Source organism: Sciurus carolinensis, chromosome 11, assembly GCF_902686445.1.
Source record: "Sciurus carolinensis chromosome 11, mSciCar1.2, whole genome shotgun sequence".
In the NCBI taxonomy this organism is placed as follows: domain Eukaryota; kingdom Metazoa; phylum Chordata; class Mammalia; order Rodentia; family Sciuridae; genus Sciurus; species Sciurus carolinensis.
Window position 1 is genome coordinate 67,592,962 of NC_062223.1, and position 238,499 is coordinate 67,831,460.

Sequence of the window (238,499 nt, forward strand, 5' to 3'; positions counted from 1 at the left end):
CAATGAGGAGTGTTTTTATTTATTTTTCTAACTACTTTTTTTTTTTTTTTTCCTTTTTGAGGCAGATTCTTCTTATGTTGCCCAGGCTGGCCTGGAACTTCTATCTAGGTTCAAGCAACTCTATTAGCCTCCTGAGAAACCATGACTACAGACTTATGTCTCTGTACCTGGCTTATTTATCTTTCTTTTATTTTTCATTTTTCTTCTTTAGCATTGTATACACACATAGTTGGCCTTGTTTGTTAAATGATGTGAACATTAGGTTAATGCAAATTACCATGTTAATGCCACTCAAAATGGCATTGAAATATTTTAAATGTCATGGTCTCTAATAAATTATTTTGCCAGTATTAACATTTACTAGTGTTCATACAAGTGGGAGCTTAGACATGAGACTGTATTTAGAAAAGACTATATTTAGAAAACTTAACAGGACATTAATTTTCATTCTGAAAGAGCAGATCTAATAAAGGTTTTTCTTAGGAATTAAAAAGTCCCTTGCATAATTTGCAAATGGAATGGCAAACAAAAATAACTATTTGTATCTCATTATTGCCCTCTTACATTATTTCAGCACACAGAAGAGGCAAGTAGCAGTAGCTTTCAGAGATAAAATAATTACTCTTCTGGGTCTGAATAGAAAAAAATCTTGATGCCTTCTGTTGAATTGGCTTTCTTTCCAGATGTCACTCATGAGAAAACAGGACTTTAACAGAAGTTGTAATGGTTTTGGAAATGGAAAACTTAAACTCTAGCTCAGTATAGAGCTTGTGCTTGGCATGTTATGTATGTCTCCCTTCAATCCCCATCACAAAAACAAAACAAAACAAAACAAAAAACAAAACCTCCTTAAAGGGCTTTGTGAGTTACAGGTGGCATTTATCTGGAGCATCATTAAATTCTATGACTTGCTTTCACATCCATGAGTTCTTTCCCTCTGTTCTGGGAGTATAACCACCATAATTTGAGATTAGAAAAGGTTGGAAAGTTAAATCCATCTAAATATGACCCAGTTCTCTTAAAGTGTTCAAGAATGTGGGTGAACTAGAGTAGAAACTTAAAATTTTGAGAGTAAAACCTGTTCTGACTCGCCTAGTTGCAAGTTATCTCCTGTTTTCCAGTGTGCCTAAACAACAGCTGTAATCATGGGTTTTCTTAATTTAGAACCAATTCAGTTTACCAGGAATGAATTTATTTCCCACACATCGACAACTGAGTCACACTGCATATAAGGCCTTCTTCTAGAAAGGCCAGGCCAAACCTATCCTCTGGCATCGATATTAGGTAGCCAAAGAGTTAATACTAGTATTTCATGTGTAATATCCTTTTTTTGGCAAAGACACAATAGACTTTATCAAATCAAATAGTGGTTCTCGCCACTATTTGTGTTTGATCATGAATAGGTTAAATTATTTCCAGGCTGAATCTTAAACTCTTTATTGTTTTTGATGCTTGTCTTGCAGCTGAGTAAATAGCTCTTTAGGATATGTGACAATTGAATTGGCTTGGGTTTTGAAACAGCTTTGCTTTCCTTTTTTTAAATTTTATTTGACTTAGAGACAGGGTCTCCCCGAGTTGCTCAGAACTGGTTTTGCTGAGGCTGGTTTTGAATTTGCCATCCTCCTGCCTCAGCCTCTCAAGCAGCTGGGATTAGAGGCATGTGCCACAATTTTGCTCTTAGTTCCTCTAAAATGTAACTAGTCCATGTAAAATTGTAAATTTTGAAATTCTAAACTTCTGAGTCAATTTTCATTGTTGCTCAGCAGATTTGTGCATTTCAGTACCAAGGTTTATTTTTAGTGATATATGGGAGAAGAAACTGGGTTACATGTCTTCCTAACATCCCATTAAGTATATTCGGGTTTGGTTTTTTTCAGTGATTGACATTATTGTTTTTCAAGTTTTACAATTATTATCATAATTCAGAATTCCACTAATAAGGCATATATTCTAACTGCTAGTATTCTATTGCTTTATTATTAAATGACACCATTTGCTAGTTTTTGGTTTTATAAGCCCATGGAGCATTTTAAACAAATTCTGAGAATGCCCTTTGAGCTTTTGGCTCAGATAGGATTCTTGGAACCCTAGTGCTTTCCGAGTTCTGCTACTGCGGCAGTACCCAAGGTAGCTTCTTGCCGTTTGGTTTGTAGGGCTCCCCCAGGCCGAGAGCTGGAAGAACGGAAAGAACTCATCAGTTTGTATGAAGACAGGCAGCTTTTTCCCAGACTCTCCCAGCTCCGGCTTTTCTTGCATACCAGAAGAGCCGCTTTTTTCCTCCAGTGATTGAAACCATCTGGACTGCAGGGGGGTCACGTGTGTATGAGAAAATGACATAAAGTTTTAGACCCGCTTGTGCTTTGCTCCAGACCCAGACAATTCTTGGTCGGATGGTGCGGAGGTGAGGGCCGTTCAGTTTGCGGGCCAACTTCCCATCCTGGCCTCCCCGCCCCCCTCCCCACCCTATCTCCTACCTTCCCTCGCGCAGTCTCAGCGCGGCTTCCTCGCTCCCCCCAGTGCCTAGGAGCACACGCCTCCGCCAGGCTCCAGCAGCCCACCCTCTGTCTTGGGTGGAGGCACACATCTCCACGCCCCCTCCCCTCTCCCGCTGCAGCCCGGCCGCAGCCCAGGGCGCGGATGCTTGCCCGCCGCCCGCCCTCTCTGCGGGAGCGACTCCTCCTCCCGGCCGCGCGCGGTTCTCCTGGAGCCCAGCGCTGTGCTGAGCGCTCGGCCCGGCTGGGGAGTGCAGAGGTGAGTGCCTTCGGCCCTCCACCCCTCCACCAGGAGGTCGCCTGCTGGCCCTGGTGCCTTTGCTCCTGGTTGGGTGGCCCGCCGAGGGGGCGCCGGCTCTGGCTCTGCCTCGCCCTGCCCCACCCCTGCACTCCTAGCCCTTTTCCCGCTATTCCCGACTCCTTGTCCCGGTAGGTTCCAGCTCTGTGAGTATTTGCATGGGGGCCGCGGAAGGCGCAGAGTGGAGCAGCCGCGCGGGTGGCTCCCAGGGGCTGGTGAGGACTGCCCTCTGGGTGGTCGCGGCCAGCCATCTTCCGCCAGGCTGGGGCCGCGCGGTGGGGGGTGGGGAATCTCGCGGCGAGGATCTGGGACAGTGGGGAGCTGCTGTGAGCAGAGCTGAGGATGAGCTGCGGCGTCTGGGAGTGGGCTCAGCCTGCCGTCTTGCTCTCTCACCGCGCCCGAGCAGCTCTTACCTGAAACCGTTGTGTGCTTGGGTGCAGACTCCTTGCAGAACACGCTCACAGACTCTGCACAGAACTCAAACAAAGGAACATTAACTTTTCACTCTATCACTTCGACCATTTAAACTGTGCTTATTTGTGGATGATTACTTTTCATTTTTGCCCTTGTTCTGATGCGCACAAAGTATTAATTTGTGTTTTAAAAAGTGACCCAAGACTGAAGGAACACATTTTACCCAGTGTTTATTCTGCCTTGTCCAATAATATAGTAACTGAGTAGCGTTCCAGAGACTGGATGTTTTCAAGTTTTTCTGAAGAGGAATTATTACATTTTCCTGAGATTTTTGTGCAAATGTAGTTTATAATTACTTAAGTATGAATAAAACAACTTCTTCACGAAGTGAGAGAATTTGCAGTGATGCATCCTTAGCCCAACTCTGGGTTTTTTTTTCCTCATTCAGGTGTTTCTGCTGTTGGACAGCAGGGTCTTGGGAATGAAGAGGTCATTATCTCATCTCCAAGACAGTTTTGAACTACCTGTTATGTGCACACGCTTCAACAGGTCATTTTAGGATAGGGCCACAATGATAAAACTCAACAGAGTGCATTATTGCTTTATTTTGTATTTTAGAAGTGCTACTTTTCAAAAGGTAATCCCTTCATCAGTATCCCCTGCCCTAAAATAGAGGTTTATAAGGGATCAGAAATAGTCTAGATTCTGGAAAGCTAATCAAAGATATAGACTCTGACTGGGGATATAACTCAGTTGGTAGAGTGCTTGCCTTGCATGCTCAAGGCCCTGGGTTCAATCCCCAGCACCACAGATAAATAAATAAATAAATAAATAAATAAATAAATAAATAAATAAAAACTTAAAAAAAAAAAAGAGAGAGAGACTGAATTGCCATAGTCTGTCTCCCAGGCTGAAATAAGGAAAAACCGAGCAAGACCTCAAGAGCTTATTGAACACATGAAGTGAAGCAAAGGTTTCCTGCTTTCTGCTGGACTGGTAGAGACTTATCAGGTGACTTACACAGGTTTAGCTTTCCTTTTTATTTACCCACTAAATATTATCTTTTGAAAAACTCTCCCAAGGTATGGGAAGAAATTCAGACGTGTATGGGAAGTGTTATCCCGTAACTGGACCAGAAGGGCATCCATTTTTGGTAGGCAACTCCAAGGCAATTTTTAGGTTCAAAAAAATTTTTTAATTCAACATTTAGATTGAGATGCTCTTGAGTTTGTGGACCTGTTAGGGAAAGGAGACTGACTAAGAGAATTTCTGGTTGATTGACTTAGAATATAAAAATGATAGAAACTCAAGTAGAAAATAATGATGAGGCAGGGTGACTTCAAAAAAGAAAGGAGCTTTCAACTGGGCCTGGAAGTGTGGTTGTGAAACTGGTGGAGAGCTGCTGGGGAGAGTTTTCAGCAGAGCAGAGAGCTGGCCATTTGGGTGAGAACTAGGGAGAACAGTAATAACTGAGTATTGACTCTGCCATATGCCATTCTCTTTCATCCTTTACTGCAGTGAAGCAGGTATTGTTCCTCATGTTTTAAAGATGAGAGAATTTTTGTTTTAAAGAAAGAAGGTCAAAAAGATAGGTATCCTGCTTAGGATGACACTGTAGTAAGTGGCAGAACTGGAATTCCAGTGCCTGATTGTTGGGCTAGTGCTTCCACAGCTGCCTTTCTAGTGAGCAGTGGGAGGTCCAGCTGAAGCCTACTGTGGTCAGCTTGAATTCTGGCTCAAGGGTTAGAACTCTATCCCATGGACATGGGTTAGCTTTTAAAGATTTTGGAGAAAAGGAGTGATGAGCAAAGCAGTGTTTGTAGATTAATGTGACATCTGTGTCCAGGAATGTGATATGCACATCACAAGTCACATGCAAGTCCTAGTTCTTAATTAGGAAGTTATAAAAGGGAATATAGCCAAGATATCTGAGTGTTTCAGTTTCTGCCCCATTTACAGTACCCTGCAGTATGTAGTGTGGTTCACTGGGTAAGAACTAGTTGCAGTGACCACAGGGCTGCATCTTAGCAGGCAAACATTGAAAAAGGAATGTGTGGAGCAACATGACTGGTGGCTTGCCTTTTAAGCTCTCCACATGTTTCACAATGCTTTGGTGAAAGTTTTTTCTTTCTTTCTTTCTTTAACAACTACCCTCAGAAGTAGATCAGTGCTGTAATTTGTTTAAGAGCTTTTCTTTGCCTAAACATTTTGAGATGCCCCTCCCACTGCTAACACACATATAATGTTCTCTTGTTTCTTGAAAATGCTGAATTTTAAAACAGTAAAGTGAGAATTATTTGAGCTTACCTTTCTTATTGAGACCAATTAAGATGAAATATACATTTATTTTACTTTTTTTTTTTTTTTTTTTTTTTTTAATGGGGGAACAATAGGAGGCCTTTGGAGAATTACTGTGGGAATTTAGAAGGAATATGAATGCCAGGGTTTAGAGGTGTGCAAAGGTCTCTCTACCTTTCCACATTTCTTACCAGGGACTTTTGTCAGTTATATATACTGCCGGGGAGCTTACAGGACTATCCCAATTTATAGCCCAGCCCTTTGATTCTGTGTAGATAATGGGCACAGGAAGGGCAGCTATGGGTGGAGCCATTTTATTAGAATTGTCTGCCACTTTGAATACAATCTGGATTTCTTGCTGTTCCTTGTGCAACCTCTAGGCCTTTTCCTCTTGTTTGTGCTCTGAAGACTTGGTTTTTAGGCTAAGGAATGTCAGGTAACAGTAGGTTGCACAGAAAAGTATAGCTGACAGGCAGAAAAATAAAATTTGTCAACCAGGAAAGTTTTATTTTAACTAATGTTGAAGTCATTTTTTTGCAAAAATGTAAAACCGAAGCATGATTTCAGTTCTCCATACCTGTTTTTACCATAAGGAGTTCCTACCCCTGGAGGACGCCCTGTTGAGTGGGGTTTTAAAATGATCACCAGCAACTCTTAAGGACATGATTCAGTTTGGGTTCTGGACCTGTGAGGAACCTGACTTCTCTTAGTGTAGGGGTTTTGAAGTTCCAAAACCTGGTTTAAATTATAGCTTTGCCATTTATTTAGAGGTTTCTGGAATTTAATGTCTGAGGGATCTCCTACTTCAGTTTTTCTACTTCTGACTATTGTAATCCCTTAGGACCAGACATTGGAAGTCATGCCAGAATTAGCCCCTGAGTTTCTTCTCCCATTTTGGATCTTATATCCCTTGAAAGTCATTTTATTTTATCTGTAGCCTCTGCTTGTAGATGAGAAAGGAAAACCGTCTAAGGTTTCCTCCAGAAAGTGCCAGCACTTATATTGTTAGTTGGTGAGCTTTCCATCAAAGTTTTGTGAGAATGCTCTCAAGCTTCATTTTGAGATTTGGCAGGGGTCTCCTAAAGAATCTTTGGCAATGCTGTTATTTAAATGTCAGAAATGTTTGGTGCATTTTTGATGCACTGCTTACATAGTCGTTAATGCTTTTATTTGGTAAGCCTTTGTCATTTTTATAATTTATTACAGAAGTGATGTAGGTTTTCTGAAACATTTAAAATCTTAGAAAAATAGGAGTAGAATACCGCTTTGATACTCAGATATAATCTCCTAGTGTAGAGCTTTTGACTATTTTAACCTACACCATCTTCAGATATCCTTAAATCTTTCCCAAGAGATTTGAGCTCCTTCAAGCGATTTCACAACCTCCCTAGGCAATGCTAAGATTTCCAGATTGATGATCATCTCCTTGAAGGTGACCTATTTTCTTTTATTGTTTCTTACCTTTACTGCTTCCTTATCCCTCTTCTGTGCATTGATGTTCACAGTGAACATGTTGTCTTTCCTGGACCCCAGTGGCACCTAGGAAATGTACAGATTGTCCCATCTCTATCCATCCTTTCCTTGCCCTTCTCTGGCTAAACACACTGTGCCTTCTCTGTTTTTCTTTGTAAGCCTTGCTTTTTAGACCTATGATTACATCGTATACTTGTTGCTTTGTGTTTTGTTTTATACAGGAAGTCAATATCAGATATGTTGGCAATTAGAGCTTTTAGTTGGGAAGGAGCTTTTTGGAATAAAATGTCCTCCTCCCACCACCAGCATAAGTAATTGTGGGACATATATAAACTCTGGAGATGATCTTTTAAAAAAATTATCATCAAAAGAATTCTGCCCAAGTCCTTTGAGGGCTTAATAAGGATCCAGCCTTTGCAAGATTGCACTGAAAGTAACAGACTATCCCAATTAAGGTCTTTCTAGAAGTGTGGGAATCATTTGTTTAAACTGGAATTTAGGATCCCCACACAAATATGATAGAAACAATCTGCTTAACCCTTTGTTAATGACCTAAGAAGTAAACCCTGTTTTTCTAGGCCTCTTGTGATAAAGGACCATAGTGATTAGAATGTGCTGGAGATATGTCCCTGTTTGTTAGTGTTCTGGAAATTACTTTGAGTGGGCAAGGGTCAGTTTTTTTGACTTTTTGTCTTTTGTTTTGTGCGGGCATACTGGTGCTTTACTACTGAGCTATATCCCCCTTTTTATTTTTTTATTTTGAGACAGGGTCTCCCTGAGTTGCTTAGGGTCTCACTAATTTGCCGAGGCTGGTCTTGAACTTGTGGTCCTCCTATCTCAGCCTCCCAAGTTGCTGGGATTACAGGCATGTGCCATTGTGCCTGGCTGACTTTTTGTCCATTTTTGATGTGAATTTGGGGTCTTGGATATTAATTGAGCTAGGACAAGTTTGAGTGCAGATATTTGTGAATTTCCCCCCTTCACCCTAGTTTTCCTTTTGGGAGAGACTACCCAGAACTGCGCAGAGAGAGCTTCTAATGAGGGTCAGTGTCCGAGAGGTCTTGTCAGAGACCAATGTGCTGGGAAGCACTTGCATTACTATTCTGCATACACGGTTTCTTCCTTGTGCCTCTAGGGAGAAAACACAGAGCTAGTGTTTATGAGCATCTGTTTATCCTCTTATTACTTTTCCTCGGTGAACATAATATTAGGGATTTGATGAATCAGTGAGTAGGTGAAGAAATTAGGTGGGAAATCACTTTTGGATATGGGTGTTGGGTACCTCCTGATTCAGATGCTGCGGTTGGCAAGTGACTGTTTATATATCACTTCGGTGTCTGCCCTGGTGCTGTGATGACCCCAGTAAGGAGGTTCAACATAAATAGATGCATTTATCATGTTATCTCCTTGCATTAGGGAGTGCTACTCAGTGGTTAGTGGGAAAGAGTGCTTGGAGAAGCTTTTCCTGAGTCTTTTCTCTTAAGTCAGGAATGAATTCTAAGTACTTAGTTAGACCCAAAGGCTTCTGTATACTGGGACCAAATCTAGGGGAAATAGAAGTTCTTTGAAAAATTGTGTACTTGGGTGACAAACACTATAAATCCCAGGTATAGGAGGCTAAGAAGGATAATAACAAGTTTGAGGACACCCTCAGCAATTTAGCGAGACCCTGTCTCAAAAGAAAAACAAAAAGGGTTGGGGATATAGCCTAGTGACCCCCTGGCTTAATCTCTAGTCCCTCCAAAAAAAGGGGGGGGAGGGGATCTAGAGATATAGCTCAGTGGTAAAACACTTGCCTAAATATATGAGGTGCTGGGTTTAATCCCTAATATTGCAGAACAGACAAAAAATTACATACTTACGTGGTAGGAAAATCAAAGTTTTTTGCTTCTGAGCGGACTATGGTCTGCATATACAACTTGCAAATGAGTAGTGTTGTGGGGTTAGGGTTAGCATGGAAAAGCGGGACTTAAGGTCAAAACATTCATTTGACTCCTCAATGTGCAATTAATCAGAATTATCAGTTGTAAGTGTTTTGTTCTGCTGTTTTCTCCCTACATCTGTGTTTTGGCAGGTCACTGCCTTACATTAAAGTAGTGTTTAGGACCACAGTGTTTGTGCAGAAATTGCTGCAAGACTCATGGGAGATGGGCAGGGGCCACCTTATATCTTGTTTCAGGTGGACCATTTTTAAAACCCACATAACTAGCTCAGGATCAAAATTAATTAGAAAGAGAATTAGTTGATAAAATAACATCTTTGTCTATTCCAGGTTTAGATTTGTGCAAGAAATTCAATTTGGGAGCAGTATTACTTACTCAGCTCTGTCCACATTGAAGTCGCCTACGTAGTTCCCATGTAGTTGTCACTGTTACCAGTCACTGGAGGACCAGGGGTAGGTCTCAGGATATGAGACTCTGACTTGGTTGAAGCCACATCAAGAACTGGTCCTAGTGGATCAGCATTATTTTCTGTGGTTTATCACCAGGGCTGGGGGTGTGGGTGGGAGGAAGGGACAGGGAAGAAAAATGGAAGGGCAGACAGTTATGTGGAAATTGAATAAAAAATTGAAAAAGTGAAAACTTGTCCTCCTTATTAACTGTTCTGTGGGAAATTCTTGTTCCTTACGGTCCTTTTATAAATACTCACAGTAGCTAGCTGAAGGTACCATGACTCCTGTACATTGGTGGGAAGAGCCCTGCTGATGATTCTCTGGATACACATTTAGGTTATGCCCATTTTCTTTTCCTCTTTTCCTCCTAAGTTTTGGTGTTGTGGTTTTTCTGGGAATATTTTGTCTTTAGCCTTAAGATTCTTGCAGGACTGTGGGAACCTGGGGTGGGAGCAAGTGTGATGTGGGAGCAAGGTAGGGGAAGTTTTTACACTAGACAAATTGCCAGAAAAGAAAGAGACTGAAGACTTTATATAGAGAGCTTGAGGATTGGGAAGTCAGGTAGAAAAGTGGCACGGCAGATGGTGTAACTGATTTGGCCACTGTGACTGTCTCTGCTAAGATGGGACTGATATTAGCTGGTAGGGTGATGCTGAGACCTTTATTTTTTATTTATTTATGTGTGGTGCTGAGAATTGAACCCAGTGCCTCACACATGCTAGGGCAAGTACTCTACCACTGAGCCACCACCCTAGCCCCTCATTTAAAGTGTTATTACCAAGCTCTAAATTGTGAGTTACAAAGAAGGGCCTAGGGACCCAGACAAGGCTTAGGACTTGAACCTGATGACACATCTTGGGCACATTGGAGGTGTTTGATTGTATCGAAGTACCCAGGGCTCAGTCTTCAGTCCCCTTTTCTTCTTTGTTTGTTTCATGGCTTTAAAGGGTTAGAATTCATGGAGGGTTTACTCTCCATGGTAAGGGTTTTACATGCACTAATTTAGCCTTTCAAACAGCCTCATAAATGTAGGCACTTTTGCCCTTCTCACTTAAAGTGAGGCACAGAGAAATGAACTTTCTTCTCTCTCACTTTTTTTTTTTTTTTTTTTTTTTTTTTTGGTACTGGGAATTGAACCCCGAGGTGCTCAATCACAGAACCACATCCCAGCCCATTTTTTAATTTTTTATTTTGATACAAGGTCTCACTAAGTTTCTTGGGATCTTGCTTAGTTGCTGAGACTGGCTTTGAACCTGAGATCCTCCTGCCTCAGCCTACCAAGTCACTGGGATTACAGCCATTGTGACTGGCAAGAGATCACCTTTCTTGAGATCACCTGTTCATGCTCTGGAGAGGCAGGATGTGAGACTCTGCACTGGTATCCTTACTAATTCTGTACAGCCTTCTCACTGGTCCTAGCTCCCTCTCCTCTGTCCCTTTACGGCCAGATCATTATTTAGGCCTCATCTGGGATCATCAAACTTAGAATCCAGATTTCCCATCAAATCCTTTGTAAACCAACCCCCAGCCTTCCATATATTCTCTGCCTTCCTACTGTCTCTCGTGTCTCAGGTCCTTTGTCCCTTGTCTGGTATGCTCTTTTTCCCTGAACACTGCTAGTTTGTACCCTCAGTTCATGTGTGGGCTCAAATGCACAACCTCAGGGAGGCTTGCCCTGACCATCCTTTGTAAAATTGCCTTGAGTCACTCTTTGATCCTGCATGGTTTTTGTTCTGATAATTATATTACATATTTGTGTTTTTCCTGTTTGCTTTCCCAAATAAACTCCAAGAGGTGGGTACTTGGTTGATTTGTTTACTGACATCTTTACTTTGTACAATAGTACATGGAATAGTAATAAAGGGTTCATTTGTACTTTAACATGAATTCACTTGGATAGCAGTAGAGAAGAAAGGAATGTGCAGTTGATAGATACAGTTGCTAATTGATGTACAGTCTTAATTGGCTTTATATTTATAAAAAAGGCTTTGCCATGATATCTAACTAAGAAAACACTCAGAAGATCTTGGCTGAATGAAGACGCTGTGACCTAATTCCAGACATTGAGTCCCGGCGACAATAAAAGTGTGGCCTGCCGTGCTCAGAGAAAATCCTTGGAAGACCTGTAGACTTTGAAGGAAACATTGGATTTAGTTGGGTATGTAGGAATCAGGAATATTGTTTTTTTTTTTTTTTTTTGCGGTGCTGGGGATTGAACCCAGGGACTTGTGCATGCGAGGCAGGCAGTCTACCAACTGAGCTATCTCCCCAACCCACGAATATTGTTTTTTTAAAGGCTTTTCAACCTTTCTGTTTTTGGAGGGGGAAACTGAACTTAGAGAGGTGAAAGACTTATTCAAAGGCACACAGCAAGTTTGATCAGAGCCGTGTCTGGAATCCAGGTGTTTCAGTTCCCTTTCCTTCATGCAGTGCTGCCTTCGGAGTTGAAGGGGACACTTTAGGGGTGGGAGTGGAGTCTACTGGGAACAGCATGAGTAAAGGCTCAGAGGCAGAAAAGATGTTGGCTTTTGTGGGATAGAAATTTTTAGGTCATCCTCCTTGAATCCTCAGGTTTATGAGAGATCCCTGGAAGACAGAGTAGGCTGATCCTGGAGGATCGCAGATGTCATCTTGAAGACTTTAAATTTGGAAAGAGAAGGAGGCTAATGAAAATGCTTTAAATATTATTCTTTCTTTCCAGTGAAGGTGACATACAATCAGTGGTGTAGAAAGTGGATTGGGGGACTGGGGTTGTGGCTCAGTGGTAGAGTGCTTGCCTAGCATGCATGAGGCCCTGGGTTCAATTCTGAGCACCACATAAAGAAATAAATAAACTAAAGATACTGTGTCCATATATAGCTAAAAATATTTTAAAAAAAGAAAATGGATTGGCCTGAAGAAGAAAGTACAGACTCATAGCACTTATTGTAGCTAGGGGCCTAGTAGCATTTGTTTGTTTTGTTTTTTCTTTGAAAATCTGTGGTGGTTTTGGAGAAGATGACATAATTCTCAGGTGAGATGTACCAATTCAGCTTTCTAAAGAGTTTGAAGATAAGATCCAAATGATACTAAAATGATCCATGTTAGGACAGGAGATGGAAGGTATCATTATATGAGTGAAAACTGTGATAGAGGGGGAGAGGAGCAGTGGAAGGAACAGATGGGAAGTGAATGTGAGCAGTTTCCAAGGGGGTCCGGACCTCTCTTACTGGAGGAGCTATATTGTGGCTGGGGAGTCAGGAATCAAGGGACCCCAGCCTCACACTGTTTTTTAGTATAATCTGCCTTCTGGGCCCACAAATGCTTTGGACAGATGTGCTAAAGTCTAGGCTGCAGAAGTTTTCAGCCAGAGCTGATGAGAATAGATTGATACTACCCTTACCAGGCCAGTGAATTGGCATAGGATGTGACCCTGTAAACTTTTTTTTTTTTTTTTTCCATCCTTAGGAATCCTTTTCCATCTCTTAAGGGAAAATTTTGAAAGTCAGCATGAAAGTGAGAACCTAGACCTTTACATAATAAATGGATCTGAAAGTTTGGGTTGCAGAAAATATCTTGGAACATTCAACATTCAACAAATATTTATCGAACAGTACCTACTAAACACCAGACACTGTGCTGAGTACTGGAGCATCACTCTTGAGGTATTCCATCAAATGTTACTGATAGAATACTAACATTTGATTCTATTTCATGGTAAACTCTTTTAGCCCCAAAGGATATTTAGCTTGGTCCACAAGCCCACAGTTACTTAAGACTGCTCATTTATGGTTGCATTCTTTTATTGAATGTTTACTGGATAATAGGCAGTATGTTGGATGCTGAGGTAGTTTTGAAGATAAATGAGAACTGATGAGGGTACTCAACTGGTTGACTAGAATTTACCTAGTAGATCTGGCAGATTTCCAGTTTTCTAAGGTTTCTGGCCAAGAGGAGAGTGTAGTCAGTAATGTATCCCCTTACCTTTTTCTGTCTCCACCGGACCCTCCTCTTCCCTGCTTATTCCTGCTCCTGAACCTGCATCTTTAAATTACGAGCTATGATGGCTGAGGATGTAGCTGTGGTCCTGGTTTTGATCCCCAGCACCCCCTCCCAAATTTAAGAGATATGAAAATTAACTCCTTCGCATTATGTTTGGGAAGCTCCATTAGAGTAGTAACTTCCCTGATGAAATCTTGAAGTTTGAAACCTTTCCAGAAGAATCTGTGCTGCTTGTATAATCCAAAGAAAAGCCTTCTCTGTGTGAGCTTTCCTTCTCCTATGAAAATTGCTTTTGCCTAGAGCGTGGATGCAGGGCATGCATTGCTTAGTATTTCTTGGGCTCTTCTTCACTTCTGTCTGCTTGGTTGGCTCTCTTTGGAGGTGCTGGCAGGAGAATGTGTCTCGTTTTCTTAGAATGAATGATACAAACAAGAGGGAGGCACTCGTGCCAGATGTTTCTATCATTTGGAGGGACAGTTGCTTAGAACAAAGATTAGAAAAATGAATACAGAAGAGGAGTGTTTTTTAAAATTTTTGGATTGCCAACTGCAGTGAGATTGTTTCCCCCTCCCTTGCATGGCGTCTGGAGCCAGCTTGTACACTGGGTCTGAGGTTGCTTCTACTTTGTTTGGGTCTGTGAGCTCCTTTCAAAGACAACTACAAAATAGAAAATTATCTTTACCTTCAACTTCAAATTGGTTTTTTAAAAAATATTATGTTTGCATTTAATACATTCTAAAAAAAATTTAAAGTTTCACTTCCCCAATGTCCAGTGGTCATTGTTAATATCTGGGTGCTCTCATCTGTAGGTCTTTCTCTAGGCATACAGAGGTACATATTTGTTTTCAAAGTAAGAACATCCTGTATAGTCATTCAATCTTATTTTTTAATTATCTTATCCAATTCAATAAATTTTTATTTTAGTTAATATTTAGACTATATTTAGGTTTCCCCATCTCTTATTCTTTTTGGGTGGCTATAACAAAATAACTTAAACTGGGTAGTAATTTATAAATAACAGAAATTTATTGTGCAGACTTCTGGAGGCTGGGAAGTCCATCATCAAGGTGCCAGCAGATTTAGTGTCTTGCAAGGGCCTGTTTGTAGATGGAATCTCTCTGTGTTCACATATCAGAAGGAGCAAACAGGCTCCCTCCTGCCTCTTATAAGGGTACTCCTCCCATCACATCCCAAAGTTCCCACTTCTTAATACCTCCACCTTTGGGGATAGGTTTGAACACTTAAATTTTGGAGGGACACATCAATGAGACCATAGGACCATTGACCCTTATTGTTTTTTCTGTACCAGTATCAGACCTATGATTATGTACTATATCTGGTTATGTCCTTAGGCTTCTTTTAATGTACCTAACCCAGTCCTTTTTGTACCATACTATCTTGTTGAAGAATTATCCTTACTGGGTACTTTTAATTGAGTGTTGAGGGTTTTTTTGAGGGGGTGGATGGTTGGGATAGGGTGGGGATAATGGGGATTGAACCCAGGGGTGCTCTACCACTGAGCAATATCCCCAGTCCTTTTTATTTTTTATTCTGAGATAGACTCTCACTAAGTTGCTAAGGCTGACCTTGAACTTGCAATCCTCCTACCTTAGTCTCCCAAATCTCTGAGATTATAGGTGTGTACCACTGTACCTGGCAAGTGTTTAGGGTTTTATAAATGTCATCTCATTAACCCTTGCAACATCTTGGAGAAGCATGTTTTCTTCTTTACTTTTATGTACTCTTTTTCTATGGGATCTCAGTTATACCCAGAGCTTCAGCTGTTTTTTTTTTTTTTTTTTTTTCATATTAGAGATATGTCACCTATATCTCAGTGATCACCTTCAGAATAAATATGGACTCTTGAGACATATGGAAAAATTCTTTTTTTTTTTTTTTAACCATTTATTGTGTGTTATCCTGGAAAGTTCCTTAACCTCCCTGTGACTCAGTTTTTTCATCTGTAAAATGAGGTAATAATAGTACCTGCCTTATAAGATTGTGAAGTTAAATGAATTGATCTGTATAAAGTACTTAAAAGATGACTTTCATATAGCTAGTGTTACTAGACAACTGGATGACCCACAGCTACCTCAAACTTCCCATGTTTGATCTCTGTAAAGTGGCTCTTCTTTCTCCTGTTTTCACTGTCTGCTTTAATGATATCAGAGTCATCACTGATTTTTCTTGCTCTCTTGGCATTCAGTATGTCTTACCACTTTTACTTCCCAAACATGTCATGAATTAAATTCTTATTGTCTTGCTGCCTCCAGTCCAACTAAAGCCTTGGCCATTGTTTTGCTGGAAGGCAGCTTTAATGTCTTAGAATGCCTGCCTCTGGATGTTCTTGTTTCCCACGCAGCTATGAGAGTGAGCTTTCTAAGATACATCTAGATAGTAATACTTCTTTGCTAAAAGCAATTTTCAAAAAAAAATTAAGGAATAGCATAAAGCGTGCCAACAAGTGTGTAGCCTAATGTATTTCAGCATTTGTGTACTTCTCTGTAACTTCCACTCAGTTCAAAATATAGAACATTTCTAGCACCCCAGAAGGTTGTATCCTACTCCCAGATAGTAGAATAGTAGAATGCTGATTCTTACCCATCACCACTCTTCTGTTAACTGTTTGTTTTACCTTTTCTTGATCTTCATGTACATGAATCACAAAATCTCTTTATTGATTCTTTCACCAGATAACTGTACCCTTTGACATGACATTCAGAAGCCTTTGTTGCCTGGTTTTTGCATCCAGTCCTCCATGCCTGCCCTGCCTTTCCCACTAGCCGAAATTGTGTGTACTTTATCAACATAACAGGCTCCCCCCCCCCCCATTTCTTTTCCATTTCATATTCTCTTGCCTGCCTCCCTACCCTTCTCTTCCCTTCCGTTCCTTCCCTCTTCCCTCCCTTTCCCTCCCCTCCTGTCACTTCCCTCGCTTCCCCTCCCCCCTCCCCGCCCCTTCTCTCCCTGCCCCTCCTCCTCCCTCCTTCCTTTCTTTCTCCCTTCCCTTTCCTTTCCTCCTTCCCTCCCTCCCTTCCTTCCCTCCTCCTTCCTTCCTTCCTTCCTTTTTGGTATTAGGGATTGAATCCAGGGGTGCTTTACCAATCCAGGGGTGCTTTACCATTGAGCTACATTCCTAGCCCTTTAAAATTTTTTTTTTTTAAATTTTGAGTCAGTGTCTCACTAAGTTGTTGAGGCTGGCCTGGAACTTGTGATCCTCCTTCCCTCAGCTTCCTGAGTCACTGGGATTACAGGAGTGTGCCACTGTGCCTGACTTCTCTTGTCCCTTCGGACTTCATTCCTTGGTAAATTCGTCCTTCAAAACTCAGCTCCAGGCAAAAGTAAGCCATTTACTGCAATTTGGAGGCAAGATTATTATAGTTAGTTACTTGTTTACAAATCTTTTCTCCTTTACTCATGGCTTTCATGAGCCCATGAATGATGGAGTATTTCCTCCTTAATTGGTTAGTTGGATTTTATGCACGTAGTTCATGTTCTTTCTGGAAAAATTAGAAAATTAAGACAAAAAAAAATCACCTACAATCCCAGTATGTAGAGGTAATCATTGTTTACATATATCCCAAAATATATACCAACTCTGTAAAACAAGTATACATTCACAAAATACTAAATATTTATGTCCTTTAACCTCTTGTTATTTTATGCTTGGGGATCCCCCTGCTCCTTATTTAAACTGCTTATAGAAACTCTGTAATGGCAGGGTATAGCTCAAGTGTATGAGCTCTTGTCTAGAAACACTGTAATGAACATCCTTATTCCTTTATTTTAATGTAATTCCTTGAATATTTTGGGGTGATAAATTTCTAGAAGTAAAATGAAATAGATGAAACAGAGAGGCATCTTTGGAGTTCTCGATGTGCTTATTAGCCAAACTGCTCTTCAGAAAAGCTTTTACCCGTGTGCAGTTCCACCAGGCTGAGTATGCTCCTGACTTAATATCACTACCTGAGCAGTGCCTTTTATTTAATTGTATCTTTGAATTAGGATTCACATAATACCCAAACTTTGTTTTGGTTGATATGTCTCTTCTATAAATGGTAATTACAATGTTTAAATAATCTGTTAATTTATTCTCATGTGCTGATAAAGCTTCTACCTTCTCTGTTGCTTCATTCTTTAATTGTATTTTAAAATTTATTTTTGACAATTACTCTTTCCTACTTAACATTTTATCTATCTTTTTAATGAGAATTTGTTGATTTTGGTTATTGGACTTATTATTAAAACAAACATTTAAGTCCCCTTTAAAGTTGTTATTTCACATATATTTTGGAGAAAGTTATATGATGGGAAAAATCAAATTTCTTAAGATCAAAGCTTTAAGAGACATTTCTTTTTCATTTGCTTGAGGAGTCTCTGCAACTCGTTAAATGATTTTGAAGTAAAAACAGTTTCTCTGAGGGCTGGGATTGTGACTCAGTGGTAGAGCACTTGCCTAGCTCATGTGAGGCACTGGGTTCAATTCTCATCACCACATATAAAAAAGTGAATAAAATAAGGGTCTATCAACAACTTAAAAAAATTAAAAAAATACTTTCTCTGAGAGTTTTATATGCATATCTGCTTTAATTATATCCTCTGCAAAGCTAGAAGAAATTTGGATTTAGAATCTGTCTACATGCAAGCCTTTTTCTTGTACTTAATAAATATGAGAATGTCATAGTGATAGTCCCTGGTTGTTGATTTAGTTCAGGTTCTCTAAATCTTTTATATTCATACCAAACTCTTCCATCATTCTAGAGTTTGCTTCTATTAAACTTTTAATTATAGATTTGAGACCATTTGTTCAAAGATGTTCTATTATTTGCAGGGTGGTTCTCTGAACTGCATTCCTTTTCATGGTTGTCATCTTATGCAGTCTTTTGATCTATTTCTTTCATTAAAAATATATTTTTACCAGGCGTGGTGGCGAACGCCTATAATTCCAGCTACATGCGAGGCTAAGGCAGGAGGGTGGCAAGTTTGAGGCCAGCCTGGGCAATTTAGCAAGACCCTATCTCAAAATTAAAAAGAGGGATGGGGATGTAGCTCAGTGGTAGAATTGCCTGTGTAGCATGCATGAGGCCCTGGGTTCAATCCCAGTATTGCAAAACAAGATAATAATAATCTTTATTGTATAATTTTTTCTGATTAGCTTTTTCTGTAGTATTGCTTCTACTTTTATTATACTCATCTCAGATTTTTTTAATGGACCTAATGTTTCTACTATTTCTTTTTTATTAGGCAAGTCTGTTTCATTTCCTTGAGAATCAGTATCAGCCATTCTGTAACAAATATTTACTGAGTGTTTCTTGTGAGGAAGGTAATCCATTATAGGGATTAGCTTTACTCTTCTACCACAAACTTTTTTTTTTTCTTTAGCTTCTATGCCTTTTTGCGTTAATTCATTCTTTGGAGTTTACTGTTTGATCCTCCTTTCATAGTTTTAGTCTATTTTGTTCATACTCTATTTACTGAGATTTGTGTTCAGGCTCACTATAAAGGATTAAGTTACTGAGGCATTTTTTATTTTGTGATGGTGAGTTTCATTAATGATCACCTAATTATAAATCCTGCCTCCCCCCATTTTGGGAAATAATTTTGTATGAGGGAAATGAAACCGGGAATTCCCATTTCATTCTTATTAAGATTAACCTGAGGGAAGCGCCTGCCCTGGTGGGAGAATGCTTTCTTCTAGGACGTGGTTTGTAAGTGAGAGACTTGCTCTCAGGGCTTTTCTCTGTAGGTTCTGGCTGACTGGTACTGTAGCCTCCAGGTAGAGCAGCACCTGAGTGATTGTGTGAAGTTTCAGGGTGCTTAGTAAGAGTGAAACCCAAGCTAGAGACTGTGAAGGACCCAAGAAGAGCTCCAATGTGTATAGTCCACTTTTGATTATGTAAAAGAGGCAGATAGTTGGGAGAAGTGGCAGGTAACAGTGTGTCCACTGGAGCTGTAGACTAGTAGGTGTCCTGTACAGCAAATGCATGAGGCTGATTCTGTGGGATAGGAAGACCTGAGAGTCATAGTCCTCAGAGAGGCATAAAATACCAGTGGGAAAGAGCTGAAGATTAGTACCAAAAGGTAAGTGGATTCACTAGGCGGATCAGAAGCCTGGTGATGTGCATGTGGTAAAAACAGAATGATGAGGGTTTAGAGGGCTTGTGAGCTGAAGGGCTTGAGGAGGTGGAGGACAAGGGGTGTAACATATGGAGGGCTGGCTGGATTTGATTTGGTGAAGAGGAAGTGACAGGTGACCTTAACTGGAAGAATATCCTGAGGCCCAAGGTGGGAAATGTTCTATAAAACCAGGTTCATTTGTTCCCATCTATAGGCTCTGACCGCTTCCAACAGTGAGGACTGAGCCTTCTTAGGGAGCAGTGCTTTGCCCAGCCTCTGGGTGCTGCTTTGGTTCAGATTGCACTGTTTTCTGCTTGCCTGCCTCCATGGACAGAGCTGTGACTTCTGGGCCAGCACCTTGTAGAGCGCTCTTCCTCTCAGCCTCACCAACCTAACCAGCCTCTTCTCAAGCCCTGAATTCCCTCACATTATGTTCAACCTGTCTCTTGGTCCTTGCTGCTTGCCATCTTAGCTTAGAAACTCCCCATTTTTCTCTTCTCCAGACCTAGGCTTCCCAGTTGCAGTTCCATAAATATTCTCAGCAGGCTTCACCAGTGCCCTTTGGGCAGTATTATTCTGTGTCCTACGACACTTTCTTGTTTGTGTTGTTCTATGGGCTACAGTCTCCTGTGCTGCTGTCTAGAAATCATCTTGTACAGTAGGGAATGATGTATGTGGAACTGTGTGGAAGGAACAATAGGAGCCAAGGCTAGAAATGTAGGTATAGGCTGTGAATTTAGAGGGAATGGATTTAGTCCTCAAGGGAAACCACAGAGTTTTTTGTTGTTGTTTTTGGATGCTTCATTACTTATTTAATCAGACCTTTATTGAAGCCCACTTAAGTTGTTTGCATCTCTTTCTGTTAAAAAGTAGCAGTAATTATCCATGGATAAACAATAGTATTAATTTTTAATTTTGATAATGCTTCCATTTTGATGAGAGGCAGATATGCTCGTGGTCTTCAAACTGGAGAAAATTTCCAGATCCTTGATTTCTTGTGTTCTTTTGCCGAGAGTTGATCTGTCTGAGAATACAGCTGTAACCCAATGAGTTCCTTTTCCCAATCACTTTATTTTTATTTTTTCATGGTACTGAGGATTGCATCCAGGATATGTGAGGCAAATGTGCTGCCTCCGAGCTACATCCCTGTCTCTTTTTATTTCATTTTGGGACAGGGTCTCATTAAATTGCCCATCCTCGCCTCAGACTTGCTATTCTTTTGCCTATAAATCTCCTGAAGATTGTTTTGGAGGGTGTTGGGATCTAATTCAGGGCCTTAAGCCTGCTATGCAAGCATTCTGTCACTGAGCTGTCCTCAGCTCTCCTAGTCACTCTTCTCCCACTTCTCCCACTTTACAAAAAGAAGACACATCCTTACTCATCTTTAAAAAAAAAAAAAATTTGTATTAGTTATAGATGGACACAATACCTTTATTTTTATTTGTTTATTTTTTAATGTGGTGCTGAGAATTGAACCCAGTGCCTCACACATGCTAGGCAAGCACTCTACCACCGAGCCACAACCCAGCCCATCTTTTTTTTTTTTTTTTTTAATATATTTTTAGTTGTAGATGGACACAGTGCCTTTATTTACTTATTTATTTTTACGTGGTGCCGAGGATCATGAACCCAGTGCCTCACATGTGCTGGGCAAGCAGCTCTACCGCTGAGCCATAACCCCAGCCCTCCTTACTCATCTTGAATCTTGCTGATTGTTTGCCTGGTGCATGAAAACCTCCAAGTTAGCAACCAAAGGCACAGTTAGAAATATTACTAGGAGCTTAGTGTGGTGGCACATGCCTGTAATCCCAGTGACTTGGGAAGCTGAGGCAGGAGGATCACAAGTTCAAAGCCAGCTTTAGCAACTTAGTGAGACCCTGTCTCAAAATTAAAAAAAAAAAATAAATAAATAAAAGAAAGAAAAGGCTGGGGATATAGCTCAGTGGTTAAGTGCCCCTGGGTTCAATCCCTGATACCAAAAAATAAAAAATAAAAATAAATAAAAAAATATACACACATATATATATATGTAAAAGTATATATATGTTTATATATTATGTACATATGTACTAATGTATATATTAATATTTATATATATTATTAAGAAAGTGAATGGGTAAAATTCTTTTCTAGATCAGATGATTGCAATCCTTGCTTTTAACAAAATTTCTGTAGTTGTCAGTTGGTAGATAATTAAAAAATAGTTTTCAATGATAGGGTCACTATGTGATTTTGACGTAATTCTGAACGAGTACAAAGATTGACTGATATTACTATAGAAAAATTTCTTCCATTTCTGTCTAGTTATTTATGTGAACAAGGTTTTTTTATGTGCTTGCGGATATAAAAATGACAAATTAATACATTCCTAATAAGGTTTCACATTTTTTGCTTAATAGTACCAATTTATAATGTAAGAAAATTTTGGTTAATTGCACAATAATAGTAATAAAGGAGATGAAAACCCAATCCAGAATAAAATAATATTTTTTAACATTTAGAGGGGCTGGGGATATAGCTCAGTTGGTAGAGTGCTTACCTTGCAAGCATAAGGCCCTGGGTTCAAATCCCCAGCACCGCAAAAAAAAATAAAAAATAAATAAAATAAAAAACATTTAGAGGTTATTGTTGTGGGAGAATTTAAAAATTTAGGTATATATGTATTTATGTATAATAGATACATTGCAGGGAGTTTATTTATTTATTTATCTATTTTGTGGTGCGGGGGATCGAACCCAGGGCCCTGTGCTTGCAAGGCAAGCACTTTACCAACTGAGCTATCTCCCCAGCCCTGCAGGGAGTTTCATAGGATGATCAGTAATAGGTTTTGAAGCATAAATATTAGGATAAAATTCTGAAGAGGAAGTAAAAAGGAATTAAGAATTTAAGGGGAAAAAGGAATGGTATAAAATTTATGTTTCATTATTTTTATTTTATTATTTTGTGGTATTGGGGATTGAATCCAGGGGTATTCTGCCACTTAGCTATATCCCCAGTCCTATTTATTTATTTAAATGAAAGCTTTTTAAAAAATACCTTTATTTATTTATTTTTTTATGTGGTGCTAAGGATCGAACCCAGTGCCTCACACGTCCTAGGCAAGCATTATACCAGCGCGCTACAACTCCCAGCTCATCCTTTTTATTTTTTATTTAGAGACAGGGTCTTCTTAAATTGCTGAGACTGGCCTTGAACTTGTGTTCCTCCTGTCTTGACCTCTAGAGTTGCTGGGATTACATGTCACTCAAATTTATGTTTTATAAATGGATGGTGATAGATTTTAAAACTCTATGATATTTAGATTCCATTGGATCATTTCAGATAGTAATGTAGTAGTTTTATTTTAAAATGTCATCATTTATAAAATGGCAGTCTTTTTGGGGGCGGAGGATGCTGGGGATTGGACCCAGGGTCTTGTGCTTATTAAGCATGTGCTGTATTACTTAGCCACAACAGTAGCCCCAAATGCCAATATTTATAATATGCCAGGAAGTACATCTCTACTACTGTTTATGATGCAAAAATGTAAATATTAACTTACATATATGGAACATAATGGTGTTCTGTAAAATTTTCTTAGGGAAAATATGCTAAACATTTACAATGGTGCTTGACTAAAGCAAAGCAAAGAAAGTTAAGGAAAAGAGACAAATGAAGTCCCAAGGTCAGACAAATCCACCACAGGAGGTGCTGTAGGACCTTGATCGACTGTTGAAGTTGGATAATCAAAAAAAAAAAAAAAAAAAAAAGTGGGAAGAGGTAAGAGTATTTGCAAAAGGCTGGAGGTGTAAAAAAGAACATGAAAACTTTGGGGGAAATGGCAGGTGAGGCATGAGCAGGATGATGTTTTCCAGCCAGAAAGGGGAGGTGACTGGCTAGAGGTCTATGGAGGGAGTGATCCATTATACTTCCTTCCCAGTGGTTGTTTTCTATATTAGTAATCATCTGGACATTCTTACAAATGTAGAAACTCTTATTGATGTTCAACTGCAGAAGGAAAATGGGGCCCAGGGAGAGAGTATCCTTTGCAAGCTTTGTACCTTAGTAGTTATGTGTAGACTGAGATTAGTGCTACAGGGCAAGGGTACTTTCCATTGGCCACATGGTTGGTTGGGGCCCTCTGATTGTCATCTAAAAGGGTGACTACAATTTTGGAACCAAAATTTGGAATCGTTGGGCCAGTGAAGAACATTTGTCTCAATTTTTGCATTCATTTGCATGAGAAACTTTTACAAAGTACTAAAAACTAAATCAAACTTAACGTATGTCTTTTCAAATCACTTTTTATTTTAAGGAGTTTCACTTTGCAGATTCTCTGTGGTCCCAGGAGAGGTAGCATGCATAGCCCCTCTTCTGGGCCATCTGTCACGCTGAATTCCTTTGCTTTCCTGATGGAGAATGGGGCTGTGAAGTCAGACTGTACAGAACTGAAAAAATTGACGACACTTGGTTCTGCCCATTTGAAGCATTGGTTCAGCATAGTGGTAGACTTGATGCAGTGTTTGCATAGAGCAGCTTGAACGAACTCCAGCAGGAAACCATCAAAGGGTTGATTTGATACCACACAGAAACACGAGGCCGTCAGATGAGCACTTTTTCCACATTTTCATATTTTCCGGGATGACACTGAAAGCCTTGCCCTTAGAGAACCCTGAGCCACCTAATAATTCATTCTTCCAGGCTCTAGAGAGGAAGAAATGGGAAATTTGTATCCTTAAATGGATGCCCTTGGCCTCTCTTCTGAGAACCAAGAAGGGAATTGAGGGCAATGTGGGAATGTGACTGGGAGGCAAGGTAAGGAACACCACACCACTTTGATTTCTTGCAGGAAAGTGTATTTGGTGTCATTATGTCCTGCGCTGATTTTAAAAAAGTCTCTGAAGAGCCTGGCTTTTGTGGGAGGACATGCTATCAACAAAATACTCAGTCAGCACAGGGGACCTACTGTGCACATTCACAACTAGATACTTTACTTTCTCGAGTCTCATTAATTGTCTCAGGAGGAAATCACACCCCTGAGAAATCAAGTAACTTGCCCAAGATCCAGAATCAAACCCTGGTTCGCTTGATTCCAAAGCCCTTCCCACCGCTTTGCGCTACCTTTTCTTGCTGAAATCACGGAAAAGGAAGGATATTCTGGGTTGAATTAGGGAACTTGTAGTATCCAGCTCACTGTTCTGAAGATAGCATTCTTTCTCTTGGGCTGTTGGGGAGAGGACTAATGCTGTCCAAGGTTATGAGTCAAAGGGGAAGATACCAGTAATCCTTTAGACTATCCCTGTTTCTTGGGGAGCAATGGGAGGAAGGCATCTAGACCTTGGTGGTAGTTTGGAAGAAATGGGTTCTGAATTCACCCACCACCACTTATCTGAGTGAGTGAAAAGGCTGGGAACGTGGCACACAATAGGGATGCTGAATTTTACAAAACACTGTTTTTGTTTGTTTCTTAATTTGGGACCAATATAAAACTTCTAGCTTTTTAATTTTTTCCAAGTAAAGGACTCAAAATAAACAACCCCAAACCTAGACTCATCTTCACATCATATAAGAGAGGTCATTTGCAAATCAAAATAATAAATTAAAAACCAAACAAATAAAATAAGGTTATAAGACAGCCAAGAAAGGGCCTTATTCTCATCTTTTACAATATTAGGTAAGATTTAAAATATTTTGAATAAGTAAAATTTCAGCATAAATTTCTTGATTTGTCGGTTGGATTTTTATTTGGTTTTGCATTTCAGGGGAAACTTGACTGCCTGGCCTGTTTCCTACTTTATTTTTTTTTTTTGATCATTTTTTGTTAACAGTCTATTTTGACAGATAAGTTAATGAATATAGTCTTTACATTCTGGTAAGTGGCAAGAAGGGGAGTAAGAACAGTTCTTAGGCTTTCAGTTCTGTGACCAGGCCAGGAAGAAAGCAAGAGTGGTGCAGGTTCCAGAAAGGAGCTGCGAGGACCTGTCTTGCTTCATATGTGGAGTGGGGGTAGGGGCTGTACAGGACCCTTGATGCGTACTATGAAATGGGTAGGAATTTGAGGGGGAGGCTGTGGATGGCAAGAATTTTCATCATGGCCTGGATCACATTTAGAAGCATCGCTCGTATAAAGGAATTATCCTGTTTGGTACTGCAAGGTGATCTACAGAAGGCACAGACAAAGGCCCATTGTTTTCTCCAGGCAGCTGTTTATTACATTGGGCTAAGGAGGGTGTGGGGAGCCTGCAGGACTCTACCCTAGGTGCTCAGATGTGGGGATGGTCCTGCTGATCCATCTGGTTATTTTCTTCTGAGTCTATTTTGTGTGGACATTTGGCAAACTGCATTTTCTTCCAGACAGCAAAGTCTTAGCTTCACCTTCTGTTTGGTCTCAGTACCCTGGAGTTTGGGTGAAGGTTAAGAGCCCTTGGGAGTAGAAAAAGAGCCCAAAAACCTCTGGGGAATTCTCCAGCTCTCCTAGCCTACCTCTTTTGTCCAGGGGAACACCTACCTTCTGCATTTCCAAGGGCTCTGCTGGGGGAAGTGTGTGTTTTGGCCTCTTTGGAGAAGGGCACATTAGCTTCCCTGGCCTGTTTACCTTTGTTTGCTCTTTTTGCCCTTGATTACAAATGAGACCTTGGGCGGGGGATTTCCCTGCTTTCATGGAGGTCACTCCTTCCTTTTGTCTGTTTTCTCAATTTTTCCAGCTGGGGAAGAGCCTTAAAAAACAAAACAAAACAAAACAAAACAAAACAAAAAACCCGCAAAAATAATTTTATTTGACTTAACTCCTTGCCTCATAAACTTTGCCCAGTGAATGGATGAGTTGACAATCAGGAAGCAGCTTATCTGCCTCCTAAGATTTCTTTCCACTGGGACTGTTAGACCCTTTCTCATTTACCTGTCACTGCTGTAGTTGTGAGCTCTATCCGCTAAGGGGAGGAATAATCTTCTCCATCCAGAATCTGGACGGCTTATTGGTGCTTGTGGAGCTGGGGTTGCTGCAAGGATCCTTCGTTCCCTGGACTCTGTTCTATCTCCTTAGGTGAAGTATAGATATACCCTTTGAGGTTAAGAACTCCAAGTTCTTTCCTCCTCGTTCCCCCAGTCTATATGTAAAGCACATGACAGGATAGGTGGAGGCCGTAGGTACAGTGATCACCAGTGGCTTAATTTGCCAGTGGGGTCACCTCCTGTTCCCAATGTCAGCCTGCCCACGTAGAGCACGAGGACAGCCACTTCCTCTCTGAGGCCACCTTCATTAGGTGCACCACCTAAGCCTGGTCACAGTAGGGGTGAGGGGAAACGCTTGGCTCCTATTGGCACTGGTAGATCTCTTTGTTCTTCTGTGGAAGCCCTCTTTTCTCTCTTTCTTTCTTTCTTTTTTTTTTTTTTTTTGATTGTTGTATATTAGTTATAAAGAAAAGTGGAATTTGTTGAGGCATATTTATTCATACATGTATATAACATAATTTGGTCAGTTTCACTCCCAGTACCTCCTCTTCTCCCTCCCGGTAATGGTCTCCCTTCTACTTTCATCATGTTCATTTTTTACCCCCTTTGAAAGTTCCCTTTTCTTGTTCTTTTTGTTTTTACCTAGAGGCGCTCAACCACTGAGCCCCAACCCTTTTTATATTTCATTTAGAGACAGGGTCTCATTAAGTTGCTTACGGCCTCACTAAGATTCTGAAGCTGGCCTTGAACTTGCAGTCGTCCTGCCTCAGCCTCCTGAGTTGCTGGGATTACAGGCGAGCGCCACTGTGCCTGGGTCTTGTTCATTTGAACAGTTTTGATATCAAAACACAACTAAAGGATCCTGTCAGCTCTTCAAAGTCTTTTTTTTTTTTTTTTTCCCTTAGAGGTTCCTGGTGAGCTCAAGTGAATTTTACTTCTTGGTATTAATTTTTCTATTCTCTTTACAACTTTCATACTCTTTGGAGAGATTCTCTCTTGGATAATTTGTGTAGAATTTTTTTTTTTTTTTTTAAGCCAGTGAACCTAGTTCTTCTAGTGATTTCCTCAGTTCCTTCAGCTATCCTCCTGCTGGTTGATCTTGGTGCTTTTTCTTTTTTTCTTTTGGAAGGCCCTTGCTTGGCTCCTCGAGCTCCCTTCCAGTTCTGCTAATGATGCTCTGTGATGAGCATCCGGTTCTGCTAATGATGCTCTTTGCCCATGCGTTTTCTCCTCAGTTTTCCAGACTTCTGTCTCACTGATATATTCCTTTCTACTTTATCATGTCATAACTTCTGTTTGGCCAAAATACTATTCATTCTCTTTCTCGCTACCCCTCTTTTTTTTCTTTTCTGAAAAGTTAACCTTTGGCATTTGGGCCTTATTTCTAAGCCAGGTTTCAGTTCAGACCTTGGTGCTAAGAGTAGGCTTCGTTTTCTGCTTATATAGCTTCTAATATGGTCTCTGTCTTAGGCCTAAGAATGACTGTTGCTTCCATGTTGCTCTGAAATTCCATTTCCTTTTTATGAATTTTCCCCTTGTTTAGCACTTGTGTTCTTTTTAAGAATTCTTTTTTCACCCTAAGGTCATGAAGATAGTCCAAGCTTTCTTCTAAGTGTTCTCCCTCTTAGACAACAGTTTATTCACATTCACATTTAGATCTAGACTCCTATTTTATTTATTTATTTATTCTTCTTAGTTATACATGACAGTAGAATGTATTGTGACATATCATACATACATGGAGTACAACTTCCCATTCTTGTGGTTGTGCATGATGGGGAGTTACACTGGTTGTGTATTTACATATGAACACAGGAAAGTTATGTCTGATTCAAATTATGTCTTGATTTATTCTATTGTCTTTCCCATTCCCATCCCACCTCCGCCCCACCCCTTTTCCTCCCTGTCCAATCCCATGACTTCCTCATTGTGAGTCAGCATCCACATATCAAAGAGATCATTTGGCCTTTGGTTTTTGGGATTGGCTTATTTCACTTAGGCTGATAGTCTCCAGTTCCATCCATTTATTGACAAATGCCATAATTTCATTCTTTATGGCTGAGTAATATTCCATTGTGTATATGTATCACATTTTCTTTAACTGTTCGTCTGTTGAAAGGGTACCTAGGTTGGTTCCATAGCTTAACTATTGTGAATTGAGCTGCTGTAAACATTAATGTGACTGCCTCACTGTAGTATGCTGATTTTTTAAAAAGTCCTTTGGGTATATGCCAAGGAGTGGAATAACTGGGTCAAATGGTGGTTCCATTCCAGGTGTTCTGAGGAATCTCCATACTGCTTTCCATAATGGTAGCACCATTTTGCATTCCCACCAGCAATGTGTGAGTGTACCTTTTTCCTCACATCCTCGCCAACATTGATTGTTACTTGTATTCTTGATAATTGCCATTCTTAATGGCAATCTTAATTTTAATTTGCATTTCTCTAATTGCTAGTGATGTTGAACATTTTTTCATATATTTGTTGATCTTTTGTATTTCTTCTGTCAAGTGTCTGTTTGGTTCATTTGCCCATTTTTTGATTGGGTTATTTGCTTTTTTTTGGTGTTAAGTTTTTTGGGTTCTTTATATATCCTGGAGATTAGTGCTCTATCTGAGGTGCAGGTGGCAAAGGTTTTCTGACATTCTGTAACCTCTCTCTTCATGTTCTTGATTGTTACCTTTGCTGCGAAGAAGCTTTTTAGTTTGATAAAATCACATTTACTCTTTAAAAAATTTTTTTTAAAGATTTTTGGTACTAGGGATTGAACTCAGGAGCATTTAACCACTGAGCCACATCCCCAGCCTTTTTTGTATTTTATTTAGAGACAGGGTTTCACTGAGTTGCTTAGCGCATCACTTTTGCTGAGGCTGGTTTTGAACTTGTGATCTTCCTCTTTCAGCCTCTGAGCTGCTGGGATTCCAGGCATGCGCTACCACACCCGGCCATTTATTGATTCTTAATTTTACTTCTTGTGTTTTAGAATAGACTCCTATTTTTAAATCTCAGCCACATTTTTAAAACCCTGACTTCTTTGCCCAGCTTGTCCTTAATTTAAGATTGCAATTTTCCTTTTTTGTCACCCATCTGCTGGCCTGTGCAGTGGTCTTCTCTTCCCTGTGTACTGTGTCTGCCCCTCTCCCACCATCTTTCCCTCTGGTAGAGGTCACAGAGGAAATACTTAGTTAGACTCTGCCAAATATTCTGACTGTGTTGTTTTGCTTAAAAAAGACATGCGGATAAACTGTTTTGTTTCTTGGTCTTGATGCTCTAGAGCAGATGTTTCTTTGTAACGGAGGTGTTGTGGTCAGTTGGGAAGAGTGCTAGACTAGAGTTTGAAGAATTGGATTCTAATCCCTGCTGTGCTACTAATTTGTGGTGTGATCTTGTGCAAGGCACATTTCTGTGTCTCAATTTCCTTTTGTCAAAAGGGACCTTATTTCATGATAAAGAAGATAAGACTCCAAATTGGGGGCAGTAGTGCATACTTGTTATCTCAGCTGCATAGAAGACTGAGCGGAAGGATCTCCGTCAGCCTGGGCAACTTAATGAGACCCTGTCTCAAAATAAAATAAAAAGGGCTGAGGATGTAGATCAGTGCTAGAGCACTTGGGTAGCATGCCCAAGCATGCCAAGTGCAATCTGTGGTCACACACACACACACACACACACACACACACACACACACACACACTCAACCTTATGGGTATGAGATGGGAACCCAAAAAAACAAGCCTGGGGAACAAGGAAAGCATAGTAGGCTAAAGACAAAGAACTATTACCATGAGCGTGGCTCAGAACCAGAAGAGAACTCAAATGACCCAGGAAGATAAATTAATATATGTAGTCATTTTATAAAATATAAAATGTGATAAAATGATGGAAATTCTTTGATGAGATCATTTTAGATAACTGCCTTGCCCACCCCGGGGTTTCCTCTGGGTCCACACCTACTTGCTGTCACTTTTGGGATATGGGAGTCTTGTCCTTCTGTGGGTTCAGTTCCAGAATTCTCCCTCCCACCTCCCGCCTCCTTCACAAACCCAGGAATATTTGACACTCAGCCCAGATCTTCACCTGGCTTTGATTTCCCATCATGTGGAGATTGGGCCTTGGAAGTTGTAGCTTCCAGATACCTTAAATGTTTGCTAACATGTCCAACTTCTGCATTTCTTGATCATTCCTTCTGTGCGTGGCTTCGTTCCAATTCTTATTTCCTGAAGAAGGTATGATTTGGTTCCAGCAAGGAAAGGGTGACTGTTTGGGGGATCCTGTTTCCAAGAACTTGGAAATAAAAGTAGACAAAAAAACCAAAACACCTGAGAGATGCCCATTAAGAACACCTAGGGGTCTTTGAAGGAGAGACACAATGGTTTAACTTCTGCCTATATAAACCACAACCTTTCTTCCCATCGTGCATACCCAGATAGGCAGAGCTACACTTCTTCATTATTCCTGTTCCCTTCTGAAATGAGTCTGGGATTTAATCACATCTTACCTAGTGAATACTTTTTTCTTTCCACTTACAGATTTGCTTTGGTTTCCTCCAGGGCAGAATGAGTTGGACAAAGACAGTCTCCTAAGTGTTTTTGCTACCCTGTGGTTCTTTGTAGGATAAAAATCAGCACAAACTTTCCTAAATGGGTGCAGAGGGATACCTGTCTCTGTGGGGTTAATGATGACGATGTGTGCTTACTATTGCTGTGTCAAGCTGCTGAAACTTGCTAGAGAAACTAGGGAACTTGGTAGAGTAGTTCTGGGGAGAGTTACTTAACTAACTCTACTTCCAAGTAGGCCTTCTCTGCTATCTGCTATTTTACCATCATTCTTTTTTTTTTTTTTTTTTTTTTTTTTAATTTAAGTACCATTGACATTCACCATAGGGCTCATCCTTTAGTTTTTGTATTCCATAGCCCTGACTCCATCCTGACCCTACAGCACCAATGAGGGTACCTTCTACTTTATTGAGACTGTTAGGACTAAGTGACATAGAACCTGGAATAGTTCGTTTTCTTTGTATAGATGGGCACTGCCATCCAGCTAGCCCCAAGAGAACCGGCAGTGAGTGTTGCCTGTAGGTTCTGTAGATGTGTTTGTTGTGAATGCCAACAACATCTGGTTGAAATAATGCTTTGATTTGGGGCTTGATAAGAGTGTGAGCCTGTGTCTGGCATTTGGTACTTATTCCCATCCAAGTTGTTTTAAGCAGATGACTCAAGTGATAACTGACTTGTAATGCTGAATGTGTCCTCCCTACCACTTCTGTCCTGTGTGCTCATATACCTGCTGGCCTGTGTGTCTCTCACCAGTTATGGGTAATTCAGATGGTTGTTTTTCAGATGCTGTTCACATCCTCTTTAATCCCCATCTTTCTTTCTCATTCTCTGCTACCTGTTTTGTTTAGTTATATCTAGTAAACATCTTCCTTACTCCCATTCCTCTTGGGTTATGAGGTAAAACCTAGTCCTAATCATAGCTGATAAGAATGGCACCATGAATACTTCTAAACAGACATTTGGGAATGGAATTAGTTGGTGTGAAGAATCAGTGCCCTCAGATTTGCCCTTGAGAATACCTTATCAAGTCCTGATAAATATCCATCTTTTGATTAACCTGTCTTCCTTCTAGGACTACGATTTGAGGTATATAAACATTATTTAATTTTATTCCTCTTTTATTTTGTTGCCTGTATTTGCAGAAGTGTTCTTTTGTATCTTTATTATATATAAACCACATTTCAGCCATGCTCTTAAGTAATGGGCTTATCTGGATGTCCACGTACCACATCTAAGGTTTTTCGAAAAAAAAAAGTCTTCACTTTATACAAGTGATTGACTGTGTTTTAGTGAGCTATTTCAATGCTGTGACTAAAATATCTGACCAGAACAATTTTAGAGGAGGAAAGTTTATTTGAGGACTCCCGGTTTCAGAGGTCTTAGTCCATAGAAGCTAGGGGCTTGAGGTGAGGCTGAGCATCATGCCAGGAGAGGGTGGCCAAGGGAAGCAGCTCACATCGTGGTGATCAGGAAGCAGAGAGACTCCACTCACCAGGACAAATATATACCCCAAAGCCACGCCCCAATCCCACCTCCTCCAGCCACACCCCACCACTTCAGTTACCACTCAGCTAATCCCTATCAGGGGATTAAATCACTGATTGGATTAAGACTCTTACAACCCAATCATTTCTCCTCTGAACCTTCCTGCATTGTCTCACAATGAACTTTTGGGGGACACCTCACATCCAAACCGTAACAGACAGACAGAGGAATGTTCCATTACAACAGTCTGCTCACCCTCTGGCCTGTACTGGTGATGTTGCCATGGAAGGGGCTGACTCTGTAGGAGAAGAAGAAAAGTGCTTCCAAAGGCTGCCCAGAACCAGTTCTGGAAAGCCTCATCTTTTTTTCTGCAACTGCCTTTAAGGTAGAGGTGCCAGTGTGTCATGCTTGACTTTCCTAAGCTCTTTTTTTCCCCTCAGCTATGTGTCATTTCAGGAAGTACTGTAGCTTAAAGATTGACAAGGTTTCCTCTTCTCTGAAAACAACCTAATTATGGCAGGATCACATTCTTTAAACCCGTTGTTTAGTGGAGTTAATAAAATTAACCCCTCGCAAATTTGACTAGGAAATAATAGATTTTTTTTTGCTGCATCAGGTCTTAAGTGGAAATCTTCTGGTTTGGAGCTGTGCGCATTTCCTGTAGGATACATATCCTGCTAGTTTATGCAAATTGAGGATGACCCGGTGCTCCATGGGCAGTCTGCAGCAGCGTCTTGTGGAATGAACCATTCAGGAAAATGGAATGACTTTTTTTTTTTTTTATTTATTTTTATTGTAAACAAATGGGATACATGTTGTTTCTGTTTGCACATGGAGTAACAGTATACCATTTGCGTAATCATACATTTACATAGGGTAATGATGTTTGATTCATTCTGTTATTTTTTCCTCCCCCCACCCCTCCCACCCCTCTTTTCCCTCTATACAGTCCCTCCTTCCTTTAATCTTGCCCCCCTCTCACCCCCCATTATGTGTCATCGTCCGCTTATCAGTGAGATCATTTGTCCTTTGGTTTTTTGAGATTGGCTTATCTCACTTAGCATGATATTCTCCAATTTCATCCATTTGCCAATGCCATAATTTTATTATTCTTTATAGCTGAGTAATATTCCATTGTATATATATATATACCACAGTTTCTTTATCCATTCATCAATTGAAGGACATCTAGGTTGGTTCAACAGTCTGGCTATTGTGAATTGAGCAGCTATGAACATTGACGTGGCTGTATCTCTGTAGTATGCTGATTTTAAGTCCTTTGGCTATAGGCTGAGGAGTGGGATAGCTGGGTCAAATGGTGGTTCCGTTCCAAGTTTTCTAAGGAATCTCTACACTGCTTTCCAGAGTGGCTGCACTAATTTGCAGCCCCACCAGCAATGTATGAGTGTACCTTTTTCCCCACATCCTCTCCAACACCTATTGTTGCTTGTATTCTTGATAATTGCCATTCTAATTGGGGTGAGATGGAATCTTAGGGAAGTTTTGATTTACATTTCTCTTATTACTAAAGATGGTGAACATTTTTTCATATGTTTGTTGATTGCTTGTAGATCTTCTTCTGTGAAGCGTCTGTTCATATCCTTAGCCCATTTGTTGATTGGGTTATTTGTATTCTTCGTGTAGAGTTTTTTGAGTTCTTTATATATTCTGGAAATTAGTGTTCTATCTGAAGTATAAGTGGCAAAGATATTCTTCCACTCTGTAGGCTCTCTCTTCACATTGCTGATAGTTTCCTTTGCTGAGAGAAAGCTGTTTAGTTTGAATCTATCCCAGTTATTGATTCTTGCTTTTATTTCTTGTGCTATGGGAGTCCTGTTAAGGAAGTGTGATCCTAAGCCAACAAGTTGAAGATTTGGACCTACTTTTTCTTCTATAAGATGCAGGGTTCTGGTCTGATTTCAAGGTCCTTGATCCATTGTGAGTTGAGTTTTGTGCAGGGTGAGAGATAGGGGTTTAGTTTCATTCTGTTGCATATGGATTTCCAGTTTGGAATGACTTTTTGAATAAAATTCCAAACTGTACTAGTTCTAGGTGACTGGAAATTTACTTTGAGGGTGGCAAAGTTTATACAGATGTTCATACCTGGGGATTAATATGTGTCATATTCCAGAGAAGTACAGCCACAGCTAATTTTATCTTTGCTCTTTCTCTGGTGCACAGGGATGTTCCTTTTGAGTTTATCTTTGGTCTTGTCATTTTGGAAAAAGCAGCACATATTTTGAGTTAGGTTTGGGAACAAAATCTGTGGCCTCAGGGCAGGGAGATACTAATGATTCTTATAAGTAGCAAGCCTTTCACTTTTGCTGCATTGGCACCACAGGACTGTAAAGAACTGAAGAAACCAAGCTGAAGAAACCAGCTGCAGACCCCTATTGTGCAATTGGAGGTGAGAATAGGCAAAGTCCCAGGGGCTGGGAGACAGACATGTGGCTACCAGAGACATGACATCAGCCAGTTTACTGGTGCTGTGGAGGAAGGGGAGATTCCAGGTGCTTAGCCTCCTTCCTGCATATGGGGGTGTCTGGCACCACCCCCAATCCTATCTTCAGCCAAGGCTTCTGCCTGGGAAAAGCCTTGTCTAACTTTCTGCCTCCTGCTGTCCCCACTGGGACCTGAACTTGGAAGGGGTCTTGCAACCTTGGCTGTGGGAACAAAGCTTTGAGGAATGGACAGACATGTTTGTCTCTGTGCACTTCACCCCCTCCCCCTGCTTTCACCACCCCCTTTGCTGGGAATTGAACTCAGGGCCTCTCACATGGTAGGCAAGCACTCTGCCACTAAGCTATATTTGTGTGACTGGACTTGAACTTGTGATTCTTCTGCCTCAGTTTCCGAGTAGCAGATGTGTATATTTTGTGTTGGTGCTAACAACTGATTTAGGTTGCAAACTCAGTGTTGGGATGAAGCGAGAAAGGAAAAGCTTTGTCTGGGTCTTATGGATTCTGTGGTGGGAATTACTTTTTTCTTGGAAAGGAAAGCAATCTATGATTTAAATCATTTTTAATTAAACTTATATTAGTATTATTTTCTTTTGATGCCTTAATGAAGATCCTCCGTGTACAAAAGAAAAGCATTTCTAATGACTTCCTTTCTGTGTTCTGCTGTGTTCCCCTCTGCCTATCCTAGAACAGAGCCTCACACGCATACTTAGGATGGCACATTCTGAAGAAAGTACGTCTGCAAGAAAGATATCTTTGCTAACCTTGCCTGCGTACAGGCTTCTGGGAACTGTGGTGGGGCTTCTTGGGAAGCTACAGCTGACAGTGGGGCTGGAAAACACTTTATGGCTCTGAAGTATGACAGAGAGACTAGAGCAGGGAGACTTGGAGCCAGCGAAGCCCATCTGCTCTCCAGCTTTGCTTTCCTGTCAGATGTTGGGCTTCCTCCCTGGTTCCACTCTCTTTCCCCAAGACATGTTAAGAAATGAAGCCTATTGCATGGAAAGCAGGTGGTGCCAAAGCTTATACTAGGACGATCAGTCACCCCCATCCCAGGCCTGCTTGGGCTTCTCTGTGACTGGAGAGCTTAGGATTTCTCTAAGACCCTTGCTCACATTCAAGTGTGGGCACTGCTCACTTGAAGCTGTGGAGTACCACCTCAGGCTTATTCTCCCCTGGTAATTTCCTCACACAATGTTTTCCTCTTCTTTTGGACTTTCACAGTTTCCCAGCTGCCAGAGTCCTTGTTCTGAAACTCCACTGCCTCCCCTCTGGGCCCAGGAAGCTGTGGGTAAGCGCTTGGTTTCCTTCTCAGCTGGGCACTTCTGGGAAACTGTCTGCATTCCTTTCTGCCCGACTCTGCCTCAGGGGCTGTGTGGGGTGCAGTTGCTTCATGCCTCTGTGATGTGGAATGCCAGAGCAGTTCTGTGGAGACTAGCCTCTGACGGTGACCAGGAATTTGGAGGTGAACCTGGCTTTTCTTGCAGTTCTGGAGCTAAGAGCTAGCTTTTCATGGGGTGTGGTGTGGTATTGATTCTTTAAAAACTTTTGCAATTTGCCTCCCTGTCTTCTTGCCACTCTAGGAGAAAGGAGGGTGAGGAGAAAGATTAAGGCCTAGTTTCCTGTGATCTTCCTTTGGCACTAGATTTGGGGATAGCAGATGCCTTTGATCATTGAAAAGCTTCCATGTGAGACTGTGTCTCCTGGCTGCTGTGTAACTGGTGTCTTCCCAGTCTGACTTCTTGGAGCTGTGATTCGTTTCTGTAGTTGTCTCCTTCCTTTGAAGGCAGGTACCATTTTTACCTGCCTTAAAATCTTTCAGAGGGCAGCAGCATCAGCTTCCTTAAAGTAGAAAGGGGCTCAAGAGGCATTAGAAACATGAGCACCCTGGATGGAAGAGGAGCCTGAGGGAGAGTGCCCAACCCAAGTGTGTGTGTGGGTGGTTAGAAGTAGAGACTGTGGCTGAACCCTTCTGTTGAACAGGAAAGAGTAGTTAATCTGGAGAGAGGATGGAGAAGGCTGGGTGTGGAGAGCAGAAAAGCTGGGGAAGTGGGTTTGGGCTTTCTTGGTTGTGCCTGCTGTGCTGAATACCGTGGGTACGATGACCAACGATGCCTTCCTCGGGGAATAGACCTGGTCCCACACCTTCCCTTCCCACCTGCATCTACCATATACCTGGCTTCCTATCAGGGAGGTCCTGGTTTAGAGCATTATGGGGTGGAGACCCCGGGTCTGAGTGGACTGGCCAGTCAGAGTCCCCCTCCCAGTTGTTGGCGGCCTCGATGGTGAGGAGCTTCTTTGCAGCTGCTAGTCCTCACCGGCTTGATCTGTGGAAATGTCTGTGCCCGGGCAGGATACACAGCCCTTCTCAGACATGTCCTGCCTCCTTAGGGCTTAGGACTTAATTCGAAGCAAACTACCTCAAGGACTCAGACCTGAAATAATATATTGGAGATTACTGCTAGTCTTGGCTCTTCCCCTCAGTTTCTCTCTTCCCTTTTATCTTCCCATCACCATCAGGCATTGTAAGCAGCTAACACAGGCTGATTAGAACATTAAGAATGGAGCTAAAGGGCTGGAATATAGCGAGGTGGTAGAGCACTTGCCTAGCTCGCGTGCACAAGGTCCTGTGTTTGATCCCTTGCATTACCAAAAAAAAAGTAAAAAAAAAGATTGGTGCTAACATCTGGTCAGTGCTTGATGTGCTCAGACTCAACTGTAGAGATTGATCTGAGCCTGGGATGGGGGTCCCTTTCCACCCTAAGTAGAGTGGGTGAACGCAGCGAGGAAAGGATGAGAAAGTACTTCAGGGTTGGGAGGTTGATTCCATCCCTTCCTTCCTCCCTCTTGCACTCCCAGCATTGTCAAAGGCTGGAGAGAAAAGCAAGATCTTGCTTTCTCCAGTCACCAGACTGTCAATAAACACTTGCTGAATTTTTCAGCTTAACCAGTGTTGCAATACAAATATGTTTTCTGATCTGAGAAATTTATACTCTATTGGGAGAGACAATATTTGTTATATAATTAGAGAATATTGAAGATCTTATGTTGGTTGCTAACCACTATTATAGTTCAGAAAGGAGAAGACTATGTCTTAAAATCCTAGGAAAACTTCCTTGCAATAGGCAGGAGTTTTTCCTGGTGTTTGAGAGTTGAATCAACTTTATAAGCAAAGGAGGGGTGGGATGTGTTCTAAATGTGGAGAACAACTAGTAAATAGAATGTGGCTCCCCAGGTCACCGTGATAAACTGCCTTGAAGTTGTTGGTCCGGCGGCAGAGCAGAGCCAGAAGTTCCAAGTTCTGCCTTGGAGCATAGGAGATGAGAAGTTATGCAGTGAAAGGGGAATTTTGTGGAAATGTCTCTTGTAGGAGTACGGTGGTTTCAGAGAGGACTAAAACTGGTAATAGGAGACCCTGCTTAAGGGAATGAGAGGTTGGCAGTTGGAATGCAGAGGAAGGATGTGAATCCTGGAGAATATTTTAAAGTGGAATAGGCAGGACCTAAACATAGGATATTAAGGATGAAGTTGAGAAAGATACAGTACTAAAATTTCTGACCTGTGAGAGTTGACCAACAGTGATATATGCTTGAGAAATGGTTTATACTTTTCAAAGCTTTCATTCAGTATTTCACGTTGTCTGGACTCTTAGAGTTGATGTAGTCTAGCTTCATTTTATAGGTGGGGAGATTGGAGCCAAGAAAGGGTAACGGACTATTCTTAACTTTAGTGGTAGAGCAGAAACTCTAGTGTAGACCTCTGCTGGGGCATTTTTAAGACAACAGTAGCCTGGAGGAAAGAGTGTGGAGTTAGAAGATACTCCATCCAATTGACTGACTTCCAGTTTCTCCAAGCCAAACAAAACTTACTCAGAAGCATTCAGATCCCACCAGTGGTTCTGCTATTAAGAACTGTTTTGAGAACCCAGACCAGGAAGATGGAATCCTTGGTTCCTTCTTGTTCTGAGGTTCTTACATGCACAAAATTATGTATATGAAAAATGTTGAGTTTCATGAGAAACAGTGGCAAATCTCTCATTGGTACCTTTCTAATGAAATTTTGAGAGCAATTTGATTCCACATGTTTTTCACCTGTGTGCTGATCACAGAACCTAACTGCTGAGGAGGACACAGCTTACTGTAGTAGGTTATGACCAGTGATAATCAGTAGCCAAGGACCCAATATCTGCAGTTAGGGCTCAGCTTTTCTATCTGCTTCTTCTTCCCATCTCCTCTTAAAGTATAAATGTGCATTCTCTCCTTCTCTTTTTCTCTCTCTCTCTCCCTCCTTCCTTCCTTCCTTCCTTCCTTCCTTCCTTCCTTCCTTCCTTCCTTCTCCCCACACACACTGCTCTCCCTCCCTCCCACTCCTCCCTTCCCCTTGTCTCCTTCCTTCATTTTTTTTTTCTCCCACAATGTTTCTCCATCCTAATGCCCTCCACTCTTGTCTGTCTAAGTAACTTCCTGTGATGCAGCAACTTCCCCTCTTGGTTAAATGCTACACTACTGCAGAGCACCTTGGAATATTGTTTTGTCTGTGACTGGCACTCAGTGGTCCAAGCCAGAATCTAGGAGTTGTTCTGAACCCTTCCTCACCTCTATAACCAATCACCCTCCAAGTTCTTGTCTATTAAAAGAGCTCTTGAGCCTCCTCCTTTGTTTCTATTCCATGGTGCCATACAACAAGAGAGGGAGGAGAAAAGAATTGTGGGTGGAGAAGGAAAAATAGATATCTTCAGTGTTCTTCAAAGCACTTTGAGGACTGTGCCTCTCATAAGTCTGCTTGGTGATCTGTGTTCTGACCCTCAGCTACTGCACAGAGGCAGCTCAACTGGAGCCCATGATGACAAACCAGAGAAGTGCCATGTCCTGGGGAGTAGGAAGTTGGTGCTTTGTCTGGGATCCGGGCTCCTAGATGTCTCATGGGCAGCTATAACTGCTGAGTTGTGTTGCTGAAGGAATGTGGCTGTTACTACATACTTCTAGGTGAGGAGGCAAAAGTCGTCGGGCTGAAGTGAGCATCTGTCTGCTTCTTCTAGTTTTCAGTGTCTGTCTGGCCTTTCCCTACTTTCAGTTTCTGGCTCAGTTATGTTGGTAGGAACAATTCTCTTTTTAAAACTTCTTAAGGGGATAAATTTGTAGTGCCCTTAGTTTAGTCTGAGTGACCTTGTCCTTAGTATCTATCCCAACCACGTACATACCTGTTGGGGGTCCGTTTCTCACTTTCCCTCCTTCTCTCCTCCAGATAACATTGCTATAGTTCACTCAGTCTCCCTTCTTCACTCTTAGTCTGGTGCAACGAGTATTTAAAGGGGGAAATGGATTACATGGGTGGTAGAGGAAGTATGTGGGCTTGTGAATTGTTGTCTGGAAGGTCTGTTCTCTCCTGCCTTTCAAAGCAGCAGGTGAAGTCAGCCATAGTTGAGCTGTCTGTCTTTTGAGCCATCCTTGAAAAATAGGTGGTTCACTCTTTGGAAGCTTGATGAGATGGTCTTGTTTATTAAAATGACAACAACAAAACAGACCTCCAAATCCCAACCACAAGTCTCCATCTTTGCCCCTGACAACACTTTTATTTCTCTGTTGGTCTCTGACCCTCTGTGTTGCCAGTGGCTGTACTTCTGCTAGCTGTATTTCGAGAATCCCAGAATCTGAAAGGGAACAGATGATTTCATTCAAACAGTGATAACCTGGTAACTGACTCTTGGTAGTATACAGAGTTGAACCTTACCTTGCTGAATTTTCCCTGAGAATGCTTCCCTTCTCAGCTCCTGCGGCCTATTCCTTGGAAGAGGTGTGTCATGCATTACTGATGGCAGATGTTATTTGCCTTGTTGATGAGTGGCTAGTCTTTCAACACTTTGGGTTGATTTCCTCCTCTGCTCTAGTTGAGGCAAGTCATTGTCACCCTGTCTGCCTCTGGAGTCCCAGGGCCTTGGGTGAGGAAAGTATTTTGCTGCCTTGCTGTGCTGGGCACAATAGTCCTTGACCCTGTGTTCTTTTCTAGGAACCCCGTATGTTGAGGGAATAAAGGGTTTTCTAAATTCTTTCTTTTCTTCAAAAGACTAAATGGTACTTAAGTATGTTCTTTGACATCCTGGGAGTAATGCTCAGGAATCCCCCCAAATTTGGTATTCTAAGACTTCTAAACAAGCTTCCTCTGTTTCTGTCCTTTAGGATTTTAAATTGCTCCCTCTTCTTCCTCCATATTCCTCTGTTTTTCTTTCATCATCTCACCCATCTTCCCTTCCTTGCATCCTGGGGTCTCAGTTTTTTCCTATTGTTTAAGTTTCTCTGTGTTGACTTTAACTGAACAAGTATTTATAAATGCCTCTTTTTACACAAAATTCGAACTAGCTCTATTCTGGGTAAAAATAGGATATACCCAGTGCCTGCATTGTTAAGAAAGGAACTAATCATTGCATAGATTAGAAACTTTTATACTTCTAACCTTGGGGGAAAATGGAGTGATTTTTATAAAAAAAAAATGGCAACTTCTACTATAGCATGTTGAAGTTGATTTAGTGTAACACTCAGGATGGGGATCTAACTTAGTAGTAGAGGGCTTGCCTATTGTGGTAGAGACCTTGGGTTTAATTCCTAGCACCACAAAAAAGAAAAATTATACTCATCTGTAAACCAGAGCCATCGTGTCTAGGATAGAGCTGACTTTTGAAGGGCCAGTGCTCTTCTCTCTTCCTAAATCCTTTGAAGAGCATCAGTTTCCTGGTATAAGCTGGTTTGTGCACATCCCAGCAGTGCCTGAGAAAGCTGCAGTGCTGCATTCCTACCATCTAATGTTTCAGACACAGCATTCAAATTCATGTCCCTGCTCGAATATAAATGGCTGTCGGTGTCAACTTAGTATAGAAGGTTAAAGATCCCTACAAATTCACTGTACTCGGAGAGTTAAAATAAAACTTAGTGATTCTGATCATAGTGAACTGTAGTTGGGGGAGATGATGGGTATGAATTGTTTGGATTCCTGAGCTGCTCAGTGTCTGTGCTAAAACTTGAAAGGTCAGAGCCCCAATTGGGAGGTTTTGATGTTAATAGCAGGAGGGACAGAGCTCAGCTGTCCCTTCTTTCTGTGAACATTTTTTTTTCCACATTGGGGAAAAAAAACCCAGGGTCTTACACATGCTAGGCAAATGCTATACCATGGAACTACATCCCCAGGTCCCTTTTTCTGTTTTTATTTTTTGAGATAGGATCTTATTAGACTGGCCTCGAACCTGCAATTCACCTGCTGGCATTTCAGGTATGTGCCATTGTGCCTGGCCTCTTAGTGTCCTTCATGTTGCTTAGCCACAAGTTTCCCCAGAGGTGGCTACATAGGACTAAAGTGGTGTTTTTTTTTTTTTTTTTTTTTCCACCTTTCTGTTCTGCAGGAGGACTTAACAGCCTCAAGAACTAGACTTGCCATGTTATTGCTCAGTTTAAGGGACTCCACACTCTTGGATTTCCATTTTTTTCTTTCAGTATACTTGCTTGAAATGTTATTCAAGACTCCATTTACCCCTGGATCTGCAAGTTTAGTGTGTGTCTTCCAGAAACATTTCGTTCTTTCTAGAACATGAACCTCATTTGATCTGGGCTCTGTATTTCAGCCATTTAAATTCAGCATTACATTGACTCCCCAGTTGACTCATATTAAATTTTTCCTCAGGTCTTTTTCACTTACATTATCCTCATTCTGTTGTCATGCAGTTTTTTCCCTAATCTTAAGCATAAAATTGTATATTTTGCCCATTAAAAATTTCACCTTGGGGTCAGGGATGTGGCTCAGTGGTAGAGTGCTTGCCTAGCATGCATGAGGCTCTGGTTTGATCCCTGGCACTACCAAAATAAAATAAAATAAAACAAATTTTATTGTGTGGGCTAGGGTTGCAGCTCACTGGTAGAAAAATGTTTCGCATGCTGAGAACCCTGGGTTTGATCTGTAGCACCACAATAAATAAATAAATAAATACAGACATACATACATAAAAAATAAACAATAAAATTTCATCTTGTTATACTTAATTTATGGTTCCAGTTTGTGGAAGCCTAATTATCCCTAGTATATTAATTGTCCCTTCTAATTAGTCACATGCATATTTGATAAAGTGTATCGTATCTAAATTATTGATGAAAGGGATTACCATGATAAGATCTAGAACAAATGAGAAAAGAAAAGAATATTATAGGACAGTATTCCTGATAAGCATAGATGCAAAAGTCCTCAACAGAGTCCTGGAAAACTGAATTCATCTGCACATTAAAAGGTCATACTTCATGATCAAGTAGGATTTATTCTTGGGATACAAGTATGGTTTGATAAATGCAGATTAATATATGTCATAAAACAGATGGAAAATGTCCAAACTCTTAGGAGTCCCAGAACTTCTCCTGGTTGATATCTACTCTTTTCACAGCACTATTTGGGCTAAGTTGTCCTGAGTTTCCAGTTCATCAGCTGCCTGGGAATCTGTATCTCTGTTTTATCTACAAGATCAAGAGAAATATTTCTGAAGTCCAAATAAATTATGTTTCTGGCATTCTTTTGCTTATATGTGTATTTGTTTATGTGTGTTTGTTTATATGATATGTAATATGTATTATATAGAAGTACTTATTATGAGCTGCTCAGTGTCTGTGCAGTGGCTCACAACTGTAATCCCAGCAACTCAGGATTACAACTAGTATATATCATGTAAATATGTATGCAAATTTTTTTTTTTTTGGTACTGAGGATTGAACCCAGGGGTGCTCAACCACTGATTCACATTCCTAGCCTTCTTTTTTTTTTTTTTTTTTTTTTAATATTTTATTTAGAAATAGGGTCTTGCTAAGTTTCTCAGGGCCTTGCTAAGATGCTGAGGCTGGCTTTGAACTCATGATCCTCCTGCCTTGGCCTCCTGAGCCACTGGAATTACAAACATGTGCCACCATGCCTGGCTGCAACTATTTTTTAAATCTCCAAACTATTATGTATTACTACCAATTGCTTAGTGTTTTACACATACCTTCTCCTTTATTCTCTACAATAATTCTATAATAAATAGCCTCTAGTGAAAGTATTGATATTTTGTGGTATAACTTAATCTCCAGTGATCATCAGTGCTTCCTTCTCCAAGTCCTTGTCACTTTTTGTAGACTCTCTTCTGCAACTGAATGACAGTTTTAAATTTTCTCCAGCCCCTAACTGGAGTATCTTCCTCAGTTTGAGGCCAAGGAGGTAGGTTGCTGGAAAGAGGTCCACTTTTGAAACTAGAACTCAGAGTTAAGACAAGTTTCTTGTCCTATAGAATGCTTCAGGCTGGCAGGAGAATTAAGCTGAGTAAGTCTTGGTGTACTAAGTCACAAGGCAGTGAGGTGCAGCTGATGCTGGCGTGACAAACTGTGGTTCCAGGAGCACTGGGCTTGGAGTAAGAATCCAGTGCAGCCAGGAAATTCAGGGAAATTGGTTAGAGGCGGTGACACTTCACAGCATTGCCCAGGTCTTATGCTGAGTGGTACTTCTTTCTGGGCTCAAGGCATTTCTTGATTAAATCATGGGAAAGCAGTCTGAGTCCTCTTTTCCTCCCACCTCTTCTCTTGCCCCCCACTTTATACCCTGCTTCTCACTGAAGCTGAGTCATGACAAGTTAGAATTTTGGTTGAACTCATAGTTCCAAACCAGGTCAGCTTGAAAAGCCCATTCTAGAAGGACAAAATGGTACTGTCATCAGGGGTCTGGGATATTGCCTTTGTGGTTCAGTCTTGTCTGACCCCAAACCTGTGTTTACATGGCCCAGTGTTAAAATGCTGGAACTGGCTGGGCACAGTGATGCATGCTTATAAACCTGGCAACTTGGGAGGTTGATTCAGGATGATTGTAAGTTTGAGGCTAGCCTCAGTAACTCAGTGAGTCTGAGACCAACTTAGCGAGACCCTGTATCAAAATAAAAAATAAAAAGGTTTGGGGTGTAGTGCAGTGGTAAAGTACCTCTGGGTTCAATGCAGTACTCCCTCCCCCAAATTGCTGTGACTTATCAAGGGGCAGTGGTTAGGAGCCTGTGGATATGAGAGCTCTCAGGAAATTATGGACATCATCTATAAACCTTGTGATAGATATTCCAAGAGACTGGGTCAAGCCACTGAGCACTTTGTGTTCTGGGGATCTGAACCTTGAGCTTCATATTGAAGGTTGTGAGCTTAGTAGAATTGCAGTGGGGCTGGAAGACGGCAGACTGAAGGAGAGTGGCCTCAACTTCCACATGAAGACGTCCATAATTGCTTCACCACTGGCCATGGGACTTAGAGGAGTTGTAGGCTGAATCCCACACTTCTGTAGTTGTGAGTCTGAGAGTTGGGGTGAAGTGGGATAGGTGGCTGGCAGGAGGTTTAGGACAGGACTAAGGATCTGGGAGAATTCCCGATTATAAAATACCAGGCCTTGAGCATAGAATGGATATTTTTCTGTTTCCCTAGGAAGGTTGTACAAGCAAGGTATATATAGCATTGACCAGCACACTGGTGTTCTATCAGACACAGCTCCTGGGTAAAGGAGGACTGGAATTGTCATCTGGAGGGAATCATTTATTTTGTTGATATCCAGCCCTAATAGAGCCAGTGTAGAGACTGCTTGATTTGCAGTAGACAGATTGTCTTCCAAGAGAATTTAGTTAGCTACTGTGAATTCTTCTGCCCTGTACAGGCAACTTTGAGGCTGATGACTGGAGAGAATCCCATAGAGCCTCAGTCCTCTTCTAGGCACATCCCAGACCATTTTCTTGTTTCCCCATTCTGTGTTTGGTGCCTTTCTTTTCTCTCTAGCCTTACTTAGGCAGGCAGCCTGACTCTCTCACCTTTTCCTTCAGGACAGTTTGCCATTATCTAATTGGTGATGGTCTTCTCTCTGATCCCAGGCAGATGACTCCAGAGTCCCACGCCTGAGGCTTGCCGAAACTGTTGCGTATAGACTCTGTACTCCCTCAAAGTGAGAAGCCTTTCTGCTGCTTGAACTTACTCAGAAGGCAGCAGGACAAGTGACTGCAATAGAACATTGAAGCTACAAGAACCCTTGAAAGAGGGCTAGTGTAGTCCTCTAATTATGTGGAGGGAAAAGCAGAGACCCTAGGTGACAGGGGATTATTTAGAATCTCACCACATCAGAAGGCTGGAAACTGGGACTGGGCTCTAGTCAGCCAACCTCTACTCCCAGATTTAAAATTTTGTTCTCCTCACCACGTTGCCACTCACAGGTAGAAAATGGAAAATGTGAACTCCTCAAGGGCTTTTCTGTAAGTGGCCACTAGAGTCCAAGGTAGAATTAATGGCGGTGATCAGAGCACATGTCTGGTTCCCTGTGAAATTGGTAGAATGGTCTGTCCTCAGTGGAGATGCTGCTGGACCCCAGTCTGGTGGACCCTGGGCTCTAGGATCCGCAGAGGCATCTGAAGTTAGACCATTTAAGCTGGGTGTGGTGGCACACGCCTGTAATCCCTGTGACTCCAGAGGTTGAGGCAGGAGGATCCTAAATTCGAGGCTACTTAGGGAGACTCTGTCTCAAAATAAAAAATAAAAAGGAGTGGGATATGACTTAGTGTTAAAACATCCCTGGATTCAATTTCTTGTAACAAACAAAACAAAACAAAAAGTTAGACCATTCAGATCTTTTAGGATCCAGCTAGCAATATTAAACCCACAGTTCTTTTGATCCCAAAGTAAGGAGTGACTTTAAAAGATTTACTTTGTTCCTGTGTTTTTTAGGTTCAGAATTTCAGTTGTTTTTAAAGAGACAAGAAAATACCATAAACTCAAGTGATCTAATCTGGACTCTGATTATCATATACATAGAATACATGTATATTTAAGTATAGACTATATATAGGTATGTATATGTATATATGTTTATGTACAAATTCTCTTTATACATTGTAAGTCCATCCACTGAAATTCCCTCCTCCTTGGAGAGAACAGCTGTTTCTGTGTGGGGAGTCTTTTCAGTGATTCATTCATCTCATACATGTTGACTGCCCATAATAAGTGAAACACTGAAATCCACGTGTACATCTGGAGAGTCTCGGGTGTGGGGGACAGGTGTGGAAGTAGCAGTGATAAAATGCTATACACACCATAATAAAGGCATCTGGGCTAGCAGAAGAGGCAAACAGATTCTGTCAGGAGACCAAGAAATCGTTCACAGAGGAGGTGCTAACTGTGCTGCTCCTGGAAGTAAATTCAGTTTTGTTAGTGGGGGCAGGAGAGGCATCAGCTGAAGGTAACAGCGTGAGCAGTGGAGGGAGGAGAGGAAGATGCAGGCAGTTTTCGGAGCACCAGGCAGTGTGCTGTGGAGTGCCATGGTTGTACCTGTAATTGGGGGTGGAGGGGTGGCAGCAGGGGAGCTGTGAACAGGAAATGAAACCAGAAAGGATTTCAGATTTTGGAGGTAATGTAGCTTGAGAGAGAAGCTGGACCTAATCACACTATAGTTGCTAGCTGCTGTCGTGTAGACCTTTGTCATTCCCCTCAACCCCAGACAGTAGTTTTCAGCAATTTGTTTTTAGTAATGGAACTCTTTTTTCAAACTCATTTTACATCCATCTCCAATTATAAAACATGAGATACATTTTTTTTTAGTAAAGTAATTTTTGCCAGTGTAGGACAATTTTTGTCCATGTACAGTGGAGGTGAGAGACAGTATTTTGTCTCCAAGTGGAACTGACACCAGAGAATCCTGGCGTTGTGGGAGCTGGGCCATTCCTGTAGCCTGCTTGGTTTGGCAATGACACAGTGGTGGTAGACAGCCTGTGAGTGGGCACTCCAGTAGTGGGAGAGGCTGTAAAATCCTGGATTGTGTCCCTAGGAGAGTGACCTTACAGGGAAACTTCTGGGAAACAAACCACAGGGAGACTTTACAGGAATTTTTGGTTGAGCCCACAGGCAAGGCACATGTGGAAAAGAGATGTAATTATAGTTTGTAAGTCTATGAAAAGCTACAATGAATGACATAAAATAGCTGTTCTGAGTTTTTCCTTCTGGTAGGACAGGAAGAAATGAGATTTTTGCATTCATTCAGCAGATATTTATTGAGTGCTTGCTGTGAGCTAGGCCCTATACTAAGGGTAGAGACTGTGGTGGTTAGCAAAATAATCCAGGTTCCTGCACCCAAGGAAATCATGGGGGAAGACTGACATTAAGCAAATAATTACACAAATGCATAATTACAAATCATGGTGAGTTCTTTGAAGGATAAATACAAGGAACCTCATTTAGACTGGAGGATCATGGAAGTCAAGATGACAGAGTCAAGTTGAGACAAAGCGAGTAAGAGTTATTTAGGCAAAGACTGTGGGACTATTGAGTGTCCCAGGCAGAGCGAAACCTGGGAAAAAAAAAAAAGATCTGGCACATTTAGAGAACTCAAAGATGTTTTGTGTGGCTAGTGCGTTGAGGGGGAAGGGCAGGAAGTGAGCTGAGAGGCAGCAAAAGAAGAATCATGCTAGACCTTACAGGTCCTGGTAAGAATTTAGATTTATCCTTAGTGGGAAGCCACTGAAGGGCGTTAAGCAGGAAGTGACATGATTTGTGTAAAAAGGTGATTCAGATAACTCTGTGGAAAATGGATTTGTGAGGGTGTGATATTGTGAAATATATATTTGGTCTTCCTCCTTTTTCTTGGCATACAACTCCTAAAATCCTTGGACTCTCTCGAGTGGCAACTGTCTTTTGTATGCTGTTGAACTGACTGATAACTGGGGCTCCTGGATAGCCTCAGGATGGGGGCTGGTTGCCAGGGGAACCAACCTTGTGATTAGAGGGTTGGAACTTTTCAGTCTTACTCCCCAACCTTGGGGAGGGGAGAGGAGATGAAGTTAATAAATTGGTCACCAGTAGTCAGTGATATAATTAATTGTGCCTATGTAATGAAGCTACCAAAAGGACTACCCAAAAGGACTAGATTCAAGAGCTTTGAAATAGCCATACACGAGGAAGTTTCTGAAGGTTGGCAGCCCACAGAGGGTATGGTAGCTCTGTTTGTACCCCCATACGTTGCCCTATCCATCTCTTCATCCAGTGTTCATATGTATCCTTTTTGATATCTTTGATAAGAAACCAGTAAACATATGTGTTTCCTGGATTTCTGTGAGCCACTTTAGCAAATTAATTGAATCCAAGGAGGGGGTTGTCAAAATTTTGATTTGTAGGTGGTTGGTCAGAAGCATAGATACAACAAACTGAGGCTTGCTTTTGGTATACAAAATGGCGGGAGGTAGTATTGGAGACTGAGACCTCTCCTGTGGGTTCTGATGCTGTCTCTAGGTTGACAGTGCCAGAACTGAACTAGAGGACAACCCGTGGGTATCCACTGCAAAACTGATAACTTGCTTGGCGTATGGAGAGAAACCCTTACATGGCTGGTCATGGAACTCTTCTGTGTTAATTGTGGAGTGAGAATATAAGAGAAACCGAGTTTGGTTTTTCCTGTATTCTAAAAGAGGGCAGGAGTGGAAGCTGGGACCATTAGAAGGTTTTTGTAGTAATTAAGGTGAGAGATGGGTAGCAATAGTTGTGGAGAAAAATGGACAGATAATAGATATATTTTGGAAGTAGAATTATTTGAAACTGGTAAATGGTTTGGGTGTGGGGAGAAAGAGGTAGGGAGATTGGAGGATGTCTCCCCTTTTCTGGCTCAGGTTTGCGTGTGGATCTCTTAAGATAGTAGACAGCATAAGCCTGTAAAATTTTTATCCTTCAGGAAGGGTCAAGCAGGATTGATCTGAATCCAGCCTTGCAGAGGCAGCAGAGAGAAGCAAGTGGCCTTTGGATCTGTCAGTTCAGGGAGCTCATACATAATAAGGAACCCAAGCAAGGATTTTAGTTCTCCCTGTATTAGGGCCCTTATTTTTTCACTTCCCCCTGAGGACAAGGCCCTAAGGAAACTCTGTAAGCCCAGCATGCCACTAGGGGGAGCATGGCCTGCGTTGTGTGTCTGGTTTTGAGGGCTTTTTGAGTTTGGATTACTTTAGTGACTGACTTTATCAATTTTAGTGCTCAAAATTGACTCCTGACCCCTGGTACCACTTAAAAGAATGCCTGACATACGGTAGGAGCTCAGTAAATGTTAATTAGTTTAACTATTATATTGTGAATTTTTTGCGGAAATGGGTAGGATCACCTTTTGTTTTTCTATGGAGACTGGGCTAGTCCAATGTGTATTTTCGATATCAGAAGAAGAGCAGAGGAATGCTTGTTGGGCACGGGAGGCGGGAAAAATCTGAAGATTTAATGATGTTACACATGTCCTTACATTTTGTCTTCCTTTGTAGACTTGGGACTCGAGGGCCCATGAAGGGTTTCTGAGCTGGACTTGGGTATTGGTTATTTTATTTTTTATTTTTGCAGTCCTGAGGATTGAACCCAGAGGTAGCTCTGAGCTACAGACCCAATCCTTTTTATTTTTTATTTTGAGATGTGGTCTTGCTAAGTTTCTGAGGTTGACCTTGAACTTGCAGTCCTCCTGCCTCAGTATCCTGAGTTGCTGGGATCGTACACATGCACCAGTGTAGCAGGCTAAGGTTGGGTATTTATAGTGGGTAATTGGGTACACCTTTGAAACTCTGAATGTCTCACTAAAGCAATAGTGCCCACCACTTTGGATCTGTGCCAGCCTGTCATTTCCTGTTGGATTTTGTGGCAGTTCTCCTTCCTTAATTTCTTTATATTTTTAAACTCAAATGAATCCAGATATTGTTTTGAGAATTTTGTAGTATACTGGAGGTTAATCAGAATTACAAGGAGGGCTGGAATGTAGCTCAGTGGTAGAGCCCTTAGCTAGCATGTGCGAGGTCTTGGGTTCAATTCCCCAGAAGGATTCTGCAAGGGACTGTGGCATTAAAGATTCTGTCAGGACCTCTTTAGCACTGTTTTTGGAAGCATAAGTGGAAAATGTCCCCCTCGAGCCTCCGTGTTCTCAAAGGAAATACCACCTGTGTTTTTTGCTTGTTTTTGATGAGGAGCTGCTGGGATCAATGACTTAAGGAGGGCGCTTTGAGGTATAGCATATTTCTTAATGCATATCCCTGCCCTACTGGTTACTTTTATAGGTGGAAACTGGGAGGTCTGGTTGTCTTGCCCAGTGGCAGGTGGCAGGTTAGTGGTGGAGTTAGGCACTGCCAGGGGCTTCTGATTCTGCTCTGCCTGGTGTTTTTCTTGCAACTGCTCTTCTTAATGTATGCCAGAGAGCTGAAAGCCTTGGGCACTGCTTTTAGATCTATTATTTCCTGGTTCTGTGAAATGGGGCAAGTAATTTTATTTTTGCTTCAGGTATTTAAAAAATTTGTTAAATTAGTATAATAATATTAGTCCTAACTTTCAGGCCTATCATGTCGAACAGATACAGGTGAACTGAGATTTATGAGAGTATTTTGGAAAAGTGTAAGGTAATGTGTAGCCATAGGGTAGGATATTTTCTCTCTAATCTGTACATCAGGATGTTCTACGTCTCATAGATTCTATCATAAATTCTTTAGGCTAGAAGGATGGTAGTTAAGCCTACCTCATTAGGACTTGGAAAGATTGTCTACCCTCTCCTGGGAACACAGTCTTGTATCTCATAACTGATTATGAGAAAACTAGCCAGTTTTCAAGATCTGGTGGCAGGGTACTTTGATGGAAAGTATACTGGACTGGGGTGGGGGCGCTTGACTGGTCTCTACTCTTAGTTCTTTGCCGAAATAGCTGTGTAACGGAATCGAACATCTGATCTCTGTGATCCTCAGTTTTCCCATCTATAAAATGGTCATACACTTATCTGTCGAGTGCATTTCAAAAGATTTTGAGGATCAAACAAAATAATAAATGTAAAAGGGTGTTACACGCAGGAGTGTACACGGGGGCCACTAAACTTAGAGGTTTTACTGTGTCCCAGGCATTGAACTAGCTTTTGGACAGAAGCTCACAGAAGGCCTAGACTTCAGCTGCAGGTTCTGTGTCAGGGCAGAGAGAGGAGGCTGCGTTTCCATCATGTTTGTTTCGTTGGCTGTGACTCTGGACTTGCCCAGGACTCCTTATCCTGACCTAGTGTGTTTCTTCTCCATTGCAGGAAGATGAGAGACTGCTCAGGCACCCGCACTAGTACCATGGGTCCCTGTACTGGTTAAAGCTGTCTCCACGACCTGGACGGGCAGCAAGGTAAGCAGAGAGGCTAGTCCAGGCGAGCTCCTGAGATGTGAGTGCATTTCCGTCCCAGCGGCTGCCGGGAAAATCCCAAGTACACAAACAAGTCAAGGCAATACATCAGGGTCCCTCCTCCCCAAGCTCCACGACCCACAGGAAGGGCTTGCTTCCCCTTCATGCGCTCCAGCTAACTCCCTCCCCCCGCCTGGCGGGGATTCTTCCAATTACAAAAACTGTGATACTGGAAGAGAGGAAAACAGGTCCACTGGCTGTGTCCCTTCTCCCCTCTAAGCTGTTCAACAAGTTCCCAGGAACAGTCAAGAGTCCCTGGTTGACCGGAAGGGAGGTAGGAGGAGTGGAATGCGTGCAAAGCTCAGCTGATTAAAAGGCAGCGCAGCTTCATGGAAGTCTCCCAGGACTGAGTGAGAGAGACAGAGAGAGAGAGAGAGAGAGAGAAGAGAATGCGTGTGCGCGCGTGCTCGCTGGCGGTAGAGTGAGAGCGTGCCGTGCCGTGCGCGCCGCCAGACCCGGAGGACAGAGTCTCCATGACAACCCGCCTGGCCGGCTAGCCGCTCTGCTCACTTGGCTGGAAGGAGCGCCACTAAAGGTCAGAGGAAGAAGCTGTAGAAAGCTCACAGCAGGTATCGGAGTTTAAGTCAGTGGATTTGGGGCCCTGAGCTCCCTGACCCACTGTGGTGTGAGCCGGACTCTACTGAGAATGGAGTGGGCAGGAAAGCACCAGGACTTTCAGGTAAGGGCAGCTTGGCTCCGATTGCTCTCCTCCTCTCCCGGCCCTGGTCTTCGGCTGTTTTCTGGGAGGCAGGCGAGTGTCTGTACTTTTTGCTCAGGGTTTGGGGCTCGGGAATGATGTCATGCTCCAACAGTTGGATTCTATTAGCTTGAGCAGGAGAGAAACAGCCATATTCTTGACTCTGCAAATCTAGCTGATCTCACTTTTGCTGAATCTGAGGTGTTTAGCCTTCACTCTTACTTTTATTTAGCACAAAGCCACAAGATAGTTTTTACAGGAAGACTCTTTTATATAGAAAAAAAATGAATTCTCACCACTCCAGCACTGTTTGTAGTTTTTACATGGAAACTCGAGTGTTTTTTTGAGTGACTTGGTTCATTCTAGTGGACATCGTCTGTTTTTGTCTCTTGGTACTAACTATGTCTGACCTGTAGCAAAGATAGAAAAGGCTAATTAAAACTCAGTGAGGAGCCTGCAGTGAGTTCCAGGTCCCCCTGGAGCAGTTATTGGGATGGAGGTAACTGTCATAGGGGTATCTGAACTGATTGCCTGCTCTCTCTACCTCCCTCCTTAATAAGATTGAGTCACAGACTTTCCTGAGTTGTGGGAATGGCTACCCTGGGGTTGGGGACTTACAAAGAAGTGTTTTATCCAGATGTTTGCAGCATGAGCTCTCAGATTCCTTGACTAACATTGCAATCATATCTCAGGACACGCAGTGTCCACATTGTGCACTCCTACTTTGATTGCCCTACATTTTGGTAAAACTTGTTCTGACCTGGAGGAGTGGTGTGTGGTGAGCTCAGTGTGGCCTAGGAAAGGAGACCCTCCCAGAAGATGAGGCAGTTAGGTGGTCAGTTATATTGTTAGGAGCATGAATACTGTGGTTACTCCCTGTAGGAGAGACCCAATCAGGGGAGTCCTTCCACCTCAGCCACGTTCTCTCTTAAACTACTCCTTGGCCTCAGGGAACTTCGTGGATGCTTTTGCTTTCTCAGTGGCACAAGGGAACAGCTGCTGTCCTGGCTGTCCACTTTTTCTTCTTGAACTTTCTGAACAGAATGTCCTTTTGTGTTCTGGAGAACAATGAGGGGGCCTTCTGATTAACTTCGGGTCAGCTTGCCATTGCAAGCACGGCCATAACCCTGATTCTGGCTCCCTGAATGTATACATGTATGCTTCAGTGTTGTGGCCTGAGGGTCCACAAGGGTGAACTCAGTGGCCCTTTACCTCAGATGGGCCACTCTTTTAGAAATTCCTCCTCTACTATACTTCTCTGCTTGATTGAAACTGTGTTTTTCTGGAGGGATGTGGCTTAGCACTGTCAGTTGAGATGCAAACTGAGTGATGTGAGGAGGAGGTCTCAGTCCAGTGGTCTCTTCTAGGACAGTGTAAGTCTAGAATCTCAGGTCTTCTGTTACTCATGGAGGTATAGTTAGGGCCGCCCCAGTTTACCATCCTGCATGTGTGAAGGAATCGCAGTGGTTTCAAGGAACTGTACTCTTTCTTTTGATGTTATAGAATAATGAATTGGAGTTAGAGAACCTGAGTCCTGTACTTGCTAACTTGATCGCTGTGATCTAGCATCTTAACTAATACAAGCTTCAGATTATTAACTGTGAGATAGAGATAATGGAGTTTGGGAGGAGCAAATGGGATAGTTCTATTAAGTAGTTTTAAACAAGTAAAGCCTACATTATAATTGAAGCTTGAGGGATAGTCCCCTTCTTCTGGAAAGTCACTTTGGCCTCTCTGTTCTGGTTCTTCCCATTATATAAAAAATCAAATGAGAAAATCCTTAAAAATCTCTCCGATTTTTAAGAAAACAAATAGTGGTTTCTTTAGGTTGGGAAGTTTAATATAAGTGATATTCATTATAGACTTTGAACCTCATAAAATGATCCTTCCACAATGAAGCTTTCCATAGACCACTCAGCTCATGTGTTTTTAGTACAGAGGAGAGGAATTCCAAGGGACCTTTGCTTTTCCAATGTCTGACAGCTCCATGTAGTTATGGTGTCATGCATTTTAGTGGTTGGAGGAGAGGCCACTTAGTGCCAGGCCTTGCTTCCTTGTCCTGCTAGGTTCTGCTGGGAGAAACTATCTGAGTGGGCAGAGGACCTTTCTCCTCTGTTCTGGGTTTGAAAGGTTGGCTTCTAACTGGTAGGAAGTTTTATCGCTCTGAAAGCCTTCTTAGGAGCTGGGCAGCTCTTCAGGAACTTGTAAGGCTATATCTTAGGGGGAAACCAAAAAGAAAAACAAGGAAGTGGGAACTCCAAGGGCAGACACTTGATATGTTGTGGGACTGTGCCAAAGAATGGAATAGCAAAGGAGGGGAGACTCCAGGCAGGGGTGCCCCAGATCTGTCTTCTGTGAAACTACAGGGCATATGGTATACTAGGGCACCCCGTCTGCACCCTTTAGTGTGGGACGGGGGGGAAACCTGCCAGCCATGCCTGGAGTGGTGTCTGGGAAGAAGCCTGAGAAGACTCAGAGTAGAGTAGGCCTTTTTTTTTTAAACCCCACAGAGCTTTCCTTCCAGGTGAGTCAGTTACAATAGCCTCTTAAGTCCTAAAGGAGAAATTGTCCCTGGCTTAGGTTGGCCTGCATTATTCCCCACTCCCCATCAGTCCAACTTCCCAGAGCTGAGTCACAAATTGGATCCTTATGTTCCTTAAGGATTAAAAAGTAACATTCCTGTCTCACTCCCTCTCTCCCCCTTCCACTGCTCCCTTCCTATACTTTTCCCCCCTGGGTTCCCTCTCTTTAAATTAGAATGATCAGTCACCCAAGGAATTTGAAACTTTGAAATATCTTGGAGAATAGACCAAGGGCCTCCTCAGTTCTGCTGGCTCTGGCTTCTGTCTCTGGAATGAGGGGTTGGGTGAACAATTTCAGGAAGGGACCCCCAATCCAAGTATCATGTTGCACTGCTGGCCTAGAACTAAGAGAGACTGTGTCCAACTCCCCCCCCGCATCTGATTCTAAGAACTACTAAGAGGTGACCTGGTGCCTGGAGGAGCTGGGAGGGTCGAGTCCTTGTGGGACCAAGGGAACTGAAGAGTGCAACTTCCTTCCTGCGCTTCTCATATAGCTGTTAGCTGTCACTGCCCTGGTGACTCCTGATTCCAATGTTGGGCCCAAGAGAGTCTGCTGAGCCAGCCAAGCAAAGGCAACCATGCCTGGAGGAGGGCAGGCAGCAGCCCTTTGGAGTCCTATCTTGTGTTCCCTTCTCTGTATCTGTACGGCTTGGAGGATTGGGGAGGGGGAGGGGAATCTACAGGCAGATAATTGAGTTCTTTGAGTTAGAGGGAGGCCTTGGAAAGTGGAGAAGGGGCCAGAAGGGCATGAAAAGGGGAAAAAAAAAAATACCATCTGGCATAGTCTGCAGAGATTTCTCTTAAAGCCTGTGGGAAAACTTGCATTAGTGTGTGCCTTCTTCTGGGAGTAGGGAGGGACATTCTGTGTCTCTCTTTAATGCTAGAGGGGAGGCGCCATAAGTCTCTGTGGGTGGGGAAAATACTGGGTGCATCTATCTTAGGGGAACAGGTCGCATAACATTGTGCTGATATAAAAAAAATCCGGGGTCTCTTTGTAGCCATAGGCCCTAGAAAACTCTGTGTGTGTGTGTGTGTGTGTGTGTGTGTGTGTGTGTGTGTGTGTGTCTTGAGGGGAGAGGAGGGTGTTAAATGAGTCTAGACTACCTTACTGGAGAATTTCTCCAAAGATTCCTTCTCTTATTTTCTTTGGCTCTGATATAATGAATATAGTGTTGTGGTTGGGGACTGTTGAAACTGTCACAATGCTTTTTCATCTGAAAACTGCCTCAATATTTGATTTCACTGTCCCTATAAAAGGGTGAATTATATACAATTAGAGTATGAAGCTTGCCTTAACTAAAGTAGGCCTGCTTCTAAGGGTCTGTCATGAAACCGTCGATTCAGACTCTTCTGTAGACCTTGTCATTGCTGAGGGGATTTGTTTGTGAACTGGAGATTAATTTATAGGAAGCAGCACAAGTGGATGGGGGACTGTTTGAATCTGAAAACAATGAGATAAACTAAGGGTTGTGGGAGACAAGATCTGGAACAAGAGGAAGACTACTAGAAAGAAATAGAAGAGAGGCCCTGAGCAGGAGAGTAGGTAGTTTTCAGGAGCAGCAGGTGGTGATAGATGGAAGGGTTGTCCTGGGAGGCCTTCGCAGTGTAACAGATGGCTGGCCTGCCCCTAAGGGACTCAAGGAGACAAGGTTGTGCAGCTCCTAACAAGTGCTGAGAGTGTGGGGTGGCTGGCATTGAGGTTGACAGCCAATTCATTTGCTCTTTTTTAATTTTTTTTATTTTATTGTAAACAAATGGGATACATGTTGTTTCTCTGTTTGTACATGGCGTAAAGGCATACCATTTGTGTAATCATAAATTTACATAGGGTAATGTTGTTTGATTCATTCTGTTAATTCATTTGCTCTTGGGCCAGAGTCTCATCTCTGGTGTCCACATATACCCTTTTGGTCTCTTCGCCCAGTAAGTCAGTGAATGCAGTATCTGGGCCAAGAACTGGGAAGTATCCAAAAAAGGTATCAAGTGTGGGACTTACTCCCGTATATATTATATCACATGTCCTGATTGCTTCCCCACTGACCCTCCCCTTCAATATGAGCCTCTGTCAGTGTGATTAAGAGAGGAGAAATGTAGACCTGCTGAAGTCTGGGTTTTGGTGGTAGGGTTAATGACTGTCTCGTGCTTGTAGATTGGGAAAAAGGAGGGTCCCACTCAGACTGTGATTTAAAGCTCTATTGAGTGGTGGAAGAGAACTAATGAAAGGACTGGGAATATGAGGAGGGTGAGGGTTCTAGGCCTGCATTGAAGTTTTCTAAGATTGTCAAAGAATAGGATGTGTGGGAGTGAGAATAGCAAAGGGAAAAGTTAGGGGGAAAAACCTTATAAAATCATCTAGTTTTTAGAACTCTAGCTGAGAAGGACTGAATTTTGGTGTGCTAATTAGTATCTCAGAACCCAGGCTACCTTTTGGAGCTCTGGTGGAACCATTTATACTGACCATGAGTGTTCTTATGTGCACTGTGCTGTGCAATGACCAAGAGCTGGAGCTCAGGGATCTTAGAGGGCTAGGTATAGAACCTGACCTAGCTCTGTGACTTTGGCAAGTTATTTAATCTCTCTGTGCCTCAGTTTTCTCTAAGGCATGTGTAAAATGGATATAATAATAGTATTTAGGTTGTGAGGATTAAATGAAATGGTACATGTAAATAGCTCATGCCTGGAACATGGTAAATTCCCAATGCTTTCATTATAATTATCAACTTAGAGCGGCCTTTTGAAAGCAAGAGGGCTGGTATCTTTCAATCAGTGTGGGTTCCTACATGAGGAACAAGCCGGATTGTTCCTTCAGAAGGCGGGTACACTTTGTATTTTGCTCCTCTTTCTTTCAAGATTCCAGGAGAGTCTCTGTAGTAGTTCTTCTAAATCCTGCTTCACAGGTGCAACTTACATCTTCCTCTAGGATACTCCCCTCCACAGGCAGGGGAGACCCTTCCAGAACTGCTTCTTGCTTGTTCCCTGCCTGCTGGCCAGCCCAGGCAGGGCCCCTGAGGTCCTCCTTAACCTTGTGCTGGAGGCCCTTTACAGTCCTTTCAGTGCTCTGGACACAGGCTTTTGCCCTAGACCTCCTCACCTCTGCTGCTACTGCTGCTGCTGCTGCTTCTTTTTTTTTTTTTAAACTGGGATTGAACCTAGGAATGCTTAACCACTGAGCCACATCCCCAGCCCTCTTTTATTTTTTACTTAGAGACAGAGTCTTGCTAAGTTGCTTAGGGCTTCACTAAGTTGCTGAAGCTGGCTTTGAACTTGCAGTCCTCCTGCCATTACACCTGGCTCACCTCTGCTTCTGTGAATGCTACCCATGTATCCGTCAAGACCCAGTGTAGAGAACAGGCTCTCCAGCTAGCCCTGGGCAATTCATAGTCTGGCTTTTCTTACTTTTAGAGACTTCTGGCAAGTTAAACTCTTAAGACTCAATACCTTCCATCTGTAAATTGGGGGTAATAATATTTCCCATCTTGAGGGGTTGTTGTAAGCTTTAAATGACCTTTTTTTTTTTTTTGGGTGCTGGGGATCGAACCCAGGGCCTTGTGCTTGCAAGGCAAGCACTCTACCGACTGAGCTATCTCCCAGCCCCTAAATGACTTTTAATTTATGTAAATCACTCAGCTTAGTTCTGGACCCAAATCTGCTCTCAATCAATGTTAATAGCTGCTGTCAGTAGTGACCTCTACCTCTTAGAACTTTTTCCACTGACATACAACAGTTAGTCAGTAGATCTAAATTTTAGTTCTGGCTCTATCTCTGACTTGCTATTTGACCTTGGGGTAAATAACTTAGTTTCTCTATCTAGTCTTTAGTTTCATCTTCTAGAAAGTTGAAGGTATGAACCAGGCATGGTGGTACTGCCTGTAATCCCAGTGATTTAGGAGACCAAAGCAGGAGGATCGTAAGTTCAAGGCCAGCCTCAGCAACCTAGGTCTGGGTATTGAAGAGTGGCAAGTGGTTGTGGCTAAGACAGTGAGCAACATCTAGACAGGCTCTTGGCACATTTTCTGCCCCCAAAACATCTTGATACTAGCCCTAGGTGAGACTTGCCTAGCAGTAATTACTCTGATAACTCCCAGAGGAGCGGGGGATCAAGATAAGGAGGTTCTGTTTATTTATTTTTTGTTGGTAGTGGGGATCAAACCCAGGACACAACCACTGAATTACATCCCCAGTCCTTTTTTTTGAGACAGGGTCTCATTAAGTAGTCCAGGCTGACCTTGAACTTGCAAGCTTCCTGCCTCAGCCTCCCAAGTAGCTGGGATTACAGGCATGTATCACTGTGCCCAACTCTAATCTGTTTCTAAAGAGAGTGAGTAGTTTCTTATCTACAAGTGTAATTATTATTAAGAGATTTTCTTTCCCAACTGCAAGAAACAGGAACTTTTGCTGCCAGATTTAGCAGTGTTTTAAGTCCCTCAAATCTCCTTTGAGTGCTACCAAAGCTCTCAGCTTTGTTGTTATCTCTTGTTGAAATATAGCCTGGAAAGGTCATATCAACAGTGCCAATTTATGGGCCTGCTGAACCTAGGCAGGCCTAGGGCTGAATGGGAGTTCCTGGGAGTAGGTGCTTCACAGTTTCTCTTTGACTGAGGCTGTTTATAATTTAAGGCTCTTTTTGCTTTGGAAGACCAAACTCTGCAGGTTAGGGTCAAATATTCTGTTTCTTTTGCAGTTTTATTTCTGTGGGCTCCCATAGACTGGGCTCGGATTCCATAGTAGCTTCCTACATGATGAGAAGATGCTCAGCCTTGATGCTACTCATAGCTACCAAAATTACGCCTCCTACTCCTTACTGGAAGTAAGTTTCCTTGGCACAGAGGTACACCAGAATCTCCCTCCTATTTAGTTTATTGGCTATTTATGACCTACCATGTGTTCTGATGCAATAATTAAAAGATGATGAAGACTAGAAACCACACATGGGACTCTGTACTCATTTTCAAAGATGTGGGGACAAAGTCAGGCACATGTGTCTATATACTTTGTCACTTGGTAAAAAGGAATGCAATAGAGAAAGGAAATTAACAAATGTGAATGACCCTGCATCTATAAAAAAGTGGGATACATGAATGTGACAGGAAAATTCTTAGGACAGTTGAGATGATTTTGGCAATGGCAGTGACTTTGGTTTGCGTTCCTTGGCTTGACTAACTCAGCTTCTGTGTTCAGAGAATAAAGGCTTTGGATTCTAGAAAGGAAAGAGTACAGAAGTTCCTTATGTCTCTCCACACCCCACTCCCCCATTCTCTCACCCCTTTGGTTTTAGGCAGAAATGGACCGGGCATAATGGGCCTCACTGGGTGTGAGTCATCATTGCACTTGGTTGAGTTACAGCCCAACTGTGCTGAGAGATCCAGCTGTGAGAATCCTGGTGGTAAGAAGGGCTGTGGGTTTTGTTAACTCACTTCTGAGTAAGTGCCCAAGGGGAAGTGGCAGGGATCAAGTTAAAAAGAAAACAACTGGAAATTTTTGTTCTATTTAAATCTTATTAAACGGAATTAAAGAAGCTCCCCGCCACCCCAATCTCATAACTCACAACTATTTGATAAATCCAGGTGGGTTTCAAAAGCAGTGCTAGCTAGACTTGTTTTCACCTGAAAATCCTAAAGTCATATCTCCATGCCCTCACTTGAAGAAGTTTAGAGCAGAAAACCCTTGAGATGGTAGCACCTGTGAGCCTCCCTGAAGCAGTTAGTGTTTTGTCCGGAATAGGGTTGGGGTCGGCTGGGATGATTTTATTTGTTGCTGTTCCCCAAGGGTTTATCTTCAGCTTTTTCTCTTTCTAATTTACAGTCTTTCCTTGGGATCCCATTTTCCACTGTTATCAGTAGTTAGAGGAGGAAGAGGAAGAGCCACCTCTGCCTCTCTTGTTTCAGAAACTGAATTTATTTATTCATTCAGTTAATATTTTAGCATCCATTGTGTTCTAATTTTATTTCTGTACAGTAGGGATGTCATGATAACCAAGATAGCAGAAGTCCTTTTCATGGAGCTTGAAGTACATGGGGAAACCTTTCAGCCAACAAATCAGTAATTGAGATAAAGATAGAGATGTGAGGAACTAATGGTGATGTAAAGAGTAATAGGGACTTGAGAGGTTAGAGAAAGTCTCTCTGTGAATGTGATCTTTAAGCTTCGAGCTCAAGGGTGAGAATTCATGAATGTACAGATTTGGAGAAAGTACCTTTCTAAGAAAGGAACAGCAAAGGCAGAGTCCTGAGGTAGGAAAGACTTGACATGTTGAATAGAAGTCCTCATTGGTAGACATAGAGAGCAAGCGGATGTAGGGTAGATGTAAGCAGAGCCTGGTTCAGACAGAGCCTTTTGGCCATTGTCGGGGACCTGGAGAGCCACATGAGAAGTAGATATTCTAGGTCTGTGGCACAACTTGGGATAAAGTGTGGAAATTTAAGAGGTATGGCTAGTTAAGAGGAACACTAAACTGATTGAAAAGAGTCTAGAGAAAGAGTAGGGATAGGCATGTGGCTGCTCAGCTAACAATTTGAATGAACATATTCTACTAATGCTTGGGATCAAGCAATGTGTGGTACACAGTTTTCTGAAGGTTTTAGGTTTATGGTTGATCATTAGGAGAATGCTAATTCTGCTTAGGCATTGTGTTATACTAGGCGTTTTTATTTGTGTTGTTGTAGTAAACCCTCACAACAATCTGTGGGTGAATTTGTTGACATCCTGATGTCTACAGGAACTCTGAGCAGCTAACTTACTTAAAAAGCTATATCTGGGCTGGGGTTGTGGCTCAGTGGTAGAGCACTTGCCTAGCATGTGTGAAGCACCGTGTTCTATTCTCTGTACTACATATAAATAAATGAATAAAAAATAAAGGTCTGTCAACATCTAAAAAAATGTTTTTTTAATAAGAAAGCTAAATCTAAGTCTGTGTGATTCCAAAGTACATGTTTTTTTTATTCCCAAACTCTGATATACCAAATGCACTCCTCTTATTTACCTAAACATTTATTGATTTTTTTCCCCTGAATTATTTATTTACTGTCATATCTTCCTTTCTATTCACTGGAAACTACAGTAGCTTTTGGATGTAGAGTTGAATCAGTTATTTTCAACTTTCTCTGAATGGAGTTTCTGGTTAAATATTGAGACTGCCAGTCCATATCAAAAGCAGAGGGGTGGGTTTGTTGTGGCAATTATCTCTCTTAATCTGGGCAGGAAGCAAGATGGTCCTTCACATTAATTACTCTACAGGAAGTTAGTATTTTAGATTATAATTTCTCCTGTTTTATATAGTAAGAAAATGGAATATTTTTATACTAAGAAGATAGAATTTGGGGCTGGAGTTGTAGCTCAGTGATAGAGCTTTTGACTAGGTACTGTGTTTGGTCCTCAGCACCACGTAAAAATAAAGGCACTGGTCCATATACAACTGAAAAAGCATGTTAAAAAAAGGAAGATAGAATTTGGTTTAGGGGAAAAGTAATTTGTCAATAAACTGGAATTTGTAAATAATCCCGATTTTCTAGTTTATAGATCTCTTCTAGAGTCTCCAACTATGTAGGAAATATTTGAGGAAAGAAATTTATCAGGCCACAACTTTTACTTCTTGGAAATTGAACACTGACTAGTTTCTATCAGTAGATACTTCTTTTTCTAAAGGAATTGATCCTATTTGGATTCTGTAAATCAAGGGCCAAGGTTCTGAAATGAAAATGTGCAGGGTGTTTATACATTCTCATTCCTTGGTATTCAAGAGACATGTGAGGCTGCTGAGATGAAATAGTTTGTGAAGAGCAGAGCAGGGTGAGACTGAATTTCAGATGTAGCATAGATTTTGACACAGAGGAGTTTATTTTGTAAATTAATAATTGAATTCCACTTTTCTGTCTCCCCATCCCTGCCTTTTTTTTTTTTTTTTTTTTTTTAAAGTAACTACCTTGCTCCTGAAGGAAAATATCTGTGACTAGGAAGATTCCTTGAGCGGGAATTTTTCAGATTACTATTATTATTATTGTTGTTTAAATTTTTAGTTGGACATTATTTTGTTTACTTATTTTTATGTGGCACTAAGGATCAAAGCCAGTGGCTCACACATGCTAGGCAAGTGCTCTGCCACTAAGTTACAACCCCAGCCCCCAGATTATTATTATTATTATTATTATCATTTAAAATATATTTTTAGTGGTAGACGGACACAATGCTTTATTTATTTTTTTATTGGTGCTGAGGATGGAACCCAGTGCCTCACACATGCTAGGCAAGTGCTCTACCACTGAGCTACAACTCCAGCCCCTCCAGATTATTTTTTAACATTGATTTACTGAGCAGACATTAAGTGGTCACTTACCATTGGTAGGGACATACAGATTAATTAGGGGATGAAACTGAAAAGATGGGCTGAGGTCAGAACTTGAAGGACCTGATTCATCCTGGACCTAAAGAAACACTGCTCTTCTGAAAGCAGAAAGGAACACGTTAGGTTTTGGTTCATAGAAAAGAAACTCTAAGACCATTGGAGGACTACAAGATCTGAAGTCAGAGGGATCTAGTTTATTTCATTGGGTAGTTCACTACAGAGGCGATATTTTTTCCCTCAATTGGTCACTTAGAAGATAAGGGAAGGTGGGTGGAGGTCTGAACTCCAGATTGCAGAACTCCCTGGGGCCTTAGAACAGTGATTTTCAGATTCGAACATGCGCCAAACCTGGAGAGCTAGGTTTTGATTTAATGAGTCTGAGTGTAACCTGAGAATTTGCGTTTTTAACAAATTTGGAAAAAGCAGGAATTTGTGGCACATGTCTAATCCTAGCTACTTGGGCGGCTGAGGCAGGAAAATTGAATGTTTGAGGCCAGCTTGGGTAACATAGAGAGATCCTGTCTAACTTCCCCCACCCCCCACCTCCAAATAAAAGAGAGGGATAAAGAAAGTAAGAAAAGTTGGAATTGATGCTGTTGGTTGGGAACCCCACTTTGAGAACCACTGGTTAAGAGGCTTGGCAGCTGAGAGGCAATAGGAAGTTGAGGGTCAGATGTTAATTGGTGTTCTTCTCCTAACCTAGAATTTCATGTCTGTGAGTCTCCACTTTAGCAGTTCTTGGGTGACTTGCCCTATAACATCAACAAAACCTGGTGAAGTTCTGTGCCCTTACTCACAGTGACTCTTCCCATGCTGTCTATATCACTTCCAGGTGAGGTTTCCAGATGTGTATTTCTTAACAGCTGCTTATCACATTTTTGGAAAAACACCCATGTGGGGCACTTGATACCATTAGGGTAGGTGACATACATGCCATGAAAAGCACCCCCTCTCTTCCCCTGTCCTTGAGCACAGCCTCTTGGTTGACAAGGCTGTTTCAGGAACTGAAAGCAAGCTCTATATTGAGTGTGTTCTTTGGATTTGCCAAGTTTACACAAGACATGCCTGGGAGATTATCTCTTTAGCTCAGGAGTTGAATTTCAAGGGCAAAGTCCACAGTTGGCAGTTGAAAGGCTGAGAACACCTGGAAGAGAGGATTTCACTTGGCTTTCACTTGCCCAGGCCTCAGTGCCTTTTCCCACAGAGGTCAGGTTTTCTACTTGTTGCTGCCCAAGCAGGTGACCTTGGGATGTTTTTCTCTGAGCAGCATGGCTTCAGGCGCTGCCCTTTGCTGTCTACCTCAGTGACTGTGGCTTCAGGTGAGACCCTTGGGTTAGTAAATATAAGCTGCCCTCTCTTCCTTGGCATTCCTGGCTCTTTAATCTTTTTCTGGTCTTACTTCTCCCTTTGAGGGGAGGGTCATTATTCTTCTCTTCATGGTGAATAACTCTTAGGTTTTTCCCTTGGCTCTCCTTTTCTTTAGCTTCCCTTATTTGTTCAGCATAACTTCAGAATGCTGTTTCCTTCTAGGAAGGAGCGTTAGAGGTTGCTTGACCCAGGGCTGCCCGGTCGACACATTGTCGGACACACCGGGATAAAGGAGGCAGCTGCTGCTAGCCTGAGACAACCAGCCTGGGGTTCCCAGCCTCAGTGCTCCCCCAGGATTGGAGGAGTCAGTGCAGCCACACAGTTGTAACCCATTCGTGGCACACTAGCTGGGAACTCGGATCTAGTCCCAGGGGTCTCAGAGTTCAGAGGCAAGAAACTGAGTGCACATGGTGGCCGAGTGAGGACTGGGACTCAGGGCTTTCCATCTGTGCTGAGTAGAGCTCTGCTGGGTACTAACACAAGTACCATAATGTGTTTCAGATTAGCAAGCATGCATGAAGCTGTCTCAGGCTCATTTTTTTTCCTAACATTTTTTTAAACAAAAGCAACACATGAGGAAATACAGTGGGTAGAATATGTGCCTCTTTTAGGAAACCCATGCCCAGAAATAGAATTACTGTTATATCTTTAAATGACACATTTATATATTTATTAATTTTTACAAAAATATTATATTCTAATCAAAAATGAAAAATAATAATAAACATTGGTGAGGATATAGAGAAGTTAGAGCCCTCAGACACTATAGGGGTTGAAATGTCAGTGGTGCAGCTCTATGGAAAATAGTTTGGCCATCCCTTTAAAAACCTAAAATTGTTCTATGATCCAGTGATTGTGCTCCTAGGTGTGCACCCCAAAGAATTTTAAAAAGGGACTCAAATATTTGAATGCCATTATTCACAGTAGCCAAAAAGTGAAAGCAATCCAACTGTTCTACTGCCAGATTAGTAGAAAACCAAAATGTGGTGTATACATACAATGGAATATTATTTGACCATAAATAGGGATGAAATTTTGATGGATGCTGCAACATGAATGAAACTTGAAAACACTGTGCCTAACTGAAATAAAATATCTAGAAATGACAAATTTATAGAGATAGAGACAGAAAATTCTTTGTTACTTGGAGCTTGGAGAGAGAGGAGAATAGGGAATTATTGCTTAATGGTTGCAGTTTTTGGAGCTATGAAAAAGTTTTGGAAACATTGGTAAAAGCTGCATGACTTGTCAGTGTAATTAATGTCACAGAATTGTACACTTAATGGTTTAAAAGGCAAAGTTTGTATTATATATTTCACCACAATGAAGATCATACTGTTTCTCACTTACAATATACTGAGAATATTTTTCCATGTCAGTACATTGCTTTGAACAGTGCATGTGTTTCTTCAGATCATAATTTATTTAACCAAACCCCTAATGATGGACATTTGAGTTGTTTCCAGTTTTTCCTATTATAAACAGAGCTGCAACAAACAGCAGCACACAGCTGTCTTTGCCGAGTTCCAGTACTTGCCTTTCCTTAGGCAAAATTCCTAGAAGGGAAGATTTGATGATCAAAGGGTATGCTCATTTAAAATGTTAATAAATATTGCCAAACTGTTTTCCAAAGAAGTTGTATCAACTTAATTCTCATCAACGGTATATAAAGGTGTCTGTTTCTGCCACACCTTTGCCAACGTGGATATTTTAAATATTTTTTTTTGGGGGGGGGTACCAGGGATTGAACCCAGCAAGGCTTAACCACTGAGCCACATCCCCATCCCTTTTTAAAAAATATTTTATTTTGAGACAGGGTCTCACTAAGTTTCTTAGGGTCTCACTAAGTTGCTGAGGCTGGCTTTCTGCCTTCTGAGCTCCCGGGATTACAGGTGTGCACTACTGAGTCCAGCTAAATATTTTTAATCTTCGCCAATCTGATAGGTGAAAAAGCATTTCTTATTGTTACTTTAATTGGGATTTCTTTAATTATTGTTACTTAAATTGGGATTTATTTAATTAGTGAGATTTTGCATCTTTTTATGCTTATTGGTGCTTGTTTTTATTCTTTTGTGAATTGTATTCTCACTCAAATATATCATTCATTTTTCTGTTTTTTTTTTTTTTTTTGGCGGGGTGGGGTGGGGTAGTCCTGGAGATTAAACTCAGGGCCTCACACTGCTGAGCGCGTCCTGTGCTACTGTGCTACATCCCCAGCCCTTGATAGTTATTATTATTATTATTGTTTTGTAGATTTGTAAGAAATTTTACATACATATTACATTAGAACTCTGCCATATATTTTACTGATATTTTCCCTCCAGTTAAAATTTTTTTTCTAAGTTTGTTTATGCTAATCCTTTGTCCTTCACATGTTTTAAATTTTTATGCCAGCAAATGAATGCTATTTTCCTTTGTGGTGTTCTTTTCCCCCCTTCATAGCTTTTGAATTGAATTTTGTGTTATACTTTGAAAATTTTTCTTCACTCATAAGAATAATAAAAATACTTCATGGCTTGGTGCAAGTGACACACATTGTAATCTCAGCTACTTAGAAGGCTGAGGCAAGAGGATCATAGGTTCAGGGACCATCTGGGTAACTTTGTAAGACCCCATCTCCAAATAAAATAATAAGGACTGGGGCTGTAGCTTAGTGATGGAGTTTCCCTGGGTTTCATCCTCAATACTTCCAACAAAACAAAACAAAAAGACCCCAAAACTTTAATAGTTTTTAATGGTATTTTATAGTTCTTTTACATTTAATTTGTAATTAAGATTTCTTTTTGAGTGAAGTAGGAATTAAATTTTATTGACTAAAAAAACTAATAATGCTTGTTCCTATTAAGTTGGTTCTTTTGTAAAATTTGTAAACTTCACTTTAGTGTTTATAGTGAGTTGAGGCTAACTGTTTTCAAATTCTTGTAATATTTTCTATTTAGGATGACTATAACAATTAAAAACATTTTCTGCAACATTTATAAAGGAATATAACTGACTCAATTTGCAATGGAAAAGAAGCCATTAGTAAGAGAGGTAGATTGAAAATTACACCCAAGTCTTCCCAATCCTGGATTCCCAATCCTGTTTTTTGTGTTTTTGTTATCCTATATATGGTATAGAGAGATTCTTAATGTTGGGGAATCATTTTATCTGTTCCTTAGAAAGACCTTTACAGAAAAGTAAATCCTATCCTGAGTCATGTTAACACTAGACCTGATATCGTGACACATAGTTCTCTTAAATCATTCTTGGTTTGATGAATCATGCTGGCTTAAGTGGGAGCATAGGTGAACACCAGTGACATAGTGACAGAGTGTCAGTGGACCAAAGTCTCAAGGAGTGGTAAGACCTAGAAAGGGTGTGACTGCAAGAGGGGAAGAGCAGGAAGATGTGAAGAAATGTGGCTGCTTAAAGATAGGTCAATACAGATTAGAAAAAGATGTTTTTGTTAGTGCATTGTAGTTATACATAATAGGGGGAGTCACTTTGACATAATCATACACACATGGAATATGATTTGCTCCATTTCAGTTTCCGGTACTTCCTCTTTTCCTCCCTTCTCCCTCCCTCAGTTTGCTTTCTAGTCTACTGTTCTTCCTTCTATTTATTTATTTTTTACATTGATGTTCTATGAATATACATAAAGGTGAAATTCACCCTGGTATGTTCACACATGTAATAGCATAATTTGGTCAATTTCAGATTTTTGAAGTGAGAGAAGGAAGAGAAATACTGGTTATTGAAGACTCTACAACACGAAGCTAATCACTTAACTGTATTTTGGTTTTTATTTTTATTATTTGGGGGGGGTACTGGGAATTGAACCTGGGGTGCTTACCACTGAGCTATGTCTCTATCTTTTAAAAAAAAATTTATTATTTTTGAGACAGTCTCACTAAGTTGTCCAGGTTGGCCTTGAACTTGCTGTCTTCCTGCCTCAGCCTCTTGAGTCTCTGGGATTACAGGTGTGCCACCACTGCACTTGGCTGTGGCCTAACTATATTTTAAAAGGCAACTTTTAGTGCCGGGTCAGCCTCGGGTTGCCCTTCATGAGGGTTATGAACCCAGAAGAGAAAGCCTCAGAGTCGAGTAGAATTCTGATACTGACAGGGTTTGGGAGACTGAGGAGAATAGAACTGAGCTGGCAGCATTTCTGCTCCTTCAGCCAGGAGCTTAGACAAGTAAGGAAGCAGAAGGAGAAACTATGCAGATCTACATTCATCAGGCCCCTTCAGGGACAGCTGCATGCTGTCCATCCCCTTAAGGAATGTCATTGTTTGGTGGACCAGGTATATCAAAGACCAGTTTACTGCAGTGGGATCTGGGCCCCTGAAGACACAGCCCTGGGAGGAAAGGATTGATTCAGACACATGTGGGAGGAGAGTGAAGAAGATAAGTGCACAGTTTCACAGAGACAGAAGTGCTGGTACAGAATATGAAGATGCACTTTTTTTTTTTTTTTCCCAGTAGGGAAGGCAGGGATGGACATTCCAGGTAGAAGAATTAACATATGCAGGGACAAGGAGGAGTGAAGCATAAGTGCAAAGTGTGCAGGGAACTTCTGAGCAGTCAGATGCGCTGTTCTTGGCAGGGCAGAGTGAGGAGAGTCAAGATGAGACTGGTGAGCTCTGGATAGGATGGATCTACCAATGTCCTGCCTACCAAATCCTACCCCCAAACATATTGGCAATTGTTTTACTATTATCTCTTGTTCTGGGTGGCTTGCTTGGGGTCCTCTCGTGTAGTTTTAGTTGGTTAGGGGCTGGGGCTGGAATCATCTGAAGGCTCTTTCACCCCCATGTGTGGTGAAAGGACTGGGAATACTGGAGCAACTGGGGAGACATCAGTTTGCTTGCCTGCCCTTCAGAGTTTTCTTTCTCTCACCACCATCCACCCCTGCAGTTATTGCTCCATGTGGTCCCTTGCTTAGCAGTGTCAGGGCAACTAGAGTTACTGTGAGGTGGCTCACAACCTGAGAGCAAATGCCCCTGGAAACACTGGCAGAGGTTGCATGGCTTTTATTTCCTCTGGCATTGGAAGTTACACATCCTCACATAGGCCATGTTGTGTTCCTTGAGGTAGTGACAAAGGCCTGCCTGGTTCAAGTAGAGGTGAGTATCATTTTGATGACTTGTTTTGAAATTACCATAACCATACAGAGAAATTTTAATTTTAAACTATAGGACAGTTTTTTTTCCAGACTTGATTCATTGCTTACCATCTTCAAAATATTACCAAAAGTACTTAAAAATTTTTTTTGTTGTTGTCAATGGGCCTTTATTTTATTTATTTATATGTGTTGCTAAGAATCGAACCCAGTGCTTCACGAATGGTAGGTAAGAGCTCTACCACTGAGCCACAACCCCAGCCCCACCAAAGGTTCTTAATAATAACTGAAGTATTATTTACATAATAATTAAATCACCTCACTTTCCAGATTAAATTTATTTTAAAAGGAAACATTATCTCACTTTCTTAAAGAATTAATATTACAGAAGGTAACCTTTATAATAAATACAGTGAAAATAAAAAATAGTTTAAAAATTTTAGCCCAAACTGCTGCCTATGAGAGTCCTCTCTTGTTAAGAAATTATCAAGTGTTCAGGAGATAAAGACAGCAGCAAGTACAGACTTTCTCCTTAACCTAATGAGAAGGTTTGGAGAAATGGAAAGTGAGTGACTTATTGTGTTGTGGTTCCTGCTACTTAATGCTGTGTGTGAGTACCATGTCACATGTCAAGTGCCAGGTAGTTCCTCACATTTTGGGAAACCTGCTGGGCAGTGGAGCTGCTACAAATTTTTGAACACTGATGTGGTTAAATATGCATTTTAGAAAGATGCAAAGAAAGAAGGGTAGAGAGTAGAGTGAGGAAAGTAAAACTGGAGCAAAGATATGATTTTCAGAAGATTGTTGCAGCAAGTCACGTCTTGTTGATGACCAAGTCTGAGGTAAAGGGTGGCAGGGAATGAAGGCGAGACTAAGGCATTGAGAAGAGCATTCGCAGGACTTTGTGAGAGATTGAACTAGAGCAGAAGGAGAATGAAAAGGCAGGGATGACTTGTAGAAACTTGGGTGACTTCCTGGAAAAACTGGAGGAGGGGGGAGTGTTTTATTAGGGGTGGAGTGGGAAATGATGAGCTTAGTTTTATACATTCCTTTTTATTTTTTAACATAAACTCTCTTTTTACTTTATGGATCTGTCTGGTTGTCTCTTTGGGGTATTGTTCAGGTTCTTTCCCCCTCATATTTTCTATAAACTGTAAATTAGATATAGAGGCTTGATTGGATTTAGGTTAAACATTTTTAGGAGGAAACATCCTTTATAGATGATGCAGTGGATCAGAGGCACATAAAGCCTGGTTCTCTATTCGTTTTGCGAATATTTCGTTTTAGTTGTAGATGGACACAATTCCTTTATTTAATTTTTTTTTTTTTTTAATGTGGTGCTAAGGTTTGAACCCAGTGCCTCACACGTACTCTGCCAGCACTCTGCCACTGAGCCACAACCCCAACCCCCTTTATCTGTTCTTGATGCCAAATGCGGTTACTGGTTAAAGTAATTCAGCCAAATTTCTTCATTGTAAAATTACAGTTTTCATTTTGTGACTAGTAGGCAACCTATGGGTGATTTTTGGCACTATTCCCACTAATCTTTCACTTAAGTGCTTTTTATTTTTTAAGTGTTCTGTTATGGAAAATGTCAAACATACAGCAGAACAAGTAGATGACGAACATCCTTTTGTTCACCATTCGGCTTCAACTCTTATCAACATATGTACTAGCTTGTTTTATTTCTGTTTTTGTCTACTACTTCACCTTCCCTGTTTTTTTCAAAGCAAATTCCAGGCATTGTACAATTTCATCCATAAATACTTTAGAATATCTCTCAGAGACCTTTTCAGATATGTTTAAACGTGTTGATTTCTGGTCAGCAATTTTTAGTTGTCCTGACAGAGGGACAGAAGACCAGTGGTTGGATTGATTCAGAGTCAAGGCTTTTTAGGTAGATAAAGTAGAAGGAAAGAGGGAGGGGCGATGGATTCTAGCCTGGATGGACAGAAAGGCAAGGCAAGGAGATGGCTGATATACACTAAAGAAAAAGGAGTAGGACTTAGGGAAACAGAGATCTGGCCAGGTAAGAGAGCAGCTGCTGGGTATTAAGAAGGTCAAGAGATAGGCAGGAAGGAAAATAGTGGCCAAATGGAAGGATTTTAGAGGATGAGATTTTGAGATCTGTAGTCTCAAATGAGGATAAGGTCCAAGATTTGTCCAGTGTCTAAAATTTGTACATGACTAAAGTGGAAGTGAAATTGAAGTCAGGAGTCAGTCGTGAGACCAGGTTTTCTAATGGTCATAGGTATTGAAGTTGGCAGTATGAAGAGCGAGCTGTCAGAGAACCTGTATTTTAGGACAGGTGGTGTGGGATTCTGTGGGGAGTTTGAAGCTGGGCACTGTCGAAGGTTAGAAGCCTGATCAATGGCAAGAGAAAACCGGTGAGAGAAACACAAAATAGGATTTTACATAACTGTCCAATCTGTTGTGCTCTATGACATTGCTGCATTGCTGTTCACTTGTTGGGATGGGGCAAAACTAAAAGTGAAGGGGATCAGTAGTGAGAAGGCAAAGAGTTGTTATGTGAGTGAGAATTGAAGGAGAGACCTTTAGAGGGACACACACTCAGTCACTTAAGTATGGCCAGTGTTAGGGCTGTTGGCCAGTGAGCCCTTGCTCACTGCTCTATCTATGAGGAATTGCTTTGTGTAGTGGCCCCTGATGTGTTTCTGATTGGGCTTTGTGTTACTAGCCAATCTTTGCCAGGATTTCTGTTATGTTCTTTACACTTTGCTCACAGGGTTTGGATGGGTGTGCAGAGGGGGCACCTGTCCCTCTGGATAAAGTAACTTCCAGCATTTTCTTGCTGCTGCTGACCACTGCCTATTAAATTTCTGGAAAACCAGTGAAGTCCAGGACTGGAGGGGGAGTGACCCTTTTTCTGAACCCAACTTTGTCTCTGAAGTACTAGGGAAGATATAGTTATCTCCTAGGTAGTAACTTTCAAGCTTATAGGAAAGAAACATATTGTAAGTTTCAGAGTTTTAGAGAACGTTGATCTAAAGTCTTGGATTGGTGGTGATGAACTAGACATAAAAACTTGAAATGATAATTCCTCTTCTCAAATATCGTATTTCTTGGAAGAATGCTTTGAGGATGGTCATCACTGAAGGAGAAGCAATGAAAAGGGAGGTGGGAGAAAGGAAGGCCCACCTGCCAAATACCAGCATCTCTCTGATGATAAAGCAAACGAGTCTGTGCCCAGGTGAGGCTCCAGGTGGGATGATTCTCACTGTCTTGCCAAATACCTCTGTTTACAGGAGTGACTGACCCACATGGCTTTATGAATTTTAATATGAGAGAATAGCTTTTCTATTAAGCTGTGGGAGTTCATTGCCTGCTGGCTTTGCCCACATACCTTTGGTGGTAATGTCAGCTCTGCTTTATGCATCTTTTCCTAGAGGACAGGGTTGCTATTTATATATGAATACTACCTTACAGCATATAAAATATTTTCACATAACAAGATTTCTTCAGATTTATATTCTGTCTTTTCAGAAGAGGAATTGATGTGGCTAGCTACAGAAGACATAATAAAAGCAACACCCCCTGTACATCCCATAGGATTGTAGAAAGAAGGGGAATTTTGAATTCCGGCTCCTCCTTTTACTAGCTACACCACTTTGGACTTTGGTTTCTTATTTGGTAAAATAGAATTGGAAACATTTACCTCATAGGGATTGTTTCAGAGTATTAAATGAATCAACATAATTAACACATGGGAACAATGCTTGGCACACAGTAGATGACTGGTAAAGGGAGGCCCTAATCCTGTTAATAACAGAGTAATAGGTAATGGGCACCAAAGAAAAGAAGAGCAAGCAAATGCCCCAGTCTTGTTCTTCACTGTGGTTGCTGTGAAAGACTTTCCACCCTGACTTCTTGGCAGTCTGTGGTACTAATCTCTCAAGGCCGGTAAAGATTTTTTTTTTAAAGTTTTATAGTGAAATTTATATGGATATCTATGGTGATGTTGAATGACAATATTAGATACTTGTTTTATTAACAAAAACGTACATTTTATTTATTTGTTTTCTTGTTTTTACAACCATAGCTGTTTCCTTACCATTTTTACAACCAATGCTTCTGCACTGTTGATTTCCTATAGCTGTCTTACAGAGATTGCTGATCAAACTCAAATGTATTACATAAAATTGCAGCTTGGTGAAAACCATTGTGTAAGGAACTCAGCTAATGGCATCTATGTGGCTCTCTGGTGACCTGATAGAAAAATGAAGTTTAAAATACCCAGGAAATACAGATATATATCACTCCCCTTACATGGCCATCTTTAAAAATCTTCCCTTTCTGCTGAAATTTGTTAAGAATTGGATGGTAATTCAAGACCTTGAGTTCTATATGCTGTGCTTTCTACTCTGTATTTCCAACTAAAGGCAGATTTGTAGACTTTGGGAAACAAAGAATTGACTTTCTACCAGCAAGTTAGAGCCATATAACTTGTGTTCTTGCTTGTATTAAAACATTATTTTGTTTCACCCTTATTAGAGCTCTGGGAGGGAAGGGGATTAACCTAATATTTAATTCCCTCTCAAGTACCAGGTATTGGGCTTTTCCTCCATTTACCAGCAGGAGGTTGACTCAGTGCTGAAAGAACAGGTGAACAAGCCCTTTGCATTTATCTCCTCTTTTTCTCCATCTTTTGGATCATAGAAGGTAGACAGAGATTGTCCTTTCCTTTATCTGTGTAACTCTTTTGGATCTGGAAGTAATCCAGCCCCAGCCTGGGGCATTTGCTGAACGAAGCCCACATCACAAATAAATCTCGAGATTATAGTGACCAGGGAGAGGCCCTAATTAGGAAGGGGTGATTGTTGCAGAGGATGTAAAACAACAAGGCAGGCAGATGACTCCCTCCCAGCGCACCAGGTGCTCCTTTGTCTTTGTCGTCCTTATTAGATAGAATGAGGGGGGAATTTGAGCCACAGAAGAATTTGAATCAATCTCTCTCTCTTTTAACCTTCTTGTGCTGTTTCCTCTTTGTAGCAATGATTCCAGAAAACTGGAACAACTGCCATGATCTCTGTCAGTTTTTAATGTAAGAAGAAGCTGCTGCTGATTTTTTATTGTCATAGGGCATATTCAGTTTGGCACTGGGGGATGAAACTGAGTACCACATTCAGGCAGCTGGCTCTTTGGACAAGATCCAGTCTTGAAAGTAGAATGTTGGCTACATTTCAGTGGACACCCACGGCATCTCAGGTGGTTGGCCTTCTTATGGTTTCTTAACAACTAGTCTACCCTCTGTGGGCTTGTGTTAGGGGGTACCATACACAGAAGGAGAACATACATGCTGATAGAATGTCTGTCCTGGTACACTCAAACATTGCTGGTGGGGTTGCAAATTAGTGCAGCCACTCTGGAAAGCAGTATGGAGATTCCTCAGAAATCTTGGAATGGAACCACCATTTGACCCAGCTGTCCCACTCCTTGGCCTATACCCAAAGGACTTAAAATCAGCATACTACAGAGATACAGCCACAACAATGTTCATAGCTGCTCAATTCACAATAGCCAGACTATTGAACCAACCTACATGCCCTTCAATTGATGAATGGATAAAGAAACTGTGGTATATATATACAATGGAATATTACTCAGCTATAAAGAATAATAAAATTATGGCATTTGCAGGCAAATGGATGAAATTGGAGAATATCATGCTAAGTGAGATAAACCAATCTCAAAAAACCAAAGGACGAATGATCTCGCTGATAAGCGGATGATGACACATAATGGGGGGTGGGAGGGGTTAGTGTTAGGGTTAGGGTTAGGTTCAGGGTTAGGGTTAAGGAGGGTGGCAAGAATGGAGGAAGGAAGGACTGTATAGAGGGAAAAGAGGGGTGGTAGGGGTGGGGGGGAGGAAAAAAATAACAGAGTGAATCAACCAACATTACCCTATGTAAATTTATGATTACACAAATGGTACGCCTTTACTCCATGTACAGAGAAACAACATGTATCCCATTTGTTTACAGTAACAACAACAAAAAAAATGTCTGTCCTGGTTCACAGATGCCCCACAGCCAGTACTTAAGCTCAGGTTTTGGGTGTTTCACATTTGCCTGAATGCTGGACTGGCTTGTGATGACCACCTGGCTTATCAGTCTCCTTTGCTCACTGTGTTTCTTGAGCTTCTCTAACCTTCATCTCATTAATTCTGGAGAAATAGAGTTGCTCACTGTGCAGACTTGACTCAGGCTACTTTGAGGCCTTTGCTGTGGTTTCCTGGGTCACCCTGTTTGCCACAGGTAGCTCAGTCTTATGTGGTCTTCACAGACAGCTTTCTTTTCACCACTCCAGAAAGAGCTGAGCTCCTTGCCAGGTTCAGCGTCTGTAACACTTTTGGGAGCTGTGCTGTCTTCTCTGTCTTGTCCCCTGCCCTGCAGTAATGAGCAGCTCTCCCAGCTGACCTCCTACCTCTTACCTGCTTCATTCTTGTTACTGCCAATTCTTGACCTAGACAGAAACTTCAAGCCTTGCTCTTCCTCTCATCTCTTATTTTTTTGTTACACTTCTGTCAACAGCATCTCTCTCTTTTTTTCCCTAATCTTATTCATTATTCCAGGTAAAACACATCAGCTGTTGGCAGACCAACTTGCCCTTATTTCCTTTTCTTTTTGAACAAAATTAAATTACTTTATTGATTCTTTTAATAATAAAAGAAATACATGTTCATTGAAGAATATAGGGACAACACAAATATTAGGAAGAAAGTAAAAATCATGTAATTTGTTAATTTTTTGGTATGTGTTGCCCTTTTGGATTTTTTCCATATATGTTGCTGATATATATATATTTTTTCAAATAGGGCATCATTTTGCATTTATGTGTTATTGCCTACTTTTTTTTTTTTTTTTTTTTGGTACCCGAGGATTGAACCCAGTGACACTTAACCACTGAACCACATCCCCAGCCCTTTTTAAAATATTTTATTTAGAGACAGGGTCTTGCTGCATTTCTTAGGGCCTTGTTGTGTTGATAAGACTGACTTTGAACTTGCAGTCCCCATGCTTCAGCCTCCCGGCTGCTGGTGTAACCTACTTTTTTGACTAACAATTTTTCTTTGAATATATTCCACGAACAGTATATACAGTGCTACTTTATAATGTTTATTGCTGCATACAATGCTATTATATGAATGTATTGTTATTTATTTAACTGATCTGATGATAGACTTTTGGGTTGTTTCTCTTATTTTGTTATTAAAGACTGAGAAGTAAGTGTCTTTATGTCAATATAGCTGTGCCTGCTTGTGTATCTTCAGGATAGTTATTTGTAAATGTTTCTGAAAATGAGATCAACTGGCTCAAATGGTATGTAACAAAAAAAAAAAATTTTTTTTTCCAGTACTTGGAGATTGAACCCAGAGGCACTTGACCACAGAGCTATATCCCCAACCCTTTTTATTTTTAATTTTGAGATAGGATTTTTAAAAAATATTATTTAGTCGTCAATGGATTTTTATTTTATTTATTTATTTTTGTGTGGTGCTGAGAATCAAAGCCAGCTCCTCACACATGTGAGGCAAGCACTCTACCACTGAGCTCTACAACCCCAGCCCTAGAAATAGGATCTTGGTAAGTTGCTTATGCTGGCCTTGAACTTGTGATATTCTTACCTCAGCCCACCAGGTAGCTGGGATTATAGGCATGACCACTGTGCCGAGCTTAATAATGTCTTTTAAATCTTAGATAACTCAGAGCTGGGATGGAACTCAGAAGTAGAGGCCCCCAGGTTCAATTCACAGTACTAAAACAAAAGTTGCTAACTTTTGTGTATTACAGACATTGTTGTAATGAGCATCCTTGTATAAGGACTGTGCAAGAGTTTATGTATGCTAGCTACCTAGGAATGGAATTGCTATAGTAGAGTGTAAGCTGCTGCTTCTTGTCTGTGGTTTGTGTTTTAACTTTGTATAGAATGTCATTGTAAGCATGTAATTTTTTAGAGCTTTTGATACATACAGTCATGAGCTACAAAACAACATTTCAGTTAATCAGGGACTGTGTATATAAGGTTATATTGCCTAGTGATAGGTAGCCATTTTAGTTTGTGTAACTACATTCTATGATGTTGCCTTGACAATGACAAAATCACCCAACAATGCATTTCTCAAAATGTATCCCTATCATTAAGTGACACATGACTCTGTGTTTGTGTTTGTAATTCAATATTTTCCTCCAGAAAAACTGCTGGTCTGCAGTACATCTGACAGTATCTTTATCATCTTGTCCAATGTAATAGACAAAAACTGGTATTGCCCTTATTTTCTACCTTTTTGCTTGAGTAGTCCTACCTCTTTATTATAGCTGAGGGCTGTCTTTTCCCTATGACTCACTTCTCTTGTGATTTTCTCTAACGAAGCCACTTCTCCCCTGTGTTCCCTAGTCCTGTCTGGCAACCTTTCCCATGAGAAGTTAGTCCTTCCCTCCACTTATGTCACCTTTCTTCATTCTTGGTGCTTTTACCTTGGTGCTTTCAACCTTCTTTGTGTGTCCCCTTTCTAGCATAATTTGGACTTGGGGATTCATACTAGGAATCCTTCAGTGCTCTAGACTCAGTCCCTCAGTCTTTTCATCTCTAAGGACTTCATTTTCATTCCTCTTAAGGTACCTGTAGCATGGTCATACCTTTGACTTCATCTCTTGAAGCACTTCCACTTTCAGGATCCCGAACTCTAAAATTCCCTTCCCTCTCATTGTTCATGTACATCTCCCATTCCTTCTTGACCCTCCCAACAGCTGGTTCCGCAGCTCCTTCCTGCATGGAGAGCTACTTACCTGCAATGGGAACTGTCTACTTATTTTTCTGTTTAACTTGAGCCTCAAAGAGGAGAATTTATTTCATGTACTTGTTGATTGCCTTACTTCTTTCCCTCTCTTATTCTTCCTAATCACAATCAGATTCTTCTGTCGAAACCTGTAGACTTGAGTACTGCTTAAGTGCAGTCCCTGGCCCATCATTCCTTTCTCAGAAAATTTCTGTGATTTCCCCAGAGAAAAGCTAAGATCCTTAATTTGATTTTGAAGACCTCTGAGAGCTGCCATTTCTGTGTTTCTTCTTGGTCTGTTTTCAGCTAAGCCTCCATCAGCTTGAGCATCTTGTTGTTCTTCATATGTTTTCCACTCTCCTGCCCCTGAGCCTTTGTTCATTTAATTCCATCTCCCCAGGAATGCCCCTTTATTTTATTACCTTTTGGTCTTCTAGGTACAATGCAAGGACCATACCCTTCTTTCTGAAGACTTCTCAACCTTTTTTAAAAATTTTTTAAGACACATTTATTCAGCATCACTATCAGACTAACATTTAGTGATTGATAGCATGGGTGCAAAAAATAAAAAGTCTACATTAAAACCTTTGTTGGACTGCTTTACACTTTCCACAGAACATAAACTAAAATAACCTGTTATACAATTAGTCACAAATACAATTCTCAAGTTTTTTTTGCCCATATACATGAGTATTGTCTAAATCTTGTCTTCTTTGTAGCAGCGAGGCCCTGTCACTGCTGTGCTTGGCTGAGTTCACAGATCTGTAGCTATAGTTTCCCTGTCACTTCTCTGTCTTTCCCATCCTGCTAAGCTTCTTCTCACTCTTTTATTTGGACACAATCCCTTTCTACCTAAGTCCACAGCATTTCATGTCTCTAATGGCACATCTCTAAGAGCACTAAATTAATCTCTAATGGCACTTAAAATAGTCTTCATGGTATTTATTAGATTTATATGTCTCTGTATCCACCTGGGGATACAGCAATGTAAGCTCCTGAGGATGGACCCATGTCCAATGCATTTTAGTGCCCAAAGAGCTCTAAGGAAACTGGTGCCTACTTGCTTGCTGTTTGGTATGTATTAGTCAAGTGTCCATGTGATTGTAAGTGTGAATGGAAGGAGGAAAGACTGTTACCCTGGCTTAGCAGGAACTGATACTGTTCTAGTGAGTAAAAACCACACTCATGGTTTGACCTGGACCAACAAAGGAATGGTCAGCTCCAGCCCACATTGCAGCTGAGAGAGCCTGAGTTCTTGAATTCCAAGAACTCCATCAGGATATTTTTGGGTTTTTGGGTTTAGGGAGTTAGGCTGGCTACATTCTATACACTGTAGAGGAGAGGTTTTCAGAATAGTACAACGAAAGGAAACACTGAGCATGTTTTTGGCAGAGGTAGGTGCAGAGGGGCTGGAGAACATGGTGACTCAGAGGTGAGGGTTTTTTTTTTTTTTTTTTTCATCAAGAGAGACCAGTTCCTCCTTACTTCCTGGGCTTGAGGCTCAGTGGGATATGAGGAAAACACGATGGGAATGATATTTGCCATTCTCCCTGCCTTGGGACCTTGAATCACAGTCTAACTCTTCATCTCAAACAGCCATCTGTCTCATTTTATCCATCTACTTTAAAAAAAAAAGTTGTTGTAGGTGGACAATGCCTTTATTTTATTTTTATGTGGTGCTGAGGATCAAACCTAGGGCCTCACATGTGCTAGGCGAGCGCCCTACCACTGAGCCACCACCCCAGCCCCTTGTCCATCTACTCTTGAGCTTTAAGGCCTGTCTCACTTCCAAAATCCTACCCTGAGCTGCTCCAGCCTTGGTACCTACTCCTGTATTATGGGGTGCTTTTAGTCTGTATCCCCCACTTGAATTGTTTGCAATTGTGTCTTGTTTTCCTGCCTTAATCTGTGAGCTTCTTGAATGCAAGAATCACCTCAGTTTTGTGTCTCTGATGAAAGTATTGATCAAGTAATTCCTGTTGGTGTTATTAAGAACCTGATACTAGAATTTGGGATGATCTCTAGCCAAAAAAAAAAAAAAAAAAACAAAAAAAAAAAAACAAAAAACTGAAGATAGGAAATGACATGAAAGTAAAATAGCCTCTGCTGGTCCTCCAGAATCTGTCTGGGGAGGCAGCACCTGTTCATCTCTCAGTCTCCTAATGTCCAAAGGAGGAGAGTTGGTTTCCTGAATTCTGGCCACTTGAAGCTCTGCCTTCCACAGTAGCCAGGGTCCAAGCAGGTGAGAGAATGAGGTGTCAGGGGAAAAGAGGGAGGTGTGATGGCTGAGGTCCTGCTCAACAGTGACTGACTGGCACCATACCTCCTGGCCCCTGGGAGTTCTCGGCACACATGGTCGATTGAGTCTGGAAAGATCCTTCACCAGCCTCTTTCCTGAGCTGGAAGCAGGACCAGGAACAGCAAGCCAGTTGGCAGACTTGCCTTTTCTGCTTTAAAGTACTTTGTTTCTGTTGCTAACAACAGAGATGGATAGTGTAAATAAAACACAGACACACAGGCACATAGACACATATGTGCAGACTGAAAATCTGAGTTGTCGGGAGCAGGGGGAGGAACTGAGGTAGACAGGGCCTGGAAATGAGTAGCTGAGTCTGAGGGGGTGCTTAGGGTGCCCTGGGTCCTCTTCCAGCCTTGGTGACAGACTGACCAATAGGGTAGCTATCTGGGAGGACCCTCTGAAGGCAGTTAAGTAGGAGAGGTCTGAATGCCACAGGTTTCAAAGACTTATTTCAATTGGATGCAAATCTTTACCCAGACTGACACTCTCTGAGTTAGACACTAGTGATCTGAGGACTGATGGCAACTTCTTTCCTCTGCCCTGCCCTTTTTTTAAGGCTTTACTCACTGATCCCTGAAAATGCTCACATGTGAATCAGCAACCGCTGTGGCCTTGCCAGATGACCTGACTTATAAAAGCCACTTTTAAGACCAGGTATTGTGGCACTGTCCTGTAATTCCAGCGACTCAGGATACTGAAGCAGGAGGATTGCAAGTTTGAGGCCAGTCTCAGCAATTTAGCAAGGCCCTAAAGCAACCTAGTAAGATCCTGTCTCAAAATAAAAAATAAGAGGAACTGGAGATGTAACTCAGTGGTAAAGCATCCCTGGTTCAATCCCCAGTAAAACACCCCCTCGCCCCCTGCCAAAGAAAAAAGTCAGTTAGGTCTCTACCCCTAACCATATGCCTGATATTGGGTAAACTGTGGGAAGATGTGAGCTTCCTTAGTGTGGCATGAGACTGATTCAGCCTCTCTGAAGGGGAGTTTTAGTAGCAGGAAGCTGAACAGTTCGTGCTTATTTAGGTGCTTGAGGTATAGACAGATTGCAGTGAGGATGGGTGATGAGGAAGACTAGGAGTCTCTGTTGCTGGAAGTCTAAGAGGTAGGGTTAGATGTTATTCCTTCCTTCTTTAGGTCAAACAGGAATCTGTGATTTATATGTAAAGAGGTTCGTTTGGTTCTGTGATTCAGGGGGAAGAAAGTAAATGAATTGGTGTGAATTTTAGAATAAAATTCATGTATAGTTTTGAGGACTTGATCCACAGAGTTTCTGACACATGGTATGATTATCTGAGGGTGTAGGTATTTGAAGTGGTTCTTGGTTGTGCTCTCTTTGGCATCTCACTGCTTTCTTGAACCATATGTGACAGGCCTAAGGGATGTCTTGCATGTCGGCACAAAGTCAGTAACTTTCAGGCTTTCCAAAGCAGTAAGATGTGAAAATGTATGGGGCTTTTTGGCCCAGGCATTGATGCAGCAACATTTGCCTCCCTTAGGTAGGGAAATGGATTAAGACTGTCCTTTGGGTTTAGGCTAGCAAACCTACCTTAAGGTCTCATTTTTTTTCTGGCAGCCCTCTTGGCTATCAGTGGGCAAATTGTCAACTTACAGTAGCTGCTCTGACTGGTGGTTTGGGACTAGATGTAAGGCATATATCACATGACATTTGTTACTACTGGAGTTAAAGGACCAATGGGCATGTGATCGTTTACCTATTTTTATGTTTAGAAAGTCTGCAAAATTATCACCAAATTGATAACAGTCTGACTCATGTTCTCAGAAGCTTTCTTACTAGGAGACAGAAGGGTGGAGTTACTCTTAGAATCTAAGAATGGCACATTACCCTGTAGAGACCTAAGGGAGTTGCCACCCATGTGATATGACCTCTGTCATCTCTGTAGTCACAGCAGCACAAAGGCTGGGAACCCCCAAAAAGATCATTGGTCATTCTCTCTCTTTTCCCTGTCTTAGGGCAAGGGCGTGAAGCCCTGTGCCTAGTCCTAAGGAGGGATGGGTGACTTGGCTATTATGGAATGATGCTGGCCCCAGCCTATCTCTGAAACTGATAAAACTCTAAAGCAGGGCAGGGTGCATGGAGATTCTTGTAATACAATGTATTCTAAACCACCAGGACCAGGTGACTTCTTGGAAAGGTAGAAGATGACTCAAGAAGACCTCATCCAACTAGATTTCATGTCCTGCCCGCCCCTCTTAGTCCCCACAAGTAACATAGTGAGTTGCCTGTGAGGTTTGATTGTTGATTTTCCTTCTTGTATGGTTCAGGTGAGCAGGTAAGTTCATGTTGAAGCCCCTCCCACCAGTCAGGAGTGTGTAGGACTTTGCTATTTTCCTTACTATGTCCTGACTGGCTTAGTGCCTGGTACAGAAGAGGTGCTTGGTTATTGTGAATCAAATGGTTCCCCAGCCTGAGTGAAGAGGGACCTTGAATTGGGTCCTGGAGTATGAATGGGATTTGGGCAAGCAGAGAGGAAATGGGAGAGCACTCCAGGCTGGCAATATCTTGGGCACAAAGTCACAAGACAGAAATGTATATTTGGAGCAGAATGTGCCCTGTGTATGTGTGTTTGTCTGTGTAAGTCTGTAGGGAAGGGGATGGGGTGAGGTGGTAGACTGGAGGATGACCAGAGACAGAAAAGAGGGAAGGGAGTTTTGTTGAAACTGGAGAAATCTGGGTCTGGTGATGGGCAGAGAGGAGCCCAGAATGACATGGTGATATTGATGTTCCAGGATGCTTACTCTGTTGTTTATGAGCAGGGAGGACTGGAGATGGAAGAATAAAGGAGAAATAGTAATATAAGTAATACTAAACATTTTATTTAGTATCTCCTTGGGCTGGCACGCAATAAAGTACTTTCTATATAACCAAGAGACCCTTGCAGTAAACTCAGTATGAGGTGATGAGCTGGAGAAAAATTGCAAAGAAGACAACATAATTAACTTCTACATAGTTGGCTATATTTGACTTACTTGGTTAAATAAGAAATGGCTCCAAGGACATCTTCTTCCTGAAACTTGTCCTTGAATTTGCTGGGGCTGTTATCTAGCTTGTTTGGGGCTGCTGAGCCTTTGCTTACTCCCCGCCAGAAACTAATGTCCTTGGGCCTCAGATGGGGTGTGTCCCCAATCCAGCCATCTGGAAGGTCAGAGAAATTAGCCACTAGAATGTGCTCATTAGTGCTTGGAGGGGTTACAATCTGTCAGTAGAATCCTAAGCCTGGGAACTGCTTCTCTCAGAGGCTTTTCACAGTTGGAACAGGCTAACTGTTTTAGTACTGACTGCTCCCTTATTTGGACACTAAATTTTCTGGGTGAGATTGGCTTCTCCTTGTTTTGGGTGAGTTTTTAAAGTACTGACATCCTCGTGAGTGATTTTCATGGAGATAACATGATACCAGAGACAGACTTTTTAAATCTGATTCTTTCCTTGGCCTCTTGCCCATCCACTTATAAGACAAGGATGAGATTCCTAGACTTCCCATTCACCTTGGTCTGCCCAGGGAAGAAGTGAATAATGCCATCATGGAGTGAAAGTCAGGGTGGCTGAGATTCAAGAGTCTGACTCCAGAGGGGCAACTTTGTTGGGGACTTATTTCTTGGCTTTGAGGACCTTGCTGTGCCCATTGACTTGGTAGATTTTAAGTTTATCAACCTGGTTTCATGTGGGGCCAGGATATGGGGAGCAGGGTATGGACAGAAGTATGGAGTGTTATGAAGTATGAAGTATGATGTTACCAGGGGCAAAGAGCCTTTTGTGGCAACCTTGAGAGCATACTTTCTCTTCCAACCACCGCCCCTGCCCATGTGAAGAGCTAATCCTACCAGAACCCCAACTGTTAACCTTTGGGTCCTTCGGATTGACCTGCAGAACCTTTGGGAAATAATTCAACTAATGGTAGTAATGTTGGATGCTAACAGAGGAAGGGAAAGCAGGAAGGAGAACATGTTTCTGTCAACAGAGTTGTGCTTTCACCAGTCAGAACTTGCTGTGAGACTGTCTTTATTTAGCCTTTTGGTGATTGCTTTGCTTTGGGCTTTAAGAATCATTCTGTATGTGAAAGAGACTATAAATCGTAAAGGCAGGTAGCAATGAGGACCAAGGTGAGGCTTCCACCTGTAGTCATCGTGAACCCAAGGTAAAAGCTGACTCAACTGAGAATTGCTACTGTCCAGAAAGAAAACACTTATAGTAGTGCAAGGGTCTTTCCATGCAGTATAGTATCTTATCTAATCCATACAAAAACACTTCATTGTTGGAACTGTCATTGCCCTACAAATGGGGAAATTAAAGCTTAGAAAGATTAGGTAACTCATCCAGAGCTTAATAGCTAGCAGAGGCTATTTTAAACTTCAAATTCCATGTCCAAAGACCATTCTTTCCCCATCATTCCTAATAGAAGAAAAGAAATTTTAACAAGCAATTGTTTTTTAGTAAACTTTTAATTTTAGAATATTTTTAGATTTTCAGAAAAATTGCAAAGACAGTACAGAGAGTTCCCCTAGATCCTATAAGACATTACTTTCCCCTCCACTTTTCTGGTCCATTTTAAGAGGATTCATTGGGGGTGGGGAACAGATTTGGAATGAGGACATTTTTTCCAGCTTGGCAATTTTTCAGCTACAGTTTTTTGAGAATCCATCAGAGTATATTATTTCTTTCCCAGTTCCAGTCTGTCTCAGTTCTGCTGGACTGAGCATCCATCAAGTTTTGAAGTCAAATACCCTACTTTCTGACTCTTAGCAGCAGGAATTTCAGAGAGTTTGGGAAGACAGGTAGCTGTGGGAAGGGTCTTTAGCAGCCTGAGTTGGGCACACTCTCTTAACTGAGGGGACTCTTACAGGGGAATGTTCAGTTTTCAGCTAGTGTTTGGTGGCCTGAAGCCCCGGGGATAGAAGGAACGTCTATGTCATGAGGTCTGTTTGCTGAATGCTTTCTTGAGTCTGTCCATGTATGGTGCCAGGGTGGTTCAAGGTGGTCGGTGCTGTTCTGAACCCAAGCCTCTGTCCTCAGGCAGGCTGTGGGTAGGGTGATATCCACGGGCAGCTGCTCTGCTTTGCTTTGGGTCCCAGGCACATTCTCCATTTAAGGGAAAGGGGTCTGCAGTCTTCTTGGCTCTGAGTGTGAATGGGCTGGCTCAAAATTTGCTCATGGCCTTTGCTGGATGTGCTTTTTCAATGAGATCATTCCAGAATTACATTCCTATGAAATTATATTTCACTCAAGACGTGAAGCTGGATTTGTGTAAAAGCATTGGCACTGAAACGCAGGGCTCAAGAGTGGGGCAAAAATGAGAATAGGGATAAAATAGCTCTTCTTTAGAAGGAGGGGGAAGACGAAGAGAGAGAAAACGGTTGTTAAAGGATTTTTGCATTTAAAGTTGGTACACTGTAAGCATACCCAGGGAATCAGATTGCCATTTAGAATTGAAGACAGGCGATGTCTGTTATCCCAGCAGCCTGTCACCCCCAGGGCAATATGGGCTCAAAAAGGGAAAGTGGTGGGAGATGCCCTTGAGGCTCGTATGTCTAAGGTTGCTGAAAAGCTGAGAAAGTGGAGGAGTCTCCTGGTCTTGACATTCAAGGCCTGTCCCTGTCCTTCTAGCCTCATTTTGCCACTTTCATATTTTAACTGCTTCTCTATCTCTCTCAGTCTACTCCTTCTGCGCTCACACACTCCTGCCTCCAAATGTATGGGGTTTTCCCCACAATAGCCAGTTCTCCAACTCTGGATGCCAACTGGATATCCTATAATTTAATTCAATTTGACACTTAACTACTTGGTGTTAGCACAAACCCCACAGTTTAGGGACTTAGTCCCACAAGACTGCCCCCACAAGACTGCCTTCAATCACAAGTCCAGTCTACCCATATTTCTGACCTGTTAGCTATAAATATAGTTGGGGGTGTTTCCTACAATCCCCTCCTTGGGTTTGGTAATTTGCCAGAATAGCTCACAGAACTCAGAAAAAGAGCTGGGTACAGTGGTGTATGCTTGTAATCCCAGCCACTCAGGAGGCTGAGGTAAGAGGATGCAAATTCAAGGCCAGCTTCAGCAATTTAGTGAGGCCCTAAGCAACTTAGTGAGATCCTGTCTCAAAATAAAAAAATTTTAAAAAGACTGGGGATGTGGCTCAGTGGTCAAGTGCCCCTGGGTGCAATCCCTGGTACCAAAACAAACAAACAAACAAACAAACAAACAAAATCTCAGAAAAAGAGTTTACTTACGCTTACCAGTTTATTATTAAGGATACAACTCATAAACAGCCAGATTACAGAGATACATAGAGCAAGGTTTAGGGGGGTGTTGTACTTGGGTTCTCCAAGAGCTTCCATGCCCTCTCCTCTTCCTAGCACCTCACTGTGCTCACTAACTCTGAAACTCTCTGAACTCTAAAGTTGAGGATCTTTTTTAAAGGTTTTGTTTAATATAGGTATGATTAATTATGTCATTGGCCATCTGTGATCAACTTAATCTCCAGCCCTCTCCTTTTACCAAAGGTTGGAAGATGAGGCTAAAATTTTAGTCCTCTACTTATGCCTCACTCTTTCTATCCTTGGGGGCTCCCCATCTTACACTGTCTAGGGGCCTGCCAAGAGTCACCTCATTAGCATAAACTCACTGGGTGGTTGAAAGGGGCTTGTTATGAATAACAAAACAAGCACTGCCTTCTCAGCTACCACTCAAGAATATCAGTGAGAAATTTCTAAGGTTTTGAAGCTTTTTTTGAAAAACCAGGAAGATGAAACGTATATTCCTTTTTATGTCACAACAGTGCACACATAGCCCTTATGTATTGGCAGCGTGTGATTATCATACTGTGTGTGATGTCTTGCATATACACTTTTCTCTCGGATTGAAATATTTGCTCTCCCCTTGTTTGTAGAGAGAACTCCAGTTACTATGAAATTTATTTCACCATTACCTTCTCTGAAATCGTTTGTACTGCCATCAGAGTTATTTTGTGGTACCTTTGTACTTTCACTGTCCCTTTAGTTACTGCACTTCTCATTTGATATGTGTTAGAGGACAGAGACTGTTTTGCCTAGTACTTAGTACAAGGCTTGGTAAAGTATGAATGCCTATGAAATGATAGTTGAAGGAAGCGTTGGATATAAGTAGCAGGTTAAGCCACAGAATGGTGGCTAACATAGTGTAAGTGGCATCAGAGGTCATGAGACTAGAAAAAGACAGTACAAAAGATGGTGTTTATTTCTCTGTGTTTATGCAGGTATGGAGAAATTTGTGGAGTGGCAAGATAGAAAGCCTAGTGAGTTCTGTGTTCTTAGACAAGTTGTAGGATGTGGGCCCAGAAACTCTTCCTGAACAATCTTTGCAAAGCTGCAGCAGGATAAAGTGGGGAAAGCTTTAGATTTGGAATTGGGTGTTCTGGGTAGTGGTGGGGATAGTTCTTAGTAGTAACAATAGTAACAACAACAACAACACTATGAAGCAGAGACCCTTTCAGACACTTTACATGTATTTAACTCATTTGTCCTTACAGTAACCCGGTGAGGTAGCTATTATTAATTGTTGACATATGAAGAAACTGAGGTTATAGCTACAGAGCAGTTCTAAACCTGGTTCTGCATTTATTAGATAAGTGATCTTGGGGCCAATCACACAGGCTTTCTGAGCTCCAACTGCCTCCTTTTTGAAAGGGAGAAATTCCTTATTGCATTTACTCCCTGAAGTTGGTGGCAGACCCAAATGAGCTAACATGGGAGAGTGTGTTTGAAAAGTGTATGTAACACTCAGAAATACTTAGGAGCCAGCATTGGGGAAGAAGGAAGACTTGCAAAGTATTGAGGTTAGGTGTTAGACTCAAGCTTAATGTGTGTGCTTCTCTAAGGTATGGGTTACAACTGCACTTCACAACTGCACTTCACAACTGCATTAGGCTAGTTAGTGGCGATATATTTGATTATATTTAGAATCAGGATTTGAGCTGCTATTAAAAAAGCAAGGGACTGGGGATATAGCTTAGTTGGTAGAGTGCTTGCCTCACATTCACAAGGCCCTGGGTTCATTCCCCAGCACCACATTAAAAAATAATAATAAAGTTAAGATGGTAAATATTAAAAAAAAAAAGCAAAAAAACAGTTTTTATTGGAATCAAATGTGTATGTGAAATGTCTTCTCTGCTAAACCAGCCTTTCCCTCCCAGCCAGGGAATTAGTGGGGAAATAGAGTAGTGGGCATTTGCATGGGGGGACAGTGACTCTGTGAGCCCTTGGGAGCAGTGGGGCCTCTGCAACTAGTGGCAGAAAGTCTGTCTCAGAGGAAGGCCTGCTGCATATGATTGGCTGCAAGATTCTGTGGCCTGTTTTTTTTTAGATTTGGAACTGGGTGTTCTGGGTAGTGGTGGTGATAATTCTTAGTAGTAACAATACTAGCAACAACAACACTATGAAGCAAAGACCATTTCAGACACTTTACATGTATTTAACTCATCTGTTCTTACAGTAACCCAGTTTTTCTCAGGTGGGAAAGGTGTATGGAGTATAAAGAGTTGCTTTACGTTGCTATTACCTTGATAATAAAGACTGTCCAACAAAGTGATCCACTGCTGGCATGGGACACCTAATTGTGCCCATACTTGGACTCGGGGAGTGAGTTTTGCTGAACCAGGCAGTGGAAGAGGAGGGAGGGATGAAAGGGACCAAGTAGAGACTACCTCCGTGGGCAGCCAAGGTGGGACAGTGTAGTCCTTCCGAGGCATACAGCTAACAGTATTCTCTGGATCTTTCTAGAGCCAAGTAACCTCCTCGAAGTTTGAGCTCATAGTGCCTCCAGGCTTGATAGTTGTCTGGATTGACCGTGATGCCTGTGTGAATAATTATAGGTCACTGAACAGAACCACTAGTCAGCTACATCCCTCAAAAATGCCTAATTGTAGGCTACAAATATGAAAATATACAAGGGCTTAGATACATGTCATACCTCATTACAGAGAGCAGTGACATGAGCCAGCTGTGACTTGGGTGGCTTTTAGTATGTTGAGAGCATCTTGGTGAGCATGCTGACTCAGAAAAGGGCAGGAGCCCCATTCTCCAGGATTCCCCAGGGAGACTGGCGACTTTGGGAAATACAAGCTGTGACCATATATCCTGCAGTTTGTACCTCAGTTCTACAACCGAGTGAGTCTGGTTTCCTGAAGGTAGTTCTCATGCTTCTGTAGTAGTTGTCTCCAGAAGCAGTTTACAAATCACTTTAGAAAATATCACATTTGTGTGTGAACTCTCGGCATTTACAAGTCTACTATTTTTGGATTTAACTATTTCAGGCACTCCTCATGGGCTGTCACATGTAGTAGTTCATAAATTGTTAACACTGAAGTTTGAAATACAGTGCCCAGGAACTCAGAAAAGCAGGATACCTATAGTGAGTGAATGTCTTTTAGTGCCCAGCACTGGCATATCTGAGCTATGAACCTCCATTCACAATTACTTGTACGCTTGTGGGAAAGGTAAAATGGGTTAGGATACGGATTCTTTTTTTTTTTTTTTTTTTTTGTACCAGGGTTTGAACCCAGGGGTACTTAACCACTGAGCCACATCCCCAGCCCCTTTTATTTTTATTTTGAGACAAGTCTTGCTAAGTTGCTTAGTGCCTCGCTAAGTTGCTGCAGTTGGCTTTGAGCTTGCAACCTTCTTGCCTCATCCTTCTGAATCACTGGGATTACAGGTTTATGTCACAAGGCCTGACTGGGACTAGGATTCTTAAAATGAATCTGTGGAGGAACTTAGGGAGCTTCTCTAAAAAGGTAGACAGGAACTTAGGAGCATATAAATTTTCTGTGGCAGTGCTTGGGGCTTATTAGATACTTAAATGTCTCTGTGGTTTCAAAATGAATACCAGTGTTATGTTCCAAAGTGTAGAGATTTGGAACTGAAATATGTGCTCTGCAGTATATGCTTGTTGGTTAGTGCATGTTCTAACCTAAGATGGTATTCTCTATTATGTACCTGTTTTTATTATTTGGCTCTTCCAGGACTTAACACTCATGAAGGTTGCAAATTTTTCTTCAGGGGAAATGCAGATAATGTCCCAGAACTGATGAGGGCAAATTTCCAATCACAAATTTCAGAAATGTTTTGAGAATGTATTGGAATAAATGTGTAGGCCTGTAAGGACTGCTTCGAAGAGGATAATCTCTGGCATTATTTGTTAAATAATGTCTTATTTCAGTTATATACTCTTATACCCTCAGCAATTGGAACTGGGCCTTTAACCCTAGCACAACCTGGGCCAAAAATGACTCTGTAGTCCTTAGGTTGTCATTCTTCTGACCCTTAGCATGATGGGGAAATTTTAAGTTCTTTGAGAGAAGTGAGGAGGGTATCTGGAATACCTTCTATCACCCAACTGGACCATACTTATTTATTGCTGGGTTGAAGGGGCCTAAGTTCGTGTGGAGACTACTATGTCTGTTGGTGGAGTATGGCCCTTGATACATGCCTGTCAGTGCTGCCTCCGTGTGAGGCCTCTCTCAGCTGAGAAGGAAGATATGCTGTATCCAGATCTCCAGGCTTGTGAGTAGTGGTGGTGGTGGGGTTATCCTTGGCCCTTGGAAGTCCTCTTTCTTCTCAGTTTTAAATTTTTTAGTCACATATAATAATGGAGAAATTATAATATTGGAAGGAATGTTGTGTGTCACGTGGGGCAGCCTACAAAGGGGAGGAGGTTGACTAGCCTTACCTGCTTTTTTTCACTGTTGTATTGCTAGCATGTAACTTAGTGGATAACGTGCAGTAGGGGGTTGAAAAATTACTTACAGAAGCTGGGTGTTCTGGCCCTCACCTGAAGTCCTAGCACTCAAGAGGCTGAGACAGGAAGGTCCCTTGAGACTAAGAGTTCCAGACCAGCCTGGGCTGGTAGTGAGATAGTGAGACCTTATCTCAAACAAAACAAAACAAAACAATAACAACAACAAAACCCAAAAAACAAAAACAACCTTATGAAGCCAGTGAGTCCCTGTAAATATCAACAATTTTTGTAGACCTTTGTCATTGCTGCATTTGTTCATTTTGACACACATTAATAAGCTTTTATTATATGCCACTTTAAGTTCTAGATAACAATGGACAAGGCAGTCCTTATCCTCAGGAGAGTAATGTGTAATTGAGAAATAAGAAATTTAAAAGACATGTAGTCTGTAATTAGAACGTGAGAATAAAAGTTCATCCTTATTTTGTCCTCTGCTTGTCTGAGGTATCTTTGGGGGACCACAGAAAATACATTTAATCCCCTTTTCACTTGAATGCCTTTTAGATTTCTCAAGACAGTTATCCTCCTCCTCCACCCCAGCCTTCTCTTCTGGGGTAAACATTCTCAGTTCCTTTAGTCATTTCTTCTGTGACATGTCTCTTGAGTGTCCTCTCCATCCTGGATACTTATCTGAAGGATGCAGTTCAAACTGACAAAGTCTGTTGCTCTGCCAGTGTTGAGCCCAGAACACAAAACAGTGTCCCAAACACTCATTTCCAGGGAGTGTTCTAACCTGGAGCTGCCCCTGTTTCTGCTTTTCTCTCCTTTTTCTGTGCCCAGGCAGTGGATGATGAAAGCTAAGGCCCTGGGTTTGGCCAGGCCCAGAGCATTTTATTTGGCCAATTCTGTTATTGAAATTCTTCTTTGTCTCCTCTCAGCCCGCCCCCAACCCGACCCAACACCCACTAGGTTTAGACAGATCTATACACAACCTTGCTGCCAGTGGCCTGCCTTTCCTTTTTTGAGTCACTGCTCTTTAGTACCACGGAAATTAGCATGAAAAAAGAAAATGCCAGTGTATTCTATTCTTGTCCTTTGTCGCATGCTCCATCCCAGTGCCCCTCCCCATGACAAAAGTTGAGTCCTCTGACATCACAACAGTTGGCTATTGTATCAAAAGCTGTGATGTCACCAAGGGAGGATTATGACTTCAAGGAAGAATGGAGGGAGGGACTATAGCTGGCAAGAAATGCTTTGGAACAAAGAAGTTATTTTCATGCAAATCTTCACCCAGAAAGCCAGAGTTGGCCTTTCAGTGCATGAGTGCCAGTGGAAGGAAGCCCTCTGGGTTCCCATTGCTCCCCCTCCCTGTGGATTAATGGTTTGGTTTGTGGACATTGCCCAAGTCTGAGCTTGTGTGGAAGTCCCCTACTGGCCTCCTGGCTTCTGGGCTGGCGTTAGCTTTTATTCATGAGCTCGGTGCTGAATAGAGCTTTTCAGGGAGGGAGTTCAGAGGGGCCTGGCATGAGGTTGACACAGATGTGTATGGCCCCTGCATGGAGGGATAGCTGCTGTGCAGCCACTTCTTTTCAGTCCTCAGGGCTGTTTTGTTCTTGGAGTACACTGCCCAAGGCTTGAGTGTTGCTGTCTCCTGGGGCAGGTTGAGGCCCGCCCTGGGAACTCCACAGAGTCTTACAAGCTTTCTCAGTCTTAGTGGTATTTTCATGTATGTATATCCTAACAAACAGAGTAACCACCCGAAAAAAATATTCACATTGAAAGAATAATATTTTTATTTCATTCTTAAATAACCACAATTACTTGCCAATGGGACGTAATGGATGATGCACAATGTCTCACATTGAATATTGCCATCCTTATTTCCTGTTCCACATTGCTTTTCACATGGCTCTTGGTTTTTATCACAGCAACTGTTGAAAACCCAGGTTCACAAAGAAATGACATCATTGAAAAAGAATGTAGTGCAATCTGATGTGAAACTGAACTTGTGGGGTGTCTGACAGATGTTCAGTATTTGCTCTATTTCCCTCAAAAAATTTAAAATATCTTGCAGTACACCTGTGAGTTCCCCACAGTGCTCTGGGGCACCTCAGCACACAACCTGAGAACCACATACCTGCAATTGCCAAGAAGCACTTGTTCCATCTGAAGGAGCAGTGTGAGGCAAATCCTGTTACCATCATGCATTTAAAGGAGTTGGACAGATGGTTAGACAGACGTTCCTTACTTCCCTTCTCAGCTCCAGAAGGATTGCACTATTAGGGGAGAGCCTTTGACCCAGGGTCTGCGTTTATGAGCTCCTGTCACTAGATGGGGAAGAATGATGATGAGCACCTTTTATTTATTTTATGTTGAGTCAGAACCCTCTGAACTAGATGACTTAAAGAAAAATGAGGTTGAAACCAAGAATTTGGGGGCCAGGCATTGGCCAGCATTGGATCTTCTGCCAGTGTCCTTTTCTAACTCTTTATCTAGACAGACTAGACGTAGGGGGATACTTGGGATGGAGGTTGGTGTCCTGCCACAAGATATCAGAGAGACCAATGTGCTTGGTGTTAGTTATTGAGCCTAGTGCCAACCCCTGTAGATGCTGGGTTCTTCCACCTACTATGAAATACTAGGAAAATTCCTTAATGTCTCTGAGCCTCAGTTTCTTCATCCATAAAGTAGAGATAGTGACAGCTATCTCTTATAGTTGTAAGGACACTTTCACCTGCTGTCTTAATTGAATAACAAAGGACTTTACCCCAGAGGAAAATTGAACCCTAATAATCTAGCTTAGACTTGCAGTTTGAATGTGTTACTCTCTATTATTTCTTGATATTCTTGTTCTATGGATCTAACACTCCCAAATCTGCTGGGCTCTGCATCCTTGTGCCACATTAAAACTTTATTGATGTTATATAAACATGAAAGTATGTTTATATGCAGTTTTATACATTTTTACAACTAAACCTATATAACCAACACAAGGCCAAGAAACAGAGTATTATCAGTATCCCAGAATACCCCTCCAGTCTATGACTCCTCCATGGGTACCCACCATCCTGACTTCTGATAGCATAGATTTATTATTTTACCATTTTTGTATTTTCTATAAACAAGAATTATGTAGTATATATTCTCGGTATCTTTTTGTTCAACATAATATTCCAGAGATTTATTCATGTGTTGTGTGTATCTATAGATTGTTCATTCTCATTACTTTATAGTATTTCATTATGAAAATATGCCTAAATTACTTTCCATTCTTATGATAATGGATATTTGCAGTTTTCAGTTTCATTGGTATTACAAATGGTGCTATGTTTATTATTGTATTATTGTATCTTTTTATTCAACATAATATTCCAGAGATTTATTCATGTGTTGTGTATCTATAGATTGTTCATTCTCATTGCTTTATAGTATTTCATTATGAAAATATGCATAACTTACTTTCCATTCTTATGATAATGAACATTTGCAGTTTTCAGTTTCATTGCTATTACAAATGGTGCTGCTATGTTTATTATTGTACTTGCCCTTGGTACACATGTGTTTGCATTTCTGTTGGATATATACCTGGGAGAGGATTGCTAGGTCATGGTTATGCATTTGTTTACTTTAGTATGTAATATGCAACATTCTTCCAAAGTGATAGTATTAATTTATACTTCCACTGTCAATGTTTGAGAGTTCCAATTGCTTCACATCTGTACTATCAGTAGGTATTTTCTATATTTTTCATTTTATCCATTTTAGTGAGTATGTTAATAGTATCATTGTGGTTTTGATCTGCATTTCCTTGATAACTAATGAAGTTGGATACCCTTTTATATATCTTAGACATTTGGATGTCCTCTCTAGTGGAATATCTGTTTCAGTCTTTTGGGATATGTTTTTCTTATTAATTTGTAGGAGTTCTTTGTATGTCCTAGATATGAGTCCTTTGTTAGATAGATCTACTGGGAATATCTTCTTCCACTCTTCAGATATCTTTTCACTCTCTAAATGTTATTACAAAGAATGAAAAGAGTTCTTATTTAATGTAGTTTACTTTATCAGTGTTTTCCATTATGGTTATCACTTTTTGTGTTCTGTTTAAGAAATTTCTTCTTGTCCCAAGGTCTCTTTGGCTTTTGCTTGTGGTTTTTCTTCTACTTACAATGTTCTTACGCCTTCTTTATCTCCTACAAATCCTGCAAGACTCAGCCCAGGGTCACTTTCTGTCTTCTCCAGCAGCCCTCCCCTACATCCGTTCTGTCCACCTGATTAGGTGTCTTTCTCCTTGCTCCCAGAGCTTTGTGTAGCACTTGTATTACAACTCTTGATACATTGTACCAAAATCTTTACTTGTCTATCTCAGGCAGGATGGGGAACTGCTCGAGGGTAAGGTCCAGAGCATACAGTAGTGGCATGGTGGCCTGGCTAGAAAGACCCTCAAAAGGTTAAAGTAAGCATTGAAAGCCTTTCATGCCCATGCCTGTTTATCTTTCTCTGTTTTTCCTACAGTATTTCCCAGTCTTTCTTAACCCATGCCCCCTTTTGTTGAGTGTAAAGATCTTCCACACCAAGAGTATAGTCCAGACTGAGAGTTAACTACAATACAGTGCTTCAGGGAGTGCTGATCAGTAGGGTCCAAAACAACAGACATCAAGAAAGGAAGCCCAGAGAAAAGGCCTTTGTATTTTATAATGGGAAAGCCATCGCGATTATAGAGAACAATTTTAGTTGAGTTCTTAAGCTAAAGGCACCCATATCTTATCTTTTGGGTATTCAAAGGTTGTAACTCCCTTTTGAATTTCCCAGGGGTATGGTTGCTGCAGGCAGGTCAGACCCTTCTCAGGGAAAGCTGTTATGGACAGAAGATGGGCAGTAGAGCTCAAAGTGGCTCACCCTGTCTAAGGAGGGCCACTCTGAGGTGGTGATAAGTGTTTTGTCAGGGCCTATTGTGTGCTAGGGACTGTTTTAGGCAGTGAGGATACATCATGAACAGACAAATATTCTTGGCTTCATTGAGCTTAATGTACACCTAAAAGTAGAAAAGAAATGTACTGTGTTGAATCATCCAGTGATAAATGCTATGGAGAAAAATAAAATGAAAAAGAGGGAGAGCACTGAGGTGAAGAAGGAGGTGCTCTAGGGGAATGTGTTCCAGTTACGGTAGGAATGAAGGCCCTGGTGTAGGAATGTGCTGTGTGCTCAAGTATATAATGAGGAGACAGTGTGACCAGAGTAGAGAATAAAGTCAGAGATATGATCATTAAGGGCCTTGTAAGTCATTGTAAAGATTTTGGCTTTCACTTTTAAGTGAATGGAAACTATATTTTTGAGGGTTGTGAACAGAGGAGTGGCAGATCCACACTGATACTGCTGGCGGCGTGATGGTGGTTGCTTATTGCAGGTCTGTTCTGATCTTTTCTATTTTCTCAATCAAGTAGGAACACAGTTATCTAAGTGAGGACTAGTGGGGGTGTGAAAGTTGAGTGTAGGGGAGTTAGACCCAAGACTTCCATTGTTCCCTCTGGATTCTGCATATCCTCTATTTTTTATAGATGACTTCTCATAGGTCTTCCTATGTCACAGATGGGGAAACAGAGGTATGGCGACTAACCCAGTTCCTTAGCTCTTTTTATTTCCTAGTCCTCCTCTGGGAAAGTACAGCTTGTAGGTGGTGTGCTTTTCCAGAGCAGAAAAGCCTCTTGCCATCAGCTGAGTTGTAGTCAACCAGACCAGAGAGCATAGGAAGGGTGAGAATGAGGTCAGGTCTCGGGGATAGGAAAGTCTTCAGAAAGAAATTGACATTTGAACTGGCTATTAAAGAAAGAATGGGCCTAGAGGACATTCAAGATAGGAGGAATTGGTTGAACAAAAGCGTGGAGGCATAAACATTTCTGGCATGTACAGGAAATGGCAGCCCTGCAATCTGATGTGGCTGATCAGAGGGAAGGCACTGATGTGATTTAGTACTGTGGTTTCTGCATCATCTTCCTAATAATGGACCCACCGTGTTTTTTTTCCCCCTATAAGTGAAGGAAGGCAGTGGTTAGGTCCCCAGAAGCAGGGTTGTTTGTGGGACCAACCTTCATTCTGCTTACATTTTTGAAGTGGTTACAAGGCATTGGGCAGAGCGGGCTCCACCGACCTGGCAGAGCTAGCTAGGTTAAGCTGCTTGCTGGGAGGCAGTGTCCAGATGGGCAGAAACAGTTGTCTGGGTTTTTGAAACTATCTTGGAAGCAACCAGATTGTCTTTGGAGTTGCCTAACAAGCTCTCACCCCAATGCAGGCTTTCAGGAAATGTTTAAACCCAACTACAAACCTCTACAAAATCTGAGCTAAAGTGGAGAAGGACCATCTGGCAGGAATAGGGATTGAAAACTGGTTGAGGTTGAAAATCCAAATTTAAAGGGCTTTCTTTGAGAAAGAGGATTGGGAAATAGGATGTAGGAGGAAAGAGACCTTGATTTCTTTTTTTGATTATTTTTCAAGAACAGCAACAAAACCAACTTCTGTGGCTGATTGAGGGAGATTTCAGCCTCATAAGGACTTGTAAAAACACCTGGCAATCTTTTTGACCGCCCAGCAAAACAAACCCTGGTTCCTTTTCACCTGACCAGGCTCATTATTCACTTGATATTTTTGCCTGAAGGTCTTTCTGTATGTAGACTCACAGATCCTAAGGCCGAAATGGAAGTGATCCAAAGTACCAGGTATGTAAGAGTAGTGAAGAAGAAAAGGGGTCTGGCATTTTGGAAAGAATGGGGTAGACTTGAGGAACCTTGGCCTTGGGTCCCCTTTCCTCCTACCCCCACCATCATCTTGGTGTGCCCCCTCGCTCCCCTTTCCTTTTAATCTCTTATTTTAGTCAGAGCAGAGCAGAAGACTCATTCTAATGATGACTTTCCCTGGGTTGTGTGTAGGTGTGTGGGGGAAGGGGATTACAGCAGGAAGAGAATGAACAAGGCAGGCCCAGGGAGATAGAAAGAAAAGGGCCATAGCTGCATCTCAAGTTCTTTTCTTGACCTGCCCTTCCATCCCCTTGGGAATCAGGCAGGTGGTTGGTGGGGAGACATGGCAGGGAGGGTTTGTGCATAGCTCCCTCCAGGGAGGGGCCCTTTTCCACAGGGAATTTAGCAGGGCTTTTTCTTTATCAGGAAGAACAGGGTCTGATGTGAGGATCCAGGAGGTAGATGAGTGCTGAGCATGAGGATGAAGACTCATGGACAAAAGGATCATCAGGATTAGTTGCCTTTGTGAGACCTCTTGGGATATGAATGTTTATATTGGTTACTGAGACTCTTGGAGGAAGAGATGAAAAAGCAGGCCCTCCTTTGGGTAGCTGCTGTTGTTCCTTTGTCTCCTTGGCCAGGACCTGTGGATGAGAAAGGTGCAGGAAGGAGTTGGTAAGAAAGTCTGAGTAGGTGTTTACTGGGCAGGATGAGCACAGGTTGACCCCCAGGGCAGTCAGACACAGCTGTGTGCTATGTGGTGGACTGTACTATTATTGTACTGGTTGCATTGCTTGGCTGTAACCAAGTTCTCATGGCACACATTAAAGCTCAGTCCCCTTTGCCACTTTTTTCCAGACCTTCACGTTGCTTCTTCAGTATAACTTGTATATGAGCAGATTGCTTGGGAAGTTAAAGTCACGCAGATGTCAGCAAAAATTCTCTCATGTACTTTAGAGGCCTCCTTTGTCAAGTCTTTAACTTTTTACGTGGACTAGTAAAGAAGAGTGCTTGGAAGTGTGTGTTTGCTCTCAGTAGGAACTTTAACCCCAGGAGAATGGAAAGCTTCCCTCCACATGCTGTGTCTCTTCCTCATCAATCCCAGAGCTCCTTAAGGCATGTTGTCACATCCACAATTATGCCTGCAGAAAGGCAGCAAGTGGACAAGAGGAAACAGGTTCTTTTTCTCTGAGATAGGAAGGTTCATTCTTAGATGTGGGGCAACCCTGAGAAAGAACTTCAGAGATTGAACTCTAATACATCCCTTCTTGGACCTTTGGGAGAGCGTCTGTAGATTGGGTTGGATTGTGTTGCCAGATGGAGGCTGGCCTGAGCAAATGCAGGGAGCCTTCCAGAGAGTCTTTCTTTCTGCAGCAGCTAGGGAACTAAGTGGGGTTTCAAGTACCTGAGAGGCTATGTCCTGCTGTACAAGAGGATCCTCTTCCTTGCACTGCTTATGCCTAGCCTCCCAGGAGATTTCGTGCGGCTGGTCCCATGGCAGTGCCTCTAACCCTCCCTGCTGGTATGTAATCTATAGAGCTGCAGACTCTCCCAGCTGATTGGGGAAGTCAGTTCATAGGCACTGGGCACAAAAGGGTCAGGGCTGACCTGAAGAGAGCTTGCTGCATCTAAATGGATGCTTGGACTCAGCTTTGGCCAGCTGTTACTGTACAGAAATGCAGACTATAATGGCAGGGTTTCTGATTTTTTCAAGAGAAGCTAGAATCTGAATTTTATTTATATCAGACTAATTTCTTAAATATTTGATAGTCAATTCAAATAATTTAAATATAAAGCGAAGACTAAATGGGGACATTTCTTTGTGTTTGTGAACTACAAGTTTATGTTCTTTTGTCTCTATGGGTTTGCTGACTTTGAACATTTCATAAAATTTGGAATCCTTACTTATCCCTGTTATAGAATGTATCAGTGCCTTATTCCTTTTTACATTTGAATTGTCCATGGTGTGGATATTCCACATTTTAGTTATATATTCATCAGTTGATAGACATTTGGTTGTTTCCACTTTGTGCCTATTATGAATAATGCTTTTAGGAACATTTGTGTATAAGTGTTTGTGTGGACATATGTTTTCATTTCTCTTGGATAGATACCTAAAAGTGGAACATGCTGGTTTATCTGATAACTCCATATTTAAACTTTTTGAGGAACTGACAAAGTGTTTTCCAAAGTGGCTATACTTTTTTTGCATTCCTACTTGCAATGAATGAGGACAGTTTCTCTTCAGTCTCACTATCACTTGTTATCTTTTTTTATTATTATAACTTTCCTTGTGGATATGAAGTAGTCATTGTGGTTTTTATTTGTATTTTCCTAATGATTAACAGTGTTGAGTATCATTTCATTTGCTTATTGGCTAATTTTTAAGTATTTGGAGAATCTCTGTTCAAATCCTTTGTTTAATTTTTAGGTTATTTTTCTTTTTATTATTGAGTTATAAGAATCCTTTTTTATTCTGGATTTGTTTTCCCAGTTCACTAGTAGATTTATGATTTGCAGATTACCTCTCCCATTTTGTAGGTTGTCTTTTCACTTTCTTGATGATATTATTTTCAGCACAAAGTTTATTTTTATAATACAGTGTATGTCTTTTTTGTTGCTTTTGCTTTTGGTGCCATATCTAAAATCCATGGCTAATCCAGTGTCACAGAGATTTTCTTTCTTTCTTTGTTTTTTTGGTGCTGGAAATTGAACCCAGGGGCACTTAATCTTGGAGCCACATCGCCAGCCCTTTTTAATATTTTATTTAGAGACAGGGTCCCTCCCAGTTGCTTAGGGCCTTGCTAAGTTGCTGAGGTGGCTTTGAACTTGCAGTCCTCCTGCCTCAGCCTCTGGAGTGGCTGGGATTACTAGTGAGTGCCACCGAGCCCAGCTATGAGATTTTCTTGTAAGTTTTCTTTTTCTTTTCTTTTTTTTAAAAGCTGGTCTAATAGAAACCATTTATTAATTGTAACATCAATTAAAATTTTTTATTCTTTTTAGTTATACATGACAGTAGAATGTATTTTGACATATCATACATACATGGAGTATAACTTCCCATTTTTGTGGTTGTACATGATGTGGAGTTACAGTGGCTTGTATGTTTTCTTATAAGCTTTGTTTTTGTAGTTTTGCTTCTATGTTTAGGTCTATGATTCATTTTTACTTAATTATTATATATGGTATGATGTAGAGGTTCTACTTCATTCTTCTGTAAGTGGATATCCAGTTTTCCCAGTACCATTTATTGCATTAACCGTCTTGGAATCCTCATTGAAATCAGTTGACCATAAATCTGTTTTTTTTTTTTTCAGGGATTCTCAGTTCTATTACCTTGATCTCAATTTCTGTTCCTGTGTCAGTATCATACTATCTTGATAACTGTTGCTTTGTGGTATGTTGTGAAATTGGCGAGTCTGAGTCTTCCATCTTTATTCTTTTTCAGGTGTTTTTATTCTTTTGCTTTGTCTGCTCTGGGTCCCTTGCATTTCCATAAAATTTTAGGATCAGATTTTCAATTTCTTTAAAGAAATCAGCTGGGATTTTGATGGATATTCTATTGAACCCATAGATAATTTGAGAAGTATTGCCATCTCAATAATATTAAGTTTTCTGATCCATGATTATGGGATATTTTTCTGTTTTTTAATGTCTTTACTTTCTTTCAATGATGTTTTATAGCTTGTCTTTTATTAATTTTTTTCCCTAAGGGTTTTATTATTTTTTGCTGCTGTAGTAAATGGAATTATTTTCTTTAATTTCATTTGCAGTTTGTTGCTAGCATATAGAAATAACATCAATTTTTTTTTAACATAGCTCTTTTAATACAGATTTTTTTTTTAATCCTACAGGTTATCTTGAACTCATTGTGTTAGTTAGCTTTACATTATTATGGCAAAATGCCTGAGGTAAACAACTTATAAGGAGGAAAGGTTTACTTTGACATACCATTTCAGAGGTTACAGTCCAGTGTTGCTTGGCCTTGTTGTTTTGGGTCTGTGGCAGCACAGTACATCATGCTGGGAACACCAGGTGGAGGAGGCCTGTTCAGCTCATGGTGGCTGGAAAGCAAAGGAAAAGACAGGAAGGGGCTGGGGTCCCAATATCCCCTTCAAGGACATGCGCCTAATTACCAGACTTTCTTCCACTAGGCCCCTCCTCCTAAAGGTTCCACTGCCTCACAGTAGTGCCACAATCTGGGGACCAGACTTTCAACACATGGACCTTTGAGGGACAGTCAGGATACAAACTATAGTACTTATTAGTTTAAAGGGTTTTTTTCATGGAATTTTTAGGATTTTCTACCTACAAAATCATGTCATCTGTAAATGGAGATAATTTTACGCCTTCTTTTCCAATCTGGATATATTATTAAATTTTCACCTTTTTCTTCTGTTAGTAATTAGTCATAAAATAGTGTTCCCCACAGAATGGAGCTTTTTACCAGTGGTGCTATATTAACTTGACTGTATGGTACATGAGTGGACATTTTTTATTTTGTAAATATTTAATACTTTAATGTATATTAATTTTATTGTAATTGGTATTAGAAAAAATATGATTAGCATTTCTAGTTCACAGTTTTACGTCTGCTTAAATGTCTTTTTATCAGAATGGTCTTCTTTGAACATCCTCTTTATTCTCTTTCCCTTTCCCTTGCTTCATTTTTTTATACCACTTACTAGCTAACACACACACACACACACAGTTATCATACACATGGGATATATACTTACTGTCTGCTTCTCCCCACTAGGTTGTAACATCTATGAGGACGGTGTCTTTGTTTTTATTCTTTGGTGGATTGCATTTGCCTTTGACATAGTTGCTAAATAAATGTTTGTTGAATGAATAAGGTTTATTGTTTAGAACAAGATTAAAATTTTTTAAGAAAAGGAAGCCAGTTTCAAGTTCATTTACAAAAAATACTGAATCAATAGTAGGTCAGGAGGTATACAAATATGGGAGAAATCATAAGCGCTGTATGGAATCGTAAAAGTTTGGGAAAGTCTAACTTAATAAGGAGAGGTGATGGAGATAGAGGATTTTTTTTCCAAATCATTTTTCGTGAGCTAATAGTTTTTCTGTTAGCTCACAGACCCCAGGCCAGGGGTTTCTTGAGGCTTTTAAGCTATAACACGTGGAGTTAAACATACGTGGCAAAGTGGTTTTCTACCTCCTGCCGCAGATACACTTTCAGCAGTTTTGGAGGTCATCTGGAAGATGTTTGAGGTACTTCGGGCTGCCTGTGGAAACTTGGCTTACGGGACTTGTCTTGTTTGCAGGGCTCTGGATTTGCAGAGAGCCGAAATGACCATGACTGCCAACAAGAATTCCAGCATCACCCATGGAGCCGGAGGCACTAAGGCTCCTCGGGAGACTCTGAGCAGGTGAGTAGAGGAGCACTGCTGGGAGATGGCAGCAAAGGAGAGTAGAATGGCCTGGGTCCCGGGTAGGATCCTTGCCAGAATGTTAATAATTCTCATTATGTGTCTGACAGTCATCCAGGTGACTTTTCTGGACTCAGCTTATGCTACCATTAGACAGAATTCTTTGATAATTGCACTATTTTTCTAGTTCTATATATCTCCATAAGAAATAACAAACAGTAATCCTAAAACAAGCTTTGTTTTGTGCTGTTGGAGGCCTCTAGCATTCCAGGGATGTGGCCAGTAAGAAGCAGCTTGTGTAATCTCTTCTCAAGGTGGAGACAGCTTGGAGCTGCACTGCCACGGGGGAGGCTGAGCAGGTTGGGATAGATGCTGTTAAGCATCTTAGCACAAGTTTCAAGCAGAAGGCTAGACTATAAGAATTTAGGTAGGGCTGCGAAGAAGACAGTGTGGGGAATTTTAGTGAAAGTAAGTTATAATCCACCTTCCAGTTTTGTCCTTTTTTAAAAAATGGGAATGTAGGACTATAGAAAAACCACAGATTTTGGAATCCTATAGAACTGGGTTCAAATCCAAGCGCTAACTACTTTCCAAATAGATCTCAGAACATTTTCCTGTGCCCTCTAAAATCTAAGTTATTTCATCTATAAAATTATCTCATAGAGTTGCTATGAGGATTAAATGAGATAATATATCTTGGTACTTAGCATAGTGGCTAAATCTCCCTGTGATAAGATAAAAGCTTCCAGACTGGCAGATAGACATACAGTGCTCTCACTGGGGTTTCTCAGTTCATGGGCAGGGGTGCATGCTAATGTCTCAGAATAGCCTCCAGGCTTTTTTTTTTTTTTTTTTAATTAAAGCCACATATTTTCCCAGCCTCTTCTGATGAATCTCAGGTGGGCAGATTTGGCTTTTGGGGCCTCATCCAGTAGACTGGATATCTATGAGAGTGTCCAGCTGTGGGCTGGGATAGAATTAGATCCTTCCTGGATATCTGGACTGTACAGTGCTAGGCTAAGGCCCAGGAGGGTGGGGCTCCCTCAGGTCTGGCCAGAGGTAGTGGTGGATATTCGGTTCATTCAGAGCTGGCATCAAGATATTGTTGGTAGAAAGGACACAGGATGTATTCCTTCAGGAATGACTGGCAGAAATGGGGCGGGGGTTCCCTGTGCCATACATGCAGGACTTGATCCTGGTAGAAATAGTCTGATGGACTGTGTCAAACACACAGGGATTGGCAGGACTGTCTTGTTAGTTATGTAAGAGCTTGGAACTTAACCAAACAAGTTTTATATCCACAGCAAGACTAGTAAGAACTCGCGTCTGAACTGAACTCTTCCAGAACATTTGGTGGCCAAGGCAGAAACTGGTCTAGATCTTAGAGTCTGCCTCTCCTTGCCTGCTAGTGGGAACCATTTTGCTGTGCTCTCACCAGCCTGGTGGCATGTCTTACCATCATTAAGTTGGCAGGTAGAGACTGGGAATTCAAGTTCTCATTTTTTGGTAGGGGGTTGGAATACTGTATTCTACCATTGAGCTATATCCTCAGCCCTTTCTTTAGATTTTGAGACAGGGTCTTGCTAAGTTGCCCATGCTGTCCTTGAACTTGTGATCTTCTTGCCTCAACCTACCAAGAAGCTGGAATTACAGGCATGCACCACCCTGTCTGGTTTTTTCCCCATTTTTAAAAAACGTCAGACTATTATGGGAGTGAAATAAATAGGAGATTCTATAGTATTATTCTTAATTTTCAAGAAATAGTATATTTAATAGTCTACTTAGAACTTTACTTGGAGATGATCATACCCAGCATCCCTCAACTCCTTTAAGTATTTATTTTTTTCATCTGATTTCCACTGCAGAGGTGGATGTGGATAGGAGGTGATATGCAGTATTTATATAAGTTGCAAAGCAGAATGAAGAGTGCTGACAGCATCCCCAGTTTTTATTTGGAATACACGCCTACATGTTTCTAAAACATTTTCAGAAATTGCTCTTCCTTTAGCTTCTCAGTCTGCTTGCCATCAAAACATTCTGGGTAGTGTTTGTAAATATCTGAGTTTCAAGTGGGCATTAAAAAAGCATCTTTCCAACCTCCCTTCTAAGTCTTCCTGCCACATTTCCCCATCTCTCCCTCCCTCCCTTTCTGGGAACCTGGCTTTTGGCATGGAGTCACAGGCCTCTGTGGCTAGCTACACCCTTCTCTCAGAGCAACTCTTGGGCTGAAGATATTAGTTAGACATTGTGATCTTGTGGTTTCTTTGGTTGTCTTCACCCCCAGCTACAATCTAGGTATGTTCTTTGGACTGTATAAAGCAGGAAATCTCTAGTTAACTTAAGAAGTAATTGTCAGTGAACTCTGAGGATCCTTCTAAGTGCCCAGCTCTGTGCTGGACATGGGAAAAAAAGAAGATGACCCCTTCTCTCTAAGGCATTTACAACTTAGATCCATGATCATGGCACCTGAATTTCTTATGAAGTCTGATCTTTCAAAAGATGTTTGGCAGTGAGCCGGGACCCTTTTATCGTTCCCAGCCCAGGAATCTAAAGAAGAATTAATACTTTGGTACCATCAGAAGTTTATTTGGAGAAGGCAGGGCCTTGGAAAACTGGATCTTTGATGCTGGCCACTTTGGAAGCCTTCACATCATTCACACGAAGGCAGTGGAACCCAGTAAGAAGCATTTATTTCTAGCTTTGGGGAAAGGAGGAGCACTCAGGCATGAGAAACTGGTAGAGATGGGCATATGGGACCCTGTGGAACTGTTCATATATATATTTGCAATGCCTTATCCTTAATTTGCATGAGAATCTTCCTGATATACTGCTGAGCCAGTCTGGGTTAAAGATCCCAGATCCATTTCCTAGGTTTTTACAGGTGTTTTACTACTCTATTTCCTTTCCTTTCTTTTGCAGCTCAGTCTTGATTTGGCAGGGACCTATAAGAAGAGAAGATCTGAGGCTTTTCATCTGACCATCTAAGTTTTGTTCTTTGTTATGTCTCGGGCTCCTGGAACAGGTTTCCTTTCCTCATTGGCTAAACGGGTGTACTCCTTCACCCTTACCAGCCAGACCACCCTCCCCACTGCCTAGTGCACTCCAGCTCATGCAATTTGGCACCCGGCTCTTGGAGGTAGGAGTGGCATTCTCAAACCTCTGAATTTCAGAGGGCAGGCTTTACTGTGTTTGTGCTGATGAACTGGAGTGGAACCAGAAGCATTTGGTGACTTGCAGGGAAGGAAATGTTATATTCAGAGCTAATTCAACTGTTTTGATTGGGGAACTTGACTATGTGATTTTACTTGTGCACTAAGACCTGGCAGGCAGTATGGGCTTTTCTCAGAAGACTTTCTGTGTCTGCAGATTTCCCCCACAACTTTTTTACTGTGAAACTCTAGTACCTGAGTCATTGTGACTTGGAAATATAGGCCATCAGTCTCATATTTGAGAACCTTGCTTCTGGTTTTAGGTACACAAAACCTGTGGATATCTGTAAGGATGTGGAATTCTCAAGGACAAGGACTTTGGCTTCTCTTTGTGTGTTCAGAGCCTGGAACAATGCCTAGCACATAGAAGGCATCACTTCCTTGTGATCAGATGACTAAGTGACTGGGAGGGCAACATCTTACAAAGCATATTGGAGTCCTTGGATTACTTTCCTAGTGGGTTTTCTTAGCTTTGGACTCTCTTTCCATCCACTGTGTAGATTCTCAAAAAGGCAGAGTTGAAAAGATTTTTTGGAGCTTGCATTATTAGTCATCTTTCTGTCACTGTGACAGAATACCTCAGAAAGTCAACTTAGAGGAGGAAAGACTTATTTTTTTGGCTCATGGTTTTAGAGGTTTCAGTCTGTGGTCAGCTGGCTCCTTTTTTTCTGTGCTTGTGGTGAGGTAGTACATCCTGACAGAAGGGCATGTGTGGTGGAGCAAAGCTGCTCATATGATCAGCAGGGAAACAGAGTGAGTAAGGAAGGGGCTGCAGATGAAGCACACTCTTCCAGGGCATGCCCTGAGTGACCTGCTTCCTCCAGCGAGGCCCTACTTCCTATGCTTTCTACCACTTTCCAACAGTTCATTCAATTATGAATCCATCAGTGGATTAGCCCATTGATGAGATCAGGGCCTTCATAAACCAATCACTTCCCAAAAGCCCCACTGCTAAACATTGCTGCATTGGGACCAGGCCTTCAACACATGAGCCTTTTGGGGGACATTCCAGATCCAAATGATAACAAGTCATTCAGTCTAACCCACTTGGTTTATATATAGGGAAACTGAGTCACAGAGAAGAGGGAGAACACAATGTTAATGGGAGGAATAACCAAGCTTTCCTGTCTTGATTCTTCTATTTTTCTTTCATTGTACCACCACATTCACATTCCTGTAAACATTACTGTCACCTCCTTGCTCAAAAATTATTGCCATCCATGATAAGGTCAAACTTAGCCTGTTTGCAAGTCATCTTGGTTTGGTCTGGCCCTGGTCTTTTTTTCTACCACTATCATTCACTAAAGCAAACTTTATATTTCTGCATCTTTTTTCCAGTGCTTTTTTTGACTAGTCAGCTAGGAAGGATCGTGCTCCCCTCTGCATTTATTCCTAGAACCTTGGTTTGGAGCTTCCAAATGGCACTAATCATAGCATACCTCAAAGGGTGGATATCTGTGTAAATCTTATTTCCTTTCCTCAATCAGAACTCTTTGGGGCCCAGTGCATACTCAGTTGGAATGTTAGAGTTGGGAGGGAGCTTGGAATTCAACTGACTTAGTTACTTATGTTACATGTGAGTATGGTAAAGCCCACACAGCTAATCAGCCGTGGAGCTATAATTTCAACTCACATCTGCAGAAGTCTGTGCAGAGAGAGGCCTCTTTTAGTGATATGGTGAAATACAGATTTGGACCCTGTGCTTTAGATTTCAGGAAGAGTGTATGTGTTAGTCAACTTTTTGTCACTGTGACCAAAATCCCTGACATAAACAACTTAAATGAGAAAAGATTGATTTTGGCTCATGGTTTCAAAGATTTCAGTCCATGGTCACTGACTCCATTTATTTGGGCTTTAGGTAATCAGAACATTGTAGCAGAAGGGTGTGGCAGAGGAAATCTCCTCCTTTCGTGGCAGCCAGAAAGCAGAGAGAGTGAGGAAGGGGCTGAGGACGTGATATCCCTTCCAGGGCATGACCCTGGTGACCTTCTTCCTTCGTCTAGGCCCTACCTCTTACAGTTTCTTTTCTTTTTTCTTTGCGGTGCTGGGGATCGAACCCAGGGCCTTGTGCTTGCAAGGCAAGCATTCTACCAACTGAGCTATCTCCCCAGCCCCTCTTACAGTTTCTATACTCTGAATAGTGCCATCAGCTATGAACTAATGGGAACTAATCCATTGATGGGTTTAAACCCTCATAATCCAATCACCCCCCAAAAGATGCACCTCTGAACATGCTGCATCTGGGATACTTGAACCTTTGAGGGACATTCCAGTTCCAAACTATAACAGAGTAAAACCTTGCAGTAAAGAAAAAATCTGAAAGTAGTAGGTGTGGGTAAAAGATAGTGTGGCAGCTGAGCATGATGTTACATACCTTTAATCCCAGTGACCTAGCAGGCTGAGGCAGGAGGATCGAAAGTTCAAGACCAGTCTCAGCAATTTTGCAAGGCCCTGAGCATCTTAGTGAAACCCTATCTTAAACAAACAAAATGGCTCGGGATATGGGTCAGTGATAAAGCACCTCTGGGTTCAGTCCCCAGTAAACGCCCCTACCCCCAAAAGTGTTGCAGAGCCTCTCCTGTCCTGGCTTTGGCAGACCACCCCTGAGGAGAACCTGTGACCTCAGGCACCCCCCGCCCCCTTACCTGAGATGCTTTCTAGAGTACCAGTCATGATGTCTTTAATGCTGCTTTGCTTATCTATTACTTTGTAACAAATGAACCCAAATTTAATGATGATCTTTTATTTTGCTTACAAATTGCAGTTTGCATAGAGCCCATCCAGGGAAGTGTGTCTGTCTTCCTTGTAGCATCATTTAGGGTGTCTTAAAGTTGGTGGTAACTCAGTGACTGGGGGCTGGAATCATCTGAATACTTGTACAATGTTGACTGTTGCCCGGGAGCTCAGTTTGGGAATACCTGCATGTGGCCACTACACTTGACTCCATGCTTTTATGGATTGGTGTTTGGATTCTAAGAGTAAACATCTGAAGAGAACAAGACAGAAATACATGTCATTTTATAAATTAGCCTCAGAAATCACAGTGTCTTTTCTATTGTATTGCATTGATTAAGGCAGTAACAAAGGGGTAAGTTCAAGAGAAGGGAAGGTAGTTGCCACCACCTGGTGAGATAATATTAAACATCTTATTGTAAGAAGGATATGTGGGATGGGAGTACACTGTGATTGCTGTCTTAGAAAAATACAGTCTACCATAGTTGTCCTTCAGTCACAATTCCAGATACAAAGCATATTCAATCTTTTCCCTAAGCTCTAGGTCTTATCCTCTTAATGGCATTGAATTCTAGGATCTTGGCATCAAAATCAGACCTAGGCATAGATGAGGCTTTTTGGGTGCAGTTCCTTTCATTGTGTGCAACTCCTTGAGTACTGTTCTCTTACTGTGAAGATCTTTAAAGAGAATATATCCCTGCCCCTCAAAATACACTGATGGAACAGGCCTCGGGTAACCACTGTAAATATTCCTTAAAAAAAAAAAGTCACCAATTTGTTGTAATTTTTATATTCAGTGGGGCATATGTTCTAATTTCTTGGTTCTACTGCTTGGGAGTCATTTACCTTGTCTCTACTTCCACCCTCTGCACTTTTGGGTGTGCCCTCTGAGTTATCCTTCCATTTCCATAAAAAGTAGCTCATTCTTACAGGTAAATAATTTTCTCCACCTTCTTCATGCTCATAATATGTCAAGGGTCCACAGTTTCCATTTTGTACTGTCTCTTTTTTTCAGTCCAAGCTGATATATTCTTTAAATACTTAATGAATTTTTTAAAAAATATATAATCCATTATAGTTGACAAAAAGCATGCTTACAGATCACCTGAAGATAAAGCTCTCTCCACTTTGGTTTCTTATGATTCTTAGAAGTTTTATTGTCTATATAGAGGGTCTGTCAAGACTGGCTCTTAAGATACCTTGAAGGCCTTTTTTCTGTTGTATGATGTAGTACTTTAAATAATTTTTGAGGTCTTTACAAGGATTCTTTCAGACCCACTTTAAATTTTATTTTTACAGGTTTATTGAAGGATAATGTATAATCTATGTAAAGTGCAGGGTTTGTTTTCTCTCTCTCTCACATACACATACATGTATACTCAATAAAACTATCACCACAATCTGGAAACCTTTTCTTAATTTGAGAATTTTTTCCTGTCTAGAGAGACTAGAAATGAAAAACAGTTTTATTTTCTGACCCAGCACAATTCCTTTTTTAGCTTATCTCTTTTCTCTAATACTATTGTCAGCTAGAAGTCAGATGGCACCTTAGCACTTTGCCTGCAAATTTTCTCTCCTAATTCACCAAATTTATTAGCTATATTTCCTATTTTCTGTGTTATAACAGGTGAATCACCAGACTTTTAAACACAATAAGGGTACCCTTTGACTTTTAAATGACATTTTCTTACTTGCTTTTAAGCTCCAAATGACAGCCCCAGAGACAATATTTTTAAAAAATTTACTTCAGTAGTACCCCACTTAAAAATACCAAATTCTGTTCCAGTTATTGCCAAATAATCACTTCCAGATTTAATGGTATAAAATAGCCATTTTATTATGTTCCCAGACTCTGTGGATTAGGAATTCAGACAGGACTGCAGGGATGGCTTGCCCCTGCTTCAAGACATCTGGGACCTTGTTAAAAAGACTGCAAGGCTTAGGGTGATTCCATGACCAGGAACTAGTATCCCGTGGCAATGTCTTAACTCACACATCTGGAGGTTGATGCTGGCTGTAGCTAGGACCTCTGCTGGTCTTTCAGCCAGAACACTTAACACACACCTTCTCTGTAAAGCCTGACCTTACTCATAGCATGGGATTAGGCATTACAAGTTGCTAGTTTCTTGAGGCCTGGTCCTGAAAAGTGGTATAGTGTCAGTTCTGTATTCTATTGCACAAGTAGTTACAGAACCCAGATTCACAAAGAGAGGTCATGTTGACAGGAAGCACACCAAAGAATTTGGTGACCATGTTTTTGAAACCACTACAAGTGCCTTTGGCATGCTTTCCTAGAACTGAATTTCTGTCCCTCTTGGCTCTGCATAATGCCTGCTCTGCTTTGTATAGCAGCTCGGTTTGTACTGAATTAGGGCTTTTGGGACCTTGCTATCAGGCATCTGTAGTCTCAGAAGGGGCTTCTACATTATAAATACTGTATGTTCCTTGCTGCTACTACGTAGAGGGCTTGGAATTCCTACCCCGTAAAAGAGCTCACCACTTCTCTTTGGGTTTCCTTAGAAATCAGCTGGGGGACAGACAGATAAACCTTTGGGAGATCCTTAGATGTGCTTTCAGTAGATGAAAAGGTAACTTAATTTATGCTCTGACCCCTAGCTACCTTTCTGCCTACCTTGACAAGCTGTGATTGACCTCGCAAGTCTCTGTATTTGTTGGCCTGGATATAGCCCCACTTGGAGGCTGAGGCTGCCCTGAACCCGCTTGGAGGCTCCTAGCCATTTGAGAAGAGATTGCTTTGGGAAGAGGAAGGACAAGTTGCAAGTGTCACACTGTCCTTTGACTTTTTATCAGAACTGTTCTGAAGTGAGAAGTTAGCTGAAGTTCCTGGGAGAACCCCTTCACTAACCGGGGAACAAAATCCAGGTCTTGCAGATTAACTCAATCTGCTTTCCTCCTTTTCCTCCTCCTCTGTACTCAGAGTATGACTTTAGGGTAGTGCAGTGAGAATGTGAGTAATCCCTGAGTGAGAATGTGGTAATCACTGAGTGATGGGAGATTGCTGGTGCTTGCTGATCCAACAGGGTGCACCTTAGTGGAGCAAATCTAGAGTGGTAAATGGCCAACTCTGAGGTGGTTTTGTTTGAAGCAGGCTAGACATCTGTTTAGTAGGGATGAAAGCATACTGGAAGCCAGACTCCTGCAGATAGGCTTACTACATCCTGGGGACTCTGAGGCTATTTTTTAGATTCCTAGAACTTTTCCCCAAATGGCTCCAACTTGGGTCCCTGATACTAATACTTGCAGTAGTAAAAGAAAAGAGCAACTTTGAGCATGCAAAGTTCAAAACAGCTTTGTCAAGGGCTGCACATAGCCTTCTCTCCCCAAAACCCCTGGGTGTACCTGACACTATGTGGGACATCCTTTAGCACAGATACTTCTGCTGTGTTGCTTGAGAGGGCACACGCTAACCCAAGAATTGGGTCATGTTTGTGTGAAACAGTACCAAATGGAGAATTTTACATGTTAACTCTCAGTTTCTCTGTGCGAGCAAACATGCACACACATTGTTTACTCTTTAAATTTTGTTCTCTTTCCATACCTTACTTCGTATCCTTTTTATCCTATTACTTGTCATATACGTGCTCTCTGTGTATGTGTTTATTGTTCTCTTTTAAACTTCCCGCACCCCCACCCCACTTTCTTTTTTATCTTCTTCCCTCTCTCCTGAAGACGTTGGTTTTGGCCAGTTGTATGCTGTGGTGTTGGCACCCATACCCATGCTGAGCTGCAGAACTGGCTGCTGCTGACAGGCTGTGGTGCACCAGGCACCCAGTTCTACAGCGGCTGCCTCCCCAGGGGCAAACTGGGATTGTCACACAGAATAAGAGATGACAGGAGCCAAGTCTGGCTGTCTGTTGACTGCTTCGTATTTACTTTTGTTTTATATTTCTTTTACCATTATGGATTATTTGTAATCTTCACCTTTATAAATGGACATCATCTTAGTTACATAGCTATTATCTGAGGATACTCAGAAAAAGTGTTTTCCCTGTTTTATGAAGAACTTGAGGCTCAGAGAATTTAGGTGACTTGCCCATGAGCATACCTAGGAATTGATGGAACTATTAGAACTCAGATTTCTAGATTCTTGGCCTGATATTTAGTTTTTGCCTTATGAAAGAGGACTTTGAGACCGACAGTGGTACTAGGCTGCACTAATGTGTACCTTTCTTTGTTGTTCTTTGGATTATATAGCAAAAAAGAGACAGGGAAGCCTTTAGACAATAACATGGGAAAGCATAAAGGAAATGTGCATTTTAACTGGTTTTTAAAAATTCATTTGACACAAACATTAATGTCCACTCAATTTTAGGTGCAGTGTAAAGTGCAGATAATATCAAAATTAACAAGATACTGTCACTACCTTCAAGAAGGTCTACTTATAGTCTAGTTAGGAAAACAGGTGGTGAGGGGCTAGGGATGTAGCTCAGTAGTAGAGCACTTACCTAGCTTCCACAAGGCCCTGGTTAAGTTCCCAGGAGTGGGAAAAAACAAAAACAAAAACAAAACGACAGAAAATAACATGACATAGTAAACATACCATAATAGACATTTTTTCCAGACATAGTGGAGAAATCCAAAATTGGCTCCCTCCACCTGGGTGAGGGAATAGCATGGGGAAAAACTAGGAGTTAGATGTATCTGTGGGTGGGATACAGGATCTATGTGGAGAGAGAGACTATGAGATGATGAAGGGAAAAGAAGATAGGGAGTAGCTTATGGAGGCCTTTTCAGGCATGCCAGTGAACTTGCACTTTATTCTGCAGATAGTGGGGAGCTTCAAACATAATCATTTTACATTTTAGAAAGATGTTCTAAGATGAGAGGATGGACCAGGTCAGGCTTTATACTGAAGGCAGAGAGAGAGTTTAAGAGACTGTTTTAATAGTCCTGGTGAAAGATAAGCTCTGAACCAAGGAAGTAGTAATAGTAGTAGAGTTGTTGAGGAAGGGACAGATCAGAGAGATGTCAGGAAGCAGAAATGATAGGACTTGGTCATCAAGGAGGTTAGTGTGTTGCGGGAGGGGTTTGGATCCAGATGTTTGGAAGAGGGAGAAAAAGCCCTGACCTTTTCTCTCCTCTAAGGAATGAGTCTACAATACATGTACCAGTAAAGCTAGGGGCAAAGGAAGCACAGAACAGCCCAGGGATGAGACCCTGTGAGACAATAGCTGGCTCAGGTGGGTGGCAAAGAGAGCGCTCTACAGCTAAGGCCAACCCTTTTAGGTGAGCACTGGGCTCCTACCTCCCTCCTGAGGCTGTTGCTCCCAGCTTGTGTTCTCCATGTGTTATGCTGACAATGTTTCTATCTTACTGCATATCATTCAAAAATGCTGTAATGTCTCCTAGCCCAGAAGCTTCCACATTCCAACTACCATCTCATTTTCTTATTCCCTTTCTTAGGAAAACTGAATTGTCTGAACTCACCTCCACTTCTACTTCCATTCCCTCTTCTACTTCCTGTCCTTCAATTTTCTTAAATTCCTTCCAGTTAGGCTTTCCTTTCTACCTCTCCCAAAACTCTCTTCTCAAGGTCACAGTGACCTCCATGTGGCCAAATCAAATGATCATTTATCAATCCTTCTCTCACTTGGTTGTTGGCAGATTTGACTCAGTTAATCCCTTTGTATTTCTTGAAGTTCTCAGGATATCACTCTTCATGGTTTTTCTTTTTCCTCACCAAATGCCCTCCTTTGCTAGTTTGTCCTCCTCATCCTGATCTCAAACACTTGGAAAGAAATCCCAGGACTCAGTCCTGGGACTTCTTTGGTGATGTTCATACCTTAGATGACCTTCTCTGGTTAGTCAGATGGTCTAAAATTAATATCTGTGTATTACAGATATCTGTGTATTCAAATTGAATTGAATAATCTGAATTCCATTTTACCCAGTGCTCAGGCCAAAAATCTTGGTGTTATCTTTGATGTCATCCCTCACATCCCTTTTCCAGCTCATCAGGAAATCCTGTTGGCCAAGCTTTCAAAATAGATCCCTCTCTGCTGCTACTATTGTAATCTGAGATATCATAATAATTTATACAGATTGTTGTAGTAGCCTTCTAATTAGCCTCCCTGTTGCCATCCTTACACCCCTACACTTCATTCTCTGATGTGAAGTCAAGTCACATCACTCCTCTCCACACCCCTTCAGGAGCTTCTTTCTACTTTGAGTATAAAAGTGGCCCATGGTGTCCTCCATGAGAGGACTAATCTCCAACCCACTCCTCTTCTCTTATTCCACACGGGTCTCTGGAATACAGGAAGTGTGCCATTGTCTCAAGCTCTACACTCTTTCTGTCTTGAACATTATTCCCTTGGGTAAACACATTGCTTACTTCCTTTAGGTTATGTTTACATATTCCCCCAGCAGAAGGACCTTCCATGATCTTCCTGTATAGAACAGTAACTCATTCCCACTATTAATCTCTTATCCTGTCTCTCGCCTTCCTTCTTTCCTTCCCTTCCCTTTCCTTCCTTTCCCTTCCTTTTTGTTCTTTCTTTCCCTCCCTCCCCCTCTCTCCCTTCCCCTCTCTTCTTCCTCCTCCACCCCCTGTCTCTTTTTCTTTCTTCCTTCTTTCTTTCACAAGATCTCCCTGTGTTGCCCTGCCCCTGTGTTTCCCCTGCTGTCCTTAAGCTTGTAATTCTCCTGTCTCAGCCCCCGGAGTAGCTAGAATTATACGCATATATCACTACACCCAGCTCTCCTTTATTCTTTATTGGCCCCATAACCATGACAGAATTACTTTGCTTCTTGACTAATCACTCTAAAATAAAGCAATACTGTGTTTGTCTACCAGAAGGTAAACTATAGAAAAAGAGACTTTATATTTTTACTCTCTGCTGATCCTTAATGCCGAGAATGATACCTGGAATATACTTGATGCTGGATATAGATCAGAGGGGTGAAGAGCCAAGATGCATCTCAAGGCTGGTGCAGCTGACACTGTGGTCTGGGTGATAGGTGTCTTCCTTTGTTCCTATATTCAATGAAGGCTAGCAGGGAGCTCTGAAGAAATGAAGCTAGACTGTCAGTAGTAGAGTGGGAGACCAGACGTAAAAGTAGCGTTTGCTCAGATGGTTGGCTTCCTGACGCTGCCTGGGTCTAGGCACTGCCATTCTGCTGGCCATTTTTTCCTCTTGCCCAGCAAGGGAAGAATTATCTTATATTCAATCCCAATATCAATTTGAAAACTCCTAAACAACTAGAGAGTGAAACTGAAGCCTGAGAGTGAACAATCTCTCATCTACGACAACAGATGCTATATGTCGTGTAAACTCATCATCACAAAGAACCAGCATGCTGACACCTGCCCCCCTCCTTCTGTCTCTCTGTTAACTTCCCTGCTCTTGGTGACAGATTCTCCTGAACCCTTCCCTAACCTGGGAGCTGAGACTGGCGGAGACTATTTATCTCACCTCCAAATGAGAATAACTAAAGTCAAGTCTTCTATGGAACCCAACCACTCATTTCACTCATTTGCTTAGGAGGATGGACTGAAGACTTTTTTTTTTTTTGGTACCAGGGATTGAACCTCCACAGCAACCCTTCTGCTTAAAAATTTTTTAAAATTTTGAGACAGGGTCTCACGAAGTTGCTCAGGGCCTTGCTAAGTTGCTAAAGCTGGCTTTGAACTTATGATCCTCCTACCTCAGCCTCCCAAGTCACTGGGATTACAGGTGTGTCCCACTGCTCCTGGCTAGGACTGATGAACTTTTCCATCTATGATTGTAATTCTAAATAAATAAGAGAGGCCTAAAGTCTGTGTCAGATCTCCCAAGGCTGGAACCTGGTCCACTGCCCTGCCACTGCTTACTCTAGGGGGGGACTGAGGCTTGCTCCATTTATACCTCCCACTGGGCAGTCACTTTGGTCATTGGCTTGACTGGGCACTGAATTTCTCTCATCTGTGCCCATATGCATGTGGGATGGCTCTTGTTTGACTTGCCCTTTTAAAAACAACTTAAGCATGTTGAGGTTTCCTGTTGATCAGGGGCAGCCAGAGGCTACAACCCAACAGGGAATTCTTGGCCAGTTCCTGACTCACCCGAGCTCCAGTTTTCTGTGCATGAGCAAGCAGTGACAGCAGCTTGGCTCAGGAGCAGCTGGCTGCCGTCTTGTACATGGCATGGCACTCTGGAGTCCAGCATTGAGGGCCGTGGCATTATGATCAGGTATGTCTTTGCAGAGTACAGTGTTGGCCAAATCCTGCTACCTTTGAACAAAAACTGTTTGCTCGTTAAGTTGACAATGATTTCTCTAGTAGGCAACTAGAAAAGTGTGCTGAAGAAGTTTTGTACATGATTGTCTTCAATAAATTCATCTACCTTTAGCTTTTCCTTTTTTGTTCATCATTCACTGAGCACTTCCCACATACTGACTGTGTGTCCCTTGACCTAGAAGAAATCATCTAGCAGGGAAGACCAAAGTGTTGCCTGATACTTAAAAATTCTGTGTTCTAGCCTGGGTATGCCCAATGCCTTAGGGTTTTCTGTTGAGCTGTTTTTGAAGGCTCAGTGGTTCACAAAGATGACAGAAACTACTTGGCTCATACCTGTAATCCCAGTGGCTTGGGAGGTTGAGGTAGAAGGATCACAAGTTTGGGGCCAACCTCAGCAACTTAGCAAGACCCTGTCTCAAAATAAAAACATAAAATGAGCTGGGGATGTGGCTCAGTGTTTAAGCATCCCTGGTTTCAAAAATTAGTACAAAAAAAAAAAAAAAAAAAAAAAGATGTCAGAGGCTACCGCTTACTCATTAGAGAGGCAGCATAGTGTAGTATAAGTTCAAGTCCTGTCTTACCTCACCAACTAAGTGACCTTGGATGAGATATTTAACTTACATCTTAGTGTCTTTCATTTGTATTATGAAGATTATATAGTAATACATAATAATAACCTTATATAATTTATGTAAAGATTAAATGAGTTAATATGTGTAAATACATTTAGAACTGTTCTTGGTATTTGCTAAGATTTACATATGGATTTGGAACTGGGAGATGCTGAGACTTGTTGGATGTGATGCCACTCTTGTAGGATGGAGCTAAGGAGTTGGTGGCCTCCTGATTCAGAGGGTGGAGAAGATTCTTTCTTGAGGGGCTCTTGAAACTTTATTGTGGCCTTTGGGGAATCCTAATTCCTGTTAGGACCCAAGGTGAGGAAGTAGGGTTTTGTGTTTAGTAGCACGAGTATAGGAGAGAGGGGATAAGTAGTTAAGGGAAAGAGCAGAGGGTTCGAAAATGGGTATTTGGGGTTACTTCAGGAAGTAGTGTGTGCTAAAGCTGCCTTGTACCAGCTCTCAAGAGTTGGTCACTCTACATTCTTGCCTTCTCACTCTACTTTCAATGGTATCACATTGGTAGCTGAGCAATAGTAGGAATATTTATACTGTAGAAATTGGTGAATGCTACCAATACATACTTTCTCCCCCAGAGAGCCAGTTGTTAGCCGTTTAACAGTGCACCACTGATCTCACTGTCCTATCGTTGGTAGATACAGATTCTTGGGATGCTCTAGTCTATTACAGGACAGGCTTCTACTTCACACATATGTGGGGTCTCTGGGGGCAAGTTGGGCAGAGAGGCCCATTGAGTTTGGCTTGCTGTGTCCGAGGGGCTATTTCTCTCCTTGAGGACAACAAGGAGGTGCATTGCTTGAACAGAGTACGTTTGACTTTGAGGGTTCTACAGGAAAGAGATGCTGGGTTATCTTAAGAATAAAACATGATGCCTCTGATTTTCAACCTACTCACTACCATTTTCTTTACCTATTTTTTTTTTTCTTTTTTTTGTTCCTAGGTCTCAGTCAGTCTCTCCACCTCCAGTTTTGTCCCCACCAAGGAGTCCAATATATCCCCTCAGCGATAGTGAAACCTCAGCCTGCAGGTACCCCAGTCATTCTAGTTCCCGAGTGCTTCTCAAGGACTGGCACCCCTGTGATTCTTCACACCAAAATCCTCAAGATCCTTCCCCAGATACTTCACCACCCATCTGTCCTATCAAGGCCACCAGCTCCAATTATTTGGACAGGAGCCCTTCAGTGTGCAAAAGAGAGAACCAGAAGGAGAATGTCCAGCATGGCGCTCAGGATGTAGAGGGAGTAGCTGCTTGCTTCCCCCTTGCCCAGAGCACCCCATTCCTAGGGCCAACACTGGGCCCACGGAGTGTTTTGCTGACCCGCACTGGCACCCGTGCCCACAGCCTGGGCATCCGGGAGAAGATTTCAGCATGGGAAGGTCGCCGAGAGGCTTCACCCAGGATGAGCCTCTGTGGAGAGAAGCGGGAGGCCTCTGGGGGTGAGTGGGCAGTCAGTGAGGGGTGCCCCAGTGTGGGCTGCCCCAGCGTGGTGCCATCCCCCTGCAGCTCAGAAAAGACCTTTGATTTCAAGGGCCTCCGGAGGATGAGCAGGACCTTCTCCGAGTGTTCCTACCCTGAGACCGAGGAAGAGGCAGAGACACTCCCTGTCCGGGACTCTTTCTACCGGTTGGAAAAGCGACCAGGCCGGAGTGAGCCCAGTGCCTTCCTCAAGGGGCATGGCAGCAGGAAAGAAAGCTCAGCAGTGCTGAGCCGGATCCAGAAAATTGAGCAGGCCCTGAAAGAGCAGCCAGGCCGGGGACTCCCGCAGCTCCCCAGCAGCTGCTATACTGTAGATCGTGGGAGAAGGAAGACTGGACCCTTGGACACCTTGGAGGAACCGGCAGGGAGCGCGAGTGTGAATGCTGGCACCTGGGCAGCAGGAGCTGCTGGAGTTGGGGGGGAGGCAGGCCCGCCCCTGGAGAGGGAAGGCAGTGGTTCCATGAAGCCGGGGACCCCTGGAAATAACCCTAGTTCCCAACTGCTGCCATCAAAGAGCTCCCCTGATCCCGCTGTGAACCCTGTCCCCAAACCCAAGCGCACCTTTGAATATGAGGCTGACAAGAACCCCAAGAGTAAGCCAAACAATGGTCTACCTCCTTCGCCCACACCTGCTGCTCCACCCCCCTTGCCCTCCACGCCAGCCCCACCAGTCACCCGGAGACCCAAGAAGGACATGCGTGGTCATCGCAAGTCCCAGAGCAGGTAACACATGCCCCTCCTGGGAGACATGGTGGCTTTCTTTTAAATGAAGGATGCAAAAGTAGATTGTAGTGTGAGTCACAGGAGTGCTTCATAAACTCTGAAGCACCGAATAATCATTAGTTTGGAGGTGGTTGTAGTGAAAAATGAGATTGTTCTCCTGTTCTCACAGAATACTTGCATGGGCTTGGGAGGATGAAGATGCTTCTTCCTATTTCTGTGTACTACAGATGTTGGCTTGGTTTGGCCTTTGGGGTAGAGCTGGGCCATGTCCTTAGCCCAACTGAAACTTCCTTAATCCTTCATGGGAAGATCCGAGTCACCGTATTTTTAGATTGAACAGGTGGTCCCTTGAGAAGACTGAGAGGATCTTAGCCTCACTGTTACCTGAAGTGCCAGCACTGGAAACTTCTAATGAAGCATTATCTGAATACTGCATTCTTTCCTTAACACAGTAGGGTTGGCAAATTTAGCCTGATTTTTCTCTCCTGAGGGCCTCCCAGCCATATAGAAACTCTGAAAGGGAAGATGGATAGAGGAAAGAAAGGGGAAACTGATGGAAAAAGGAGTGAAAAAAAATTTCACCTTCTTCTTGGCTTTGTCCAAGAACTGCCTATTCCCAGCTTCCTATTGGTTTCCCAGTCAGCCTTGGCATTTCTGACCCTGGACTACCAGTGTCACCTCTCTACAGGGACTTGGGAGCTGGAGCTCCTGGAGTTGGTTAAAATTGACAGGCATCTGTTCTCCGAAGGCTGAGAACCAGCTTGCTTTGGAAGAGCTTTTCTCCTACCCCTTACTGCCTTTCTCATCTAGCTTGAAGTCAGATGGGCATTCAGGTTTGTTTCACTTCTGGGAATTCTTCAGTCTGTCCCCATACCTCAGGCTTCATCCAACATATCCCATCTCATGTGCTAAATTTTCCTGCCATGTGCAGAGAGGATGAATCACAAAGGTTCAGACCCCTGAGCCAGAACACCCCATGGCTAAGGATATTCCCATGTTTTGATCACCCCAGAATGCCCATTTGCTCTTTAATTCTTTAGCAGCCTGCCAAGAGTGTTTGCTTTGTCCTTATTCATCCATTTCTACAAACACCCATCCAGAGCCTTCTGTGCATCGAGCCTTGTGCTTGTCAAAGATACACAGAAGTAAATAATATGGTTCTTCCATTCAAGGACTTCATGGGCTGATGCACAGATAAATTGTAGATCCTGTGATATGTTCCATGGCCCATGTCAGTATAGGACTCTGCAGATACCCAGAGGCAGGTAATTGAAACTGGGGAGTGAAGAGAAGCCCTTTACAGAGGGAACTGCTGAGCTAAATTTAGAAGCAGTTAAGTAGTTAACAAGAGGGAATAGGGGGAGAGTTCATCAACTTGAAGGTTTTACACACATTCCCACACATTACATTTATGTAATATATACACACATATCACATATACCATATATGGTAGAGTTACTTCATATGAGAATTTAGCAAATGAAATCTTTGCTCTTGAAAAAAAGAGAACAATTTTAAAAGTGTAAGCTGTTCTGTTTGCCTTTCCACAAGGTGAACATGTTCCTCTGAGGTGAATGAGCTGGTAAGTTTGTATTTCTTAGCCAGGTGTTATTCTTACATACTTTTTTATTTAAGAAAATGCAAGTCAAATATTTCTTCTGGAATTTGACAAAAGAAAAAGAAATCTGTTTTAAAAAATCAGGAAAAACTGTATTTGTCTAAACAAGAGACAATGTGTTAGGGTCTTCAACATGGTACCTTTCTGGGAGATTTTCAAGGATAATTTGACAGAACATGATTTGTGTCTCATTCACGGACTTGAGAGAACTGCCTGCGTAAGATTAATGCTTTTCTGCTGTATATGCCAGTGAATACTTGGTCTTACATCAACATTTGGGAACCACCACACTCAGCCACTGGGTATTTAACTAGTTGAGAAGTCTGGGCCAAACACAGAAATTGGGGTGTCATCAAGGTATAAATGTTAGATTGAGTGTTGGCCCATGGACATTTGCCCTTGGTAAGTGCAGATAAAAAGAAAGAAAGAAAGAGTCCTGAAGACAGAACTCTGACACACCCTGGCGTTTAAAAGGCAAGTGAAAGAGTATCTATCCTTCACAAGAGCCTAAAAAGTAATCGCCAGAGAGGTAGCTGAAAACTGGGAGGCAGGGTGTCGTAGGGGCAAAGGAAGAGAATGCCAGCATAAAGAGGGTTCTGTCGTGCCGAGTGTTGAAGAGGGACCCAGCCACCTAAGAACACAGTGTGGTCTTTAGGACATTTTCAGTCATTGATTTGCATCCCAGGATTCTTAGGAGTTGTTCAGTAAACAAGAGAGAAAAGGATGTCATTGGAAGAGGGAGGTGTTCACGGGAGGGATTCCTCCTCAGGAGCCTGCTGGGACTTGCGTTGAAGAGGGAGAGGATACATCTGGGGTCCCAACTTAGATGAGGGAAGGAGGAGTAAGGAGTGCTGTGGGCTCAGGGCGTCTAAGGGACTAATAAGCTGTGGTTGAAATTCTACAGTAGAGGGACAGTGACCTGAGGGATGGAAAGGAGCAGGCATCTAGCTAGAGGGAAGTTACTGTATATTGTCCTGCTAGCTCTACCTTAGAGAAGTTTGATTTGTTTTGAGGGTTTAGTCCTTGCTGTTTCAACAAACCACCCTGTGCCAACCAGTCACTCCAATCTCCTCATTTGTCAAATGGCACAGTACCTGCTAGCATAATTATGAAGGTTAATGAGATAATACCTATAAAGGTGCATTTGATGCAGCACCTGACACATAGCATGCTTTTAAGCTGTGGTAGCCATTACCTAATATTGGCATTATTAGGGATAAGGTACATTGCAGAGTGGGGCCCTTTAGACCATACCTCTTCATTTGCATGGAAAGTTTGGATCCACCTTAATGCTTTTCTCAGTAGCTGGTTTCTGAGGAGGGCCTCTAGTTTTTGTTGTTGTCTGTGGCCATTTCCCAACAAGGCAGCAGGGATCTGGCTCAGTGGGAATGACTTTTCCTCTTATTATCCACAGAAAATCCTTTGAGTTTGAGGATGCATCCAGTCTCCAGTCCCTATATCCCTCTTCTCCCACTGAGAATGGTACTGAGAGCCAACCCAAGTTTGGATCCAAAAGCACTTTAGAAGAGAATGCCTATGAAGATATTGTGGGTAAGCAGTGGCAGATGTGGTGGGCTGGGCCATCTCTGGGGTATGCAAAAGAATAGGAAACAGAGGAGATGCTCACAGGTTCGCCTATGGGTAGATGTGTTCTTACCTTGGAGAATTCCTCGTTGAAATGGGCATCACAGGAAGCACCTTAGCAAGATAGAGCAGCTTGAGTGGTAAAGCCGAACCCTAGAGTGAACTGAAATCCAAAGGGCCTTTGGGACCACATGAAGGGGAAAATGACATCATTCCTTTCTTTACTTTCAGAAGACATGAGAGCCCAACAGGGTACTTTTCCTTAGCTGTGTCCTTCGGCAAATCACCTAACTCTTGTGAAGACTCTGTTTTTCTCTTATAAAGTGATTTTGATGTGATATGAACTACCGCAACAATAGTAACAGTAATAATACTTCTTAAGGTTTTTGTTAGAATTAAATGAGCTAAGAATAAGACACTGGCAGATTCAGTGTCTGGTGAGGGCCTGCTTCCTGATTCAGACATCTGTCATCTCCCATGTGACTGAAGGGGTAAGGGAGTTCTCTGAAGTCCCTTTTATAAGGTCATTAATCCCATTTGTGAAGACTCTGCCCTCTTTACCTAATTGCCTCCTAAAGACCCCACCTACCAGTGCTAATACATTAAGGATTAGGTTTCACTGTATGCATTTTCAGAGGACACACACATTGTAGAATAAACTAACAAATTTCATAGCCCTAGTTTCATAGATGCTTTTAGGAGACATCAGACTTTCAGGTTACAGACAAAGGACTTTATTTATGGCGCAGCAGGCAGCATGGGCTTCATGTTCCCCAGGCTCCCCTTGCTCACAAGTCCTATGCGGCAGTATGGCAGAGGTCCAGGTAGAAGCTCCATACTGTGGGTCTGTGTCCCAACTGAAGAACCCAAACTTGGGAGCCTAGCCTCAGGGGCTGCCAGCAAACCTGCCAACCTTTGCCTACAAGGAGACATTATCATTCCTAATCAGGAAGAAAATTTGCCTCTCCTCAGAAGAGAGAAAAATATCTCCATCTTCCAAGACTGTTTACTGTATAAACATCCTTGAAAACATAGTTCAGAACTGTCTCTTGCTCAGAAGGGCAGAAATGCAATACTCCATGGAAAATTGTTTCCAACAAGTGGAAGAGCATGGTGTTGGCAAACTTGTTGTGCAAAGCTCAACAAAAAAATAGATGGTCTAGGCTGGGTTGAGTTTATTTTGGCATTCATTTGAATTCTGATCTCTTCCTCTTTAGTGGGGGGCTTTCATTCTGCTCAAAGTATGTGTCTCAGTGTAGGTCAGCGAAGGGGAGATAAGCAGTGTGCTATGTGCTTGCTTGCTCCTGCCCTCAGAACTTTTCTTTCTCGCTTTTTTAATTTTAATTTTTGACTAGGGATGGAAGTCAGGGCACTTTTATCACTGAACTACATCCCCAGGCCCCTCCTTTTTTTTCTTCCCCTAGACAGAGTCTCATTAATTGCCAAAGGTCTTGCTAAGATGTTGAGACTGGCCTTGAACTTGCAGTCCTCCTGCCTCAGCCTTGAAGTCACTGGGATTACAAGCATGCACCACCATGCCCTTCCTGTGTTAGGCCTTGAAGCTGGAGATCATAGTCTTAGTTAACACATTAGAGAATGAACCCTCCAGATTCTCAGAATATGGGAATCTTGTGAAGGGACGAACATCTCGTTGCTCGATTGATCTTAGCCATCACTTTCATAGTTTTCTTCTTATACCTTACTGGACTAGCATTTCTGGGGAGATTAGCAGCCACGCTCAGATACAGAGACTGCTTTTCCAGGAACGAAGCATATAGTGTACAATGCAATACTGGACCACAGTAGACTATAGGAGTGAGAGCCCTAGAACAACTGAACAGTTTCAGGAGGGAGACCTTTCCCCCCTCTGTTGGGGAAATGACAACTTTGTACCCATGATCACCCAGAGTTAAGATAGGGCTGTGGGGATCAGAGCCAAAGATTTAGAAATGAGGTGAGCAGTTAAGGAAGATGCCCAATCCCAACTCTACCATACACAGCCCTTGCCCCTAGCTCTAGTTCATCTTTCCCCTGGGACTGAGGGAGAGCTTCCAGGGACTTAGTGGCATGCAAGCTAGGGACAGAGTCAGTCAGCCTGTACTGCAGAGCCTTTTGAGCCTACACTCAAATTGTAACATCATTGCTGCCCAGGGCTCTTAGGAGCATCTACTTTGGCTGCTGTTGGCAGTGGTCTGAGAGGCCTGGAATCTTCTGCTATCCCTCCAGCATACCCAGCTCTGGAATACTGTAGCCCTCACTGTTCTCTGACAAGAATCGGGAACCCTTCTATGCTGCCCAAGAATATATCCATGTGGGAATATGTTCTTGCAGCAACTGAACTGAAATAAGAGAACGGGGTGGACAGCTTCAGCTATACCTCCCTGACCAGAGATTATAATCCAGGACTCTGTTTATGATTATTTAGAGGACGGTCTAGGGAAGAGTTTTGGAGGCACTGTACAATAGAACTGTTCACTGGTCTGCCTTAGGTCAGGTTAGAAGGAACGTGCAGAGGAGACAAGTGTGTCTGGGCCTCTTCCTTCACTCAGAGAGACTTACTTCCATGTTGGATGTTCTGTGTGGTGGCAGGAAGATGCAGGAGCATCTCAGTTACTTCTTGAATGAATGAGGTAGAGCTAGGGGTAAGGACTGTACAGGATAAAGTTGGGGTTGGTGCATCTTCCTTAATTGCTCAGCTAGCTTTTGGATCTCTGGAGCATTATGTAGAGAAGAAGGGAAAATTAAAAGGGAAGGATGCAGGAAATAGGGCAGGAGAGTGACCCAGGCACCTGTTCCTGGTGTTTGGGTTTTGTGGGTTGGGGTGGCAGTGGTCTTGAAAGTCTGCAGTTCGAACGGTGCCCTGGGCATATTTTTCCTCCTTTGTATCCCCCACGGCAGCCCAGTCTGAATTTTCCAGGACCTGACCAGGGAGGGTAGAGGGAAATAAGAAGGGAGACTACTCTCTTCCTATTAGGTACTGGTTGATTTATCCCTTTCTCCCTCCCTGAAGAGAGCTCAAAGAATTTGGAGCCACCCTAGAGGGTTGAGGGGTTCTCTTGTTGCTGAACTCCGAATGTCAGGATTCACTTTTTAACCCCGGCTTGACCAGTGGCTCTGACTTCCTGGGAGCCCTCTTTGGATTGTTTCACCAACCTATGTTTTGTAGGTTTAAGGTTGTTTCTGACTCTGGCTGGATTGTCCAGCTCGTGTGCCGATTCAGGCACGTGATGCTGGTGCTGAGAGGAAGGCAGAAAGCACCCCTGCTAAATCTCCATCTTGGATATAGCCAATTGGACTGTAGTTCCTGTTCTGTTAAGAGGTTCAGGGCTGGTTGGCCCAGAGACGTCTCTGTGAGCAGTGAACTTGAATGAAGGACCTTGCGGAGTCCACTGGCCTCGAACCCACACCAGGCATTATGCCTGGGAAAATGGGGTAGGATATCTGCACAGGCTGAGCTTTTGCCTGCTAACTTGTAATAGAAAGATGCAAAAAGAAAGTTGCTGCCGTGCTATTTCCTGGGGCTGTTTAATTCTTGCCCATCTAATTTGACATCTGCCCTTGGAAGATGCTGCTGTTCTGCAAAGCCTTAAAGTCATTTGCATTCTGAGCCTGACACTGAAGAATGCACCCAAGGAAGCAGCTTGTTAGGGAGTTATGTGGAGTGGCCTCGGCGCCCGACCAAGGAGCCTGGGCTGCATTCCTGCAGAGATTCCCACTCCCATCAGCTAGCTAGGGCTGAGGGAGAGCTTCCAGGAACTTCAGTGGGATGCAAGCTGGGGACAGGGCCAGTCGGCCTGTACTGCAAAGCCTTTTGAGCCTACACTCTCTCTGCCTTCTTCTCTCATTCACCCCCAGGCTGGGCAACAGTAAAGAACAGAGGGCACCTACCAGGATGGAGGTTGCAGCAGGAAGCAAAGCAGCCAAGAGGTGCAGCCCAGGGAAAGGTGCTGGGGCTGTTGGGAATTGGTGTCAAGGCTTAGAGGGTGGGTAACAGCAGGCCCCAGGGAGTTGGGCCCCTGGCCTGATCCTTCTCTGCTGCCTGAAGGAGGGGGAAAGGCGGAGACCCAGGAGAAACAGCCAATTGGAAAGAGAGGAGGGTTGGGGAAGGAAACTGCAGACCAAGGCCCTAGCTATGGGTGTGGTCTAGGAAGCTTGGACTTTGGAGAAATTCTCAGATCATATGCATATGCTCATACTCCCTCCCTTACTGGTTCTTCCTGTTGGAGGGTGAGGGGGGTGGGGGTTGCATGTGTGTTTAACAACCCAAGGAGCTGTGGGAGGAGTGGGAGTAGGACAGGGCCTGGTGGGACTGGGTTCTCCCTTTAAGAGGATCAGTGTGTTAAGACTGGGCTGTAACAAGCTCCTTTTAGAAGAGTGCAAAACAGAAATTGTTGGTCATGCCCTTGTCCCTTATTTCATTAGCAAAGCTGGGAAAGTTTGAGACCTCTGGCCTCCCCAGCTGAGTTTGATGAAGGCCAGGCCTCCCGAGAAGACAGCCTACCTCTTTATCCCTCTCCAAGCTCAGTGTGAACTGTCCTTTGCAAGCCATGTGGGCAAGAAGGCAGGTGGAAGTCTTGCTGTCTGTCAGGTTTCCTGTTTCCTGTCCAAGCCTGCTCAGTCATCTCCATGCTTCTCCACTCAGCTCTAGTTTCTCCAGCCATCCTGTAGTTGTTTCCCTGTAGGACATTCAGAGTGCCATTTCCCATTCTTTCTTTGATATTTACTTGGTCTCAGCAAATTCAGTTTAGTGACTCTAGGACTCAGGGTCTGCTTATTCTTTGCATACCCCTATCCCTGGGGCACCCTTTCTGTCTGGAGAGATAATAGAGAAAGTCTGTGAGATTGCTCCAAAAGGGTAAGTCTGGAAAGGCCCTTAAAGTTGGGGGTCTCAGATGGACTAGGGCTGTGAAGGGACCTAACTGAGGCTGGGGAGGAAGAGCCTGTTCTGGGGCCAGCAGTTATCTCCTGGAGAAGTGATAAGGGCATTGGTTATATTAGAAAAGAAGGAGGCTGGCAGTTGGACTGGGCAGGAGGAGTAGGCATTTGAGGACTTCCTGTAAACAAGTTTCTAGAGACAGTAGTAGTTGGAGAACCTCGTATTTCCAACTGTCTCCCCTGAAAATATCACAGATATGTATAAACAGTATATTTCTTCTTTGGGCCTCAACATCCTACATCTTGTTCTTGGAGCTTTAGATTTTATATCAAATTTCAAAGCTCTTACTCTGGGAAAAGGAAGGAGAGGAGATAACTAAAGGAAGGGAAGGATGAAGGAAAAGAGGGTTAGACTTGGGACTCATGGCATGGTGCTCAGAAGGTATTAGGAAATTTAGAAATATCTGTCGAAAGCAATGCTTGTCAGTGGGGGGCAATTTCAGCCATCTCCCCTCCCTCTCTTCCTTCCATCTATCCATCCACCTGTCCGCCCCCAGGTGTCATTTGGCAATATAAGTATTTTGAGGGGACACTAACGTCAACTAAATGACAGGCCACAGTTACTCCTAAACATCCTACAAATGGACAGGTCAGCCCACCAACCCAAATGTCAATAGCTTAGAGAAACTAATTGCAACAGATTGAGACAAGGTCTTCACTGTGAGAGTGAAAGGACAGGGTGCAGACCTCAATGTATTCAGAGAAGCCTTTATTCATTTGCAGACTCGGGCGCCATGGCACATTTTTCAGATGGGAAAATGGCCATCAGTTAGAGGGGATTTTGGTTTTATAGGGTACAGTGAGGATGATGTAATCGTGTATGTGCAGTTTTGACCATCAGGGGCTAGTTGTACAGGTTAAAACTTTAATTTAGGAGGGTAATTACAAAGAGGTTGAAACTCATTTTTGTCTGGGGAGATAAGAGTCCAGGTCCCGAGGGTTGAGTACTCAAATCTCGCCCATTGTTATTTGCTGTGCCTCCATTTAGGAATAATTTACTCTGGAGGAAGGTCATGGTTTAGGGCTCAGCATTCACTGTCCCCCCTGTCCCCCAGGGCTGCTGGAGGTTAATCCTTTGCTACTTTCCCCTCCCTCCTCTTGAGCTGCACCTCTCTCCATTTTTCTTGGGTGGGACTATCTTGCAGGAATATTATTTTCCGTAACCCTTCAGAGATGATGATAAGGACTCTGGTTGATCATCCAGCCCAAGGCAGTTTGGGTTTGATAAACTTGGAATCAATGTTCTCCCTGCCCTTATCAGTGATGCTCTGGTTCTATTTTGCAGAATTGGGAAGAATGTATCCTAGAATTCTTCTATTCCTAATCCCCTTTACCTCCTCACCCTTATAGGATATATGTTGGAGAGGGTCCAAGAAGTAGAAAATCCACCCTGACTCCTCCTAAAGTATCCTTATAGTAGGGTGGGCCGAAGAAAACATGCAGGGGATGCCTGGTTTGATATTTGGCTTCTTGAAGCAGAACTAATGGGCTGGCTTTGCTTAGTCAGGGCTCTGGAATGGAGACAAGTCATTTCAAAAGCATGACTATTACAGGAAAAGGTTTGCTCCGTTGCTGGGTACCCTGCTTGTAGTTGGGAATCACTTAATCCAGTTCCAAATCTTTTCTTGACCCATCCTTGACTCATAAGTTAATAGAGATCTGTGTTGTTCCCACTGCAGTCTCATTAGTTGTGTGGCAATTTTCACTTCACACCTCCACCTCTGTAAAGGTATTTCCTAAATTCACTATGGTTTTTCATGATGGTAATAGTTGATGCCACAATTTGGGGGAACCTCAACTTTTTGAGGACTCTGTAAAAACAAAAGCGTTTGTTTTTTTCTCCTGTGCCCTGTCTGGGAGTGCTTGCTTTCTCAGCAGTCTTTGTTTCCAGTCTTAATAGCTCTTCTGCTTGCTCCTAGAGGAGTGTACTCTGAGCTGCTCTGAGGTGTAAGGCACATCCAGGCATCTATAGGACAGTGTGGGACTCAGCAGTCACCCACACTAATCCTGCTGCTGATGCTGAAGTACACCCAGCTTCACCAGGTGTGCTAACCTCAGCCAAGCCTATTCTTGTCCCTGGTACTTAGGTCCCAAGTCCCAAACAGTGCTGCTGGGACTGGAGAGAATACAAAAAGACAAGGGAAAGGTGAGTAAGTGTCGTCCCAGCTCTGATTCTACTGCTGGAATTAAGCCATGACTAACCTGATTCTTGGTTTTATTGTATTCTAGAAAATTTTAGGCATGTGTTAGAAGGGGTAGAAGGGTCTAGCTTGTGACAAAGAATGTCTCAAAACCTTATGCTCTTCAAAGGCAGGGACTGTGTTTCGGACTTCTCTAAGATTTTCTAGTAGTGTTAATCGGCGCCCATTGCCAGGGATTTTAGAAACTAATTCTGAGAAGCAGGAACTCTCCCACCCCCACTCTTTGGCCCAGAGTCCCTCCAAGCCTTCACACCTCTCTGTGTCACAGTAGGAAAGTTTATGCCAAGAAGGGAGTAATGATAGTTCTTTTTGCTGAGATCAGCAGTAAAGGAAATAAACTCCATTGAACAAATAATTACCGAGCACTTACTACTTGATAATCATTGTTCTGGTTCTGGGGTTGCCTTAGACAATATTCTTACCCTAAAAGAATTGTTGACCAGTGTAATAAGTGAGAGAGAGACCTGGCAAATCCCTGTTCCCTAGACTAGGATCTTTGAGTTCCTGCATGTTCATCTCCAAACGGTCCCATGGAGACCCATCGAGAGTTGCTGGAGTTGTGTGATTTCTGAAAACCTTTCCTACCAAGAAGTGCATACCCCTGGGTTGGGGGCGGGAGTTGTTAACTGAGGGACTGGAGCCAGGGACAGACTCCTAGTGCTGGCTTTGTCCTCTGACTGGGCACAGGCAGGGGTAGCTGAGCCAGTCTTGTGCAATCCTTGAATTTATAAAGCAGAGGCCTGACAAGGCTGAGCTGAACTGATCTGGGGTTGCGGGGGGGGGGGCCCTCAGCTTCTGGCCTCGGAGCCAGGATCTGTTTGTAGCCTCTCCACTGCAGACAGGCAGCTGTGTGACTCATGAGCTGAAGGGGCCAGGCAGAAGCCATTCTTTTTGGTTCACAGGAATTCTACTTGTTTATTTGTGTGTGTGTATAACTCTGTGTGTTTCCTTCTTCCCTTCTCCCCCTTCTTTAACTTCTCCTCCTCTGCAGGAGAGCTACCCAAGGAGAATCCATATGAGGATGTGGACTTAAAGAGCCGAAGAGCTGGAAGAAAATCTCAGCAACTGTCTGAGAGCTCCTTGGACTCTCTGCACAGGATGTGGAGTCCTCAGGACAGGAAGTACAACAGCCCACCCATGCAGGTAATGCAGCCCCAACATGGGCCTATAGAGACAGCATGAGGGCCACATTGAGGGCCTGTCCTCTCAAGGTATGGGCCCAGCTCTTACTCAGACTTTCTCATTAGTTTTGGCAGAGACAGTTGCCTCAGGAAAGAGCTCAGCACTCAGGGACTTCTGCCACATTGAATTCCCTGTGGAAAATTAAAATATGCTCTTAGGGGAATCCTGTCCTACCTTCTTTCTCTTACTGCTTGACCCCTGAGCTGCAAAACTAAGCCAGGAACCCCTGAAGTCTCCTGTCTTAGTATTTCTCCTCCCCTTCTGTGGGAAACAGGAAGAAGGGACCTGTTTGGAGTCCTGGTATTCCACAACTCAGTTAGAAATTTTCTCAGTGCTGACATTTGGGGGCCAGGTATAGATCCAAAACTAGATTTGGAGAGCCAGATGATCACTAGAGCCACTTCTATTGGAGGAAGTAAGAATGAATCTCCAGGAATGGACTGAAGGAGGGCAGAATGAGAGGAAAGGTAAAAAGTCAAAGGAGGTCTTTAGACATAAACTTATTTTGACCTTGCCCAGAATGACAGGAAGTAGGAGTCAGGAGAGGGAGAGGCTTTCTCTGACCTGTCCAGTAGCTCTTATTCTGTGCAAATGGAGAGACCTTAATAGTTTATAATATTGACCAGAGAATATATAAATGGTTTCTTCTGGCTTTGGAGTCATGATTATTTTTAATAAAAGATGTACCCTTCTAATGTGCTCTATTCAAATAGGCTACTATAAAATGTATAGTGCCAGACTGATTGGGTGGGGAGAGGAAATTGTGAGCTGTGGAGGAAGGAGGATATGCTGAAGAGTGAGGAGAGGCAACTCCAGATCAAGACAACTATGGGAGTCTTCAGGGGGTGCCTGCCTTCCCAGCAGTGTGCAAGATCCACTGCCAGTAAGGTACCCCATACTGAAGGGTATACTCGTGGTGAGGGAGCCCATTGAGCATAGAGCCCAGAGTCCTTGTGCTCCTTCCTAGAAGTGAACATTGCCAGGCTGCCAGGACCCTCCAGCAGAGCAGGCTGGCATGTAGGTTCTGGTCTCTGCTAGGAGAAACCTTTTAGACTGACTCAGTGGGGAGGTGGGGAAGACTGGTTTCATTATCCAAGCTCAGTAATCTTTGTCCAGCACTCATGAAATACCCAGAGAATTCCTGCTGTACTTCTCTTTCCACTCAGGTGAGAGTGCAGTTTTCTTAGCCTCGGCTTTCTTTATTTCTGTCAGAAGGAGTGAGGCTTCCTTTGGGCAAGTTAAGTATCTAATCTGTTCCTGAACTGACCAATTGGCACTGAAGTCTTAAAAGAGTAAGCTGTGGTAGATGGAAATTCCATAATGGGTTTCAGGGGAGCCAGATGCCAACCCATGGCTTCCATGCCCAGGTTCCAGCAGATGACACTGACCAAGGTATTTGTGACAAACCCTTCTTCCACATCCTTTTCCTTATGTCAGCTCTCCCTGAAACCCAGTAGCCAGTCCCTACGCAGTGGGAACTGGTCAGAAAGGAAGAGCCACCGGCTGCCACGATTACCCAAGAGGCATAGCCATGACGACATGCTGCTGCTGGCTCAGTTGAGCCTGCCATCTTCACCCTCCAGCCTCAACGAGGACAGCCTCAGCACCACAAGTGAGCTGCTGTCTAGCCGCAGGGCCCGCCGCATTCCCAAGGTATCCCCCAGCGGGGGTTGGGGGTGGTGAGGAGGCATAGGTCTGGGCAATGGGGCTTCCTTTCTTCCTTCCTTCCTTCCTTAATCCGGGCTGCTTTCTCAGTTCCTTTTGAGTAAATTCTGGGTCCTCGCACTGCCCTTTTTCAACTCATTAATTTCCTTTTCTTATCAATAAGGATGCATTAACTGCTTCTTGGTGCTTAGATGTCAGAAGAAAAGGCTCACTGAGAACTCCCCATTAGTGAGTGTAGTGTATGAATCTAGGGGTCTCTGTGCACACCAAAACATTTCCAGGCTTTCAGGGACCTAAGAATTCAAATGTGGGTCTTCCTTTTTATAACACTTGAAATTGAAGAGTTTTCAGCAATGATTTGCACACATGGCAGTTAGGCCCAAGTCCCCAGCCCACAGCAGCAGGATTTAGCTAAATGATATTTTTAGCCTGCAAACAATGCTTGGGTATATTGGGAATTTAACTTCTTCCTGTCAGGGCCCCAGGTTATGCCCCTGAGGGGAAAGGCTAGAATCCTTGTTCCTGTTTTTGCATCTGAGAAGTTCTTTGTCTCAGTTGGTTCAATGACTCTTGGGACCCAGGAGCTCCCATCCTGTCTAGTTTGATGACAGTTCCTTCCTCAGGGGAGCTAAGTTTAGTGTCTGTCTTGGGGAAGAAGACAACTCCTAGGGGACAGAGTAGATGAAGAGCTACCAGGCATGGCTGGTGAGTTCCCACTTGGGATCATTTCAGTAGGAAGACCATTGCTGGGCTCAGTATGTGAAGTGTAGAAAGCTTGCACCACTAAGGGAAAGGATGGGCTCCTAATTCACTTTCTTAGAAGTAAGGGCAACTGGTGTTAGGGTTATTCCCTTCCCTGCTTTTTTCATCCAGCTTGTCCAAAGAATTAACTCCATCTACAATGCCAAGAGGGGAAAGAAGAGGTTAAAAAAGTTGTCTATGTCAAGTCTTGAGACGGCATCACTGAGAGGTAGGCCTTGATGTCTGAGCTGGTTTACCTGTCTGGGGCCCTTGGACGTTAGGAATGGGGAAAAACATGTTCTTCCCTTAGTTTGCCCTAGTTTGCCCTTCTGTGGGCCAGTTGTGGGTCTACCTTCAGAGAAGATAGAGTCTTGCCAGGAAATGTCCATAGAAGAGGGAAGGCCAGAGAGGGAAGTCAGCCCTGGGATGGGTTCCTTCAGGCTTGAGTCTCTGTGTAGGGAGGTGGGTGTGGGAATCTGCTCCTGGCAAAAGGAAAGACCAGACTTACTGAACACTATGGTCTGTTTTCCATTTCAGATCTTGGCCTGCCAGAGGCAGGGCCTTTATGTTCCAAGCCTGTAGGCCTCTCTGCTGGCTCATCCTCTAAGTTGGGCCCTTAGCTTCCCCTAGATCACGCCTGGGGAGGAGTTTGTTTATAGAATAACACCCATGAACTGAGGTCTGAGGGACCCTCGCCCCAGGCCACTCAGCTCCTGCCCACAGATGCCTGCCCGTAGGCCCATAGCACTCCAGACTAGATACATATTCATCCCTCATGAGAAAAGTTATGGGGCTGGGGTTGTAGCTCAGTGGTAGAGCACTTGCCTAGCATGGGTTCGATTCTCAGCACCACCTAAAAATGAATAAATAAAGGTCCATCAACAACTAACAAATATTTTAAAAAAAAGAAAAGAAAAGTTATGGGGTTGGGGGCACCAAAAACTTGGCTGTGAGGCAGTGGCTCAGCAAGCATGCACTCCTGCTGTTACTCTTCCAGATGAGAATAGCGAGAGTGAGAGCGACTCTGATGACAGATTCAAAGGTAAGGCATGGCATCCCTTCCCAGCCCTAGCTGCAACAGCAGTCAGTCTTCTCTTTCTCTGCAAGGGTGGTTCCAGTGTCCCAAGTGGGCCTGGTATGGGAAGGCAACAGGCAGGCAAGCTATCAGGCCACCAGAGCAGGAAGTTGTAGGAAAGTTGTAGGAAAGTTGAGCCCTGCAATATTAATTCAGAAAGTTGGTCTTAGGCTTGGGATATAGCTCAGTTGGTAGAGTGCTTACCTTGCAAGCACAAGGCCCTGGGTTCAATCCCCAGCACCGCAAAAAAAAAAAAAAAAAAAAAAAAAGTTGGTCTCCCTTTGCCAAATTTAAGACTGGTGGCTCTGCGCATACCTTCCTAAGCCATTGTCCATGGGAATTGGCCACTACATTTGCTTGGTAAATGTAAATCTGGTGTCAGAGATGGATTCGGATTACAAGTACCTCTTCTGGTTGCAAGAATTGTACTGTAGACTGAGGAAACTGGTCCTCTGGAGGCCCTGAGGCTACTCATCTCCCCACTGTCTAGAGGGGAGGCTGCTACCATTCTGTTTTCCCTACTGGAAAACCCTGCCTAGGCCTTCCTGCATAATTAAAATACATGGGAACTTGCTCCTTCTGCCCTTCCTCCATGGGTCCCTCAGGCAAGTTGTCATGTGGACTTTGGACTTAGGTGCGGCCCAAATAACACAGGATGAAACATTTGTGGATATTCATACCGTCTGGTCCATGCCTTCTATACTAAGAAGTACTAAAAAGTAGGAGCTGATGCTATGTCTCTGGACTTGCCTAACCTTGGTAGTTCTGTTGACCCCAGATCAGCCTCCAGAGCTCCAGGAAGATCCAGGCCAGTGGCTTCCTGTGGAAGGGCAGAGTCTTTGTACAGATGTCAACACCTTGTTCCTGCCACATCTCCCCAAGCCTTAGCTAAGGAAGGGTATCAGACAAGGCTGATGCACTTAAAGGTGATCCACAGAGATGGAGCCAGAGTTAGGAATGGAGAGGCTGATGGGAGGTCTGTGAGTGGCCAGTCTGCTTGTCCCCTGATATGTGACCTGCCCCCAGCCCACACACAGCGTCTGGTCCACATCCAGTCGATGCTGAAGCGTGCACCCAGCTATCGGACCTTGGAGCTGGAGCTGCTTGAGTGGCAGGAGCGGGAGCTCTTTGAATACTTTGTGGTAGTGTCCCTCAAGAAGAAGCCATCCCGAAATACCTACCTCCCTGAAGTCTCCTACCAGTTTCCCAAGGTGAGGCCCTCTCCCCTCATCTGCCCTATCTCCCTCCTTTGCTCTCTTCTGTCCTGGCCCATCTGGGGAGAGCCTATTTCTGTCGGAGCTCCCCATCAGCCACAGCCCTGTGCCTGCCTCCTTATATCCAGGAGGGAAGACAGGACTTTGGGGTGGGTTTGGGCCAGTGCTTAGTCAGAGGATGAGGACTGAGAAATGGCCCCCACCTACTCTTCCCACCTGCTCCCTCTTTTCCCTTCAAATACTCTAAAGTTTACAATTCAGTGTACTTTCTTTGTTTTTTTTTTTTAATTTAGAGCATCATATTTATACATAGTATCTAGGTTCCTTTTGACATGATACACACAAAGAATTTGATTTCAATCCCTGTCCCCCCACCACTTTTCTCTCTCCTCTACTCTGTTGATCTTCGTTTCATACTTTATTTATTTTTGATTAATACTTTTTATATATACATAAAGGAGATATTCCCTTTGGTACATTTACATATGTATATCACACGATTCTGTTAGATTTGTTCCATATTTCTTTCCCTGTCACTCTCTTCCTTCCTCTCTCCTTCTTTTACTTCTACTCGTCACTGATCTTCTCTTATATCTTTATATAGATCCCCACTCCCACTGCCTTCTTTCTTTCCTTTAATTTTGCTTTAGCTTCCACATATCAGTTCAGTGTTCTTTAATGTATTCACAGAACTTTATAATTTTAGAGCATCTTATCACCCCAAAACCAAACCGTGATGACTAGCAGTTACTCCCCACTTCCCCCAGCTGCCTTATCTCTTACTACTTCTCCTCTACTCATCATCAGCCCGGTCTCCTTTCTGTTCCTTTAAGAAGAGAAAGCCCTTTTTCTCTGCCCTTGCCTCTGCCTCTCTTTTTCCAGCTCCTCACATGGCTGTGGACTCTGCTCAAGTGGCACCTCTTCCAAGGTCTTTCCAGATGCCCTGATGTAGCCCTTCTTCCTGTCCAGTTCTCTCTCACATCACTCCGCTTGTTTCCTTTGTGGTATGCTCTGAAATGTTATCTCTCTCCTGACCAGGATACACAGGTTCAGGGACCTTGTCTACTTTGTTTCCATCCATAGTCCCAGCATATGGCACACTGTCGGATGCCACATGCAGGGCGCTCTGTTGGCATTTATTGACTGAATGAATGATATTTCAGCTCACACTCAGACCTCTGTAAGAATTAGGAGCAGGACAAGGGTTACTGAAAAGCATGTGAGTTGGTAGTGTGGCATCTAGGGCTCTCAGGGGAGGAGATGCTTGTCAGTTGCCCTCCATCCCTACCGCCAGATTCCTTGTCATCTCTTGGTGACTTCTCCCCTTATTCCTCTTTCCTGCAGCTGGACCGACCCACCAAGCAGATGCGAGAGGCAGAGGAAAGGCTCAAAGCCATTCCCCAGTTTTGTTTCCCAGATGCCAAGGACTGGACCCCTGTGTCAGAATATAGCAGGTGAGGCCCATCCTGGCATGGCTGGGGACAGAGTCTCCTTTCCTTGCATAGCAGTGGGCAGTTAAGTGGGGCCTGTTCTAGTCCCAGCCTACTCTCCTACATTAATTTCAACCTTCATCCAATCCCTGTGATGACAGTTCTTATTCTTGGGGATTCTTTCCTGGATGATCTGATAATTTCCCTAATGCCAGATCTCTTCCTCTTCCCTGTTCCAGCGAAACCTTTTCTTTCATGCTGACTGGGGAGGATGGCAGCAGACGCTTTGGCTATTGTAGGCGCTTATTGGTGAGTAGGCTATTCACACCTCAGGGGCTGGCTAGCAGGGAGTGGGCCAGGGTGTTTGTATGTCTCTGTGTCCTTCTACACTCTAGCTTGTATGAAATCCTCTGATCTGCTTCCTGGGTGCTCCTCTAGCACACACACATTCACAGATGAGGCACCTCTGGGTTAGCAGGACTCAGAGTAGCCTGTTAGGTTAGACTTTAGGATGTGAATTATTGAAATCAGGGGAGGGAGTGAATCACCTTCTGCTAGCCTGTCATCTTTTTAGCTTTTTTTATTTACTTTTGCTTTTCATTCCTTTTCTTTGGGATTATGAGCTATAATTGCTGTCTCTGGTTGAGATCATATCATTCCAGTAGTATGTATATATGCATCAGATTGGGTAGAGGGCAACTTTCCTCACCCCCATAATGAGTCCGCATAATAAGGGGAGTAGTCCTATCTGGTAAAACTAGAATCTGAGCAGAGAGAGAAGGTCCTTCTCTGGGATACTGGGAAAGATACCTTGAATGTTGGGGAAAGATATTGAGTTTTAAAAATCAAAGCCAGTTTTCCCAGAGAAGAGTTTTCCCAACCTCCTTCCTATCAGTTCTGAGATCCAGAGTACTAGTGGGAGATCTGGGCCCAGGACCTGGTCCCTGTTGAACTCCCCCCAAAGGTCACTGGGTTGTTGATAATATTCTGGGGTATCCAGGCCTTAGTGGGAGAAGGCCTCACTACCAGTCTCCAGGTAGATGGGGAGATCCCAGGCAGGGGTCCTGCCTAGCAGATACCCTAAAAGGAAGATTCTGGCCATTCATTTAGAAGCACTTATTGTGCACCCCATGGGGATCAGGCACATGCTGATGAGTTCCAAACCCCAAGGAACTTTAGCTGCTAGTAGGGGAGGCCAAACTTTCAACATTGAAGGAAAGAGTAAAGGGAATATACTTTTGCTTAGGACCTATCATGTTCTAAGATGCTCTATGTATATCTTGGGCTTTTTGTTTGGTTTGGTTGGGTTTTTCTAATCCTCACAATAGCCCAAGGGATATTATTTCCCCTCATCTATAGATTAGGAAATTGAAACCCTGAGGTGAAATGACTTGCCCAAGGGCACATAGCCAGTGAAGGACAGAGCCAGAATTGATCCAGGTCCTTTATTACCAATCTGGTACCCTTGGATCTCCCCAGAAGATAGTCTGGGGAGAAGGAATACTGAATGACCAATGAGTGGAGCTGAGGGATACAGAACAGTCTGGATGCCAGGTGGGAAGCCAGGAAGAGGCCAGCAAGTTCCTGGGTCCCCTGGGCTTGGAGAGGAGTGTTTTGAAGACTGCCTTTGCTGGAGAATTGATGGAGCAGAACTGCTCCTCTGCAGTGGGCCTGCTGCCCCCAGGGAAGAGCATGTTTGTCCTGGCGTGCTCAGAGAGGGCCTGGCTGGGTCCCTGCCAAGGGGGCTGGCACTAACTCGGCATTCCTACAGATTGGACACAATGATTCTAACCCAAATCCCACATACTTGATTTAATCACTTGGGGCTTTAGGGGAGGCGGGGGAGAAGGAAAGAGAGAGGAGTGAGTTTCAGACCTAATATGGACAAAAACAGATTCTGCCTTCTCTTTAGATCTGTGACGTGTGGCCAGCAGGTTTGGAGACTGAAATAGCCCCATCTGCATTTGCTTAGCAGCCTGCATGAGGGGCCAGCACCTGCTGCTCTGCTCCCTCCCCACTTGGCCTTGCCAGGCACTCCAGGCCTCTGAGTCTGGAGACAGCAACAGGGTCCTGCCAGCTCCTTGCTGGAGAGGAGATTCCAGTGGACTCACCCCGCCTTCTTGTGGGGGTTCCAGGCCTGGGGTGCTCACAGTGCTTGTCTCCTTCTCCAACCACCCACCTTTTAAATCCTGCCCCCTTTTTGTTCTTCACATCATAGCATCTATCCTGTGCCTTTGTGTCCCTCTCCCTTCCTGTCAGAAAGCAGCGTGCTTTGGAAGTTAGACAATAAAAACAGAGGCCAAAACAGACTTCCTGCTCCACAACTTCTAGATGCATGATCTTAGGCAGCAGCTTAATATTTTTTAACTCAGTTGCTTCATCTGTAAAATGGGGATAATAATGCGGCTCCGTTTTTGAATAGTACCGTGGTACCATGGACATGGTAAACATCTAATAAATAGTAATTCCATTCTCGTCCATTTTCAGTTTGCCTTCCTAGAATGGGGGTAGGTCATGAAAGGGAGAAAAGAGCAAGTGACAGAAGGAATATTTTGCAGTAAGTTCCCTGTTGGGGGCATAAAGCTATGTGATTTGCTCCTAAGAACATACACAGTCCTTCCCATTGTCATCCAGGTTTAGGAATATAAACCCACAAATTATCCTGCAGCCTCTGCCAAAGTGCTTTGTCCTTTGCCAACCACTGTCAGTGTCCTGAAAGGAAGGATGGAGCTTTGTAGAGTTTGGCAGGAGTCTGGCTCCTTGGGTTAGAAGACCCAGCATAGGCCAACACCTGTCCCCAAAGAATGGCAACCTTTCCTTTGGGGACCTCATTGAGTGTACAAGAGGCATGGATTCTCCCTCCATTGAAGGGCAGTACTTGTCCTCAGTTCCCAAGGAAAGGAGCCAAGTATGGTATTCATGCATTCTCTGTGTCTGTCTCTCTCTCCTCCTTGTCCTGGCCAGCCAAGTGGGAAAGGGCCTCGGTTGCCAGAGGTGTACTGTGTCATCAGCCGCCTTGGCTGCTTCGGCTTGTTTTCCAAGGTAAGAGGCTCTGGCTTGCTCTCCTGCCCCCAGCTGACAGCTCCCATAGGACATTCCGCAGCCAGCTTAGATGAGAAAACCGCCTGTGTGGGATGGGGGTCGGGGGGTGGGGCGGGGGAGAATGCAAGAGCAAGTGCAAGTGAGCTCCCCGACTCCCTCCTTATTCCCAAATCTGGCTCTTCCCGAGGTGGGGAAGGGCAGATCCTGACACCCTTTCACTTTGGGCTGCTGGCGGTGGGCACAGGTCCTAGATGAGGTGGAGCGCCGGCGTGGGATCTCGGCTGCATTGGTCTATCCCTTCATGAGAAGTCTCATGGAGTCGCCCTTCCCAGCACCAGGGAAGACCATCAAAGTGAAGACATTCCTGCCAGGTGCTGGCAATGAGGTAAGGATTTCTGTTGCTCTTCTCTCTGACCCTGGGCTGGCACTGAAGTTGAAGTAGGTCCTAGTAGCTGAGGAGGTCATGCTCTTGAAGCATGATCCCCTCCTTGCTCACCACATTCATGCACCTAATCACTAAGGACTAAAAAAGTGACTATAAATGTTGCCCAACTCTCTGCTCCTTCCAGGGGCCTTCCCTGACCTGTTGTGCTCCACCTTCCCTTCTCTTGTCCATTTAGTAAATATTTACTGAATATGTGCTCTGTCACAATCAGGGATTTTACCAGACCTTGGGGCAGATCATACAGTTAAAGAGAGACAGGACTCTGTTCTCCAGGAGTTTCTAGTCTAATAGGAGAACCTGGTTAAATAAATACTTCCACATATAGATAAATTCTAAATATGTTAAGAGACAGATGGAAACACAGGATCCTATTAGAGTATTTAATAAGGAGTCTGCTATAGATTAGAGACCCAGAGAAGTTATTCCCTGAGAAAGTGACATTTTATAAGGGACCTAGCAGTGAATAGGAGGTGGCTAAATGAAGTGGAAAGAGGGAGACTGAAAGATAAGGGCATGATGGGAGATTATTCTAGGTAGTGGGAATAGCATATGCAAAGGCAGGAGCTAGGAAAGTACATGTGTCAGTCAAGGAACTAATAAAAGGTTAAATGGTTGAAAGGGTGGGGTGGGAAGCGAATTGGCAGGCAAGGACCAAGTTAGTATTCTTGCTAGGCCAGGTTAAGGGTTTTGGATTTTATCTGAAAGAGGGTTTGATAAGAGTTATATAGGTTTTTGAAAGCCCACTCTGCTGTGCAGGTAACACACAGCTGTTATCCTAGCTGTTATCCTAGCTGTGTAGGAGACCAGCTAGGATACTACTGCAGTAGTATAGTCAAGAGACAGTAGTAGCCTGGATCTAGTCATAATGAAAGATGAGAAGTGGGTGAATTTGAAATGTATTTTAGGATTAGAAGCAATAACACTCAGTGTTTGATTGGAAATAGGGAATACATATCGGTGGGAACTTTTAAGACTGACTTCTGGTTTACTGACTTGAGCAGTAGATAGGAAAGAGAAAAGATCCCAGTCCTGGGTTCTCCTCAGTCCTGAGAAACTCTAACAGATTGAGGCCCTGCAGTGAGGAATGACCAGGTGAGTCTGATGCCACCTGAAGTCAAGCTGTGGCATGGCAAGATGCCTTGACAGCAGTGAATTTCAGAAGAGGGATGAGGGCCCAGAAACCTGGGTGGAGTGAGTTGAGAAGTAAATGGGAGTGGGAACAGCCTATATAGAATTTTTTTTTTTTTTTTTTTTTTTTTTGGTACTTTGGAATGAACCCAAGGGGTGTTTAACCACTGTGCCACATCCCCAGCCCTTTTTATACATATATTTTTTAGAGACAGGATCTTGCTAAATTGCTTAGGTCTTCGCTTAGTTGCTGAGGCTGGATTTGAATTTTTGATCTTCCTGCCTCAGCCTCCCAAGCCACTGGGATTACAAGCATGTGCCACCATGCCTAGCACATATAGACAACTTTTTGAGGTGCTTGGCTATGAAGAGAAAATAGGGAATGGGGGACAGGAGGTGATAGGAAATGAGGAGTCTGTTAAAGACAGCTGTTTGGATGCTGGATGGGTGTTTGGATGCTAGAAGAATAAGTTAAGGATGGAGGAGAGACTGGGGACAATGAGACTGGCACTGAGAAGACACAGGTGGTTAACTCTGTGGGGGAACTGGCTTTTATTAGGAGATGAGGGGAGGGCTGTTCCTTGTAATTTTAAATTCTCATCTGATGTTTTTGGTTTTCTCAAAATAGAAAGGACTGTCATTCTCTTGAGAGTAAGAGGTGGGTGTTGGATTCGGGAAGAAGAAAGAGAAATCAATTAGTTGTTGCAGAGAACAGGAGAGGGACTGATTGAAAACGTAGGTTTGCTGGGCAGTGGTAAATACCCACTGACAGTCTTTCTCATGGCCTGTTTCTCTCCGCCCTCCATTAGAGGGACTTTAGGCTTGATGAGTGGTCTAGGGGGCAGGACAGCTGACCCTTTCCTGACAGCCCAACCTTGTCCTGGCAGTTCTTCAGGATCTGGCCTGGCTGCCTCGTGGGCCTTGTTTCTCATCTATCTGACTTGGATTACTTAGTATTCCCTGAGCCCTACTTGCTTTTGCTCACCTTCTTTTCTCTGCAGAGTCTAAGTCAAATAGCCTTCGCTCTGAGATGCTTCACTATCTCTCCCCAGCCCAGACCTTGGACCCTTCCTATATGCCCTGCAATCCTTCCGCCTATGCTAACACACGCCTCAGGACTGTGATTGATCAGGCTCACTCAGCTCCACTGGGCTGCAATCTCAAGATCTTGAGGGCAGGGATGAATAAAAAGAGGCCCCAGGGCATGTGAACAGCCTGTGTGATTCCTGGGGGATGGATACTGGGGGGCAGTAGGAGAGTGGGGCTGGGTGCTGGAGAGCAGAGCTTGTTGGGCTACACACAAGGCTCTCAGGGGGGACTTCTGGGGTGGGGACAGGGACTGGAGAAGATACAGAGGCCTTTGGCAAAGTCATGGTATGGCATTCCTTCAGGCCATGTTCACTGAGCACTTAGGGTGTCCCTAGCATCACGATAATCACTAGGTCTCCTGGGATTTTACCATCTGGCAGAAGACAAGGTAAACCAATCATTGCAACCATTTCTGTCCATTTTGCTGCTTTTTCAGGGCCCAGAGGAATGAATACTGAACTAGGAGCTAGAATTCCTTCATTTGCTTAGACCCCAAGGAACAAATGAGGTGATGTGGGGATAAGAACCCCATGGGAAGAGTTAGCTCTTACTGGGAATATAGCTCAGTGGTAGCATGCCTGCCTAGCATACTTGAGGCCCTGGGTTTGATCCCCAGCACTGTAGGAATAAAAAGAGAGGGAGAGAGAGAGAGAGAGAGACAGAGACAGAGACAGAGACAGAGAGACAGAGAGATAGATAAGGTTTAACCCTGATACCATAGAGCTGTAAGAGGGAATTTAAGTTTGTTTTTCACCCCAGTTCTCAGGAAGCCCAAGGAACAAAGAATGAAACTAGGCAGACCCCAGCCACAGCTGCTTTGGCAGAGCCTGAGTATTGGTAGCTACTGCCACTGTCATAGCTGGGGTCATTGGCTACCCTTCACTCCCATGACTGTCCCCAGAGAAGTGCCTCCAGAGCTATGGCACTGACCTTGGAATAAACAGCTTTGCAGGGAGGACAGCTAGGCCTGGCCTGGCCCTGATAAAGACAGTTCTGCTCCCTGGCAAGGTTTTTGGAATAGCTAACCCTTGTGTTTTCCTTGTCCCTGGCATGGGTCTTAGGATGATAGAGATAAAGGCCAGAGTGGCCTCTGGGAGGAAGCTCTAGCAGGAAGGGGAAGGGAAATGTCAACAAGGACAGCAGCAATGCCTTCCCAGAGATGGCTGAGACCAGAGTTGGATGTGGAGATGTCACTCTTCATATGGCCTGGAGAGCAGTGATTGGCTGTGGTGTCTCATCAGCATGTGGGCCAAGACCTTTGCTTGGGGAGAGGAGCAAAGGATGGGGAAGACTGTGCAGTTAGGCTTCATTCTCCCTATCCATAAAAGCTGTCAACTCTCCCTCTTCCTTTCCTGAGATCCTGTTCATGTCCCTCAGCTCCTCTCTGGAGCCTTCCCACTTTCACAGTTAACCCTCTCGCCTGCAGGCTGGTATTTGAATACTGTGGGAGCACAGCTAAAGCCTGAGGGGAGGGGAGACCAGGCCTTATTGCTTGGTGGTCGGAGGTTTGGGGAACTTGGGAAGGAGAGGATGAGAAAGGGAGCAGCCAGCAGGTGCCCCCCAACCAGCCTGCTTCCACCCACCTCCTCACTGTTCTCCCACAGGTGTTAGAGCTGCGGCGGCCCATGGACTCCCGGCTGGAGCACGTGGACTTTGAGTGCCTTTTTACATGCCTCAGTGTGCGCCAGCTTATCCGAATCTTTGCCTCATTGCTGCTGGAGCGCCGGGTCATTTTTGTAGCAGATAAACTCAGGTAAGGCCCAGCAGGGCATGGAAGAAGAGGGAGGAGGCATACCCACTAATTACTTCAAGAGATTACCAGTTGTGGTTGTATGCCACATACTGTGGTATTGGTATGTGGGGTGTGTGTGTGTGTTAAGATCAAAATAGGGATGATGGAGCAGCAGCATTGGCGATCACACAAGATGGCATGATTGAGAACCCAGTAGAGGACTTGACCTGAGGAAGGGAAAAGACACTTCTCTGCAGCAGCCACAGGTGTACAGCTGCAGATATATTTATATGGAGAAAAGTAAGAAATGGAGATTTCTGACTTACGGCCACATTTCCTCTGGTAGGGAAGCAAGGCCTTTGTGGGAGATAGGCTGAGGAGGGTGATGAACTCCAGAAAGAGCTGCTGTATGAAGAGTGTTGAGCCAGCCGGTGAGGGGCTGGTTGAGGTGCCACCTAGAATAGGCAGTGGAATGGAATGACCCAGGGCTGAGTGCTTGGGGAACTGTGGAGAAGGGTGATCACAGAAGGCTGGCCAGTCAGACCAGGGCAAAGGTGTCCAGGGACTGAAGGTACCAGGGCGCTAGAGGGAGCTGGTTTAGGAGAGGTAAGGAAAGAGCTGGGTGGATTGTAAGATTTGATCCAGAGTGTTGGCATTTGTGATTTTAGAGGTGGAGATCTGGTTGTGAGTATGGGAGGGATGGCAGAAGTGGATGGTCACTGAACAGGAAGTATTCAAGGAAGGAAGAAGTCAGAGCTCTCCATAGTAGCTGAGCTTTTTTAAAAAACTCAGGGACAGTCAGGAAGAGGATACAATGTCAGCAATGCACAGTCTTCCTTTTGTCAAAGACTCTTATCACAAGCACTGGTTTCTCTAGAGTGGTAGAATTCATTCAGTCATTTAGATAGTAAGCTACCTGAAGTCTCCCATTCCATGTACCAGGTGCTGAGATGAGGACAGTGAAAAAAAAATAGTCTTCCTGACTTGTCCCCCATTAAGTCCCAGATCCCTGGGGTATTTCCTTCTGTTTTTATGAGGGGGAAATGGAGAAGAGCAGGAGAAATGGTTTTCTAGTTACTCTCAGAGGGAATGGGGGCAGGAACCCAGGTCCTCAGCTCAGGAAAGGAAAGAAAGAAAACTAGAGCTGCTGACTCAGAAATGGCCAGGGTCTAGGAGACTACCCCTCACATGTTCTTGTCTGCTTCAGTGCTTCTGTGTCCCACAGTCTATGTGTTTCATGGCCCATTAGGCCTTAGTGGAGGGACCCAGTGTAGCAGCTGGAACCAGCTGGGTATAGCAGCTCCAGGAGGCCCCTGCCTCTTCTTTCTGTTGGCATATTCATTGTCAGTCATAAGGCCCCTGGCTGCCCAGCTATGGTGCCTGAGCCTGGCTAGAGTGTAATGGCCCCTAACAGAGCCTGGGCTTTGAGGTTTCCTTTTCTGAAGGTTTCAGCCCCCACTCAAGGCTGAGCCTCCTCTTTGCCACCCCCACCATAGCCCAGCTCCCATAGGACTGTTGAATACAGCTATTGTTTCCGGTAGTTGCAGCTGCCTCTGAGCACATTCCAGGAGGAAACTACTCCAGGGTCCTGTTCTTGGTTCAGTCAACATTCAAGTTCTGCCAGTCTTGGGTCTTAGAAAAGATGTTTGTCCTCCCCATTTTGGTCTGCCTGATTGAAGCAGGGAGGGGTGGGCAGCACCCGGATGTTTGGAATGTGGAGCGGAACTGCGTGCAGTAGGTTCCACCAGCTAATGCAGCTCAGATCCCATTGTTCATGTTCTAGGTTTTCCATAAGTCCTTTATCACTCTGGGTTAGTTCTGATGTATTTGAGGGAAGGTAGTTATGCATTAATTGGCCCTAGAGGTTTTACAAAACCTGCCTCACAAGCCCCTTGGAGGGGATTGTGGGATCAGTGTGTCCTCTGAGCCTGATAGTCCTTTTCCAGGTATTTCCAGATGACTCTCCTGCTCTCTCTAGGGGATAGGCTATTAAGCCAGGACATGTGTCTCTGTCTACAGACCCAGCAGCATTTTAGGTGTTCATAGGGTGGCAGGACAATCATACAAGGCCCTGATTTACAAGCATTTGTGAATATCTAGAGATCCTTCTAGAAAAAGGGTTTTTTGTTGGTAGTTTTTGTTTTTTTTTTTTTCCCCATAGATGGGACCTACGTTCCCTCTGTGGTGGTGGTTAGAAGTAAACGGGTAAGATTCCTGCCAGAGCTGCTCAGATAGCCCAAGTTTTTATGGCTGTTAGGTGGGGCCTGTTGATACAGAGGAAAATTCATGTTTGAAAATGAGCTGGACTGTAGGACCCTGTGTCCTTTTCTGTCATTTTGGCCCTAAAGGAGGGTTTGTTGTTGTTGTTGTTTGTTTGTTTGTTTTTTCAATGAGATGGGGATCTTGCTTTGTTGCCCAGGCTAGTCTTGTACTCCTGAGCTCAAACAGTCCTTGCTCCTCAGCCTCTTGAGTAGCTGGGACTTCAGGAGTGTGCCAGTGCCTGACTTTTAAGGGATGGTCTTCGACTTTCCTCCCAACAGATGGGGGTCCTTGAGGCCAGGTGTTTTTCCTGTCTTTACTGGATCCCCACACCAGGCCTCAGCACTTGTGGGGACTGTGTACCTACTTCTGCACAGTCCCATTTCTGTGCACCCAGGAATGGTCTTCCCTGTCTCCCATTGGTCATTCAGCTTGTGCAGCATCCCTGTGGGCGTGGAGCCCCCTCCAGGCCAGGAGAGGGATGACCCTATAGAGACCTGAGAGGAAAGAGGGGAATGGGTACCTTTAGCCAGCTAAGAATAGTGCCAACTGCCTCACCTTCTGATTTCTGTGCACACCCTCCTCAGTCAGAGGATTATCATCAGAAGGAGTGGAAAACAAGAGAGCAGAGCAGTAGTAATGTTGGACTTGGAAACTGCAAAACAGGTTGTGTCCCATCTCTGCCACTTATGATTTAACTGACCCTGGTATCTCTGACCCTAGCTATGAAATGTGGAATTGGTATGATGACCTCTGCAAGACCTTCTGGCTCTTGCACACTGTTAATTTATGATGAACTCTTTTCCATCTTACTCTTTGTTCTCCCCATCCTGAGCTGATATTTCTATTAGCTCAGACCTACATCTGTGTGTGTGTGTGTGTGTGTGTGTGTGTGTGTGTGTGGTATGTGCACATAAGGCGGGGGGAGTCCTTTGTGTAAGTGTTGCTACATACCTTCATGGTTGTTTCTTGGTAATGTCCCCAAAGACATTAGCACCAGTGTCCTTGAGGCCCTAAGCAATGGGCAGGCACTGCTTCACCACTCTGTAGGGGCTGACTCAGGCCCCTAAATTCCATTAGTATTTTTGTTACACTGGGAGGTTTAACATCAAAGTGTGTCCTGAGCCCCCAGCAGGCCCTAATTACCATTTTCCTAAGGTGCTGGGCCTGGACTCAGGTGTTCTCTCTGTCTGTCCATCAGTACCCTGTCCAGCTGTTCCCATGCGGTGGTGGCCTTGCTCTACCCCTTCTCCTGGCAGCACACCTTCATTCCTGTCCTCCCGGCCTCCATGATTGACATCGTCTGCTGTCCCACCCCCTTCCTGGTTGGCCTGCTCTCCAGCTCCCTCCCCAAACTGAAGGAGCTGCCTGTGGAGGAGGTGGGCTACCTAGGGAACCAGCTGGGGGAAGGGGTGTGGGGAGAAGGAACAAAGCCCTAGGAGGACAGGGGGGAAGGGAGAAAGACTGCTAGGAACTTGTGGCCTCTAGACCTCTCTACCCAAGCTCTTGTCCTTTCTTGCCAGGAGGTCTATCCCTGGCTGGAACTATTCCTGACATCTGGCCCTGGGAACTGGGGGTGGGTGAAGGGGAGTGGGTCTGGAGGCTTGACAGAGGGCATTGCAGGACTTATTCCCTGAACCACTGCCACTAATGACTCCTTTTCTCAGGCACTGATGGTGAATCTGGGATCTGACCGGTTCATCCGACAGGTAAGAGCAGTGCAATGCAGACAGTGCCTACCCTCCACTGAGCACCTGTCAGGCTCAGGTGTCCAAGCATCCTGCACTATCATGCAACTCAACCTTCACAGCCTGTCTGTGGAGCTCTAGGTTCCATACTCAAAGAGTAGAGAGGGGCAGGAGAAGTTGATCTTGACCCCAGCAGGCCTTTCTGGTTGGCATGATTGACTTCTGGAAGGCAGTATGGGAGTGTGAGCTGCGAGACCTGGGAGTCTGAAGACTTGACCTCTGGACTCTGTCACCTGTGAGCCACATGGTCATGGACAGGCCTCTGAACTTCTCTGAGCCAGTACTCTCATCTGCAAAGCAGAGATGGTGATAATACCGGCCTTGAAATGTTGCTGGGGATTACACTGATCACTCGAGTGTGCTTTGTAATAGAAAGTTTGCAATAACTGTTGTCAACTGTAGAAAGCTTTATTATTCATGGTAATCCTACTAGCTATCCATAAGGAACATTCCTCAGTGTGTCCCCTCTGGGAATGGACAGTCTGTTATTATATACGACTGATAGAGCTGAGGACTCCCAGGTGCAAGATAATTAAGGTATGGACACTGAACCAGAATGTAGAGACAGGAATGAAAGCCCAACCTCATATACAGGATGGACCACACTCTCCCTTTCTTGAGCTCACTGTACTTCCCACCTGAAGCTGGAGATGAAGAAACTGGGGGAATTCATGGGGCAAGGGTGGAAACCCCAATATGGCCACAGTGTTTTTGTTTGTTTTGGTTTGGTTTTTTCAGGGATTGAACCCAGGGATGCTTAACCACTGAGTAACATCCCCAACCTTTTTTTTTTTTTTTTTTTTTTTTTTTTTTGACAGGGTCTCACTAAGTTGCTTAGGGCCTGTGTTGCTAAGGCTTGGTTTGAACTTGTAATCCTTCTACTTCAGCCTCCTGAGGATTATAGGGATTATAGGCGTATGCCACTGCTTGTCTTTCTTTTTTTTTTTTTTCTAAGTACTGGGGATTGAACCCAAGACCTTTCATATGTTAGGCAAGCACTCTACCACCCAGCCACATTCCCAGACCTTTTTCTAACATTTTTATCTGTGTAACCCTGAGCAGGTTTCTAACATTTCTCTGTGTTAGTTTCTCATCATGAAATAAGGTTGATAATAGTATTGGAGTTATTGGGAGAATTAAATGAAATTTAATATTTAAGTTTTTCAACAGGCTTAACACATAGTAAATACTCATCAGTCTCAGCTGTGATTATTATCACTGTGTCTTCCTTCTCCTGCAGATGGATGATGAGGACACGTTGTTACCTAGGAAGTTACAGGCAGCTCTGGAGCAGGCTCTAGAGAGGAAGAATGAACTGATCTCCCAGGACTCAGACAGTGACTCCGATGATGGTGAGAAGGTTTGCGTGGAAGATATGGTTCTGGTCCCAAACATGCGGCACCAGATCCTTTCTGGCTAATACGGCTCCAACTGTAGGATCTTGGTTTCACTCTAGCACCTTTTTGGAAGAAAAATCCAAAGACCTGGCAACAACAAAGACTCTTTTAGCTGATAGGAAACTAATTGGTCCTCCTGTCCTGCTTGCCACAGCCACTGCAGGAGATGGAGGGAATTTCCTTTTCATGGGAAGCCAGGAAAACCACTTAGAGTGAGGGATGTGAGGAAAGTGGTGCTCCCAACTCTTGATTTCTACTTTTGTTCATTTTCAAGTATTTGCTGAAGTATAATTTCTGACCTCCAGGAGCTCAGGGCTAGTTAACAACCTGTGAGCACTAGAGAGTTTCAAGAACAGATAAGTGGGGACTGGAGTTATGGCTCAGTGGTAGAGCACTTGCCTAGCACATGTGAGGCACTTGGTTTGATTCTCAGCACCACATTAAAAAAAAAGATAAATAAAATAAAGTTAAAAAAAAAAAAGAACAGGTAAGTGATGCTGGCTGGAAGTTTTGTGGGGAGAGGGAGAGTATACCAACCAGAGATTGGGGAAGGCCCTACAGCTCTCAACCTGAACCTCAAGGTTTGTTTTTTCCCTTCCAGAATGTAATACCCTCAACGGGCTTGTGTCGGAGGTGTTTATCCGGTTCTTTGTGGAGACCATTGGGCACTACTCCCTCTTTCTGACCCAGAGTGAGAAAGGGGAGAGGGCCTTTCAGCGAGAGGCCTTCCGCAAGTCTGTAGCCTCCAAAAGCATCCGCCGTTTTCTTGAAGTTTTTATGGAGTCTCAGATGTTTGCTGGCTTCATTCAAGACAGGGAGCTAAGGAAATGTCGGGCAAAGGGTAAGGCCAGAAGAGCTTGGCAGGGCTTATGGACCTTCTTCTCAAATGATTTTTACTGCAAAGCTGAATAACTAGCCACTGTAATGGAAGCTCTTGGGTATCTGCTCTTCTGAAAGAAATTTTCAAGGGAGCTCCCTTCTTTCCCTGTAAGTGCTTTTCACAAGGCTGTGCACAGGTGGGAGCCATGCAGCTAGAGAGCGGGACTAGAAATACTCACCTAAGAGCATCTTGACACTGATTGCCCATCTTCTCCTCGGATAGCCTTCTTATTCAGAGAAAAGAACCACATTAAGAAATTTGGGGACTTCTGAAGACCCAGGGGTTATGAAGTTCTTTAGAGATAATTAGACTAGCTGTCTTAGGTTGTTGGCAGTCCCCATTCAAGGCAAGATAGTTATCTATCTTTAGTGATTTTATCAGCTCTCTAGGGCTTTTTTACCACAAGACTTTGTGTCTAACCTCAGGGTATTATTTCTCTATCCACTCATACTATCCATTTAGTTTAACAAAACTTTTGGGAACAACATGGTGGAGTTATAAGAAGCCAGAGGTTTCTACTCCTGGGCTGCTCTGCATGCAGCATCTTCACCATAATGTGCACTGGGAGACAGGCTATGGAGGGTTTTCTTGCTATCAGTGGTGAACACCTGGGAGATGCTACTTATAATAATTTAGATGAGCCAGTCTGAACTCTGATAAGATGTTCCTGTGAATTATAATCCCAGATGTTTGACTTCTTTTTTGACATTTCTACCCCACGGTTTATCATACAGACTTCCAGTGACTGGTCTTTCCCATGTTCCTGTTTCTCCTCTTACCCAGGTCTGTTTGAGCAGCGAGTAGAACAGTACTTAGAGGAGCTCCCTGATACTGAGCAGAGTGGAATGAATAAGTTTCTCCGAGGTTTGGGTAAGTGGATAGATGAGATAGGTATTCATCAAGGAGGGAGAGCGTCTGCATTCCCAAACACTCTAATAAATCAGTGCCAATAGGTATTTATATATAGTGCCATAGAAAGACAGCAGGAAGAGATACTGTGAGATACCTTGGTGAATGAAGAGAAGGTCCTAGCGATTACTCCAAGGGCATTTAGCACAGGATTTACTGAACTGCAGAACAAAGAGAAACCACAGATTCTCATCTAAGTCAGGTCTTTTGGGATGCTTGCCTTCCTGTGTGAATGTGAGGGCTATTAGGACCAGTGAGCTCTGCCCTTCTAGCAAATCTTCACCACTTCAAGGATCTTAGCCAGCTGGATCATAGAACCATAGCATGTCTCAGTTTAAAGAGAAACTGAGGTCAGACAGGTTAAGTGACTTTCCCAGAGTCATAAAGTGATTAATACTTAGTGCCCTTATTTTGGAATGTTTTCACTACCCTGATCAGAGCTATCGATATCATCTGTACTCTAGTATTTCTAATCCTTTGTCTCCCACTGATAAGGGTAGGGTTGCAAGGAGAAGGATTGTAGGTTGAAAGAGATATCATTTAATATTCTTACTATTGCCTTCTCTGACCCACAGGCAACAAAATGAAGTTTCTTCACAAAAAGAATTAAACCCCTTTCCCAGTAGCAGAGTCCAGTGCCTTGCAGAACCTGGAGCCTGGGGAAAGGGCCCAGCCTGGGACTTTCTGGGCTGCTGTGTCTGCTCTGCCCCCACAGATCCACCTCCAAGCCAGCCCACCTCTGCCTTCACCATATCCCAGGATACTGTTTGTAAATAATCTGCTGTAAGCTTTCTTTAACTGTTTTTGTAACAAGCAAAGAGAATCTGATAAATATTTGTATATTCCCAAGTGGCCGGGTGCTTTCCTGCCCTGTCTGAGCATGGATGGAGTTTTGCTGGGTGCTGGTGACTGGCCAATTATGTGCAGCTGACTGTCTCAGCCAAACCACTGATCTTCCCTAGAGGCTTTTGGCCTGCCTGCCTGCCTGCCTGGGGCCCCTGCTGCCAGTCTTGGGCTGTGGAGAGCAGGTGTTGTCTTGTTATGATTTGTACAAAAGGACTTTTTTTTTTTTCAATCTTAGAGTTTTATATTTTTTCTAGTAGTCCCCCTCCTCTAAGCCTCTGTTTTAGAAAGGCAAAGGCCATTCAGTTCCCATTTGCAACATGGAATTAGGCTCTTGGGCCTGGTCTTCTCTTGTTCCTCCTACCCTCAGAGATGGTCAGTGAGTTATGGGAAGCCCAGCCCCCAGCTCTGCCTGTGCTCTCTGGGCCTGGCTCCCAGTCAGTGGTGGTCATGATGCGGTACAGTGCATCCCTCCTTCCCATCATCTACAGGTGTCCTCAATAAACAGTGTATAGTCATTTGGGCCCGAGAGCCCCATGTGTTCCTTGGCTTCATTATCTAGAGTTCTCTCTTCTGGGAATGGGTTGAGACAGGCCAGTCAGGAATGAAATACCATTGTGTAGGTAGTTGAGCACTTGATAAGGGGTTAGCTTTAATATGGGTCACTGACCTCCCCTGATATAGAGTTCTCTTGGCCTGGTTGCCAAGAGATTGGTCTTACATTGTTCTCCTTCAGCTTCCCTCTCCAGTAGCTAACTTTTCAGACTCTACTTAAGTGTTTCCAGTGATGGAAAGAATACTTTTTGCCTTATCATTAGGTGAATCTTAACATTTTCATATTCATTCTGAAGCCTAGCCTCAGCATCAATGGTGTCTTAAGACACGATCAGGTATCCTAACAGTGATGGACAACCACTGCCAACCCTGGGCTAGCTCATAGCCCTGATCCATTGCCTATGATGCTTCCATGTCACTCTGTGAAGTTTTTCCATTGGAACCCTATCTTTTGCATCCAAAAAGCCCTGGTACATTCCATGAAGAGCAAGGAAAGAAGCTGGATGGGGAAAAACAATGACTTAGGCTTTCTACCCACCAAGGCCTTTTAAATAGAAAGCAGAGACCTTGAAAATGCCCAAGATGAGACATTTATGGAACTTTCTTCATTGATTCCGGGTTTGGGTCTGGCAGGATATGAACTATGAGTTTTGTAACCTTCCACCATAGCCTATTTAAACAGGAGTTTCCTTCCCTCCTCTCTCTTCACTGATGCCTGCACAGGTCCCAGCCTGTCCCTGGTTTGGGGCTCATAAAGCCAAGTTGTGTTTGTCTTCTAGGAAGACAAAATCACCTTCTCTGGAAAAAACCTCCTACAAAATTGACCTTGGCATTTGCCAGGAATAGAAAGGGAGGATTGAGGCCTCATAAGTCTGGGTTTTCGGTTGAAGATGAGAAATAAGAATTAACTAGAAAATTCAGAGTAGTGTGTAGCAAACCCCAGGACTCATCACTGTTTACTCAGCCTGGGCTTCATGACAGAGAAGTGGATTCCTTAATAAAAATAAGTATCTGGTTTCCAAAAGGTGTTCTTGCTCCCTCTGTCCCTTTCTCCCCCAACCCCTTTTTAATGTGGCCCCGAAGCACCTTCAGACATGATCAGATGACAAGATAGAGGTGTAAGTTATTTTTGTGAAGTCTGAAACTTTTATGTATCTTAAAAAGAAAATAGCTTATCAACCCTTGGGTAAATCCCAGAAGGGCATGTCTCCTTCCTCCTCTTATCCCAACTTAGAAAATGGATACTGGCACACACAGTGGCTTGCCACAGTGATCACTATGGCCAAGGCACAGCTTCAGGGGGAAGAGAAGGGTTTGAATAGTTGGCCTAGTTTGGAGATCACAAAAAGTGTTCAAGGCCTCTTTCCCAGTTCTGCTTTCGTGTAATCTCTGGACCCCTAAACCAAGGACTCAACCTACAGATCCAACATTTTTTTCAATATCAAGTTCTGTAGCTCCCCTGTTTACTATCCTGAAATGAAATTCATAGACAACAGAACTTAAACATATTCTAACTATAAGAGGAGAAAGAAAAAGAAAGTACTTTGTTTTGTTTTTTAATAAATGTGTGAATGCTTGGGCACACCTGTATTAGAAGATACGAGGAAGTCCCATATCTGAACCTATACACAGAATCACTATGAATGTGACAGTTACACATTATGCAGATAAGCATGCTGTATGAGCAACTCATCTGATTTTGGTCAAGGGAATTTTCTGAAATGAATAATTTTGGGGGAACTGGTGCTGGGGATTTAACCCAGGGGTGATTTATCATTGAGATACCCAACCCGTTTTTTAAATTTCGAGACCCATCTCACTAAATTGCTAAGGGCCTTGCTAAGTTGCTGAGGTTGGTCTCAATTTTATGATCCTCCTCCTTCAGTCTCCATGCCTGGAACTGGTAATGTATGAGATTCTCCTGGAATCCTAGAAAACTAAAAAATATTCAGTTTTCTCTGAAAACTCTGGGTGGGGAGACTTTTTAAATTCTCAGTTGGTATGTTTGTCGTATAGGGCCAACTCAAATATTGCAGGACATCTAGCATCCCTGGTAGCTTCCCACACATGATTATGACCAAAAAGGGGGGGGGGGCAATAAAATTTCTGAAGTGTTCCCCTAAAGAGTGTTATGGCTGCCATTCAGAACAAGGGTCCTCAAATAGTACCTTTCTGACAATTCTGTTTCCCCAACTGAGGAAGTTCCAGTGATTATAAGGGTCAGCCCTCCTCATTCTGGAGTTAAGAAAGGCTCTGTAATCAGTCTAAATTTTTGATGCAGAGCAGGCTGCCCCATTATACCATATTAAATACTCTCTTCACTAAGTAACCATGCTCTGGTAAACTGTAGACTCAAAATAAGGATCTGACCTTTTCAAAGGAAATATTTACCAGCTGGGAGGCGGGTATAGCTCAGTGGTAGAGCATTTGCCTAATACACCAAGGCCTTGGGTTCAATCCCTAGCATTGAAAGAAAGAAGTGGGGGCACTGTTTTGAAGGAGTGTCCTTGGAAAGCACTATTATTCAAATTCTGGTTCACACTGGAATTAGAGACCCCACCCCCCCATAAACCTAATTATATTAACAGCTGCTTTTTTGGGGGAGGTGCTGGGGATTGAACCTAGGACCTCATGCATGCTAGGCACTCTACCACTGAGCTACACCCCCAGCTCCTTGGTTAAATTGTTTACAAACCCTCTTTATTTCACATGTATATTACCTCTCTTGTACACAAATCGCTTATAGGGGTATACAAATGGTATTTAAAACAATTAAAAGTGAGAAAGAAAATATAACAAAAGTTGGTATATAAAATAAAGCCAAGAATGAAACATACAATTAACCTATTCTTACCGAGGAGTGGCACACAAAATTAGTTTCTACAGCCAGATGTATTGGTGTGCATTCTAAAAATTCTTAAATTCATTTGCCAGTGGACATGGTAAAACGCCATGAAATCTGAATTTAAGATGCCATGAAAACTAGAGAAAATCATTACTTTTCATTAGTAAGTTTCCGTAAGCTTTCTAAATTTTGTTCATTTATATCGTCTTTAAAATGAAATGTTCATTTGGTTTAAAAGCAACTGACTACCAAAACACCATCTTCCTCCCTCACCTTCTTATAGAACATTTCCAGACAGGTACAAGCATTTTCTTTTTTAGCCCAAGGTGCCCATGAACATAGTAGGCAGTCATCATCTTTGAAGGCAACTGAAACACGTTTCTGGGTTGGAAAGTCCCATCTTGAAAAGTGCACATAAAGACCACACGTCCTGTTCTTCAGTGCCCCGGAGCGGGGGTTTGAAGCACAGCAAAACTGGTCTCTGTTCTGAAGGGAACTCAGGAACAGAGTCAAATCTTTCCGCCTTGTAAGGGAAAGTACCAGTGCATCAGCAATGGGGTCTGGCTCCACCCCCTACCGGAAGTGATCTAGATGAAAATGGCGCCGACCGTGCTCCCAGTCCGGACTGTCACCCTGCCCGCCGCATCACTTTTCAACCAAGGAAGTGGTTCTCCGGGGCAAAGTTAGACCCGTTTTGAGCTCTGGGAAGTACCGCGAGCCCATTACCGTCGGGCGGTGCGGATGGGAGAAAACAGCGGTAGGAGGCTGCAGCCACTGGAGGCCTTGTAGTTAAGACACCACTCATTTTGCCTTCAATGTAACTGCTCAGCTTGTTTCAGTCCCAGAGGCTGACTGCGCTTGGGCTAGGCACTTAACAGGAATTAATATTTACTTGAATTCAAAGCTTAAATCTGGCCGATTTTGATGAACTGCATTTGTAAATTGCATGGCATTTCCTCTTAAGTCCTAAATTACATCTGCACCTGAGATCTGGATGAAAATATATTCAAAGAACATACACATTGGGTCAGAGATTATATCCTTTGCAATCCAAGCTTGTAAGATTGAGTGTGAATCTACCATGCTAGGTAACACCATTTTCACATTTTAAGAGGGACATGAACAAAAAGTTTTAATGCCAGCAAGTCAGGATACTTGATAAAGCTGTGCTTCTCACATCTGGGAGGACCTTTCCAATCCCTGTACTAGCCAGCCAAGGAATATAGTGCTGATGAATCAATCAACTGCCCACCGGATAGGCCAATGAACCCTAGGGTAGTCTCATGAAATAAACACTAGTGGGTTGTGGGTTCAAGAAAGTACTCTGCAACTCGGGTGCATTGGGACTCCAAACTACTTCTTAATCTGGTTCCAAGATGTAGAACAACTGTTAGCAGTGGGCCCTTTCACTCTAAACTGAAATACCCATCAAAACGTTAAGGTTTGTCTAGATGCATAAGGAAATAAATTGTCACTCAGTCATTTAAAATTAATACCAGACATCTGTCCAAGCTTTTTTATGCTAGATACAAGGAGACTCAGATTAGCAGCTGTCCTCTAAAACAGATGGAAGTGGCTTGGGGAGGGGGAAGATTCCCATTTACAATACTAATGACTTCTGAATTTAATACATATGGATGCCAGCAATCTGTTCACCTTCCTCCAATACTCCACCCTTTCATGCTTGATCATTTGTGGTCTGCTCAATATTCAATTCAGTAACCAAATTCTGACCATTGTGCCTTTTGAAACTTACCTTTCCACCCTCATTCCCATTTTGTTGCTGCCTTTAGCCGCCTCAGTCCCTGAACTACATCTTGGTCAGTCCTCTTTTCTCCAGGCTCATATCCCACATGGCACATTCCACTTGCCCAACCTTTGCAGATTAGTTTCCTGACTCATCATTTTGCTATTCCCTCTGCTTGGACCACTTACTTTCCCACTTGACAAAACATTAAGATTAACCGATTCCTTAATCTGTTCCCTTCCTTAAAATTTTACACCTAAAAGTCAAAAACAAAGGCTAAGTGTAGGCTTTCGGTTTTATTTGTACAAAGTGCTCAAGTAGGCAATTTTAACTGAAATATAAAGATGAGGAAATTAGATTGAGCATTGAAAGTCATGCAGCTGTTGGGTAGAAATCAGTTTCTTAATTCTGACTGCCTGCGCAGTTCTTTGGTCTCAGGTTCCATATTAGAAAGAGCCTGTATTTTCACCTTTTTCCATCAGACATTTAGATGCAAACCCAGACGATTCAGTTTAAAAAAAAAATTTTTTTGTAGTTGTAGATGGACAGCATGCCTTTTTTTTTTAATGCGATGCTGGAGATCCAATTCAGTGCCTCAAATATGCCAGGGAAGCACTCTGCCACTGAGCTACACACAGCCCCAGCCTTGGACAATCAATTAAAAAAAAAATTTGGTACTGGAGATTGAACTCAGAGGCACTAGGCCACTAAGCCACATCCCCAGCCCTATTTTGTACTTTATTTAGACAGGGTCTCACCAAATTGCTTATTAGCTCCTTGCTCTTGCTCTTGTTGAGGCTGGCTTTGAACTTAAGATCCTCCTTCCTCAGCCTCCCAAGCCAATGGAATCACAGGCATGCCCCATGGGACCAGGGACAAGCCAGTTTTAAAAGTATCCAACTGAAAAATTTTCCTGACTTCTTATAAACTTCAGGAAGAGCCATTAAAGCTGTAACAAATTATAATTTATCCTGACACCTATTTATAAACAAGTATTTTGTTTTACTATCATAAAACATACAAACTAAAAAACACAAATCTAGTTTCTGGTCCTCAGGATTTTTCAGTCTTCTCCATATTTCAGACTAAAAATATGAACAATTTCATTATTTCTTTGAACATCAAAACCCTTTATGTATAGGGACATGAATCTGACATTTGCTTTGCAGAATCCAATGCATTTTGATATATTCGAATTGCTGGGCACCATATATTAAGATTTTGATTCAGAATATCCTGGTTGTAACTAGAATGGTTTGGTCCAACAGGAGGGAGCCAGATGGAAAAAAATCTTACACTTAGCAATCAAGTAATTGTACTCCCTCAGTTCTAACACTGTTACTTTTCAGTGTGATTGATCAAAATCTTGTGAAGATCATGCACCATCAAAACTAAACTTCTCTTTCTAACCCCACAAAACAGTTAAGGGTGCATGCTTGCACTTTCTGTAAAATTCAGTATACAATGCTAGTAGGCCTTTTAACATGTATTTCATTCCACTTTAAAAACTAAAAAAGCGGGCTGGGGTTGTGGCTCAGGGGCAGAGTGCTCACACAGCATGTGTGAAGCCCTGGGTTTGACCCTCATCACTACATAAAAATAAATAAAGGTATTGTGTCTGTCCACAACTGAAAAAATAAAAAACTAAAAGGTTTAATTAGCTAATGCCTCTTAAGTGTTGGTGCTATTTCTACTATATGCTATGAAGGGACCCAGCAGAAAGTCCACCACGTCCCTCATGTGCCTAAGACCTATAAAGTGGGTTTCTAACATGCAACATATAGGTTTAAAGTACAGATGCCAAAATACCTACTCGGACCACAAAGGAAAAGAATTTGTTAGCGTTTAATGAACCTCCAGAGCTCCATGTGGCTTTAAGCCACCAGAACACAGGCACCCCCAACACCCTTAATCTTCTCCTCAGCTCTTCTGCTGAAGAATTTGGCCTTCACGATGACAGGTTGCTTTGGGAGCTTTCCCTTCCCCAAAACTTTGTAGTAACCCTAGAAGAAGAGAAAAGGATGTATAACACACCAAGCCACATACCAACTTCTTTATGGGCACAAGGAAAGAAGCTAACATTAACTTTTGAGGTCCCAGGTAGGGTATGTTTCTGATCTGGGCACTAATGGGGAACACTGGCTGCTACCCCCAGTGAATCAAGACCAGCAAATTATCTCCGAGAACTGTAGCACACCAGGACAAGTTCTGTGTCAGGATGTGACTCTAGTCTCGGCAAAGCACAGATCTCCCTCTCATGCTCAATTTTCCTTGTTAAGTAAAAAAGGAAAGATGCATTCCCAGCAATGCTCAAAGTCCTGACCACCAAAATTGCTCAAAAAAACATTAAATAGGCTGGGAACAAAAATTTAAAGCTACCTGAGTATCTCCCCAGGGTTTGGGCCTGCTTAAAGATTATTTCCATGATTAACTTCCATGGAAGTTAAGACTAACACCAGGACCTGAAAACCCCCAAAGATATACAAAGTTTAAGGGGGGGAAATTGCTTCATAAAAATGTAAGGTCTTGAATAACAACTAAGATTTTATTTTTAAGGAACATGAAGGGACAAGAGCCATGACTCTTGACAAGTCTAGAGCCAGCTACAGCTCAAGCCAAGAAATGTAAAATTATTAGAATCAGGACAATGGCAATATGAACTGATTACTGATTAGAAAGATATTTAAGCAAAAATGAACTGAAATAAATTTGAAAGGAAGGATTACTCTCTAAAGGTTTTGCCTGAAACACAAGCAAGAAATGCAAAGGATATGCATTCTCTGAATGTTTACTTCTGAGAGCAAAAATACAACCAAGACAAGGAAAAGAGTGGGGAAAAATTCCATTCTGGTCATAACCAATTCTACCAAAGTCTGTATTTTCTAGTAGGTAATCAGAGAGGTATAGGAGACATAAGAAGATAAGTGTATCAACTCAGAATTTTATAAGGACAAAGGAACTTTATAATTAATACTTAAATCACTCACCGATCGCACTACGTCAATTATGGGAGCAGCTCCCGTCTTGTTTTTGGCAGCATTTACTCGTGTCTGTTCACTGACCAATGTCCACAATTTATCAAGGTTGACAGTTGGGCAGAAGCTCTGGTTCCTCTTTAAGTGGTAATGCCTCATACCAACTTTCCCAAAGTAACCTGGGTGACTGGGAAAGAAACGGTAACCATCTTCATATCCTCACTTCACTAAGAAGCTACATTTGAAGCACTCCATAGAATATCTACTTTTGTAATACAGGTCTCCTAGAAGAACAGTGAATCTAACAGTTGTTAGTTCATGTCACTAACCTGGTGACTGGCTGTGCCATGAAGCCCACAGTCAGTGAATAAGGTCAGCAGTTATTCTTCGAGGACTCTAGCACACTGAGGCAATAGCCAATACCCAAGCGTGACTCTAGCCTCGCTGAGTTTCTCAGTTCACATCAAGAGTTAACTTGGCAAATTCAGTAATAGGCAAGATTTTTAGGAGGCTAACTTCCACCTATGTTCTAAGCTCCCCTCATCTAAAAGGGCAATGTCAGCGAAAGCACAGTTCAAGAAACACTCACTATTTGTCGAAGTTAATCCTGTGGTGATGCATGCCACCAGCATTACCCCGGCCTCCTGGGTGCTTCCGGTGCTTGCCTGCAGGAATACAAAGCTACATGATTCACTTAACCCTCACCAGTCCCTGGATACTATCTTGGCCAAACAGAGCACTTCCCCACTTCTGTGCCTAGTTTAAGCTGTTCCCAATTTACAAATCTTATTGGTGTGAAATTCTCTAAAACTGGAATAGCAAAAGATCCTCAAAGAGAAAAAATAAGTGAACAAATGTTCAATTCAATCCCGACTCGACCGCAAAAAGGTCTCCGTAGCTACATTAGCTTCTGAGCTCTCGAAACACAACATAAAACCGAACAGGAGGAACTTACCAATGCGGCCATGTCCATGGCTCACGTGGCCCCGAAGTTTCCGGGTCTTCCTCAGTCTGGAAGGCTGCGTGGGAAAAGGAGCTTATTGATAAAGCCTAAGAAAAAGGGTAGGGAATAATGCTTGCCAGCCTGAGACAAGCCTGCAGGGCTGGGGACAAGGACCAGACTTCTGTCGCGTTCGGCAAAGCTGAGAATACTGGCTGGCCAGACGGTCCCGAAGGGCGGCGCCCGGGCGCTCCGGCCCTCGTGTCTCAAAGATCCGAACCTGGGCCCAACACGCGGCACCGTGATCCCCGCCCCGGGTACACGCCAGCCATCCTGCCCTGCGTCCAGTCACGCATAATCTGAAGACCGGGTTATGTGGCTGGGAGGCAGCAAGTAGAGCTCCGCGTCGCTGACTGCAAGAAAGCGGAGGCCACGCAAGAAACACCTACCATATCGGCTGCCCAGACGAAAAAGGAAGGCCTTCTTGAAGTCTCGCGAGGTATCAAGATAGGGGGCGGGGCCAGTGTGCCTCACTTCCGGCAAGGAGGCCGTCCTCGGGCGGGGCCTCCTTGGTCTCGCGGGTTTCCGATTCCCGCAGACAGTATCCTCTTTCTGAGGGTTGTTGTATTCACAATCTGTGCCGGGGAACTCTTCTTGTTGTAGCCCGTTGTATCTGGCTCGGATGCTGAAAATGGTTGAGGAATCTAGGCCTTGGGTTGCTGTACCGCCAGGACCAAGGTGAGCCAGGCCATTTCCTGGCGCCCTGGCCCGGGAACCGCCTAGGCTGACACGAAGGACCTCTTTATCTCTCAGCTCCTGGCCTAATGCCCCAGCCCTGAGTGGTCCCACGCGCCTCCCCTGTTCTTAATGTTCTGCTTGGGTCCAGTCGTTGGTTGCTTCCTCGACCGCAGTGAGGAGCCCGAGGCACCGTCTAACCCTCAGTGTGCTCGCCTGTTTGCAGCTTTTGGGCGTCGTTTCTGCAGTGCCCTACTGCCTCGGGGACCTGCGGGCCACCCTTCTGAGTGGGCACTCGTCCAACTTCCTTTGCCCTTGTGTTATCGTCACGGGTATCACCTCCAGTTTAAACAGGGAGCCAGGGACGTTTTTCAGGGACCCAGACCTTGTAAATACTTTTTCTAAATGCCGCTTTTGATTTTTCCTCCTAACCTGGTTGGGATGCCCCAGACTCCTTCCTCTTTTGAGCCAGATACCCTATGCAAGCATTTTCTTTGTGAAACTTCTCCTATCAGTTCAATCAGAGCTTCTCACTTGCTCACCTGTACTACCACACCATCTAGTACATAGCTCTTACATAATTATTAGGTTTCATTGGTCTTCCCTACTGGACCAAATTCTTTTTTTTTTTTTTCTTTTTTCTGTTTTTCTTTTTTTTAGAATTTAATCTGTTTTATTTTATTTATTTATTTACTTTTTATGTGGTGCTGAGGATTGAACCCAGTGCCTCACTGGTGCTAGGCAAGCTCTCTACCACTAAACTACAATCCCAGCCCTGGACCAAATTCTTTAAGGGTTCAAGGATTTTTTTTTTTTTTTAAAGCCTTGCACTCCTAGTTCCTGGCAATTTGTAAGTACATGTTCAACAAGTGAGCATTTCTTCCCTAATAGAAAAGGCATCTTCTCTTGTCTTTAGTAGTTTCTTCAACCAGTGTTAAAGATCCCATCCCCTCAATTATTCTGTGAGTGTATTTATTTTTTCTGCTTTGCTCCTTTCAGCTAATGTATATTCTAGCTAAAATTTCCTTAATTTTCCCTGTTTCTATTCTTGCTCTTAACAGCCAAACTCCCCCAAATTCTGACCTTTTGCTAGTTTTTGTTCCTTGCTTAATTCCTGCAATCTTGCTCTCAGCCCCCATACTTAAAGGGGATTATTTTATTAAGGTAATCAATAAAACAGAATTGCCAAATTGTATGGGCTTTTCTGTTCATATCACGTGTTCTTCCTGTTGTACTTTTACTCTTGACATCTTTTTAAGAAAAACTCTTGTCTTCCTCTTTATCTGGCTGCTTCTCAGTCTTTTCAGGTTCATCTTTTTTTTTTCCCCCAAGTGCTGGGGAGTGAACTGAGGACCTGGTGCATGCTAGGCAAGTGCTCTACCACTGAGCTACATCCTCTCCCCCTTTTATGTTTTGTTTTGGTTGGTTGGTTTTATTTTTTGAGACAGGGTCTTGCTAAATTGCCTAGGCTGACCTTGAACTTGTGATCTTGTGAACTGTCTCAGCCTCCTAAGGGCAATTACGTGTGTGTGCCACCAGGTCCAGCTTTTCACCTTCTAACTTTGTCCACCATTAATTTTTTATATTTATTTATTTGGCACCGCAGATAGAACCCAGGGCAATCTACCACTGAGCTACAACTCCAGTCCCTTTGTCTTCTTTTTTTGAAACAGGATTGTACTATGTTGCTTAGGGCCTTGCTAAATTGCCAAGGGGCTTCAGATTTAGCAATAATCTTGCCTCAGCTTCCTGAATCCCTGGGATTACAGGAGTGTGCCACCATGCTGGGCTTAACTTTGTCTTCCATTTAAATGTTGACATTCCTCAGCCTTCTGTCCTTTTCCCACTTATCTTTTCACAGTACATGGTCACCTCAGGTGACTTCAATTCACATCTCTATTGCTGAGCTCTAACCCATACAGTCACTTATTACTGGTTAGCATCCCTTGAATTCTACAGATAAACATATCCAAAGAACACACTCTTCCCTGCTCACTGGTACCTTCTTTATTTCTTTTATCTTGGTGAGAGGCATCATTGTCCATCTAGATAATGAGTTCAGGCCTGAAAATGGTTCCTAAGCCGTTACTTGCTCTTATACACTGTCACCATTCTTTTAATTCTGTATCTCTCAAATCTACTTCCTCCTTTTCAGCCCTAGTGCCACTATCTTCATTCAGATCCTCATCCTTTTATCTGGAGTTTTCAAACTCTTCTGTGATCACACTACCTGCATTCTATCCCTCCATCAGGTTTTCCATCAGGTTAGTACTCCCAAGACATAACTTTCATTCTTCTATGTGATCAAAAATTTCAGTATCTCCCTAATAGCAACAAAATAAGCCTACCTACCTATCTGACCTTACCTCAGATTCTCTCTTCCACAAGCTTTCTATCACAGCCATACTTTACTTCTGTCTCCATTTTGCCTTTTCTCATGTCATTGCTCATGCCTGGAGTATCCTTCCTCTTCCTAACTGCATAGCCTGAATCTTTCTCAACCTTTAAGGCCCACCCTATTCTGCTTCTTCCCAGAACTCTAGTCACAATAATAGACTCAACATTTTCAAAGAACCTTAATTCACAAATGCATCTGCCTGAGAATTCAGCTATACCAGCCTCATTTTATGCATGAAAAAATGCACAGAACTGAGTTACTTGTCAGAGGATGTACAGCTGGTAAGATACAGAGCCTGGGTCTGCTTTTACCTCAGTGACCACTCCCTCTCTGACCTCACAGCATTATGGTATTCATCACTCCTTCAAACTTAATCATATACTGCCTGTGGCCAGCAGAAAGAGGAGTCTTGGGAGTGGGAGGGCAAGATCTAAGAAGAGATCATCTTCTATTTGACATGGAAACTGGCGTGTAAGTGCACAGGATGAATTGAGCCACCCAGAAACTACCCTTGGGAAGATGATCTGTCAATGAAGGTAAGCTGGACAGAGACTTGGGAATGGAAAGTAACCTTCAGGTATAAGTGGAGCCTAGAGCAAGGATCAAGACTGTAAGCGTGAAGGTAGGGTTCTGGGTGCTAGGGTACTGCTTCTGAAAATTGGTCAAGTTCCTTGACTCTAGAGGAGCTCTCTTCTGTCCTACAAGCCACCTGGCTGAACAGTGTGACTTAATCATATGGCTCATGTTGTGTTTGTTCAGTATGGGTCAGTTTCCCTAAGTCTACCAACTCTTGAGAGAACATACAAAGGTGAGTTCTATATCTGCAAAAGTGAACAGCAGCTGGATATTAGGCATTAGATGACCCATCCTCCTTACTAGACACATGGGACATGAACCCTGAGAGATATCCTCTGTGACATCTTCTCTGAAGGAGAGCATGGCCTTGTGACATCTCAGATATCTGGACTCCCTCAGCAATTCAGGGCCCCAGAAAATACCTGTGAAATGAGTGGAAGGGAGGTTATGCCAGGCAGCAGCCTGGTAAGGCAGATAAATGAGATGCTGACTTTTTGCTACCTCAACTCTCTTCAAGTGACCTTGACAACACACTGCCATCCTAAAGAGGCCTGATGACCCCTCTCCCTTTTCCTTCTCTCAGGGTTCCTGATTTCATCATCAGTCCTTCAGACAGCAACAATAGCTTGGATGCTTCCAGCCCCATCTTCTTGATCTCCATCTTTAGATTTGAACGTTTAGAACTCATGTTGCTTTCTTTCTTTTTTCTCTTTCTTTCTTTCTTTCTTTTTCTCTTTTAGTTGTAAATGGACACAGTACCTTTATTTATTTATTTTTATGTAGTGTTGAGAATCAAACACAGTATCTCATGTATGCTAGGCAAACCCTCTTGCATTGAGCCACAACCCCAGCCCCTGTTGCTTTCTTTTTTAAAGTAGAGTACTATTAATTCAAGATGGGGAAAACCAGATTTCTGTTCATTTTTAAGTCAGAATTAGAGAAAAACTCAGAATTCCAAATTTATTTCAGAAAGAATTTAAAAATATACCTGTAATAGAAAAAAATAGTACGTTAAAATTTTTTCTGAAAAAAAAAACCATAAATATAAACACCTCAAATCATACCATTGCACAATGCTGTTTTCATTTCTGATTATCACCTTTCAGCTTTTGCTTACATGGAGACATAGCTGTTTGCAAAGATGGTGGTCATAGTGTATCAATACTTTTGTATTCTGCTTTTCATTTAATTCCACAAAATTTTTCTGTAATACTACCCATTCTTCAGAATTAAACAGCTGAAGAGTAATTTACCTTCAGCATATAGTATAATTACAAAGTCATTTTCTTGTGTTGTTTTCATTTTTTTTGTTTTTATTGTGTTCTTGGCTATTAGAGACATGAATGCAGTGAACATTTGTGTATATATAGTTTTTTCTTTTTCTGTCAAATAACTTTGTCTAGAATAAATTCCCAGGAGTGAGATTTCTGGATTATAGGGTATAGACATTTTTTATCATTCATGTTATGTTGCTGTTTCTTTCAAGTGGATTGTACCAATTTATGCACCAGCAGTATGTACAGTTACCAATTCCATTTCAACTTCCCTAGGCTTAGGAATTTTTGTTTGCTTTTTTTTTTTTTCCCAGAAGTTTTTCATATATGACATTTAGGGAAAATTCATAGAATCACAATTGGGGACTGCCTGGCTCCTGGAGACATTTAAATTTGCTCCTGTCTTAAGTACAGTCTCCTAAACTATACCTCCTCCACTCTCCTAGGTCAGGGAGAAAGAGCTAAGTTGCAGTAAAAAGGAACCAGAGGAAGGGGGTAAGAAAGGGATTATTTGACCTCTGTCCTCATATCAGAAACTCATTGCTTGAATGTGCCTTTACTTCTTTTACCCTTGTGGAGTTACTTCAATTGCTCTTCTAAAACAAAAATGAAACCCATTTTTCTTTATATTCTTACCCCATGTAGTACTTACTGATGGTGGAATGCCACACCACTTTTTGAATTTTTAGGATTGAGATCGAATGCAGCAGTTTTCAAAATGTGGTCTCTAGACCCTGAAGTAGTCCTTGAGACTCTTTTGGGGTTCCACAAGGTCAAAACTTTTTCATAATAACGTGTTTTTTCATCTTTCCACTGGGTTAATATTTGCATTGATGGTGCCAAAGCAATGATGTAAAAAACTTCTGGTGCTTTGGGCATTAAACCATGTAAACCACTAGGCTTTGCAGTTAAAAAAAAAAAAAAAAAAGTTAGTTTAAACCAGGTGTGGTGGCATGCACCTATAGAACCAGCTACTCAGGAGGCTAAGGCTAGAGAATCACTGGGGCCCAGGAGTTTGAAACACCAACCCTTAAAAATTAAAAAAAAAAAAAAAAATTAGTTGAACTCAAGAATGTTCATGATGTAGAAGTAACAATTTTATTAAATCTCAATTCTTTTTTTTCTTTTTTCTTTTTTTTTTCCTTTGGTACCGGGGATTGAACTCAGGGGCACTCGACTACTGAGTCACATCCCCAGTCCTATTTTGTATTTTGTTTAGAGACAGGGTCTCACTGAGTTGCTTAGTACCTTACTTTCATTGAGGCTGACTTTTGAACTCAAAATTTTCCTGTCTTAGCCTCCCAAGCCACTGGGATTACAGGTGTGCACCACCATGCCTGGCTTAAATCTCAGTTCTTGATTACATGTCTTTAATGTTCTATTTGAAGAAATTAAAAGTATGAAAAAAGTAATTCTGTTACATCTCAAAGTATTGTGCTTTTCTTTTGACCTGAGTTGCAAGCTAAACTAGCTTCTCCCTCCCCATGGAACAGAAATTTTAGAGGAAAGAATAACTAACAAATGAGTTATTCAGGCTTGGGACTTTGGCAGATATTTTTCTCAAAAATAAGCAGTTTATTTTGCCAATGATAAAATTTAAGCTTTCAAACAAAAATTAGAATTCCGTTGTTTTAGCTGCCTCTATGAGCTTGACAGTTCATAGTGAGAGTCATTAATTCTTAAAGAATTTTCCAGTGAAATTAGAAGTGATATTAAAATGTTTGGATTTTTTTTTGTTAATTGTGTAATGAAATGTGTCAGTATTTAGAATATCACTGAAACAGTTTTTTCCAAATGATCACTGCTTGATGTTATAAAATTATGCTTAGGTAAAAGAGCAGTTCACAGTGTGAGATAGATCAGTGGATTTTAATTTAACAGTAAAGTTCATTGAGGTAGTTTCAGTTTCCATGTTATAATTAATATTTAAGAAATTATTACTTGCTGAATTTTTGTGTAGTACCAAAGAATATAAAATATGATAAGGCTATTGAAATACTTCTGTACATTTTTTCAAATGTTATCTGTGTAAGACGGGGTTTTCTTTCTGTACTGTAAACAAAACTATAACAGTTTGTAAAAGCAATCCATACAGGAATTCAGTTGTCTCGTATTAAGTCAGACATTAAAGAGGTTTACAAATATGAAAAAACAATGTCACTCTTCTAATTAAATTTATTTTAAGAAATAGTTATTTTTCCTAAAAAGTATGTTATTTGTGTTAACATGTAAGAGGTTTATTTTTTAAGATCTTTTTTTTTTTTTTTTTTTTTGGTGGGAGTGGAGGACTGGGGATTGAATCTAGGGATACTCCACCACTGACTACATCCCCAACCCTTTTTATTTTTCTTTTTTGAGATTGGATATTGGTTAAGTTACTGAGGCTGACTTTGAATTTGTGATCTTCCTGTGTCAGACTCCTCATTCACTAAGACTAAAGGCATGTGACACTGCACTTGCCTATTTTTAAAGTTTAATTTACACATTTTTTGGTGCTGGGGATTGAACCCAGGGCCTCCTACAAGCTAAGCATGTGCTCTACTACCGAGCTATACCCAAATCTGGGTTATTGTTTGAAATGAATTAATATCTTATAAATTTCTCAGTTTTAATTTCTGATGTGGTAAATAGAAATAGATATAACCCACATAAACAAAACCTCTTTGGGGTCTTCAATAATTAAAAAATGTAAGGGAGTTCAGAGACCAAGATATTTGAGAACCAGTGGTCTAATAAACTTAGCCATCTTAAACCTCCTAGTAGAGACCACTCTCACTTCTACTGGGGCTGCTTCTTTGGCTGCTCTATAGGAAGTAACTACTCCTCAAGCCCCAGAAGGAATTGTAGGTGATAATCTGTTGATTACTTTATGTAATAGCATCTTTCAGACTCTAGGCAGCCTGGCCCCTCACAGCCCCTTCACCTTTCCTCTTTAATGGGTTTGGTTCCCAAAAACTTTGGGCTGAATTGAGGTTTTTTTTGTTTTTTGTTTTTTTTTCCTCAAACTTGGATGATTACAGAATACCAAATTGAATTAAATGATTTATGTTTTGTGTCTTAAATAAATACAAATGTAAAAGTAGACACAACTTCCTTTTGGTTTCAGCTCCTATGCCATTATAATTCCAAATACAATTTATAGTTATTAAAAATTTAAAAACCAAAACAATTAAATTAACTATTAATTTCCATATACAGATGATATTTTGCTAAAGTAAATTGCCGCTACAACCCACTTCAACTTCAATGAGGCACTCACTGTTGCAGATAAGTTCAGCAAACATGTTACAATGACGATGACTCAATTTCCCCACTTTCTCTATTCCGAATACCATGTAATATTCATCATTGTGTGTCACAATATCATTTAGACTTCATGTGGCAAGAATGCATATTGCCTGTCTCTCTCTTTCCTCATCAATCTGAGACAAGTAATATTGCCTTGTGTTCTAGATCATAAACTCAATACTGCTCCTAGTTTCTTATCGTGGTGGGTATGTAGATGATTCAGAATGTTCACACTTTAAAAATTCTATTATCTAATTTAAAAAAGTTATTGGAGAGCACTAATGAACTTCTGTGTGAATCTCAGCTTGAGAATGTTTTAGTCGTTCAGAGGGTGAAGTCTGAAATTAGACTGGATTTGAAATTTCTCTCTGTGTATTACCTCACCTCTCTGAACCCCAATTTCCTCAGCCTTTTCCTAATGGTTTTATTTAACTTGTGAAAATATCATAATCACCATTTCCAAGGGTAGTTGTGAGGATTGAAATAGTCTATAAAGTACCTAGTGTAAACTTGGCACTTAATAAATCTCGTACCCTTTTCAAAAGTTAAAAACTGGTTCAAGCTTGTCCACCAATAATTAGAGGCATAGATAGATCTGGGACATCTGAAGGCAAACAAAACTTGCCAGAAAGACACAACCTAGTAAATACTTCCAGGCTTTGTTTTTCACAGCACAGATGCTGTATTCTCTGAGCCCAAGTACAGGGTTGAAGCTGAGGCATAAGTCTTCATCTCTGGGAAAGTGCATGATCTGGACCTCTGTGGTCTGAGGCTTCTCTGACCTGTTGAGGAATATCTCCCTTCCAAATGTAGTAAATCAGTCTGCTTTTTGCTTTACTTACAGGGAGTGGAGCTTGCTCGCTCTACACGCTGCTTCACACCTGAGGATGTCAATGGAAAAGCTTCAGTCCCAGGCAGAGGCACAGGAGTGGGTGTGGACATGTGCATGAACCTTAAGAGACATCCACTAGCTGACCAGAAACCCTGCTCTAGGGGTGGACAGATGGAAGCTATGGCACAGATGTGCTCATTGTGCCTACAGGATGTGCAAGATGAGGGCTCTTGGCTTCTACCATGCCAACATTTGTTCTGTAAGGACTGCTTCCAGGGCTTGATGCAGGAGCTAGGGCATATTGCCAGGGCTTGTGGGACTGTCACAGATGGTAAGTACAAACACACCACAAGTTCACTTCCTTCTAGAGAACAGGTTTCTTCCTGTTTCCTAGGAACTGAGTTTCAGGCATAGATGGAGTCAGAATTTAAATGCCCAAGGGACACTCACTGCTGAAAGCAACACTTTGGGGAATCTGTGAGACAAAGCAAATCCTCTGATGCCTAATATATCTGTTTTGTAAGCTGGGAACTTTTCATCTTTGGGATTTCCTTAAATTGGTGGTAGACTGAGAAGCCTGTGAAGGTTTTAACCCAGGAATAGTTACTTTCCATAGAGTAGCCAAGGTTGGGACTGACTCCCTAGATGGGAGAGGATGTGTCCTGGCTCACTAAATCTCCAAGGCAGAGGGAGAACAGCTGGACTTCTAGTGTTAGTAAGGAGGAGATTTTGAACAGAATCACACTGACTAGTGAACCATTCAGTATTTAAGCTGCTGCCCAGCATGGGGGAGCCTGTGTCTTACTCCTGAATGTCAGGTTTCCTAGGAAACAATCTGAATTGAGAACTGTGAAGTCCTTGAAGACTGGAAGCAGGCCCCTTCATTTTAGTATTCTAGTACAGGGCACCCTAACACAGAACAGTAGCTGTTGAATGAAATTGTACAGTGAGAAAATTAAATAAATGGAAACAATTAGAAACATCATATTTGATGGTTTCCATTTCTTTTATTCTCTGCAGTTATTCCAGAGTGATTTGTAGCACAAATGTAGCTTTCTTTGAAGCATTGCCATTCTGCTTTAAATCTGGATTTTGAGCCCTCTGAACCCGTGGGCAAACAACGAAACCTCTCTGAGCCTGCTGAGCGTTTGGAGCACAGAAAATATATGGTCTACTTTGATTTTTAAAATTAATATGTAGCTGGACATGGTGGTACATGCCTGTAATCCCAGCAACTCAGGAGACTGATGCAGGAAGATTGCAAGTTTGAGGCCAGGCTCAGCAACTTAGGAAGACTGCCTTAAAGTAAAAAATGATAAAAGGACTAGGGATGTAGCTCAGTCATAAAATGCCCCTAGGTTCAATCCCCAATACCAAAAAATAAAACAAAAACAAAAGTAAATTAATATATGATTTTTAAACCTACAATTTAAACTTCATCAAGCTTTTAATTTTAAGTTACAAATCTTTCTCTACTTATAAGTGAAATAAATTTTAACAATGACTTTTAAAGGAACTATAATTAACATTTAAACTTATTTATAAATTTTGTTAATATTTACTTTTGCAAATTAAATGTATTTTCTTTCTTTTTCTTTTTAAGTACTTCAATTATCTGGAAAACAGGCTTTCCTAATTAAAGAACTCTTGGAAATACAGGAGATTTATAAATATAGTGAATCTTAAATTTGCCTTAACAGTACAAGCACTATTGGGTAAATATCCAGTATATATATAAAGAACTCCTACAGCTAAACAATAAAAAAAAAAATCTGATTAAAAAACAGACAAAGGCCTTAAATAGACATTTTCCCAAAGAAGATATATAAATGGCCAATAGCCACGTGAAAAAAATGCTCAACATCACTGATCATTAGGGAAATCCAAATCAAAACCTCAGTAAGACACCAACCATTTCATGCTTATTATGATGTCTATTAAACAAACAAACAAAAACCAAAAAAGACCTGGATAATACCAAGTTTTGGAAAAGATACAGAGAAATTGGAATCCTTATGCAGTGTTGGAAAAGAAATTAGTACAGCTGCTGTGGAAAATAATATGGTGGTTCCTCAGAAAATTAAAATAGAATTACCGTATGATCCTGCAATTCCACTTCTGGTTATATAGCCAAAATGATTTAGAGCAGGAATTAGAAGAGATATTTGTATACCCATGCTCATAGAAGCATTTGCAATAGTCACGAGGTGGAAGCACCCCAAGTGTTCACCACAGATTAACGAATAAACAAATGCCATATATTCATATAATGGAGTATTAGTCTTAATAAGGAAGAAATTTCTGATACATGCTGTAACATGGGTGAACCTTGAAGACATTACACTAAATGAAATAAGCTAGTCACAAAAGAACAAGTACTATGTGATTCCACGATTCCAGTTACAAGAGGTCTTAAGAGTAGTCAAATTCGTAGAAACACAAAGTAGAATGGTGGTTGCCAGTGGGTGGGAGAAATGGTGAGTGATTGTTTAATGGATATAAGTTTCAGTTATTTATTTATTTATTTATTTATTTATTTATGGTACTGGGGTTTGAACCCAGGGGTGCTTAACCACTGAGCTACAACCCCAGCTTTTCAAACTTTGTTATTTTGAGACAGGGTCTTGCTAAGTTCCTGAGTCTGGCCCCAAACTTGTGATCCTCCCAAGTTACCAGGTTTACAGGTGTGCACCGCTGCACTTGGCTCTGCCCATTTTTTCAATGGGGTCTTTGTTGTTGTTGAATTGTATGAGTTTATTATATATTCTAAGTATCAATTCCTTATTAGATATATAATTCACAAATATTTTCTCACATTCAGGGGGTTGCTTTGTAATTTGTTGGTGCACTAAAGTTTTTATTTTTTTACGTTTTATTTTGTAGTGCTTGGGGATCAAACCCAAGGCCTCACACAAGCTAGACTAGCACTCTACCATGAGCCACATTCTCAACCCCAAGCTTTTAATTTTGATGAAGTCTTAATTTACCTGTTTTTTGTATTGCTGCCTGTGCTTTTGGTCTCATATCTAAGAAATCATTACTAAATACAAACTCATGAAGTTTTCTTCTGAGAGTTTATATTATAGTTTTAGCTCTTAGATCTTTGATTTACTTAAGATTTTTTGTTTGTTTATTTGTGGTGCTGAGGATTGAACCCAGGGCCTTGTGCATACTAGACAAGCACTCTACCACTGAGCTACTCATTCAGCCCTCAGAATTTTTTTTTTTTTTTTTTTTTTTTTTTCAGTGCTGGGGAATGAACCCAGGGCCTTGTGCTTGTGAGGCGAGCACTCTACCAACTGAGCTATCTCCCCAGCCAGCCCTCAGTATTTTTAATGTGAACTAATTGTATATGTTCAAGACTTCGACTCTAATGTCAGAACATTAAATTCATATGAATGACAATTATTAGAATCATAGTGCTTGTTGCCAAGTTATTCTATGTGCAATAGAGAAGAAAAGCATAAGCTTCATCAAATGGTAGCCTACTCCTGTAATCCCAGCAATTTGTGAGGCTGAGGCAGGAGGATTGCAAGTTTGAGACCAGCCTCAGCAACTTAGTGAGACCCTAAACAAAAGACAAAACAAAAAGTTCTGGGTTTAATCCCTAGTACTGAAAAGAGAGAGAGAGAAAAAAGAAGAATTTAAAAGTACACACTTTGGTGTCAAGCATTTGAGCGTTAGTACTGATCTGCCTGCTACTTAATAGTTGTATAACTTGGGCAACTTACTTCATTCGTTAATGCTCTAGGGTTATTATTACTATTATTATTTTGTACCTGGGATTGAACTCAGGGGCACTCAACCACTGAGCCATCTAGGTTTTTATTATTATTATTATTATTATTATTATTATTATTATTATTGTATTTTCTTGAAAAATAAGGTTGTTAATAGTAGTAACTAATTCATAGGAATATTATGAGATTAAATGAGAAGATACACATAAATAATGCATTCTGTAATATGCCGAGTGTATATTAAGAGTGTAAGAAATGCTGTTGTTTAGAACTTGTGAAACTGATACAAACAAACAAATACATGAAAAAGCTGTTAGGTATAAACTTGCTTTATTGTGTATGTGACAGTCTTCATTATGTCTTATGGTCTGGCTAGGCCATTGTTACCTTCCACATTTGCATTTATAGGTGAACAGTGGAATAAGATTCTATTTATTGCTTGGAGTTTTTAGTACTCTGTGCATTGTGGTATTTGTTGGTTTGTATGCTTGTCTCCTGCACAGGTATTTATTAACTGCTATGTGCCAGACCTTATGGCATTTAAAGTACAGAGATGAAAAGATAGGAGCTCATATTCTAATAAAGATAGATAAGTAAACAGATTGTTTAAAATTCTATCAGAGAAACAGTAACTCTGGGAGGTTATCCATGCATTAGGACTGGTGGATATCAGTTGCTCACTGAATATTTTTTGAAGGACTGAACACGTGGCTTCCCCGTGAGCTGTCTGATGAAAGTCAGAGTTGTCACCTTTCTATGTCAAGTCTAGTGAGACACCTAATATTGAACTGAGATTTCTCTTTTATAATTTGAGAAGCCATCTTTGGGGGGGTCTAAGTTTTTGGAAAGAGCTTTCAGTGGTGCTACTTTATCCAGTAAAACAGGAACACGGACTTTCTTGAAAAGGTATATCCTCTTTCTGCCACTATGGGATTTTAAAAAGTAAAATGTGGAATCAGGTGGAGGGACGGTAGGTAAATGGATAGAGACTGAGGAATAAATAGGTTTCCTGGCATCTAAGCCAGATGGTGCTACACTGCATAGGGATGAATCTATTTTCATAAGTCTATTTCTCCTGGTTAAATGGAAGAGAGGCTTTGCCTGAACTCAGGGTCTGCCAGCTGGATTTCAACTCTAATCCTTCAAGTTCTGTACTCTGCATTGGGATTTGGAACTGAGGGAATGGCCTGAGGTGAGTATCTTCTCAAATTCAACTGCACTGCTTCTATTTCTATAACCCAACACAGAATAAGATATAGGACAGGGACTGAAGTGAATACTTGCCTATATGGGAGATTTTTTTCCCCTCCTGTGACACTGCCACTTTCCATTCTTTAATGTGGAGGTACAAAACGACTATCACTGGGCTCAAGGTGGCACATGCAAGATCGCAAGTTCAAGGCCAGCCTCAGCAACTTAGTGAGGCCATGTCTCAAAATAAAAAATAAAAAGGCCTGGACAGTAGTAAAGGCCTGGCTCAGTAGTAAAGTGCCACTTGGTTTAATCCCAGCACAGCTAAAACAAACAAAACCACACACAATTAATTATCTAGCACCTTCTATACTGGGCACTTGTTCCTTTATTACCTCTTCTAAACTTCACAGTAGCCTATAAGGTAGGTGTTATCATTCTTATTTATAGGTGAAAAACTTGGGGACCAGGGAATTTATGGTTTAAGTTCTAACAACTACTAAGGGTCAGGTCAGGTGAAACTCAAGTTGTCATCTACATCATGCTCAGGGGGAGAGTCCACAGGCACCTACAATCCTGAACTGATGGGGGAGTCCCCGTGGAGAATCTCTGAGGAAAGAGCAAATCTTGCAGCCTGAACTATCAAACACAAATTTTTTTTTTAATTAAGAAATTTTCAACTGATGGATAAAATTGTGTTTCATATACAACATGATGCTTTGAAGTACAGATACCCTCTTGAATGACTAAATCCAGCTGATTAACTTGTGAATCATCTCACTTTGTTATTTTGTGGTCAGAACACTTTATATCCACTCTTTGCATTTTCAAGAATGCAGTATGTAAGTAACTACAGTCACCATGCTATATAATACATAACTTGAACTTATTTCTCCTACCTAACTGAAATTTTATATCATTTGACCAACAACTACCAACAACCCCCTCTCCACCTTAGCCCCTGGTAACCACCCTTCTATTCTCTACTTCTGTGATATCAACTTCTTTAGATTCCACATGAATGATATTATGCAATATTTGTCTTTCTGTGCCTTGCTTAATTCATGTAACATCATGTTCTTCAGTTTTATTCATGTCTCTTAAATGATGGATTTCCTTTTGTTCAAGGCTGAATAGTATTCCATTACATACATATACCACATTTCCTTTATCCATTAATTCAGCAAATTAATGGAATTCAATTCCGTATTGTGGTTATTGTGAATAATGTTGCAGTAAACATAGGAGTGCGTATTATCTCTTCAACATACTGATTGCATTTCCTTTGGATATATACCCAGTAATGCAACTGCTGGATCAAGTGTATATCTTTAAATTAATACAGCTATAACTTAGCTGAGATTCTCCCAAGCAATTGAAGAATACTAGGAAAATAGGTCTACATTACTTCTGAGGTTCTGAGGATACATCAGGGCAACATCTTTTAAAACCTGATGGTGGAGACCAGAGTGAAGGTGCTGAGTACACGGTGGCTTAGCCCTGCAGTGGGAGGACTGGAGCTGCAGGCTCTGTGCAGAAAGGCTGGATATTGGAAATGAAACTACTCAGACTGTGAGAAGATCTGCTCAGGGCTGTAGATGGTTCTCTACTTAAGATGGTTCAGCTTTTAATTTTTTGACTTTATGGTTGTGTGAAAGAAAACTCAATCATTTTGTTTTTCACTTTCAGTACAGTAGTTAATAAATTACAGTGAGAACCTCAGTACATTATAAAATAGTGTTTGTGTTAGGTGATTTTGCTCCATTACAGGCTAATTTTAATGCTCTGAGTACACTTAAGGTAGGCTAGGATAAGCTATGATGTTTGGTAGGTTAGATGGATTAAATGGTTTTTCAATTTATGATATTTTCAATTTATGATGGGCTTATCAGGACATAAATCCATCATAAGTTAAGAAGCGTTTGTATTTCCTTTTAAGCCTAATTGAAAATGGTCCCCAGCTCAAATTCTGTCTGGGGAGTTGACCACTTAATATCAAAGTGGTACTTTAAATAACTGTAGCAAACTCTGAAGGGAGGGAGCCAGCATCCCTGAAACATTTACCATGTACTGGTTTGTCTTCAAGATTCTCAGGGTTCCTATGGTTTTATTTGTTGTTTGGGGGTAGGTGGCAATTAATTGGATATTTTCTTCCCCATGTGAATAAAAGGATCAGTATTTTTTTTAATCTTTAAAGCTACTAAATAATGCTGGGCACAGTGGTCACTCCTGTAATCCCAGTGACTCAGGAAGCCAAGGCAGGAGGATTGTAATTTCAAGGCCAGTCTCAGCAATATAGTGAGGCTGAGGCCCTAGGCAACTTATCCAGACTCTTTCTCAAAATACAAAAAAATAAAAAAATAAAAAAGAACTTGGGATAGCTCAGTGGTGATGCATCTCTGGGTTCAATCCCCAGTACAAAAAAAAAAATTAACAAGTTGTGTGGCTGAGAGACCTTGATTCTCAAATCTAAATTTCAGAATCTACCTTTTTAAATTTTTGCTTTTTTCAAAGTGGGGGATCCAATCAAGATGTGGGAAGAATAATTGTCTGAAAGTCACAGAGCTCATCTGAACTCTAGCATGAATTGACTTGACAATTCCAGACCCTCTCTGGCTTTCAGGGTTGCATTTGATTTACTCTAAGAACATTAAATAACTACCACAATTCCATGCTTCCTGAAGCTGGATAAGGGTGACAGCATATTTCTCATACACGGCTAATGCTGAAAAGGGGAGCAATCACTGTCCCTTGGTGGGCAGGCCTTGGGGGTTTGAGGAAGATCCAAAGAGAGGGAAATGATGCAAGATTCTACAACCTCAAAGTCAGAGAGGGAAATGACTCTTATCTTAATGAGCAGCTCAGCTGGAGGGGCTCTAATGGCCTTTGGTGAGAATGGGAGGCAGGGGGTGAAATCTCAGCTGCAGGAGCCTAGGAGGCAGGTGACTGCTGTTTGCTTATCAAGGTGCTGAACAATATGTCCATCCTTCTGGGGTCTGTTGCAGGCAGTGATCCAAGTCTCCCAGGTAGGGGCTGTGCTGCTGAGCTGAACTGAGCTGCATATGTGGCAGGTGCAGAAGCTGGAGCTGCAGAGCCCTATAGGTGGGGTGGCTTTTTAGTTCATGAACAGTTTCCTCACCTTAATTGGCTCTCTAGAGTCTGGGAGTAGCACTGGCACCTCTGAACAGTACCTGTTACTGGGAGAACAATTCCCCTGGTACTGGGAAGGAGGCAGGCTGTTTGGGGGGATGTGCTTACTGTGCTAGTACAGACTAGGAAGCTATAGTTGGAACAGATTTGCTGAGGGAAGGGAGTTCAAAGTTCCTGTGACGGCTGGGCATAGTGGCACTCACTGTAACTCCAGCAACTTGGGAGGCTGAGGCAGGAGAATCACAAGTTCAAGGCCAGCCTGGACAAATAAGTTAAGACTCTTATTTGGGTCTAAAAATTAAAAAAAAAAAAAAAAAAAATTTTTTTTTTTTTTTTTTAAAAGACTGGGTATGTAGCTCAGGGGTAAAATGCCCCTATGTTAAATCCTCAGTACCACAAAAACAAGGTTCCTATGATTGATAGACAGGGTACTGGAGGAGCTTTCTGTTATTGGAACTCTTTCATTCAGGGCTAGTCCTGGGTGAGTGCTGGAAAAGCCCTTACAGTTTGTCTCCAATTGTTCACTTTACAGATGGGGCATCAGGAACTCATAAAAGACCAAGATCCTGCTGAAAGTCACTTGTTCATTTGCAGAACCAGGAAAAAATGTCTAGATCCTTGACCTGATAGTCCAGGGTTTGCTTGGGTTTGTAGGCTGTAAAAACTGCAGACCTAGAACAATGCTCCACTAGGTTCTTCCCCTGTTGTCTCTCTTCCTCAAGCCCAGTAGGAAATGGGATCATTGGCTTTGCATGGAGTATATCAGTTTTTCGACTGCCTCTTGAGATTTAGGGTGAAAAGAGGCAGAGGTGCTATCTGGATCAGTGACTATCAAATGAGGTGAGCCCCTCATCATACCTATATCTTCAGTCTTCCACTGTGGGTATTTTCTTGGCATGAAAAGCCTATGTCACAGTTAAGTGGTACCTAGGAGTGTGGGTTCTGAAAGCTGTAAACCGTATGTTCATTTCCATCCTCATCGAGTCACCTGGCTTTCATGTTCAGCTTATGACTTTTCACTTAGATCTGCTGCTGCTTAGTCCCCTGGATACTCCTGCTTGACCTCAGCTTATTCTGTATTCCATCCTATAGTGATATATATATATATATTTTTTTTTTTTTCTAATCTCATTGTACCTATTGCCATTCTGAATTATGCTTCCAAATTCTGTAACTTCAACCCTGATCATTCCCTCTGACTCTCGGCCTACATTTTAGCTACCTAAAGCCTCCCAATTGCTTTCAGTTCAGAACAGAATCTTAGTACCTTCAAGGCTCTTCCCAGTAGGGACCCAAATTGATTTTATAGCTTCATTTCCTACCATTTCTCTACATGTTTTAGCCTTACCAGTATTCCCCTAAAGAGACCCTGCATTTTGACATTTATAATCTTCTATTTATAATGTTTCCTCTTTTTTTATTAGTAATATCCTACCCAAATTTAGAGGTCCAGCTCAAATGTGAACCAGTTATCAGAACTAGGGCTTACAGGAATGGGAGTAGCCTTGGGAACAAAGAGGACCCCCATAATCATAATTGAGTCCCAAAAGGTGAAGCTAGAACAACTTAAGGAGCTGTCGCTTTAGGGTAGGTGTGGATAAGCTTTTTGTATAAAAGGTAAATAGTAAATGTTTATGTCTTTGCTGGACATAAAGCCTGTCACAACTTCTTAATTCTGCCTTTGTAGCACAACAGCAGCCATCAACAACATAGAAATGAATAGGCACAATTATATTCCAATAAATGTTTCCATAATCATGTTCTTTATTGGCAAAAACAGGCAGACTGTAGTTTTCTGACCTGTTTTAGGCACTGGGAAAATTGAGTGTGTTTGAACCTGTGGGTGTCATCAAGTAGAAATAACCAGGCAGGGATAGAAAAATATGGAAGGATAAGATGGGATTTGGCCCTCTTCCTCCTCCACCTGTCTCTGTTCATGACAAGCCTACCCACGTAACTCAGCACACCACCAGTACCCCCATCATCCAATTTTGGTCATGTCTTACCAGTTCTCTGGTTTTTTTTTTTTTTTTTTTTTGATACCCAGGGGCACTTAACCACTGAGCCATATCCTGAGTCCTTTTTATATTTTATATTTTATTTTAGGGAAAGGGTCTCACTGAGTTGCTTAGGGCCTGGCTAAATTGCTGAGACTGGCTTTGAACTCACAATCCTCCTACCTCAGCCTCCCAAACTGCTGGGATTATGGGCATGTACCACCAAGCCCAGCTCTACCAGTTCTCTTTAAACTGACTCTTCTGTCCCTTTTTTCCACCTCTGCCCTCATTGAGGATTTCATTAATGCTCAACTGGACAAGCCTCCTTTCTGACCTCCCTGTCTTCAGTTCATCATGATAATCAATTGTTAAAGCCCAGCTCAGTCAGGCTTCAGAACCTTTTTGTTTTTTCTTTTAGTATAAAGGGCAGGCTCCTTAACTTAGCATTCAGGAGCTTACTCTCCTGCTAGTTTCTCCAAGTTCATTCCCTGCTGCTCCCCCTGATTCAGATTGCTCGGCTTTTGTAATTATCCAGTACTTGTAGTCTTCCTCCATCCTAATGTCTTTCCTTCAACTCGACCCTGTTTTTCCTTCCCTTTTTCCTCCCTTCTTGTGTGACTTTATCTCTCTGGGGGGTAGAGTTAGCTGCCAAGGGACACCTTCCAGGACCATTGTGCATCCTCAAATGTGTGTCTTCTCCATCTGAAGTCCTAATCCTCTGCTTGTGACGGACAATTGGTCACTATAGCAACTGACTGTGACGTCACAGGATAAGGACTTCAGGTGAAGTGGCAGGAGCCAGGTGAGTGTGTAGGAGAGAGATTTTAATGTCTGACGAAGGCCCCCCCCCACCCTCCTTCAGTGCTGGGGGCATGGAGGGATCTCTCGGGCTCCTGCTGTTTTTTAAAATGATGCAGTGAGAGTGTGTGCCTGGCATCTGCGTGCTGCAGCAGTGTGGGGCTGACAGAGTGTGTCAACTTGAGCTCTGGCTGTGCAGGCACCGCTGCTGCGTGAGCCTGTTATTCCATTCTGGATTGCTATTTTGATACCCAGATTGCATCATTCTTCCTACGTATAAACAGGGGGTCCCCAGGGCCCTGCAGCTACTCACTTCTCCACCAACACTGTTGTTGTGATGAGCTCTATTTAAATGAGCTGCCGGATCGGGGCAGGTTCCAGCCACACATGAGCACTGTCATTTTGGGGAACATGGAGGGCTGAAGGATTTTTGGATCGAGTCCTAAAAGGCTGAGAGTGATGGCCTCCCGAGCTGTGCAGAGGGCGACAGAGCTAGTTCCTGAAAGTTGAAAATCTCGTTTTCTTCCTTCTGAGCTTCTATTCCAAGGCACCCAGAGGATTAGGAAGGAGATGCAGCTAGGAAGAGAGTCGCCTCTTTGAGGTCTCCCTCTTGCTGTTCAGTTTGGGAAAATTGCTGCAGAGCCTTCGAGATAAACAGGAACAGGAGGAGTCAACCAAGCTCTCTCTTGCAGGAGCATCTCAGGTGAGCTAGAGAAATGCAGCCCTGGCTGAAGATGCATCAGAGCAAGGAGGAGAGGCTCCAGGCTGCTCTCCCTACCCCACCCAGAACCCAGCTTCCCGAGGCTTAGGCCCTGCAGCCTTGCTGACTGCAGCATGCAGGGTGGGTGCTCCTGGGCTCCTGGCAAGCACCAACCTCTGGGACCTGTGGTGGTCTTACCTGTCGCTCCTCTGACTTCTCTCCTCTGTCTTCTCTCCAAGGTGTTGCTCTAATCACAGGGCAACAGGGCGACAGGTAAGCCTGCAGGCAGCTAGGGGCAAAATCGGCAATCATCTTAGGGGTGTCTTGGATCGAAGTCTGTCTTTCTAGCAGAGACTGAGCATCTGAGGAGTGGGTGCAGCGTGTTTCTTGAAGGTGATACTGCTCTGAATTATGGGTTAGAGGAGAACTTCAGGGGCTTGTGATAGGGGCCTTACCTGATGCATACTGGGCTGTCTGGAGTGGGTGGGCATGAGTGGTCAGTGAGGATGACCAACCTGCCAGAGCATGCAGCCCGAGTCTTTTTTCGTCTTCTTTAGTGCCTGGTAGAGGCACAGTAAAATAGTGTCTTACCTGTGGCTACAGAGGGAATCAAGGGTTGCTCAGTAGTTCAGGGTCCCCCTGTGTTTTACAAGGGCTATGTGAGTTTTAGCTAAGTCCCTGCCTCTCTCAGGGCCTCCATGTCACCCTTTATGTGGTAGGGGATAGGTTAGATGAACAGTGAAGGTCTGTCCAGCTTTGATTCTACATGTGGGCACTGGGAGAGAAGTATCAGGCTTCTCCAGAATATGCCACTGCTCTGGTCAGGGTCAGATTGTAGGCCTCAGCTGCAAAGTTGCATGGATTCTGGGACAAGAACTGAGGAATGAAAGTCTTCCCAACCCTTATCATTGGGCTCAGGCTTCTGCATCTGGCATGTTTGTACTTAACCTGGTAACCTAAGCTGACCCAATGCCAGTTCTCTGAGGCCTCCTTTAGGATTTTTCTCTTACTCCAGTCCTCTGGTGCCCAGGTTGCTTTGGCCTTGCCATTCATGTCTGGAAGGTAGAATATCCAGACTAGGCTTCCCTTCCTGGCTGCCTCACTAAATCCTAGGCTCAGCACATTCTTTAGGCCCCCATCATATTGCCAAACCTCAGGCCACACCCTAAGCCTGGGCCCTTTAGTTAAGGTGTAAGTCAAGGGAGGCAAAATGTATCTTCCAACTCAGTGCCAATCCCCAGAGTATCTGGCTATCAGGACATCCTTCTGTCTATTGGGAATCTGCCCTTTTCTCTGCCAAAGGGGAAATCCATCACAGCTGCATTCACAGTTTTTCTTAACTTTCTGCCTTTTTTATCTTCGTGATATAGGGGACAGGGCTACCAGGGAAAGAGAGCACTCTAAAGTGCTGGTCCCCCAAACTTGGTTATGAATTTTAATCACCTGGGGAATTAAAAAAAATACTGATGACTAGACCAGCTCCTGAAATTCTTATTTAATTGGTATGGGATTTGTGTGTGTGTGTGTCTGTGTGTGTATGTGTCTGTGTGTGTACACATACCTGAGTGGTACTGGTGTTTGTATTTGAGGCCTCGTACATACTAGGCAAGTGCTCTGCATTCTAACATTGAGTGTATACCCAGTTACTACATCTGGAAATTTAGGAGCTCCATGTATGATTCAAATTTATAGGAAAGTTTGAGAACCACTGCTCTATTGAATGAACCTACCTCCAGATTTATTTCCTCTAAGGCAGAAAACATCCATTTCACTTGACTTTCCTCAAAGGTTGCATTTCTTAAATCTTTTAAGCACAGCTCCCAATTCCTTCTGGATTACCAGAGTCTGAGCTGGGTCCAGGTCATTATTATAGTTGGAATATTGTTATGAAATATTTTATTTATAATCATTTATCTAGTTAATTAAATTATCTTGCTTATATATAATTTAATTAGGAGAATAACAGTGGAAAGGGCATGGTTTTTAGAGATAGATGGACTTGGGTTCCAATGAGTTCCGTCCCTGCCTTATATGATCTTTTTTTTTTTCCTTTTGGGTACCAGGGATTGAATTCAGGGGCACTCAGCCACTGAGCCACATCCCCAGCCCTATTTTGTATTTTATTTAGATACCGAGACTCACTGAGTTGCTTAGTTCCTCACTTTGCTGAAGCTGGCTTTGATCTCATGATCCTCCTATCTCAGCCTCCCGAGTTACTGGGATTACAGGTGTATACCACCAAGCCCAACCTGTATGATCTTTGAAAAGTGACAACTTCTTGGAGCCCCCAACTGTAAAATGGAGACAATGCCTATTTCCCAAAGATGGTTTGATGATTTAAGTGAGATAACATATGTAAAATGCCTTGTACAGAAAGTGATGGTAAACGGATGAAAATTTGTCCCATACCTCCTTGGGACCAGAAGTTTTCACTCTCATGACTGATGGATTGAATGACCTTGGCTTTCAGAACTGTTTTTCTATATCCCTAGATCCTCAAGAGGATCTCTGGTGCCTATAACTTCCTCATTCTGGAAGCAGAAGCCCCTGTTTCTCTGGGAGAATCAGGTGGCCTTGGGGTCTTGGCTTGCTCTCAGGATTGATGTTCCTATGTGTGAAATGAGAGCTCAAGCTTGTTGACTGAATAATTCAAATAGAAATAAGAACTATTACAAATATTTTATGTATGGTGTGATTTAATTATGTATCAACATCTGAATTAACAATAAATATTGTAAGTACAAGTTTGGTACAATGACTCTTTATTTGTGCTCTCTGCTGCAGCAGCACCCCTTCAGAAGGATGGCCTCTTACATCTAGGCATCCCCTCAGCCCCAAGCTGTCCCCAAAATGTCTTACAAGGATGATAGTCAGGTTAACACTTGACTGGCTGTCCATTCTCATCTTTCCCATAGGAATATTATGAAAGTCTAGCTATAGTAGGTAAAGGGTTGGATAAACTATACTTTAATGGCAATTGTGGATTAATTTTGTATGTAGAATATAAACAGGTAGTTAAAATGTGGCACGATATTTGTTATACTAGCAGGATGTCCAAGGTGCTTGGAGAAGCCAGAAGAGGAACTAATTAACTTGTTCTGGGGGAAACCAGCTCTGTTTCTTGAAAGTGGAACATTTGAACAGGTTTAAAAGAATGGATCACAGTTTATCTGTATAGAAGGGGAGCAAGAAAGTATTTCAGGGAGAGGGAACAATATTTTCACAGTCACAAAAGTTTCAGTCTGTTCAGGAGATGGCAGAAATATTTGGTGTGGCAAAAACAGTGTTTGTGGCAGATGAAACTAGAGATGATACAAGAGGGAGATAAGCCCAATTTGAAAAGGTACTTGAATGCCAAACTGAGGATTTTGGCTTTAAGGCCAACACAAGAGGATGTGTGATAAGGCCTTGTCTGATTGATTCAGTCCTTTTTCCTTTTTCATCCCTCTCCCACAACCATACTGGGTTTGGTTGAATCCAGGGGCATTCTGATGTTGAGCTACATCCAGCCTTTTTTATTTTTTAATATGAGATAGGGTCTTGCTAAATAGCAGAGGCTGGCCTGGAACTTGCTATCTTCCTGTCCCAACCTGCCTAGTTCCTGGGATTACAGGTGTGTGCCACTGTTCTTGGTTTCATTCTATTAATGAGGCTATGGTACTGTGATGAATGCTTGGGCATCTGGTATCTTGGAATTAGAAGTCTTTGGAAAATCATTTTTGACATTTAGAGCAGCCTTTCTGCCTGATAGGTAGATGAGGAGGGTCTTCTCTGGCCAAGCCAAGTGAAAGCCACCTGATTGCCTGGATGATGTCACCTTCCTTATCTACCTCTGGCCACAGTTCTTGACCAGCAGGAAAATACCCAGGAGATTCCAGATGCAATTTTGTAATTAATATTCATGACTCTACAAAGACTAAGGGAGTGTTTCTTTTGCAGGAAGGAAAGAATATTGTAGTACTATAATTTAAATGATTTTGTGGATTTTGATTTTTCCAGATTATAACAATTAGCTTTTACTGCACCATAAGCCACCCCAAAACTTAATGATTAAAGCAAGTGAACTTTATTGAATTTATGATTCTACAGGTTGACAATCTGGACCTAGATTCTCTGGGTGGTTGTTCTGGGGTGGGCTGGACTTGACTAGTCTTGACTGTACTCATTCCTGTGTCTGTGTTCAACTAATAGGTCCCTTTGAGCTAACTAGTTTAGGGTGGTCTTAGTGGGAGATGTCTGAGATAACTGAGGCCTCTCTCTGTATGGTATCTCATTTTCCAGCTATCTAAGTCCCAGGTTAGATTTTTCACATGGTAATCTTAAAGTTACTTTTAAGATCAAGAGCAGAACCACATAAAGCCCCTAGACTTGGAACTTGGTCATTTTCACTTTTGTTGCAATTCATTCATTGGTCAAAGCAAGTCACAGGACCAGCCTAGATTCAAAGAGTGGAAAGAACTACTTTTGATTAAGGAAGTAGATGCAAGGAGGGGAAGAATTTGTAACCAATTTTTCAATCTACTACTCAGAATTCTCTGGCTTTCGTCACCAGGAAGAGCTGGTAATTGAGGCTATTGCTCTGCTGTGAATGGGATATGAGGAATCTTTTGAATTCAGAGATAATGTCCATGGAGGACTACATGTTTTCTTTCTTTCATTTTCTTTTTTTGTTTTTTGTGGTATTGGGGATTGAACCCAGGGAGGCTCTACCACTGAGCTATACCCCCAGCCCTTTTAATTTTAGCTTGAGACAGGGTCTTGCTGAGTTACTGAGTCTGTCTTTGAACTTCCTCCTGGCTCAGCTTCCTGAGTCTCTGAGATCACAGGTATGTGCCACTGTGCCCAGTTGGATTATGTGTTTTCTTAAGTATTATCTAATTTAATTCTCATAGCAATGCTTATTTTTCCTTTCCATTTTATATATGATGAACAGTCTCAGGGGAGTTAAGTGAGATTAGGTGATTTGCCTAAGGTCATTGGATGGTAAAACTGGTATTTAGATTTACATTTGTCTAACTGCAAGTCTAGAGCAACTGCTATTGTAGCATTCATTTCTATGTTGATGAGATGAGGCAGAGAAGATTGGTGGCCCTGCTACAATTACTGCCGTAGCCAGACCATTCTTATGCTTGCCCTAGTTGGGTAGCTCATTTTCTCATTCCTAGTTGGCTGACTGCTTTTAAGGTGAGTCTAAAGAGTCATTGTTGTCTCCAGAGTGTCAGTCTCATGCTACTTATATAGTTAGAAGTGTACTTTGTGGAAGACTATGTTAGAGACTGTTGCATTTTTCTGGGGAGAGAAAGTAAGTCAAGCTGTTCATTTATACATACATATGTACATACATGATACATACATATGTATGGCTGGGATGTGGAATGAGGAAGAGAGAAGCAGGAAGGTACCTGATTATTAGAAGCAGGGTTGGGTTTGTAGTAGCATGGTTCATTCTACTATGTGAGGGGAGGTAGGTAGAAACAGGCAAAAATAGGAATGTGAGGAGACCAGATGGTCTGAAGGGAAGACCTCTAGTGGGATAATCATGTTCAAAATACCTACATGATAATGGCAGACTATGTCATCACATGCAGCTCATTTTGGCATAAGTGGTTATTTCCACATATCTTAATGCTTCTATATCTGAAAGTCTCTGCCTAGGCTTTATGTATAATCTGGTATGCTGTCCTGACTCAGTTGTCATTCTTTTCCCTCTAGAGCTCATCTCCTGTCCTGGATGTAAGCGAGTGTATCTTACGAGGGATGTAACTGAACATTTTTTTCTACAGTGCTTTCCTACTGGGAACCCCAAAATGGCCAGGGTAAGTCAGGACAAGGGAATAAACAGCTGATCCTTTTCAGATTTGCAAGACCTCTGTCCATCAGTCTTTCTACCCATCACTCTGATTATTTCCTCTTCCATTTATCTTCCTAATCATCCTTCTGTCCGTCTATCTATGCATCCATCCATCCATCTAAAAGTTTCTGAGTTGGGAGAAGCAAAGCAGGAATTTTTTTATTAAGTGAAAATTGTAGGCGTGTGTGTGTGTGTGTCTTTGTGAATGCTTTCAGTGGAAGGTGAATGTATTTTAGTACATTAAGTATTGCTTAATTTATCTAGGCATTTTCCTCTCTCTTATAACGCTTACTGAAAAATATAAGTACAGGGCTTTTATGTCCATTTTTTTCCCTAAGTTGAAAGTTACACACCAGCCTGGATTTAATGGGCCTATTAATCTTGCCTGTGTTTAACAACTATCACCTAGTTTCTAAATTTCCCCTAGTTTCTAAATTTCACATCACTTACTGACTGGTACGCCCCTGTCCTCTCCACTGGGGTATCTTTACCATTACATTAATCATTCAATAATTTACTTACCTGTTCCTGTTCATGTATCTGATTCTTACTGAATGTCTGTTATGTGTCAGGCCCTGTGCTAGGTGCTAGGGATATAGATCCATGCATTCAATTTTTAAGGAATTTATAGTTTAATTATAAAACTTTAAGACTTCATTTCAGTTTGATGGCCTGTATGATTCCCCATAGACAGGTCAAGTTTCCCCAAATCTTCTCTTTTTCTGATGTTTTACATTAGCCCTAGTGAGGTATTTGCTGACCAAATGAATGAAAATTTGAATCCTATAGGAAAAGACTAGGTACTCTGAGACCAGACAGACCCCAGGTGTGGAAACACAGCTCTGAAAGTTTTTCCGTACTTGCTTTTTCTTGGCTGTATATGGTTATCTTTCTGTATACTACCATATCTGGGACTTTCTCCCCTCTGAAGGCAGGTTGAATGTTCTGTTTTTCCTTTTTTTTTTTTTTGGCACTGGGGACTGAACCCCAGGACACTTTACTACTCAGCTATAGGGTCAGACTGAGACAGTCAGTTTTGCTGAGTTACTCAGGGCCTTGATAAGTTGCCAAGGATGGCCTTGAACTTGTGATCCTCCTGCAACCTCCTGAGTCACAAACTTGCACTACAGTGCAAGTCTTATTTTTAGTTTTCTTTTCTTTTCTATTCTATTCTTTTTTTTTTTTTTTTTTTTTCTTTTTCGAGACAGGGTCTTGGTATGTTGCCCAGGCTGGTCACAAACAGTTGGACTAAAGAGATCCTTCCTTGTCAGCCTCCTGATTGCTGGGTAGGCATATACCACCACACCCCACTGTGCTTTCCCTCTATTATAACTTTTTCTTCCCTTGTCTTCCTGGTGAACCTACTTGTCATTCAATATCCAACTCAAACATTACCTTTTGGTGAAACTTTCCTGACCACTCCTAGGTTAAGTTCCTGGAAATCCCCTTTTACTTCCTTAGTACCTGTCACATCTTTTTATCACAGCATTACCCATTTAATAGGCACCACCCTGCCTAGGCTGTGTATGCCTTGAGGTTAGATCCTTGACTTATTCATCTGAGTATCCTCAGCCTCTGCACAGAACTTGTGTGAACAGCCTCTGGAGCAGCCACTGTGTTGTTACAAAGGATGTTTTCCTTCACAAGCACTGCCAGGTAGCTCTCCAGTAGACTACACCCCAAATAGTAGAGCAACAGCCCTGCAAAACCCCAGTCCCTGGAACATTTGCTACTCGTAGAGGTAGTTCTAAATGCAGATATGACCAGTATTTCTACATTCTCTACTTTCAGAACTGCTCCGAGTGCAAGGAGAAGAGGGCGGCACACATCCTCTGTACCTACTGCAATCGCTGGCTCTGCAGCTCCTGCACAGAGGAGCACCGGCATGGCCCTGCCCCTGGAGGTTCGCTCTTTCCCAGGACCCAGAAGGGATCTTCAGGTACCACTCCTACCTTCCCCACCTGCTCTCACACTCTGAAGCATTGGTAAACCTTTTCTGATATTATTTCCCAGCTAAGGGAGAAAGTAAGGGTGCTTCCAGAGCCTTTCCCAAAGGGAAGAAGTCTCCTTCTTAGTCTAAGGGGGTGACTCATTCCTGCTGGGTTGGGGTGGGTAGGTGTGGGTCAGGAGGTACAGAGAGCATAATCCTGAATTATCATGGAAGCTAGCTGAGTTCCATCTTCTACCAAAGTTTAGAGCAATCATGCCTCACTTCCATTTAGTCACTTGACTTCCATTTAGTGACTTGATTAACTTAGTCTGGATCAGGGCTTGTCTTTGGTCATCTAGCACCATCCATTATAAATACAATCTTGAAAGGCTTTTCCTGAGGTCCTTGAATCACGGAAGGGGTTTTACATTGTCATACTCACATGAAACAGAGCTCTTGGCAAGGCTGAGTAGCTGGTTTCAGTCCCATGATGATAGAATTCTAAGTAATGAAGAAGTTTAGGTTAATTTTAGAGTGTTTATCTCTGCAGAAGATCCACATGCACCATTAGCAGGCACCTTCCTCAGCTTCAGCAGGTGGTAGGATGTTCAGGCTTGGTGGTATGTTATTTCTGGACAGCTGAGCAAATCCAGCCAGGCTAAGCTTAAATTCCTCCTTGTCTTCTTGTCTGTCATGGAGAGAAGCATCTCCCTCAAGCTCCGTGTCTCTGTGGTGTTTGTTGAGGGCTAAGAACTGTGCAGTGAACTTAACTGAGAAGTCTACCAGAGAGAATACCACTTTCTTTATCTTCTCTGGCAGGAGTGAATGGTGATTCTGGGGACTTTGCCTTGTACTGTCCACTACACACACAGGAAGTGCTCAAGCTATTCTGCGAGACCTGTGATGTGCTCACATGCCATAGCTGCCTGATGGTGGAACACAAAGAACATAGGTGAGACTTGTAGGTTGCCTGAAATGGGATTGGGAAGACTCTGGACTCCTTACTTGTGAGAGCTCTGGCTCCCAAAGCATCAAAATCCTCTTGCTGCCCAAGCCAACCTACAATCCTTGGGCTGAAGTTTTTTTCTGCTTCTGTTATAGCTTCTCTGGGAAAGGTCTAATGGGCCAAGAGCCTGAAGTACCTTTGTCTCAAGATATAATCATGGTCTCAATGGACCTGACTGAAACAATGCACTGTGGGGACTCCTGCTTGGCTAACTTGACCAGGGTAGGAACCAATCCTCTTCAGCTTTTTCCTTGTCTCCTTCCCTAGATGCAGACATGTTGAAGAAGTTCTACAAAACCAGAGGATGCTTCTGGAAAGTGTGACTGCACAGGTGGCACATAAGAAATCCAGTCTACAGACATCTGCAAAGCAAATTGAGGACAGGTAGCACAGGCTTCTCCCTTGCCAGTGAGAGAAATGCTCTGCTCCCTCACATTCTAGGTCCCAGAGGTAGTGTCCATTGGAAAAAAACCTGTGGTTAAAAAGACGTGGGCAGGTCTTAGAGGCCTCAAGGCCAGCGAGGGGTCTTTGAGTCATCACGTGGTAATTGAGGCTCATGATGATCAGAGTGAGTCTGGGCCAAAGCATTTGCCTTATGAACCAGCCAAAGCACCTGCTTGAGAACAAGTTACACAGTAGATACTGGGGAAGAGAGTGCTACTTATTTTTGAGGTTATAACTTGTCAGTGCCAGATTGTTTTCCATATTAATCTACAAATGACATAAAATCATTGGTATTTTACATAGGATAAGGAGTAAGAACTGAAAGCTCATCACATGGGAGACACTGGGTTGGACATTATACATTAATTATTTTGTTTAATTCTAGCAATTCTGTTTTTAAAATTATTTTAGTTGTAGATGGACATAATACCTTTATTTATCTAGTTTTATGCGGTGCTGAGGATCGAACCCATTGCCTTACACATGCTAGATGAGCGCTCTACCACTGAGCCACAATCCCAGGCCCTAATTCTAGCAATTCTTTTAGTCAGGAATTATCTCCATTTTACTGATGAGGAGACTGAGGTTTAGAGAGGTCTGAGATCATACAACTAATTAGTGACTGAGCTAGATTTGGAAACTAGGTCTATGATGACTTCAAAGACTCTGTCCTTTTTAAAAGAGCTTTACTGAAATTATAATTTATATGCCAAAAAATTAACATTTAAAAAGGCATAATTAATTGGTTTTTGATATTTCGCAGACTTGTGCCATTGTATATAATTATTATCTACTTTTAGAACATTTTCGTCACCTTAGAAAGAAACCCCATGTATATTATTAATCTTGTCCTCCTCCTTTCAACCTCAGAAGTGGCTGGTCTACTTTGTTTCTACCATGTTCTTTTTACCTCATGACATTATTTCTTGGAGCATCATCCTTTTTTAGACACCAAATTATGTGGCATCATGCCTGCACTCACTCTTTCCATCCTTTGTCTAAGTGCTGTGCCAACTGTTGAGCTAATGGATATACCTGGATGTGGACTTAGACTTGAGGTTTTGTCTAGAAAAAAAAAAATTAACTTTTGGTTATGTGATTTGTGTGTCTGTGTATGTATGTGTTGCTGGGATTTGAACCCAGGGGCTCATACATGCCAGGAACACACTTTACCACGTACTCAGTCCCACAAGTTAACTTTTAAGCCATTGGCCCACTTAGATCAAGTGGATTGGTTTTTTACAAAGGGTCAGGGATGGAAGAAGCTTTTTTCTTTGTTTGGTGCCTGTTGGGCCCTGATCTCTGTAGGCAGCTTCCAAATTATTGACTTTTACCTTCCTTGTCTCTTGACCCTCATGGGCCAAAGGGAAGGGCTCACTCTGTTTCATCCCATTGTGTTTACAGGATTTTTGAAGTGAAGCATCAACATAGGAAGGTGGAAAACCAGATCAAAATGGCCAAGATGGTTCTGATGAATGAACTGAACAAGCAAGCCAATGGACTTATAGAAGAGTTGGAGGTATATGTGAACGAATGAATCAGATGAATGAATTCTATGCTCTTTCTGGGTCAGAAACCAGGCTTATATAAAACTAGTCCCAGGGCCTAGAACAACCTGGGCTAGATTTCAGATATGCAGTTTCCATAGGTCTCTGTTACTTGTATTTTAAAATGTCCAGCCTAATTTTGGGAAAGTGATTCATTAAGGGATTAAGGGCTGATCAGTTCAAACTCTCAGTGCATTGACTCTTAGGCAGCTGCCATCCTTGACTATGCAAGGTTATAGTTTTAGAAGAGTCACAAAACAACTCATCATTTTCAATGGGTTATGCTGAAGAGATGTAGACATACATTTACTTCCTCATTCATCATCAATTCCATATTTGCCACCATCTCTCTCTTCCTTCACCTGTCAATAGCCCATGGCAGCACTTTGTCCTGCTGTTCTCTTAGGGGTGCAGTCTCATCTGACCCCATGAGTGTTTACACTAATACACACAGGCCACTGGACTTCCCCAGCAGGTCCAAGAACAAGATCAGAGACTGTCTTCTCTCTCTGTACCCAAGGGCATTACTAATGAGAGAAAGCGGAAGCTGGAACAGCAATTACAGAGTATTGTGGTTCTCAACCGTCAGTTTGAGCATGTGCAGAATTTCATCAATTGGGCTGTCTGCAGCAAAACCAGCGTCCCTTTCCTTTTCAGCAAAGAACTGGTAAGAGGAACCTCCCACTCCTTAGCCTATCCTTGAAGCTGATCAGATCACCCCTTGTGTCATAGGGATGGTGAGGCTGTCTTGGGAAGTGCCTTTTCTTCAAATTCAGTCACTGTTTTTGTGTTAGTAAGTGAACATCTTTAACCAAATCCTATAGTACAAAGGACCCAGGTGCTGAAATATGTCCACCCTTCTCCAGGTAACTTAGCCAGAAAAGTCTGTAGTTCTTTGTCTTAGGTTATGGATTCAGAAATTGTCCTGGACACCAGCAGTGCCAATATCTTACAGAAAGTTATTGGGGTTTAGATGGGAGGCTGAGGAAAGGAGGAGTTGAAGTGTTAGCCTTGGGAGGATGGTGATACCCAGGAGAAGGAGGAAGAATATTGAGAGAAGTTTATATTTGGTTATGTTGTCTAAGGGGCCTGTAGGCATCTAAAAGGCAACATCCAAAAGCTGTTTTGATAGATGAGTGTGGAAATCAGAAGAGAAGTCAGGGTTGGAGATTGAGATGCAGAAGTCACTGGGATATTTGGTGGTATCACCATTAGGAGAGTGTGTGGAGAAAGAAGAGAAAAACAAATCTGGAGCCTAGGGAATACCATCATTTTCTGCATAGTCAGAGGAAGTGGGTGACTGAAAAGTAATGAGAAGGAATGATAAGAGGTTAGAAGAGAAATAGGAGCGTGTGGTACACAGAAATCCACAGAGTTCCAAATTTAAGTAGTCATGAAATAGGACATCAAAAATAGCATAAACCGTGAAGAGACACATGAAATCTGAGAATCTGGTGATCTTTTGAAAGTTTTTCTAGCAAAGTATAAAAGTAAGAATCCAGTATGATGGGACGTGGGAAAGTAGAGATAGAAGGGAAATAAGTAGCTTGAGAAGGAGGCAGAGTTGGGAGAAAATTTTCCTTTTTAAGTTTGGCAAACATTTGCATACATTTATATGGAGAATGGCTTGACAAGAAGGAGGAGAGGTGTGTGGTGGAGTAAGCACACTGACAAGGCAGGACAGGGTGGGATTCTAGAGTGGACTGGTTGGACTCAAATTCAAGGACACTCCCTCTGAGATGGGAGAACAGGAAGGGAATGGTATAATATAGCTCAGTGTGGAGATAGGGGGGATATGAGTTTAGGGAATTTTTGTGGGGAGAGAGTTAAAATGTTTTATTTGTGCATAATAATTATACAAATTGTGGTATATTCATACCTGCATATAACATAATTTGATCCATTTCAGGGGAGTTTTTTCTTAATGCTCTCTTCCTCTGTGAAGTCGAAAATGATAAGAGGGCTAGGCATTGGGTGAAAGGCACTAAAGATTTTAGTCACTGAGGACAGTGGGAGGGGAAGGTGACAAGAAGTGACAAGAAAAAGGGCCAAGGGCCTTTTCAGGGGTGCTCCTGAAATTAATGCTTACATATGTAGCCCTGCATAGCATGGCTTTGGGATGTCTGGATTGACCTAAGTTTAGAAATTGGTGATAGGGAGAGAATTGGTGCACTGGTGATAATGTAACTGAAAATGATGGGAAACTGGGAAGATCCTCTGGACTGGTGGAGCATGCTTGGAGAGTTCAATGAAGTTGAAGAGAATGCTCTGAAAGAGTGAGAACTAGTTATGATCTGGGAGTAGGTTGTTGGAGTTTAAGGTCTTGTAGATAGAATGGTTCTAGATGATAAAGAGGTCTAGGTATAGTGACTAAGCTGAAAATGAGGTGAAGGTGACTGACATTAAAGAAATCTTTCAAAGAAGTAAGAGGCCAAAATGTTGACTGGGACATTAGTTAACTAGATGATGACAGAGTAAGTTGGACACTTACCAGTATCCTAGATAAGAGTTAGTAATGGAACATAGATGAGAGTAATTACAGAGGAGGATGGCAACTGAGTAGGGTGGAAGGGTGTTGATAGAAGTACTCAGAGAATGTCTGCTCTGTACAGGCTTTTATATTGAGGTGATGGTAGAATGAATGGAGCTGTCAGGCAAATGTTGTCCTGAGGGGAAATTATAAATCACTTGGGTCCTGAGAGGAGATAAACATGTTGGGATCCCAGAAACATTGACAAGATGAAGGGGATCAGCTGGGAGAATGGGAAGGTACTAAGGTGAAAGGGAATGAGAATATGGGGAATGACCTGAGCCTGAAGAGCCATGACTTTGAGCCCTTCAACCTATCAAAAGAACAGGGAGGGCACAAGAGGCCCTTGTAAATGACCTTTAGTGCTGTTGTCAGATTGTGTTTCAGATGCAGCGATTGCTGGAGACAAATTGTAATACAGATCCTGGTTCCCCTTGGAGTATCAGATTCACCTGGGAGCCTAACTTCTGGACCAAGCAGCTGGCTTCCCTTGGTGAGCCAGGACCTACTCTGTGGGCTTTCACCAGATTGCTAAGAATAAATACAGGAAATCATTTTAGCTTACTGATAGGTCAGCATATACCCAGGAGAAAGCCTGAGACTGCCAGTTGTCATGAAGTCACTTAGCAAACCTTTTCTTGTGTGGGAGGCGGGGAAATGGGGAGGCTAAATGACAGTGGCAGTATAGGATTTTGAAATAACACCAGTCAACATTTGAGCTTCTCTCCTTGCATGAATGTCCCTGTTATCTTGCTTTCATTGCTAGAGAGGAGATAAGCTACTGACCCTGTTCTCCAGAATATTGTATGGCAGTGCAGGTGAATGTGTCTCTGTGGTCACTTAGGATGTATATGTGTGGGTACAAGCAGAGACATCTCAGCATTAGTGAGATTGTGTGTATATATGTGTATGTGTGTGTAATCCTTTGGGGCCGAGATGTAATCAGATAATTCATGATCCTTGTGCGTTTTTCTTACCTGCTGCAGTAATTTGCTAGCATTCAGTCTTTAGACTACAGAAGGTCTTGCCTGTGTTGACAGCCTAATGAGCTTGTTTAACTAATGGCCACCTGCCACCTTCATTTGAGTCCATTAATCTCATTGAAAGTTTTTTGAACTTGGCAAAGTGATAAAAGATATTTAGGTTTATTTTTTGCCTCCCTCTTCCCTTTGATTTAATTCAGCATACCTTTGGTAGGCACTAAGAACCAAAGGTGGATCAAAACACCCCTTGCCCTTAAGAAGCTATCTTCCACCAAGTAAACCTCATCTAAATGAGATCCCCTCATGCACAAGGGGCCCAGAGACCCTAGAGGGCAGTGCTGGTGTCTGGTACTGATCAGGTATGGGAGCTTCCCTATGCTCTTCCATCTTACTTGCCCAACACACAGTTCTTTAAACTTGTGTCTATAGACTTTCTCATTTATCCCAGAGATGACTCTCTTACCTTTGCTACTTTTTAGCATGCTTCCTACCTCCACAGTCGATTCTTTTGGTCAGACTCTCCATAGGGCTGATGTGTTAGAAAAGGAGTGTTTGCTATTTGAAGGAGCCCATGGTTTCCCTAGTAAGATAGAAACAGAGACAGAACTGATCATCTGGTTAAAGCAGCTAATTCTTAAATTTAACTACCTGCCAAAGCGGGTTCATGCAGTTGCTATTACTGGCAGCATTCTAAACTGAGTTTTGGAAATCAGGAGTTGAATTTTTTAATCTTTGTACTTAGTACAGGTTTGTTGAATAATGTCCTTTGATCCCAGGGGCAGGAAGTAGCAGGTGGGGGAGCAACTGCAGATTACCTTTGGAAAAACTCTCTATTCTAAATTTCCAGGCTGCATAACTACTGAAGGCGGACAACTGTCCCGGACAGATAATCCTGCTTATGGAGGTTTACAGGGGCCATCTTCTTTTTATCAAAGCCACCAACCCCCAGTGGCTCAGCAAGAGGCCCTCAGCCATTCCTCACACAAGTTCCAGCCTCCAGCTTTGTGTTCTTCGTCTGTGTGCTGCTCCCACTGCTCCCCCATCTCACCCTCCCTCAAAGGCCAGGTCCCCCCACCTGGCATACACACAGCCCATAGTTTTAGGCAGCCCTCTGAGATGGTACCCCAACAGTTGGGGTCCCTGCAGTGCTCTACCGTTCTGACCAGGGAGAAAGAGCTGACCTGCAGCACTCATCCCCCAAAGCTGCTACAGCCATGGCTGGAAACCCAGCCCCCTATAGAGCAGGAAAGTACATCCCAGCGGCCTGGGCAGCAGCAGCTGACTTCCCAGCCTGTGTGCATAGTCCCCCCACAGGACATTCAGCAAGGAACCCATGCTCAGCCCACCTTACAAACACCCTCCATCCAAGTCCAGTTTGGCCACCACCAGAAACTGAAGCTCAGCCACTTTCAGCAGCAGCCACAGCAGCAGCTGCCACCTGCTCCGCCTCCACCACCTCCACCCCTGCAGCAGCCACCCCCACCTCTACCTCCATCCCAGCATCTGGCTTCCAGTCAACATGAGAATCCTCCTGGTCCTTCCTGTTCCCAGAATGTGGACATAATGCACCATAAGTTTGAACTGGAGGAGATGCAGAAGGACTTGGAGCTGCTCCTCCAGGCTCAGCAGCCCAGCCTGCAGCTGAGTCAGACCAAATCTCCTCAGCATCTACAACAAACCATTGTGGGCCAGATCAACTACATTGTGAGACAGCCAGCACCTGTCCAGTCCCAGAGCCAGGAGGACACATTGCAGGTGAGCTGCCTCATCTAAGGACTGGTCAGGGAACTCAGCCAGGTCATAGGGTGACACAGGCAACAGTTTCATCATCTTAGGGTGGTCTTGAGCTCAGACTCACATTTCAAAACTATCCTGGATTCAACCATCTAACTCAGAGAAGCTCCAGAGAACATAGTACTCGATCCCAACATAGATCTGGGCTTAAGGGATGAAGTGAGGTATGCATTAGATTCTAGTGGTTGGCACTTTATAACACTATGCAGACGTAGACTTAAACTTTATTTCACATCTACTAAGCTAGGTATGTTTTCTATAATCATATCATTTATCCCTTTAACAGCATTCATTGTTTGATAGGCATCACCATGTATTTTTTATGCAGAAGTGGGAGTTAGAGAGGGCAAGCAGTTTGCCTAGAGATCATACAACTTTGAGAAGTAGAGATAAGACTTGGATCCAGGTCTGCTGACTTTTCTATAATGCCACATAAAAGGCCTTGTTCCCTTCTTAGGGGGAAATTGAATGCTGCTCCTCTAATTTCTCAGCTAAAAGATAAGTAATTGCAGAGTCATAGTTTGTACTTCTGGAATCTGTGCTGCATTTCACATCTTCAGTCTTAGCTCCTGCTCCCCACACCCCCACCATCTTCTGTTCCAGCCCCTTTTCACTACCCCTTCTCATTTTTTCTGTAGTGGTGTCTCCTTTAAACCTATAACCACACTTACATCATCAAAGAACCTCTATAGATTTTTGTTTTATTATAAATTGTGAGGCCTCACATTTAGGCTCCAACACTGACAACTTCAGATAATGCTCCAAATGACATCTCCTGAGGCTTCAATCCTTTGAAGGGAGATGGAATAATTATTATGATGCCAGAAAAGGGTCTAGGTTTGATTGAGGATCATAGTTAAATGTAAGTCAAAACTGAGTTATGGGGTTGGGGATATAGTTAAGTGGTAGAGCACTTGCCTTGCATGCATGAAGCCCTGGGTTAGATCCCTAGCACCATAAAACAAACAACAAAATCCTGTATTATAATTGCTAAAGTGAATGTGACAGAGTTAACTCAGAATTCTTGGTTTGGATTCTGTCATAAGGCTATCATATTAGGATGTAGTTTTAGGAAAAGTTTAGATGACAGTATTTTTCTTTTTGAAAAAATTTTAAGCAGTTCATCATGTGTAGGCAGTGACAGGGAGGGTACTAACTCTTGCTGCTGCTGTTGCTCTGAGTGCAGTGAAACCCACCCAAGTTACTATTCTCTTTTCTAGGTTACAGATGAGCCTCCAGCGTCTGAGGGCCCAAAGCCAACTCTCCCTCTTGACAAGAATACTGCTGCTGCCTTGCCCCAGACATCTGGGGAAGAAACTTCTCACAGTGTCCCCCCCATGGACAACACCATCCAGCACTCCTCTCCAAATGTGGTGAGAAAGGTACTAATGGAGACTGCTTCCCCTGGACCCACTGCCAGCCAAGTTCCCAGGCACCTGGATGAGGATGATGGGTTGGGGGGAGGAGTGTCCCTATTCCATCCCTGGATGCTACACAGCCCTGATTCATGCCTTCTGTCCTAATGAATCAGCAACATAAGTCCTTCTCTACCTCCATTTCTACTCCCACTTACATGCTAAAAATGGGGTCTACTGGGCTTTATTTAGAGTGGGGAAAGGGAAAGAGAGTCAATTTATTGACTACTTACTCTGTGCTTAGGAATGTATGTGGTGCCTCTCAAGCCTTATGTCACTTAACCTTCTCAAAAATTGTTTGAGTTGGGTATCACCATTGTGTAGCTAAGGAAACTGAAGTCCAGGGCTCTGTAGCCAGTAGGGGAAAGAGCTGAGGTTTAACTTAAATAAGATTTGTTAGAATCCAGAGCCTGAACTTTTTTCATCCTACAATTAAAATGGGAAAAATATTTTGTGTGGCCTCCACAACCCAAAGTTCACTGACCTTAGAATTTTAATCAGTGGAATCTGTTGGATAAGTGGTCTGCAGAGACATCCTGCAGAGGTAACTGAGCACCTCCGGACACTGAGATCTCTTGAAGATGAGCAATCAAAGGCCTCTCTATCCACTTGCCTACCAACTTGCTAGCAGTGTTCATTTACCCTACCAATAACCTAGTCCCCCACAGCTCCTCATCTGTCTACTCTTACCCATGCCCTTCACCTTCTTCTAGCTCAGACCTCAGTACTGAGCCATGTCCTCCCCTCACCCCTTCCTATGTCCCTTGTCCCTGTTCCATTTATCCTTATGCTTTCTCAGACCTGGTACCCTCAGTCCTCCTGGTGCCTCTACCTAGGAGGAATTGAAATTCTGTCAGCTAGCCTATACCCTACTAGCTTGTTTCCTCAGCCTTACAACATCCCTTTGACTCTGTAGCCCCACTTCTGCTAGTTGCTTAGTATACTGCTTCTCACCAAGTTTTTCTAGCAGCACCACTGTTATATATGTCTTGGATTAGTCAATCTCCATAATACTTGAGAAAAAGAGTTTAGAAAAGGAAATGAAATGAAATGTTAATGAAAGGTTAATGAAATGTTAACTTGGAAATTTCTGGTGACCTTTGAAGTCTGGGAAAGCCTCTGATATTAGTGGCCTTTTATCTGTACCTTGCCTTTAAAAATTACTTGGCCTAGAAGCTCAAGGGGTTCAGTAAATAGACCCTTTGTTGTTCTTAGGGGTTTAACCTTGTAAACTTGGGTCATCCATCCATACATCCATACATCCATTTATTTATACACTCAATGTTAAAAATATCACAGATATACACATGCAACACAAATCTGTGTTTCAAATATTTTGCTAGGTGCTGGCATGTATTGGTGGATAAGATAGTCCTATACTGCAGTTTATAGTCTAGTGGGAAAGATAAATAAGAAACAACAATTAATTATAATAAAGTGCTGTTGTAGTCATTAAGGTGTACCCTGTGGAGCACCTAACTCTGGGAGAGGGGCTGTTCAGAGAACACTTTTAGAAGCTATAATTTTAAGCTGACATTTGAAGAAAAAGAAGTTGGACTAGTGAAAAGGGAAAGATAGACTACATTAGTTAAAGGGAATGGCAGCTTGGAAGGCCCAAATGGGAGAGAAAACCTGGGATTCTTAGAGGGTTTCAGTTAATCTGACTTGATGGGGACAGGAGATGTACTGGGAAGTAGGAATGACTGGAACCAGAGAGGCTAGAGGGTTTGTCAGTTATGCTTGGATTTGGTACTCAGTCTTGGGGCTGGGGTGATAGTGACTGATGAATTTTCAGTAAGGAGGGGCATTACTTGAATTAAATTTGAAAATTCACTTTAGTAGTGGTAAAGAAGACCAGAAAAACACAGAGGAGAAATAGTTGTTTGAATGAAATCAGTAGCTGCAGGAATGAAGAAAAAGCAAGGATTTCAAGAGCTGTCTGATCACAGGAGTTTTAGACTTAGTGCCTGATTGATAATAGAAGGGCAGGCATAGAATATTCTTTGCCTCAACACTTGAGTTTGTCTTGGCCCACTGGGATGGGAGGATGGGAAAAAGAACATATATGAGACTACGAAAAAGTTAAGTTTTGAATTGTCAAATATTGTCCTTTGGAAGATGCAATAGAAAATGACCTGAGGAGAGCTGTTCTAGATGTCAGTAGTTCAACAGGAAGCCTGGGGTTTGCCATTCTTAAGTGGTAGTGGAAGCCATGCAGAAAATGCTGCTGCTTCTTTGACAAGGGTCAGGTCTGTTCCTGTACACAGCATGGAAACTGTTGCCTCTGTGAGTGGCCTACAGGACTGTCTGAGTATCAAGAGGAAGCTGCCATCCTATATGACTGAAGGTTGGCAGTGGGGTTAGTGAAGATCCTAGGAACTCTTAACTTGTCATGTTTAATTGCTCCTGGTCTTATGAACTAAGGCTCATTCAGAAGTTGGAGGGGCAGATGACTTGGCATTTTTCAAATGTTTTATAAACCTCTTTCATGTCTTGGACTCCCAGATAAAGGACCCTCAAGTTGTCATCTTGGCTCATGAGTTGAGAGAGAGAGATGTACTAGTTACAACAAAGCTACTGCAGTAAGAAAAAGGGCTTTCTTTTTGAGGAAATTCATTGCCTCGAAGATGGGGTTGGGTCAGGTGGAGGGTGTGAGACTTGAGAATCTCAAACATTTTGAGTACCCTTATCATTGGATGATATGCTTTATATAGTATTTTTCTATATTTTCATAAGTTTTTTACATGGATTATTCCATTTTATTTTGTTTATCCTGGCAATACTATGAGGAAGCCTAACCCTTTGAAAGATGTGGAAACTGAGACACAGAGAGGTTAAGTGACCCACCTGAGTTATACAGTTGATCATGAGTAATGTTAGGACCAGAGCACAGTTTCTGACTCAACCCTGTGCTCAATGATTAGGTTAAATTGCCTCTCTTTGTATACTACAGTGGGAAAAATAGAACTCCATTTGGCCTCTCACCTGCTGGATTTTCCCATCTTTATAATCTTTGAAATAGTCTGGGTCCTTGCTGGGAGAAGTCTTGGGACCCAGCCTCATTTGATCATGGTTAATCTATCTGGTAAAGGTGTTATGGCCTGTAGCCACTCCTCAGCCTATAGGCCTGTGAGTGCCAGGGAAGTCAAAAGTCTATCTGAAGATAAAAGACTCAAGAAATCTGTGGCACTAAGCATCTTTCTGTGTCCCATGCTGACCACAAGGATCACATCTGTTAGAGCAGAGCATCTGTGCACAAGGACCTTGGAGTTGGTGCTAAATGAGTTCATGGTGAAGACAGATTGTGGCTGAAGACTGTGAAAGTTCTAGAATGGGTTTTCTAGAGGCCTAAGCTCTGCACTCGCAGAAGTCACTTATCCTACCACCTTCTTTGCATTCAACAGGATATTTTAAAGTGAATTTGAACATTTATCTGGTACTAGCTGTTGCCTAAAATTCCCCATGTTGGTTTAACCACTCTGAAGAAATATCATGGTCACAACTCTGCAACAGAAACCCCTTACATTCCAAGTGAAACTGGAGGATATTTTGGTGGCTTCTTTTTGTACTTCTGGACTAGTCAACTGCTGAAAAATACACACAATCCTTTCCTTAATGCTCTCCAAGGGAGTTGAAGCACTAAGCATCACAGAGCCCTGAGTTCCAGTTCATCTGCAAGAAAGACTTCTTTGCTGCTGCTCATAACATAGTGCAGATCTTCCACAAAGGACTTTGAAGCAGCAGAATGCTGCTCATGGCTTAAAAAGAGTCTGGGATATATTTCTATTAAATGATAGAGAAGCAGTAAGCATTCCTATGACCCAGATTAAGAGTGATGCAGAAGAGCAAGGATGATGACTCAGGTTGATAGCATTTATGCCATTATCAAAGCACTTTGATGCCTGAACTCCTGATTTATCTCTTTATAATATCTGAAATTTATATCAACCTTTGGAGGAGGAAATTAGAGCCTGGAGATGGGAAATGACTCACTTAAACTCATATTTAAAACCCTGGCATATATGAGGAAATACTAGGCATCTTATCTTTAGTCTCCAAATACACTGCAGTGGATCAGATCATGGGTACTCAACCTCAGCAATGATCTTTTCTGCATAGCCTGGCTCTCATAGTAGCCAGAATATTCCCAGGGCCTGGTGAAACACTCTTAGGGCATTTCCTATGTCCTGGTCAGTATCTGCAGAACTTTACAGGAGTCAAGCCAAACACTCCCCAGGTCTCACTCCCTGAATTTAACACCCTGTAAGAAGCCTGTCTTCTTAGTTCTATCTTGGTTTCAGTTAAAAACCAAACCCAAGATCTTTGCCTAGGTCTCCTGGACCATGAGAAAACAGGCCTTTGCTGGTAGGCTGTAAGTTTCCCCCACCGGCCTGAGTAAACCTTTGACCAAATTCTCCTGAGCCTCCAAGTCTTGGGTTTTGAGAATTTCACTCATTCACGTAAGACTTACTGAATCCTCCCTATTCTTTTCATCTTCCTTCTACCTCAGAATCTGGGATCTTATTTTTTTTCTTTTTTGGTATTAGGTATTGAATCTAGGGGGGAATCTACCACTGAGTTACATCCTTAGCCTTTTTAAAATATTATTTTAAGACAAGTTGCCCAGGGTGTCTCCAAACTTACAATCCTCCCGCCTCCTGAGTTGCTGGGATTACAAGCTTGTATCACTGCACCCAGTTCCTCTTTGCTTTTCTGTCGTCCCCAGATCATAAGGGCACAGGGCACTTTTCACTTTATTGTCCATGAACCTTTTTCCAATTGATTTTGGTCTGTTTGCATATTTCAGAATATTTACTTCCATAGGAATAGCCTTCATCAGTACGAGAGCTTTTCATTTGAGATGGAAAAACATTCACTGTCAACAAGAACAACAACTTTGCTATTAAAAATCAATATGTAAAACCAATTACTGGAAGTTAGTCTCTTCCTCACCTGTCTTATTCAACTGTTAAGCATCTACTACCATTAAACCAGTCTGCCTAATATTGAAGATGTTGAAGCCCTCAAATATTTCAAGGATTTAATTTACAAATCTGTTTACCTCTGTCCTTGTTTGCTTATCTGTTTCCTCAGCCAGAGTGAAGTCCTTCAGTGTATTTCCAAGACAAAATTACCAAGTTATTGGTCCCTTCTACTGCATAGTTATGCAGTGGTTAGTCTTATTATTTTAACCACTGGTGTTGGGGGCAGCTAAAGCAGATATGAGTGGCAAACAAAAGCAGCAACAAAAGCAGATGTCACAAACCCCACACATTATATTCTGTATGAGATCATAAACCCACACTCAGTTATCAGTCAGCATTTTCTTTTACTCTAACAAGCTTAGATATATAGTTTTCTTTGGAATTTTATAACTTTCCTATATTAAAATAGTAAGCAGATGAGAAGCAGGGAGTACGGACTTCCATAGTGGCAGCTCAAAACAGGGAGAAGGCAAGATGCATGACCTGGAAAAGTGCCACTAAATGAGGTCATTCATTGAAAGGGCAAACTAAACTCTCCATTCTTAGAAGTTCCTGAAAGCATCTATGGACTATTTAGTGGTTCACCAAAATTCCTTGACTCATTAGGCTCCATTTATTCTGTTTAATAAGACAGGGTAGTGTGTAAAGTGTTTTAGAGGTACTCCCATTCCAAGTAATGTTTTTAAGCCAATTGTATTTTGAAATTGAAAAAAGTGTGTTTCAGATATCCAGAAAATTAATTTATGTGGAATGCTACTCTAACTGCACTATTTCATCTCCAGCAATATTATCTCACTGTAAAAACCTAAAAGTAATATTAAACTCAGGGCATGTGCACTAAGTGTCTGTTTATTGACTTTGCAACACTTCTTACTAGGGTACTAGCTTTCTAGCTAATGGCACAAAATTAAGATCAGTCAGTGGATTTTCAGGGTAGGGCCTGAATTCCTAGTCTTGGGCCTCTGTGAGGCTTGGGAAATCTGAGTAATCACTCTGTGTCTCAATTCCCTTCTTGTTTAAACAAGAAAACAATGTTTTCTCTGAATTTTGACAATACCATGTGGCGTGCATTAGAACAATAATGTCAATACATTGAGCTCCCGAAAGAGACCCAGTTGGTGAGAGTGGGGAAAGAGATGGCGCTACAGATAACAGATCAAGCAGAAGACAGGTTAAATGGATGAAGGGTTCCAGGTGACTGATGGAAGAGATGTTGAAAGCCAGACAACTCAGGGAGGTTTCAGGTCAGGTGGGGCGCCAAGTCAAGTAGTAAAGAGAGGTTAAATACACTCTAGGCATGGCACTTCGGTCAAATTAGACTGGTAGCAGATGGAGACAAGGAGGCAGAGTTAACAAGAGACAAGAAGAGGACAGGGATAGGAACATACAGTTTGGGAGGAGAGAAAAATAGAAACAAGTGAGGGAGGTAAGGGGGCACTCTTTAGACTCAGGGTAGTCTCCCCACATCTGCTAAAGATAACCTGAGCTGATACATGTTTTTGGCATTTTGCCTTTTTCTTTCTGAACTAGAAAATAGTTTATTTTCACTTACCAACCTCACTATGCATGTTTTCATCCATGAAATCTGACTGTTTTATATGATCATGTCTAGATGTCAGTTACGTAGTTAACAACCTGGAAGTGTAAGTGATGACCCTCTAAGACTTTATGGTGGGAAACACACTTTTGCCTTCTCTCATTTTTTCTCTGTACAATTCTGGGTGCTGGAAAAAGCAGACACTATCCTCTCCACTGGCAGATGGGTGACTTCTGTATGTGAGGCAATAGAGCCACCTTCCCAATCCCTTCTCCAGCCCTTGTATGCTCTTGAGAAGCCCTTTCCTTCCTGCCTGCCCCTAGAGACTCAGGCTCATTCCTTGTCCTGAAAATTGGCCCTATCCTTGCCACCACTCATCTTGTACTATCAACAGCAGAGTAGCATAGAGGCTTTCAACTCTCCTCTTTTCTTCCTGTACATGAAATAAGTAACTTTCATTTTAATATTTTCTAACTCTTCATTCCAGACAGTCAGATGAAGTATCAAAAAAACTAACATACATCCTATATAGGTCCAGAAATGCTACTGTGTATGTGTAGCCTGTAGAAATGGGGTTGGGACTGGTTTCCTCATAGCTCTTTCTGTGGGTTTCTTCTCCAAAGGAAGTTCCCCAGGTTCTTGTTACCAGAGCTTTAGCTTGCTTACTTCCTTAGAGCATTGACTTCCTTGAGATTGGCTAAAGATGTGAAGATGAAAGAGACCACTGTAGTCTTTGGAATCTTAGAACACATCACCTACTACAAACTGTCTTCTAGGTATTATGGGAGCTGATTCAGCAGGCTTACTTCAAAATAAACTGTAACAGTTTCCAGAATTCTTTCATGGCTCAGTCTGCATGTTTTCCTCTGCCCTTTTCATTAACTCGCATCTTATTTTGTGCATATTGGTAACATGTAGCACCCTACCATTATTAATTGAATGGTCTCAGTAGATTTTGGTGCTCTTAATGCTTAACAGCAAAGATCTTATTGAGGGCCATCAATGTCCAGCATAGGTGGATTAAATGAATACCAGAAATGCATTAAATACACCTGTCAAGTGGGAAAAAGGTGAAGAAAAAAGTCCAGTTCAAAGGGTTAGACTGTCATATATTACAAAAGGGAATGCAATAACACTGGGTATTCTTGTCTACAGATAAGGAAATGTAGGTTGTTAGAAAGCTATCATAGTGCATAACCAGGACAACTAGGGGACACCAAGGGATGTAGGCCTGGGTATTTTGAGAAAGCCATTGGTTTCTAGCTTCAGCCCCTTAAGCTGGGCTTTGTGCCTAGTTTACCCAATTTGGTTTGAGCATTTCTCTCACCTCTCCTCTTCAATCTTTTTTTCTTGGGTCTTAGACTGTAGAACAAATTGAACTCCTTTTATTGAAGACCATTGAAACTATCAAGGAACATATAAAAAGCAAACTTTTCTTTGGAGAGATAAAAGGTATTTAACCATCTGTTTTTAAAATTGAGAATCAAGAATAAGAAGTATAAATTTTACTAATGCTGTTAAATAAAAGAAAGGGGCAGGGAGAAAAGAGAAGGAGATGATACCAAGAAAAAAAGAAGAATAAAGGAAAGGCCATAAGAGAGGGAGAAAAAAATAGATTAGGGAAGGATAAAGATATTGAATCATAGAGAAATGAGAGAGAGAGACAGAGAGAGAGAGATAGAGAGAGAGAGAGGATGAAGGGAAGTCAGCCCTGAGAGGGGTAGAGACAGCAAGGCCAAAATTAAGAGTGTGGCTTTGACATCAAAGGTCTGGATTCTGCATCAGTGAAAACAGTATACTTAGTGGTAAAATATTGAAAAGATCCTCTGCAATCAGGAATGCAAGTAGCATGGTATCACTATTTGTATTCATTCTCATACATGGAGTAAAGTAAGAAAAACAAATGAAGAGAAAGAGAAGTAAAACACACTCTTAATAGATATCTGATTTGTGCATACAGAAAATCCAAAATAAAATTCCAGAGGTAAGATCTCTATGTATAAGATCAATATACAAAAATCAACTTTATTTTATTTTATGTTTTTGGTACTGGGGATTGAACCCAGGGGCACTTAACCACTGAGCCACATCCTTATCCCTTTTGTTATATTTCATTTTGAGACAGGGCCTCCTAAGTTACTTTAGGGCCTTGCTAATTTGCTGAGGCTGGCTTTGAACTTGTGATCCTCCTGCCTCAGCCTCCCAAGACATTGGGATTACGGCCCGTGCCACCATGCCCAGCTCAATTTTATTTTTATATACCATATAATCATAAATGAAGAGAAATGGAAATTACAAAATTATGTTTTACAAAAACAAAAAAAACCCTATTGCCTTCCCGACCCTCATTTTCTCATGTAAAATTAAGGCTGTAAGCAATAGTAATAATAATAGACTGGGGTTGTGGCTCAGTGGTAGATCGCTTGCCTAGCATGTGTGAGGCACTGGGTTCGTTCGTCAGCAACCACATAAAAATAAATAAATAAAATAAAGGTATTGTGTCCATCTACAATTAAAATTTTTTTAAAATAGTAATAATAACAATAATAGGAGAAACAGTAGAAACAGCTGGCATTTATTGAGTGCCTACAGTGTGCTAGACATTTGTTCTAAATGTTTACATGGGTTATTTCTTTTAACCTTCACAACAACTCTTTAATGGTTTTTGTGAGGATAAAATGAGATAATATATGTAAAACAGTTAGCAGATTGCCATGCATATAATAAATTCTCAATAAATTTTAGCTATATAAAAATAATCATTATTTTAGGGAAACTCATAGACTCAGTAGGATAAAACTGCTGCTCATTTGGCTTAAGATTTTTAGAATAAACAGTCATGTAGCATTGTTGTTATGAAATTTTAAGTAGCACATTAATTCATTTTTTCATCCAGGCGCTGCTCTTGGCTCTAGGAATACAAAATAGAAAAAAATTCATGCCCTGATGGAGTTTACTGTTTGGTATGGGGAACAAATTAATCAAATGCTATCGCAAATTGTGCTATGAGACTAAAAGTACAAAGATAAGGCATTATGAGCGCATAAAAGGTGTGTGTGTGCGGCCTGGTCTGGACTTGAGAATGAAAGAAGGCTTGTTGCAATACTAACAGCTGAGCTGAGTTCCAAAGGATCAGTGAAACAGAGGCCAGGGGTGGGAGAATGTTCACAAAGGAAGCAGTCTGTGTAGAGTGGGTGAGGGCTCTGGTGAGGTTGCTCACATTATAGAAACTGAAGACAATGTCTGAGGGACTGGAGCTCAGAGAATGAGGAGAGGGTTGTAGTATGAGCTGTGACTCTAGAGAATGTCAGAACTTCAGGGCCTTGGGAACTGTTCAGCATTGCATTCATTCTAAGAAGAGTAGAATGCACTGCAGGGTTTTATGAAAAGGAATGATGATGATATGCATGTTTTAAATTATTTCTTTACTGAGGAGGCCACTCCTGTTGTCTAGGGAATTAGGAAAGTAGGTTAGGCTAGTGCACTATCAGTAGAGAGAGGAATTAGTGGGTATATCTGAGAGATGTTTAAGGCATATCTGTTAGACCTGGTGTTAGCTTGGGTGAGGGAGGAGGGGTGCACCATTGGTGCCTCCCACTGAGGATTGGACTCACAGAGCTGGGTAACTAGGAGTGACATTCACTGAGATGAGGATAGTCTTTCTTCACTATGAAGTAGCTTTATTAAATTTATATTGAAACTTGAAAATGTATTCAAAGTGCTTATGTTCCTAAGGAAATTTGAATGTCTCACTTATAGGGAAAGGAATGACAGACTTGGGAAGCTAATTTTGGAAGCTTACTCCTTGTTTTCCCTTTGATGTTTTAAATAGTTAAATTGCTATTTAGTATTAAAAAAAAACAGGCAGAGTTATCAAACTTATAAATTCATGAAGGTTAGATTTAGAACTAGTGTCCTGCCTTCTTACCTGCGTCAAATGTTTCTTTAATCAGAAAAGCTGAATAGATTCAAATGCAGCAGTCTATATATTTTTTATTTCTTTTTATTAACTCCATAAGTCTCTTCTCCTTCTTTCAAAAGTAGTTTTATGTAAGAAAAGAACTTGAGCTGGAACATTATTACTTCATTCACTGATTTACATTCCCCCAACTTGGGGGGATATCAGTCAACCTCTTCTGCTTACCACTGGGCAAAAGATTGGCTACCAAAGTCCTTATGCTGGCCTTGACTTAACAGCTCTGGGACTGCTGATGGCAAAAATATCCAGGGTCACGTTAAGAGTTAGTTGCTCTGAAGTTCCCTTTATTTGGTTTGGAATGTCTTTGGTAGGGATATTAGGGCTAAAACAGACCTTTAGATATCTCAGTTAAAGGTTTATCAAATGCTGGTGGTGCTTGGAGTTGGTTTAAACAAGCCTATAAGAGGCCCTGGAGTTTTCCCAGGTTCCCCAGGCTGACTGGGACTCCCTGAGCCTTGGCATTCTCTCAAAGAAGCAGTTCTGAGGAAGATCAGAATTTGAGCCATCTTAACCTCCTGCCACTTTTATGTAGGAAACTAAACTTTAGGACCCCTTGAAGGGAAAAGAAATCATCAGTGGTATAGTAAGAGGGGAATGTGAAATTAGAGGGCAGTCCTGCTGTCTGACTTTTTGCTTAAGCATTGGAGTGAAGGTGGGAAATGTGACTGATTGTGTGTATGTGTGTTTGTGTACATCTCAGGTCAGAAGGTAGGCTCTTGGGCTGAGGTTGTGGCTTAGTGGTAGAGCACTTGCCTAGCATGTGTGAGGCACTGGGTTCGATCCTCAACACCACATGTAAATAAAATAAAGGTCCGTTGACAACTAAAAAAAAAAATTTAAAAAAAAAAAAAAGAAGGTAGGCTCTTTCTCACTGTCTGCTTCCCACTCCCACCTGACACCAGTGTCCTCAGCCTGTGCTTCCCTCTGTGTCATAGCCTAAGAACCTCCTTGGTGTCAGGATTGGAATAGGACTTCATGTGCTGCCCAAGTTCCCATGGCTCTTAGACTTGGAGGCCAGAGAGGTATCTGAGCATGGGAGCCCTTGTGGGCTGTATGCTCCCAACCCCCTGCCAGTCTCAGCTAACAGCCTGACTATTCTTTGTCTCTGCTCCTACAGCACTCCACCTCGGTGAGCATCATGGGTTTTTCCAACACTCTGGAGATGGAGTTGTCATCTACCAGGCTGGCAAGGACCCTAGAGCCACAGGTTCAGAGTGTGAGCAGCCTTACACCTGGCCCTCCCCAGGAAGTACCAAGCCTGCTGAGTGGCCCCCCACAAACTGTGTCCAACCAGACAAGTGTTCAAAACCACAGCATGCCCAGCCTGACAACCAGTCATCTGCAGACCATGCCAAGCCTGGTGCATGGAACATTCCAGTCCATGCCCAACATGACGAATGAGACCTCCCCGGCCATCACAAGCCTAGCCAGTGACCACTCTCAGGCCAGGCCTAGCCTAATGTCTGCTCACACCCAATCTGTGCCAAGTCTGGTGACTTGTCCTCTGAAGAGCAGGCCCCTGGTTTCTGACATGCAGCTGGAAACTGGATCCAGTTCTAGTCCTGGCTCTGGCCGAACTGCAGATAGCCTATGTTCCAGGGACGGGGCTGACCCCTCCCTGGGAAATGCTCTGTGTAAGGTAAGTCATGAGGAAATGTCAATTAACCTGTTCTGCTCATCACTGGTCAAAGGGTTGCCCACTGAAGGCCTTATCCTGGCCTTAACTTAATAGCTCTGGGACCATTGATGGTAAAAATATCTGATTTCTTTGATTCTTCTTGTCCTTTCTTTTTTGGAAGATGGAAAGTGAGGATTCCTCTCACTTTACTGACTCAGTGGGACAAGGCCCCATGGCCCCTGGGCTGGATGCTCCCAAAGACTTGGCTATTACCTCAGAACTAGAGGAGCCAATTAACCTTTCTGTGAAAAGACCTCCACTGGCACCGGTGGCCAACACGTCTATGGCTCTGCAGCAGTACCGAAACCCACAAGGTGAGACACAAGTAAAAAGCCTGCCTTTCATGTTGACCACAGACTTGTGCAGATGGATTCAGCACAGATGAGGTAGACTCCAGCAGACAGGCTGTAAGCTTGGGGAGCACTGCTTCTCTCTGAGGCTAAATTACCTCTCCAGAAGTGACTTCCTCTGTTCTGCTTTCCTCAACGTGGCTAGGGCTGATCCATGTGCCCTTGCAAAATTCCTCATGCAAAAGTCCTGGGGGGTCTGAATTTCATGTAGCGGGAGACTGGAAGAACAAACCCCAAGAGGGCTAAGCTTTGCAAATTATAATAGGTAAAAAAGCATGTTTGACTTATCTAAGTTAGAATACCAGCTCTGTGTCTTTTTATTTTGATCCTGGGTGATATATCTAATATCCCAGAGATGATTTCTTTCTCTGTAAATGGGACTAATCATACTGACTTTATAGGCTACTAGGACAAATAACTGCAGAGAACTAACTTGACAACTTACTTTGTAGTAGCAACAATTTTCCTTGGACTCAGACAATAATTTTCCTTGTACCCATTTGTGTTGTTCCTCATAGAAAAGGGATTTTGGACCATTGGAGATTGGCTCTTATTTTCTTCTCAGCTACCCACACCCCTTCTCAAACTGGGCTAGGCTAAGATTTATTTCTTCTGTGAGGGCTTGTCAGGAAGTTTGGAGTTGAGTACCCATTGATCACCTGGGACTTTCTCAGTTCAAAGTATAATGTATACTTAATTAGTAATGATCAATCTATTTTGCATAGATAATAACAGAAAATGAAAGAAATATTTACCCCTTTTTTCTCACACTGAAAGGCCAACTGAAAAATTATTGGCTCTCTTTACACTCAATAATGTAATCCTGAATTTTATGCGATTGGATTTGTTGTTCTGGATCCTACTTGCCCATGTAAAATGCCTAGAACAGTATCCAAGGTTAAGTGGGTGCTCTCATTGAGTGCTAGTTCCCTCTGTTTGCCCCCATGGCCCCCTGTCCATCCATGAAGACTGTGCTATGCAGGGCAGGGCTTCTGAAGCCTCTAGCCCACAGAGTGTGAGCTGGATTCTCAGGCAGTTCTGGAATCCCAGCCCTTGTCTGAAAAGGCAGAGGCAGCACAGAATGACTCCTGACAGCAGGTGATACCAGAGTACTGGGAACAAGTGATTTTTGAGCTCATTCAAAGGTGAGAAGCTGGCCCCTCAGTTCCTAACCCAACACTCACCTGTGGGCAGCCTCTGAGTATTATCTGTATCATCCTTAAAAGAAGGTAGCCTTCCTTCTCTCTCAGGAAGGAGACCCGTAGTGGGATTTTCACCACTAGGAATCATTACAGTATAGGTAACAATTGTGTGATGTGTGTGACCGAAGGTATGAATAACAGATATGAGTGGAAGGTGCACGTGACAGAGTATGTCATCAAAGGTATTTATTTGTCTTTTGCTTTAGAATATCAGAATTTTGAACAAAGAGCCTTAGAGCCGGATACGAAAGAGAACCAGAGCATCAGGTAACAGACTCTTGGTCAACCTCCCACTCCAGCCCCAAACAACTTCATGTTCTGCACAGGAAGTAAGCATCCTTCTTCACTTAACTAGAAGCAGAAATGTTCCTACATCTGTTTTCTTCAACTCCCAGGTCCTCAAGTGGGATGTGTGTGGTTGGATGTCTGGAATGGTTGTGGGAGGGTGTCCTTGCTCCTGCCCCAGGAGGCATGCATGTAGTCCTTGATGTGTGTAGTCCTTGATCTTCATGGAGCTCCCTTCTTTCACAAGGACTGTATCAAGGCTTCCCAGGGTCTGACAGGGCCTGGCCAGGCAGAGCTGGCAAGAGGGCAGAATGTGGACCTCAGAAAGTTGGTCTGAGCAGATCTTGAGTAGTTATTCAGTTGTGGGATCACAGACAAGCCTGACTTAGAGGCTGGGATCAGAGGAGGCTCCTGCTGATACCCAGCATATCTCTTTTGCCACAGAGCCTTCAATAGTGAGTCCAAGATTCCCTATGTGCGACTGGAGCGACTCAAGATCTGTGCTGCTTCCTCGGGAGAGATGCCTGTGTTCAAGCTGAAGCCCCAGAAGAATGATCAGGATGGGAGCTTCTTGCTGGTTATTGAGTGTGGCACTGAATCCTCCAGCATGTCCATTAAGGTACCACTTTACTATGTCTTGACCTTGAACCTTGGCCAGGTCCAGGAGCCTCTCCTTTCTCTCTGCTGCTACTAGAATTCTGGATTAGGGGGCTCTCTTGAGTCTCTGAGTTAGGCTGTAGCTTGACTAGACTTTGACCTCTCCTACAAGGGATCTCTGAGATTCATAGCAGGAGTAAGCTGTCCTGGCACTTGTGGGACTTGGCTTGCTTGCAGTTCTGAAAGAATGGTTCTCATAGTAAGTGTTCACAGCTTGTCAGTCCCACCCTCTGTGTCCCTCAACATCTTGTCAGTACTGTGCTCTGACTACTCAGACTTACTTTTTCCCCTAGGTCAGCCAAGACAGTCTGCCTGATGCCATCCAGGCCCCAGGTCTGGGGGGAAGAAAGGTTACTGTCACTTCCCTGGCTGGGCAGCAGCCACCGGAAGTGGAAAGTACAAATCCTGAAGAACACAGACTCATTTCTCGAATTCCTGGAGCCAAGAAGGGTCCCCCAGTCCCAATAGAGAATGAGGACTTCTGTGCTGTGTGTCTCAATGGTGGAGAGCTGCTGTGCTGTGACCGCTGTCCCAAAGTGTACCACCTTTCCTGCCATGTACCAGCCTTGCTCAGCTTCCCAGGGTGAGTCATGCCAATCCAGGGCCATCACCTGGCTAGCAGGGTTATCATCTATGGTTATGTTATTACTCCAGGTCAAGCCCACAGAACTTCCCAGGATGGGCCTACTCCCTCTTCTGTGCCTTTATGAAATGCAGGTCTGTGAGTTAGTGGATCCTATATGTGCCTTCTGCACTCAGATAGGTGGATATTGGAAATTTGGTTGACTTTCCTTCTGCCTCTGTTCTCAGCTTCTTCCTATGCAAAGATTCATCCCTGTACTTCTGCCCTACCCTCTTCCTAAATATTTTTTCTGTATTCACTAAATCCTGAGTTACTGAATTTCTTTCAAACTCATAGCTAGGAAGCCATTCCCTCAAGTGAAGAGCTACAGACTCAGTTTCCCACACAGTTGCCTCCATGCCTGTCTTGGGGCAGAGGGAGAGGGAAGGGTGCTCTGGGCAATTTGTTGAAGCCTAACATGGCCTCACCTATCTATGCAGGGGAGAGTGGGTGTGTACCTTGTGTTGCAGCTTGACGCAGCCTGAGATGGAATATGACTGTGAGAACACCCGCTACAGCCAGTCTGGAGCGCGGGTACTTCCTGGCCTGAGCACATGCGACCAAAAGGTAGGGAGGGGGTCTCTGAAAACAAGATTTTCTGCTTGGAGAAGCGCCCTGTGCCTAAAAGGGGCTGAGGTCTTTCAGAAGGGGTGAGACCCCCTTCTGTGTTCCTTTCTTTAGGGCTGTGGCTGATAATTTAGCCAATAGAATTTGTGTGGTTTTCATTTTCCTAACAGTTTTCCTCTGGCTTAGGAGTCTAAACTGTGCCTTAGTGTTGTGACTGGCACCCTGTCGCACAGAGCCAGAGAATTATCAGGGTTACCGAGTTTAATTTTTATTGAGATGGGCCAGAACAAAGTGACACTGTTACCAATTATGATTTTTGCAGAAGTGTGAGAAGCTGGTATTGTCCTTATGCTGCAATAGCCTCAGCCTGCCCTTCCATGAACCTGTCAGCCCCCTGGTAAGGAAAGCCTTACTGTTCCTGTTTACTACTGTCATTTCTGCTCTGAGGGCCTAGGCCAGGGGGCAGGACCATGGTGGTGTACCCAGGGTGGGCTCAGGATTAAACCACTGGAAATAGTGACAGTATTAATTTGTGGATGATCCAGGGGACTTTGGGGACCATTACCACTCCAGTCTTTTCTCCCCAGCTTGCCACAACTGCTACTGCATCAGACCTGACTTGGCAAGTGATACATTTCTTCTATTCCATTGTTTTTTTTTTTTTTTTTTTTTTTTTTTTGGTCTTCTCCATATTTTATTCCTGCTGCTCCTCATCTTTCTTTTTCTTCTGTTCTTTCATTTATATTCCAACTCATTCTCTACCTCTTCTTCCTTCTTATCTATACCTGTACTTCTTTTCTCTTCCTTCTTTGCCTCCTTCCCTCTTCTTTTCTCCCCCAAGGCACGGCATTATTACCAGATTATCAAGAGGCCCATGGACCTATCAATTATCCGGAGGAAGCTTCAAAAGAAGGACCCAGCTCATTATACCACCCCAGAAGATGTGGTGGCAGACGTGCGCCTCATATTCTGGAACTGTGCTAAGTTCAATTATGTATGTCTTTTCTGTTTTTCCTCTTTTCTATTTCCCAGTGACCCCAAGTTTATAATAGCTGAAGTGAGGGTTGGGGTAGGGGAGTCAGATTTGGTTCTGGGATGGCAGGAGGACCTATGAGGAGTCCTGGGGTCTACCGTGGTGAGTTTTAAAGTCTATCCCACACTCAGCCCTCAGTATGAACTTAGGAGGAAGATGGAGAGGTGTTAGTAACTCACCACTTGTGGGTATCTGTTAATGTCACTTCTACTATAAGAGTTGTACCAACTTGGTTATACTGAGTCCTAGGAGAAAATGCCAAGTTCCGGACAGCCCAGGACAGGCCAGCCAGGTTTTGTGCTCTCTGTATTGCTCTTGAGGGAGGGACTGGGAAGAGTTGGGCTGGAGAAACAGGCCAACCACCGTTGCTCTTTTCCCCCCATCAGCCTGACTCAGAGGTTGCAGAGGCTGGCCGCTGCCTGGAAGTATTCTTTGAGGGATGGTTGAAGGAGATCTACCCAGAGAAACAGTTTGCCCAGCCAAGGCAGCAAGATTCAGACTCTGAGGAGGTGTCTAGTGAGAGTGGATGTTCCACCCCTCAGGGCTTCCCGTGGCCCCCCTGTGTGCAGGAAGGCATCCAACCTAAGAGGCGGCGAAGACATATGGTAAAGCTTTGCTGCCAGCTGGCAGGCACATGGGTGGGTGATTGGGCAGGCAAGGGGTATCTGAGCAACAGGTATAGAGCAAACTAAAGTAAAGCTGTTTGGATAGCACAAGAGAGTGGTGAAAATGAACCCTTATTTCCAACCCCTATCATATAAGGGAGGTAGAGTAGTGTGGGGCTCACTAACTCAAGTTACCAGTGAGGACTGATGTTCAGAGAGAAGCATGTGTCTGCCCAGTGTTACCTGGCATATTGCAGCAGAACTAGGGGAGCAACCAGGTATCCTGATTCCTGGCTCAGTGCTGGTTATACTGCACTGTGATTGAGATGCCAATAAGAAGAGAAATATCTAGTCTTAGTGCCTGATCTTTACTTGGGTTTGAGGGAGAAAACCAGGGATCTTTTTCAGCTTCCTGGTATATGGAGGGAAGGAGAGGTATTACTTGCAGCAGAGAGAACATCTCTGGTACCACCTGTGTGGACATAAAATTTCAAGTCATTGCTGTTAAATTCCATAGAAATATAATGTTTACCCACAGTGTGCCAGAATCTGACTAACCATCCCTAGTTATTTATGATACTTAGCATATTGTGTATGTGGCTTCAGTAAGTTTTACTGTTGAATTCCTGTGGTAGAATAAGACACTTTGACTCTAGAGAATCCAAGTCTTAACATGTAGATTTTCCATGTTAATAAATCCTACATTTGACTATTCTAATTCCAAATATATTTATTTTTTCTCTCAGGAGAATGAAAAGGCAAAGAGAATGTCGTTCCGCCTGGCCAACAGCATCTCACAAGTGTGAGAGCTGGAAGGAGACTGAGCACTCTGGCGGCTGGTGTCCCATCCTTTTGACCATTTCTCCCCATCCTTCAGCTTACTCTTCAGAATGTGGATGTGAGATAAGATGAGTCTTGTTGAGCTGTGTAGTGCTCTTCCTTGTCATTTGCATATACAGCATTTATTTGGGAGCCATAGTGCATCCACTACAGAGAAGATTTCAGTAATAAAGAGGAAAGAGGGAGAGGTGTTCCTTGTTGCCGGAGTAATCAGATGTATGGGTAACTTGACAAGACCATGCTTGGTCAGGTTCAGGAGGACCTAAATTCCTTGATGAATTCTCTCTGCTGAGGAATCAAACCTTTCTCACCTTTCAGTGTCCAGGGCTCAGGAGCAGAGTATATAATCTCCTCCTGGCCCAAAAAGTGGGTAAAAGAAGGGAAGAAATTTGGACACATGGCAGCATATGATCCCTGGCCCAGCACAGCCAAAGATTGTCACTGTTTACCATTGCTTGTCCTGTCAGGACAGAGGCACCTGCCATAGGCTGAATAATGGAGGCATCTAGAGACCATAGATCTCAATTGGTGCCTATGCGGGTTTTAACGGTTTTCAGGGTAGTTATTTTTCATACCCCCTCTCCTGAGGTTGACTTAGATGTCAGCTGTGAAAGTACTCTGGATGGTATGGCATTCTTGCCTGAGCTGGATGACTGTGCAAAGACAACTTAGATCTGGCTCAGATTTCACTTGTATCAAGATGCCAACCTTGGAGTCTGCCCTCTGTGCCACTTACTTTGCGCTAATAGCACTTGTTTAGTGTCAGAACAAGCCTTCCTAGAAGTGATCATCGTGCTTGTCAGTAGCCACTCCTTTATCATCTCCATTCAGACAATCTTGGTCCTGAGTTTTTCTTCAGAAATCTGTGAGATAGCTGTTGTTTTCTTCAGGTACAAAGTTCCCTGGACAAGGACAGTGACCCACACTCAGCTCACTCTGCCAGACCTCTTCTGCTTAGAGATCTAGTTTTCAACCTCTCCACATTCACAGAGCCAAAGATTAGAAGTGAGTCCCCTAAATAGCTTGCCTCCAGACTGTCCACAAACCAGAAAAAGCCAACACTCTACTGGCATCCTTTTATGTTGGAGGTTGGAGAAGACCATGGAAGCAGCAGGAGACAACCTAGAAATTCCTGGGGGAAGTTCTGTCAAGGGTAGAGAAGAAGAAATTTGAGAGGTGAGAAGCCAGGGTCCTTTGGTGACCCTAAAGCAACTTCAGGACCTTAGTTCTCCTACAATGCTGAAGGATGCATTCTGGATGCCATGGGAACAGGAGCTCCAGGCTGTATCTCAAATGGATCTTCATGGTTCATGCAAGGTGTTTGTGAGGAAGTTGCATAAAACTGGGGGTCAGGCTTCCTCCCAAGTAGGGACTTGGTTGAGAAGGTAACTGTTGCTGATTTTGTTGGCCTGGTCCCAAGGCAGCTTTCCCTGGTCCTATCATAGTATGGCTAATTTCAGGGGAGGTTCAAGTTGTGGCTTTGTTTTCACCAAGAAATACTATTTAAGGAAATTCTTGTTTGTAGGACTTTACTAATAAGCATTTTTTTTAATCAGAAAATATTTCTTCTCTCCTTATGAAGAGAGATTTCCTTCTCCACCCAGGCTGAGAGATTGTTTTCACTTCACAGCACCTTTGCCCATTGACTTGCCATTCTTTCAGCAGCATATTCCATGCCCTCCTAAGCAGGTGGGCTTCCATAATCCTGCTTCCTAGTTCAAGGCAATGAAGTCTTCAGTACACTACTTGGAAGGCAATCTTTGGATTTAGGTTTTGCTTTTGGGGACTTACATGGCTTTCTGCTTTGGGCTATGGCAATTTTCCTCTCAATTTTTAAGTCTTTTTCTCTTTTTAGCTGACTTGGCAAGGTTCCTTCTGTATTCGCCTCATTAATTTCTGCCCTTGGTCATCTTACCTTCGTGTAACCCATGTTCCCCTACTGCCCTTGAGTGAACTTCATGGTATCTGGGCATTGAAAAGTCAGTGAGAGCTGTGACAGGCTCAAACCTGATTGAGATCCTTCCCCAGGATCAGTTGGAGACCATAAATATGAAGCATAAATGCCTGGTTAAAAACTTACTTTCCCTTCCATCAGTAAAGCTCCCAGCTTAGATGTGGCCTATCTGGCTCAAGGATCAGCTACTGGATCAGGAGATCTTGGTAATGTAGTGGAGAGTCTCATATTTCCTTCCCATCACAGAGATCATGCATGATGAGAGGTTCCCATTAGGCCCTGAGCAGGAAGGGGTGGGAAATAGGGTGTTCTTTTCTGCAAGAGTGTGAGGCCCTGGCCCATCATACCTTCCCTACAGTGGTTACCCCTGGCATTGCTCTTTCCCTGGCTTTTCCTAAATACCTAGCAGTACCAACTTTCTGAGTCATTGTTTTGTCTTATTTTGCTTTTGCATGCAGAAAACAGAAAATGACTTTTTTTTTTTTTTTTTTTTTTTTTTTTTTTTTTTCAGTACCAGGGATTGAACCAGGGGCACTTAACCATGGAGCCTAATCCCTAGCAATTAAAAAAAAATTTTTATTTAGAGACAGGGTCTCACTAATAAGTTACTTAGGGCTTCACTTAGTTGCTAAGGCTGGCTTTGAACTTGTAATCCTCCTGCCTCAGCCTCCTGAGCTACTGGGATTACAGGCCTAACATGACTAGTAGAACATAACTTTTTATAAATTAAAAAAAACCAAAATCCTGCTTATCAAGTAACTACCTTCAGAGACTCTTTGCTAACATTTATGCTGATCCTTCATTGACTTATTCCCACAATTTTGAAGGCATTCGGGTTCTTGGGCCCTTGGCAAAGCCTTGCATTGCAAATATAGTAAGTTCTGGGTTTTTATGGCATACCTTGGAACCCTAGAAGAGAAATTGGTTCTTGGCTTTGCTGAGAAGTGGGATTGTAGACTGATATGAGTTTATACAAAGGAGATTTTAGTGTAAAAATGGGTGCAGAATGAATTTGTAAAGCATTCTTCTGCAGAGCATGGGTAGGTTGACCCTTCCTGAATTCTAAATTTCTGCCTACACACCCTGCCTGCCTCAGGTACCCCTTTGCTGAGTGGCAACCACCATGGCCTGCTAAGACTCTGCTTCATGTCAGCCCTGTCATCAATTTGGTGAACTTGGGCTTTTTATTTTTGCCTGGCTTCTAAAACCTAGGCCCTTTCTGGGCTTTTGCTCTACTCCCTCTCTCACTTCACGGGCTTACCTATTGACTCCTATATAAGCCTTTGTTCCTTCTAGATTGTGCTTCCTCTTCTCTCACTCCCCTTTTCATTGCTGTTGAAATTCCCTGCTCCTTTGTCCATTTCATGACCTAGGCCTTCTTTCTTCTGCCAGACTTTCAACCTTCTTCTGGACTTCTTCCTCTCTCCAGCCTGAATCCAGAGCCCATCATACACTGATATTTTTATCAGTATCCTGAATTTTCCCATCCCCTCCAACTGTTGCTGGACCTGTCAACCCTCCTCCATTTTCTGCATCAGCCTATTTTCTGCTCCTTCTTCCTGGCTGCTAACTGTGACACACTCATAGTTGACAGGCCCAGGATTGATTGGGAATTCTTGAACTTGTTGTTACTCTTCTTTCCCATCCATGCCCTTCATCTCTGCTCTCAGCAGAGGTGACTGACCTCAGTGTATGCTTCACAGAAGTGAGTTCTTAAAGCAAAAACTTCCTTGCTCACTGCTCTCTCCCTCCCACTAACCTCTGTTGGTACCTCTCCTCATTTCCTTTTCTCTTCCTCCTAGTTTTCTGTTTAAAAAAACCTGCTATATGCCCTCTGAAGCTTTGCTCCCTCACTGCTGTTCCTACTTCCTGGGGACTTCCATCTCCCTCTCCATTGGTTACCTTCCATGTACTCTGCAAGCAACCAAAGTTCTCACAAGATCAAAATAAAAAGTTTTAGAGTTTGTTGTCCTTTGCACTTTTTCCTTATTAGCTGTTTGTTTTCTTTTTAAAAAAGTGTGTGTGTGTGGTGTGTGTGTGTGTGTGTGTGTGTGTATATTCCACCCCCCCTTTGGAATTCCTATAATCCAAGGAGGATTCAAGTTCAAGGACAGCCTCAGAAACTTAGCAAGACCCTGTCTCAAAATAAAAAACAAAAAGGTTGGGGATATAGCTAGGTGATAAAGTGCCCCTGGGTTCAATCCCCAGTACAAAAAAAAAAAAATCTTTTGTTGATTCTTTTGTTATTCTTTAGCCCTCTATAGTTTTTCATAAAAGTCCCAGTGGCCATATAGTTGCCAAATCAAATGAATACATTTTAGTCCTCAACTACCTTTAATTCTCCACAGCATTTCACCCCAACCACCACACCCTCTGTGAAACACTGTCTTTACTTAGCTTTTATAATACCCTGAGTCTCTAGATTATCCTTGTTCTTCCCAGCCACACAGGCTAAATCTTTCTTGAAACCTAGACAGGGAGACATATCTGTGGCTGCCTGTAGTTTCTCCTCTTCAGGAGATGGTTAGGCAGGAAGAATCACATCTGTCTATTTTGAGTCTCTACCTCCTCCTAGACTCAGTTCTCATCATGCCAAGCATGCTTACGTGCTCCTGCCAGGAGGGCAGCAACTGTGTCTCAGAAACAGATTTTCGTTGTGTTTGCTAAGAGGCCCTATCTCAATCAGCCTAAGAGTATGGATTGGATTTTGCAGCATCCAAACCAGGCTGGTGGACAGCTGATACCTATGAGATAATGCCACAGTCAATACCAAAATCAGTGAAATAGATTTCCATGTGAGATTCAGTTCTATAGTCAGGAGGAGAATTCTGGCAGGGATGGGTGTTTGCTGCTGGTAATATTCTGATGGAGAGGAGATGGGGAAGTGCTGGAGTTCATCACTTGCCTGAGCTTAGCTGGTGTCAGTGCGATACCCTTTAGCTATGTGTTTCTTCCCTGTGCTGACTATCACCACCTGCTTGCTCCAGATATTCCTGGATCTGGAAACAGATTTTGATTGTTTTCTTGGAGGTAAGGAGGTATAGCAGAAATTTGATCTGAGCATTGGAACATCACAATTTTGGCTTTGCCAATTATAGACTGTGTGATCTTATCTATAAAGTTGGGGTGGGAGTGGCTTAGAACAGTGATCTCAGAGACTGCCCAGACCACACAGAGACAAGGGGACTCTGGGGTTGGGACACAGCTAGGGGAGTCCTGACCAGGGCAGGAAAAAGGACTCAGACCAAATTGAACTGCTTCAAGGAAAGTCCTCATCAGTTGGTGCTGCTTCTTGAGCCATATGCCCATTCCTCAAGCTATACTCTTCTTGAGTATCTAGGATGAATTCCTCCTAGGCCTTTTCTATAAGTGGCCAATGGAGCCAAAATGGCTTGGGACATGAAGTAAGGAATATTGTAAGGGGAAGTATAACATTTTAAAAGGACCTACACATTAAAAAACAAATAAAAATAGCACTTTTCTTTACCAGCAATCGTGTCCCAGAGTGTTTTTCAGTAAAGCTCATGGAATTGCTGCATGGCTTTTTTGATCCTAACTCCAACATCATTAAGAAACAGGGGAAGCCTTTTCCTCTAGGGAAGAATGCAACTCTCTACTTCTTATTGAATGAGCACAGCCTGTTCTTCAAAATGAGGACAAGAAGTCTGGGATGGAGTTAGGGAAAAGACATCTTAGGAATGCCTTCCATGACCAGGTACCAAATACTTCAAGAAGGTCCTTTGTATAGCGATGTTCCCTATGTATAGTGATGTTCCCTATACCTTGCTGTCCTGTCTGCTCACTCTGCACCAGAGGTTTCTAGTGATTTTCAGAGGATGGTGTCAATTTGTAATGAATGTAAGGAATATTTGTTAGGCCTGCATGAAGTCTGAACCCAATTTCTATTTTTGATGAATTCCCACTTCAGAAGTCTTGGGTGCACCGCTTACTCCTCACTACAGAAATTAAATATACTAGAATCTTGATTTCCCAGCATGCCTTACAGCAAGGGTACAGGTCTAGTGGTAGTGATGTAAAACAAAACAAGAAAAAGCAGAGACTGTCTGGTGGCAGTTGGGGAGGTGGGGTTTCCATGGCAGCAGGTGCAGCAGTACAAGTTGAAACACCTGGTGTCTGATGGCAGTGATAGTTGCTTCAGCAGATGGATTCTATACATGATTTCAAAAATTGTTCCTGGCTTCATAGCTCTGATCTTATTCCTCCAGTCCTCCTAGTGATTCTATGAACTACCTTTTAATAAATTCACCTTCTACTTAAGTTAGAATTGTTTTCTATTACTTACGACTAAACATGACAGTGCAGAAATCTTGGAGAATCTGATGAAAGTCATAGACTCACCCTTCTGCACTCCAGACCCACACATGCTACTATAGTCCATTGGATGCCCCCACTTAGACGTCTCAGTATCACCCAACACACTAGCCATCCTCAGGCCCCTTTAACATATTCCTCTCATGCTCCCCAATTCAGCAACCAGACATGTGATATCAGAGAAGTCAAGGAAGTTTGTGTTTAAAGGAAGGATGATCATCAGTTTTAATGCTTGAGACGAAACCCTCCCACCCATTCCCAGATTGGCCCCAATACTTGATTTTCTGCTATGTTTTATCCTTACTAAATTTATTAGTACTAGTCGCCTCTGCACCTCTAGGATGCAGAATCTGTCTACTCCCCACTCCCCAGATTCCATAGCAAGCTGCTAACTGAACCCACTCCCTAGAAAGTTCTACCTGCAGGTAGGTCTGCAACGTGATCTTTTTATCCTTCATACCTGGCCTGTGGATTATTCTATCCACTAGGCAGTTTAGGCATAGAATCCAGGAAATAAGAGTTTTCAAGGGCCTATAAAAAAAATAAGTCCTGAAAAACATTACAATTAAAAATGGCAAAACATACATAAAAATTTTAATTAAATATCTATAACCTGCCGCATTATTTTAAATCCATTCATTGTTAAGAAACTTCAGCCCAACATAAATTAATCACTTCTAGATTTAAAAAGTAAAATTATAAAAATTTCAAAAATTTGCAATAAGAACTACACTCGCTATAGGCTGTGGGGGCATTCTCATCTTTGATGTGTGTTATAGGGCCTTGTAGAAGAAGAAGGCCTAGTCTCTTGGAAGAACGTCCTCATGGGCCCTGGAGCTATGCAGTGGGGAGGACTTTACCCTACAGACATAACTTCTAAAGGCCTTGCATAGAATATGGTGTGGTAAAAAAGAGCTTGTAATCAGTCCCTAGAGACAGTTGTAGCAGAGAGTGTTCCTGTTGTAGCAGAGACTATTAATTGTTCCCAGTACCTTTTATTTTATTTTAGCAATAGCCCCTTCCCCATCTTTCCCAGCCTCCTGTACAACTGGATATTGTGTTTTGAATACGTTCTAGCTAATTGATTGTGAGAAGCAATGATGTATACATTGTAGGACATTTTATGTGAAATGACTTGTCTACCCCTTCCTCCAGACAGGAACATGATTATGTTACTGGTCATATAGCTTCAATCATGATGAACCTGACACTGCTGCATTAAGTCAGGACCCTGAAGGCAGGTCCTGAGATAGTCATCTCAGAATGATGTTCTCAGTAGAGATGAATGCAAATCCTTTTAGGAGGAAAGTATTACAACCCTCAGGTTTCACATATACTAATTTCAATAAAATATGGATTCCCAAATAAATGACTAACACATGAAAATAAACCACTATAAGTGAGAATCAGAAGCAATAATGAACTGTAGATGAGAATCTTGATAAGGAATGGGAAATATAAAGAGAGGTTAAGAGATATGGAGGGTGAACAGATTACCGTTTAACATTCATTTAGACAGAATGGAGAATGAAGGAGAGGAACATTTGAAAAGGCAATGGTTGAGAATTATCTAAAAGTGATGAATGATGCGAATTTATAGATAGAACAAAATATACTAACTAGGAAAAATAAAAAGAAACACCAAATTGAAGAACACCAAAGATGAGAAGATCCTATAAGTAGCAGAGGGGCATATATTAACTTTTCCTTCCAGTATTTCTAGTGCTCTACCTTCCAAGAGCATGGGAGGATTGCTGTACCTCACACCCTTTATTTTAGGTATGTTATGAAACTTGATTTGGTCACTGAAATGCGAGTAGAAGTATATTGTGTCTAGGCTGGAAAAGTTAAGAGCCAGTGTTTTGTTCTCTGATTCTTCATTCTCTTTCTCCCTGTTGAGGTGATTCTGAGAGCATGTATTGATACAAAGGTGTGTAAGGTTTAAGTAGTCCAATCTGTGCTGTTATATAGGGAATATATGCTTTGGAATTTTGCCCATATCTGTAGCAAATTTTGCATTAGTGAGAACTTGGGTTGTGTTAAGCCAGTGAGAAGTGTGGACTATGCATTACTATAGCATAAATTAGCCTATACAAAACAAAACAAAACAAACAAAAAACTACCACCACCACAACCAACAACAACAAAAAACTTGGTTTTCTTTGGAAAAACAAACAACAAAATCTGAGATCCAAGTTATTGGCTTAGGGTGTATATAGTAAAGAAGTTGATATTGATGACTAGGAAGATAGTGGTTCATGTTATGCAGTGGAAAAACATTTGGTAAAACTATGTTCTGTGATAACTTGGGAAGCAGATCATAAACAATTTCAGTGCTGGGGAAGAAGAGAGAAAAAAGAACATTGATAACACATTTTGGTTGATATTTAGTAATGTATTTTAAGGCATGAGTTTGAAAATAATTGCCCTGCTTTTAAGCCTATGTGAAAGAAAATAGGATACCCCAAAATTAAGGGACTTAGGGTTTTGAAGATTACTTTTTGACTCTGAAGACTCAGAGATAAAACTGAGAAAGTCTTCGAATATTGAAGGTCCTATAAAATTCAGCCTTGAGACTAGGATTAAATTAAAAGTATGGGCATAATATTCATTGTTTAAACCTTGACTAGATTAAAGCACTTCAGGGAAAATGTAAAATTGAGTATAGTGCCTAGTAAAATCTTTTAGCTGGATAAGATTTAGGGAAAAGATTCTGAGGAGAGGTAAGTCTTCCCATCAAAGTCGATGGGAAAAGAGAAAGAGGAAAGAGAGGCATGGCATGAGAACTAATTTTCCAAAATGAGTGCGGTATAGCTTTGGCACACATTGCTCCCAGCATTCAAAGAGAAACACAGTTGTTTTTTCATTTCCAGAGGAATTGTGAGCCTAGATTAACAGGAACAGTAACTGTTTAAGACTTCAAATTGCTCTTGTACTACTTCCAACCATCTGTGATAGATTGGGTTAAGAGAGCAACTCATCCCCCAAAGAGGCTTTTTCCTCAACCCCCACAAAATCTGGGATGCTAAACCAAGGGCTAAGGAGAGCTATTCCCAAGGACCAGAATCAGAGAATAATGAATAATTCCTACCTGAGACCAGGAAGCCCTCAAAATATTTGCCCAGCTGGATTTCAGAATTGCCATAGCCAATCACTCCTGTGCCTCCCATTCTTCTCCCCAACCTTCTTCCTCGCCACCCCACCCCCATACTGGGATTGAAACCAGAGACACTTTAGATACATCCCCAGTCCTTTATGATTTTTAATTTTGAGACAGGGTTTTGCTAAGTTACTGAAGTTGACTTCAAACTTCAATCCTGTCTTAGCCTCCTGAGTTACTGGGATTACAGACATGTGCCAAGGCTCAACGCCTCCCCTTTCTTGCATGGAATATCTTTCTCTGTTCTATCATCTACCTTTCAAAATCTTAACTCAATTTTTAAAAGTTGGTTCATTTGTTATCCCCTCTAGAATCTCTCCCTGTTATGCCAGAGAACCCAACCTCTTCTTCCTGCCCGCCCCCTCAGTTTTTTCTTTCTTTGCTTCAGGGATACCTGGAAACCTCCTACCTCTGTCCTAATTCCCCGAAAGAACCACAGATTTGAAAGTAGAAAGTACGAAACACCTACTCATCCTTGAGTCCCTTTGCTGTGGTCAGAAGGCTCTATCTCCCCCATACTTTTTGAGGTTGAGGTTGGTTCTTTTTCCCCACCCCCCCTTTTTTTTTCTTAGCTCAAACTCTCTCCTTAGAGAGCTTTTCCACCATCTCAAGTGGATCCCAAACACTTTCTCTCACAACCCCATTTTATTGTCATCATAGCAGTTACTACTATGTGTATTTATCCTTTTCTTTTACTTCTTTTATTATTCTTTGTTTGGGTCACCTCTAATGGGATATAAACTTCCCCGAGAGCTGTGATCTTGCCTGGATTCCAGAACAATGCCTATAGTTGCTCATTTCTTTCTTTTTATTTTGTGGTACTGGGGATTGAATCCAGGGGTATTCTACCACTGAGTTATACTAGCTCCCCCGTCAATTTTTTTTTTTTTTCTTCTTTTTTTTGAGACAGAGTTTTGCTAAATTGCTGAGGCTGGCTTCAAACTTTCAGTCCTCCTGGCTTAGCCTCTTTCCTGAGTTGCTGGGATTATAGGGAAGCAGCCCCATGCCTGATATCAATTATTTGTTGAATGAATGCGTAACTCAGGTCTTTGTCATTCCAGTCACCCATTTTATTGGGTATTGTAGTTCTTTTTTTTTTTTCCTGTGCTGGGAATCAGTACTCTAAAGTCTTGAGAATTTTTTCCAGGTTCCTCATGATTTAGTGGTAGTGTTAGAACTAGAACTCAGGACTTGTGATTCAGATCTCTCTACAGGCTCATTTCAAAATGGTGACGCTAAAATAGCTCAGGGGCACCACCAAGTGGCAGGAGTGAGTGAGAGGGTCCACACTCTCTTCCCTTTGTTGCAGTGAGCTGTGAGCCCCATAGGTGGCATCAGTGGCACTCCTTTAACTCCAAGGGCAAGTCTGGAAAGCTTGGTAAAAGCTAATTCTAGCAGAAAATTCTGATAAACAGCAGGATATTAGCATTGGCCTAAAATGGCTCTTCACTGACTACTCATTAGTTCTGAGAGAGGAAAAAACATTCAGTGGAGAAATTAAATAAAACTTTGTGTGATCAAAATAACAACCCTAATAAGGGACATGTAGACATACTGTGTATTTGGATGTGATACCCTGAGAAGGATATGATGTCACCTATATAGCATTGCAGACAAGAGTGAATAACCTGATTCTAACCACAGAAAAACATCAGACAAACATAAAATGAGAAAATGTTATTTTAAATAAAGGTAGGGAATAGGGGACTGGATTCTTTAAACATATCCCTGTTTTTAAAGACAGAAGCTATGAAAATGTTCTGGGTTGAAGGAAGTGAAAGAGAATGACAACTAAATGTATTACCTGATCCTAGAATGGGTCCTATAATGAAGGGAGGAAAATGTTGTGAAGGATATTATTGGGCCAATTGCAGAACTGGGATATAGATGATGGATTACATCATATCAATGTTCAGTGTACTAAAGTTGATAACTGTACTTTGGTTGTGTAATATATATCCTTAGATTTAGGGACTATACACTATAGTATTTAGTAGTAAAAGGCCATAGTGAGTGCACTCACCCTCAAAAGATACAGGGGGGAAAAAAAGAACTCTAGAGTTTTTTTTTTTTTTTTTAAATTTAAAGGTATGCATCTATATGTATAACTATAAGTAAAATAAATAGGGTGAGATGTTAATAGGTGACTCTGGATAAAGGATATGTGGGTATTCTTTTAATTTTTTTGCAACCTTTCTGTAAGCTTAAAATTATTTCCAAATAAAATTTTAAGAAGGAAAAAATTCTCTGAAGGATGTTAGTTCTAGGTGTTTTTCCTCTGTCAACTCTTCTTCCTGTTGTATAGCAATTGAGACACAATTACTATGTGGTCTTCTGTTGTCCTTTTTGTTTAGTAATTTCTGGTCAGAAAGGACTGTGTTTGGCTTCAGACTTTGGGAGATGAGGCCTAGGCTGGAGTGGGTGGAGCTGCTGTTGTTGGCGGCTGGAAATGCCCCTGAAGCCTACATGGGGGAATGTAGCAAGGCAGTGGGTACTCTGACTGGAAGCAGTCAGGCTGAAGTTAAGTTTTCCCAGCCATTCAGAACAGACACCTGGAATCTGAGAGGACTTAGAAGGGCTAAGTGTAGCAAGAGCCTTCGCAGTAAGGGAATAGGGAAGGCTTCATTATGCTTTCTCTCTGTCTACAGTTTCTTGGAAGTGACACAACCCATCTTCTCTTTTGAGCCTGGGATGCTGAATACCTCTGAATCCTCAGAGTCCTAATTTACCAATGTTTTACTTTGCATTAAATCAGCAAAATTCGATGGCAGGTGGCAAGGAGTGGGAATATTGTCCCAGGTCCGACCCTGCATTCCTTCCTGGGATGCCTTCTAGTGGTTTCCCCCTGTTCACATTCTTTGCATGTGAGTAAAAAGGACTTCATTCCCTTAATCCTCATGCTCCAACCTGCCCCTCACCCACCCTCCTCACAGGGAGACAAGCCAGTTCCTGCAGTCCTGGAGCAGGGGTTGGGGGACGATGAGGGTCTAAACTAAGGCTCTAGGTCCCTTCAGTCACCTTGTAAGCAAAATAGAGAGATCATCCCATCTTCTCTGAAACTCAGAAAATCAAGTTCTGAACTGTCCATTAGATGGTCAAAAGTGTTTGGATGAATAAATCAAACTTCCAAATGAATGGTGTTTTGTCACTAAACTATTACCAGACTATGATTAGCTTTAGTTAATGTCTTGAGTAAATTTGTGTTTTTACCTTTTTTTGTTTGTGCACCGAGGATTGAACCCAGGGTCTTGCACATACTTAGCTGGCACTTTATGATGAGCTACAACCACAGCCAGCCCCTTAAATGTGGTTTTAGAATCCATGAAATATGAAGCATTATTTAGTCATTTGACTTAAAATTTTCTGGAGATAACACAAGATTCATCCTCCTAAAGAGTACAATTCAGTGGCTTTTAGCGCATTCATAAAGGTGTGTAACTTCTAATCTTGGAAATTTTTTCATCACTCAAAAAAAAATCCACATTGGTTAGCAATCTCTCCCCAATTTCCTGTTTTCTCAATCCTTGGAAGCCACTAATCTGTTTTCTACATATATAGTTTTCCTTATTCTGGACATTTTGTGTAAATGTAATCATATATGTTCTGTAAGCGCAAAAGGACGGGAAGCAGACCTCCATGGATTCAGAGAAGCCTTTATTACTTCGCAGATTTGGGTGCCATTCAGGTCCACTTTATGGATGGAAAATGGCCCTCAGTTATAGGGGGAATTCTGGTTTTATAGGGTATGAGGATGATGTAATCATTGTGCATGTGCAGTTTTGACCATTAGTGGCTAGCGGTACAGGTTAAAACCAGACCCAGAAGGATGAGTATTCAGATCTTGCCCATTGTCATTCAGGACTAGGTTGACATGGGGAAGGCCAAGGTTTAGGGCCTGGCATTCCACATCCATCCTTTTCCTTTAGGGTCCATTGTTATCAGGAATGCACTGGGAGAAGTTTAATGTTTGGCCAATTTCCTTTCCCACTTCCCGAGCCATACTGTACCTCCATTTTCTTGGGGAGTTATCTTATAGGAATATTATTTTCCATAACCCTTCATGTTCTTTTGCATCTGGCTTCTTTCACTTAGCCTAATGTCGCTTAGGTTCATCCATATTATAGTATATGGATGATACGTCTATGGCCAAATAATGTTCCATGGAATGTATATGCCATATTTTGTTTATCTGTATATATTTGATGGCCATTTGGGACATTTCAATTTTTTGGCTATTATGGATAATGTTGCTGTAATATTCATGTATAAATTTTTGTGTGGACATATTTTGGATTCCCAGGAGTGGTCATATAACAACTCTGTTTAATTATTTAATGATCTGTAGGACTATTTCCCAAAGCAACTGTTTTTTTCCTTTTTAAAATTATTTATTTATTTATACTTTAATTTGTTCTAATTAGTTATACATGACAGTAGAATGCATTTTGACACATTGTATACAAATGGAGCACAACTTCTCATTCCTCTGGCTATACATGGTACAGTCACACTGGCAGTGTAGTAATAATGTCTGTCTCATTCCACTGTCCTTTCCACCCCCCATTCCCTCCCTTCCCCTCACTCCCCTCTGCCCAATCCAAAGTTCATTCTTCCCTACCCAACTCCCCTACCCCACTATAGATCAGCATCTGCTTATTAGAGAAAACATTCGGCCTTTGGTTTTTTTGGGTTTGGCTTATTTTTTTTTTAATTCATTTTTATTGTAAACAAATGGGATATATCTTGTTTCTCTGTACATGAAGTAGAGGCATACCATTTGTGTAATCATACATTTACCTAGGGTAATAGTTTTTGATTCATTCTGTTATATTTTCTCCCCCCCACCCCTCCCACCCCTCTTATACCTCTATAGAGTCCCTCCTTCCTCTATTCTTTCCCCCTTCCCACCCCCTATATGTGTCATCATCCGTTTATCAGTAAGATCATTTGGGTTTGGCTTATTTCACTTAGCATGATATTCTCCAGTTCCATCCATTTACCAGCAATAATTTCATTCTTCTTTAAGACTGAGTAATATTTCATTGTGTATATATACCACAATTTCTATATTCATTTATCTGTTGAAGGGCATCTAGGTTGGTTCCATTGTTTAGCTATTGTGAATTGAGCTGCTATAAACATTGATGTGGCTGTGTCAGTAGTATGTTGATTTTAAATCCTTTGGGTATAAACTGAGGAGTGGGATAGATGGGTCAAATGGTGGTTCCATTCCAAGTTTTCTGAGGAATCTCAATACTGCTTTCTAGAGTGGTTGCACCAATTTGCAGCCCTACCAGCAATGTACGGGTATACCTTTTTGCCAACACTTATTATTGCTTATATTCTTATTTTAAGTGTTTTTTAAAAATTTTTTTTAGTTGTCAATGAACCTTTATGTTATTTATTTATTTATATGTGGTGCTAAGGATTGAACCCAGGGCCTCACATATGCCAGGCAAGCTCTCTACCACTGAACCACACAACCCCAGCCCTATTGCTTATATTCTTAATAATTGCCATTCTGACTGGAGTGAGATGAAATCGTAGAGTAGTTTTGATTTGCATTTCTCTAATGACTAGAGATAATGAAAATTTTTTTCATATATATGTTGATTTAGTGTATATCTTCTTCTGTGAAGTGTCTGTTCAGTTCCTTAGCCCATTTATTGATTGGGTTATTTGTTTTTTTGGTATTAAGTTTTTTGAGGGTTTTCTTTTTTTTTCATTGTTTAATAGTTTTTTTTTTTTTTTAATTTTAGTTGTAGATGGACACAATACCTTTATTTTATTTATTTATGTGGTCTGAAGACTGAACCCAGTGTCCCTTGAGTTCTTTTTATATCTTGGAGATTGGTGCTCTATCTGAAGTGTGTGTGGTAAAGATTTTCTCCCATTCTGTAGACTCTCTCTTCATGTTGATTGTTTTCTTTGCTGAGAAGCTTTTTAGTTTGAATCCAACCCTTTAAAGCAACTGTTTTATACTCCCATCGCCAACGTATCAATTTCTCCACATCCTCACCAACACTTGTCTTTTTTATTATAACCGTCTAAGGGGGTGTGAAATAGTATCTCTTAATGGTTTATTTCCCTAATGACTGATCATGGTAAGCATTTTTTCATATGCTTATTAGTCAGTCACATACCTATCTTGAAAAAATATTTACTTAAATCCTTTGCCTATTTTTAGATTGAGGTCTCTTTTTTACTGCTGAGTTGGAAGAGTTTTTAAGACACATTCTAGCTAGTAGACCATTATCAGATATGACTTGTCAATATTTTCTCCTATTCTGTGAATTATTATTATTTTTTTTTACTTTCTTCATCATGTCCTTTGAAGTACTTCAATGGTTTCTGATTTATCCACTTTTGTCTTTGGTTGCTGTTGCTTTAACTGTAATTACCAAGAAATCATTGCCTAATGCAACATCACAAAGATTTATACCCATGTTCACTTTGAGAGTATTATAGTTTCAGCTCTCATATTTAGATCTTTGACCCATTTTGAGTTAACTTTTGAATATGGCATGAGGTACAAATTCAAATTTTTTTCTTTGTATGTGGATATTCGGTTTTCCTAGAAATATTTGTTGAAAAGACCCACCCTGTCAATAGTATGATATTGTCTATTTGTGGACTTAGTTTTATCTCATTGATCTGCATGTCTATCTTTATGCTAGTATGAACCAGTCTTGATTAGTGTAGCTTTGCACTAAGTTTTGAAATTAGGAAATGTGACTCTTCCAACTTTATTGTACTTTTTAAGATTGTATTGCCCACTCTGGGTTCTTTTCACTTACATATACATTTTAGGATCATATAATCAATTTAGCAAAAAAACGAGACCTGAAATTTGGTAAGGATTGCATTGAATATGTATATCAACTTGGGGAGCATTGCTATGTTAATAATATCCAGACTTCCAATTCATGAACTCCATGTGCAGCAACCTGAACTCCGTTTTATCTGACAAAGGAGGCTGGATTAGACATTCAAACTGGATTAATTGCCAGATGTTTATTTCATTTTTGAGCTGTTCAGATAGAAAAGTGGAAAGCCTTATGTAAATTTGTAGAGCCTACCAGTAAGCAAACACAGATCTCATTAGGAAAAAGTTACATTTTGCATTATACATTTTTCAAAGCAGGTTCCTAATGAAGAAACCTTAATATAACACATAGTAGTGTAAGCATCTCTGAATTTGTCCTATAGAACTGAAAAATTATGGGGTGATGTTTTTATGATATAGAGTCTCTTAAATTTTTCTTTTTTTTCCTTCTGTGGTGCTAGGAATTGAACCAGGGCTTTGAGCATGCTAGGTAAACACCCTACCACAGACACCTGTTCAAAGTATTTTTGACTAACAGAGATAGAATTTAATGAATGTATAAATCAACTACTTCTTTTTTTTTACATTTACAAAATATATTTTTATTACTGAATTTTTTTTTGTTCTTTTTAGTTATACACGACAATAGAATATACTATGATATAATTATAAAACCACGGAATGCAACCTGTTCAGTTCAGTCCCCAGTATTTCTCTTCCAACTCCTGTTCATTTTCCTCTACTCTACTGGTCTTTCTGCTATTTACATATATATATATAAATTAGTATCTTGTGGATATATGTGATGGTAAGATTCACTGTAGTATATTCATATATGTACATAGAAAAGTTAGGTCACATTCATTCCGTTGTCTTTCCCTATCCCATCTCTCCTTCCTTCCTTTCATTCCCCTTTGTCTACTTCTCTGATCTTACTTCTATTCTTTTTTTTTTACCCCCCATCCCACTTTAATTTGGATTAGCTTCCACATAGTAGAGAAAACATTTGACTTTTGACTTTTTGGGAATGACGTATCTTACTTAGCATGATAGTCTCTAGTTCCATCCATTTACTAGAAAATGCCATAGAGTCATTCTTTATAGCTGAGTAATGCTCCACTGTGTATATATACCACATTTTCTTTATCTATTCATCTATTAAAGGGCCCAGCATTCCCACTTCTTGGTATATATTCAAAGGGTTTTAAATCAGGATATTACTGTGACTCAGTCACATCAATGTTTATAACAGCACAATGCAACTGCTTCTTGACTCAAGAAAAATGAATTCCTCCTCTCCTCCCAAATTCTGATATTTATACCAAAAGGGTCAATGAACCCTGGAATGAACTGTACTAATTGCTTCAATGTTTTACTATATTGACAAACTTCAATTCTGACTTCTCTTCCCTAAATGTCAAGCAATTTGATATTTCATTTATAACAGTTACATTACCATAGAGTGTTTAAGTAAATAGCATATAATACTTTGTTGCCAGTGGTGATGTTAATAATTACAGGAATAGAATGAGAGCAGATTGTGGTGTGGTAATGACCCCTGGAATAGACTGAGTTCCTTGGCAGAGTCTAGAGTTTTTCCTGTTAATGGTCTTGGTGTTGCAATCCATTATCTCACTGAGAATTGATGACTTCAGCTATGGTAACTAGCCATAACATTTAATGTGCTCTGCTTTGAGTCACTTGAATACTTAGAAAAAAATTTTTTTCTAAGGCTTTATGTCAAGGGTTCCCTAAGAGAACCTAGGATCTCTACATATATATTTTAGGGAATTGAGTATGTTTTACTTTCTTGTGTAGATTTTCTGGTCCTTCTCTATAAATGTTAGTGACATTTACACACTGGAAATGAATATTTGTCTATTTGTCAGTCTATCAATATACCTGTTTATCTATCCATCTATATCTTAGCATGTTCTACAAAATCTGTCTCCTTTCCTTTCTTTCCCTTCCTTTGTTCCCCCCCCTTTCCTTTTTTTATTCTCTTTTTTCCATTAATTCTTTCATTTACTAATGCCACAATTTTTAATAAATATCTAGTAGCTGCCAAGCACTCTCCCAGGTACTGAAAACAAATAATAAACAAAGAGGTCAGGTTCCTAATATCTTGCTGCTTAACTTCTGGTGAGGAAAGAAAGAAACAAGATGATTTTAGTATTAAGTGCTTTAATACTAATGTGATAGACAAGGGCAATATTTTAGAGAGGGTGATCTGGGAAGGTTTCTCTGAAGAAGTGGTTGGTGAGATGAGTCTGAATGATAAGAAAGTACAGCTTTGAGGAGTTATGGGGTCAAAACCTCAGAGGCAGAGGACTCAGCAAGTGTAAAGTATTTGAAGCAACT

General features: G+C 42.3%; 3 protein-coding genes and 2 non-coding genes across 15 annotated transcripts; 2 read left to right on the plus strand and 3 right to left on the minus strand.

Moving 5' to 3' along the window:
* The first annotated feature begins 2,485 nt into the window (after window positions 1-2,485).
* Dennd2b (DENN domain containing 2B) lies at window positions 2,486-156,569 on the plus strand. Of its 6 annotated transcripts, none has more exons than XM_047518241.1 (22): window positions 2,486-2,921; window positions 51,966-52,054; window positions 104,045-104,149; window positions 119,909-121,168; window positions 124,201-124,337; window positions 128,226-128,297; window positions 132,498-132,649; window positions 134,126-134,341; window positions 135,227-135,323; window positions 136,092-136,136; window positions 137,196-137,380; window positions 138,728-138,837; window positions 139,053-139,122; window positions 141,778-141,855; window positions 142,100-142,240; window positions 146,122-146,270; window positions 149,710-149,887; window positions 150,176-150,217; window positions 151,497-151,608; window positions 152,255-152,494; window positions 153,317-153,403; window positions 154,018-156,569. In XM_047518241.1, exons 3-22 carry the CDS (start codon window positions 104,070-104,072, stop codon window positions 154,050-154,052), a joined length of 3,486 nt encoding a protein of 1,161 aa, XP_047374197.1. In that variant the 5' UTR covers window positions 2,486-2,921; window positions 51,966-52,054; window positions 104,045-104,069; the 3' UTR covers window positions 154,053-156,569. The 6 variants fall into 6 exon arrangements, with proteins under 6 accessions (XP_047374197.1, XP_047374198.1, XP_047374199.1 ...); XM_047518242.1 differs by having other exon boundaries at window positions 2,486-2,751; XM_047518243.1 differs by lacking the exon at window positions 2,486-2,921 and adding an exon at window positions 36,342-36,360.
* Window positions 156,570-159,713: 3,144 nt separating this feature from the next.
* Rpl27a (ribosomal protein L27a) lies at window positions 159,714-163,884 on the minus strand. Its single transcript, XM_047518246.1, has 5 exons — window positions 163,797-163,884; window positions 163,363-163,426; window positions 162,997-163,072; window positions 162,420-162,594; window positions 159,714-161,435 (listed from the first exon to the last, which is right to left on the minus strand). The coding sequence occupies exons 1-5, from the start codon at window positions 163,797-163,799 to the stop codon at window positions 161,307-161,309; spliced, it is 447 nt and encodes a 148-aa protein (XP_047374202.1). The 5' UTR covers window positions 163,800-163,884; the 3' UTR covers window positions 159,714-161,306.
* LOC124960821 (small nucleolar RNA SNORA3/SNORA45 family) lies at window positions 161,538-161,669 on the minus strand. Its single transcript, XR_007104144.1, has one exon. It is a non-coding gene; the product is annotated as a small nucleolar RNA SNORA3/SNORA45 family (small nucleolar RNA).
* On the minus strand, window positions 162,724-162,853 carry LOC124960822 (small nucleolar RNA SNORA3/SNORA45 family). The gene has a single exon (XR_007104145.1). It is a non-coding gene; the product is annotated as a small nucleolar RNA SNORA3/SNORA45 family (small nucleolar RNA).
* Window positions 163,885-163,930: 46 nt separating the features above from the next.
* Trim66 (tripartite motif containing 66) lies at window positions 163,931-222,267 on the plus strand. Of its 6 annotated transcripts, XM_047518233.1 has the most exons (22): window positions 163,931-164,085; window positions 166,823-167,016; window positions 172,463-172,781; window positions 189,739-189,842; window positions 191,669-191,816; window positions 192,627-192,759; window positions 193,081-193,197; window positions 194,662-194,776; window positions 195,325-195,471; window positions 197,710-197,827; window positions 199,165-200,072; window positions 201,332-201,493; window positions 213,145-213,666; window positions 213,827-214,019; window positions 215,464-215,524; window positions 215,987-216,161; window positions 216,493-216,782; window positions 217,262-217,388; window positions 217,711-217,785; window positions 218,230-218,382; window positions 218,808-219,026; window positions 219,773-222,267. In XM_047518233.1, exons 2-22 carry the CDS (start codon window positions 167,011-167,013, stop codon window positions 219,830-219,832), a joined length of 4,152 nt encoding a protein of 1,383 aa, XP_047374189.1. In that variant the 5' UTR covers window positions 163,931-164,085; window positions 166,823-167,010; the 3' UTR covers window positions 219,833-222,267. The 6 variants fall into 6 exon arrangements, with proteins under 6 accessions (XP_047374189.1, XP_047374192.1, XP_047374195.1 ...); XM_047518236.1 differs by lacking the exon at window positions 166,823-167,016; XM_047518234.1 differs by lacking the exon at window positions 163,931-164,085 and having other exon boundaries at window positions 165,907-167,016.
* Window positions 222,268-238,499: the final 16,232 nt, after the last annotated feature.

Excerpts from the sequence above, each read along its gene's own strand:
- Trim66 (XM_047518233.1), top strand. Across the intron at positions 195,472-197,709 it reads TCCTTTTCAGCAAAGAACTG|ATTGTGTTTCAGATGCAGCG; the intron begins GTAAGAGGAACC and ends TGCTGTTGTCAG. Across the intron at positions 214,020-215,463 it reads GCAGTACCGAAACCCACAAG|AATATCAGAATTTTGAACAA; the intron begins GTGAGACACAAG and ends CTTTTGCTTTAG.
- Rpl27a (XM_047518246.1), bottom strand. Across the intron at positions 163,073-163,362 it reads CCATGGACATGGCCGCATTG|GCAAGCACCGGAAGCACCCA; the intron begins GTAAGTTCCTCC and ends GTATTCCTGCAG. Across the intron at positions 162,595-162,996 it reads AGGATTAACTTCGACAAATA|TCACCCAGGTTACTTTGGGA; the intron begins GTGAGTGTTTCT and ends TTTCTTTCCCAG.
- Dennd2b (XM_047518241.1), top strand. The coding sequence starts at position 104,070 with ATGACCATGACTGCCAACAAGAATTCCAGCATCACCCATGGAGCCGGA. Across the intron at positions 146,271-149,709 it reads TTTGTAGCAGATAAACTCAG|TACCCTGTCCAGCTGTTCCC; the intron begins GTAAGGCCCAGC and ends TCTGTCCATCAG. Across the intron at positions 150,218-151,496 it reads CTGACCGGTTCATCCGACAG|ATGGATGATGAGGACACGTT; the intron begins GTAAGAGCAGTG and ends CTTCTCCTGCAG.